This window comes from Gadus morhua, chromosome 7 (genome assembly GCF_902167405.1).
Source record: "Gadus morhua chromosome 7, gadMor3.0, whole genome shotgun sequence".
Lineage (NCBI taxonomy): Eukaryota > Metazoa > Chordata > Actinopteri > Gadiformes > Gadidae > Gadus > Gadus morhua.
Genome location: NC_044054.1, coordinates 12,048,424 through 12,253,423, shown reverse-complemented (window position 1 = coordinate 12,253,423; position 205,000 = coordinate 12,048,424). Strand labels below are relative to the sequence as shown.

The 205,000-nt window shown below is 45.3% G+C and overlaps 21 protein-coding genes and 1 non-coding gene across 46 annotated transcripts in view; 5 read left to right on the top strand and 17 right to left on the bottom strand.

Moving 5' to 3' along the window:
• The window catches only part of LOC115547880 (connector enhancer of kinase suppressor of ras 2), a 26,385-nt gene extending 14,436 nt beyond the window's left edge, over nt 1-11,949 (bottom strand). For 3 of the 6 annotated variants that reach the window (XM_030362382.1, XM_030362387.1, XM_030362383.1), the window contains exons 1-6: nt 11,271-11,949; nt 7,621-7,784; nt 5,223-5,425; nt 4,050-4,155; nt 2,355-2,396; nt 2,135-2,254 (exon numbers count right to left, since the gene is read on the bottom strand). In XM_030362382.1, coding sequence (XP_030218242.1) covers nt 2,135-2,254; nt 2,355-2,396; nt 4,050-4,155; nt 5,223-5,425; nt 7,621-7,784; nt 11,271-11,334 — 699 coding nt within the window. In that variant the 5' untranslated portion in view covers nt 11,335-11,949. The remainder of the gene's footprint in view (nt 1-2,134; nt 2,255-2,354; nt 2,397-4,049; nt 4,156-5,222; nt 5,426-7,620; nt 7,785-11,270) is intronic. The other 3 variants (XM_030362384.1, XM_030362388.1, XM_030362386.1) reach the window with 1 other exon arrangement.
• A 31,313-nt stretch (nt 11,950-43,262) lies between these two features.
• Nucleotides 43,263-48,711, top strand: nlrc3l1 (NLR family, CARD domain containing 3-like 1). Its single transcript, XM_030361868.1, has 6 exons — nt 43,263-43,693; nt 46,001-46,096; nt 46,254-46,328; nt 46,437-46,545; nt 46,638-46,878; nt 47,015-48,711. The coding sequence occupies exons 1-6, from the start codon at nt 43,515-43,517 to the stop codon at nt 48,580-48,582; spliced, it is 2,268 nt and encodes a 755-aa protein (XP_030217728.1). The 5' UTR covers nt 43,263-43,514; the 3' UTR covers nt 48,583-48,711.
• Nucleotides 48,712-49,287: 576 nt separating this feature from the next.
• LOC115547558 (uncharacterized) lies at nt 49,288-50,778 on the bottom strand. The gene is made up of 5 exons (XM_030361866.1): nt 50,641-50,778; nt 50,526-50,564; nt 50,401-50,454; nt 50,123-50,249; nt 49,288-49,769 (listed from the first exon to the last, which is right to left on the bottom strand). Exons 1-5 carry the CDS (start codon nt 50,660-50,662, stop codon nt 49,598-49,600), a joined length of 414 nt encoding a protein of 137 aa, XP_030217726.1. The 5' UTR covers nt 50,663-50,778; the 3' UTR covers nt 49,288-49,597.
• A 530-nt stretch (nt 50,779-51,308) lies between these two features.
• Nucleotides 51,309-60,371, bottom strand: rnf121 (ring finger protein 121). Of its 2 annotated transcripts, XM_030361865.1 has the most exons (10): nt 60,252-60,371; nt 59,650-59,768; nt 58,885-58,922; nt 57,183-57,324; nt 56,880-57,034; nt 56,629-56,736; nt 55,255-55,375; nt 54,537-54,670; nt 54,132-54,233; nt 51,309-52,577 (listed from the first exon to the last, which is right to left on the bottom strand). In XM_030361865.1, exons 2-10 carry the CDS (start codon nt 59,725-59,727, stop codon nt 52,457-52,459), a joined length of 999 nt encoding a protein of 332 aa, XP_030217725.1. In that variant the 5' UTR covers nt 59,728-59,768; nt 60,252-60,371; the 3' UTR covers nt 51,309-52,456. The 2 variants fall into 2 exon arrangements, with proteins under 2 accessions (XP_030217725.1, XP_030217724.1); XM_030361864.1 differs by lacking the exon at nt 60,252-60,371 and having other exon boundaries at nt 59,650-59,787.
• A 356-nt stretch (nt 60,372-60,727) lies between these two features.
• LOC115547553 (ribonucleoside-diphosphate reductase large subunit) lies at nt 60,728-68,149 on the top strand. Its single transcript, XM_030361861.1, has 19 exons — nt 60,728-60,898; nt 61,608-61,696; nt 61,799-61,976; nt 62,371-62,471; nt 62,562-62,621; nt 62,722-62,761; nt 62,865-63,027; nt 63,485-63,626; nt 63,726-63,809; nt 64,027-64,188; nt 64,330-64,409; nt 64,514-64,715; nt 65,157-65,306; nt 65,412-65,633; nt 66,070-66,146; nt 66,255-66,390; nt 67,017-67,112; nt 67,231-67,419; nt 67,512-68,149. The coding sequence occupies exons 1-19, from the start codon at nt 60,880-60,882 to the stop codon at nt 67,689-67,691; spliced, it is 2,370 nt and encodes a 789-aa protein (XP_030217721.1). The 5' UTR covers nt 60,728-60,879; the 3' UTR covers nt 67,692-68,149.
• Nucleotides 68,150-68,745: 596 nt separating this feature from the next.
• On the bottom strand, nt 68,746-77,739 carry LOC115547551 (short transient receptor potential channel 2). The gene is made up of 13 exons (XM_030361859.1): nt 77,332-77,739; nt 76,320-77,012; nt 75,745-75,945; nt 75,407-75,571; nt 74,715-74,889; nt 73,546-73,746; nt 72,712-72,874; nt 72,334-72,426; nt 71,830-72,022; nt 70,929-71,056; nt 70,750-70,822; nt 70,306-70,438; nt 68,746-69,817 (listed from the first exon to the last, which is right to left on the bottom strand). Exons 1-13 carry the CDS (start codon nt 77,344-77,346, stop codon nt 68,865-68,867), a joined length of 3,186 nt encoding a protein of 1,061 aa, XP_030217719.1. The 5' UTR covers nt 77,347-77,739; the 3' UTR covers nt 68,746-68,864.
• Nucleotides 77,740-78,609: 870 nt separating this feature from the next.
• Nucleotides 78,610-100,582, bottom strand: rb1 (retinoblastoma 1). The gene is made up of 27 exons (XM_030361860.1): nt 100,313-100,582; nt 100,012-100,132; nt 99,243-99,346; nt 98,846-98,980; nt 98,542-98,577; nt 98,277-98,326; nt 97,989-98,099; nt 97,290-97,435; nt 96,770-96,847; nt 95,500-95,609; nt 95,007-95,087; nt 92,650-92,737; nt 92,195-92,311; nt 92,004-92,060; nt 91,471-91,502; nt 91,241-91,317; nt 90,869-91,098; nt 84,541-84,656; nt 83,605-83,750; nt 82,748-82,893; nt 82,184-82,288; nt 81,801-81,932; nt 81,508-81,656; nt 81,220-81,250; nt 80,927-81,069; nt 80,772-80,818; nt 78,610-80,581 (listed from the first exon to the last, which is right to left on the bottom strand). The coding sequence occupies exons 1-27, from the start codon at nt 100,420-100,422 to the stop codon at nt 80,517-80,519; spliced, it is 2,763 nt and encodes a 920-aa protein (XP_030217720.1). The 5' UTR covers nt 100,423-100,582; the 3' UTR covers nt 78,610-80,516.
• On the top strand, nt 85,332-87,606 carry LOC115547554 (lysophosphatidic acid receptor 6). The gene has a single exon (XM_030361862.1). The coding sequence runs from the start codon at nt 85,916-85,918 to the stop codon at nt 86,945-86,947; it is 1,032 nt and encodes a 343-aa protein (XP_030217722.1). The 5' UTR covers nt 85,332-85,915; the 3' UTR covers nt 86,948-87,606.
• LOC115547555 (lysophosphatidic acid receptor 6) lies at nt 87,713-91,842 on the top strand. The gene is made up of 2 exons (XM_030361863.1): nt 87,713-88,807; nt 89,465-91,842. The coding sequence occupies exon 2, from the start codon at nt 89,527-89,529 to the stop codon at nt 90,502-90,504; it is 978 nt and encodes a 325-aa protein (XP_030217723.1). The 5' UTR covers nt 87,713-88,807; nt 89,465-89,526; the 3' UTR covers nt 90,505-91,842.
• A 596-nt stretch (nt 100,583-101,178) lies between the features above and the next one.
• Nucleotides 101,179-109,947, bottom strand: slc6a7 (solute carrier family 6 member 7). 2 transcript variants are annotated; one of them, XM_030360966.1, is made up of 16 exons: nt 109,747-109,947; nt 109,497-109,589; nt 108,834-109,191; nt 107,415-107,631; nt 106,666-106,797; nt 106,270-106,471; nt 105,662-105,800; nt 105,265-105,399; nt 104,858-104,961; nt 104,653-104,777; nt 104,270-104,382; nt 104,032-104,169; nt 103,837-103,936; nt 102,745-102,863; nt 102,249-102,422; nt 101,179-101,920 (listed from the first exon to the last, which is right to left on the bottom strand). In XM_030360966.1, the coding sequence occupies exons 3-16, from the start codon at nt 108,900-108,902 to the stop codon at nt 101,750-101,752; spliced, it is 1,938 nt and encodes a 645-aa protein (XP_030216826.1). In that variant the 5' UTR covers nt 108,903-109,191; nt 109,497-109,589; nt 109,747-109,947; the 3' UTR covers nt 101,179-101,749. The 2 variants fall into 2 exon arrangements, with proteins under 2 accessions (XP_030216826.1, XP_030216827.1); XM_030360967.1 differs by having other exon boundaries at nt 108,834-109,154.
• On the top strand, nt 108,359-131,021 carry birc2 (baculoviral IAP repeat containing 2). Of its 10 annotated transcripts, XM_030360962.1 has the most exons (15): nt 108,359-108,477; nt 109,161-109,220; nt 119,359-119,446; nt 119,779-120,613; nt 121,128-121,411; nt 121,689-122,009; nt 122,128-122,437; nt 122,608-122,707; nt 123,193-123,271; nt 123,342-123,411; nt 123,635-123,877; nt 124,081-124,179; nt 128,084-128,239; nt 128,730-128,771; nt 129,388-131,021. In XM_030360962.1, exons 4-15 carry the CDS (start codon nt 120,520-120,522, stop codon nt 129,579-129,581), a joined length of 1,992 nt encoding a protein of 663 aa, XP_030216822.1. In that variant the 5' UTR covers nt 108,359-108,477; nt 109,161-109,220; nt 119,359-119,446; nt 119,779-120,519; the 3' UTR covers nt 129,582-131,021. The 10 variants fall into 10 exon arrangements, with proteins under 10 accessions (XP_030216822.1, XP_030216823.1, XP_030216821.1 ...); XM_030360963.1 differs by lacking the exon at nt 119,359-119,446; XM_030360961.1 differs by lacking the exons at nt 108,359-108,477; nt 109,161-109,220 and having other exon boundaries at nt 119,381-119,522; nt 119,779-120,016; nt 120,477-120,613.
• A 450-nt stretch (nt 131,022-131,471) lies between these two features.
• On the bottom strand, nt 131,472-133,534 carry rpl23a (ribosomal protein L23a). The gene is made up of 5 exons (XM_030360969.1): nt 133,422-133,534; nt 132,504-132,684; nt 132,001-132,177; nt 131,683-131,752; nt 131,472-131,535 (listed from the first exon to the last, which is right to left on the bottom strand). The coding sequence occupies exons 1-5, from the start codon at nt 133,444-133,446 to the stop codon at nt 131,521-131,523; spliced, it is 468 nt and encodes a 155-aa protein (XP_030216829.1). The 5' UTR covers nt 133,447-133,534; the 3' UTR covers nt 131,472-131,520.
• On the bottom strand, nt 132,379-132,447 carry LOC115548042 (small nucleolar RNA Z17). Its single transcript, XR_003977480.1, has one exon. It is a non-coding gene; the product is annotated as a small nucleolar RNA Z17 (small nucleolar RNA).
• A 693-nt stretch (nt 133,535-134,227) lies between the features above and the next one.
• On the bottom strand, nt 134,228-139,213 carry ddx52 (DEAD (Asp-Glu-Ala-Asp) box polypeptide 52). Of its 2 annotated transcripts, none has more exons than XM_030360949.1 (15): nt 139,063-139,213; nt 138,630-138,846; nt 138,238-138,374; nt 137,866-138,051; nt 137,451-137,594; nt 137,190-137,301; nt 136,949-137,021; nt 136,452-136,655; nt 136,181-136,271; nt 135,675-135,797; nt 135,419-135,569; nt 135,245-135,320; nt 135,022-135,093; nt 134,583-134,843; nt 134,228-134,390 (listed from the first exon to the last, which is right to left on the bottom strand). In XM_030360949.1, exons 1-15 carry the CDS (start codon nt 139,147-139,149, stop codon nt 134,339-134,341), a joined length of 1,986 nt encoding a protein of 661 aa, XP_030216809.1. In that variant the 5' UTR covers nt 139,150-139,213; the 3' UTR covers nt 134,228-134,338. The 2 variants fall into 2 exon arrangements, with proteins under 2 accessions (XP_030216809.1, XP_030216810.1); XM_030360950.1 differs by having other exon boundaries at nt 138,238-138,371.
• A 127-nt stretch (nt 139,214-139,340) lies between these two features.
• heatr6 (HEAT repeat containing 6) lies at nt 139,341-149,468 on the bottom strand. Its single transcript, XM_030360948.1, has 20 exons — nt 149,181-149,468; nt 148,591-148,698; nt 148,343-148,483; nt 148,016-148,131; nt 147,180-147,294; nt 147,003-147,104; nt 146,608-146,754; nt 145,964-146,211; nt 145,433-145,607; nt 144,870-145,076; nt 144,326-144,425; nt 143,638-144,026; nt 142,991-143,113; nt 142,748-142,834; nt 142,487-142,621; nt 142,144-142,266; nt 141,392-141,516; nt 140,938-141,034; nt 140,394-140,598; nt 139,341-140,189 (listed from the first exon to the last, which is right to left on the bottom strand). The coding sequence occupies exons 1-20, from the start codon at nt 149,442-149,444 to the stop codon at nt 139,573-139,575; spliced, it is 3,624 nt and encodes a 1,207-aa protein (XP_030216808.1). The 5' UTR covers nt 149,445-149,468; the 3' UTR covers nt 139,341-139,572.
• A 519-nt stretch (nt 149,469-149,987) lies between these two features.
• On the bottom strand, nt 149,988-152,093 carry dynll2b (dynein, light chain, LC8-type 2b). The gene is made up of 3 exons (XM_030360954.1): nt 151,972-152,093; nt 150,710-150,848; nt 149,988-150,608 (listed from the first exon to the last, which is right to left on the bottom strand). The coding sequence occupies exons 2-3, from the start codon at nt 150,839-150,841 to the stop codon at nt 150,471-150,473; spliced, it is 270 nt and encodes an 89-aa protein (XP_030216814.1). The 5' UTR covers nt 150,842-150,848; nt 151,972-152,093; the 3' UTR covers nt 149,988-150,470.
• A 622-nt stretch (nt 152,094-152,715) lies between these two features.
• Nucleotides 152,716-155,900, bottom strand: LOC115547035 (serine/arginine-rich splicing factor 1). Of its 3 annotated transcripts, none has more exons than XR_003977328.1 (5): nt 155,480-155,892; nt 155,016-155,230; nt 154,760-154,932; nt 153,755-154,540; nt 152,721-153,255 (listed from the first exon to the last, which is right to left on the bottom strand). XR_003977328.1 is itself a non-coding variant. In XM_030360952.1 (5 exons), the coding sequence occupies exons 2-5, from the start codon at nt 155,665-155,667 to the stop codon at nt 154,364-154,366; spliced, it is 753 nt and encodes a 250-aa protein (XP_030216812.1). In that variant the 5' UTR covers nt 155,668-155,738; nt 155,818-155,900; the 3' UTR covers nt 152,721-154,363. The 3 variants fall into 3 exon arrangements, 2 of the variants coding, with proteins under 2 accessions (XP_030216813.1, XP_030216812.1); XM_030360952.1 differs by having other exon boundaries at nt 152,721-154,540; nt 155,480-155,738; nt 155,818-155,900; XM_030360953.1 differs by having other exon boundaries at nt 152,716-154,540; nt 155,480-155,690.
• A 267-nt stretch (nt 155,901-156,167) lies between these two features.
• Nucleotides 156,168-161,370, bottom strand: pigs (phosphatidylinositol glycan anchor biosynthesis, class S). Its single transcript, XM_030360951.1, has 12 exons — nt 161,095-161,370; nt 160,441-160,580; nt 160,222-160,333; nt 160,031-160,120; nt 159,733-159,824; nt 159,288-159,528; nt 158,399-158,541; nt 158,173-158,287; nt 157,927-158,072; nt 157,404-157,507; nt 157,005-157,215; nt 156,168-156,836 (listed from the first exon to the last, which is right to left on the bottom strand). Exons 1-12 carry the CDS (start codon nt 161,111-161,113, stop codon nt 156,558-156,560), a joined length of 1,692 nt encoding a protein of 563 aa, XP_030216811.1. The 5' UTR covers nt 161,114-161,370; the 3' UTR covers nt 156,168-156,557.
• A 229-nt stretch (nt 161,371-161,599) lies between these two features.
• aldocb (aldolase C, fructose-bisphosphate, b) lies at nt 161,600-169,514 on the bottom strand. Its single transcript, XM_030360947.1, has 9 exons — nt 169,373-169,514; nt 166,826-166,942; nt 165,888-166,099; nt 165,754-165,808; nt 165,513-165,673; nt 165,137-165,220; nt 163,788-163,962; nt 163,184-163,383; nt 161,600-162,784 (listed from the first exon to the last, which is right to left on the bottom strand). The coding sequence occupies exons 2-9, from the start codon at nt 166,935-166,937 to the stop codon at nt 162,692-162,694; spliced, it is 1,092 nt and encodes a 363-aa protein (XP_030216807.1). The 5' UTR covers nt 166,938-166,942; nt 169,373-169,514; the 3' UTR covers nt 161,600-162,691.
• Nucleotides 169,515-175,384: 5,870 nt separating this feature from the next.
• Nucleotides 175,385-182,366, bottom strand: LOC115547029 (heterogeneous nuclear ribonucleoprotein A/B). Of its 2 annotated transcripts, XM_030360943.1 has the most exons (9): nt 182,102-182,366; nt 180,926-181,274; nt 180,269-180,437; nt 179,901-180,059; nt 179,542-179,673; nt 179,293-179,431; nt 178,944-179,099; nt 178,468-178,555; nt 175,385-176,326 (listed from the first exon to the last, which is right to left on the bottom strand). In XM_030360943.1, the coding sequence occupies exons 2-8, from the start codon at nt 181,255-181,257 to the stop codon at nt 178,485-178,487; spliced, it is 1,158 nt and encodes a 385-aa protein (XP_030216803.1). In that variant the 5' UTR covers nt 181,258-181,274; nt 182,102-182,366; the 3' UTR covers nt 175,385-176,326; nt 178,468-178,484. The 2 variants fall into 2 exon arrangements, with proteins under 2 accessions (XP_030216803.1, XP_030216804.1); XM_030360944.1 differs by lacking the exon at nt 178,468-178,555.
• An 882-nt stretch (nt 182,367-183,248) lies between these two features.
• Nucleotides 183,249-186,334, bottom strand: btg4 (B-cell translocation gene 4). Its single transcript, XM_030360946.1, has 4 exons — nt 185,700-186,334; nt 185,135-185,272; nt 184,164-184,458; nt 183,249-183,827 (listed from the first exon to the last, which is right to left on the bottom strand). Exons 1-4 carry the CDS (start codon nt 185,870-185,872, stop codon nt 183,603-183,605), a joined length of 831 nt encoding a protein of 276 aa, XP_030216806.1. The 5' UTR covers nt 185,873-186,334; the 3' UTR covers nt 183,249-183,602.
• A 1,169-nt stretch (nt 186,335-187,503) lies between these two features.
• LOC115547459 (dual specificity protein kinase CLK4) lies at nt 187,504-203,510 on the bottom strand. 5 transcript variants are annotated; one of them, XM_030361683.1, is made up of 14 exons: nt 203,362-203,510; nt 201,695-201,875; nt 194,510-194,637; nt 193,906-194,126; nt 193,292-193,379; nt 192,384-192,450; nt 192,178-192,291; nt 191,806-191,972; nt 189,744-189,838; nt 189,508-189,637; nt 189,332-189,414; nt 189,161-189,240; nt 188,871-188,961; nt 187,504-188,773 (listed from the first exon to the last, which is right to left on the bottom strand). In XM_030361683.1, exons 2-14 carry the CDS (start codon nt 201,871-201,873, stop codon nt 188,624-188,626), a joined length of 1,593 nt encoding a protein of 530 aa, XP_030217543.1. In that variant the 5' UTR covers nt 201,874-201,875; nt 203,362-203,510; the 3' UTR covers nt 187,504-188,623. The 5 variants fall into 5 exon arrangements, with proteins under 5 accessions (XP_030217543.1, XP_030217545.1, XP_030217546.1 ...); XM_030361685.1 differs by having other exon boundaries at nt 194,002-194,126; XM_030361686.1 differs by lacking the exons at nt 201,695-201,875; nt 203,362-203,510 and adding an exon at nt 195,649-195,932.
• Nucleotides 203,511-205,000: the final 1,490 nt, after the last annotated feature.

Genomic DNA, 205,000 nt, shown 5'->3' with positions numbered 1-205,000 from the left:
GATATATATGATACATATATTCATAATTATAAGAATAAAATATACATGAGTGTTTATTATTATATATTATTTTATGCTTTTCTGGGAAATTATTACTATGACTAAATGCATAGTTAAAGTTCAATAGATGGTGAAACTAATTCCTCAGTGGAGCTTTAGCCAAATCCAATGCAGGCATGAGAAGCCATCCTCACAGTCCTGGTGCAGAGAAGACCAGGGCTATATTAAATCAGGAGCAACATAGTGGACTTTAACTACATCCCCCCAGTAACAAACGGGATGACATTTTCGGCAATTAGAGGGAAGCTATTAGGGCCATGTTCAGCGACCCATCGCTCCACCTAACAGAACGACACTAAGAAAACAACTCTTACCTGCAAATAATCTCTCACTCACACATACAGAAACACAGACAGACACACACAAATACAGACACACACACACACACACACACACACACACACACACACACACATACACACAGACACAGACACACACAAATACAGACACACACGCACACACACACACATACAGACACAGATACACGCACACACACACACATAGACACAGACACAAACACACACACATACAGACACACAGATACAGACCCACACACATACACACAAATAGACACACACACACAGACACACACACACACACACACACACACACACACACACACACACACCCACACACACCCAAACAACAGACACAGACACACACACCCAAATCAGCCACATGCCAAGGGCCCGAGAGGAGGGTGATAGCTTTGTTTTGAGGCACCGCCCCGACCCAGGACACCGTTGAGGTTCTACTGAACGGCTGAGAGAGTTTCCACCGCCCCTACCCACATTAATAAGGGGGAGGGGCTTACTGTAGCCCCCGGCAACCTAGTCATGTAGAAGTGTAGGTCAGCACTAAGATGGAGGAGACGGTGGCCGGCTCCAGGCGATGTGCCCGCTCAAAGGGGACGTTTCTGCTCTGCCGTCCACCTCAATGTGTCCTGCATCCGGCCTCATGCATAAATGAACACCTTTTATCACTATTAATAACATGGCACATGAATAACTCCCATGTATCCTATAGCTATATTAAATAGTTGGCTCTGGTTCTGTATCTCTTCGTGAATCCATGAGTTCATGTAAACCTTGTTATGGGACACATGAAGACAGCTCCGTCGTGGACGGACCACACCACTCAGTGTAGTCTCTGGATCGTCCCTCAAAATGACACTCAAGCTATTTATGCTGTTTTCTTTAGTTGGTTCTCAGATACAAACAGGTTGAAGTCAAAGGAGTGTTGCAGCAGCTGAAGCTTTCTGTGCAGGAGGGAGGGCGACACAGAGACTGTGTCCATCCTGCAGGTAAAAGTGTCCTCGATGGATATTTATATATTGGTACTTTGCCTGCATCCCAGTTGTCACATAGAAATAGTCTAGGGATTTCAAGGATTCAATATCTGACACGGCTGCGTATCCATAAAAATAATAATAATCATCATAATGATAATAAAAATGCTTGTATTCATGCATCTGCACTGCAAGCATAAGCCCTTCCTTTGTGCTGGGTTTAAACCTCTTCCCCCTTTCATCCATCGGAGTGTCAACCCAGCCAAGGAAAGCCTGGAGAAAATTCTGCAGCATTCGCGGTCTAAGCTGAAGTCTGTGTGTCGGACGCGGGGAGGAACTCGTTTGTCGTGTCTCTCTGACTCGTTTTAGTTCACCATGTTGTAATGTCTCCTGGTCAGGCTATGGATCGTCACTCACCAGTTGATCTCAGCAAGCAGCGCCAGGTACTGACTTCACAAAGTATAATTTTATACAGTTTATTACTGTATACTGTATATACATACACGTCATCGATCATGTCTTGTATTGTTTGTCGTTATTAGGTCTCTCATGCTTTAGGGAGTTGCTCAATCTAAATAAAGATGAAATAAAATCAACTTTGATGTTCTAGGAGTGTTGGCACATTAACAGAGTGTGAAGTACCCGGCACAAATGATCCAAGAATTCTACTGAAGGATAGGAACACATCCTGTCCCACATAGAGCTGTGAGAGAGGTGTCTCTTTACATAAGCCCAAGGCCGGCAGCCAACCGGCCCACAGAGGGCCTGATTGACAGCGGGACATACCAATCCCTCCGTGGACTTGATGTTGGCCAGCTTCACCACCTCCAGGTGGGCCGCCTGCGACACCATGGGGTCCGACGACAGGGAGATGATGTTGTCACACACTCCCGAAAGGGTCTTGCACTACGGGGTAGGGGCGGAGTTCAGACAGGAGGTAGGACAACGATGAAACAGTTGAGAAATGAAGAAGAACGTTATGGGGGCGGGAGAGGGGTTAACTCACCACATGGAGGATTTTGTTTTCTGTCTCGTACACGGAGCAGTCCTGTAGAGACATGTAGCACAGGGAGGGGGGGGGGGTCAATTGGTGGGAATGTGTCAAAATACAGTTATTATTACTGCTTGGTTCTCATCGGTGTAGGTGGACAGGATGTGTGCTGCTGAGACAAAAACAGTTTGGCACCTGCCCCCCCCCCCCCCCCCCCTATACGCCTACACGTACCCGGCAGAAAGACAAACACCAGTGAGTCACCACCAGCATAGAAAACACAGAATCCTTTCCCACTCTCTCTCGCTTGCTATATCTGTCCATCCCGGCCTCAAACTGGTTGTTTTTTTTCCTACCGCTCCCTCCTACATGCCCCCCTCCTCCCGCGCCGACAACGCTTCAAACCGACCGTGACTCCCAGGCGAAGACACAACACACGACTTCCCTTTGGAAACGACGGATCGTCTTAATACCCGATAAATAGGCGAAGAAATAAAATAAGTCAGGTGTACAAAACCCTATATCTGAATAGAACGAGCTGTCGAACGTCGACGTTTCTTCCTCTCCAGCGTGTGTTTCTATGTTGCCAGCTTGCCTGTATACTTCAGAACTCCCTTTAAAGAAACACCCACTGCGTGAGTCGGGATGTTCGCCATGAGTCTAATTTTAGCCCGTAAACACAAGCAGTGGACGCACAACACATGTAGCCAGCGCCGATAGAAGCCTCATCAGGGGAGCCCAGCATAGAGCTCTGCGTAGCTCCGCCAAGGATGACTGCGCTCAAACACTCGCAGCCCACCTGGCCTGCCTCTGAGGATTAAGCAAAGCAAATGTTTGCTGCACACTTCATAATGAGCAGAGTGGGGAGAAGGGACTTTGAAGCCTCACAATTTGATTGCATCCATGTATTATGGGGATGGAAACTCGACATAGTGTCCGTCGCCTGTGGGAAGGCAGGAAGGGAAACGGAGAATTGAGAAATTATCTTCCCAAGATATTTGAGGAGCTTTTTTGTTGCAGTGGTCTGAGAGGGGAGATGTGTGCACTCACTTTGAGCAGTTAAAGAGGCAGATGCTCACACTCACACAAACACACTGTCACGCACACAGACACACACACGCACACACACACACACACACACACACACACACACACACACTCACACACACACACGCAACCACACACACACTCAAACACACACACACACACACACACACACACACACACACACACACACACACACACAAACACGCAACCACACACACACTCAAACACACACACACACACACACACACACACACACACACAAACACGCAACAACACACACACTCAAACACACACACACACACACACACACACACACACACACACACACACACACACACACACACACACACACACACACACACACACACAGACAGGCATGTTTGGCAAAACGGAAAACTCTTGTCAGCAGGCAAAAGGTGTTGATGTTTGGTGTTGTTTAAGTTTGTCGTGCATCATGCTGTGTTATCAATCTGTAAATATAGAGGAAGAATCCAAGCACGATAAAAACAGTGCGTGTAAAACTAAGAAGAAACCATGGAGACAAGTCATGGACCTCAGTAAAAGACCAGATTATATAACGCTCATTTGCATAGATTTGTGTTTTAAAATGGGGACGCAGTTGACTGAGAGGACCTGTGGCTTAGCGTGTGTGTGTTTGTTTACCTGTTGCACAATCGTAGTGAGCTCCAGACACAGCTGGATGACATTATTCCTCGTCAAGGAGTAGTCGGCCACCGCCGCAAACGGTGACCTGAAAAAGAAGTAGCACCTGGAATGAACCGTTAGATCATCCTTAATGCATGCCTGGGTCATTAGTCAACCGTATGCCTCAGGCCTGGTTCATCAAATGGTGTCAGCTAAACATCATTCACAGTCAGAGTGAACCCAATTTCCCTGGGATCAATATTATATTATCTTAATGACTTAGTATGCCATCTTCATCTTCCTCACAAACATGATGCTGCCGTGCACGTTCTGATCGCTAAATATCCAAGATGAATAGTAACATCAATCTTCAATGCAATGTGCAACCTCAAACCGAGTTCCTTAGTACACACTAGTCAAAACACACAGACACGCACGCGCGCACACACACACACACACACACACACACACACACACACACACACACACACACACACACACACACACAATTATTAATGTCAAACATTAAAAATGACTAGTAAGATTAATATTTACAGCAGAGTTTTGCTGAATAACATATCCGAAGCATTACGGTATCAAATATTGATTTATTAAACATTTATTGAATATTCACCAAAACAAACTGCATGATCAGCCAATATTATTTTAGCATCTAAGTGTATAGAAACTAGTGCTCTGTCCCTGTGAGGCAATGGATCTTTGAAAACTGTCTTTGAAAACTGCTGTTGATTCCTCTCATCTGGTCCCCCATCGCAGGGTGTTCACAGGTGGGAACTTTAATGGGAATTAGGACTTGGCTCCATTTCAGACATCGCAGCAGTAGTTCATTTTTTTTTTGTCTCCCCCGCCTCTCGGTGCACCCCTGGCACCGCCAAATGGAACGCCGCCATATTTAATGTTACAATTATACTGTTCTCTTTCGCCAGACTTGGGTGGAAAAGGTCGCAAGTATTTATTTTGTCATTCAGCGGGCGGTGTCACCGGAGTAACAATCAGAGTGAATTGAGACACAGTGATGGGAGTGAGGGCGCCTCGCTCAAAGGAGGCCGTCAGGGTAATGATGCACGGGAGGCGGGACCACTGGGTTGGTCCCAGTGGTCCCGCCTCCCGCTGCGTCCCACCGTGGGGGACGCCCCCGCGTGGGGGGCGGGTTCTTCCCGTGAGTCTCACCTGTCGAGCCACGCCAGCAGGCTCTTGGCGGCGGCGATGAGGTCCACCACGGAGGTGAGGAAGTCGTTGGGCAGCTTGTGGGTGGCGTGGCCGTCGTAGTGGCCGCTGCGGCGCCGGCTGGTGATGAAGTTCTGCAGGTTCTTGGCCGAGGCGTGCAGCTTGTGGGACAGGGTCTTCAGGTTCTCCGTCTCCAGCCCGTAGTTCTGGCGGAGGGGTTTGGAACGTTTGGTATTGGACAGGAAATAAATGTGTTTTTTGTTTGTTGGGTTCCCATAGTGAATAGCAGGCGGTGGGTGGGGGGTGAGAGAGAGGGGGGGGGGGGGGGGGGGGGGGGGCTTTTTGGCTTGTGAGTTAGACAACGTTCGACAGGGGAGTGGGGTTCACTGGAAATCTGTGTGGGGTGTGCGCGCGCGAGTGTATGTTTGTGTGTGTGTGTGTGTGTGTGTGTGTGTGTGTGTGTGTGTGTGTGTGTGTGTGTGTGTGTGTGTGTGTGTGTGTGTGCGAGCGAGTGTATGTTTGTGTGTGTGTGTGTGAAGGTGTGTGTGTGTGTGTGTGTGTGTGTGTGTGTGTGTGTGTGTGTGTGTGTGTGGGGTGTGCGCGAGCGAGTGTATGTTTGTGTGCGTGTGTTTGTGTGTGAGGCACAAACCTAATGATACATCCATTGCGCACACATACACATCCAATCCCATTTCCCCCCCCCCCCCCCCCCCCTTCACACACACACCTCTATCCCTTCCAGCTGTCACTCTGCATGTCAGGGGAGAGAGAGCGGCAAACAAGCCTACCCACAATGCCTTGCTGCACATGGCAGCAGGCCTTTGGGCCGTCTGTCATGTCGGCGTTTCTTGGGAGGGAATGTGGGGACGGAGAGGGCGGTGGGCGTGCGGGTGGGGGAGGGTGGGGCGGCCAGAGACTTAGAGCCGAATCCCAGTTACATAAGGGGCTTTGGCCGCCGGGCTCAAGCCAGAGCACCACGCAGCATCGGGAGACTTTAGACTGTGATAACATCTGTGACCCCCCCCCCCCCCCCCCCCCCCCCCCCACCGCCGTTTCATTCCCATTTGGACCTCTTCTCTGCCGCTCTCTCCGCTGTCTGGAAGCATCTCATCCACGCCCCAGTCAGCAAGCCCCAACTTCCCTCCAACCAGAACTTTGCTGTGAATGATGACTTATTCTAGCGCCTCGCCCGCCCACTCTTCCCCTGCGTTTGCTCACTCTGCTTATTGACTGCATCGCCTGGAGTCAGATCCCTGAGCGAGGAGGAGGGGTTGTGTGCCAGCGGCCCAAAAATTAATCTTTTAGGTGACACTTTAACTCCTGCACACTCAACACCATCCTCCATCAAAGGATCAATACGAAATATTATCGAGGAGATAGTGTGGTTTACATGATGGGAAGATATCAACAGCAAGCAATATGTAATATTAGGTCAAAACAACAAGTATGTTGTTTTGACAACATACTTGTTGTCAAAACAACAAGTCCGAAAGTGATATAACGTTAATAAGGAATAAAGAATAACATATTATGTGAATATAAAAACAATGAAAATAAGTACAACTATATTACGGTGCTACGTCTGCATCAATTTTGAAACAATACTTGTATTATAAGTAAAAACAATTATGATAATTCAAATATTGATAAACTGAGAATAATGATACATAGATAAATAGGAAAGTTGCTGCCTCAAGTTTATTCCAATCATAGGATGGAAGAGTACAGCTGTCATTTTGTAATGCAGTCCAACAACCGATTATTTTTTATAGACATTTGATAAAAATTGATAATTCATTGCTGAGCTTACTACTCCGTTTTTCATTTTGGATTGTATCCATATCAGTATGCAGGCCAATACACTGCTGTATCTACAACTCTCAGTAGGGATTTGAAATGCTTTGTGACTGCTGCCTTATTAAAGTTCACTTTAGAAGAAGCATTTCTACAAACCTCAGAAAGACCCAATTAATTTTGCAATCATAAGTAAGCTTGCAGAAGCCCGGTCAGAATCGGGTATTAGCTGATTCTGATTAATCTAAGTTTTCAATTATTCTATGAATTTTATTATCATGATGGCCTTTGAGTACTAATTAAGTCAAACTGGTTGCTAATGATGTTAATTTTGCCCATCCTCAACCAGTTATCTTCCTTTTCCTCCACGGCAGGGGGAGGTTACCTGATTTCAATTTATAGATCATTATGAACGCCTGCTTAACCTCCTCATGGATAAATCATCGTCATGGTTCTCAACATTCCCAACAACATTCCCAAGCAAGGTTAGATTCCAGGGATGCCTGTGCTTTGGGCCGGATGCATGTGGGCAGGTTTGAACCAACCAATCACAGCGAAGCAATGGGGAGGAGCAAGAAGAAGGATGCGGAGGCTGTGGGAGACTCACCAGGGCACAGAGCAGGTCCACAGCCTCTAGTATGAGCTCCTGGTGGCCGATCCGGGACACACCCAGGTCCTCCAGCTCCTGGTGGGTGATGCGGAGGAGCTGGTCGCCCCCCACCTTCTCCCGCTCAAAGGTCTGGGTGTACTGCTGCAAGCAGTCGTCCAGGCCTGAGGGACAGCAACAGAATAAGAAACCGTTTGGATCAATGAGTCATGAGGGGGGCTCGTTCAGATTCCCTCAGTGCCAAACACTTCAAATAACGAGTATTGTGGCGTTCTTCATTCAAGGCTCTTCATTCAACTTGCCTCTCTCTAAAAGGCTGAAAGTTCTTGGTCATAATAACTCAAACATTTATATTTGTTTGTTCTAGATTTATGTTTTTTTTAATGGTGTCCCATTTTAGGCCTATGGTCACTTACTAGGTAGTCACAGCGCAAACTGTAATTCATCAACTAAAGGGTAAATACAGGGAAACCAAATCCAGTTGAAATAGCATAACTAAGTACACTCAATATAATGTATTTTGAATGTAGACTTTATCCCTGCTAAGGATTGAATATGATGACTTGTAATATTAATATAATATGAGGGGGGCCCACAGTTTAAATCTTCACCCTCAAAGTTGCCCTAAAAGGTAACCTATACATTTTAATTTGTACTAAATGTCTGTACCAAGTCAGCACTATGAGTACAAACTTACCCCACTAGAATCCACTTCAGAATGGATTCATGAAGGGAGAGAGTGGTGGAGAACCTTGGTCACTTGGACCTCGCTCTACCAGATGACCTATTTCAGTCATGACTAAGCTGCTGGGGACGTTTTTAGCTTTAATTAAAAAGGTTGCACTCAAATCTATGAACACGAGATGAACAAAAGACCCACAACACAAAGGCTCTGCAGTTATATGTTCATGGCTCCTCAGTGGTGTTCTTCCTTTTTAACGAAAACAAGATGGTACCCAGACTACTTATAGATAGAGGTTATTTACACAGGGTTAAGCATTGGGGTGGACCTTAAGCTCATCAAGCATGCTGTTTGAGTTCAGCTGTCCTCTAAATGTGGGTTGTTCATGGTTCTTATCAAATGTTAAGGCTTTACTAATCTGTCTTTTTACCAAGTTAATTGAGACTCCTTGTGTCAATGAAGAATTCCCGCCGTAACCATAGAAACCCCAGCACAGGGTTTTGGCAGGGATTCCCCTCGACAACGGGACAAAACCAGCAAATAAGAACCAGGACAAGGGGGCAGGGTGCTTTTCAGAGCATTCTTAAACTAAGCAAGGGAAAGAATATCTTACTGAAGCCAAACCTTATTTATTAATCATATCTTTTACCTATAGAAATAAAATAACTTGGCTCTCTCAGCTCAAAGAAAAAAATTAAAAGCAACAATATTATACCTCAGTATTTCATAGAGAGAGAGGAACAATCATGCTGAGGAGGCACACTGCATTTATCCAACTCAACTGATACTTTTCAATGCTTTATTAATAATAGCAATAAAAATGGTCCTTAAAAGGGTCACATCTCCATCAACATATGAACTGTGCAAAGTAATCTCTCCATCCCAAATGGGGTCGCAATGAGACCCACGCACTCTAAGGAACTATAAACCGCTACATCCTCAGATTAGATAACATGTTTTTTATTTGAAAGTGCACTGTAGCACTAGCACTGTAAACATGTATTTTCCAAAGTGGTAGTGCCCTGTTGACCGATCGAAAAACAGATTGAAGAATTCATCATAATATACTTATAATTGCAATCTTGTACGAACAGATGTCTAAACACTTCTCACAACATTATTCATACCATATTGACTTTCTGTTATTTTTACACCAAAAAAAATATCCAGGTGCCCAACAAATAAAAACACATATGCATGCATGTTAATTTATATTAGGAAATAGAAACCATGGACGTTTGGAATGGCTAGGGAATCGGAATCTTGGTGGAAATGGATTTTTGGAATAGGTTCGAGAATTTAATTCTGGGTTTAGGTCATTTAGGTTATGATGCCTGGTGACATATGCAAATAAAGCGGAAGCAAGCATCCTGTATGATCGAAGAATGATGCAAGGGGAGAGGAATGAACGTGAGACCAGATTCAAAACCCCTTCAGCACCTCTTTGTGTGTGTGCGTCTCAGTGCCTTTCTATCCATCACGTTAAATGACCGTCACTGAGCTGTGGGGACGGATTGTCTCTGCTCCACTTATCACACGAGGGCCACGAAGAAGCTCCTAGTGATGTCACAACATGGCCTCTCATCCAGCCACCAATCCTGTGCCTCCTGCGTCGGGGATGCATACAGTCAGCCCACATACATATTTGTAAAAACCCAGATGATGTTGAACACGATTTCTACAGTCAGTGCTTCCTGATGTGTGTGTGTATACATCCGACCGTACATCACACACTCCAGCTGCACTCACACATGGCCGGCAAATGAACTGTCAAGTGCAACGTGATCAAATATGTAAACCTGGTTGCAAACCAACTCCTACTTATTGGCCTCTGATCTTTGTGTATGTATGTAGACAACATGTTCGCTAATGGATTATTAATGGAAGGTTCTGAGGTAACATCAATACATATCAACACATATAGGCCTAATGCCTTATGACAGTCAGTGGTACCCTATTCTGTCAGTGGAGGATATTATTATGGATCACCAATGCAAAATACTAGGAATAAATACATAAGTTGAAAAACTGCAAGCACAAAACCCTGTGTTCCAAAAATGATTAATCAACGTCAAAGTTTGACGTTTTAGTGCGGCTATCATTTATCTTAGGTCATCTTCGAGCTCTGGTTGTTTGCTGGCCAGAACTTTAAAATAAACATGATATCCTGTATGTTTCATCCTATATATGGCCGGGCTTTAAACCTTTCCTTCAACAATATAGGCCTATCTGTATCAAGAGTCTGTAATTGGGATATCATACACAATCTAGCCAGATTGTGAACAGAAAAGTAGAGCTCAACAGAAATGTGTGTTGTGTTGTGTGTCAATTTAGGCTTAATATTAAGCCTAAATTAAGTTTAAGATAAGTATCATAACAGTTGTTTGACATATTTTGCTTCAGTGCATAAAATATTAAATGTTTGCAGCTGGTAGTTATAATTCTGATAAAGTTGTGTTCGTACACAAGTTGTTTAGATTATTGTATTATCATATAATTTTCATGTAAACTGCTTTCAAAGCCCTGTCGTTGCGTAAGTCAGATCACAAAACCCTGGAAGTTAATATATTTAAGAAAGCCAGTGTAGTGGCGATTTGTCCAGTATACTCGTTTTGAATGAAGAGCTTAATGGAGTGGCGTTATATGTTTATCTTAGATTTTATGAAAATGCGTATGATATGAAATCTGCAGCAACACAAGGGCAAGATAATAACTGGATGATGGAACGTAGTTTTTCTGGTTCACAAATGCCTACATCTTAAATGCAGGAGAACATGTCGATTGACTTAAAACTGAAAGGTTTACCAAAATTTTGAAAGGCGCAATTAACCAAAAACGTACATCCTTTCAGGGAACACAAAAGGGAGAATCAGCAGGTGCAAACGCGTTCGCCTCAAAAGTGTTGATTCTAATGATACACAAAACACTTCAAATTAAAGAACATTTAGTGATATTTGGTATATCCTACCTTTCATCCAGTCCACCACTTGACTCGAGCTCCACTTGCTTACAGGTTCCATGACCAGTGCCATTGCAGAAGTTTCCCCCCCCCCCCCCCCCCCCTCTCTGACAAAAGAAGACCCCCAAAAAACCCAACTCGCAGTAAATACTGGTGTGCAGTGTGTACTGTGTTTACAAGCAATCAGTTAGCACCATAGGATCCAAAAATGCCGTTTTGGGGGAGCTTGAAACGAGCCACACGGACCTCTGCACATTCCTCTGCTCTTGTGTGTCTTCTGAAAGGGCTCCTTTATTCTTTATTTGTCATTCCCGTCAGACTCGGAGATGTTGGAAGTGGTGTGCCACTACTGCTCCCCTATTCATCAACAGGACCGTGCGCGGCGGCGGAGGAGGACTCACAGTCTGCTGCCTCTCGCTGGCGTCTGGGAAGCTTTGATTCGCTGCTCCCCAAAAGACAGACACGAGCTCCAGCCTACGGATAACTGCGAAGCCAACCCGTGCTTAGCAGTTTTGCACGATTTGGTGTTTCTGAACGTTTTCCTCGCAGCAACCCCCTTGGTTCCTCTCTTTTGTTCCCCTCGCCTTGTTGCCCTTTGTATCTGCTCACGCTGCCATCACACAAAGCGCAGTGGAGTGGAAACGATGGTGGAGTAGTAGGGATGGAGCACACACGCACCACAACACCAACTCTGATCTGGAGCCATACACCCAAAACACTGTTTAATACACAGATGTGTTAAAGAAGCAGGTTTAGTTAGCCATAGTATAGATTATGTATTTTTTATTTGGATGAAAATTAACAACTGAAGTAGCCTACAATAGTTGCAATTATTGTTCAATATTTTTCACGGAGATCATGTTGTTAATTGTGTTAATTTTGTGTGAATTATGGTGGGACCTACGCAATCCACAATAGGCCTACTGTTTTATTAAATGTAATTATGTTTTTATACAGTGTAAAGAACACCTTCCTCCAGGACATGAACGAGGCCAATGAAATAAAATGAATCTAAAAGACAGCTTTAATATTCTGACCTCGTTTGTTAAATTGTACTTTATGTGTAAATAAATAATAATGGAAATAAATATGCTTTATAATATTAAGTAGCCTACCTTAATTGTATTGTAAAGCTTTAAAATTAAGTTGTTCTTTCTTAATTTCACCATATTCTTCAATATTAACAGATTTTATATATATATATATATATATATATATATATATATATATATATATATATATATATATATATATATATATATATATATATATATATATATATATATATATATATTATATATATGTAAGGGATAATGTATAGAACCCCTGTCATTATTGGTAAAATAAGCCCCGAAACGGGGCGGGGGGGGGGGGGATATTTCCGATAATTGTAAGGCTAATGACACTCCCCTTTAATTAGCAACCGAAGACGCTGGGGTTGACAAGTTACCGAACCACTTGCGGAGTGATACGAAAGACGGCAAAAAATCCACTTTCCTTGACAGCGATCATTATATGCTTAGCAACGGTGAAATATACATGGTCCTATTAGAGAAGGAAATATATAATCAAATATAATTTGTAGTTGAAGCTTTGAAATATTTTGGAAAATGTACCATGGTCTGCAAAACAATGTGCGTGTTTTCTCATATCAGTAGTCACGTTTCCATCTAAAAGGTGATGCGAATCTTTAGAAAGTTTGCAAAAAAGAAATTTGAATTAGGTGCGTTTCCATCAAGTGGTTGGAGCGAGAAACTACACACATTTCAGGGCTTGTCGTATCCTTTTGATAACAGCCTCTCTTAGGTCCTGATATATAGTGGAATTGCGTTGTTTTCCATCTAAAATAGCTGTAATGTTTTTTTCTTCTTCGATGAGAGCAAGGAAAAGTTGTACCTCTTCAGCGGTCCACACGTATTATTCACATTGCCATCTGTTCCATGGACGTATTTAAAGGATACATTTCACATATTTACAATTCGAAATTCGTCGCAGCCTTTATACCACAGATACTCCAGGGCAGGCACGTGCACAGATAGACCCCAAGTGGTGCTCAAGCACCAGCCCTTGTGCCCTGGTTGAGAAAAAGTGCCCTTTTTTTTCTTGAGCCCAATTTTTTTTTTTTTTTTTTTTTTTTCAGGAGCTGGAGAAAACTGTAGTCTCCCTTCTACAGAAGAATGGTCTGGAGGTGAAAAATATGTATGGCCAGGGCTATGATGGAGCAGCCAACATGAGTGGTATGTACAATGGCCTTCAAGCCAGAATACGCACACTGAATGAGAAGGCCCTCTATGTGCACTGCAAAGCACACTGCCTGAACTTGGTCCTGGTGGAAGCCTCAAAGTCAAACAAGCACTTTGTGACCTTCTTCAACCTGGTTGAGAAGCTGTATGCCTTTTGCAGTGGCTCCTCAAAGCGCCATGCTGCTTTAGTCAGATTGCAGCAGTCCCTGCATCCAAAGGGACGTATTGTGGAGCTCAAGAGGCTTTCAGATACCTGTTGGGCTTGCAGGGAACAAGCACTGAAGGCCCTTCAGAAAAATCTGGAGGCTATTATGATGCTCCTCAATGAGATCTGTGAAAGAATTCCACCTGACCTGGCCCTAGGGGATGCAAAAATGAACATTAATGCGATTAACTTCGCATTCATCCTCTGCATGGAAATCACCACCCCAGCATTTGAAGTCACTGCTCTTGCATCAAACGCTCTGCAAGAAGAAGGACTGGACCACTCCACAGCCTACAAGCTAATTGAGGGTGTTATTCACACAATACAAGCATTGAGGTCTGAGGAGAAGTTTGCCGAGATATTTCAAGGTGCGTCAGAGAAGGCAGAGGCTCTCAACATTCCTTTACCTACCGTTGTGCCTGGCCAGGAGAGGAAACGGAAAGTGCCAGTGCGTTTCAACCAAAGCACAACTGCATCACAAGTGAGTGATGAGATTGACTCTTTGGAGTCATACTACAGGAAGAATGTGTACTACACATTTATTGATACTTTGACTGCAGAGCTCAACAGGAGATTCCATAGGAGCATCACTGGAAGTCCAACTGGCTCAATCATACGGTCCTTCCACTCTCTAACAGTGTGTGCCAACTGGACAAGCACCCCAAACCCAGAGGCAGAGGAAGCTGTCCATGTTCTTTGTGACTTCTATGAGGAAAATGAGGACCAGCTGAAGACAGAGGTAAAGGTGTTCCACTCCAGCTTTCCCTCGAAGAACCTGCAAGAAATCCTTGCCATTGTGGAGGAGAACTCTGGCCAGCTCATCTTTCCAACATTTGTGAAGATGGTAGGGATCTATGCAACACTGCCAGTGACAACAGCTTCAGTGGAAAGATCCTTTTCAAAACTGAAGATTATAAAGAACAGGCTCAGGAGTCTCTGTGGGGAAGAAAGACTCTCTGACCTTCTCCTGCTTGCCATTGAGCAAGACATTGAAATAAATCACAGTGAAGTGATAAAATCTTCCAAGACATGGCACCAAGGAGGATGCTGCTGTGAAGATCCTTTTATTTATCCAGAGCAGAGTTTTGATAAGTTTTAAGTTAGAATATTGTTCGATTATTTAACATACTATTTGCTTATACAATATGGCCTTGTTTTGTCTGTTTATGCCTGTTATTCATTTATTTATTCAATTTGATCATTTGATCTAGTTTGTTAACACAAATAAATATATAAGTTGAAAACCTCCTTCTGTGTTTTTTTTATTTATTATTATTATTTTTAATTTCATAAATAATTTTGGCGATGGGTGCCCTTTTTTTTTTTTTGAGCACCTGCCCCCCAAAATGTCTATGCACGTGCCTGCTCCAGGGTCTATGGCATATAACCGCGTTTTCGGGTTTACAGTTTAATGCATTTTCCATACCAGCTCTCATTTTGAAGGCTGAATAGATAATTTGACTGGAATTAATGAGTAGGTGTCCATATATCAGGGATTAATGGACACGGTATAATTAAAGGATATGCAAACATAGACATCCTATATCATATATATATATGATATAGGATGTCTATGTATACAAACGCTTAACAATATATATATTGACGCTACAAGTTGATGTCGGCAGGGTTGCTATGGCCAGTCGTTATGTGGAAATCGGAAGGACGTTGTCAGTCCTGTGTGTTCAATGTTTGCTACGTCACAGCTGTTTCGAAAAGTGTGTTCCATCTCCCATTTTGCGCATTTACTCTCTTTCGCATTTCTCAAAAACCACCTCAAGCGAGCAGAAAAAGTTTTTCTGCTTTTTAGAGGATTATTATGCGAATTTTGGTGTTTCTATACTGATTCTATACTTCAAAATGTGCATAAAATTAGGGGGATGGTAACGCAGCTAGTGTGGTTATTTGATATTAAAGTGTCCGATAAAGCTACCGCCAGTGACCGCCCTTTTCAAAAAGTTCTGGTTCCGGAAGCAAATTTCCCTTTCATTTTCACTGTTGACTTTTCGTAAAATTGTTAAAAAAAGAGTTATAAGCCTTGAACCAAGGCAATTATTCTTCAAGGTGGTCGTATCCATAAAACGTTTGGTTCGAGGCAAATGGAATCAAATGGAATAAAAAAGCAAAGTTACAAGGCTGTGTACATTCTTTTTTTGAACGAGTCAAGAAACTACTCATCCCATAAACGATTGCTATAAAACCTACCCCCGGTTGCAAATCTTTTTTTCCTAGGATGGTAGGGGTAAGTACCGCCTTTTTCTCCACTGATTAGTTAGAAGGGCTCTCCTCCAATTGGTTATTTGATTTGGTGCTGAAACATCGTCTAACCCTAACCCTAACCCTAACCTAACCCCTAAATCTTAACCGTAGGCTATGAAAATGTGAAAATAAGGCCACGTTTATGCATAGCAGGGTATTTAGAGTAATGAATATTCCCCCCCCCCCCCCCCCTCCGTTTTAAAAAATAACACCGTGCACACAATATTGTTTTCAAAAAAGTTGTCATTTACGTCCACCCGCATAGGTACGCTGTTAACTGCGCCATAACTATGCCAAACTGGGCGGCAGTGTAGGGAGAAGGATAAAGCCATGCAAGCCAATCAGAATCCTCTGAATCGACAGCAACGAACACGAGCAACTTCCTGTTCCTTTCAAAACAACAGTTTAATTCATTTTTCACAATTTACCGGCTCTCGTTTTGAATCACCACATGTTTAAATGGGAATCGTGACGGTCTATACATTCAACATGAAGTGAAAGTGTACATATTTATAATTTGAAATTCGTCCTAGCCTTTATACCACAGATACTATAGGGTTTATACTGCATATAACCGCGTTTTCTGATTACAGTTTAATGTAACAGTAAGATGACACCATCGCTAATTAACACCGCAACTGCAAATTAACCACACGGAGATAACCATGGCAACCGGTCAAACAAATTTTATTTTTTTCTCACGGGGTTCGTTCGTGGCAACAGACAGCGGGCGCTCACATGACGTCAAGCATTTTCTGGCGCATAATGTGACGCTTGAGAAACTAAAACCCTGGCCGGCGTTATCAGAAATCTCCACTTTGGCCGGAGTTTTTCGAAATAATCGTTTTCTGTGATAAAAACAGGGTTTTCGTGTAAATGAGAGGCCAAACTGCGTGGAAATATCTGCGATTTCCCTTCGTGTAAACGGGGCCTAAATCTCACGGAACGCACTTCTCACTGTTGGATTGAGTTTGTTTACTTCTGTTGGCGTAGACTAACCCTAACCAATCGGGGGAGAGCCCTTCTAACTAATCAGAGGCGAAAAAGGCGGTACTTGGGCTGGAAGGCGCTCCTAAATCCTAACCCTAACCCTAACCCTTACCATAACCCTAACCTTAACCCTATCTGAGAAATTAGTTTGACTAACATTAGTCAATCAGTTAGTTATATTACAATTTAGGTTACCTTCCCTGCGGTCACGTGACGGATTTTTGCCTTTTTGGATTGGATCAGGAATTTAAACCAACGTGATTGGATAATCTCTGTCTATCCCCTTATTATTATTCATGATTTCCCGGATTCGGCCTACGAAAACACATTCGGGGGCATCTGGAACACACCCCTACCTTCCTACAAAAAAAAGATTCGCCCCCCCGGGCTATAATGTCTGGCTGCGGCTTGTAGGACATGGACATCCAACGTCCAAGTGCTGTCCCGTGATACCACTTGCCACCCCCACCGACGTCACTGGCTAATGACTGAAACCACCTAATTGTGATTGCAGAAACATGCGTTTGTGAAATTAGTTTTTGATGGGTCCACTCCGTAAGCCAGGGGTGTTTCTAGGTTTCATAAACATCCGGGGCTTAACCCAGACGGAAAATGAAAATGCCAAAATGATTTCTATGCTTTATTTTGCATGAATTTTTTTTCATAATGCTCCACCTCAATAAACAAAATGCGCAGTTTATTATAGCTTAAAATACCTACCTGACTGCTGTGCTGCTTATCCCCAAACGTCTAAAGTTCCATTCAAGTTATTTCAGAGTAAAATTAATAGGCCTACAAGTGAGACAGACTTTACACACCCACATCTGACTGGGGATAGGATATGTTAATTTACTTGAGGTGGTAAGAAGGTTATGTTTTTATACTGTTTATTCTCTTTCCAGAAGGACTATCTAGACTAGACTAGTACTTATAATTATACATATTTTTACTTTTATTTTTTTAACCCAAAAATTATATTCGGGGCTAATTAAACACAGGGTCTGTGATTAGGATGTCTGGGTTCAGGGTCAGCGTTCAGGGCCTAATCGACCAGGTAAACACGCGTCCTGCCGTCCTCCAGGCTCCAGGAAACCAAGTTCCAGGTGGTTAATATTTAGCTCAGACGTCGTTCACTCAATACATTCATGATCGAAAATCTGAAAGCAGCTGACCTCAGATCTGGTGAACTGGGCTTTTATTGCTTTCACTTCATATGTTTCGACCAATCCTGTTGCTGGAGGCAGAGTTATTTGCAGACAAACTAGACCAGCCCATGAACATTTTAAAATGTAATTACACAGACATTCCTGTATAATTAAGGTGTATAACAGCTCCCTCTGCTGGACAACATTCTCACACCAAACTACATTTTCCGTTTGAACCAACGTAGCTATAGCACATTGATGTGAGACGGGTTGGTGGATTGAACGTGTTGTATTAGCAGAGAATGGCCTGCGGGGCAGTATGCACATTGTTAAATACATGAATAGGCTTGAATTTAGTAGTAATATGGAGGTTTCATATTTTTACAAAATGGATTATGTGAACATTGCTGAATAACAATCATGTATAGGTATTAAATGTATTGCAGGAGTTTAGCTTGACATTAACCAAGTTAAAGGACAATTAATTGAACCGCACCAAACATGTAGAAGTCAATGTGGGATTTTAATATACTGTATAAACGAAAACACTTGACAGAAGTTTGAGGAAGGAAAGCAGAGGAAATTTTTTTCCCAAATGAATTTTTCAAAATGTCACCACCATTCTGAAAGCAACTGAAGAGGTTTGTGTAAAAGCAGTCCTCCCTGACCAGCTCTGTCCCTGACTCTAAAACCTGATTCTCAACCCTAACGCTAAACCCTCTGAGGGCAGGAAGACGCGCCTTCAGTGTAAAGGTTTGAACCACAGAGAAGGAAGAAAAAAGGAAGCAGTAGAGAGTAGTGAAGTAGTGAGGTTAGTGACAGACGTGAGGGAAAGGCGTGTGGAAGCACACGGTTACATGTAGGGTCAAGAAGATCACTCCCACTGGAGGTCATTGATCCATAAGCCTCAGACTGCTGAGCTCAGCAGGTCTTCTGGAGGACGAGGCTTAGATGAACTGAGGAGACGGGACCAGCAGGATGTCAGGATCAGAGCGGGTTTAGCTCAGGTGTGTCTACCCCCGACCAAACAGGATCAGGTGAGGTTCAGCTCAGGTGTGTCTGCCCAGACCAAACAAGGACATTGATTAGTCCTTGTTTGATCTACCTAGTCCACTATGTCCAGATAATGCAAACTTAAGAGGAATCCTTGATGGTAGAGTCCTGGTGGTCCTCAGGATTTGCATTCCAGATGTACGGCTTCTCCATCAGTCCTCAAGATTCCTGGTCTGGTTACAAACGTAATTTGTCTCTAATGTAAGGTAACAAACACAGTAGTAGTTTGTCTCTAATGAAAGGTAACAAACACAGTAGCATTTGGGCTCTAATATCAGGTAACAAACACAGTAGTAGTTTGTCTCTAATGTAAGGTAACAAACACAGGAGTAGTTGGGCTCTAATATCAGGTAACAAACACAGTTGTAGTTTGTCTCTAATGTAAGGTAACAAACACAGGAGTAGTTGGGCTCTAATGCAAGGTAACAAACACAGGAGTAGTTTGTCTCTAATATCAGGTAACAAACACAGTAGTAGTTTGTCTCTAATGTAAGTTCACAAACACAGGAGTAGTTGGGCTCTAATGGCGTGTAACAAAGTAGCAGCTGTAGTTTGTCTGGTAAACAACCACAATAGTAAGCCGTTAGTTGTACTGGACAAACTAATCCTGCGTTACAACAAGTCCACTCTGTTTATTTTAGGCAAACTTACGAGGATCCTGGTTGGTTGAGTGATGGCTCCTCCATCAGCTCTCCTCAGCCAGAGTCCTGGTCTGGAACAAACAGCGCGAGTCTGGCCCTAAAGTCTGGTAACAAACATGTAGTTTGTCTTATTTTTAAGCCCTTTATTTCCAGTTTGTTTGGTTAATACAAACTTACAATCCTTGTTGGTAGGGTGATGGTCATCCTCCAGATTCACGGCTCCCCTACCAACTCGCCTCCGCTCCAGAAACACATTCTAGTAAGAAAACACAGCGGTAGTTGGTTAACGCATGTCAAAGTAACAGCTGTATTTTGCCCTTTAAGTCAACCATGTAAGTAAACACAAACTTACGAGGAATCCTTGTTGGTCGATTCCTAGTCGTCCTCCAGCGTCTCACCTCCTCCAGCAGCTCTCCTAAGACAGAGTCCTGGTCTGGAACAAACAGCGGAAGTCTTGCTTCAACATGTGTTAAAACAGATGTAGTTGTCTGGTATATATGGTACAAACGCCGGTAGTTTGTGGTAGCAGTATTCTACAAGAAGTGGCAGTGAGTGTGTTGATCACTTCAGAGTCAAGCTCCATATACCCCACGATAGACGTCCTGCACAAGGCAGGGCCTTCACCAGCTCCTCCACAAGGCAGGGCCTTCAGCACGACTCCTCCATCAGCTCCTTCAGCACGGCTCCTCCATCAGCTCCTTCAGCACGGCTCCTCCATCTGCTCCTTCAGCACGGCTCCTCCATCAGCTCCTTCAGCACGGCTCCTCCATCAGCTCCTTCAGCACGGCTCCTCCATCTGCTCCTTCAGCACGGCTCCTCCATCTGCTCCTTCAGCACGGCTCCTCCATCAGCGCCTTCAGCCATGGATTCCTGGTCTGGTTACAAACACAGTTGGTCTCAGCAGTAAATCACCTGGGGACGCAACACACTCCACCTCCTGCATCTGAGGTTCACTTGTAAAATGGAAGACAAATTTAAACACTTAAATTAGACAACGTCTGCAGACGTTGTCTAATTTAAGTGTAATTCTGTGTTCTAATCACCTTAGTCGGCTGCCTCGTTACTTATAAAACTCTACATCTCCATCACTAGAGTGTTGCATCCTACTCATGGGGGTGTGGTCTGAGTGAGCAGAGATGCATGCTGGGATACAGTGCTGTCTGAAGTCTTCAGTTCCATAGACACGCCCCTAAGGAGAAATCAAGTGTTTGAGAATCTGTCGTGACATCAGTTACATGAGCTGGAATATCCTTCAAGATGGCGCCAGGATTCTCAGAGGAGAAAGGCCAAGAGGAAGATGTGTGGGTTTTTCCTCTCAGCCAGTGGAACACAACAACGGTCTTCATAAGAGTACCATGGAACACTTTGAAACAGTCTCCTTCTTACACCTTGGAGCCCCAATGAAGGTTTCCTTACCACCTCAGCTGAAGAGCACAACTTCAGCTCGAAGAGCGCACTAGCTGGTGTTCCCGGATTGGTTCTGATTTAATGGAACCAATTGTTTAGCTAGTCCTGTCTGAAACAAATACAGTTCAGCCTGAGAAGACGTGCAACTGAGAGCAAGACAAGATCCACAGGGCTCTCCATCAATCCAGCCAGGTAGGAAGAGCCGTCTCATTACAGGTCTGAAGGTCAACTTGAATATCCATTTAGGTCCCTTTCCAACGTCAGACTCTCCTTGTGGAATTCCTTTTGGTGTCCATCCTCCATTGATCCTGATTGGTGTAGTCCTAGTTTGAAGTCACTGATCTGAACACGCCGCTTGCATCCTTTTACACTTGAGTTGGATACTCTCAAATGTGTCCCAGGTTGATTCAACATCTCTGAAGTCATGTCTTTGTAGTCCAGTGGTTTCCTGAATGAGGGGCCTTAACAGATACAAACGGAGCAGCTTTAGTCAGCCTGAGGACAGGAAGGAGGTCATCTGTTCAGAAGACCACCCAATGTAGGGGGTGGCTCTTGAGGAGCAGGATCCATATGGGGATGGCCCCAAATAAGACCTTCTTGGAAATGAAACTGTTCCTGAGGAGTCACGATGCCTGGAGGGGGCTGTTGAATGTGTTCCATGGTTCTCTGTGTCAGACTGAAGTTGTGTTTTAGTCGTTGAGATGAGGAGCCCCCCCATCTCCCCCTGGTGTTTCGCCTTCTGAATCCCTGTCTCCATCTTTAAGAACATTCCAGTCCATGTAACTGACGTCACGACAGTTTCTCAAAGACTCGGTTTCCCCTGAGGGGGCGTGTCTACAGACCTGTAGACTTCAGACAGCTCTGTATCCCAGTATGCACCTCTGCTTACTCAGACCACACCCTCATCAGTAAAGCAACACTCATGTGATGAAGATGCAGACTCAGGGCCCCGTTTCCCGAAAGCGTCGTTAGCCTAAGTGGAAGTGAAGTGCGTCGAAAGGGCATCGTAGATTTTTCACCGCGTTTCCCGAAAGCATCGTTGGGAACGAACGTCTTGAAAACGCTCGTAGCTAACCAGTACTCCAGGGGTGCTCGTAGGTAGGCTACTCGTAGGACGCTAAGAGCATCGTCAGCTATAGCCTCAGTGGCGTCACCATCGGACATTCCGTCTATTGGATGCGTTTTATTAAAACGCATTGCGCCTTTATGTTCTTAGTTTGGTAATTAATAAAGATTAATTAATTAATTAATAAAGATGTTAAAATGGCCAAAATAAAACGGGACAGTCCAGAAAATGTTTGCGCAGGCAGGGCACTCAAAATGTGTGAGAGAAAGTGGGGGGATTTCTGCAGACTGAAATACTCATAAAACGTAGCATAAAATAAAAAATTAAATTAAAAAAAATTAAAAATAAAGAAAAATATTTTTTCTTTATTTTCTAAAACAAGCAAAGGAGCAGGCAAAAGGCTGGGATATGGTGGGGATTGGTCATGTTGACGGGAATGTTTAGTGACATGTGGGAGGGTGGAGGGGGTTAAAAAAAAGTCTCAATCACTCTTCGACGCGCATGAAAACCAGCCGCGTAGTTATGAGGGAGGCCGTCCTCACACCGGTCTTCCTCGTCGTCATCGTCCTCAACGTCCTCCGGTTCAAGCAAAGCCACCCCAGCCTTAGCTGCAATGTTGTGCAACATAGCCGTCACACATATCACGGCGCATGACTTGGCCGGCGAAAACTGGAGCCCTCCGCTGGACTTGGGAAGGCATCTAAAGCGCAACTTCCACCTCCCGATCGTGCGCTCAACGATGCACCGGGCCAGACGGTGGGCTTCGTTGTATTCCTCATCATGGACGTCTCCCGGGTTATTTCAGGGGGGAAAATGCCGTGAAACGCACAGTGCATTCAGGATTAGGACTGATATATGTCGGTTTAAGCCTAATCAATTGTGTTTTAATGTCTTTAGCATTCATATAATTGCAGTCTATTTTTTTCGTAGGCTTATTACGTATTTCTTCATGGAAGGAGGGGTCGAATCCAAAGGAATAGCTTTAAAGAGACTTTATTTGTATAAAGTATTTTCGGTATGGTAAACTGATGCTCTGAAGTAAAGAGAGATTGAAGATGTGTTCTAAGCACGTGCGAGAGTGTTCTCCTAGCTGATCCTAACCACAAACCCACGTATGGTAATCGCTGCCGAGAGAGCTCTAAAGTTTTTGTGGCCAGGTGGTCTTCTTTATGGACTCAGCGAGGACCGGAAGACTTGGAGAGGAACCGGTGTGACGTAATCCTCGGTTTTCCTCGCCTGGTCTGTGATGCTGCCCTCTGTGGCTAAAGTATCTATTGCAGCCTTCAGTAATGTCCTGCTTTCCCTTGTGGCTATGTGTAGTATTTACGGCTTATATATTTGGTCCTACCCCCTATTGGTTAAGTGAGGGAAATACAGCTTGTGTTCCTAAAATACGTAACAGTCCCTCCTTGGTCATCTTAGATGACCATACAATAATATTTTAGATCATAAACACCATTTACCACACCGAAAACATAGTCAAAGTAGAATCTATCATCAACACCATCAACCGTCGCGGAAAGACCTCTTGAAGAGAGGGGAAAAACCACTACGCGTCCCCATAATACTGAGACGGCATTCACGTTGTGGGTCTTTTTGAAAATACAGGTCATTATTTAACAATACAACAATGAACATGAATCTTGTTATCATACAATCACATGGCCAAACAGCACACAAACAAAACTATCCATAGAAATCCTGAGCTAATACTTTTTGGTTATGTGCAACAAGGTCATAAAATATTCAACAGGTGCAAAAGTAACGTAAAAATTGGTGGTCATAACACAATTTTAAAATTTCAAAATGATTGATAAACTAACATGGATTTGGGGGGTTCAGGTGATCTTCGTGTTTTGGTGCGCCGGTTCATGTGGGTGGTTTGGGCATGGATTTGGGGAGTTCAAGTGATCTTCGTGTATTGGTGTGCAGGTTCCTGTGGGTGGTTTTGGGCGATGTTATTATTGTAGTCATTGTTTTTACTGTCGCCGTCGGGTTTGTAATTCATGAACCCAAGACTCGTCCCTCCTTGTCAAGGGCTCATCTCAGAGAGGTTACTCCTACACCATGGGAGCCTCCTCACAGGTTCTCCGTCGTCGTGTCAGCAACAGGTGGCCTGTAAACAACCGTCTCAAAGATCAACAGTACCATTATCAATGCAGCGATTCAGAAATAACGGGTTGCATTTCCAACACTATACAATAACAAACTGTATGGTTGTTAGAAATGTGTTATTCAAGTAAATCCGGGATATTGATTATCTTATATACAGGCACTTCTACTAGAATAGTATAGGTGTTGACTATTCTACATATTACAGCTGGATATGGTCGGGCCTCTCAGGTGATGTATCATTCACTTTCATCGGATCATATCTGATCCCCATGTAAGCCTGAATGGCACTTGGCGCTTCTGTAGCGCCTACTGCTGTGGGGATCAGCAGATGCAGTAGCCCTCGTGCACAGGGAATACAACGGCAGCCGGTGACAATTAACACGGTCTCTGCATTTATTCCCGCAACGGGCACTTACTGGATCATGCTTTTCCACCTCCCAAACATATTCTCCATCCAACCTGTGAAATGGTCATTAATGCCGGAGTTCTCTGCCAATTCTAACCTGAGGGATTGTAATTATGCCAGCAACCCATCCAGAGCTGTGTTATTAGGGATAAAGTTGGCCTACAACACGTTGTGCCTATCGCATTTATCCCTCCTTGCTCTGTCAATAACATTTCCATATATATACATATTCCTTTTAACTTTATGTGTTAAACTGAACGAAGTGTTGCTGATTATGATACATGTAATTTATCTAAACAATATATATATACATAATTTTTATATGGTGGACAAGCAAAACAGAACCAATTCAACTCCTGCCGTTATTTGATCTCATGTGACTGCTCCTTGCTCGGCGGAGGCAGTTTATCGGCTCCGGGTGTGTCTGCATCTGGTTCTGGAACTTTTGTTTCTATTGTAGAAATACAAACTCAAGTACAGCAGTTAGTTGTTCAAAAACATTTACTATAATTCTATTTTTAATTGTTCTAATGGAAGTCCATTATGGGACCCTAGAAATGTAAGTGTAAGCATGAATCTAACCGTAAGCATTAGGTGCAAAGTTAGCTGTGTCAGAGTGATACACTGTACTCACCTTGCTTCTGGAAACATAGGACCTGAAAATTGTATGCGTTTCAAACATGTTTGTATTATAATTGATCTATTTAGTGCTTGTGCGGATTTTAAATTTTTGTTTTGAGTGTCCCATTCCTTATTCTGAGCTGATTTCAACCTTCAACCTTGATTTAATATTCACACTACATCCCTCCTTGCGCATTGCTTCAGCCATGCGCATTAGAATTAACCAATCCTAACAACGGTGTAGTGCAATAAAGTTGAAGTTCCTTTCCTTAATCATCTGTACCTAAACCAATCCATTATGAAGATATATGAAGACCAGTACATACAAAACCAAAGGTCGATAGTTGTGGGTCTATGCAGCCGTCTTGAGACCACGCTGTTGTTAAATGCAGTAAACCATAAATGTTTCATAAGTCAGATGCGCCGTAACTTATCAGAGTAAAAATAAATATCAGACTATGAGACTGACGTTGTATCAAAGCGTTACAGCAGTAGCAGTGGCATTTGAAAGGTTAACCCTCTACTGCTGAATCTAAATTGAGCCCTGGCGAGCAGATGTATTGCTAAACCCTTTCCTATCTTATACACCTAAAAAGATGAAAAAAGGGAAATTAGAAAGTTGAAATTTGTATGTTCAATATCACTTCTTTGTAACCGTATCTGGTTCCAACAGCTACCTTTATTATACTACCCGATTGTCCTACACTATATGCACATCATTAAATATAGGGTGATATTCTAAAACAAAACAAAACCTGAACCTAAAATAAAAATTCAGAAGTTATTGGATAAAGCAAAGTTATTGAAAGTTAATTATAATGAACCATTTTCTAATTATCTTAGTTTTATATGTGGTATGCTTTCAATATCCCCTCGTGTATGTAACAGTCGAGTAACCTCCATTATTTTGGTGGCTCTGGCACACACAAGAGGACATTTACACATGGTATATGAATCCACCATTTGTTTTCATTCTATATTTTACTTATTTTTATTTTCATTTTATCTCTATATACACATTCGTAAGAAAAGCACGAACGAAGATGCATCATAACATGCATCAACAGACCTAAAAATAAGCATATTATTCAACAATTTGAGACCTCAGATGGGATTTCTTCCTGCGGAGCCCCTTATTTTCTAAAGGGTCCGCAGAGAGGTCTGCTGAGTGGCCAGGAGTTCTTACACATTCAGAAGTGTTGCTGAGGACAGCTGCCTCACAACAAACCAAAAGCCTTTGTTAACCATATGGTCATCTAAGTCATCATTCCTTAAGATGTCATAAATATGGGGTTGGCCGTTCCTTATCACTTGCGTCTCTGCGCTTCTCTGGGGATCAAGGATAACGGGCCCAAACCAACACAGGACAACAAAGGAACAGAGTGAGAACTGATTTCCACTAACCTCAAAGGATTTTGAACGACCCTGCAGAATAACAGGGTGACAAGACCACATGGGAAAATACAAACATACAAAACTTAAATTTGAACATTATCAAAAATATCTTAATATTAAAAATCTGCATTTCAATATTAGGCATCATACTTCTGTTGTTACCGTAACGTTTTTTATAGTTTGTAATGAAATATATATTTTAATCGTTCTTATTTTGGTATTTTTGGACCTCGTCAGGTTTGTTGAACTATGCATTTCTACCGCTTGTCCTCAGGATCCTCTATTGGGGGGGACTCTTCTGCTCTCCTATGAGGCAGGTTATCCCAAAACTCTTCTAATAAGAATTCCCAGGCCTGGTTAATCCCCGGACTTCTGTGGACGAGCGGTATGCATGCTATGGACAACTTTAAAGGCTAACCGTTCATTATGCGGAGTTTAGATAATTATTCCTATCTTAAGATCACCGTGTAACTGTCGTATAGGGATCTGGTTTGATGCAAGACCCCTGGGTTGGCGTCCTTTTGTAGGACTTCTTTCGGTTCTGGAATCCGGCATTCCTAATTGTTGAATACAAGATATTGCATGCATATTGGTGGTATGATATTATATCTATTGCAATCGCTCCAATGGAAGCAATAGTTGACCCTTGAACACCTCACGCAGTGTTATTCAGTCTATTCGTCTGTAGTAGCTGATTATTGTAGAATTTAACCCATGTACCTTTAATATTCGCAAAAAACGTATTGTAATTGTGTCTACCGCAGTTGAGCTAACTCCCTCCTTGGGCGCCGTTTAAAACCATGTGTACCATTTATTAATTAGACATATTATTCTAGCAGTTGAACCCCGTGTCTATTTGAACCAGCCTGGTTCTCTACCTGTCTTGCTACACAAAACGCATGTTGAATAGACAGAAGCGCTCAGCAACCTGAAAAAAAATAATAATTACTGTCCGTGTTTGGCATTCGTTCTTATACTGCCATTTCCTGGAGAGAGAAAGAATTAAGATCAATGCAGAGAAGTAAAAAGATGAGTGTTTGGCAACTATAATGCTTGTGTTGCCACCTTGTGTTGCTTGTGTTGCCACCTCCTAAAGAGAAAAGAGAATTAATATTTTATGCACAGAAGTAAAATGATGATCGTGGGCAACTGATCGTTGTGTTGCCACTCCCTGATTAGAAAAGAGAATATTTGTAGTAATGTTAACGATTAAAAATGATGAATGTCCATCCATTACTGCTCGGGTTGCCACGGCCTGACGAGAAAAGAGAACAAATTTAGTACGAATGCAAGAGATCGGCTACTTGGAAAGCTGGGGGTCGTCTAGTTGGGACTCATAATAGTTATATATTTGTGGTACATTTGGAGATGTTGAGATGTAATTGGGAATAATCTCGTGTTAACGAGTAGGGGGCACTACCAAGAACTACAAATATGGCTGCGGTGCATACTACATACGTATCAGCCGACTACAGAAACTTCTTTGAGTTCTATCTGTCCGGCTGAAAATTGTGGTACCTTATAACATAAGGCTACCACTTAACCGCAATTTGTGTTCTCAATACACTATGGCTCTGCGCTGTGTGTACATTTATATGTACACAAGTTATTGTTGTTAAAAATAGCGACAGAGAGAGAGATGTGTCGTGGGAGAGGCTGGGGGGTGGTCTTTATGATGAGGGTTTAGAGGGAGGAAGATTGGTGGTGGGGGGTGGGGTTCATTAAGACAGTGGAGGAGGAGACGCGGAGAAAGACGGGGTTGGAGTGAGAGAGAGATGGAAGGCCAGTGAGGGGACAGGGTGTTAGACTGGGCCTGGAGGGGGGGTGGTGGGGACTTTTACGAGTGTAAAGGGTTAGGAGGGACTCGTAGATTAATAATTCATCGTTTTTAATAACAAAATATCAACAGACTTGAATGTAAAAGTAATCATGCAGTCTTGGATGTTATTAGCGGATCATCAGATAGGTGGTATTTACTCTGACCGTCCGCAATGGAGCTATTGCTTAGGAACACAGACCGTGCCGGCCTCAGGAAAGTTCAGAAGAATGGGAGAAGTTAAAGATAATAATGATTGGAACTCTCGTTAATGTTCTTTTGTGGCTCAATCTTCACAGAGACCGATAGTGGAGGACCTTACCTCGCACCCATAACCATGAACAATCGTTAACGACAAGTACTCAAAACGACGCCAGTGGGGCATTTAAGACAAAGCTATTCTGTGGGGAAGGGGGGGGGGGTCTTTATGAGGGGGGGTGGGAGACAGGGAAAAAAGGGTGGGGAGGGAATTTACGAGAGGGGGTTTAGGCGGGAGGAAGAGACGGGGAGATCTACGAAGGGGGATCGAAGGGAGGGTACAGGGGGGGGTTGATTCACTACCAAGAACTACAAATATGGCTGCTGGTGCAAACTACATGCGTATCAGCTGACTACAGAAACTTCTCAGAGTTCTATCTGTCCGGCTGAAAACTGTGGTACCTTATGGCATAAGGCTACCATTTAACCGCAATTTGTGTTCTTAATACACTGTTTCTGCGCTATGTGTACATTTATATGTACACAGATAGCCCTATGAGATCCTTGGATGATAAGGGGAACTACAAATAGAAGTCAATGTTGTTAAAAATAGCGACAGAGAGAGAGAGATAGAGAGAGGTGATGTGGGAAGGGTGGGGGTTCATTCTATTCTCTGGGGAAGGGGGGGGGGTCTTTATGAGGGGGGGTGGGAGACAGGGACTAAAGGATGGGGAAGTAATTTAAGGGGTGAGGGAGGGCCTACTTTTAGACAGGCAAGCAGACAGAGAGAAAGAGCGAAGAATTGGGAGTTACAAGATTGTACAACGTTAATTACTTTTCAATATTCCATATTGAAACTGTGGAACAACCTTCCTGGTTGCCCAAAAGCAATATGTTTGACAAACAAAGTGGATTTACGGATTTATCACATGTATACATAAATATTGTTCTCCCATAGATGTTGAATTCTATTAGCTACAAAATTATAGTCAAAATATTATGCGTCAGAAACTATTGCTTCACTGATGGATTTCAACTTATTGCTATTCATTTATTGATTCGTAGAGGATGAGGATGAGGGCACTTAATGAACGTGCGGAAACTCTAGTTATGAACTAGATATTGATATTTAAATCAAAATCAAACTAAATACCTCAAATATTGGAATGAAATATACAATCCAATACTTCCAGCTATTGACTAGTGAAATGTGACTATTATAATTGCACCATTGGCTGAATAAGTAGCTGCCGAAACACTGTTATCATTTGAAACAGATGGATCTTTAAGGGAATATATTTATGGAGAGAGAACATATTTCGACAGACAGACAGACAGACAGACAGACAGACAGACAGACAGACAGACAGACAGACAGACAGACAGACCACACCGGGGGTCCCTTTGTGCAGGCTACTATTGCCTTATCAAAACACCCAGGTCAAAAATGACACTTGTTGCCTTCAATAAGTGTGTGCTTGGAGAGAGAGAGAGAGAACATATCTCTAGAGAGAGAGAGAGAGATAGAGCGAGAGGGAGGGAGAGAGATCTGCTTTTGTCCCAGGTCAGAGATCATGCAGTCTTAACAAAAGACTTACCATTGCAGACCCTACCTATTTGCAGAAGAGAGAGAGAAAAAGTGATTGAGTATCAAAGTGAGTGAGTGAGTGAGTGAGAGAGAGAAAGAGGGAGCTAGGGTGAGGGGGAGAGAGAGCGAGAGAGATCTGCTATTGCCCAGGTCAGAGGTCATGCAGTTTTAACAAAAGACTGACCATTCAGACCCTACTGACTTGCAGGAGAGAGAGATGAGTGAGTGAGAGAGAGGGGGAGAGAGAGGGGGAGAGAGAGGGGGAGAGAGAGGGGGAGAGAGAGAGAGAGAGAGAGAGAGAGAGAGGGGGGGGGTGAGAGAGATCTGCTTTTGCTTACAACTATTCGAGTTGTTCCAGTCCTACCGGACTGTGCAACCAGGCCACAAGATGGCCCCGGCGCCGAGAGAGAGAGATCTGCTTTTGCTTAGGTCAGAGGTCACGAGTCTTAACAAAAGACTGACCATTTATCCCCTATCGACTTGCAGGAGAGAGAGATGAGTGAGTGAGTGAGTGAGTGAGTGAGTGAGTGAGTGAGTGAGTGAGTGAGTGAGTGAGTGAGATGGAGAGAGAGAGAGAGAGAGAGAGAGAGAGAGAGAGAGAGAGAGATCTGTTTTTGCTTAGGTCAGAGGTTATGCAATTTTAACAAAAGACTGACCATTCATCCCCTACTGACTTGCAGGAGAGAGAGTGAGTGAGTATCAAAGTGAGTGAGTGAGTGAGTGAGTGAGTGAGAGAGAGAAAGAGGGAGCTAGGGTGAGGGGGAGAGAGAGCGAGAGAGATCTGCTATTGCCCAGGTCAGAGGTCATGCAGTTTTAACAAAAGACTGACCATTCAGACCCTACTGACTTGCAGGAGAGAGAGATGAGTGAGTGAGTGAGTGAGTGACTGAGTGACTGAGTGAGTGAGAGGGGGAGAGAGAGAGAGAGAGGGGGGGGGGGGGGGGAGAGAGTGATCTGCTTTTGCTTACAACTATTCGAGTTGTTCCAGTCCTACCGGACTGTGCAACCAGGCCACAAGATGGCCCCGGCGCCGAGAGAGAGAGAGAGAGAGAGAGAGATCTGCTTTTGCCCAGGTCAGAGGTCATGCAGTCTTTACCAAAAGACTGACCATTCAGACCCTACTGACTTGCAGGAGAGAGAGAGAGATGAGAGAGTGAGTGAGTGAGTGAGTGTGAGAGAGAGAGAGGGGGAGAGAGAGAGAGGGTGAGAGAGAGAGAGAGAGGGTGAGAGAGAGAGAGAGGGGGAGAGAGAGAGAGGGGGAGAGAGAGGGGGGGGAGAGAGAGGGGGGGGAGAGAGAGGGGGGGGGGGAGAGAGAGAGAGAGAGGGAGAGAGAGAAAGAGAGAGAGGATGTAACACTTGAGTTGAGGCCCCCTGTTGCTCTTCAGCAATGGCGTTTGTTTCAAAAAAGGTCTCTGACTACAAAGACTGTGGAGGTACGAACAAAGGAAACGCACGTTTCCAAGACGCGTTGTCCCTCTAAATCGTACACCACGTGGTACATCCAAAATGCTGCAGAAACAAACTTTTGGATCTCTATAAGAAGTATGAGATTCCTGCAAGTTTGTCTCCACGGCGGGTTAGCGAGGGACTTGATAGCAGATGGGTTGTACTGCGTAAGTCTACCTCTACGGCTGCGTTATATACTATACGAACTTGCAGTTTCGATTTTCAATGGACCGGGCCTGGAGGAATCAAACCCATTCAAACTCCACAGCAAACAAAGCTACGCCACCGGTTTTATGCAAGTAAGCTAGATTAACGTTAATATGACCTTTCTCACCACACCGTAATGGCTCAAACGTTTTTACTGGTCGGTTCTTTTGTACTGGCTTAACATCCGTACAATCTTCACACAACACATAAACCACAGGTATTATTTCTCCCACGCGGTACAAACATTTAGATCTAATCAGGATTGGATACAGTCTATCGACAAACCCATGTAAAACACACTCCTTGCCCTTTACTTCGTGAGCTCGTTATTCAATTTCAATCTGTTAGCGTATCCTAGGCCGTTCGTCTAACCGGCTGTATGAATTTAAACCAGTCCGAGATTACACGTCCCCGCAACCAGTCGAAGGCAGTACAAGCTATTCACCTAAATGTGACTATGTCTAACTATACAGAGTTCAGTCATGGACAACAGGTTCTGTTTACCTTTCTTGTGGCGCCTGTAAGTAGCTTGTACTGCTCCCGACGGCCCCGCAGTCGCTAGTCTCGGTCCGGGACCTTCCAGGAACGTCCGGGTCACCAATTATTACGTATTTCTTCATGGAAGGAGGGGTCGAATCCAAAGGAATAGCTTTAAAGAGACTTTATTTGTATAAAGTATTTTCGGTATGGTAAACTGATGCTCTGAAGTAAAGAGAGATTGAAGATGTGTTCTAAGCACGTGCGAGAGTGTTCTCCTAGCTGATCCTAACCACAAACCCACGTATGGTAATCGCTGCCGAGAGAGCTCTAAAGTTTTTGTGGCCAGGTGGTCTTCTTTATGGACTCAGCGAGGACCGGAAGACTTGGAGAGGAACCGGTGTGACGTAATCCTCGGTTTTCCTCGCCTGGTCTGTGATGCTGCCCTCTGTGGCTAAAGTATCTATTGCAGCCTTCAGTAATGTCCTGCTTTCCCTTGTGGCTATGTGTAGTATTTACGGCTTATATATTTGGTCCTACCCCCTATTGGTTAAGTGAGGGAAATACAGCTTGTGTTCCTAAAATACGTAACAGGCTACTCTGCTGTTGTCCTTGATGGGGATATATTTTAACCCTTTTTAACACAATTTTCCTGCGACATTCCTGCGTCTCCCCCTCCTACGGAGCCCATTTCAGCACCGTGTCAGTAGACAGTTACAATCCTACGACGTCGTGAGTGCAGTGAGTGCAGCGAATGCGCGTTCACGTTAAGAGGAGTTTCGGGAAACGCGACAAAGAAATTATCGATGGATCGCAAGATCCATCGGGAGAATGATCTTACGAGCGAAGATTATGGCGTCACATTAGTGCCATAATTCACTAATGTGATAAAAGATGCATTCGGGCGTATTACATTATTCCACACGCGTAGATATTAACTGCGAGCGCGCAAATGATCTCTGCGCGCGCAAAACAGCCTCTCGCGCGCGCAAATTACCTCAGCGCGCGCAAAACCTCTCGCGAAAGATGTTTTTACGCTCTCGCTCGAATTTAATTTTGGCACTATGGGGGAGGGAACCAAGGCAGGGCGGGCTTTCCTATGATTGGCTGTTTCTGAAGCGCGATATTTGATTGACAGCCCTCCTCAGCTCTCCTCTCATTGAATTCTGAATTGTACAGTTAATGGCTGAAACGATACTTATTGTAACTCTAGATTCTATGAGTATAGGGGCAGCCTTTTAAGGCTATCGATATTGGGTTATCCCTAGGCGTGAGCCGTAGCACTGAAAATTTGTAATCCCCGACCACCAACAGCGTGGGCCTCAATAACGTCCGCGTGCGGCGTGCCTCAATGACGTCCGCATTTCGCAGATCTAGTCGGGCGCCGGCGGACGTTCTGCTCCCAATAAACAGCTTTTCTTCAGCTATTTAAAGGACAATGAGGCCGACACTTCAAAGGCTGCGCCTATACTCATAGAATCTGGAGTTACAATACGTTCAGCCATTTACTGTACAATTCAGAATTGAATGTGAGGAGGGCTGTCAATCAAATATCGCGCTTCAGAAACGGCCAATCACGTTTGGCCGTTTCACGTATCGCCCTGCCTTGGTTCCCTCCCCCATAGTGCCAAAATTAAATTCGAGCGAGAGCGTAAAAACATCTTTCGCGAGAGGTTTTGCGCGCGCTGAGGTAATTTGCGCGCGCGAGGCTTTGCGCGCGCTGAGGTAATTTGCGCGCGCGAGAGGCTGTTTTGCGCGCGCAGAGATCATTTGCGCGCTCGCAGTTAATATCTACGCGTGTGAAATAATGTAATACGCCCGAATGCATCTTTTATCACATTAGTGAATTATGGCACTAATGTGACGCCATAGAAGATCCATCGATATCGGGAAACGGGGCCCAGGAGAGTAGAATGAAATAAACTGAAGATATCAGAACCCAACCCATTACTCCAGCTTACAACAATAACTTGGAGCCTGTAACCCTTTTAACAAATCATTAAAACCAACATAAACCAAACACCCAAGTAACCCATGAACCAATAAAACATTCTTACTACTCAGATCAACCTTCAGGTAACAGGTTAACTCACCAGGAAGCCAAAATACATCAATGTGCCCAAGAGTAATGAGAAATTAATGACCTACAGTTTGCAGTTATGCTTCATGGTTAAGTTGGGATCACAGAACTGCAGTTGAATATCCATGATAGACCTTTGAAGGAAGGAACAGTTTACTCATGGTCCAAATTTCAAATGAGAGTTAAACCACCACAATCCCAGATTTCCTTCACACATTATCAGTGATTTATATTCAACATACAAGTCACGTCAGTTGTGCTTTGCCACACAATTCTACTCACATCAGGTTCAGATGAGATGCTCCTCTTTACTTCTAAGTTTTAACCTGTGCAACTGGAAGAGATGTTACATAAGTCACAACAGACCTCAACAAAACAGTACACAAACCAATGTACTGTCCGGTTCCCTTTTAAGTGAAACGCACCAGATGCAACCAATTAACTAATTAAGAAAACCACCTGGCAGGCGAGCTGCGTCAGGATAGCTTATTAGTAAAACTCAATGCAGGTTCGGCACCCTGTGGTCTTCTTGGTAACAGTGAGAGGCTAATTCAGCTCTGTGTTTGATCTTAAATGACCTCCCTCATTTTAATTTAAGGGATGAGACTGATTTGACTGATTTAGATTCAAACTTCAAAACGAAAAAAGTCTGAATTCAATTCACCTTACTGTGTGCGCGAGTGAGTGTGTCAGGATTCTCGCATGGACTGTTGTTTTTGTCTCCCCCTACCTGTTGGAGTGTGATAATTCTGGACTTTGTTTATGTTTGGAGCCATGTGTTGGTCATGTGTCCGGGGTGACACCCATGTCCTTATTTGGGCGACTTCCTGCCTTTTTGTTTGTGCCCTCCATTTTCTCTGTCCACCTGTCCCTCAATTTGCATTGATTGGTGGAGTATTTAAACGCTGCCCTTTCTGCTCACTTTGTCAGATCGTCACGTTAGGTACTGTTTGCTACCCGACTGCCACGTGAGTGCGACTAGCGTGAAGCTCTTTAAAGAGAGACTATAGTTTCTGTTCTTCCCGGTTTTGAACCCTGCCTGTTTGGATTAAGCCTTCTGCCTATCAGTTTTTGGATCTCTTGCCTGTAGCTGTCCGTCAGTATCTGTCTGCCTGCCTGCCCGTTTACGAACCCTGCCTGTACCTGGAATCTGATTTGCCCGCTGGACTGTATGGAAATAAACCCTTTTTGATCTGCTATTGATTCCCGTCCTGTGTCGTGACAGTACGATCTGACCAAGATGGAATCAGCAGATCTGGATCAGGTGAAGGCTGTGCTGGAGAGGCAAGGAGCGCTTCTCGGTCGACATCAAGCCCAGTTTCAGACAGTTGAAGATTCTCTGGGGGCCATCGCAACCAGCATCACAGACTTGGCGGCCCAGCTGCAGCAGGTCCAACTGGCCCTGGTGCGGCCACCCCAGCCTCAACTGCCGACACCGCCCGACCCACCCGGTCCATCTGGTAACCTGTTCCTAGAGCCCCGTCTGCCAGCTCCTGCATTTTATGCCGGGGAACCTGGAACCTGCAGATCGTTCCTTTCACAATGTTCGCTGGTGTTCCAGCTGCAGCCCGCCACCTTTCCGTCGGATCAGTCCCGGGTTGCTTATGTCATTACCCTCTTGGCGGGCCGTGCAAGAGAGTGGGGAACTGCGGTTTGGGACTCCAACTCCCCAGTCTGTCTCAGCTATCAGGAATTCATAGGTGAGATGAAGAAGGTCTTTGATCGCTCGGTGCACGGGAGAGAGGCCGCCCGAGTGATGTTGCAGATCCGTCAAGGCAAGAGGTCTGCTTCTGACTATGCAATAGACTTCCGCACCCTCGCCACCACCAGTGGATGGAATCCAGATGCCCAGTATGATGCCTTCCTCTATGGACTCTCTGAGGCCATCAAGGATGAGGTCGCCACCCGTGAGCTGCCTTCCACCTTTGATGAACTCGTTGAGCTTGCCATCCGAGTGGACAAACGCATGAAGCAGCGCGCCGGGGAGCGAGAGTTCCGCCCTCCTCCGCGGTCACCCGCCTCGGAGGCCCCTCTCCCGTTCCTGCCAGCGCCAGCTTACCCCAGCCTACCAGAGCCCATGCAAGTGGACCGTACCCATCTGTCCCCAGCCGAGAGACGAAGAAGAAGGGACACCAATTCTTGCATGTATTGTGGTAAACCGGGCCATTACTCCGCCCAATGCCCGGCAAAAGGCAATGCTCACCCGTAGAAGGGGGATTACTGGTGAGCGTCACTCCTCTTCATCCCTCTTCTACCATCCGTACCCTTGTCCCTGCCACGCTCATTACAGGAGCTCATTCCCACCTCGTGTCTGCACTTATTGACTCGGGAGCTGATGGCAATTTCATGGACACCTCCCTGGTCTCTGAGCTACACCTCGTCCCAGCCCAGCTGAAGACGCCTCTGGAGGCAAGAGCACTAACCGGAGCAAGGTTCTCCCAGATAACCCATGTCACGCCCCCGGTGAGTCTACTCATTTCTGGCAATCATCAAGAGAACCTAGTGTTCCATATGTTGGACTCACCAACGGCTCCCATCGTCATCGGCCGGCCCTGGCTGGTAAAGCACAATCCACACATTGATTGGGCTAATAACACCATCCTAGGCTGGAGCACATTCTGTCTGAATAACTGTCTTAAGAATGCCCTTATCCCCCCGCCTGCAGTCTCACCAGCCACAGATGATCCCATGGATCTGTCTGAAGTACACCTGAGTACCTGGATCTCAAGGCTGTGTTCAGTAAAGCCCGTGCAACCTCCCTGCCACCGCACCGGCCCTGCAGCGCCTTTTGGAGAACCAACTGTTCGCTAAAGCGGAGAAATGTGAATTTCACAAAGAGACTGTTTCCTTCCTGGGGTATGTCATCACAGCTGGAGGGGTCCAGATGGATGGTCCGAAGGTAAAAGCAGTCGCCGACTGGGAGCGTCCAACATCTAGGCGGGAACTACAAAGATTCCTGGGATTTGCTAACTTCTACCGGCGGTTCATCCGCAACTACGGTTCTGTGGCTGCTCCCCTAACCGCTCTATCCTCCTCCAGGGTGAAGTTCACTTGGTCACCAGCTGCCGAAGCAGCGTTCAACGATGACATTGGCGACAGAGAGCTATTGGCAGTAAAATTGGCCCTAGAGGAGTGGCGTCATTGGCTGGAGGGAGCTAAGGAGCCATTTTTAGTTTGGACGGATCATAAGAATCTGGAGTATCTACGTTCGGCTAAACGCTTAAATCCCAGGCAATCTCGTTGGTCTCTGTTTTTCACCCGTTTTGACTTTTGTCTGTCCTTCCGACCAGGATCCAAGAATGGTAAACCGGATGCCCTGTCTCGTCAGTTCCCAGATTCGGATCCTGCACCTAGCACCGTCCTGTCCCCACAGTGCCTCATAGGAGCTGCTAGATGGGATATTGAGACCATTGTACGCACAGCCCTGTCTGGTGAGTCCGGCCCCAGCGCTTGCCCTCCTAACTGTCTTTTTGTACCACAATCCGTCCGCTCCCAGGTCCTGCAATGGGGTCACTCATCCAAACTGGCCTGTCACCCGGGTGTCAGACGTACCACTGCGTTAATCAAGCAACGCTTCTGGTGGCCTGCTATGGAGCGGAGTGTGCGTGAGTTTGTGGAAGTCTGTTCTGTATGTGCCCAGAATAAGCCATCAAACCAACCACCTGCTGGCTTTCTGCAACCCCTACCAGTACCCAGGAGACCCTGGTCCCACATTGCCCTGGACTTTGTCACTGGTTTGCCACCTTCTCACGGTAACACTACAATCCTCACTACCGTTGATCGCTTTTCCAAATCTGTGCACTTGGTCCCCTTACCCAAGTTACCCTCTGCCAAGGGGACAGCGGACTTACTCGTGCAGCATGTCTTCAGGCTACACGGGCTCCCAGTGGATGTGGTCTCAGACAGAGGTCCCCAGTTCACCTCTAATTTTTGGCGTGCCTTTTGCAACCTTCTCGGTGCTAAGGTCAGTCTGTCCTCAGGCTTTCATCCCCAGTCAAATGGCCAGTCGGAGCGAGCCAACCAGCAGATGGAGACAGCGTTGCGGTGCCTGACGTCACAGGACCCTACAGCCTGGAGCCTTCAGCTGCCATGGGTGGAGTACTCCATGAACTCCTTGCCATCTGCGTCAACTGGTCTGTCACCGTTCCAGTGCTGCCTCGGCTACCAGCCTCCATTGTTCCCGACCCAGGAGGAGGAGGTTGGGGTTCCCTCAGCACAGACATTCATCCGACGCTGTCGCAGAACGTGGAGGCGGACCCGGGCCGCCATTCTTCGCTCACAGACCAGAATGAAGAGTCAGGCAGACCGTCGCCGCATCAAGGCTCCCCACTACACCCAGGGGCAGCGGGTGTGGCTGTCCACGCGTGACCTTCCTCTGAAGGTGACTTCCCCAAAATTGAATCCACGCTTCATCGGCCCCTACACCATCTCCCAGGTGGTCAATACCTCTGCGGTTCGCTTGAACCTCCCTCCTGCCCTCCGCCGCATCCACCCCACCTTCCGTGTGTGTGTGTGTGTGTGTGTGTGCGTGTCACACACCATACAGACACAATACACCATATAGATTCACACCATATGCACGCACACACATATAGATTCACACACAATATTGATACACACAACATATAGATACATACCATATGCACACAAACGACAGATACAAACCATATATATATATACACGCACACACCATAGGTATACACCATATATAGATACGCACACACCATAGTTACACACCATATAGATACACACCATAAAGATAAACACACCAAATAGACACACACCAAAGATTAACTTAATATAGATACAAACTAGATACACACACACACGCACAAATGTTTGTGTATGCTTTATTGTGCATGCAAACTTTTTCATAATCTCATCTCATTTTCGTCCGCTTATCCGGGGTCGGGTCGCGGGGGGAGCAGCTCAATAATGCTTTTTTTTTTTTTTTCATGCTTTATCTGAATAAACGAAATACGCGGTTTATTATAGCTTTAATTGCTACCTGACTGCTATGCTATCCCCAAATGTCTAAAGTTCCATTCAAGTTATTGCAAACGATACAAGTGAGGACGACCTTACACATATACACGACATGCGCACACACACACACACACACACACACACACACACACACACACACACACACACACACACACACACACACACACACACACACACACACACACACACACACACACACACAGTGGCGCAAAAGTGGGTATGCGGCGCATAGGGGCGCCGCACCAGAGGGGGCGCAAAAGCGATGGCAGTAAAATTATTTGAGTCGGCATTTTCTGTATTTAACAGCGTTTGTGTACATGATATGATGATCAATAACGGAGTAACGTCAATGATTAGGCGCCCCCCTGCTCCTTCGCCTCCCTCCCCCCCTCCTCTCCACACGGCGCTCCAGTGGCCGCCCCCTCGACTACGCCCTGGAGGCGAGCGCCAGAGTGTCTTCATTTGAACCGGATTGTCATCTGATGACACGTACCTCAATATGGAGAGGCAGAGAAAGCCCTCGGGGTCACAACATAGAAAAAGAAAGATTGGGAAGGTCGTTTTTTTGGCAGTGTATCAAGAGGAGGCATGTAAATATACAGGTTAGCTAAATCTACTACTAGTAAAACAACAGGTTACTGTTGTCTTGCAACTGTGTACTGATCAGAATGGAGCCTACAATATAACGGATCATAACAAGAAAAAGAAAGGAACTTCTTTGTGGCTATTTTGTTTTACTTCAATCTCTATGCAAGTCTTTGTTTTATGTAAATAGACCCAGTAAAAACGGAGTTATAAAGTTGATACTTTATAACTCCGTTAATAATCCAAAAGGGAATAAATTAATAATCCAAAAAATATAAATATTATCGTATCTGAATCGTTCTACACAGTATTACGATGCATCGAAGAATCGATTATTTTTCCCACCCCTATTGGTTACTGTACTCCAACAGCTCTAACAGAGTATTGTTTTGCATGTAAGCTTTTTGGTGAAACTAGAGTGGTGAGGTATAATAACTGGCAGTGTCTTTCAAAGATACTGAAGCACCATGAAACAAGTGGTTACCACATAAATGCTTATCTGAAGTGGAAAGAATTGGCACCCCGCTTATGCCTAGGTAAAACTATTGATAGCGAATTGCAGAGAGCCTGATGACTCGAGTGATCGACTACATACAGGTGCTGGTCAAATTATTAGAATATCATGAAAAAGTTGATTTATTTCAGTAATTATATTCAGAACGTGAAACTTACATATTATATCAATTCATTACACACAGAGTGATATATTTGAAATGTTTATTTCTTTTAATTTGGATGATTAGTACTGACAATTACTGAAAATCCCAAATTCAGTATCTCAGAAAATTAGAATATTAGTTACGACTAGTACAAAAAATGATTTTTTAGAAATGTGGGCCAACTGAAAAGTATGAACATGGAAAGTTTCAGAATGTATGGCAATCAATACTTAGTTGCAGCTCCTTTTGCCTGAATTGCTGCAGCAATACGGCGTGGCATGGAGTCGACCAGTCTGTTGCACTCCTCAGGTGTTATGAGAGCCCAGGTTGCTTTAATAGTGGCCTTCAGCTCTTCAGCATTGTTGGGTCTGGCATCTCGCATCTTCCGCTTCACAATACCCCATAGGTTTTCTATGGGGTTAAGGTCAGGTGAGTTTGCAGGCCAATCAAGAAGAGGGATACCATGGTCCTTAAACCAGGTACTGGTAGATTTGGCACTGTGTGCAGGTGCCAAGTCATGTTGGAAAATGAAATCGTCACCTCCATAAAGTTGGTCCGCGGCAGGCAGCATAAAGTGTTCTAAAACTTCCTGGTAGACTGCTGCATTGACCCTGGACCTCAGGAAACACAGTGGACCAACAGCAGCAGATGACATGGCACCCCAGACCATTACTGACTGTGGAAATTTTACACTGGACTTCAGGCAACGTGGATTCTGTGCCTCTCCTGTCTTCCTCCAGACTCTGGGACCTTGATTTCCAAAGGAGATACAAAATTTACTTTCATCTGAAAACATAACTTTGGACCACTCAGCAGCAGTCCAGTCCTTTTTGTCTTGAGCCCAGGCGAGACGCTTTTGACGTTGTCTCTTATTCAAGAGTGGCTTTACACGAGGAATGCGACAGCTGAAGCCCATATCTTGCATACGTCGGTGTGTGGTGCTTCTTGAAGCACTGACTCCAGCTACAGTCCACTCTTTGTGGATCTCCCCCACATTTTTGAATCGGTTTTGTTTGACAATCCTCTCCAGGGCGCGTTTATCCCTCTTGCTTGTAGACTCTTTTCTACCACATCTTTTTCTTCCCTTCGCCTCTCTATTAATGTGCTTGGACACAGAGCTCTGGGAACATCCAACCTCTTGGCAATGACCTTTTGTGTCTTGCCCTCCTTCTTTAAAGTATCAATGGTCATCTTTTGGACAGTTGTCAAGTCAGCAGTCTTCCCCATGATTGTGTGTCATACAGAATCAAAACGAGAGACCATCTAAAGGCTTTTCCAGGTGTTTTGAGTTAGTTAGCTAATTAGAGTGTGGCACCAGGTGTCTTCAATATCTGACCTTTTCACCATATTCTAATTTTCTGAGATGTTGAATTTAGGGTTTTCATTGGTTGTCAGCTATAATCATCTTCTTTTTGGCAAAAAACACTTATAATGTATCAGTCTGTTTGGAATGAATGTATACATTCTACAGGTTTGACTTTCTAAATGGAATTAATGAAATAAATCAACTTTTTCATGATATTCTAATAATATGACCAGCACCTGTACTCTTCCTTGCAGAAAGAAACCTGCCACTGAGGGGGACTGTGAAGAAGGGAATGGCATCTTCACTGTGTTAACATGTTTTAAAAGATTCACGTGTTCCTGTCTGGCTGTTAGCCCTGTAATAGTCTGCAGCTGTGGCTCATAGATTAATTGAGCCACACCCATTCTGGTGCTCCTTAAGAGGGCCAGAGTTCTAGACTGGAGGGCGGCTTGAGTTGTGCAAGTGACTCGACTGTTGTGGTATTGTTTTTAAGTAAAAATATGTTTTTACCAACAACATTGTGCGTCGAGGAAACTCTTTTTCACAGGGACAAAATGCACAGATAGGAAATCCTAGAAATGGACATTTTCTGGGTATCCTTGATCTCTTATAGCACGGTATGATGTTACACTGGCAGAGCATCTTAGAAAGGCTGCCTCTAAAAAAAAACCCCGGATATCTGTCCTGGTGCACTCAAAATGAATTTTTTGATTCAATATCAGAGTGTGTTTTAGGTCAAATTTGTGCCCAGATCAAAGAGGGGGGGGGGGGGGCGCCTGCCATGTGTCTGAATACCCCCAGAAAGTAGGCAGTTGCGCCCCTGCACACACACACACACACACACACACGCGCGCGCACAAATCTGACTGGGGATAGGATAGAATAATACACTTGAGGTGGTAAACAGGTTGTTGTTTATTCTCTTGCCAGATAGGCATCACAAACACACCAACCCTTGGCGCGCTTTCTATTTCACATCGATCTATTCCCACGGCCCAGAAATAACAAGATAGGCGTTGATCATGAACTGCAGCCTCCCTGCTCTGGGTGGCGGTGTGCAGTTAAGGCTGCTCTACTATCTGACCCAAGAAAGACAAGTGAACTAGGAAGTTAAGGGTGCAACTGATTACCCGAAACCGAGTTTCGATTTGTTTATGCGTCTAAAATATCACACATTTAGAGTACTTTTCATTGGTTACGCGTGCGTAATGGGTAAACATTGGATCATTGGCTTAAGATAATAACCAGGACTGTGTTTCTATTTCACTGCAGACAACCTTCCCATGTCATTCTGCCGTTGAACAGGAACATTACTGCGTGTCACTGAAAAATAAAATAATGGAACTGGGTGATACGGACTCGGACAGTCTTCCCTTTGGGGAAGGCGTGTCGGGGCGTGGAGGGGGTTCCAATGAGGGGGGAAATTATGATGATGATGACCTATACTACATCCCTGAGAGGAGAGCTTCTCTGGATCTGGGGCAGGAGTCTTCACCCGGAGATGGTGCCCAATGGTGGTGAGACGAGATGTTACTACTTTATTAGTCTGATTAGAAGTTTGGGTAGGATACCTTTTTTATTTAAAAATGGTTGGAACTCTTCTGACTTGTATTTTGTTTTGGGTCCTTCAAGGACCAGCTCACATGCTGATCATGGGACTCCCATGATCAGGATGTGTACTGGTCGTATGGTAGGCCTACTAGTAAGATTCTTATCTAAAATATTTTATGCTGCGTTTAATTATCCAACACAATTTGTTTATTTCTAATAAGAAATAGCATTTAGTGAATACTTAAAGATCCCATGCCATTCTATTTTATGATGCTTTAATATAGGTATTAGTGGGCCACAAACACAGTATTCAAAGACGTCCCCGAAATTCAGCCGTGGTGCAGAGTTACAGTCACTCCGAAACAGTCGCACATTGAGCTTCCCCCAAACGCGCTGTTTCGGTGGGCGTGTCAAGGCAGGTCAAGGAGGGGGGTGGGGGTGTGGCCCTGAGCAGCTTGTAGCCACTGACAGTAGGCCTACCATGAGCTCTGTTTACGGTGGATGTATCGCAATGGCTCGTAGAAACCCATATTATACATAGATATCTATATCATATAATATATAATATATATTATCACCTGGCCCTGAGCAGCTTGTAGCCACGGTACCATGCGCTCTGTTTACGGTGGATGTATCGCAATGGCTCTTAGAAACCCATATTATACATAGATATCTATATCATATAATATATAATATATATTATCACGGCCAAAAGCTGTGTGAGCCTCCAGACGATAGGTTATTATGAATCTCAAACGACCACGTCTACTTCAGATTGATGTGGAAGTGGTAGAACCAGAGACGTCGGAGAACCCGACAAAGTCCTTTGTGATTCATTATATCGTCTGGACGCGCACACAGCTTTTGGCCGTGATAATATGTATTATTTGATATAGATATCTATGTATTATATGATATTATTTAGATATAGAGCAGAGCTCCAGGACTGTAACGCAAGTGTTGTACACTTCCTTGTTATTTGGATAACCGTTCTGCTGCTGGTGTGATGGCGCATAACACGTCGGACTCTCGTCTCTGGTATTTCTACAACGAGACTCGTAGTGGGGGTTATCTCAGCCATGGTTGAGAATGAATTGGGGGAAAGGAACTTTGGCTTTGACTCCCTGAAGTAGGCTACATGAACCACGACATGGAGGAGAAAGGGATTGTTGGCCGCGAATGTATCCCGCTTGAGCCCTGCTTCCTGCCGCCTCGGCAGCGGTCAGCGCTAATCACCGCATCCTGATGCCGAGGCGGTGGTCCATCGGCAGCGAGGCTCCGGCGGGAGACGACCGCGGTCAACAATCCCTTTCTCCTCCATGTCGTGGTTCATGACTTCAGGGAGTCAAAGCCAAAGTTCCTTTCCCCCAATTCATTCTCAACCATGGCTGAGATAACCCCACTACGGGTCTAGTTGTAGAAATACCATAGACGAGAGTCCGACGTGTGATGCGCCATCACACCAACAGCAGGTTATCCAACGGTTATCCAAATAACAAGGAAGTGTACAACACTTGCGTTACAGTCCTGGAGCTCTATATCTAAATAATATCATATAATACAATATCATAATATCATATCTATATCAAATAATACATATTATCACGGCCCAAAGCTGTGTGCACGTCCAGACAATATAATGAATCACAAAGGACTTCGTCGGGTTCTCCGACGTCTCTGGTTCTTCCACTTCCACATCAATCTGTAGTAGACAGAACCGTGCGCTGCCTGCTGCCGGCGCGAGGCACCACCGCCCGGCTGCCCGCTGCTGGGCGGTGGTGCTTCGCGGCGGTGGTGCCTCGCGGCAACCGGCGGCAGGCAGCATGTCGCAGTTCATGTAGTTCGATGTCGTTCTGCCATTGCATTCAAAATTCTGTAACTAGCCTGTTACTACAAACTAAGCAACTACCGTATTAGCATTTAGCACTAGCTCAATCACGACTCCTTCAGAATTCTTGTGGGTGGTTACGAACCAACCAAGTGGGCAGGGCCATGAATAATAATTTGACAACGCTACGTCACAGTGTCACCTTATCCAGATCTGCTCATTTCTTCTGCCTTTTTCCTTTCATTGCCTATTGCATTCAGCAGACAAACTGCATAGATTTCAAACTTACCACAGCTCACAAACTTATTCAGACCTATGTTATTTAACAAACAATAGGAAAAATGTGATTTTAATGGCATGGGCTCTTTAAGCACAAAGATGTGGTTGCGCATCGAAGCTATTCCTTCAAATAATGAACACGCATATTTTTTAATGATTTCTAAAGGTGCCACTGCCAGCCGGCAGTTCTGAGCTATACTTCTATGGGGAGCGACGAGGAAATGAACCGAGAACAGTCAATGGAGGACCAAGATGAATCAAGGTGAAGCAAAAGAAAGACATTGAAGTGTTGTTATGGATGAAGCACAAATATATGAATTGCATAAACATACATCGAAACACAACTGGATGTGTTTTTAAGTTGAAGGGGTACTGTTCATTTACATGATAATGATTGCATTGAATGTGTGTGTCTTCAGAGTTCTCCTGGAGAGCAACGGTTCTTTCTCTAGCGACTACTCCTTCAACAGTGATTGTGAGAAGACCACACGCAAGTAAAGATAACCTTGGGACATACCTCAACATGTAATATGTTTTTGCTATGCGCCACCTTGAAATCATGCATTTAACCCTTTCTCCGCCGTTGTGTAATCGTGCACTAGGATCGGAAGCAAAGCACATCCCGTGTGTGGGCATCCTAAAAAACCTCCTCTTCTCAGCGACTTCACTGAACCGCCACACCCCTCGTTGACTTTGGCGTTTACCTTCCAGGTGACTCTTCATTCCAGCATCTGTCGAATAATCATTCATTTTTATTCTTTTTAAATAATAATTTTGTTTGTGTATGCTATTTTTGTCAACAGGCTATCCGTGAAACACTTGAGAAGATGCCAGAGGTGCATCTGAGGCACTTCAAAGAAACTCTGTGGAGGAGTTACCCACAATCCCTCATTGCTTCTCCCCAAAGCATGGACTTGCTGGACCTAGTGGACCGCATACTTGGGTCTTTCAACATCCAGGGCTCTCTGCAGATAGTCAAAAACCTTCTGGAGGAGATGGGGCAGGAGCAGCTTGTTCTTAACCTCCAGGAGTTATGCGTTCAAAGTATGTACATCCCATTTTATTCCTCTGATGTCTTCAAATCAAAATCATTCTTAAATCCCTTATTCATAATTCTAAATGTGTCATGCCTTCATATTGGACGTTCAAATTAAAATCTAATTTTCTGATTTCTTTGTAGATGAAGTACGTTTTGAGCTGAGACAGAATCTGAAGTGTAAATACAGGGACGTCCAGGAGGACTCGGCGATACAGGGAGAGAAGAAGCTCTTCCACGACATATTCACCGACCTCCACATGACCAAAGGGTTGGACAATGGACCCAATGTTCAGCACGAATACAGGAACATAGAAAAATTAAACTCTTATCACAAACCAGAACCCACCATCTCATCTGAAGATATCTTCGGCAGCAATTGGATCGAGAAGAAATGTTTGAAGGCTCTCCTGATGACCGGCATGGCGGGAACAGGAAAGTCCATGGCAGTGCAGAAGTTCATCCTGGACTGGGCTGAGGAGCGGTCCCACCAGCACATCTCGTTTCTCTTCCCGCTGCCCTTCAGGGAGCTCAACGCCTTCCAGGGATCGGAGATCAGCATGCTGCAGCTACTAAACCAGCTCTACCCAGAAACCAAAAAGTTGAAGGACATATGCGCCGTCGGTGGACACGTGCTGTTTGTCTTGGACGGTCTCGATGAGTACACCCAGGAGCTTGACTTCCAATACACGGAGATCTGGTGCGACTTCAAGGAAGCCACATCCTTCCATGTGTTGTTGGTCAACTTCCTCCGAGGGAACCTGTTCTTCAGCGGCCTGCTCTGGGTCACGTCCCGGCCTCTAAGATCAAAGTGGATGCCGTCGGAGGGCGTGCATCAAGTAGCGGAGGTATGGGGCTTTACTGATGACCAGAAGGTGGAATACTTCAAGAGGAGGTTTACGGACCCTGTACACGCAGGTCGGGTGATTGACTATGTCAACTCGTGCAAGACCCTCCACATCATGTGCCACCTGCCCCTGTTCTGCTCGGTGTTGAGCCAATTGTGGGAGCGTAGGTTTACCGGGCAGAGGGGGGATCTACCCCAAAGCATCACACCCATCTACACCCAGCTTCTTCTCGTGCTCCTGTCCAAGCGACGTTTCAGAGCGCCAGCTCGAAGCCCGAGCGAGGAGAGAAATTTCCTGGTGGGCCTGGGCAAGACGGCATGGCTCGCGCTGGAACAGGGACAGGTGAAGATCACCGAGGCCCACCAGAAAGCGGGCATTGGGGGGGCCATGGACGAGGCGGTGGTCAATAGCGGCTTGTGCACAGAGTTTACGGTCAAACAGTTTGTCATGTATAGTGAGACGGTCCACTGTTTTATTCACTCCACCGTTCAGGAGTACATGGCCGCCCTGTATGTTTTTCTAGAGTTCAGGAACCAGGGAATGAGTGTCTTCAAGGAATCATCAAAAAGAAAGCAAACCCAGGACTTAAAGAACAGTAAACAGGTTTACTCAAGTGCTTTAGAAAGGACCCTACTCTGTGAGGATGGGAGATTTTACCTTTTCCTACGTTTTCTCTTTAGCATGGCGTCAAAGAGCAATGTTGAGCTTCTCAAACATTTCATCGGTTCTACAGAGAATTGGCCATCTGTCGTTAAGGACACTGTTGCTCTTATTAAGAAGAAGATGAGTGAAAAGCTTCAGAATCATCCTGAAACTAGAGCCCTCTTGCAGTCCTGTCTGGATGAACTGACCGCGGAAAACTAAGGCTGAATCCGAATACTTAGTACATACTATTTCTGTTCAGTGTCTACTACTTGACCGTACCACACTTGATTGTGTAGTACGGTCTACAGCTATGAGTAGAACGCCTCCGAACGCTTCCGAACACCGCCGAAACTCCACCGGATGTTTGGAGATGACGTATCTCCCCTCAGACGCAGGCAAAATTACCTTGATAAGTTACCTGTTTTCCGTCTTGTCATCGTTGCCATTAAATCAAAAGTCTCTTTTTACTTAATTATTTACTTTACTTTTTTTAATGTCTCTTTTTTCGCCGCTTTCTACAACGTCTTTCTGGTGCTGTCGGGTCAGCCATCTCTTCTTCGTTCGTTACCAGACTCCGGTTTGCTGCATCTGCATTGTGGGATAGCGTAGTGAACTCTGTTGTTTACTGTGGCGGTAGTACGGATTCTGAAACGTTTTCCGTACTACACAATGCGTACTGAGCATTCGGACGCGCTATATTTGTGGCGTACTACAAAATCCATACTATATAGCAGTCAAGTATGAGTATTCGGATTCAGCCAAAAATTGAGAGCTACAGCATTGTTTTTATTTGGTTGATCATTTATAAGTCATAATACTCCCTAATTCCCCATGGAAATGCATAGGCCTACATAAAAACCCACCCAAATATAATATAACTATTGATTGCAGATGTTATATCACTATGCAATAAATCATTTTCACTACTGTTTTGATGAACTTTTTTATTATAATATGGCTATATGCACCACATGTCATATGTCACATTTTATACATATTTTGGTTTGATGAACAGAAAGAGCCCAACTTAATATTTCGTTTTGGGATACCCTTTGAGGAAAAGAAAACAGATCAAGTTGTTCAATCAAACGCATTCCTAAAGATATTATACGAAACAAGTCTAACCTGTTTTCAACTGAACCACTACAAATTAGCTTAACACAGTAACAAATAAACATAATGTTCACAAGGTTACATGTAAAGTTTTTATCCAGATTGCTTACTGAATGGTACATCACAAGTGGTTCTTAATCCTCATTTTTTTTCTGTGTGTTCGTAAAGTGACATGCTTTTTGGCGATCCCTTCAGGATTCATCACCACACAAACATAAGTAGAGCACAAGTCCTCAGTCGTCACATTTTTCAGCTTCAGATTCCGCTGGACTGTACCATTTGAAGAGGTGGGTCTGCAACAAGTCCATCTTCATTATTAGAGCTACTACCCATAATATGATGTATTGCTCTACAGTCAATAAACAATGACAAAGTATGTATTGCAGTGCAGTCAATAAAGCCAAAACCTACGTGTTCTTTGAAACGCTAACTGAAACACAATTTAACTGCACATATGACTAATATTTGAAGTGTTCAGAAAAGGTTTATTGCCAAATACATTTACACATATTAGGAATTTGTCTTGGTATTCGTTACGCACGATCTTAACAGTAAACAATATTGTATCTGTTTAAAGTCTCTCCTAAAAATAAATAAGTAGGCCTAGGCTATGCATAAAAGTTATAAAACCCTCCACCCCACTCACTCGTCCATCTCTGATATCCTGGAGGTGCTCAGAGCCTCGGGGAAGGAGCCGTTGACCAGCCAGTAGATCACGGTCAGGTCGCTATCACCATGGGGGTTCGCCATGCAGGTGAGAACCAACGTCCTCCCTGTCGAGTAAACGCAAAAAACAAACACAAAAAAATACATTAAACTTTCTTCAGAAACTATATTTAAAATGCTCGATGTCATCGAATATTATGACACATAAACGTAGCACTGTTTCATTGAAGGGAGCATTGCATAGCCTGTCTAGATTACCTAGACGAGCTCTTGTTCGGGTGCGGACTGGACCAATTATCTCAGGAGATTTTGCTGTGGAAATGTTATTAACGTTAATATGACATATTACATAGAATCTGAGATTAGTCATCTGTACAACTCACCAAGGGAGTCATCCGAAGACAGGAGGCAAAGCAGCAGAGCTGAGGATAAGAGACAAAATGTTAATTAAAGACTAATGGGCCACCAAAAACGAAAAGGTTAAAAACAAGAGATTACCTATAACATGTGGCTGCTTCATGTTGGCTTGGTGTTCCTCTTACAATTAGTTGTGCTTTATATACACAAGTCACTTCCCCTACTACACCCACGGATCTACACGTAGGGGAATTCTAACTGTGTTATGTTTGGGATGACCGTAATGGCATGGTTGTTAACGTTTTATGTTTATTTACTGGAAAACAAATTTTCCAATAAATAAAAAAAACAGTCAATAGCCAATGGCTATATTATATAGTATGTGTCAACTACTAAACCATTGGTGATTTTATGAAATATGTACAGGTTGCAAAATGTATGAAATAGTACCATACATACATGACAAAGGGGGTAGCCAACAAATTGTAATGCAAGAAAAATATTTAATGGATAGATCACATTTACTCAAAAAAAGTTTCAACATTAAATCTAACTGGATGAGATTCAATCCACACTGATTGAACCCTTCCAAATCCCAGTTGTGGCAAGTGTCGAGTTAATTTACATCCGTGCAAATGAACAGTGATCATTTAATAAACTAAGGTATTTTCATACAATTTAAATTTGTTTATGTTGGGGATCTAGTTTTTTCTTTGTTCAGGGACAGCTGTTAACAGGGCATAGCAAATCCCCCATAACCTGTCTCATATGCTTTGTAGCGTTGTCCTTACACAAAAGACTCGGTTCAATATATTTGTACACCGGGTGACATTTATTAACAAATATTCATGAAAACAAAGGGTGACGACTGAATAGATAAATAAATGTATATGCCAATCCACCATCCGTCCAGTTCTTCTTGAATACGGTATTCTGTGCTGCAGTTACAAAGGGAACCGTGTCCCCTTCAGAGGAATGACAGTGATCATCTCAGACCACAGGAAGAAGCTTTCGGACCACTTCAAGTCAACCCCTCAAATATTGGAAAAGTGTGCAGCACACAGTGCAAAATATTAAAACAAATAAGACTGGCACTCTGCATAATATCCAACAGCTATGTCAAAGTACAATTTTTAAAAAGGTCTTCCACAAATCCAATTATTAACCAGTAAGAAGTACATAGGGGATATGGCAATTGTGACACTAAAAGGACAAGATTAAAGGAGAGGAGAACCTCACCGTACCATTTTCATTAGTGTTATGTCTTCCTCATCCTTATAAATTCATATGGAAATTCTAATTTGATTGTGAAGAAAACAAGAAAAGTCAAAAAGGAGACCGCAGAGAGAACAAAGCCTAACTGCTACTACACAAATGATATTTGAGCACAAGGGGAGAGGATACAACCTCACTATAAATTAAATTAAATATTGTATCCAAGTACGAGATACACGATATTCACAATATCAGAAAATGTTTGGAAGTTGAATTTCACTTAGTGATTAATATAGTTAGGCATAGTTCAGAAAAAAAGTGTAAGGGAGCAGGGGGGGTTACCAGTAAGATCATTTAGTATTTATTGTTGAAACCCAATGCATTAACAGTACTTAAGACATACTTTCGGTGTGGGAAAAGCACCTCTCCATTTAAAACAAGCGATCCTGCATATCAACCAACCAATAACCATTCAAGTGTATTTGATGTGCAATGTGTTCAGAAAATATTTCTAATAATCTGAGACAGACATCCAAATTCATGTTACTAGTAAAATTCAAATAAACTGTAAATACGGATATGTTGTGCCTATAGATACATACAAAAAGGTACATATCTAGACACATTGAAAATCTTGTTTTTGAGTTCTAGTTCGGCTGCTAGGTCCAGCAAGCCAGCGCATTTTCCTCTTTTTCTTAACAGGTATGTCCATCTTGCCGCCCAAAAATCATAAAAATAAAAATCATTCAAGGCCAAGGATATAGTTGATTCCTTGGACAAGTCCTATAATAACCGGTTGCCAGGCGACAAGGTACCGAAGCCAGTCCAGAAGCTGTCCATACATTACGTGCGGTCTCTCCCAGCTTAGAAATGAGTTAAGGAATAAAAAAACATTCAGATACATACAGGTCACAAAAAAGCAGGTAGGGGTTAAAGGATTTTAATCGGTTTGTTAAGAACCCACGTCAATTCTTGACGTGTCTATGTTGAGACGTCTATGTTGTTTTCTCACCTGCTGCATCAGTGGAGGTGCGTTTAAGAATTGGGCAGTTGGCGAGGCTATCATCTACTGAAGGATGGTGCCCACAAACATTTACATTTTAGATTTTTTGATTGTGTTACTTGCCCCTATGCATGCTTACAGACATGAATTCTGAGCAGCGATGATGATTGCGTTTTAGGCAGTCTGATAATTCTCAATTCAAAAGGAAATAGAAACATTTCAATAAGTGGCGATACGTGTAAGAGGAGGTACTCTACTGATTGGAACGCAGCCTTAGCATTCACCTCTGAATATAAATTCAGAGCTCAGTTCCCAGTTTGATTAATCTGCATAGAACGAGATGAACAACTGAACACAAATATCACTCTTTCCCAAATGAGGCAGTCCATTGCAACCAGTGGTACGCAGCGATAAAAAGAAAAGACAAAAAAACGGCAATTTAACAACCAAGAATTCTAACTGCAGGCCTATTCGTCTTCGTGAGCAGCGGCAAGACAACACAAAAATGTGTGAATTTGATTGAGAGCACTATTGGAAAAGATTATGCAGCCAGGGCAGTTTGTATGCGCTTACGTGCGTTTGACAAAACGTAGATCCAGCTGTGGGGGCAGCTTACGCAAGGCTTACAGTGGACAATAAGGATTGAACCCTGTGCCTCTCAGGTTCACGGCCAAACAGCCTAGCCACTGCTCTGCCCTGCCATGCCCCCTGAACTATAATTAGAAACGGGAAACACGACGGACAATAGTCTTGTTTATTTGCGTACAACGTGCATTTGGACACGTTGGCTGCCATGGGAACCAGAGGCGTCAAAATTTGTTGGAGCCACAAAAAGGAAGAGGAACTCACCTCTGTCTGACCACGAGTTGCCTTGACATTTACAGACCAAAACCAGACCCACTAGTCACGTGCAGCCAACAGAGACACCAGAGACGAGCCGTATTTAGGCACGCCTCAGCAACACTTGGGAAAAAGGGGTGTCCAGTATGAACTGGCTTCAACTTACATTTTGCCTGACATCTATGCGGTTGGGGAAAAAAACTTGCAGGCTGATATATTGCTTTGAAAGAATATATATACATAAATATATATATACATTTAAAAAGGTATACCTTTTTTTTGTGGATCATTGCTTCCAAGTCTACATCTCGACCTGCAAATGACTCAAAAGCTGAGCACATTATACGGATCATTAATTTTTAAATTATTCAAGCACATTCACCACTTCAGTGATCATCAACAGACACACAAGGTGTTGAAACCAGCAGGTGTGTTAATAGCGCAGGTGAAGGACAGCCTCAAGTCACTCATTCGTCATGAGGCAGTATTGACAATATGCAACCATGATATCTGTAGATGGATGTTGTAGATGAAGGGCTGTGAGTGAAAATACGAGCAAACATTGAAAGGATACGGGTTGCTGAACATCCTCTTCAGGTCCACCTTCTCTTTACAGTACGGGCAAGTCTGCTTCTTTCCCACAATGCACCAGCCTCTTATGCAGAACTCATGGAATCTAAAGAGTGATTTAAGGTCGACTTCCAGCCAAATAAAGGTCAACTTCGGAAAACGGAACTGATGCATACGTAAACAAACAATGATAAGATAAAGAATGAATTATTTTGTTAAGTGTATCCATTACATAACTATTAATATGTTGGGATGTTCACATTTACAAATTAATCATACAAAAACACATTGATTAGTGTCTCCCGTATAACACAAGACCGATATTCGGAGGAATTAAATAATAATAATAATTTACAATGAAGCTTTACCTTTCCACAGAGCGCATTGGTCCGTTTAGATTGAAGGATACACATGGTTGCAGGACAATCTGTACGTGTTCTCGATGATGCCCTCCTCGCTGACGTCTACCAGGATCTGCTGACCACACACCGCGCAGATGTTGTCTGAGAGGTGCTTGGTTGGCATCCCCGATGCGCTGTAATACTAGAAGGTGGAAACAACATGGGGCCGGTTAACTGGTTAACTGTGGGTTATTATGAACCATTTCTTGACCATTACACCGAACTGGTGAGACAATTGAGGTACTGTGTAGATGCCGAAAAGCATTGCCAACTCAATTTGGTGATGGCGTAGCGGGACGGGAAGGATTATTCAATAATGACTACGATGGATTGGGTTCCTAATGACAGGCTCCAAGGTCGGTAACCTTAGTGTTTACGACGACTATAGAACACAACACGCGTTGTTAGGCAGTATGAAAATATCAAAGAAATCCAAATGTTACAATGTATGAAATTTAGGAAAAACTATCTGAAACTTGTTGATTAAGGATATGAAACAAAACATAGCAACAGTTTGATCAAGTATTCAATGGAAACTCCCTGATCCCTCTACTCATGCGTGTCTATTTATAAAAGGCACACCAGATTCTTCAGCGGAGCAGCCTCACTTCCTGTAATGTGTACATACGTCCACCGGGTGGCACAATCTAATTATCTACATCTAAAAAAAATAATGAAAATTGTCTCCAACAAGTAGTTGTAACACAAGTGTTATAGTCCTCTCACCCCAACTGTTGAAGCCATGAAGTCTGCACACATTTCAGCAAAGTCTCGCCCCAAAACTCCGTAGTACAGCCCGTAGAACAGCAGTGACACGCCAAAGTCCATTGCATCTTCTGGCTTTATTCTGAACAAAACACATGTTCAATAAGCGATAAATACAACCACTGCTTTGCTGTTGGAAGCAATCCCTCAGAGTAGACTACAGAAATGCTGGGTGTGTGAACACAATTATGGGAATGCAGTGACGTCGACTATATTCATAAACTTGGCAGAAATCCACCTTTGGAATTGCTCAATTGTTCTGTAAGTGATACTTTGGACATTGTGTAGTCAAGTTCTCCTCATGTTTTCAGTTCAATCGCCTGGATAAATAATGGTTTAATTATTGTGCCTTATCTGCATCCGATACGTTATGCCAATACTGTGTCACCGTCACACATCGTATACCTGCGGGGCAGAGTACACACCGGTAGAGATAATGGCTGACGAAGGGAATACCTGATCTTAATAGTAGGTTTGCTAAGGACAGGTCAAATGGCATCTTGTTTTAAGAGCTATGATTGGTCTTAAATGGGCATGAATTGCTGCATGTTTATTGTAATTGCCATGCTCCACTAGGGGGTGTCATAAGCACTATATACATCTACAGAAACATACCGATTGCTAAGCTTATCGTTCCATGGCCTTCAATGCGGGGGTTACACCACAGGCTTATAAATACAGAATGACTGTTACAGATCATTCCTGGGGTCACATAGAAGAAAATAAATCCCTGGGTAACTCGTCATGGATTCAACAGAAGGATTACCAAACCGTACAGATGGATTACTAACCGATACCGACCGATCTCTATACCCACGGATAGCCCTATACATTATTAAATCATACCTAGGGATTACCAAACCAAAGCCAGGGATTACCAAACCATACCTAAAGATTACCAAACTGCTGTATCGTGCACCCATGTTTTATCCAATGAAAACAGGTTGTTGTTTTTCGAGATTAACACACGATAAATGAAACATTGCATAATTGACAATTATCAATTGTGCACACAGCAATATGGATATCAATTTGGATTCAGAGCGAATTGGGTTTTCTACCTCTGATGGAATAATCATAATGGAAACCAGTGTGACCAGTAAGCTAATTTGAAATGTGATCAAGTTATCTGGGAACGATTTACTAATCTTGGAACGAGATCAATCTAGTAAACCGAGTACGGTTAGGTAATAATATGTGCACAGTTTAGTAATCCATGGGCATGGTTTTGTGATGCATGAGCATACTGTAGTTTATTAACAGTGGGTATGTTTGTCGTTATATTTAGTTAGCAATGCACCTTAAATCAAGCAGAGGTTGGGTGACGTTACATACCTGAAAATCAAGTTTATACCAAACAGGGTAAACATGACGACCGTGTAGCCGACTATTCCCGTACCATAGCTGATCTTATAGAGCAGGAGGAACCACTTATAGACCAACCTGGTGAACAGAGAAACAGCCAATAGTTAAACCATCATCACAATAGGACATCACTTGGGAAAGGGCATGGGTAGGGCTGAACCCATGTCTACATGCAACATGGGCGTTGCTGGAGTGTGAGTGGGGTGTCGGCGGGCATGTACCTGGGCGTGGTACAGTTGAGAGGCTTGCGAGTGGCGCGGAACGAGACGAACGCCGTGACCACTGAGAATATGAACCACGTGGTGAGAAATCTCCACCAGTGGAGCTTGGTGGTGAAGTAGAGCGGCACCACCCACATCTGGAACAGCGTCACCAGCTGTGATAGCGCAGAGACGGTCAGCGTTAGAAGAGACAGTGGGTATTCTCTTAATCAAATGGTAAACCTGAGTTTAGAGCAAAATAGTGTAGCTACCCTTTATACCTCAATCTAAGGAGTAAATGCACGCGTGTGTGTGTTTCCTTACGTTGTATGACTTTGAGTGCCTCTGTTTCCATTGGACAAGCACTAGCTGCGCGACGACGAGGGTGACGATCAGAATGAGCACCATCTCTGCATGCATGGCCTCGTGGCCCTTGTGTTTGGCATGCATTCTTGCATGCTCCACCCTGCAAAAAGACCCGCACACAGTGAGTTAACAGTCACCAGGAACACCAGCACCACAGCCATCTTGACCACCAAGCCAAGTAGAGTCGCCCTCACTATTAATCATCTGGAATGACTCAAAGTCAATACAGTCCTCTTGGACAGCAGCTTGTCTTCCCTCTTAAGCTACCGGCTGGCCTTTTTCTTTTTGTTTCTCTTTTAAAGGGCATTGTGAATGGTGAGACATGAACTGTAAAAAAGTAAGCAAACAACTTATTTTGTTCCATGCTGTGAACTAAACTAACCATCCAACTGATTTGCCTAGCCATTGAGCGACAGGAGACGGGCACAATTACTACCAATAAAACCATGGCCTATGCTCTCGAGACAATATAATAGTAGTTCTAGTTTATTTTGTTAAGCACCTTCCCCACATTGTCTTTCTGTGCAATGTTCCGGAACATTTCCTGCATGTGGTCATGAGTGAATGGCACCAGGGGCAGGTATTCTGGGAAATCTTCACTGGCATTTGCCTGCTGAAGCCCTAGTAATATTACCCTGTTGCTGTCAGCACGGCCGTGTTGTGAATGAAAGCAGTAACATTTCCGTAAGACGGAAAGCCATAGGGCGGGCGCGACCAATCAATCACAAGACTCCACGGGTGCTGATTTGATTCAGCGACTGTTTATCCTAACACCCCAATGCTATCAATACTGAAAACCGTGTTCACAATCAAGACCCTTCTTCTACAACATTGGAAAATCTTCCCAGTCCGCTAGTTTTATGGCGACTTGCATTCCTAAGTGCTTGCATTGTTGCATTACCGCCGTCTGCTAGACATTCCGCGGGCCCGTCTATGTCAGCATTTATGTGCCATGTGTGAAAGGGTGCAAGAGGCCAATGCTCGGGTATATAGCTGTGTGTATGAATGGTGAAATCTCTTGTGATGCCTGAAAGGTTATTCAGTAATTAACCGGGAACTATGTGTGAAAGAGGCTTTAGAAAGCAGATCTAGCTATAGTATATTTTATTAAGAGACATCTAGCTGAAATAACTTCTTTAATTTGATTATTTGAATATTAGCCACGGCACCACCTGTCCATAGGCTGGGCGGGTGGTGCCATGTTGGCTACACAGTCAGATGTTCCTCACACTGATCCAAATTATCCTCAGGGGGTTTGGGTAGGGTATGCTTCGCAATAAAAAAATTGTAAAAAGGGAACGTTGACAACGACATGAAAAAAAAACACACCCAAATATTCTCCTTCCAAAGAAAAAGCTCAATGGCTGCGTTTTCTGAGCCATTGCAGTTTACGCTTTCATTGCAGTGTAAGGACTTCAGAATAATGTGACCCATTGCCAAACTTGTACTATTCATTTGCCCTTTGTTGTCATTGGTTCTGTACTGCATTATTATGCCAAATCCCTTAATCCTGATTAAAACTGAAGATATTAAAATAATTTCTGCAACACTAGTCCTTCACAACAATTTTAAATAAAAGGCAAACATAAACAATTTTAAATAACTTTAATCAGGTATTTCCGATGGCATCACGAGAAACAACTTATTTTACTTGACTGACCTCCACTTCTCTTCTGGCGAAAGTTTGGAGAGGTCAACCTGATCAGCCGAAAACAAAAAGAGAAATTATTATAGGCAGGCAAACTCAGTGTCAGCAAAACTAGTTAAAATAGCATAGCCAACTAGATAGATTTTTACTTTGAAGAACGGCGGTGGAAATAACTACACACGATTTTATACAACATTGCTTTGAATATAAAGAATTGTTTCTAAGAGTGAAGACCCATGACCTTTGAACTGCCAATTGTCACGTCACTACAATAAATAAATACAAATGCATGTGCAATTTGTATATAGATTATTAATTTAAGTAGTATACATGCAACAAAACAGTTTTCATTAAATGATTTTAACGCTAAGGAGACCGAACTCGTTGATAAATGACAGCGAAGTAAAGCCCCTTATTTCCTGTGGTACTACTCGACTGAAGAGCTAAGTCGACTAGCTCTACTAGACCACTCACTGGCCAATCCACTTCTCATGAGTCGCCTCATTTTAGAAGTTGTCGGCATGTCTTGCACAGTTACAAAGTATACAATTCGATCAAAGAGGTTAAATGAATTGCCTTATGTACCACATGAAGACATTGTACGTCTGTCATTAGAAGACAGATGGTAAAACAGCCGCTAGCTGCTAATGATAGCTCAGGCTAACCAGGCTGTGCGGAGTGCCGGCAAGATGTACACAACTACTTTAGGAAGACGTTCCAATTACATCTATGGCGTTTAACTCGCCCTGGTAATAGGTGCACCTTGGGCCAACTCACCTGGTTCGGTTCATGGTGATGTCCCACTCCATGGTCGTGTTCTACACCATCAACCTCCACCTCAAACACTCCTGCCATTTTTGGGAGCGCAGCCTTTTGCGGTCCGTGTTTTGGCTTCTCTGTGGGTATCAGGTTCCGCCTTGAGAAAACAAGTCTCCTACGTGGAAGTGTTTTTCTTCTTATAGATGAAGCAACCACGTTTACAAAGTATATTTTACATGATCTATCATTTAACTTGTGTAAACGTTGCATAAATACAAAATATATATATATACATATATACATTTAAGTTATTTTTTATATATAAAGCCCCAATGTTTATTTTGTATAAATGAAATAAACATTGGGGCTTTATATCTAAAAATAAAAAGTTTATTATTCATATATGTAATAAACATTGGGGCTTTGTGTATAAAAAATAACTTAAATATATTTGCAATACAATTTATCAAAAATGTCATATATATAACCGAAAATTGAACTTCACTCAAATGTATGCAAATTAGCACGTAGCGCAGCGCGCTTTCAGCCATATGATTGGACAATCAACACTCGGTATGTATACTTACTTCCGGGTAATTTACCTCAGTAAGGAACCTTACCTCAGGAAAAAGAGCCTGCGCAACTGCACCTAGGACCTCGGCCCTGAAGCAGCCTCCGCACGCATGCACACACACACGCACACGAACAATCACAAACACACGCTCTCTCTCACACACACACACACACACACACACACACACACACACACACACACACACACACACACACACACACACAAAGTCATTTGTATGTTCTTATAAAATCATATTATATATGAAAAGAAGCCTCCTCAGGGACATACGGCAGCTTTGCAATGTGATGGGAAAAGAAGGACGTATCGTTTTAAGTCTGCGTCAGAGGTCTAAACCCATCAGCAAAGAGCCAGAACAGAGATCTAAACCAATCAGCAAAGGGCCGGAACAATGCCGGTCCCTATGCATCCTGAACCTTTCTTTAATAGGTCCATGCCTTGTTCCAGCTCTTTGCTGATTGGTTTTAACCTCTGACGCAAAACTTTTTGATTTTTTTCGCGCTAATCAAAAGACAATAAAGCCCAGGCAGTCGCGGGTTTACGTGCTGTCAGTTTACTGTTTTGGCGCTTGTTGTTTGTTAATAATAAGAGGTGATTCATTTAAAATAGCTGTAGGCTTGAATTAGTATTGCCAATTCCCCGAACCTCTTGCCAGCATGCATGTGCTCAAGCGAGGTGAGTAGGCCTACTCTTAATCAACATAATTATTTACAGCTATTTCTTTAGATTGTATTAATGTAAATATATCACACCAACTAAAGGCGAACTTTATTATAGGCAAGTTACATAAATGCCCCCCCCCCTCTAAATGATCAGAACGGTGCTTTGAGGTTTATAGTGGTGGTAGCCTACAATAACATTGGTCTTATCAGTTAAATGTCTCACAAGGCCACTTCGTTTTTTAATGGGCTGATGTTAGTTTGCTATAAATATGGGAAATTAAAAGAAAAATTCAATCGTTATAAGCCTAACTAAAACAGAACGCTGTAGGAATACCAAAGCCACTTGCCAAGTCATCATATTTGAGCTTCATTGTCAGCGGTGCCGCCAATGATTTTGCTTTTATAACGTTGTACATGACTGCTTTGAAATAAGACTTTTGCTACAATTTTGTTTAGTTAGCTCCAAAACCAAAACCTTAAGATTTTAAACCTGGAGCTTCACTTTATTTCCATGACGCAATTTGGACTATCATCATGCAATACATAGCATGTGTTACCGTAAATTCAATTATTTAAAAATGCCTACATGGAACTACAACTTGTTAACAGTTTTTACAGCTTGCAGCTCTTTTTTTATTTTTTTACATTTACCGTTAATCGTACAGATTTCATCATTACAAAAAATAAAGTTGTCGCTACAAACGTTGCATTTCTATTTTCAGATGGACGCCTGGAGCGTGTTATGTTTGACAAAATCACATCTCGCATTCAGAAGCTTTGTTATGGACTTAACTCCGACTTTGTGGATCCTGTAAGTCCGATCCCCCTCTCTCACTCTGAAGGCTTCGTACTCTGCACACTGGTCTGCTGTCATTGATCTATACCACGGTCCTAAAGATGCTGTGTTTAACAGACCCAGATTACGATGAAGGTCGTCGAGGGGCTGTACAACGGGGTGACTACGGTAGAGCTTGACACCTTTACGGCAGAGATGGCCGCCAGCCTCACCACCAAGTACCCAGACTACGCCATTCTGGCGGCAAGAATCGCTGTTTCCAACCTACACAAGGAGACCAGGAAGATGTTCAGCGGTGGGTACTCAGTGGGCCGAGCAAGGCTTATAAACCACATTTATAGGCTGTGATAGTCTGCAAACATGTCTATTATCATTGCTTTTAAAATGCAAAAACGTGCGCCAATTTATGCAAACTGTATTTTTGTACTACTTTTCTATTTCTATTTGTTATTATTTTATAGACCTGGAAAAGTCAATATAAAGATGAAAACAAACTCTGTAACTCAGTAACTTTCATCAAGATATAACAATAATGTTATTATGATTACAACCATTTTCCAACTCTAACTTACATTTGTCCTAGCCGTACCTTGGATGGAGACAAACGTTTAGAAACACCTTCTGTACATTTTTGGCAAGTCATCTACCTCAAAGCCAATGTCTCCCTTGTTCTTTGGTGGTGAATTCAGATGTGATGGAGGACCTGTACAACTACATCAACCCCCTGAACCAGCGCCACTCTCCCATGATCTCCAAGGACACGCTTGATATTGTGCTCGACAACAAAGATGCAAGTGTTGTTGTTGTTTTTACCTCACAATCTCTTTCCTTCATGCTTTATGATTCTAAACTGCTTCCTCCTTTCTCCCTCTTTCCACAGCGCCTCAACTCAGCCATCATATCTGACCGAGACTTCTCCTACAACTTCTTTGGCTTTAAGGTATGTTTTTATTATGATAGATGAAACCAGCCGGAAACCAACTAGCTTCTCTAGTCATTACGGTAACTAAAGTATGCTAACTTCACTTTCTTGCTTCTAGACACTTGAGCGATCTTATCTTCTGAAGATAAACGGCAAAGGTAAGCAGGGAATTGAACCGTTTTATGTGGCCCCCAGGGAAAACATCTGCTGCTGCGGTCTGTTATTCTTCTGTATATATCACCCCCCGCTGTGTTTATGTAGTGGCAGAGAGGCCACAGCACATGCTGATGAGAGTGGCAGTGGGTGTCCACAAGAGGGACATCGACTCTGCCATCGAGACATACAACCTGCTGTCAGAGAAGTGGTTCACCCACGCCTCCCCCACCCTGTTCAACGCTGGCACCAACAGGCCCCAGCTGTCAAGGTACAGGATCCCCTGGCATTTGTTGGGCTTTTGGTTTTGGGCTATTGGAGAAGCATATCAAATAGATAGATACACAGATAAAAACTTTAATAATCCCCCAAAGGGGAAATTCCTTTGTTACAACAGCCCAGCTGCAGTGGAAAACACAGGATAAGATACAATACAAAAAAAAAATAATGAATAATAATATAAAAATACAAAGTACTAATGTATCAAGGTATAGAGAAAAAGGATGTAAAAGTATACAAGATGATAAAGGTACCTTCTAGGTTAATGCTAGAAAGATGGAAAGTGGAAATTATAGTGTAGAAAGCAACAAAAAAGCTATGCACTGCAGGAGCTACTGTAACAGGCTGCCATCCTTGATGACGGCACCAACCAACTAAAGGTCAAACATCAATTCATCAATCTTAACCATACCTACTTCCCCACTACTTTCCCACTGATTTTCTTATAGCTGTTTCTTGCTCGCCATGAAAGATGACAGCATTGATGGAATCTACGACACGCTGAAGAGCTGCGCCCTGATCTCCAAGTCAGCAGGGGGCATTGGTGTGGCAGTCAGCTGTATCCGGGCCACAGGCAGTTACATCGCCGGGGTCGGTCCACGAAACCAGACCATATGCGGACTATAGTGTACAATGGTCTTCAATACAAATCATTATCTAACTCTTTGCACTGGTGTTTTTGCTCTTCAGACAAATGGCAATTCAAACGGCTTGGTCCCGATGCTTTGCGTGTACAACAACACGGCCCGCTACGTCGACCAGGGAGGCAACCGGGTACACACACACAGTCCGGCTATCGGACCCCCAGCCTTAATGTTATGAGGTCGATCCCCGATGTCCGCACGCTACCTGTGGGCATCTTTTGAGGAGCATGCCTAACCCCCCACCTTGCTAACTATTGACTTATTGATTTGAATAAAGTGTAAATCTCCTCTGTAAAGAGCACTCAAATGTTTCATTAACATCTTTGCTCTTTTTTTGTTTGCTCCAGAGGCCTGGAGCCTTTGCCATGTATCTAGAGCCCTGGCATGCAGATGTGTTTGAGTTCCTGGAGCTGAAGAAGAACACCGGTAAGGAGGAGCAGCGGGCCAGAGACCTGTTCTACGGCATGTGGATACCAGATCTCTTCATGGAGCGTGTGGAGAGCAACCAGGTTGGTTCCCCACGTTGTTAGCATTATGCTTGAAGGTTGATAGTCTGTCTTGTCTATCTTTTATTTATCCTTCTAGATGTTTATGGAACCTAGAGTCCAGTGATCTGGTCTAAACTCTATATTGTTCTCCCCATGTCTCAGGACTGGTCCCTGATGTGTCCCAGCGACTGTCCCGGGCTGGACGAGTGTTGGGGAGAGGAGTTTGAGAAGCTCTACACCGGGTAACCAAGCATGATTGGTCTCACCACCCAAGCATCCACAACGGACATACCAAAAGTCTAGAATGTCCCCCCCCTCTCTAACCAACGGTGCGTTCTCTCCCCAGCTACGAGAAGCAGGGCAAGGCCAAGCGCGTGGTGAAGGCCCAGCAAGTGTGGTACGCCATCATCGAGTCCCAGACGGAGACGGGCACGCCATACATCCTCTACAAGGACGCCTGCAACAGGAAGAGCAACCAGCAGAACCTGGGCACCATCAAGTGCAGCAACCTGTGCACGGAGATCGTGGAGTACACCAGCAAGGACGAGGTGGGTGGCGTAACCCCGGCACAGGCTCCATACTTTACACTTACCGTTTGCTACACCTCATCACTTATTACCATGGTTTCAGTTTCTCTCATTATTAGTTACTTTATTTTATTATTATTAGTGTGATCAATGCTGCTACTTATTATTACATCTTTTTATTTGTACTTGTGATTATTTATTTTAACTTGTATTGTTGATGCTATGTGGCGGTTGAGGAACCAAACCTAGGAATTTTACTCTTTTTGTACAATAAGGAGTAATAAAGTCCTTCTTATTCTGATGTTGCAGGCTATGCATCTGAAATGGTCTGTAATTGGTTCATTGGTTGATTTTGTAAGCTGGTCACTGATACTAGAATTGATCGAGGGCTGTCTAGCTGTACTTGACTGCATAACGTTCTGTATGGTTGGTTAAATGTTGGTATGTGTGTGTGTTCCTCAGATTGCCGTTTGCAACCTGGCCTCTATTGCTCTCAACATGTACGTCACCCCCGAGAGAATGTTTGACTTTAAACGCTTAGCGTACGTCACCAAAGTCATTGTGAAGAACCTCAACAAAATAATAGACATCAACTTCTATCCGGTGGTTGAGGTATGACTATCTTTCACCTTTTTATACAGAGTCTCGTTTTATGACCGGATGAATGGTGGTCGAGTCCCCGCTAAAATATTTTCCCCCCTTCCTGCCTTTTTGAAGGCACTGAACTCCAACAAGCGCCACAGGCCTATCGGCATCGGCGTCCAGGGCCTGGCCGACGCCTTCATCCTCATGCGGTTCCCCTTCGAAAGCCCCGAGGCCCAGCTGCTCAACATCCAGATCTTTGAGACCATCTACTATGCTGCCCTGGAGTCCAGCTGTGAGCTGGCTGCTGTGCACGGCAGCTACCAGACCTACCCTGGATCACCCGTCAGCAAGGGAGTGAGTACAGTTGGTTTGCTATTCCCCAAAGCCTTATTTAAAAACTCAAAACTCGCCTGTTCAAACTCGCACACAACGTCTAACGTGATTGTTTGTTTGTTTTGTTTTGTCTTGTTTTTGTTTTATTTATTTTTTATTATTATTATTATTTATATGTTTATTTATTTTTTCCACAATTTCTTGTTTATTTTTTTAAACGATTTATGATGACTATGCTCTGTAAGGTGACCTTGGGTGTCTTGAAAGGAGCCTCTAAATTAAATGTTTTTTTTTTATTATTATTATTTAGCACCTGATTAAAAGCCATTGTTTGTTTAAGTTTTTTTTTATGGGCAATAACAACTTTGGTTCCTGTTTCAGCCATCTTCATTGCAATCAGGTTTAGCAGGTATTTTTGAATGCACTCTAAGATGGCCATTTTGTCGTTACCTTACAGATCCTTCAGTATGACATGTGGGAGAAAACTCCAACAGACTTGTGGGACTGGAAAGCCCTCAAGGAGAAGATCGCACAGTGAGTTCCTGGAGTTGAAAGGCGCTCGCTGTGTGGCGGCTGTTGTTGCTCTGGCTGTGTGGTTTCTTGAAGCCGCCAACGGTTGACGTAGGACATTATTTTCTTCAGGCACGGGGTGAGAAACAGTCTGCTGCTGGCTCCCATGCCCACCGCCTCCACCGCCCAGATCCTGGGTAACAACGAGTCCATTGAGCCCTACACCAGCAACATCTACACACGCAGGGTTCTGTCTGGGGAGTTCCAGGTTGGTAGCCTTCTGGAGCGCCATCTACCACCGTTACGTCATTTTCGAGAAATTATAACTATCTCTTCAGAAAGAATTGCTAATCTGTATCGAATTGTAAGCTTTCAGAGAAATTGTATTTTATTTTCACTGAATCCTCCATCTTCGTTCCTACACCCGTCTATGGTCATGAACGATGGGTCCTGGGTCGTGACCAAAATAACGAGATCGCGGGGACAAGCGGCCGAGGTGGGTTTTCTCTGTAGGGTGGCCAGTGTCTGCCTCAGTGATCGGGTGAGAAGCTCAGCCCCCCCCCCCCGTGAGGAACGCCGAGTAGAGCCGCTGCTCCTCTGCTCAGAAAGGAGTCAGTTGAGGTGGTTCATCTGGTGAGGACACCCCCTGGGCGCCCCCTTAGGGAGGGGTTCCAGGCACGAGACCCCGGGGAAGACCGAGGACTGGGTGGAGAGATTATATCTCAACACTGGCCTGGGAACACATCGGGTCCCCAACGTCAGAGCTGATCCACATTGACCCGGGAAAGGGAAGTCTGGGGCGCCCTGATAGAGCTGCTTCCCCAGCAACCGGTCCCCGGATAAGCGGTTGAAGATGTGACGATGATGAATCCTCCATGTCGTTTTCTCCACCAGATGGTTAACCCCCACCTGCTGAAGGACCTGACGGAGAGGGCACTCTGGAACGACGACATGAAGAACCAGCTGATAGCTAACAACGGCTCGGTCCAGGTAATGACACAACCCACAACGCCCCACTTTAGGTTTAGGGTATTGTCTCAACAGTATAGGTTTAAATGGGGTTATGCATTGAGGAAAACCTTCCCTGTACCGGTAATCCCCTCCACAGGGCATTGCGGGGATCCCAGAGGACCTGAAGCAGCTGTACAAGACTGTGTGGGAGATCTCCCAGAAGACCGTGCTCAAGATGGCTGCCGACCGCGGAGCCTTCATCGACCAGAGCCAGTCCCTCAACATCCACATCGCACAGCCCAACTACGGCAAGCTGAGCAGCATGCACTTCTACGGCTGGAAGCTGGTAAGAAAGGGAAGGGAGAGTCTCTGCTACCTAGCCTTGACTATAGTGATGGAGATGATTAAGAGTGTAAAAATACTTGATTGCTTTCACAGGGTCTGAAGACGGGGATGTACTACCTGAGGACCAAGCCAGCAGCCAACCCAATCCAGTTCACCCTGGACATGGAGAAGCTAAATGAGGCACTGGCTGACACGAGCGTCTCAGAGGAGGGCCGAACCCCGGAGACGCCTGTCAAAGAGGGGTTGAATGTCAAAGAGGGGTTGAATGTCTAAGGGTTGGGTCCTGACCTCTGAACCCATTCCATCTTAAATCCATCATTCTCCATGAAATACTCTTATTATATACTTTTATTGCTTTTTTATTTCAATGTTTTATAAATGGTGAAGACTGAAATGTTTTTTATACTCAAAGCTAATGGATCACATTATTTATACATTTTCTGCTGCTCCAATATAATGTACATTCACAGCAGCTCTTTTTATGTCAATTGTGGTGGATCACAACTGGTTAATCAACTTCATGTCTGTATCTAAAAAAAAATAATTGTTTGAAAATTAAAATATTTTTTACTATAAACAAAATTACGATGAAAAACATGACTGCAGCTAAAGAGTTAATTTTTCTAATGTTCCCTTCATTTGAGGAGAGCTATCGTGTTTAATTAGCGAGGCGAGCATCCCAATAAACCAGTTAAGCTGCCAACTTAAATGTTTACAGTGACTGATACTTAGTTTGCTTCTGGGTCCAAATCATTCATTTGTAAATGCGGAAGCTTTAACAGACCATTATAAAGCTAAATTAAAATATCTATAGCTTTCAAGTCCTCAATCTCCCATGACCATATGGGCTTAATATCAAATAGCCCCAAAGTAGGAATTCACGGACCACAGAGAACTCTTTCATGGACTTTCACGTATTCCACTAGAACATGGAACGCTCCACAACAGCAGCATTCCACAGCTGGAACCTAGACAGTTTGTGGGCAGATTGGTGCCAACAATGATACAATATAAACCTGGCAGCATGTTGTTGTTTCCGACTGGAGTGAAGGGGGGGTGGGGCTGATGTTAAGAGCCCTGGGACGGGGGGGGGGGGGGGAGATGCGACACCGCAGGTGACAAACTAACGAGCTAATGTGCTGGCGCTGGGCCTCCTGGGATCGGCATGTGTGAAGCAAGCTGAGACATGCACCTACTGTAGCATAACACACACACGCTGGTAGAAACACATGCGCGCAGACTGAACATGGGGTTGAACAACCATCGAATCAAACTCTAGACAACGTTTATCTTCAATCGTTTTATTTTTGAAAAGTAGGTCATGCTGTTTGGAATGTTCTATCGTAGTTAAAAGCACTTATTGTTTCGTTATATCAGACACTAATGCCGTCGCCGCCCTCCACTAAGGCCATCATGGGACGTGTCACGCTCAAGAGGCGCATCACGCTAGCGTCGTCCTGCCACGCCGTCCATAGGCCTGTCTCCCTCCTGTGAACCGAAGCCAGTGTCCTGAGAGCTGCTGCTTCCTGTCGGAGAGGGGACCACCTTCACCTTCCCGGGTTTCCCAGAGTCCTCCCACACGACTGTCTTCTTGGCTCCGTCCGCCTTCTGTTTCGTCTCCTCCCCCCCCTTGGGCTGCGCCTGCTCCCCCTTCCCTTCCGCATCGGTCCTTGCGCCGGTCACCTTAGCCTCCGACGCGTCCACCTTCTCCTCGCTGGGCTTTTCTCCCACCGTACTGCCGTTCTGGTCCGTACCTCGTTCACTCTTTCTCTCCGTCTTCCCATCCTCCTTTTTCAAGACCTCGCTCCATCTTTCCTCCTGGGCCTCCCCCCCCCCCACTGCCACAGCCGCAGCCTCGCCTGCGGCCTTCTGACCCGCTGACGGTCCACTCGTGTCCTCCGGGGTCACCTCCCCGGTGGTTGTGCTGGCCGTGTTCTCGGCGTCGGCCGCCGGCTCCGTCCCGTCGGCCGTCTCCCCTCTCTCGTCCTCCGTCGGGCCCGGAGCGCGACCTTCCTCCATGTTAATGACGACACAGGCCGCCACCGCCGCCACCGCCCTCTCGAGCCCCCCCTCCAGTCCGCCCCCTGCCCCCCTCTCGGCGCTCTCCTCTGGCGCGGGGGTCCGCGGCGCCGCCTCCCCCCCCTGCCCCAGGTGCGCGGCCTCCTCCTCCAGCCCGTGGTGCACCGTCACAGGGAGGGCTCTCTCCGTCTGGTCCTTGTTGAAGCCTTTAAAGTTGTTCTTGGCCCCCAGGATGTATTTCCCCAGGATGGAGGAGCCCTCCTGGGGGGCGCCCTCCTTGCCGCTGAACCCCTCCTTCGCCAGCAGCTGCTGCACCACTTTCATCTCGCTGTGCAGCCGGCCCATCACTTTGCTCAGCGCCGAGATGCGGTTCCCGACGTCTGCGCAAAGAAAGACCAGGCAATCAGAATTTGATTTGACAGACGTTGTTGAAGGAGTGAGGTCTATGTCTTAATACAACCCGTCTGGATTCGAGGGCAACCACTAAAGGACATCACATCAAGTACTGCCACTTTATCATTTATAATTAATATTGTTTATACCGTCTGTTTTGGTTGCCCTGTTTTTTCTGTTTGTCTTTACTTAAGCATTTACTTATCTTATCCTGTGTTTTCCACTGCTGCTAGGTTGTTGTATCAAAGGAATTACCCCTACGGGGGATTAATAAAGTTGTTATCTATCTATCTATCTATCTATCTATCTATCTATCTATCTATCTATCTATCTATCTATCTCTCTCTCTCTCTCTCTCTCTATCAACAGAATCAAACTGATTTGTGACACAGATTATCCGTTTCATCCACTCTTTCTTCCAGAACATTGATCAAAGTGAGGCGGGGGAGTGTTGGACAGCAGCGGCCGCGTGTACCTTTCCTCTTGGTCTCCTCAAACTCCCTGCGGGCCGACTCGATGTAGCGCTGCACCAGAGCCCGGATCACCTGCTGTCGGTAGGAGATCTGACTGTCCTCAGAGCCCTTCTCGTTGGACTGCATAGGGGGATACTGCACACCGCACACATTGGATTATAAAAGACGCATCTTTACATATTTTTCTTTATAATTCATGTAAAAAAAAATCGAAAAATATTACGATTTATTTTTGCATTTTTATGCCTTATTCTAATGTGAGATAGACAGGAAGGAATGGGAGATAGAGGGCGGCAAAGGACTACGGGCAGGAATCGAAACCCGGGTCACTGGGGTAAGGACTTGGCCTTAATGGTACGCGACGCGCTCCACCCGGTGAGCCAGCGGGCGCCCCTATAAATATGACATTAAGATTTCTAGAGCCATGGTAATGCGATGGAACTCACCATCGGGTCTAAAGGGGGATATTCTTTCTCAGAGCTTAAGTTACAACAGCAGCAGATCCGCCTGAAGATGGCCCTGTCACAAATCGAATCGTAGCGATGTAATGAATTGTCAATGTCTGTTATTCGTCATATGATTGAATAAAAATGACATCAGTTGGTGTACACTGTAACGGATATACCTGATGAGGTAGAAGGTGGCCTTCGGGGAGGGGATGATGTTAAAGGGCACGGGCATGGTGAGCCCCTCCCTGAAGTAGCTGAGGTACAGCTTGGACCGGGCAAACTTCCACTCCACGTCTGCATCGTCCTGCGAAGTAGCGAATATCGAGTCGGCCGCATCCGTAAGGCTCGCAGGAAGGGGACGAAAAACTAATCTGCTCCTTTGTGGTATGGTCGTTTTCGGGGTAGGAATGACTCAGAGAGTGGTAAATGATTATCATGTGGTTTACTTTACTGTACTGATACTTGCTTATTTTGACGTATTGTACTGAACTGTATATGCTCCTTCTGTAATCCTTCTTTGAACATTCACTTCAATAGACATTCTGGTGAAGATCTGGACTTAAAGGGACAAGCTCGGATGGGTGGGTTGGGGTGGGTTGGGGGGGAAAGTATTTTTGCGCATTATTTGAACATTACCCATTTTTGGGTCAAAATATTGTGAAATATGAGTAGTGTTTTATATGCGATTGTCAAATGTTGAAAAAAATAAAATAAAAATTACATTTCTTCATGTCCATTTTGGCATATTGTTAATAAAATATATTAAACAAAAAAAATAATTCTGTTTATATTGGAAGTGGGCGGAATGGTTAATAAACCACACCTACAGGTTTTAATTTACCTAGGTAAACCTTTGGTCTGTCTTGATCTCAAATGGCAAAGAAGCCATGTTTATAGTGTTTAACTTATCTACAAACTCATTTAAAATTGTATATGGTGTGGTCCACTATGTGGAGAAGAAACCATTCATAATTAATGCTAGCTCGAAACATGTCATCAGAAGAAGCATCGAGTGAAATAATTGACATCAAAGGTGCGAAAGTTTTAGTTGTGAAGACATAACCCTAGTGGGCATACCTCTATCTTCTGGAAGGAGTTGGTGATCATAGCGATAAGCATGTTCAGGAGGACGATGACGATGACGAGGGTGAAGATGCCGTAGAGAACCCTGCCCACCAGCTCGGCCACCACATAGTCCGGCATGTCCACATAGTCCTGGTTGGCCACCCCGAACATGGTCCAGAACAGGAAGCGAAAGGTCTCGTTAAACCTGCCGGAAGCAAACCAAACTTAAATAGCAACCAAACGCCTGAGACTGAAATGCAGGGACCGCACAGCCTCTGGTGACTTTAGTTATCTGTTTCTGGGGAATGTGCACTTGATCATTTGTTGACATTGCAAAGTGAAATAAAATACATATATTCATCCTGAGGCTAATAGATAGATAATCGGACAAAAGAGAAAGCAAGATGCATTTACTGAATTGATTACAGTTAAGCAGACTCAGGCAATGAATCACTGGTTCGCCTGTATCATTGACCAGAATCTGGATGTGGTTTTCAAATGTGAAAATATTCTTACTTGCCGAGGCGCGGTGAGATGACGTAAGGAACGTAGATATTGTTCAGACCGCAGAGGAACGCTGTCCCGATGATCATCAGAATGAACATGAACCTAAAGACAAAAAAACAACAACATTCGATTCTGCTCTATAACCTCCTTCTGTACTAATGCATTGGATCAATTATTAAAGTGACAAATGGCTCTTTACAACTGGAACTCAGCACATCACGAGGAAGAACCCGGGATCGCCCTGGCAACCGTTCCAGTTGGTTTGCTACCTGCCGTCTACAATTAGCGAGGAGGAACCCGGGGTCGCCCTGGCCACCATCCTAGTAGGTGTGCGACCTGCTAACCGGCCCTATTGTCGTGTCTATTGTTTGGGTCCCCTGCTGGCACCTCATCATGTCGTCGATCATCTTGCCGATGGAGATCTGCAGCGTCCCCAGGGACTCCTGGGCCGGGAGGATGTAGGCCAGCCGCGTGAAGCTCAGCATGCTGGTCACCGCAAACAGGACCTCCGCGATTAGCTGGGGGTCCTCCTGGTGCCACTGGTCCCGCACTGTCGCTCGCATGCACGCGCACACACACACACACACACGCACACACACACACACACACACACACACACACACACACACACACACACACACTATTAGTATTACAAACACAAGCTAAAGAAACAGCATCACTATCGTCATCGTTTTTATATTTACAGCAACCAAAGTGGTCTGGGTAATGGTAACAGCTGCGGCGGGTTCAACCCCCCCAGAGAATATTTCTCCATTTCACTTCCAGCTGCCTTCCTGTTATTGTCTTTGAGCAAGACCCCTAACCCCTGACCTAAAGTTGGTTAGGGTTTTCTTAATGTGTTCGTTCTTTAGTTTTTCAGATACATGCCATCGATGATCATGTAGGGATTAGGCATCTCGTTCGGGAACCCAGAATCTTTCACCTGGGCTGCTAAATGACTAAATCGCGCGAAAAAGCAGTTCCTCCAAACCATTATTATTATCCTTTGGATTTTTGGTGTATTTTCTATGCTTTATTATAAAGTGGGATATACAGAAAGGTACGGGAGATTGAGGGGAGGACATGCAGCAAAGAGCCACGGTCAGGAGTCCAACCCGGATCGTTGTGATCAGGACTGGGCCTTAAAGGTGCGCGCTCTCCCCGGTGAACCACCAGGGCGGCCCCAACCCCTTTATTCTGAACGCGAGCGGTACCCCGTACCGGTCTGGGTGAAGTACACGCAGTCGGCGCTGCCGCTGAGGTCCATGCAGTGGAAGTGTCCCTTGAGCATGATGAGCACCCTGAGGGCGAAGGAGGCCAGGTACATGCTGAGCACCATCACGTCCAGAACGTTCCACCAGTCCAGGAAGTAGCTGCGCAGCCCCTCGATCCACACCTCTTTGCACTCGTACCAGAAGAACCCTGGAGAACCGACACAAGGACGAGACTTTGAGTACAATCTTTTGCACTGTCGTATGTAACGACACCGTTTTTTCCTGTGTTAGCAAAATAAAATGTTTTCTATGCAAATAAATTAATATATGAATAAATGGAGAAGGAGAAGAGAGCGAGAGCCAAACAGCGAAACAGAGAGGCTGCTAAGTGGGTTGAAGAGTGCAATAAGGCCTTTGAACAAGTCTAAGCAGCAGACATGAGCTGCGGGAGGAAGGTGAACAGAGAAGTGGGCCGAAAGTGAGCATAGCGTGAGGATTAGGTGGGATGAACCCCACTGTGCAATAGTGAAACTGAAAAGAGTCGTAAGAGGGACTTGTTCTTCATTGATACGTAAGGTTATATGTAAGGTGATGCAACATACAAATTGGTGTTCAAATCAAACATTGACAAAAAAATGTTTCTTCTGTATGTAAAAATAAATATTTTTATATTAAATATATGAACTGTATTTGTAAAATGTGTGTCGTATTCAATGTAAAGTATTTGTGTTAAAGTCAGTGTTGATTAGTTGCATAGTTTTCAGTTTTTTCCTAAATGTCCGGTTTGTTTGAAGGACGGGAAACCTCGTTATTTTAATTGAGTGAGAGTGAGTTAGAGTGAGAGTGAGAGTGGGAGTGAGAGAGCACGAGCTCGAGAAAGCCTGAGTGAGTGAGTGAGTGAGAGTGAGCGTGAGAGAGTGAGAGTGAGTTAGAGTGAGAGTGAGAGTGGGAGTGAGAGAGCACGAGCTAGAGAAAGCCTGAGTGAGTGAGTGAGTGAGAGTGAGCGTGAGAGAGTGAGAGTGAGCGAGAGAGAGAGAGAGCGCAGGTGAGAGAGTAACCAAGAGAAAGACAGCGAGTCAGAGAGAGGGAGCCGTAGAGATACCGAGACAGAGAGGATGGGGTGAGAGAGGGAGGTCGATCGACACAGAGTGAGGGAGATAGAGAGACAGGACCCACCTACGACCCACACCATGTGGAAGGAGCTGTGCAGGATGTTCTGCTGGCGGGAAGCGAACACGTCCCGGTACAGCTCCATGGTGATGGACTCCCCCAGCAGCGTGATCAGGAACCACAGGTAGGAGGCCGAGTGCAGCAGGAACTTGATGACCGGGATCTTCAGTGTCTTGCCCAACTGGAGAAACACAGAGACGTCGCGCTGTGTTATGGCTCCGTTCTTCAGTCGGACCGGACGCTCAAGGTCACCGTTCTGACCTTTAACCTTCTTCTTACACACTGACTGTTGTGTCATGTTTTACCTGTGTATAAGAGTACAGTATGCAAGTATGCACAGTATGTATGCATGTATGTATATCAATTATGGCCCCCATTGCACTCCTGAAGCAAGGAGGGATCCACCAAGCTGTTTCCTCCTCAAGATTTCCTCCTTGCTAATAAAAGGAGTTTTTTCTTGCCCTCTGGGGGGCCATGGTTGGGGGGGGGGGGGTCATAAACACACGACCTGTTAAGGCCTTTTTTAGACTGTACCGTTGATTAAAGGCTCCAAAAATACAAATGAATTGAATTGACTGATTCACCTCATTGCTGTAATTTAGCACATTGGGTTTTCCAAAGAGTCTCCTTCATACAAGTCATTAAGGACCATAAAAAAATGAATCCCTACTAGAGTAAGGACCACAGAGGAGCCGTACCTTTGACTTTGGAGCGATCCAGTAGATGAGGCAGAGTAAGGGCATGGTGACGAAGATGGTGATGGAGACCAGCAGCTTCCAGGCGGTGCGACTCCCCCGCCAGCCGGCCAGGTTACCACACCAGATGGAGGACAGCACCTGCTGGCAGATGGGGTGGGCCACAAACTACAACACAAAACACACACACCAAAAACACATGCAAACAACCATGAAGGGCAGCGAAATCAAGTGTTTGTCGACCACAAACAGTCTGTCAGAGGATGAAGAGAGGACAGCTGTTCAGAAGACAGTGGCGCGAAGATGGGACGGGAGGACAGCCCCTAAACAAACCCCTCCACCTGTTTCTGGTTGTAGTTGACGGCCAGCCGCAGGCGGGAGAGGTTGGGGATCCCCTCCTCGAAGGCCTGCTCGTCCTGGGGGTCCGAGCGGTCCTCCCCGGCGCTGTTGAGGATGGTGGTGACCTCGCTCTGGTTGCGACACATTCCCAGCAGCTCCACCGCAAACTCCTGACACAGCTCCTCCAGCGCCAGGTACTGCGGCTGAGCGGAGAGGCGGCGCACACACACACACACACACACACACACACACACACACACACACACACACACACACACACACACACACACACACACACACACACACACACACACACACACACACACACACACACACACACAAACTGCTAGTTCAATCCCAAGGCTCCTCCTAGCTGAGTGCCGGGTTGTCCCTGAGCAAGACCAACCCACGTTCACCCCGACTGCTCCCGACGAGCTGGCTGTCGCCTCGCACAGTCGACACCGCCGTCGGTGTGCGAATGCGGGTATGAACGGGTGAATGTTGGGTAATATTGTAAAGCGCTTTGAGCGGCGGCTGGTCGGGAGAGCGCTGTAAATGCAGTCCCTTTACCGTTTACCTTGAACTCGGGCTCCTTCTTGGACAGCTTGCGGAGCTCCTTGCTGAGGCCGAAGGCGGTGAGCATGGCGTCCTCCGAGGTGACGGACAGGTAGGCGCGGCTGGCGATGCCGCGGTACGTGTTGATGCGCGACAGGGAGAACTTGAGCAGGTCGTACTGCCGGCCGTTGCGGCACTCCAGACAGGCGCAGGAGATCTTGTGCGGCCAGGGGATCTCGTGGCCCTTCTGCGTCAGCATGCTGACGATCTCGTACAGGTCTTTCTGGCAGGCCAGGGTCAGCGGCGTCACGCCCGGGGCGAACTGCGAGTTGTCGATGGAGTGGTCGAAGATGGCCTGGGAGAAGGAGTGCACGTCCATCTTGTTGCCCTTCTCCTGGTCCAGGCGGTCCAGCAGCCGCTTGACCACGCGGGGCTGGTTGGTGTCCACGGCGACCAGCAGCGCCTCGTGGATCTGCCGGAAGTCGAACTTGACCCCGTGGATGAGGGCGTCCATCACGCCCTCGTTGCCCAGGCGGATGGACAGGTTGAGGGCCTCGCGCCACAGACGGTCCTCCGACTCGTCCAGCTGCCGGATGATGCCGTCGCCGGTGTTCAGCAGGCCGCTCACCGTCTCCACCTTCCCCTCCTGGATGGCCGTGATGAGCGCCGGCGGGAACTTCATCTTCTTGTTCACGATCTCCCGCCATTGCTCCGGCTGCAGGCGGAACCCACCGGTCACAGGTCCGGGGGGTCAGGGATGGAATATTTATTTTAGTTCCCAGAACAAAATGTACAATCATTCTGCCTAACCGTATTTATTTAAACGCGTAGCATTCAGGTTGGAAGAGTCTCTGTAATAAGAATGCTTTCGAGGATCAATTATAATATTCTAATCTTGAAAATAGTCTATGCAAATAACCAAAGAAATGTGCCAATTAAAACATGTTCTGTGTGTGTCCCCAGGTTTTGCTGGATAAGCAGACAACACCAAGAACTATTCAAGGCTTTATGTCAAAAATTAGTTTCTGTCTTACCGTGAGGTTTTCCATCACTGTTTCAACAAAATAACAATGGTAATCAAATAGCCGACTCTTAAGGAGAAAACAGCATCACAATCCCGGGAGGGAGCAGTCCGACCCGGTGGGTGTGAAGGTCGGCTCTGTCCGAAGGAGCGGAGGTACGACAGCTCACAGCTGAGGTTGGTCGGGTGAAGAGGACCTCAAGCAACGGCGGAGCCCAGGTTCAACTGGCAAACGGGGAGCAGAAGACGCCACCTGTTCCTAAAGAGCCAATAACACGGCTGCCGTCCCACGGGGCTCGTCCAATTAAACAGCAGCCGTTCCAGTGTGCTTCACGCCTGGTCGGTCATGCAACTAGGAAGTGTTGCCGCCTTTAAACAGGATTCATCTCTGCTCTCCCCCCCCAGGGAGATGGGGTCATGATACAATTAATGAAGGGAGGCCCCCCGAGAGAAGGGCAGCTGCCCCGTGGTGGATCCAAGGGCGGGGGGGGGGGGGGGGGACGACGACAAGGTGCTACAGCCGCTAACAGATTTCATTCCATTTCACCTTTATTTATACTCGAAAGATCAATGGAGGGATGAACCTCATTTGCAATGATGTAGAGTCAAACAAATGCAAAGCAAAAACAAATGTACGTACACAATACACAATGCAAAAACATCAAATATACAAGAGAAAAACAAAAAAACTATTTGAACATTTACAGAGATTTAGAATGGCTGGAATTAAAGTGAAGGTGATACAGCTTAATTAAAGCAGTTACAGGTAGAGTTTGGCAGATTTAAGATAATATGTCTAAATTGGTCAGGGGGTATGAAGGTATTAATTTTAATTTGTTGCTGTAAGTTGTTCCAGGAGTCAGGGGCACTGAAGCTAAAAGCTGTCTTTCCAAGCTCAGACCTGACTTGAGGAACATGAAGCATGAGCATGGCAGTGGAGCGGGTCTGAAAAAGCCCATCTGAAATTTGCAGCATTAGTCAAATAATGAGGAAGCTTCCCAGACAGGGCTGTGTGCCAATGTGCCAATTTGCGTCATGCCTTCCTTTAAGAGAGGACCACCCAGCCTTTCCATATAAGACACAATGTTGTGAGTCACAGGCATCTCCTGGGAACCTTGAACCTTACAGCAGAGTGAAAGACTGAGTCCAGGAGTTGAAGACATGAATGTGATGCATGCCGGTAAACCACAGCACCGTAATCAGGGACAGACGTGAAAACTGCCATGATAATTATTTTCCTTCTACATAAAAGGAAAGTGGTTTTGTTCCTATAAAAATAGCCATTTTTTTGTCGCAATCGACGTACATGATCTTTGAGATGAAAATTAAAAGTGAGTTTATCATCTATCCAGATGCCGAGATATTTATATTATTTTACTCTTTTGATCAAAAATCCATTCTTTGTAAAAAAATAGATACATGTATTGTTTTAACAGTCAAGTGTGACTTAATACGTGAATATGAACACCTGTAAAATGGTTCAATATAGCACTTGAGGTGTGAGGTGAATGAGGGGGAATTTGTGTTTGAATGGATTATAAATATGAATAGATTAAAGTGGGTTTTAAATAAAACTAGTTAATTCCATTTGCATGGCTTTCCTGAAAGATTAGTACATGAAATGAAAAACAAAGACGAGAGTCCAAACAGAACTATTTACTTTGTTTTGCAACTAGATCAATAAACACAACAAACTCAGACCCTTTTAAAATTGGACCTTTCACTCACACCTTTTCGACTTTGGTATATCGACCTATTATTCAGTCCCTCGAGAAATCCTTGATTATGCGGCACGTTTTCTTAAAAAATATAGAAATATATATCTTAAGAAATATGCAGCATATTTATGCAATTTTATGCAATGAAATTGCGGGATCTTGCAAAAAAAACTTGAACTTGCGAAAAATGCCGCTTTTCGATGACGTTCACGTGGCGTAATTACGTCACTTCAAAAATGCGGCCCCCGCATTAATATGCAGACTTTGGCTCATGATGCGTTGAATTATGCAATCGCATAATCGCGTTTTTCTGGAGGGACTGATTTTTCTAACAAATTTATTTTGCACATTTTACTAAACACCCTTATAAAAGCTGCAACTGCCCATTTGTCCTACTCAAACCTCAAAAGAGGCGATAACCCTACTTGGGTTGAACTACATAGTTGCCTGCAAACAACCCTTGTAGGCACCTGTAGATCCAGATATTCAATCACAAAATACATGTAAACCCAAGATAGGCCGTGTGTACCGGTACTTATAGTATATAGACACATAAGTCTTTGTCTCCTTTTGATCCATTGTGCGTGTCGATGTCTATCGATGGTAAACCAGCCCGTTATGCTGCATCTGAGCCCTGCAATCGCGGTCAGTAGTTAAGGAGAAACTTTTGACACATGCACCAATTGAAGTCCTATTTTAGTTGCTTTCAATTACAATTACAATTAGGGCATTTAGCAGACGCTGCACCAATAATGCAGAGGAAGCTTGTGAATTGAATTGACCATCATTGAAATTAGCGAAAGTTGAAGCTAAGTTACAATACCTTTTTTCTACAATGATCTTGCTGAAATGATGATGATGACTGGAACTCTTTTAGTCATAATTGTTTCGAAATAAGATCGTATCCACGCCATTACACCCGGTGACACGAAGGCTTCAACACACGTTCCATTGGAAGTGGAGTAGAAATCATTTATACCGAATATTTCTGAAAGACGTTTTCAATGATTTGACAGGTAAAATCCTCCAAATAATAAGAGATAAAGAGATAAAAAAAAAAGAATCAACAAATAAGAAAGAAATTCTCTATATGCACATCTTTTAAAAAAACACAAAAACAATCAGGAAGAAGAAACTCTTAAAAGCAACCAAAAAGGTCTAGCGAGCCAAGCAACGACTCTGTGTACAAAAACAAGAAGCAAACAGAAGTCCGAACAGCGTCCTTCAGGGCCGGAGGGGGAGGGCAGCAGCCAGGGGGGGACTAAGGGGCCACTCACACTAGGGCCGTGGCACCGTGCCCGAGCTCATTTGCATGATGACGCGCGGATATGCAACGTGAGCTGGACGTAGTCCTTGCGCGACCCTTCTTTCTTTATAGTGGGGAGGGGGGGAATCATGCTGGAAGCACGGAACAGGCAAACGGCCCTAGTGTGAGTGGCCCCTAACAGGGCAGGGGTCTTCAGCGGGCCCCCCGGCGGAGCTACTGTTTCCCTGACTCTGCGTCCTCCTTCATCTTCTGCTCCTGCATGCGGCACCTCGTGGAGCCTAGGAGACAAAACGACACACACACACACACACACACACACACACACACACACACACACACACACACACACACACACACACACACACACACACACACACACACACTTTGGTACCATAACTGCGATATGGGGAAGTGGTAAACCTAACGAAGAACAGGAACGTGTCTGGTATCAACAGAGTTTCCACCTACTCATCTCTGCCAGCCTCTGTATGAGAGTCGACTCCCCGGCCGCTTTGCTGAGAACGAAGGGGAAGAAGGTTTTCAATAGTGGGAACGCTATGCATGTGGAGGGAGTGCGTACATAAATATATATACATGTATATATATATATCCAGATGACCCACCTGCCGTCGGCCTCGTCCTGCCCGTCCATGTCGAAGCGCAGCCTCTTCAGGGGTTTGGGGGCGGAGCCCTGCTCCATGGACCTCTTCATAGAGCCGTCGCTGCTGTTCACCATCTGGTTGATCTTTTGGAAGCGGTTGGACGGCTGCGTCACACAACACACACCGCACACAACACACAAACACACGCCCAAGTGTCAACAAACAAGACCATACGGGCACGCTGAGAATAGGAGGATTCAAACAGCGTTCGCTTTACTGTACTCATCAATATTCAGGTCAAGAAAGTCACTGACCCCAAATGATTCACCGATGGAGACCAGCATCCTGCAAAGGTCACAGGAAAGACCGTTAAAGCAACTGCAGGCGTGTTGTTTGCCCGTGTGCCCGTGTGTGTGTGCCCCCGTGTGTGTGTGCCCCCGTGTGTGTGTGTGTGTGTGTGTGTGTGTGTGTGTGTGTGTGTGTGTGTGTGTGTGTGTGTGTGTGTGTGTGTGTGTGTGTGTGTGTGTGTGTGTGTGTGTGTGTGTGTGTGTGTGTGTGTGTGTGTGTGTGTCTGAGGTGAACAGGGCCAGGGCCCAGCGTACCTGGACCGGGGGGTCATGATGCTGGGAGACATGCGGGGGTTCTTCAGCGGCGAGATGTAGACGTTGTTGCTGCCGGGCACGCGCAGCGGGGAGCTGGGGTACTTGTAGGGGCTGCGGGGGATCTGCGGGATGGGCGACAGGGTGGGGGGCTGGAAGGGGGCACAGAGAGAGCCTGGGTGAGCTTGCATCAAAGGGACTGAGTCTACCTGATGGAGGGTTGTTTGATGAGGGGGTAGTGGTGGTGTGAGGCTGCTGCTGGTGGTGGTGGTGGTGTGAGAGGGGTGGGGACTCACCCTGGCCGAGGCGTACTGCATGATGTTGTTCTTGAGCTTCTGCATGAACACCTGGTTGTAGAAGATGATGATGGAGTCGTGGTGCGGGCCCCTGAGCTCCGTCCCCTCCGTGATCAGCACGTGCTTGAAGGTCTGCGTTCATATGATCACAAAGTCATGGCAGCCCCAAACCTCGCACGTTGTTGTGCGTCGGCCTGCCCCACACACCGTCTTAAAGGGATGATATCGTGCCGTTTCGACTTTTCCCTTTGCTTTGGACTGTTACATGACGTATGCATACAGGTTTTACGTCTGCTAAACTGGAAAAATCTAAAACTAAATCTAAATATGTGCCAGGGGGAGTATTTGCGCCCATCGAGAACAAACCCTCGTCCCCCACTCACCTCCTGGTTGGTGTTGGGCATCGTCTTGTAGGCCGTGACGATGGTCTTGAAGCGCAGGTCCACGTTCTTCACTTTGCAGATGGCGTACATCGCCGACATGATCAGCTGCAGGCGGGTCGATGAAGGACATAAGAGGGGGTTGGGGGGGGGGGGGGGGTCAACAACAAGAATCTTCATAAAGACAAGAGCAGTTAAAGGACGGGGAAGAGACCGTGGCGATCAAAACACGAGACGGAGGGAGAGGAATTGATACAAATGGAGACGACATTTGAAAACAGGGACAGAGAAAAAGAGAGAGAGCCTTAAAGACAAGAATGAGATTACAAACCTCCAAATGGGGGGTGTGTGTGTGTGTGTGTGTCTGTGTGTGTCTGTGTCTGTGTCTGTGTCTGTGTGTGTGTGTGTGTGCGACAAATAGAGACTCACAGCGAGACGGAGAAACATTGACAGAGGGAAACAAGACAGACAGGCTAGAGAGAGGGAGAGAGATGGACACACAGAGACGACACCGAGCCCGAGACAGAGAGCCAGTGGGCGAAGGGGGTCCGGGGGGGAGCTGGCTACCTGGTCCAGGTGGCGGTCTCTCATCAGCTCGTACTGGTGCTGCAGGGTGTACTGGAGCAGGGTCCACATGAAGGGCTCCAGGTCGGGGTTGGAGGACAGCAGGTAGGAGCACAGCATGTTCAGCCTGGTGTAGGCCAGTCGGTACACTACAGGGGGCGGGGGGGGGGGGGGGGGGGGGGGGGGGGGATATGGACATTCAGGGACCACAAAACACAATGAGGCGGGTTGTAGGCTGACCACTCCACACCTCAATGCCACGGGCGTGAGAGGTTAAAGCGAAAGTCTCGGCAGTGGCCGGTATGAGGGTTTATTGTAATCATAAAAAAGGGATTTGGTGATGTGTCCCTAGTTATAAAGGTTGATGGCGGTTACAACTTCCCTAATCTATGAATGGCTTTCTGTTCCGGGATATAGGAACAAAGTATATGGGCCACTGTCGTGAGAAACGTGCTCCGTTTTTGATTGCTGTGTATCGATTGCGGGCAAAGTAAGCAGTGGAAGTATTGGTGCGTGACTCTAAGCGCCAGTTCATTCATACTGAACACACTTCTCCACTTCATAAGGTGATTCGCCCTGTACCGAGTTCACCTTTAATCATAGCCTTGCTAAGATAATATCACACTATAATATATACTATATATAGGTGACCTTGGGTGTCTTGAAAGGCGCCTCTAAATTAAATGTATTATTATTATTATTATTATTATTATTATTATTATTATTATTATAACATTATGACAAACACGTTGCCACTGTTCAATACAGTCGATACATAAAATGATAAAAACGACGACGCTATTCAAATCACGTTTTGAATAAAGACGTCGCTCTTCATCACGCGTGAATTCGGGTCTCACGTTTTTTGTAGAAGAGGCTGAGGGAGTTGGAGCGTGGGTGCTGGGGGATCGGTGCCTGGGAGAGGGACCCCAGGCTGGTGGGGGGGGTCCCGGGGCACTGAGGGGGCGGCAGCACGCGGTAGCCCGGACGCACGGGGGACAGGTATCTGGAGGGACAAATACAAACAGCTACTCAGAACCACCCCTTCAAAACAAGGGGGAGGGGGAAGGGGTAAGGGGTAGAAATGGGATTGGGCCTTAGTCGTTTCGCTTTAACCCCGAGCGACATAGCCACTTCATGTCCCTGTGATGCCTGAGCAGGACGGTGTTTGGCCTCTTGCTAAGGATTCCTACGGGGTAGACTGCAGAGCTTGAGGATCCAACCCGGCACCTCTTAAACAGCCTGGTCGCTACACGATTCCGGGCCCCTGAACTTTTTTTTTAACAACTCCAATCACTCCCGTCTCCTCATATCAGAGATGGACGGGTTTTATGTCGGTAAAAAATAAATTCTCTAAATTCTAGTCTCTAAATTCTACTAAACCATTTTGCTTGAACATTACGACAGTCAACTATGCTATGTAACTATGCTATATCTCTCACTGACGAGACAGAAGGCAACAAACCCACAACATTGCACAGGCTGCTAGCGAGACATCTAGCCAAGCGGGTTCTTGTGTAATTCACACACTCCCCCTTTAAGTATATTATAAAGGACAGACAAACAGCAGACTATGTCTTATATTTTTATATATTTACCAATGCATTCATATTTGTATGTATTCATTAGAAGTGAATGACAAAAGCGACTTGAATAGTGAGCTTAAACCGCTTAAACAGGTTAGCCTTCTCCCTGTGCTACACAGAGTGGCCGGGACCTTTAGGCCTGGGGGTCAAGCAGCCCTGCTATGTAGCGCTGTGACCCGTTCAGAGTGCGGAGGACGGTTGTGTACTCACAGGTCTGCCGCGGTGTGGTTGTGCTGCAGGGGCTGGTTGAGGGTGGCGGGGGTCTCAGGCTGCTCGGCCGAGCCCTCCCCCTGGGCCTGCTTCAGCAGGTCGAACACCAGGGAGCCCTACGGAGACACCACCAGGACAGACACACCCAACATGAAAACATTAAGACGGGTTTTTAAATCAAAAATAAAAAAAAAAAATAAAAAAAACACGTCAGATCTGATCCATATTAACCGGGAAAAGGAAGTCTGGGGCGCCCTGATAGCCCCCGCGACCTGACGCTGGACAAATGATGGCTCTATTTGAGACATAAGATGTTCAACTTTGTTGAGATAAAGATTTGGAGGTTAAAATAAATAATACATTTATGAATTACATGTATGTTACATTCACGTATTGCCCGATATATATTGCATGAGATACATTTTGGTTGTTTTTTCTCAAGGAGAACTTTGTTCAATGGATTCCTACAAAAACCGCTCTGACTCACTAAGAGCAAGGAAGGAAGTCACGTGTTCCAAAGTAACACATTTGCAAGGTTGCAACTAAAGTCACTGACCCACTTTTCGTTTACACATAGCAACTATGATTTTCTTGGGGGGATTTTTGCATGATTGGCTGAAATAATAAAATACCAATATATTTTTAACCATAATACTTCTTAATTGGGCACAAACACGAAGCAGGCATATGCAGATAATCACATACTGCTTTACAATGCAAACAAGCAAAAGAGCCATGCAGTGGCACACCCATACTTAGACCAAGCCCAGAATGTGAGCCTGCGTGTGTGAGCGCGTGTGTGTATGTGAGTGTGTGTGAGCGTGATCTAGTTTAGTATCTGCTCCTCCTCCTACGGCAGTATGAGAACAGCGCAGATCGTGTGAAGACAGCGACCGCGACTAGAGAGTTCACTCTGCGTGAGGTTACGAGGACTGCTTCACAATGAGGAGGGGAAACAACCTGGCTGCAGCGTTGTGGAGAGGGACATGACGACATCTCACATGCAGACGTTGGACCTTTGAACTGACGATTTGGAGGCTAAAGTCAAGGAATCTCTCTCTGCGAATGAGGATCCTCAGAGCTGACCGACGGCACGTGAGCTTTTTACATTCAACCGCACCTGGACCTATTCTCCTGCTAATAAGGAGTATATCAGGAGGATTCAATAAATGGACTGTCCGTGGGCTTTGGACAACACCAAAAAAAAGAAAAAGGTACTTTGCAAGTTGATTTGTAATTAACACGGAAAGATACATGCCAAGCAAAGGAGTAACTTTGGTTTCAGCCTATATTTTATTGGAGGCTGATAGAACAGTACTATTCGGCATGCCTGATATTCACTACATTTAACCGCTACACTACGGCAAAAACAAACATGGCAAACCTCCCGTGTAACCAAAGCGATTCCTTCAAGCACACCCTGTACAGCACCTCGTTCAGCCTGGTGTTCTTCGTCGGACTGCTCTTCAATATAGTTGCTATATACATATTTGCCTGCACTTTGAAGTTGCGCAATGAGACAACCACGTACATGATGAACCTGGTCTGCTCAGACCTGCTCTTTGTTCTCACTCTGCCCTTTCGGATCTACTACTTCGTCAAAAGAGAGTGGCTGTTTGGCGACATTGCGTGCAAGCTCTCCGTCTCGCTGTTCTACACCAACATGTACGGCAGCATCTTCTTCCTCACCTGCATTAGTGTGGACCGCTTCCTGGCCATCGTTTACCCCTTCCGCTCGCAGATCATTCGCACCAAGAGGAACGCGAAGGTGGCCTGCTGCGCGGTCTGGGTGGTAGTCCTGTCTGGGACTCTGCCCACCGGGTTCCTGATGGAGACCTCCTCCGAATCCAACAAGAACTCCTCCAAGTACTGCTTTGAGCAGTACTCACGCGAGCAGTGGAAGGACGAACTGTCCAAGGTGGTGATCTTCATGGTGACCGTGGGATTCCTGCTCCCGTTCATGCTCAACGTGTACTGCGCCGTCAGGGTGCTATTGACCTTGAGGAAGCCGCAAACCCTCAGCCGCGGAGGTGCCCTCAACAAGACTAAGGTCTTAAGAATGATCCTGGTCCACCTCTTCATCTTCTGCTTCTGTTTCATCCCCTACAACGTCAACCTGGTGTTCTATTCGCTGATGAGGACCAAAGCTCTGAAAGGCTGCTATGCGGAAACTGTGGTGAGGGCTATCTATCCTGTGGCCTTTTGCATAGCCGTGACAAACTGTTGCTTTGACCCCGTCATATACTACTTCACCTCAGAAACAATCCAGAACTCCATCAAGCGCAAGTCTGTAGCAGTGCGCGATAAGGTCTCTCAAGCATTGGTAATGGACAACGATAGTGGGACTTTAACCAGAAACTTTGGGACACTGAGAAACAAACTGTTCAACAATGAGTCTTCTGTCTGAATTGCACAAAAACATGTTCCTTGCACTGAATTTGGTGAAGCTCTTTAAAGAGCACACCTAAATAGAGTGCAGTGATTGTACCGTACAGAGGTTTATCACCTTATGTCATCAGTATTACATTTCACTAGCAAATAAATTGGCCAGCAGAAAAGAAAAAACCCGAACAGGAACTGTAAAACTGAGTTTTTCCTCAAGTCATAGGAGATGGATACTGAAACGTGATGAATATTTTCACAAACAAATGTGAAGACATTGTAAACCCCAACACAGGGTGGCTCACCTTTCCTTATACCTCTTTAAGGGAATGGTTTGTTAAGTGAATAAGGGGAAGATAACTGCCGTTGAGATTGTTTTTCATTGTCAGCCATTTTAAGCATGCTCGAATGAGTTCTATTGGCTGGGGGGAGTCCTTTACTGCCCAGACGTGTCTGAGTGAGTCTGAGTTGGACTTTCATCGCCATCCCGCCAATGCGACATCATTAACCATATGTGCCAATCTTATATCCCTCTTCCAGCTTGCATCATGTAGATTGTTCTACCCAACTTGACAACTCAAATCAAAGCTGACATTTACATCAGCTTTTTCTGTGTTGTTCTCAAAGACCATCGTATTGTCCAAACAATGTCACCAATGTTTTCTTTTAAATTATTCCACCTGATTTATTCTATATTTGGTAATGCTGTATTGAGGTTATATATGTGGAGTTTGTAAGTGTATAGTGATGTGTATGTGTATATATATATATATATATATATATATTTGTACTAAAACCAACAAAGAGAGCCATGTATTTGACTGAAGATCTTTCCTAGACATATTTAGAGAAGTACCCCGTTATTCTGGTTGACGCAATGATGTTTACTGCTTCTTTATAATGAAGGTGCAGAAAGTGGTAGTACAGGCTGATACCATGACTCCACAGTGAGTCAATACTAATATACAGTTATTTCAGGTGTGGTCTGTGAAGTCTCCCCAGGTTTGCATGCTAGAATATCAGGTAGACCAGAGCTACAGGTTTTTCGAATGCCTCTGTGATGCAATCGATAAACTCCAGTAAAGGGTTGTCACACAACTTCCATCAAAGGCATAACGCCCTATTCCTTCACACATTTTGAAATGACTATCAACCAGGATTTGGTTGAGGATTATCAACAGAAAATGTCATGCTGGTGAATGATGTTTACACAAAGCTTAAATGGTTAACAGTATCCAGACACACAAAGGAAGCCTGAAACAGAAAGCATACGGCCTCGTAAAAACAATGTTTTGCAGGAGTTATGCATTCCTTCTGATGCACTTTCCTTCAAGTTAAGACAGTCCCTAGCCTGCTCTTCTGGTGAGATGGATATTCAAGCACAGGCAAGTAAGTGCGTGTCTTCCACCGTGAAAACATGCAGTTCATTCCTCAATGACAGCAGCGGTATGTTACCAAGTGCATCTCTGGCTCACCCGCATAAGACAGATGTAGTGATGTGGCGAAACAAACAAATAGCAATCCATGAAAACACAACAAGCTCGACCATCAACCATGATTTATCGAACTTTGTGGTATTAATGTACTAGTAAGTTGCTAATTTAGAACTTACGAGTACTAAATGAGCCCCTGACTAGATCTTCAGTCAACGGTACTTGGGAGAGACGTGCGCGCGCATGTTTTAATGAGCGAGTGAGTGAGTTAGAGAGTGAATGAATGAGTGAGTGAAAGACTGTGCATGTGGGCGTCAGCTGAAGAACGCTGCCATCACCACTAGTGTATGCACTCGTACAGCATCATATCAACAACAGCTCTACCTGCGCATCAGCTGACTGGAACGGTGCCTTCATCGAGAGCTCATCACGATGACTGAATTGTAAATCAGGTAAGATAAAGTTTATTTTATGTTCAATTCATTAAACAAAACCTATCAATCCATCTCTATGAATATAACTTAATTTGTAGATCCGATTTTTTTTATAATAAGAAATATTTTTTTCTAATTATTACCATTTCATTTTTCAATTATAGACCGAATTTGAGAAGTAATCAAAAAATATGAATTCATCAATTCGATTCATAATGTTGTTTTTTTTATGACATAAAAAGACATGGCTTGGATTCATCATCTTCTCTTGCTTTAGTTCTTCACTAAAGCGAGACCTATAACAATAGACTATGTAATTTGAAATATTTATATGATTGGATATTGGTTATATTCCAAATTAGGATTATATTAGGGGCAGTTTGTAGACCTCCATAAAATTCTGTTTGGACAGTGGAAAATTGTTATCAGGTGTGTTTGTCTTTGAATGTATTACCAGAACCAGAAGTGGCAGTTAAATTCAGTTCACAGAGTCCCACCGTCGTGCCCCCAATAAAACCGCCGCATACCACTTTCATACCGTACCTCTGCATATTGGCGCCTCATAAACAACGTACCCATTTTGCAATCATTTAAGTGCATGCTTGTCCCAAACGGCGCAGCCAAAGCATCCGCATCCATGTCATGTCTCGCTCACAACCGCTTCATATCCTCCAGCCATGAAGAGCACACATCAATAAAGCCTGCAGGCGACAGCACGGCGACGCGCGTCGTCCGCCATGGAGCCGTGGAACACAACCACGGGGCCCTCCCCCGCCCGGTCCAACTGCACCCTGGACACCGGCTACCGCTTCACCTTCTACCAGGTCTCCTACGGCGCCATCTTCCTCGTGGGCCTGGCCACCAACGGCCTGGCGCTCCACCGGCTCTGCCGCTCCCCGCGCGCCCTCAACAGCACCGCGGTCTACATGGCCAGCCTCGCCGTGGCCGACGCCTGCTTCGTGGCCTCCCTGCCGCTGAGGATCTACTTCTACCACCGGCGGGGACGGGCCTTCTCCGCCGCGCCGGCCGACCGCGCCGCGTGGCCCCCCGGCGGCGCCTTCTGCCAGCTCACCTTCGCCGTCAAGTACGTCAGCCTCTACGGCGGCGTGTTCTTCCTGGCGTGCATCGCCCTGGACCGCTACCTGGCCGTGGTGCACCCGGCGCGGTCGGCGCTCCGCCGGCTGCGCTTCGCCCGGCGGCTGAGCGCCGCCGTCTGGTGCGTGGTGCTGGGGCTCAGCGCGGGCCTGCCCCTGCTGCGCTACGCCGGCCTGGTGTCCCCCCGCCGCCACCACCCCTGCCTGCTGGACCCCACCTCCCGCCGGCAGCGGCCCCTGATCCTGATGGCGCTGGGCCTGGTGCTGGGGGCCTTCCTGCTGCCGGCCGCGCTGCTGCTCTTCAGCTACTGCCGCGTGCTGAGCGTGCTGGGACGACGGCGCCGCCGCCGGCGCCGCCGCCGCGCGCTCACCGTCATCTACTGGGTGCTGGCCGTGTTCCTGCTGTGCTTCGCGCCCTACCACGCCAACCTGCTGGTCTACACCTTGAGCCACGTGGGGCTGCTGCCCGCGTGCAGCCTGGCCCGGGCCAGCATGGCGCTGCACCCCGTGGTGCTGTCGCTGGCCAGCGCCAACTGCTGCCTCAACCCGCTCGTCTACTACTTCTCCAGCGGCCCGGTGCACCGGGAGCCGGCCGGCGGCGGCAGCGGGGTCAGCCACTGAGGCGCTGGAGCGGTGCCCAGAGGCCCCGCGGTAGAGCGGCACGCTCAGGGGGGGGGGGGACTGGGTATCATGATACGTGAGGGGGCCACGGCGGGCCCCTCATCACTGCAAGAGGTGTACACAATGTTGTCGAATGTGCTTAGCCTAGCGCGAGTCCAGTTTTGTCGATTAAACCGAAGGCCATTTTGTGAAACATATTAATCATTTAATGCCACATATTTTCTAAATGGTTTAAACCGGACTGTTGGATAACACGATTCAAATACCAGCCGCTTTGCAGGCTCGCAGGCCAACAGTGCGTGGAGGGCGCTTCCCGCGAGCGCTGCACATGTCAAAGCAGACGCCGTTGTGTCGACCCACTCACCTTCCTCCACGCCAGGGTCTCCATGATGAGGTGCTCGCAGATCTCCAGGTGCTTCACGATGTCTTTGCTCAGGCTGGGCTCCGCCTTGATGAAACTCTCGATCACCTTGTAGAAGTCGAAGGCGGCCAGCTCGAACACGTCCAGGATCCAGGGGAAGCTAAGGTCCGACTCCGCGGGCTCCCCGTTGCCGCAGGTTGCGTGGGTGTACCCTCCGGTCTTCACACCGGGACCTGTACCGCACCGGGACCCGTTTATTATTACAGGGACATCATGTTGCTCGACAGCGTTGTGCTGTGTTTGTTGAACAGCGGGCCTACGATGCGTTCTTATTCACGCACGTCAAACACGGCAGATGACCAGAGGAGGACTCACCTCCGTAAGTTGCCATGACTACTTGCAACGCACAGGCCAAGAGTGAGGTGTGGAAGGTGGAGTCATTGAGGAGTTTACTGGAACGGAAATGGACATGATTTATTATGACAGTGCCCTGTAAACACTGTTAACGCAGAGTAACAACACATGCATTAGCAGTAGAAAATGAAAGAATACGTTCACATTTGCACAAAATGTTGGTCATCCTCTTGACTGGAGCTCTGACGTACCTGAAGTTCTGCACAGAAAGCCTCTTTTCCTCCTGGAAAAATGGAACACGTGATTAGGAGGGAGAATCCGTAGGAGGGCATGGTTGATGATGATTGGATTAGACGGAAGCATCGTATGCATCATGTATAATCCTGTTAAACAGCAGTTGATTCTAGAAACGCAACACTAATAATGATTCTGACACTAGCTAATTGGCTAAAATGTTGCCATTTACAGACATACAATATGTGGCTATCCCTTAAGAGGCATCCTATAAACTAAAAAAGATGATCGATACCAGCTGAACTGTTTGTGTCCCCGGACCCTCAAATTTATATTGGGTTTTATATCCATTTTTCCTATTGAATAAAAGATTAATTATTAAATCATCATTCATGGTTGTGTTCTTTGTTTGACTAATTTGGATGGCACTGCATGTTATAAAAACAACAAATTATATTAATAGAAAAGGCTGAACGTATACAAGTAAACGAACGAGCAAAGGGCCGTGCGAGCCTCAACTAAAATCACCACAATAATAATAAATACTTGCCGATTTGAGCATGGACTCCATGACTTTGTAATACTGCCGGACCCCCAGTGTAAACCTCTGGGGAGTGAGCACAACCACAAACCAGTTAATTAAACACGACTTAAACCATGACTTAAGCCACGACCACGCCAGCCCCCAGAGCGCCCTGAATGCGCGTGTACTGCCCCCGCCCCGAGCGTAGTGAGGGCTACCTGTCTGCCGGTGTCGGCCATGCGGGGCCCGGCTGCCGAACAAAACCTCTGGCCGAACATCTGTCCCAGGGTCTCCACGCGCCGCAGCACCCCGTCGGTGGGGTCCACCGTGCAGTTCTACAGCGGGGTACAGAGGGCACAAGGTGAGCCACACACATCTACATTTAGGGGCTTTTGCTGACAAAAAAACGACAACCATTCACGCACACGTTCACACAACGCCCTGCGGAGTCCACCCCGCGGGGCGACAGCCAGTTCGTCGGGGGCCGTCGGGGTGAGGCGTCTCGCTCAGGGACACCTCGACACTCAGCCAGGAGGAGCCGGAGATCGAACTAGCAACCTTCCGGTTGCCAGCTAACCCCACACACCGCCTCGCCGTCCACGCCCCCACAGAGAGGATTCGGATGCGCGTCATGCGGTGGAGGGGTGGAGGACGTGTTCACGTGAATACCTACTTTGAAATAGATCACGAGGTTGGCGGAGGGCTGGTCCCCGGTGGAGGTGAGGTCCAGCCTTAGCTGCTGGATGGAGCTCATGGCGGCTCTGGGAGAGAGGGAAAACAGGGAGATTGAGTGTCACCAAACGGGCCACCCGTACAATGCTCGATAGTTAGGCCCGACATCCATCATATACCATGGTGATTAGTAGAAACAAATAAAAGGGTTTTACACATTTCTTAATATGATTATTAGAGTAGCTTCTTTGATGCTACTTGAGTTGAGCCTGCTGGATTCCAGTGTTTTAGCATTTTTGTCCCATATGTAGGCTTAATTACCCAGAAAGCCTCTGTGATGTTAATAAAAAATAGTTTTGTCTGAAAGGTTATCAAGTATCATTGTCGGGCAACTTCATCATTCATGTAGATTTTTAAATATATTGAATACATAAAAGTAAAAAAATATAGCTAATGGCAATATGTTTAACATATTTATCCTACTTCATTGAAGAATGCTTGATTCTGATTGGCTGGGAGGAGGGCATTAACCCAGCAGGCGGCCCGCTGACTTGTCGGTTCTACTTGCTGCTGACTGAGCACAGCGTCATCAAATAGAAGATCAATACGCTGCTTGTATTTCAGCCTGCCAAACGAGAGCTGGTAAATTGTGAAAAATGAATTAAACTTTAATCAGACAACGCGGTTATATGCTATAGACCCTAGAGTATCTGTGGTATAAAGGCTGGGACGAATTTCAAATTATAAATATGTACAATCCATAACGTTAGCTCTCTGGCTTATAGCTCAGCGGACTAGAATACCTCCCGTTGGCAAGTCGTAGCTAAGGTCCGCCCTATTTACTGGAGGAGTGAACAACATTTCCGTTGCATAAGAGGCTTACGGGAGGGTAATGATTGTTCCAGGTTTTAGTCGAACCCTCAGGCGTAACCAGGGAAACTAAAATATGGCATGTGAAAAATTTATATTTGGATTGTAAAACGCACAAAAATATAAATGAATGATCTTCATTTCTTTTCTTTGGCAAGTGACCATGGTATAAACGGGATATGCCCTTCGAGGTGTCCAAAACATGTTTGATCGATCGTAATTAAAGGGGACTACTTTTTGAGGGAGATGAACTCAAACAGCGTATACATTTAGTAAGCATGCAATACGAATAAGAAAAAGCATAATTATTAAAGTATTTGAATTGTTTTATTATGTTGGCAAGCAAGGATAAACGGGATAAACACCTCAAGGCAGGGCAATAAACAGTTTTATATGCCCGGCTCGTGGACGGCTTACCGCCCTCGACCTCTTCTCGAGCGTTAAGCCGCCCACGAGCTGCGCATTTCAAACTGTTTATTGCCCTGCCTCTCGTGATTATCCCTTACTTAATACATTTTAATATATTTTTTATTCCCATAATACCTAAGCGATAAGCTATATTGAATTCATTTATTAAGGGGAAAAGATATCTCCAACCCACAAAGTAATATTACATACTAGAATTTGTACTGTAAGTTTGATTTTCAGTTCAAGATGTACTTTAATTACTGGGACATTGGCTATTCAGTCATCAGGTTTCTAATAAAGTGAAATATTGTTAATTTCTGACAGTGTCAAATGTGATGGAGGGGTGGGGGTGTCAGCTGATTAATCGGCTCCCTGCTTTTTCCTTCTCCAAACAATCGTCATTATGTCGGCCTATAGCAATCCATTAATCGACACATCGAAGCTTGTAGTTTACGGATCCAAAATGGCATCAGACGCGTTACCGTTCGATGCAGCCTTAGATAGTGTTCCAAGTGGTTTAGAACGCACGTTTATTTTGAAAAAATAGCAACTTTCGGCGTTAAACTCCTTCATTACCAAGAAGGATGTCTTTGCTACCGACAGGTTTTGATTGGCTATGAGCTACGTATAGACTCATTTGATAGACATTCGTAGCGCCCAATAAACCGCTCTGGGCCATCGTAAACCACGCCTCAAATACGAGAAATTATTGGGTGGTTCCCAGACCGCATCTCAATGTAGATTGAGATGAGGTCTGGCGTTAGCCAGGCTAGTAGTTCATGGGAAACGGTTAGGGCTTGCTACGCTCGCCTGCCCCTGCTTCCAAGTCCCAATCCCATCAGAGCTGGGTCTAGCACCCAAAGCAGGACCCAGGGGGAAATGCAAGCATGTCTTGTGGTGGTTTTGGGTTCTACTTGTCATGTGACTGAGTGGAAATGTATAAATGAAAGCCTACACACACACACGCACACGCACACACACACACACACACACACACACACACACACACTGATGGTCAGAGTTCCTCACTCATCCACGTAATGTGTACCATGGGGCCAGAGAGGGGGAGGGGGCGGTTACCTGATGGGGGTCTGCGGTGGGATGAGCACGGCCTCTTCCTCGGGCTGGTTCTTCTTGGGGGTCCTCTCCGCCGCCTGCGATCTGAAAGCACGCGAGTCCCGTTGTTCAACATAGCACTTAGGGTTACCTCTGAAGTCCTTCATTAAAAGAAAACCCCAAACATTTACATTTGACATTTAAGGCGTCTAGCAGACGCATTTAAGTAAAGAAACTTACATTAAGTTAACATTAATTTGTCAGAAGACGGTGAAACAACAATATATAGCTGTCGGTACAGTTAGGATGGCATAGGTCACAGACGTGAGTGCCAGCACTAACAATCGCTAGGTTAACCCATTCCCCGCATACAACAAACCGCTAAGTACTATAGCTAAGTACGACATAAAATAAATGTGTACGTTAAGTGCCAGGACGCACAACATAGAATAAGTTGGAATTGTAGGAGGAGGTGGCAATGCAGAGTCCAGGTACATAAAGGGAAGGGGATCCTTACGGGTACGATGTGGGGCCGAGCAGGGTCTGGTCCCCGTCCAGAAAGAGGCGCCCGTCAAAGTCTCTGGCCCTCAGGTGCATCTCTTCATACTGCCTGCTCAGCTCGCTGGCCTGCGAGGAGGTGGCGGAAAAGGCACTAAATAGGACATCGCCATCCGGTAACATTCTCAACAAGGATACCTTATTCGCTGGAGGGAATGTCTTCTGTTAAAATAACATATACTCAAACATGACACAATCTGTCACTATGGTACAAACTTGACAAGCCAAAGTCAAGTTACTAGTAAAATGACAAATGTTCTAAATCAATGCATTATTGAAGATGTATATAATCAATTCCAAGTTAAAGGGGAGGCCTCCATATATTAAGGGCATTGTGGTAAGCCATGTCAGGACAGACAAACGAAGAAAATTTAATCTCACTATAAATAATCTCCAATGACATAAAGATTTCCTTTCCCCTTATCTAACCCACCCATTTGAACAAACAGCTACCTATTATCGACTACCCAATACAACGTCCACCATAACCCAGTTTCCTGGAAACCGCTGTAATTACACCCGTCTGTTATATCCTTACTCGAGAGGAGTGAGTGCAATTTCGAAAATAACAGCGGCGCCCCGTCTCAAGTCATAGTCACATAGTCAAACAAGACAAACACACAAGGGCAACATTTGCACTCAGTCCCTTAATGTGTCGTGGGTTGCGTATCGCTACCTTGACGGTAGCTATGCGCCCCGTCACAATTATTAATACAATTCATCAAACCTAAAAGAACATCCTGGGTAAGCAGCTTTTTTTTCGTATTTTGCCATCCTTAAACGTCTGCCTATCTATTGGGGAGGTGGGCCTGTGAAGCCATTTGAGAATGCAACTGCAAGAAGGAACTATATAGATACAATTAATTTGCCTTTCTGAGAAACACTAACCATGACTTTTGAGAAGTTCCAGAGGATGACGAAAGTGGCTTTAAATAATGGATTGCTTGTGTTAAATAGCTTTCTTAATTGTCCCATTGTATTTACATCTATTACTTGTATTTCTGTTTTTATTTGTATGTTGTAATCAGGGCATCATTGAAAAAGAGAGCCTGCTCTCAATGGCCTTCCCTGAATAAATAATTTCAAATAAATGACTAAATGTTCTAATCTATGATGGGTAATGATTATTTGAAGATAGGGCGTAAAGTTGGACTGGGTGCGACCTAATGGTCTCTTTATATCCAAACTGCAGCAATAACAGTCAGAGTCATCACCCCGGCCTAGCTTACCTGGGGAAGATCCTGGGATCTCGAGAGGTCCATCGACTCCAGGAAAGCACAGAAGCTGTTCTTGTACACATTCTTCACCTGCAAAGAGCCCGGCCAATGGGGAGGCAGAGGTTAAACAAACCCGCCCATGAGAATGGAAGGGTAAACAGACCATCCAATCAGTGGGCACAAAGGGACCAGACCAGCCAATCAGGAGGCAGACATTTACAGACTAGGCAATAAGGAGTCAGAAGGTAAAAAAAGAAAAAAGAAAAAGAGAAGGCAGAAGGTAAACAGACCAGCCATTAGGATACACAAGTTAAACAGACGGGCCAATAAGGAGGCAGAAGGTAAACAGACCAGCCAATAAGGATACACAAGTTAAACAGACGGGCCAATAAGGAGGCAGAATTTAGCAGAACAGCAAACGCAGAAGGAGAGGTCAAAAAGTCGAGCCAGTGAGGAGGGGAACAGAGAAGCAGAAGCAGAACCAGTGGAACACAGCGATGTTAAGGTGGTGTGCTTATCGTGGACTCAGTACCTCCTCTGGGTTACAGTCGTTCTCCTCGCACAGAGTTTCCAGCAGCTGTACGTCCAGCTCAGGCTCCGGGGGCCGGGGCTTGGCTTTGCTCTGGTTGCGTCGGGAGGTTCGCGTCGGCGGACTCTGGGCTTTGCTAATGGAGGATTCTGAAACAGCATTAAAAGGACATTAGTTAGCATACTGGGATGGGTAATTAGTTTTGGGTCTATTACAGTTAGCTTAGCAGAAGTGAGTTAAATCTATGTCATGTATTGGAGTAGCTTAAACTAGGTATTCTTCACACATTGGAAATAATTTCCTTACATTATATACTAATATAAATATTATATAAATACGAAATTTCCACCACTCTTGGAGCCAAAACCATTACACAACAAAGACAGTGACTATTTTAGAAGCTGTTTGAGGCCCCTGGAACAATGAAGAGAGCGTGGACATTTTGACGTCGGCACTCTATCAGAGATTTGAGAAGTGAGTGATGGGAAGATGATATAAACAGTGGGCCGGGGAGGGGGGGGTAGGTAGGTAGGTAGGGTGTGTGTGTGTGTGTGTGTGTGTGTGTGTGTGTGTGTGTGTGTGTGTGTGTGTGTGTGTGTGTGTGTGTGTGTGTGTGTGTGTGTGTGTGTGTGTGTGTGTGTGTGTGTGTGTGTGTGTGTGTGTGTGTGTGTGTGTGTGTGTGTGTGTGTCTCTCTCTCTCACGGTAGAGGGGCTGCAGAGCGCCCGCGGGGCAACGCTTGATGAAGAACTCGAGCACACACAGCAGCAGCTGGAAGGCGATGACCAGGTCGTCCTCCATCTGCAGAGCCCTTCCTGTAGGAGCATCAACACACTCTCACTGTTGGGTTGGGGCACGGTGCCCCACTGGAAACAATAGGCAACAGAGGGTCTCCTTGATGTGTACATCGTGAGATGACAGAGTAAGATGGAAACGATGTTATTATCTGGGTGGTTGGGGGAGCTTGGGTCTGAGAGGATGTACCCCTGTACCTTTGGCTAGCAAAAACATCGTCCAACAGGTGTGCTGCATCTCCTTCTCCCTAAGAAGAAAAAGACGTAACGATAGTTAGGTTATTATAACTCTAGTTCTATGATTGTAGGCTTGTCCTGTCTAGGCTTCGCCTTATGGGCTTGTCGCGACAAGTGTAGACGGTGTAGCCAACATGAAATAGAACATTGAATATCACATTGCACAGGGATGGGACGGTTAAGGGTTCAAGGGAATGAAATAGAAAGAATAATCATGACCACTTACTTGACAGAGTCAGCCGAAAAGATTTTCATGCATGTTCTGAAGCGGGAAAAAAGATGAAGGATGTTATTCGTAAAATGTTCGTAACAAATTCTACTGTGAATTCAATCTTGACCTCAACCACTCAGTAATCCATCCTAACATATTCTAGATCAGGGTAATATCCCATCCCTGAACTAGACACACTGAATGAATACAGTGTCTCTGATCAGCCTAACCCATGCACACACGCACACACACACACACACACACACACACACACATGCCCACACACACACTTTGTTTATATCATCTTCCCATCACTCACTTCTCAAATCTCTGGTACAGCGCCAGCGTCACGTCGTATCTCTTCTCCAGATGGGTCAGAACCGAGTGAACTCGGCTACTGATGGTGTCCATGTTCACGTCCAGCTTCCTCACCAAGGACAGAAACTGCTTCACACTGCAAACAGAGAAAACGGGTGTGATTGCAAATCGACTAAACATTTCGGATTATTTTAAGAAATAAATGTGTACGTCTCAACATCAAGAGACACACAAGAAGAAGTAAAAGAAGAATTTGGCAACTTGTGAAAATAAATGTTGTCTGTTTGTTGAAGTCATTGTCGATGATTAACTTAATCTGCTGAATGTGTTAACTGCATATAAAACGCTGATTATGTTCGATAATCAGCTTTTATATGCAGTTAACACATGTTACTTACTTCAGTTCCACAGCTTTCTGCATTTGAGTGAGGGTGAAGCTGGCCACATCCATGTCCGTCGAGGTGACGTAGAGACATACACCCCACATCCTCCGCTGGGTGTCCTACCGAAAACAAGGACAGGAATAACACCGTCACCAACAACATTACAATATACACTATTTAAATCTAGGCAAGGACGAGACACTTAACAGAGCTATTATTATTGATTATTTTATGCAAAGTGACTTATAGTGAGATCAGACACATGCCATTAACAAGTAGGCAGGTATCTTGCACAAAGATGCCTACAGCTACTCTCAGGCCATTGGGTATGGAACCAGACCTTTCAGCTGGAAGACCCGATTCTTTATATGCATGTATGTAGACACGGGTACTTCTGATGATTTATATAATCAATGTGATTATGACTGCTTACTACACAGGCTTATTATTTGCCTGCCCTTCCTCACTCGGTTTCATTCACACAATGCATTATTCAAAATGGTGAGATTGCCAATGTTGTAACCGGTTTGTAACGTATGGTGTTCTGAGCAGACGACCAAAATAGAAACCCCTCATCTTGTTTCGATATATCCACACTATGGGGAGGTCCGACCAGAGCTCCAGCGAGTTGTTGTTTACATGCAGGAGGGTACACGACTTAAGAGTATACTGGTTGGATCGATTGTCCCTAAACGGTGTCTGTGTACTAGATAACAACAAGGGTATAACATAAAATGTACTACATACTTACAGGGGAATAACATTAAAGGTACTGGATACTTACAGGGTTATCCTCTATGGATTTCTGAACAGACTTCCAAAATGTCCATGCTTGGTCGCACACTAAGTCAGTCACTTGGAGGGTCATGCAAAGGCCCACGAAGTCCTCGTCTTTCTCTTTGTGTCTGTCGTTTGAGGACACACATAATACAACATCAAATGTGAAGATAAGTAAACAAATGTTGTATAAAGGAAAGTGATGACAGTAATGCAATGTGTTAATAACCGCAATCAGTTAGCGTGCTAAAGTAATCTGAATTAACGGGGAATAACAGTTATCTGGGAGGTTGTATCGGTTTGCTTACTTTTTAATAGATAATTCTGCGTTGTCCTTTTTGTCTGGGGATGGACTTTTAACACTGGGCTTCACTTCCTTGTTCTGTGTAGTCCCGGAGCTGCGTTTTTTAGGTGGCATCTTTAGGGGAATCGCGTATTGTGAATGCTTTTTAAAGTATTTCTAATTCATTTATCAAAATAAAACAACTGTCAAGTACGTTTACTACGTTTAAATGGCACCACACGCGTCTCAAAACAAACGCCGAGGGACTTCCTGTCGAAAGACTTGTGGGTGTGCTCGTTTCGTGTGTTCGGATCGCGCGATGTTGTGCTGCGACCAACCGTCCCATATATCAACCTATTACCGGTTATTGTGTTTCAACTCGCCATGTATTGGCAACCAACAGGATCACGTTAAATTCAAGTTACATCGTCATAGTGTCAAATTACCGTTAATTATGATTTTGGATGGTGAAATAGGAGTTAGCTAACATTTGTTCACTATGTCAGGTGACATATCTCCAAATTGTATGTAAACGAGCGTATCGACGACTCAAAAACGCGGGAAAAGTTAACGCAACATCCGTCTGAAGTATATATCCCGCCAACTCGAGGTACAACAAATAAAGGAGGAAACTTCATAAGGTGTCTAGTTTGACATCTAAACCATAGACGTATACACGATTAAATATGGATCCGTTATTATATTTATTATTATATTTATTTGGATTCATCGTCAATAATAATCCTACCCGTTTTTTTCCGGTAGAGGGCAGCCTTTGTTAAACATCAGTTTTTTAACAGCGACTATTGGAGATTACAAATAATAAGAAAATACAAGCATTAGCAGCAAGCTCTGGGAGACTCGAGTGGGGCGTATGACAACAAACAATTGTTGTGAAAATTAAAATATCTGAAAACTCTTTATTTCGAAAAGCAAGTATATCATCCATTATTGAGGTAAAGCCCAAAGTAACCATGGTTGGCTTCAGTAATTTCATGTCACCAACATCAATATATCATTTTATGAATACCTGCAACCTCACGGAGTCTGTAGAAGATGCAAACTCAACTCAACAATCACTGCTTGGCCTCTTTGTATACACCATGAATGACGGTGGACTGCCCACTGTATGCCACTGTATGCCTCTGTCCTTGGAAAAAAATACTAATAAAATACTATCAACAATAAGTTAATCAATAGATGTATTGAATATCAACCAAACAGTAAATCTATCGACCAATAACATAGGGCCCAACCCTTTTTAGATATAAAAACATTTTAAAAAAAAACATACAGTACATTGAAATATCGTAGAAGTATAAATAAAACGACTAGTCCATTCTACACTTCCCTGCAGGACAAAACATTGGTTTGCATCACAATCTCCAGAACCGAGCGGGAACCATTAGGGTAGGAACCCCCCCACTTATTGTCATGGCAACATGGCTGTCCCTTAGATCCATCATGCGTTGCTGTCTGACTGCCAGGTCATGGCGTTGAAGTCCATGCTGGTGAGGTTGACGGTGTAGGGGCCATCGACCCGTTCTGGCTCCGCCTGCTCCTCCGTCTGACCCGAGCTGCTCAGGGTGTTGGCCCGCCAGGAGTTTAGAGGCCGAATGGCCTTCTGGAAGCGCTGAAACCACACCGACCACAAAGGAGGTCAGGAGACAAACCCCAGGGTCGTGTTCCAGGTGGTGACTTTTTCTTTTCACACTGGTGATTAAAAATGGCATGCTGAGATCGGGTTTCAGTGGTACTGTGGCTGAGGTCTGAGGCATGTAACACGGGCCTCCTACGCTTTATTAATCCCAGGGGAAAGGGTTTCTGTTATCCTTGCTCATCACAATATATAAAAAATGAAGTGGAAAAGATTGAAAAAAATTAAAATAAAATTGCATTAGCAATAGAAAGCCTCTTCATGGCCCTAATGTATGCCACAGTGGTGCAGGTTTAATACTGACGTCTTTGAGGGTTCCCGACTCCTTGAAGATGGCCACCCCGGCCCAGATAGGGATCTGCATGCAGCAGGCCATGCCGATGCACACGCCGAGCGCCTTGCCCCAGAAGGGATACACGTAGGAGCCGTATTGGAGCGACGTGTTGTACATCTCAAAGAAGATGTAGGTAAGGATGAACTGGAGCGAAAGATGGAATACAACACAGTCGGAACAAACCAGGTTTAGGATCCAAAGGGCTTACTGAGCTACAGTGAGGAGGGAAACCAACCAACAGTTGAGGCCCACTACAGGAGACACACAGAGTGGGTGGCCTCTCTTACTGAATAATTCACTATTGTCAGATTACAGCACAGTCAGTGGCTAGATTTAAAGTCCAGATCGGTGTGATTGGTTGGCGTAGTATCTAAGGAGCTACAGGGACATGTTTTTTAAATCTCGTAGGGTGTATATACATATTCAATCAATGAGATGTTTATGATTGGCGAGAGTGTTTGCTTACCAGGAGAAGGAAGGGAGTGATGAATACCCAACACGCTTTGAAGAAGAAAAGAAACTTGGTACACCATGGGGGACAGTGGCAGATCATATCGATGATGTCCTGGCAAAACTGGTTCACTCCTAGTCGCATGAGAACAAATAAAGGCTTAGACACCAGAGACCTGTATAGGGGTCCCAATGCAGGGTCCACACACTGAATATCTCCCTCCTCTTGTGGGAGTTTCATAAAATATCAAAAAACACAAAACAATGACAGTTGACTTGTATCCAGAGTGATGATCTTTCCTTAAACATGATGTCACAAGGCATGAAAAGAGTGTAAAAATGTATGGGTTTAACGTCCTTGGAGAGCAAACATATGTAATAAGAAAGGCTCGGCATTCAAGAGGACTTACTCTGAAGCAATCCTGGGAAGCAAAGCAGAGTATCAAACATAAACTATCAAAAGAGGAATGAATAAAATAACCTGTGAGACATGCTGCTGTGTTAGGACCTGGGTTTAACTCCTGTGAATGGAGGGTCGAGATTAATGCTTGTGAGTATTGGTGACGGTTAGGGGTATATACCTGGGAGGTGTAATGAAGGTTAGGGTTTGTTGCCTGTGAGGTGTGGTGACGGTTAGGGTTTGTTGCCTGTGAGGTGTGGTGACGGTTAGGGTTTGATGCCTGTGAGGTGTAATGAAGGTTAGGGTTTGATGCCTGTGAGGTGTAATGAAGGTTAGGGTTTGATGCCTGTGAGGTGTAATGAAGGTTAGGGTTTGATGCCTGGGAGGTGTAATGAAGGTTAGGGTTTGATGCCTGGGAGGTGTAATGAAGGTTAGGGTTTGATGCCTGTGAGGTGTAATGAAGGTTAGGGTTTGATGCCTGTGAGGTGTAATGAAGGTTAGGGTTTGATGGCTGTGAGGTGTAATGAAGGTTAGGGTTTGATGCCTGTGAGGTGTAATGAAGGTTAGGGTTTGATGCCTGTGAGGTGTAATGAAGGTTAGGGTTTGATGCCTGTGAGGTGTAATGAAGGTTAGGGTTTGATGCCTGTGAGGTGTAATGAAGGTTAGGGTTTGATGCCTGTGAGGTGTAATGAGGGTTAGGAAGTGTACCATAGAAGAAGGAGATGCCGATGCACATGAAGAGGGCGATGATTATCAGGCCGAAACTAGTGCTGAAGGAGTCAATGAGGGTGAACCAGTAAATGCCGCCCTATGAAGACACAGAGACACCAGACGCATGAGACGGAGCACGACAAATGACCCACACACAATCACATACCATACATATAGATCAGAGACACTCACATCGCTGATGAGCAGGAGACCCATCAGGTAGAAGGCAAAGCACAGAGCCGCCAAGAACAGGGTCTTGTGCATCATGTTTTGTCTCAGCTGAGGAAACTCGTCCAACACTGCGGTAGTAATGCCCTCCATGTTCCCAAACTGTGAGGAAGAAAACATAGGTGTCATTAAGAGTGACGCAAGCGGTTCCCTTTGTCACCGCCGTCATTTGGTTGGTTGCAAAGCCAATGCAGAGTCTCACTAATGTGTCGATGCCCAGCATGAAGAGCATGAGGAAGAAGAGGATTGACCAGAATACGGAACCAGGCAGGAGAGCAAGGGCCTCTGGGTAAGCAACAAATGCCAAACCAGGACCTAAATAAAGAGAAGTAAACAAATAATTAAATAAAAGAAAGGAAACATTCAAATAGGTAACATGTCTATCGGATAGTAGGTCCTTATATAATATATGATAATATAGAGATACTATAAGTCAACAGCAACCCCAAACACGTTTGTATAAATGTTTTGAACCCGCAACCTATTGGCTCATTTATTTCTGCAATCATTTCCAATCACTTGGATGACCAACATTTCAGAAGTGATTTTTTATAGAACTGGTCATGTGACCAGAGCAGTGCGTACCTGTGTCTGCCACTTCGCCCACGGGAACGCCCTTTCTCCAGGCCATGTGACCCAGGATGGAGAAGATTGCGAAGCCGGCGAAGAAACTGGTGCTACAGTTCCCGACGACTATTATCAACGTGTCCCTTAAAAAGAAGAAGTTCATTCAAACGTCGGCCGGGCCAACTGCGACTCAATCCAAAGTCCAAGAGAAAAACAAACAAACCTGATGACGTTGTTGTCAAATTTATTGTATGACGCCATTGACAGCAGGCCCCCCACCCCGATACCCAGAGAGTAGAAGACCTGGGAGGCTGCGTCGTTCCACACCTGGGAACAGATTATAAAGTATAAGGCTCTTACTGGGAACAGTTTTTACAACTTTACAACTAGCTGCGGTGCACTGCTATAGTCACGGTCAAGGTTCTAATAAAACAACAACTAGATATCACTTTTACTAGGACTCTGAAAGACGAGGTCAATCGATAAGTGATCAAAAAAGAGTATAATAGAATGTTACTTTCAAATTGTGTAACGCATGGAACATAAATAATTACATCAATCTCCATCAGGCAAGCCTCCAAAGGAGGCGTTACCTGGAGCAGGTTATACCTGCTGCTGTCCCGGCATTACCTGTGCACTGGCTAGACGGCTCCAGTCAGGGGTGAGGTAGAAGGCCACCCCTTGGAGCGATCCTTCCAGCGTGGCGCCCTTGATAATCAGCACGAGCAGCACGAAGTAGGGAAACGTAGCGGTGACATAAACCACCTGCAAACACAAGAAATCATAGGCGTAGTTTAACAAAGGGTAGAAATAAATGGCACCAAAAGGATGTTTGAATTGGTTGGAAACTGCTTGTGAAATGCGTGTTTACTGTTAACTTTTTTTAAACTGGTGTTTACATTGTTTTGTTGATACAGATTGTTTACTGTTAATTAATATTTATGTTGCATTGGCCTCCGTGGTAATATGTGCTGCCGTTCTGCCTCGGGGATGAATAAAGCACGTCATGTCATCCATGTTGGTTCACCTTCCCGGAGCTGCGGATGCCCTTCAGCATGCAGAGGAAGATGATGATCCACGCAGCCAGCAGGCAGAGGGCCAGGGGCCACCGCACCGGCCCCGGGTCGTGGAGGCCCTTGCTGTGCACTACACCAAGCACCTTCTCACTAAGGAGAAAACACACAGAGCAACGTCTGTAAAGACCATCATGGCTGGAGATCTATCCGTGGCTGGAGATCGGTCCATGGCCATGTCCACTACGTCAGATAAATGTGGCGTGTGTAAATTATACATTTTCCCCTTTCTTTCTGAACTTCTGTACAGACTGTGGAGAAGGAACGTTATGGCTACAAAAGCTGCATATGGCCAAACGATTTTCCAGGAAACGCGTGGCCTAGACATCTCCTTTTATTGACACTAGACAAACAAGTCAAACAGTCCTTTTCAGATACATTGTTTACTTCAGTTGGTCAGCTCAAGGAAGGGCCAACACTAGCTATGCTTTCCCAGTATCAAGACAATAGTAGACCATCAAAGGATTTGCCTTTTTACATTCATAAGAATGTCGTTTTAATATCGATAGCCTACTAAAATGTGTTGAGGGAGTGAGAGCGAGAGAATGAGAGAGGGCCTTACTTCCAGAAGACCTCTGAAGGGCTCTGAAAGGACCCGTTGCCCGAGCTGATGTTGGCACACAGGGCCGCATTGGCGGGGGCCTCGCAGGACCAGGGCAGGGGGCTCTGGAAGGAGCTGCCCAGGTAGTAGAAGGTCCAGGCAATGATCACGTTGTAGTAGAGGCACACCAGCGTGGACACGCACAGCATCCCGATGCCAATACCTGCAGGCCCGCAAGCAGGGTTAGTGGGTCTTCATGGAGATTTGGATTTGTGCAGCACGGTTTAGAAAAAGGTTTCTTGAAAAAAACAAACGTTAACCTGACTTCAAACGGCACTTGGAAACCCCGTATTTGTTCAGCTTTGTACCACTTTAGAGCGGTATTTGAACGCTCCAGCACGGACACACACAGGTTACCTTTAAGGAGAGGGCAACACTTCCATACAGTGATGGGGCCAGCGGCTCCATACTGGCCCAGACTCAGCTCCATGAGGAACAGGGGGACACCAGTGAAGAACAGCATTATGAAGTACGGTATGAGGAACACACCTGTGGACGGGGGAGACAAGTGTGCATGAGGAGGAGGGCATGGGCCAGCTCTGCTGAACCGCTGGGAGCCCAAGTCAGCAAGACCTGGCACGTCAGGGCAAGTCGTGATGGATCCCAACAGTTCAAAGACACATGACCGCATTGCATCTTCAACAGAAACTGCTTTTTCATCATTCTCAGAATCACTGCTCTAGCCTAAAATGCAGAATATCAGGTATAATGACAGCTACAGTCTCACAGGTCTTCACAGGCCCTGAACATTGATCCCAAGGTGATGAAGAATACCAACCCTCGAACCTCAGTAGGAGAATAAGCTAAGCGAGGCAGAGGAGGAATGTAATCTCTAGGAGGGCTAGCAAGAAACACAGCTTGGCTGACATTCGTTAGTAATGCTAACCGTAATGGAGTCGGATTCACCAACACATTCAAAAACCACAGTTAAATGGCTGTTATAAGAGTACGATTTCTACATTGTGTTTTCTAAACTCTGTAAACACTTTCAACCGCCGTCTTGGGTGTGTGTACCCGAGGATGGAACAGTGTAAGCCTATAGCAACGCACAGGCTGTTATGGTTACCAGTGGTTCTAAGCTCCACTTCTAGGAAAGCATGCCTCACCTCCTCCATTGCGGTAGCAGAGGTAGGGGAACCGCCACACGTTGCCAAGGCCGACGCAATATCCAATACAGGACAGCAGGAACTCATACTTGCCACCCCACTGCTCTCGTGGGATGTGTGGGTCCGATACGGGGGCAGGGGGCTGTGCTTCAGATTGGGACTGTGATGTTGGGCTGGCGACATTATTTTTAGTGGGTCCATTTACCTCCATGGCATTCTAGAAAGAAATGAATGCATTAGGGAATTCATTCATTGATTTATAATTCACACACACACACACACACACACACACACACACACACACACACACACACACACACACACACACACACACACACACACACACACACACACACACAGAGGTTAAACCAGATAAAAATTCAACTTTATCAACCAACAAAATCAAACACATTTCATCCAATGGGCTTCTAGTCCTAATAGACACTTAAAAGAACCAAGAGCGAAAGGTCGGAGTAAGGTGAAGTTCCTGTTCGTGTGCCACCCATTGCCCTAAGTATGAGTTCTTTGTTTCATACTGTAGCACGCGTAGCACACATTTTGTGGCAAGATTGCCATATAGGTTTACCTCATGAAGAGTGTTTATGAAACCGTCGGCCGGGCACCCTTCCTGTGTGAAATGTATCTCTATAGAAAGAAGTAGTCGACGGGCTATCATGTAGGCTTACCCCACTGAGGAAGTTGCTGCAAAATGCAGACAGTCTCCTGAATGATTCATGCATCAATTAAGTTAGGCGGGCTATGTTGAAAGTTAACCTCTCCAAACTATAACCAATTTACTTGCATTCTCCTACATCAATTATTCTAAAAGTTGTTTGAATCAATATGAAGTCATGCAAACTAGGACTGGTTGCACCAGTTTTAATGACCTACTAGGCCAAACTTCCGTTTTCATTTCAACTTTATCATTAGGGGAAAGGAGTAACCCATGCATTCAAGGCAATGGCCACAATGGTTGTGTACAATTAATACCTCCAAATTCATATCCAACCACTTATGTGTAATACGGACCTGAAAAATAATTGCTACAATTAACATTTTCAAGGTAAGAAAATCACCTTCAGTCCCATATAATTTATTTAGATGCGTGTTTGGATTTGTTGTTGCAACCAAATCCCCGTTACAAAAAGCAGAGCGAACACCCTTATAAGTTATTGTGGTATAAACCATCACTTGCGTACGCAGGGGGCAGAAATGTTGTTCGACCGGTTGCAGCTTCCCTACAGCTGAACTTTATCCTGTTTGACTTGGTAAACATAGCTTATTCGTTATATACCCCAGGCAAAAAAGCTCTTGGCGCTATAATTGAGTTACACATCGACCCATTTCAGGTGATTACACTACGATGCCGTTGATTACCGACCAGATTAAGGTTAAAAACGGTTTCACCTCCGTTCTCACCTGCTGTGTTGTGGTTGGTTTTGCCAAGATGGTGTTTCCAGGTGCCGCTTTTGGCTCTTCGCTCTTCATTTATTCTGGCAGTTAACGAACTGAGTTTCTCAGTTGTCTACATTTTAAAAGTTCACTTCTGGTGGGAGGTAGCCTACATCGAAGTCAATGCATGCATCCCGTAGGCTTCTTGTTCACTTTTAATTACGCGTAAAATAGACATCAAGTCCGAGCCGGCGTTTTCTAGCAGTGAATCCGCTGTGAGTGCGAGAGCGCAGGTGCGGCTGTAGCATCCAGGAGACCAGTGCGACCAGTGCCATGACGTTCTCTCGTCTGTAGGGCGTCGAGGACAACAGTATGTCGTGTTCAACTTCATCGACAAGAACAGAATGGAAAATGGTATGTATTTTGACAACTGAATGAATGGACAGCCACATTTCACGGACTAGGCCTACTTATAATAGGTTCATATTGCACTTTTTAATAGCCCTACAAGTATCCATATGTGATTTACATAAAACTGAAAAAGAGCGAGACCTAGGGACATTTTAATTGAATATTCATGACTCTGCTTCTGTTCTGATAGACTGGCCTTGAATAAAAGTTACTAAACATATTTTTAGCAATTACATACTTAGCGACAAGAAGCCAGCCAATGTATATGAGGACACCCACCTTTTATTTCTTTGCACAATACATTTGTAATTTGTTGCTGACGTCACAGTGACTATTGAATTTCTTTCAAACGCACTGGAGGGTACATTTGGCCTGGATAAAAAAACATAACAATAACACGGTTAATAACCAGTGGAGCGAGCTAAAGATGAATACAATGACTGTCCTCTGACAAGTTCAGAGGGCATGATAAACCGTACAAATCCAGTGGAATTAGGCAGAGATTCCCGACATTACTGTAATTCCTTACATGAGGGGGGGCGACCCAGAAGACCCAGAAGACCCCGCCGCTCTATCCAGGGTATTGTTGAACTGCCAGTCTACATTAAACATGGCTGCTCTCACTGCGACTTGGATTATACTCTTTCAGCCTCTTTACCAAATGATAACTCTCCTCCCTCCCTCCCTAACTGGGTATGGAGGGGGCACAAGCCTTATAATCTCAGAATCATTGAAATCCACCATTCAAAAGCCATCATTTGGATACCATGCCATTAAAAGTACACGCCTTTTTGAGGTGACAACATCCTGCTTGACAGACTGCAACTTCCTCCCATTGCTAACCCCGTTTGATTCGCATCGAACATTAGAAACGTCTCCCTAGTTGTTCCGTATAGTAATGGCACTGTTCTCAACTCAAAACCAACAAGATGGCATAACTTCATAAAAAACGGTTCGAGGAACAACCACAGTTCATAGCAATTGACCAACATAACAAGATGAACCACCAGGTTTTAAGATCTGGCTGACTAAAGAAAACAGGAGAAACTACTTGGCCAAGGTGCCATGGGCGTTGGCCTGACCTTCAGCCACTCCTCATCAACTAACCAAAACAAAGCAACCACTTGAAGTTACAAGTGGAAGCCATGCAAAGTGGATCGGTTCTCCCTGAAACTAAACTTTGGGTACAAGAATAAGAAGCTTTCAGGGCACAGGAGGAAGATTAATGCCAATAGAGCAGTCTGCCTCTAATCTAGAGTGGTCCACAACTGAGGCTGATCTTCATTGGCATGCTCCCCTGCCCCCCTCGCTCCACTGGTCCTGGGGAGAGGGGCCGAGGGTGTCGGAACCATGTGTAACCATGAGGGCATGTATCCCGGACATGCCCTACATGTAAATGTTTATTAACATATAAACAAATCGCAACCCATGGTGCCTGAGATTTAGGTACCGACTGGACTCGTCTCATTTGCCTTCATGACAAATGGGAACCACACATTCATTTTCTTGTACCAGGTAAACCAGTAATCAGAAATGCATTAACATACAAACAAATGAACCAGCACACAACTCAAACATAACCTAAGAAAAGGCAACAAAGTAACAGGGATGCAATGTACTAAAATTAAAGGTATCCTTGACCTTATCGAAACAATGAATTTTCAATGGATATTCTGTCCTGATGTTAGCCTGGCTAACGCCAGACCTCATCTCAATCTACAATTGAGATGAGGTCTGGGAACCACACATTCATTTTCTTGTATTTGAGGCGTGGTTTACGATTGCTCGGAGCCGTTTATTGGGCGCTACGAATGTCTATCATATGAGTCTGTACGTAGCTCATAGCCATCGTATCAATTATACCAGATGACGTATGTAGAGCGACAGAAATTCGATGAGGAAGAAGCCATGGAAAGAAGACGATGGGCGTGTCGAATAGACGTCGTCATCGTCTTGCCGTCCCTCCCCGTTCTGTGATTGGTCGGATCTATGGAATACAGGCTGCCTAGCACATATCAGGGTTCGGCAACTGGCAGCCCGCGGGCCATGACTGGCCCGCCAGAAATAATATCTGGCCCGCAAGATTTAGGGGCCGGGCATACACTTGTTTATATGTAGGCCTTGTATGTAGTAGGGCTACATATAGTCACGTTGTGTGTGGTAGGCATATGACTAAGCCAGCTGACGGGCCTGCGTCGCAAATTCCAGATGCATTTTAAAAAATCAATTCCTTGAACTAGCCTTTGATAATATTCTGGCCCACCACCTGCTGGCTGAATTTTTTTTGGCCCGAAGCCAAACATACTTGCCAACCCCTGTCCTATGACATAGACGGAGCATCGAACGCTACTGCCTACTGGCGTTGACGAGATGCGGGGCCGCCATCTTGGAATGGTGATCCGCTCCACTCAGTGCAATCCGTTTGGCAGGAGCAATGAACTGTCAGCGCATTTAATTAATCATACATACCTCACTGAATACAGCTGAATTTCACGCGTTTTTTTGTCATACGTGTAACTACGATTAAGGACACATGGTTTGCCGTGTTTTATTATTCATAGTTGACTTAACAGTAATAGAATATTCTGCTATAAGCGACCAGACGTCCGAGATCAAAACTGTGAACATAATCCCCGAGAAGGGGAATATAAACGGTCAGCTATTTTTAAATTGAAGAAACAATATGATTAGGCTATATAAACATATATATCCTACATAAACAATGTATGAATACATTAGATATCTATATATCTTACCTTATAGACTGTATCTGACTTGCTGCAGCAGCAGAGTTTATTCTTTCTTGACACTTTGTATTTACTCTTATTAACAACATTCTTCCCTTTACATTATTATAATGTTTACAGTGATTGTTTTATGTGAATTTTCGCTGCGCCGAGCGGCACATATCTCCCACGGACTACCTGCCCGCGGAGAGGGCGCTGGCGGGGCTCGAACTCCTCCGTCGGATCGGGGTTGCCACACAGCCCCACCCTCAGCTGCAAGTCGGGGACCCCCCGGGATAGGCCTAAGCAGGCGTCCCTCCGGGACAGTGCGTCTGCGTTGGCATGTGCGCGTCCGGGCCGGTGGACCACCTGGAAGTGATAATCCTGCAGGGCCAGGAACCAGGGCGTCACCCAGGCGTTGGTATCCTTGGCCGTGGCCATCCACTTCAGTGGGGCGTGGTCTGTGACCAGGGTGAAGGTGCGCCCGAGGAGGTAGTAGCGAAGCTTCTCCAGGGTCCACTTTATTGCCAGCACCTCCTTCTCCACGGTCGAGTAGGCTTTCTCGCTGGCCAGGAGTTTCCGGCTGATATAGGTCACCGGGTGCTCCTCGCCCGACCGGACCTGGGATAAGACCGCTCCCAGCCCCACCTCGGATGCGTCGGTGTGGACGACGAAGGGGAGGTTGAAGTCCGGGGTGATCAGGAGGGGCTCGGTGCAGAGGGCCCGTCGGAGGCACGAGAACGCCTCCTCGATCTCCTCCGTCCACTCGACCCGGTCAGGCGAAGCCCTCCGCGTCAACTCGTGGAGGGGGCTGGCCAGTGTCGCGAACGCCGGGATGAAGCGTTGGTAGTACCCCACGAGTCCCAGGAATGACTTCACCTGCTTCTTGGTCTGCACCTTCTCCTCTTGCGGCTTCACGTTGCCCCTCCCCACTCGGTAGCCCAGGTAGGACGGCTCTTTGAGGCCCACTTCTTAGGGTTGGCCGGGAGGCCGGTGGCTCGGAGCGCTCCCAGGACGGCACGGCGGTGATGTACTTGCAGGTCCCAGGTGCTGCTGTGGACGACGATGTCGTCTATGTAGGCGGCGGCGTATTCCCTGTGGGCCCGTAGGACCCGGTCCATCATCCGCTGGAAGGTCGCGGGCGCCCCATGCACCCCGAACGGGAGGACCGTGTACTGGTACAGCCCGTCGGGGGTGGCGAATGCTGTCTTCTCCCGGGCCCGCTGGGTGAGAGGGACCTGCCAGTATCCTTTTGTCAGGTCCAGGGTGGTAATGAACCGGGCCGGCCCCAGCTGCTCTATCAGTTCGTCTATGCGGGGCATGGGGTAGGCGTCGAAGGCCGACACTTCATTCAATTTCCGGAAGTCATTACAGAAGCGGTACGTTCCGTCCGGTTTGGGGACCAGGACCACCGGGCTGGACCATGCGCTGTGGGACTCCTCGATGACCCCCATCTGCAGCATGCTTATGGCTTCCGCTCGGATGGCGGCCCGCCGTGCCTCCGGAATGAGGTAGGGCCGGAGTCGGACTCGGACTCCCGGTTCCGTCCTGATGTCGTGTCTGACGGTCGCGGTCCTCCCGGGCCGCTCCGAGAAGACGTCGAGGTGCTGGAGGACCACTTCCTTCATGTGCTGGGTCTGGCTTGGGCTCAGCTGCTCCCCCACTGGTACCTCGGGCAGGGGTAGTCGTGCGGACAGGGACAGTGGGGCTGTCGGTGGTTGCCACTGCTTCAGCAGGTTGATGTGGTAGACCTGGATGGACCATGGGCCAGATCTGCGCCATCCGGCCCCGCATCTGCTCCACATGCTCGATGACGGTGCGGTGGGGGGATGGTTGGCTCTCCCAGGCGTCCCGGGCGATGTTGAGCAGCCCTCTTGGTCGCCGGCCGTAGAGGAGCTCGAAGGGCGAGAATCCCGTGGAGGCCTGGGGCACTTCTCGAATGGCGAAGAGGACATGCGGAAGCAGCTGGTCCCAGTTTTTCCCGTCTGCTTCCATGACCTTCTTAAGCATGGACTTCAGGGTTTTGTTGAATCTCTCCACCAACCCGTCGGTTTGGGGGTGGTAGACGGAGGTCCGGAGGTGGCGGATCTGTAACAGACTGGTGAGGTCTTTCAAAACCCGGGACATAAAACAGGACCCTTGATCCGTCAGGATCTCTCGGACTATCCCCACCCGGCTGAATAAAACCATTAGTTCCCTCGCCACCGCCTTGGCTGTGGCGGCACGGAGAGGAACTGCCTCTGGGTAGCGTGTGGCGTAATCCACCATAACTAAGACGTTGCGATGGCCTCGACTAGTCTTGGGGAGGGGACCTATGATGTCTAGACCCAGCCGTTCGAACGGGACTTCTATCAGCGGCATCGGTATGAGGGGGTTACGTACAGTGGGTCTCGGGGCGGTGCGTTGGCACTCGGGGCATGCCCGGCAGTAATCCTCTACATTCCGTTTTACCCCTGGCCAGTAAAACCGGTTCAGGATTCTGTCCCTCGTCTTGTCCATCCCCAGGTGAGCCCCCAATAGGTGGGTGTTGGCCATATAGAGGACTTTGCTCATGTACGGCCTTGGGACGACCAACTGTTCTACCTCCTTACCCCCTCTCTGTACCACCCGGTATAGTAACCCCCTCCTAGTGCTGAAGTGCGGGTACTGTCGGTCACTCACCGAGTCCCGCAAGAGGCCTTCATGGACCTGGACGTGTCCACAGGCGTGGCGGAGGGCGTCTTCCTCCAGCTGGGCGGTGGCGAACTGTCCTCCCTTGTTGGGGCCTCCCCCGTCGGCCAGGGGGTAGTCGGAGAAGTCTATGAGGGGTGGAGTCTCCTCCTCGTCTGGCGGAGGGGCCTGCTCGGAGGCAGTCATCGTGTCCGGGGTCCCCGGGGGAAGGGACACCGTGGACGAGGCGTGGGTGTGCCGTGCCGCCTCTCTCGGGGGCCTGTCGGGGGACTCGTCTGAGTCGGACCGGGAGGGCGCCGGGTGGGAGGCCATATAGGCGGGCCGGCTACGCAGCCGGCGGGGTCGGGTCCGAGGTGGTCGGCGCCAGGGTGCCTGAAGCTCGGCCCCTAGCAGTTGGGCGAAGATCGGGCAGTCCCGTCCGATTAAGAGGGGCATCGGGAGGTTCGGGACCAGCCCGGCCCGAACCGTGAAGGTGCCCTTCGGGGTCTGGACGGTGATCTGCCTCGTGCTGTCGGACTCGGTCTGCCCGTGGATGCAGCCTACGTCGATCCTCCGCCCGGAGGTCCCGTCCGCCAGACCGGGACGGACCAGCGTAACCACGTCCCTGGGTCGAGCAGGGCGTGGGTGTCGTGCCTCCCCACCCGTACTGGTAGGCTGGGGGTGTCGGTCCGCTCGTGGGACCAGCAGGTGGTGAGGAGACAGACCCCCCCCCCCCTCCGGTCGGACGGACTGGCCGTGGGCATGGATACGTCCCCTGCTCCGGGACAATGGCGGGCCAGGTGGCCCGTCTGGCCGCACGTGTAGCACCTCCACTCCTCTCTCTGGGTCGGAGGGGCGGGCCCTCGGCGGTCCGCGATGGTCCGGTTCGGGTAGGCGGGCGCGCGGGAGGGCGGTGCCTGGGTGCGCTGGCTCTCCGGCGTCCGTCCGCGCCGCTCGGTCCGCGTCTCACCCCCACCACCGGGGGCCGGGGTCGCCCCGCTGCACAGCCGCTGGGTGACCTGGTGGTTCTCCAACAGTTCCACGAGGTCGTTCACCGACCTGGGTTGGTTCCCGGAGGCCCAGCGTTTGGCCCCGGTGGGCAGGGCTCGGATGAAGCGGTCGATCACCAGCCGATCCAGCAGCGGGGGACCCTCCCCCTCAACGAGCCACCGCTCCGCCAGGCAGACGAGTTGCGAGATCTGGCTCCTCACCGAGCCCAGGGGGTCGTACACCCAGTCGTGGAACCGCTGCGCCTGGGCTGGGAGGCTGTGACCGTAATGGGCGAGGATGGCCCGCTTGAGTGTGGGGTAGTGCGCCGCCTGGGCCAGGCTGAGGTCCCGGTAGGCGCGTTGGGCGTCCCCGGACAGGAAGGGCGCTAGTATGTGGCCCCACTGGCCACCTCTCACGGGCCGCGGTCCGCTCAAAAATCTCAAGATATGCCTCGACGTCATCGTCCGGTCCCAGTTTAGTGAGCCGCTTCGTGGGGGCGGCGTGGGCCGGTTCCCGTCCGAGCTGCTCGGCCATCCGGACCAGGCATCGCCGCAACACCTCGATCTCCTCCTATCGCGTTGCGGAAACAGGGTGTGGGTCAACGTTTTTTTATTGCGTTTTACCACACGTGCAAAAAAGGGTGACGAAAAAGTTATCTGAGGTTCTTCCTGGTTTTGGGAAAAAAGGGGACCGCTCCGGGTCTGGTCCTGCTGCGGGGTTGGCGTCTCGATCCCTTGCGTCTCCGGCTGCTTAGTCCTAGGGAGAGGCGAAATGTCATTAGCGTGGGTCCGGGTGATCTCCCCCTACCGCGTCTCTCCAACTCGGTCGCATTCCCCTGACTGGTGCGCGCTCGGTCCTTAAGAACCCTCCGCCGTCTCCCTCCGCCGGGTGCTCCGCATCTCCGTGATTGCGTGGGTGCGCTCGATGCGCCGAGCGGCCCATATCTCCCACGGACTACCTGCCCGCAGAGAGGGCGCTGGCGGGGCTTGAACTCCTCCGTCGGATCGGGGTTGCCACACGCTGTATTCAGATAAAACCAAATTCTGTCTTACCCAACAATGTTACTATTTGAATATTGTTATGTAATGAGATTGTAATGAGAATGCGTCATCATGATACAAATCTGCTGATGGAATGTTTATTTGTGGATGAATGGATGGAATTGATTGGAGTTTGCAGGTGGGAATTGATACAGGCAAATGATCATACCAGAACGAGTGAAATTCAAAATACAATAAAAAGCAGCCAGGGTAAAGGCAGTCTGACCATTCACAGTGTTTCAAAAATAAGAGAATAAAATACCTAAGAATTATCATGGAAAATAAATCCATCGGATTAGGCCTGATTATCATGAATTAGGAGTGATATTCAAAATACAATAAAATGCTGTAAGGGTAAATGCAGACTCATTAGCGTCACGTGAATATTGGCAGTGTTCTGTCGCGCACTCGTTTTGAAACTCCTGACAGTCAAATCGGAAGAAAAAAAAATGTTCCTGGGGGCGGGACCATGTCAGGAGTTTCAAAACATATGCGCGACAGAACACTGCCAATATTCACGTGACTCAAAGCTTGCGTCTGTGTGGTCAAATCTCTGAAAAGACAATGCTGAAAAGTCAGTTCTGAAAAAATACGTTGCAATGGTGTAAACGTACACCTTTACAAGTTTTTAAAACTAAATATACAACCTTTCAAAACTTATTTCTCAATGTATGAACACCTGTTTGCAGAATCCTATTTACAAGGTTTCAAAACCGGGAAACAATGAAATACACTGTTAGAACAGTGCCAGATTTGAAACTCTGCAAATGCGCTGGTGAAATTGTTTGAACTTTGAAAATGTGTTGGTGAAAATGATGAAGAAGATAAAATAGAACACAATATCATGTTTACAGATGTTTGAATTTTCTTTAGGTTATAATCTCTTTTTTCAGTGTTGCAAAACCTTTTTTACAAGGTGTTGAGTTTTCAATCCCAGATTTACAAGCCTTTGAAACTTTTTTTTTCAGGTTTGAATTATGGCAGGAAACTGGCTCCATACAGGGCAACATCAAGGAGAGATATGCTTCCGTATCACGGGAGCCTAGCCACGCCCTAGTTCATGACGTACCGGATGCAGAAATATTTGTTTTTTTAGTATTGTTTGCATTGTAGCATCATAAGCGAGAGGTCTTCTGAGCGATTGAAGTCGCATTGTTTACCGACCATGGAAGTATAAGTAAACTTTAGATGTATGGAGGTAGATTTGTGTCTTTATTATGCAATCAAAAATAATAGGTTTGAGAGCAAAACTTTCCACACTGCAATCAAAAAATAGATTTGAGACCAAAACTATCGACACTGCAATCAAAAAATGTTTTATTGCAAGATAAATTAATGTGATAAAAAAAATATTAATGGGAATCCAAAAGTTTTGTTTGCAAACCCAAAAGTTTTGTTTGCAAATCCAAAAGTTTTGTTTGCGAATCCAAAAGTTTTGTTTGCGAATCAAAAAGCTTTGTTTGCGAATCCTAAAGTTTAGCTTGCGAATCCAAAAGCTTTGCTTGCTGTTGAGCTGAATCTCGTGGGCGGGACCTACACCGAAAGATGTAAGACACGTCTCTATTGGCCAGTCTCGATCGGAGTGACAGCTTGGCAACATCCGAAAAGCCGCTGCCCCCCGACCGCCTCCAGAAGCAGATTGTCGGCCTGACGGACAGGGTGTTCGTTTGTGCCTCTCAATCCGCGGCGGCGGTCAACAACATCGCCCTGCTCTCCTCTGTCATGGTCTCCTTGTCGGCTGACAGGGAGGCCTACGGGATATTCAGGGCGCGCAAGCGCGCGCACGGGACAAGCTCATAAGGCGAAGCCTAGACGGCGTAGCCTACATGAAATAGAACTCCCTCTCTCGTTACTAACTGTGGATGTTGCCAAGCTGTCACTCCGATCGAGACTGGCCAATAGAGACGTGTCTTACATCTTTCGGCGTAGGTCCCGCCCCCCCAGATTCAGCTCAACAGCAAGCAAAGCTTTTGGATTCGCAAGCAAAACTTTAGGATTCGCAAACAAAGCTTTTTGATTCGCAAACAAAACTTTTGGATTCGCAAACAAAACTTTTGGATTTGCAAACAAAACTTTTGGGTTTGCAAACAAAACTTTTGGATTCCCATTAATATTTTTTTTATCACATTAATTTATCTTGCAATAAAACATTTTTTTATTGCAGTGTCGATAGTTTTGCTCTCAAATCAATTTTTTGATTGCAGTGTGGAAAGTTTTGCTCTCAAACCTATTTTTTAATTGCAGTGTGGAAAGTTTTGCCCTCAAACCTATTATTTTTGATTGCATAATAAAGACACAAATCTACCTCCATACAGATGTCAGCACTAAATGAAATCGCGCGCAAGGCAGCATGGGTATACCCAGGCTATCCTTACGTAGGATGCCGGGGGAAATCCATTTTGCGCCACCTAGGGGATACCGATTAGCCATGTATGTTATGTTTAATTTTGGACAAGAAATTAAAACATACAATAATATACATGCTGCTTTCTTGTTACATGACGGAAATACGTTGGGGAACATGGATGGCCGAAGGAATGTTGGCATATTTTGGTTCATCGCTGATTATAATATAATATATGCAGCAACAATTCATGCTTATTTTGGAAATGCATTAAGAAGAAAGGGGGTTAAATCGAAGCGAAATATAGACGATACAAACACATATTGCATAATTACACATCAAATTATGTGTCGAAACGTCAACAAACACTTTTATAATACTTGTGTTAATAGGCCACCATTAATAAGTCGTATCTCGGAGTGGTCTTGAACGCGGCACATGAAGTGGGTGTGGTCAACAACTGAAGTGGGCGGAGTCAAGGTAACAACAACGATGTGACTGCGGCCATGGACTGTATATCTCTAGATTCATCATACTACAATTCGTTAAATTGCAGGTCATATATCTTCATTCTTTTCTTTTAGGTAAACATTTGTATTTATATTTATTTTAACATGTTTATAAATTATATTACAATTGCGTAACGACTGCGTGGGCGGTGTCGCTAATGCACATTTTATCTAGGATGTATCGTATCTTTAATATATAGCATGCGCATGATATAATATGCTTTAGATATTTATATAACGGTAGTCCAAACGGGTTGTTATAGTATTCATTGAACTAACGAAATTGTATGTCATATGGTCCAGTGTTTAGACGGAAGACAGCAGAATAAAGCAGCAGGGACTTTCCTGTTGGCCGGACGTGAGGCTGACGTAGTGGAGCTGGAAATTCCTGTTGTGTTCCTCATCGGGAAACTATCTTGTCATCTTCATCGTGGAACTATCTGTCATCCTCGGCTGTCACCGTCATGGGAGCCTAGACCCCGGACATAAGGAGTCCACATCAGGGGGGGATTGAGACGAGGGGATCTGATGCCATGCCATGGTGAAGGCACAGTGGATAGATACCATAATGGGGTCTAAAAGTATGATTTCACTATCAGCGCGGTTCGTTGATGGGGACACGTTTATTCACATGTGATGCATGATTAAATCGATTGACAGTGGAACTTTCGCGCTCATAAGTATCACGTCAATAAATTATTTTAATTGCTATATTGATTAAACATTTCTGAGGGGTAAATGTGCTTATTGCCCCTCTAAATGAAAGAAATGAAACATAGACTGCTCACATTTAAATATGTCCATATTCAAATGTAGCTTTCTTTATATCTTTCTTGTAACCTGTACGCTATTATAAATCCGATGAAGGACTGCTTTCTTAAGTTTCGTGTCGATATAGCAGCGAGGCTGTCTTAATAGTTTCGTTTTCATTTGGAGCAGAACCGTGAGTGTGTGACTGGGGGTTATACCCGTGGCGTTATTCTCCCACCTCTCCCACTCAGCCGCCCTCTGCAATACTACATGTAAAAACGAAGCTGAACAATCATGGAAACTCTTTTGGAACTGAAAAAGAACCAGTTTCTGATGGCCCTGTGTCGCAGCGGTCCTCCGCCTGATCTGCAGTATGACAACTCCTCAGGTACCAGGTCCTCTCCTCCTTCTCCCTTTCTCCTCGAACCGCTACATCCACTTAGCCATGCCATGACATCTTTGTTGGGTCTCTCTTCTAGTTTACCTCAATATGATATATTGGTTCATGGTTCCCCCATGTCAATTATTTTAAATGTTTGGCACTATATACACCCAATTTATTATGTTTACGCTGGAGTCTTTTTCAAATTATTTGTATATATATATATATTTTAAAACCACCCCAATTTTGTTTTAATTTAAATTGCTTGAGTGTCCTGTGGTGACTGGGAGTAATGTGAACATGTTTTGCCTGTATATACGTATGTTTTTATGTATGTCAATTATGGCACCCATTGCACTCCTGATTAGTGGGATCCCGACTCTGAAGGACGGATCCCCCACTCTGCGTTTCTCCTCAAGATTTCTTCCTTGCTAATTGAGGGCGTTTTATCTTGCCCTCTGGGGGGGCCTTTGAGACTACCTGTCATTAAGGGCTATACACATCCTCTCTATGTCCCCAGAGCTCTTCCGCATCTCCACGTTCGCCCGTTTCCCCGCCTCGGGCGTGACGGAGCGCAGCCTGGCGCGGGCGGGCTGGTACTACACGGGCGTGGGCGACAGGGTGCAGTGCTTCAGGTGCAACGTGACGGCGGAGGGCTGGCAAGCCGGGGACTGTCCTTCAGAGAAGCACCGGCAGCTCTCCCCCTCCTGCCCCTTCATCCAAAGCCTGCCCTCCACGGCCAACCTGCTGTCCTCCTCCCACTCCGCCTTCTCCCCCCTGCGCAGCGCCCCCGTCCTGCCCCCGGTAACTGATGCTGCCTCTGTTGTGCTGTAGAGAGGGGTTGGCCCTGAACCCAGGGCTCACACAGAGCCTACTGTGAGATGAGGTTGAGACTGACATGATGACTAGGTCTGTAGCATGGCAGGCCAGAGGCAGGTCTTATGAGCTGGAGAGCCATGTTGAAATGTACTTAAAGATGAGACCCCAGGTTTTTAGTTTTGTTTAAATGTGTACGGTGGTTGGGATTTCTTCCAAAGGCCTTTCATTCTAAACCGGTGTGCTTTTTTGCTATCTGCCCCAGCTGTCGGCCCCTGGCCCTGCGGTCGTCCCAGCACCGGCCCTCCCGGCTCCCAGCAGCCAGGCAGAGGAGCCCGCCACCTACATGAACATCGGCTTCTCCGCTCCGCCCCCGTCCAGTCCGCTGGCGTCCCGCGGCGTGGAGGACATGTCCCACCAGAGGCCGCCCGTGTGCCACAACCCCAGCATGCGGCGAGAGCAGGAGCGCCTGGACTCCTTCCAGGCCTGGACGCTGTCCATCATCACCCCCGGAGAGCTGGCCAAGGCCGGCTTCTACTTCCTGGGTCAGGGCGACCGGGTGGCCTGCTTCAGCTGCGGGGGACAGGTGTGTGTTTGGCCAATGTGACTTTGCAGCAGTAGCATCATATCCTATCGGGTCTAATTTATAAATAGTACTGAGTGCTGATGACCACATCAGGGGTAACATCACGTGTGTCTTGCAGCTGAGTAACTGGGTGCCTGGTGACCGCGCCGTGTCGGAGCACCAGAGACACTACCCCAACTGCCGCTTTGTCAGAGGGGACCGGGCCGACAACGTGTCCCTGGCTGCCACCGCGGCCCCTGGCCTCGGGGCTGCCACGGCGGGGCCCTGGCAGCTCTCTGGGGCCGCGGCGGTGGTGGCCCCGGGCCTCAGTAACGTGTCGAACCCTGGCATGCAACAGAACGAGGAGCGGCTGCTAACCTTCGTCAACTGGCCCTCGCGCATCCCGGTGCGGCCCGATCAGCTGGCCAAGGCCGGCTTCTACTATGTGGGTAAGAAGCCACGCCCACTCGCCTTAAACCGCGCACCTGATGGTGAACTGAGCATTCTGCCCAAAAATAAGGGCTTCCGTTGACAAAAATAAATAATAAATAAATACTGTATATAAAATACATATGCTCTTCCAAACTTTACATGGGAACACGGTGTGTTGGTTCCAAAGGTCGTAATGATGACGTGAAATGTTTCTGCTGTGATGGCGGGCTTCGCTGCTGGGAGTCTGGAGATGACCCCTGGGTAGAACACGCCAAGTGGTTTCCAAGGTAACTGGTAACCATGGCAATTCAGTGTATTAGCCTTTTGAATTTTTGTAATGCACCAGATTTGCGCTGTGAACTATCCTCTGATACAGGGGAGCTTAGCACCTGTCATCACTGCATCCAATGCTGATTGGTGTCTCTTCTGTATTTATTTTCAACTGTGAGCTTCATTTGCACTATGTACTTATCTGCTAATAATATTCAATATCGAATGTGTATATTCAAACTTCTATATTTCAAGGTCTTTCAGGGCCTTCTGCTGTATGCGAACATTGCACATGCTAAACAGCACCTTATATTTAACTTTTTTTGTTTCACAAAATTCTGGTCTTTGTTTTTAGTAGTTTAGTTATTTATCTACTTTATTTTAAATATATTTTGTGTGAAGGGAACTTGCAAATGAAGAATTTCATTGCTCAGTGCAAACTATGTTTCCATTGTGCATATGACGATAAACAATCTTGTATCTTGTATCTCCCTAAATGCAGGTGTGAGTATCTTCTGCAGGAGAAGGGCCAGGAGTTTGTGCATCAGATCCAGGCCCGGTTCCCACGGCTCTTTGAGCAGGTTGGTAAAACCAGCAGGTTACTATTCGGGGACTGTAGAGCAGGAGACATCTCAAGACTGATCCATTTAGTTTTTTCTTGTTCCTCCACAGCTTTTGACCAGCGGAGACAACACCTCCAGAGAGTTTGTGGACTCACCAGGTAAGGAACGGGTCAGGTTTAGGACATGACCTTGTTTATTTGTGTGCTATTCTTATAACATCGTTCAGCAGTTTGGTATACAGGCACTGTTTCAAAAGACAAACGTCTCAGTGTTATTGTAGAGGAGGCCGTCTCTGTGAGAAATGTCAACAGAGATCTTCATTCATAAATCCATCCCCTACCTTCAGTTTATCTTTTATAAATCCTGTAACTCTCTTCCTAGTGGTGCACGTGGGGCCGGGGGAGGAGCGCTCGGAGGACACGGTCATGATGAACACCCCGGTCATCAAGTCGGCCCTGGAGATGGGCTTTGAGCGTAGCCTGGTCAAACAGACGGTGCAGAGCAAGATCCTGACCAGCGGGGAGAACTACAAGACCGTCCAGGAGCTGGTCTCGGACCTGCTGAGCGCCGAGGACCAGAAGAGGGAGGAGGAGCGCGAGATGCTGGCTGAGGCCATGGCCTCAGGTACAGTCTGCTGTTCTCCCTTTCACTATGTACTGTCATATGTACTGTGCCAAATCCCCTGCAGCTGAATGCCCCTAAACCGCTCCTATGTTTTGCACTCGGCCCCTGGTTATGTTTTTTTTCACATTTGTGAGTGTTAATGCAAGTTGGTGCAGTTGGTGAATCACAGCCCTTCATGGGCTCTCTAACCGCGTCTGTTCCAGATGGGTTCACGTTCCTCAAGAGGCACCAGACAGCGCTGGTCCAGCGGCTGAAGAGCGTCGAGTCTGTGCTGGAGCACCTGAGGGAGCAGAACGTTATCAGTGAGTTTCCAGAACATAAAGAGTGTGTCAATACTGGGGTATTGACACACTGGTCAACTTTCGGCGAAATTTTAATTTTTTTAACCCAAATAGGGCAACCGCCTAATAGATAAGACTGAGTTGATCTTATTGTTAGCCCTGCTTCATATAAGAGATCATATAGTAGATCACTGACAGGCTTTTACTCACACTTAAACAGTTTGGTTAGAAAATGCTTATTTTTGTGACCAGTGGCCACCCAAAGCTCTTTACAAGATTGCCTAACATTCACCCATTCATTCACACCACGTCAGCGGCGGGGTTCAGCTATGCAAGCGACAGCCAGCTCGTCGGGAGCAGTTAGGGTTAGGTGCCTTGCTCAGCTTGAGACTCTAGGAGCTAGGAGGAGACGGGGATCGAACCAGCAAACTTGCGGTTACCAGCGTCCGTTCTACCTCCTGAGCTACTGCCGACCTTACAGAGAAGGGGGCCTGGGTGCCGTACATTGCTCATTTTCTTTATTTTCTGACAAAAAACCTTTACCGTTGTGGGCAATCACCAGTTTGCACCTCTGCACTTATATACTTGAGAATGATCCTCAAGTAGTGGGAACCTTGATCTAGGATAAGTACGTGCATTATGTGAGAATTGTTGGTTTTGGCGAACACAGCAGCCATCTCTACCTCCTTTGGGCTACTGAATATGACAGCCTCAGTACTGACTCTTCACGTATCTATTAAAGGTAGGATATAAGACAAATGTACTATACTATACAAAAAAAAAAGACCATGATGTGTCAATAGAGATTAACATGCCGAGTGGAGGTACTGTCGTCTCCGACAATGCTACGGCCAACTTGTTCTTTGAATTTTCTTTTCTGGTTTGCAACGCTTTTATGTTGCTGTGTGGTATGTGTGTTCTGATCACTATTCTCAGAGTACACTTGGTGGCTAGAAAGGACATATATTGGCACACAAACACTGCGTTCTGCAGCCATGGAAGCAAGTTAACAAACTGGATCCCCTGAGATGTATTAGATCATACAATTCTACCCCACCTCAAAAGCCCCAGCCACCTTTGAATAAGTATCATGACCAGAGCTGTGAGAACGGTTAAATCTGGAGTTTCATTTGACAGATGGAGACAGCTTAAAGCCCAGAAGGATTTCCAGACAGATGCTAAATAAGCTGGCTAATATTTTGCAAACAAATACAATGGCTTATCAACTTACAGTGCAGAGCCCTGTTTCAGGTAGCTGGTTTTGCGGCAACCCCGAGTTTGTTCGCTCTGAGTTAGTGGAAACTCTGGGTTTTCCGTTTCAGGTAGCAGGTTCAGCGCAACCGAGAGTTAGTTGCTGCGGCAACATACGTCGTGGACCTAACCTGCTCGGGAGGTGGTTAGACCTACTCTGAGTTTGTTGTCTATAAGGCTGAAGGCAGCTCTCCGACAGAAGGAAGTGTTAGAAATGGCATGTCCTTTTCTACGAGAGCCTGTGGACGTAGAGGCTGCGATCCTCAGAAGGAATCTCCGTGAGGAACGATTATTAAGACCCCGGTTGGATATACTTTATTTTCCTGATAATTTTCTTCACGAGCGCTATAGTTTTTCAGCGCAATCTATCATTTATTTAGACCACCTTCTCAGCCCCCATGTTAACTGTCAAACGCACCGGGGGCATGCTTTAAGTTTTTTTTTAGTTTTTTTATCGCAATTAACGTATGTGCAGAATGATCCGCCCCGTGCATCCCACCTGCTCTGTACTACAGTCACTTCAACGTTGTGGTTTTCCCATGATCAGAGTAGCTGACTAACCACGGACCTATAACTGCTGCAAGTCAAGAAACTCATTTTAAGAATGCAAGGCAGAAAAGACCCTGGTACTGCTTTTAACCAGATGCTGTTCTTCTCTACATGCACATGCTCAGCATAATCGTCTGCATTGTTCACTGAAGTAAAACCCTTTGAGTAAACTGTTCAACAAAATAACTTGTCTCACCACAGCCCATGTTCTAATAAAGACAATCTACTTATTATGAGGATTTTTATATTTCCTGAAAGCACAAAAAAAGAAAAAGTCATTTATATTGGGTATGTTTTTAGAGCAGGGAACAGTAGCCTATCCCAGTTTGCACCTCACCCACCTATAACTTATGTTCCAAAATTTGGATCTCCAAAGCATCCTTTTGCATCTTTTGAATTGTTACAATTGCATGGAGGTTGGTGAGGGCATCTGGTTCAAGTAGGGCGATGACGCCATCAGTAACTGGAAGAAGATGATTAGACAGTGCAATTATTACTTGAGCCAGAATATTGCCCCATCTAATTTGCAACGCGCTGGGTTGCGTGTACATATTTAATTATTTTGAATAACCAACCTCTTATACTGTAAAGGCACTTCTATCCTGGGGGGTGGGGGGATCAGAGGAGCTCCCCCCAGGGATGCCCTCAGCCACAGGACGCATACTCTGTTGGCTGAGGGCCATCTCCTCAGCCTCTGTGAGGGCTGCAGGTGGTGGACCCCCTCCAGTCTGCCGGGCCTCTGCATTTTTTCGATTTGCTAACATGGAGGAAAATGTTACCCTAATATTCAGTAAGCGCTATTTTGAAGAAACATATATATTTATAATGCATTTTGCCTAGGTGTAGCCTTCTAATATATCTAAATCCTATTAAATATTGGCAGTGTTGGGGTGGCTGGGAAATGTAGGCCTACTACTTACATTTACTGCTTAAATATAGTATACAAATATATAGCCTAATACATGTTGAACATAGCTGTTAAATTAGGTAGAGCAGGCAAAACAGCACAATTGATTTGATTTCAATTAAACATTAGTTTACCTGTTTAAACTATATTTTTGTACTTCATTTGCTGCCAAGTCCTCGTGGGGCAACTCGGGGTTGCGTAAATTGACACACACACACACACACACACACACACACACACACACACACACACACACACACACACACACACACACACACACACACACACACAATTTACATATTGAATAAGTGGAAGATATTAAACTTTCCTCTTATTTTATTTTACTAATGACTCACGCATTGACTTGTTCAGCTATTTCCTGCCAAGCTCTCTCTCGCGCTCTCGCTGCCGCGGCGGTATTGCTTTTTTTTGTTAAAATCGGTAACTGCTCGGCATACACGTTCATTAGAATTTCCAATTCCGTGGGGGAAAAGTAAGTGGATCTACGCTTTTGGTCCATGTTTGATCATGTTATCAGAGATCCATTGATGATGGCTCTTCATAGTCAACAGGCACGCCCTCAACCCAGAATGAACATACTCAGAGTTGATTAACCCAACGCTGATCACCTGTTCTGAAACCGAAAACCCAGAGTTGCTTTTCAACCCTGAACTCTGAGTCAACCAACTCAGAGCGCAGGATTAAACTCAGAGTATGTTAAACCAGCTACCTGAAACAGGCCTCAGGACTCGTTGCCACATTGTCAAAATGGAAAATGTGCGTGTTTCAAAATATTATGCCACCCTTGTGAGTTTGATGAGGAATAAGGGGCGGGTAGAGACAACTCGACATTGTTGTGAATTTGGGCCGCAATTGACAAGGGGATACCTGATATTTAGAAGCACATTTGCTGATGGCTCTTGTTGCAGACCTTGTTGATCAAACCTTGAACCTTTGGCCTGTGCTGGGAATCGAAGTCCCTACAGTGTGTTCAGACCACCGTACCGTGGTCCCCATCTGATGCGGCTATGTTCCAAGTCGGTATGCATGGGCGTTCAACTAGCAGAAGACTGCACTAAGTTCCCTCTTGCCCTCAGTTCCCTCTTGGCTAGCATTAAGAACCAACAGGGCTCAGAGAGGAAGGCCCACGAGGAGGTAAGGTAGCCCTCCACGACGGTCTTTGCTTACGCCGTCCCCTTGCTCCTTCCCACCCCACAGCGGCGGAGGAATATGGGGGCGTCCAGGCCCTGCCTAGCGGCCCGCAGCAGACGGCCCGGCTCCTGGAGCTGGTCCTCAGTAAGGGGAACGCCGCCTCGGAGCTCTTCCGCAACTGGATCCAGAAGAACGACGTGCTGCTGCTCAGAGACCTCATGGGTACAGCCACCGACACGCTCAGTCATCCCATCGTGTTTGTGCAGGCCACCGCAGAACGTCGGGACATTACAACCAGTACACGAGTTGGCCCTGCTAGCGGGTTGGGGGTGGGTGAGGGGGGACACTGCAGTCTACATCACATGACTGACATCCCCAGTCGACATTTAGCCAGAGTCCACATTTGCATAAGATTCATCCATTCCTGCTTTACATACCGTGGACATTTAAATTCTGTTAACACAGTCGGCACATTCAGTCCGATCACAGCATTGTCACATTTTTTTCATTATATGCTTTGACAAAAGTCATGCAAGTGATTCGGTTCACGTTTCTTTCACATGATTATTTGAAAACTTGTGTTTTTCCCCCCCATGTAAAATCCTGGCTCTGCTAAGGCAAAAAGTACACCTGCTCAACTATTGTCCGTCGCCTTTCAATACGGTCTCTTAGCATCCTCAGGCTTAATGTGTTCTCTCCACTGCACTTTCAGCCCAGGCAAATGAAGCTGTGTCACCAAGTCAGGATCTCTCAGGTACATACACACACATAACCTGCTGCACTGCACTGCAGCCAGGCAGTGGCGACGCTTGACTTCGCTTATATATATTATACTAACGCATTACATTCATGTTCTCACGTTATTGGCAATGAATAACTGCCCTTGTACCCGACGTTCATCATGACCTGATTTTTGTTGTAAGCAATGATTGTTTTAATTGTCCATGCTATGCTTGGTCCTGTATTATCTGCTCCTTCTGGCTTGCTATCAAGCAATATACTTTATCCCAAATTCATAGGGAAAACAATGTAGATAGTAACTGGTGTTGCAGAAGATGAAACCTTGCAGTAGATAATGCTGTCTAGTCCTAAGAGTCAGCTTGCAAATGCGATTGAGCCACCACTAAATTTAAACAGTGTGTTGTCCGATGCTGAAGAGTCTTCAGCGGTTCATTGTATTGGTCTTAAAAGGTGGTGGGATTCAACGTATTTCAGCTGTATACGTGGGTGATGTATTGTACGACGTGGTGGCGGTGGTGGGATTCAACGATTTGCGGACGTGTATGTGGGCTATGTACTGTAGGTGTTTGTGACTGTGTTCTCCATGGCTGAGTGTTTGGGTCCTCGACTAACGACCCTCCTCTCTGCAGAGCTACCCATGGAGGAGCAGCTGCGGAGGCTTCAGGAGGAGCGAACGTGCAAAGTGTGCATGGATAAAGAGGTGAACATCGTGTTCATCCCCTGCGGACACCTGGTGGTGTGCAAGGAGTGCGCTCCCTCGTTGAGGAAGTGTCCCATCTGCAGAGGCCTGGTGAAGGGGACTGTCAGAACGTTCCTCTCTTGAAGGGGCGGCAGTGGGAACCAGGGCAGAGACTGAGGCTCCTGGGATCCATTGGTTTAGTCTTGCTGATTTTTATGATTAGCATGCGGTGCATCTTGTAAAGCTACGAGTCAGTGTATTATGGGAGGGGGTTTCAAAATATTGCATATGCTGGGGACACGCTAACCAGGCTATTACTATTAGAGTAGCCTGGTGATGAGTAGATCTAGTTACACTGAGTTACACACCGACGATGCTGAGGGTTCAATACTAAAGTGTGATGTTGTGCCTAATAAAAACCTATAGATTTCAACCTTTTTAATCCAGTGCATTGTACAGCATAATTTAGATAAAATAATACCTTGCTTCACGTACATAAAAAGCGTGAAGAAATCTTAACACGTACAATTACTCAATTATATTTACTAAATGGTAATTGCAGTGTATGCGTAAGCTAACTTTCCCTTACAGCCCATGATTTAGAAAGTCCCTTATGTAAAACCAATGTTGTCAAATACCTATTTTAAATTTAAAAACCAACTGAAGAAAATTCATTAATCTAGCAACCTTTTCACTTTACACATGGCTACTTGAGATCGTGGAAGATATCATTTTGGGGGGCACTACTGGCACATTAGAGGGAGGGTTCATTCATTAATTTGGCTGCAACATGCAACCTCATCTCTAGATGCTAAATACTGGACCTTGGATGTCACTATTGATGCAAGTACACCTACCTATAAATAGTGGTTCAAGTACGCGTATTTTTAACAAGATGTGAAGGCCAAACCAAGGACCTTATTTGTAGGAACTGCTATCCTTCAAAGAGAGACCTGGTTTTCTGAAGTGAGGTGTATGCCTTAGCTCCGTACATTTTGTCAAATTAAACATGTTTGGTGTAGAAAACTTTTGAATAACTTATCTAAGAGGTCCCTGTGCTCAAATTAGGTCAGGAATTCTCCCTTGAATCAGGACGGTGGGTGGGCACCAGTGAGAATAGGCTATAATTTTTTTGAGCTCGATGAAATTGAAAATGAAATTCATTTTACTTTGTCTGTTTTATCATGATTTGCGATTAAGTTTATTCAAGAAGGTCGCTGTAAAAGTTCATCATGTGTGATGCTGATGTTAGCTTGGCCGTTTCAATGTAGAACTTTTGATTGCTGACTTTGCCGTGTTTATTTGGTGTTGAATGAAATGTATTGTTTTTGATTGTGTCTGTACTACACGCTTTGTGTAGTTATAGCGGTGTCCTATAATCCTATGTGGGACATGACAGAACTATAAATCATTCATTTATGTAGGAGAGTTTAAAATGTACCAATATTAAAAGCACACCAAAACTTAGATTTGTAGTATAACTAGACTGATGCTTGAACGTAATGCAAGAGTGATATTATTGAACTAAAGTGTATACTTCAGACCATATCGATTTGAGAGCAATAAAGCTGAAGTGATTCTCAATTTCAGGAACCATTTCTTCACTTTTTCTAATACTACCAGACTTGGGAATCACCAAAATCTTATTGTGTACTTTCCAGACCAGCAGTAACCCAGATAGACACAGTAAATGAGGATTGTAGAGCTGCGGTCTGAAAACCACCGTTGGTGTTTTGAACTGAAAGGTTCTGAAAGGCCCTAGTTCAAATCAGTTACACCAACACCTTTATGCGAGTGCAACACTGGTCCCTGTCGGGCCACATGAAATTAGCATGTAGCCAGGAGGGAAAACCCTTAACCAACAACATATTGCACCCTTTAAGCACCCTTGTAAATAGACAAATGCAGATTTGTTGTCCCTTACATTGTAATCCATTGACGTGCAAGTTACTTCACGTTCTGTACAAATTTTCCAAATACAATCCACTCAATGGACCCCATTATGAGTGGCAATTTAAACACGGACAATACAAGTAATATTTTTACAAATATTTATTTTTATCCACATATCTCCATTCCCAGTTTAGATGATGCCGATCTGAAAAAAAAGAAAAAGGATTAGATCAAGCAATATATAGCAGGCCGTTTCTTGCATCAGTGGCACTGGTCACATCACAGAGAGTAAGTGAATTGAACGCAACAGCACTTGTAAATCATCCGATTACACAAACACCAGTCCACTTACTTTGTTTGCAACGTCCAACGCATCATAATCTGGTGCAAGTCTGACGTATGCCTTCTTCTCACCATCGGGCCTGTAATGTGAAAACAGTGATGTTAAATGAGAATGCCTCGGCTACGGTCATTTTGAAGCACCGAGTTGCCACAGCAACTTTATATAGTTGGATTCTTCTTCTCCGATCAAATCTAATGACAACTCTTATAATCTGCCAACCCCCCCCCCCCCCCCCCCCCCTTCCATTTGACAGACACCATGTCACCAGGCAGGTAGGAAAGTTCTAGAGAATACTGAAGATCAACTGAAAGCAGCTTTAGGACCTACCTGATGAGCGTGTTGACCTTGGCCACATCGATATCATACAGCTTCTTGACAGCGTGTTTGATCTGGTGCTTGTTGGCCTTAACGTCCACGATGAACACCAGTGTGTTGTTGTCCTCAATCTTCTTCATGGCCGACTCGGTGGTCAGCGGGAACTTGATAATGGCATAGTGGTCCAACCTAGAGACAGGGCAGCAGGCCTCAGTTTAACATGCAATCACTACTTCAGCCAGCCCAGAAGGAAAGCTTTAAACCTCATCCATCCCAGAATTAAGGTGTTGGACCCACATGAGCCAAATAGAAAAGGGATTGTTGTACTTTTCATTATACACCACACCAACAAAACCAAAGTTCAAGGCTTTGCTTATTGGCACGGTACTAGGTGCATCAGACGTGAAATTTTGGAATCATATTTTTCATACTTTGATCGCTGTAATCATCATTTGCACCAGATAAATGACTGAGAATACCATCATGATTAATCAACAAACACTATATACACTCACTTGTTCCTACGAGGAGCACTCTTGCGAGGATACTTGGGCGATCTGCGGAGACGCAGGGTCTTGGGGCGACGGAAGGTGGGAGAAGTCCTGATCTTCTTTTTCTTCTGACTGTGGACTCCTTTAAGCACGGCCTTCTTGGCCTTGAGTGCCTTCGACTTGGCCTCAGTCTTGGCAGGGACAGCTAGATGAAAGTACATTTTGTATTTAGTTTGCTAGAGATGCATGATATTTGAAAGTACGAAGTTCAAACATCCCTGCTAGTCACTGAAAAATTGTTAAAATACCCTATATCAAGTCCATCGTTATTTAATTAAAACCGGTTTCTGTAGCTTGAAAATGTTTTACGTAGGCATTGGTTTCTAGAAATAGGTTCTTGCATCAGTGGTTCCTTTGAGTTCGTCATAGCGAATCAGAATTTACAAATACACATCATTTGCACAGAATATCCCATTTGTAAAGAAATATTTAAACGAAAGTAAGTTAATTGATAACAATCCACTTTCACGTGTAGTGATGCATTGCATGACAGTAGATTGCTACAAGACGTGGTATATACACATTCGAACACGAATGCCGTACATAAATTCCTAATGTAGGAGAATGTATCAAATAAGGGTTGGCCTATAGAAATTCTATATTAGAAGGGCCACGGCTGGTGGATCGTTGTAATTATTTCAGAAACACCCGGTTAGCCCACATTAGCGTTAGCAGAACGCTAGCACATTACTGCTAGGCAAGAGGCTAGGAAACTTGCGTGGTGATTTCTGCAATCTTTATACTTGAAAACCAACGTGTTTTAAACATGTGGTCGGGTAAGAAGTGAAGTACGACTTGTTCTCGTAATATTGATGAACGTATCATGAATTATGTTTACGCTATTTTGCCTATTTAGAACATTATTATCAAAGATGTACGCACCTTCCTTCTTCACCTTCGGTGCCATGTTGAGAAAGGAAGACACGAGGGGGTTTCCGGCCCTATAACGCAAGGGCGAGATTTTAGTGTCAGTATCGCGATCTTTGGGTAACGAGGTCCATAAAAAAAAAAAGGGACGGAACCATGGAATGGCCGAAATACCTTCCTTTATTGATTAATTTACGTAGCCTGAATCGAAATTAGCTTCAAACGTTAATACAATATTCAAATTTATACTTTCAGTGGTCTCTAATCAACGAACTTCACAGTTGCGTTGTCAACCCTCATTCTATTCATCTTCACAAATATTACATTTTGATAGGGAAACATGCGTATGTAAGAAATATGCACTATTCAATAGTCATTTACTCTGACCCTTGACTCGGTGCTTGTTGTAGTTTGTAAACCCTGACCAAGTCAATACCCTTTTTCAAATAGTTCATTGCATCAACCACGTTGAAGGACATATATCTATATTATTTATATTACTTAATTATAAATACCCTGGTGTTATTGCAGATGAAAGCTAACATCAGCAAATTGACTTTTGTATTATTTAAAGAAAAAGGTTAAAACCCTTTTATTTCAATATATGAAACATGTTATAATATTAATTGCATCGAAAACTGACATCCAAACAATCATAAGCATGAATAAGTAATTTACCTATATAAATGTTTTTTTCTCCATTTAAAAAAAAAAGGTAAATTTGTCACTGTCCTGCTCAAGTGACAGCACAGTGCTCAACTAAGTACTATTCAGTTAGTTTACACCATATGCCTAACCAGTAAGCATGAAGAAACCAGACATAATGACATAAGAATTATTTATTAGAAATCAAAATCCAAAAGGGTCCATAGAGTACAACAGTAGCATGACTGCAAAATAAAAAGTCCATCGTTCTGTCATCAGATCAGATATCAAGCCGTCCCTCCGTCTCCTTTAGTTTTCTTGCCTCTCTTCTTAGGGGAGCTGAAACAACGATAACATAACTATCAATATACTGCTCCGAATTTTCCTGTACCACAATCATGTATGACATTTCAACACTTTCTGTCCTTCAACCATAACATAGTGATTGAATCCATTGTAGGACTTAATGCCGATAGCTGTATACAGCACAAATAATGCAAATTGGACCACAACCCACACAGATTAACTTACATCTTCGGCTTTGACCCCTTCTTCTGAGATATCTGCTGGTTTGTTTTCTGCATTTTCTTCTTTCCCTGTTTCTCTCCACCTTTGCCCCCCATCGTGTTAGAGACGCTCTGAGGCCCAGACTCTGGCTTCCCAGCTGCCTGCTGGGATTTCTTCTTCTGCAGCTTTTTTGGTCCTTTGTCGTTTCTGTGCATCATTGAGCGTGGCGTGGTGGAGATCGTGGCTCTGTGGGGGGGTTTCTGTTTGAGCCACCTCTTCAGTTTACTGGATGGAAAGAAGAAAAAAGGCTCACCATGAGAATCATCATTATAAACAAATGAATTATCAGAACATGTGGTGAATCGACAACGACACCGACTCAAGCAACTGCGTACACAGCAGTACTTAAACACGGTGTCGTTTCACCACGGCGTGTTGGAAGTTCAAGGAGGAGGACGTGTACCCTTTGATCTTTTTCAGGCCCATCATATAGTCGGGTACGGGACAGCCTGCCTGCTTGATCACGTTGGCAATGCTGAAGAAGATGGGACAGACGTGTTGTTGTTAGAAATCAAACTCCTTCAATAAAAGTACTGTTTCGAAGACACCGATCAGTGGAAAAACCCTGAACCGGTTTCTACACAGTTTAAAATGTTTGTAGTGTTGTGCGACGTGTACATGCATACCTGCGCAGCAGTGGCTTGTCATTCTCTGTGAAAAAGGTGACCGCTTTCCCTGTGTGCCCGGCTCTACCCGTGCGTCCTGACAACGGATGTCAAATAAAATGCACACATTTTAAAACACACATCCTCTCAGTCCCAGAAACAGTTGATAAGAGACAGATTGCAGAGAGAACTGACCGATGCGGTGGATGTACTCCACGGCGCTGGTTGGGAAGTCGTAGTTCAGAACCAGATTGACTCCTTTGAAGTCGATTCCTCTAGCCAGGATAGCAGTGCAGATCAGCACCCATATATCGCCTGAGCGGAAACTCTTCATCACATTGTCCCTCTGGCAGAGAAACCAAAACATCGCACCCAAGTTAGGTTCTGACGTCCCACTCTTGTAACAGTGTTGGGCCCCGGTCAAAAATGTGGTGTGGGTGTGTCTCTCTACCTGTTGCTGTGTGCGATCAGCATGGATGACATCCACATTGATGCCCTCGTAGACCAACTCGTGGAAGAGTTCTCGCGCTCGATCGATTGACTGTACAAACACTAGCATGGGGGGCATGAAACCCTGAGGAAGTACAAAGAGACCAACATGACTCCCACGTTCAGACCGTCAGTTCTAAAGAAGAGTTGTGATATTCAACCAGTGTTTCCCCCAGCACTGTATGGTTAAGGCAGCCGCCTTAACAACAATAGGGCCCCGCCTTGACTACCAATGGATAATAAAAAATAAATATATAGGTATATATTTTTTATTTTTTTATCGATACTTTTTAATTATTATGCATAAACCAAGTACAAAACTCTTATAGGGAAAGAAAAAATAAAGATAAATAATGTATTGTTGATACTGTTCAAAACAATAGTCGTACGAACTGAAACCCTCACCGAAGACCCCCCCCCGCCCCCCCCCCATGGTTGAAACACCGTCTTCAACCATGGGGACGCTACCTTTTTGATGAGGTCCCTCACTGCCAGCAGCTTCCCGTTCTCAGTTCCCACAAACAGCAGCTCCTGCTCCACCGACTCCACCGCCGTGTTCCTGGGGACGCACGGACCGGACGGCACAGTCACCATGGGAAAACGCAACGGCACACACGTGAAGTACGCCTGGACCGCCACATGATGCCCAGACCCCCACATTACTCCTCCTGGACCACCACAGGACGCCTGGACCACCAGAGTACAGGACGTTACCCAGCGAGCAACAGGGGAGCTTTACCTTTGGCCCACGTTGACAGAGACGAGGTTGTCGAGGTTCAGTCGGCACCACTGCTCCACCTCCGACGTGCACGTGGCGCTGAAGAAGGCCCTGCGCACGCGAGGACAGGAGCAGGCGAGGAACAGGGTGGCCAGCTGATCCCGGAAGCCCCTCTTGCCGCCCTCAAACAGCTTGTCCGACTCATCCACCACCAGCCACTCCACCCTGTAACACGCAGTCGGATCAACATGTCTGGGGTTATTGATGCTCCAAAATCCCCTCCCCTAGGTTCTTAGCCTGACCAGAACGCCAACAAACCCGGACCAACCGTATAGCTAACCATTAATGTTACACCCAACACCTAAACTTTACCATCTACCTAAAACCACTTTAATGTGTAAGTCATCGTAGGCCGAACCACTGGAATAGTCAGTTGCTCCCAGTTGGCAAACTATCGCTAAGCAATGAGCTAGGTAGCCTAGCTTTATTATGAAACCAGATTGAATCCAAGGTTGTACCTGGTCAGGTCGAGCCCCGGAGGATCCTCTTTGAGAAGGTAGATCAGTCGATTCGGAGTGCTCACCAGGATATCTGGAAACACAAAAGGAGCACAGGCAATAAGCTGAAAAGATCTCTTTTCTCTTAAACTTGTGTTTCAGAGCAATGTCCAAGTAGGCCTCACATTCCAACTACAAGAAACTATTACATGTTTCACTAGGCTCCGTTTGGTCAGTTCAGAATGCATTTCACTGATCTTACCGTATTTTTTACTCGACTGAGGTCCGTATTTCTTGGCTGCTAGGGAGGCCTTGTCGATGATGTGAACTCTGAACCCAAGACCGTCTGACAGGCGAACCAGCTCTCTGTGGGTCTAATGATAGCAGAAAAAGAGGTTGGTTAAAAATATGTCAAAATACAAACAGATACCAAGAACTACAATATCCCTTTCTCACAGCACTGGGGCGTTATAGGATCCAGGTACTTTGTGAAAGTGACGGTGTGGGTGGTTGATGTGAGCACCTGGCTAGCCAGCTCCCGGGTGGGAGAGATGATGATGGCCCTGAAGCCCTGATTGGCAGGCTGCTTCAGGTGAGCCAGCAGAGGTAAACAGAAGGCGAGCGTCTTCCCTGATCCCGTTGGAGCGCAAGCCAGGATCTCCCGGTTCTAGAAACAATAGGAAACAGATTCAGTCCCCACACATCAGACTATCTGACCCTTCTAGATGTTGGCTCCACTCAACCTAAATAATGTGCCGTTTACACACCCGACCATGTCGTCAGTCGTACAAGGCAATTAGCAGTTTGTCTAGCTCGAGGACACAATGGAGCAGAGGTGGGGCCAGGTGTATAGGACCAAACCCATCCCAGTGTTCTCTAAAGTGTCCAGTAGCATTCTGTAGTCGGCTGTGTTGAATAGTCCCTGGAGCGCTGCTTACATGCATCATCAGGGGAACCGCCTGCATCTGGATGGGCGTCGGAGAGCTCAGGCCGGCTTCTTGGAGATTCTGAAGAATTCGTGGGTTCAGGCGGTACTCGGTCTGCAGTTCCTCAAACGTGCACACCGGTTCAGGGACATCCGTGCCATGGACGTATATGCGGTTCTGATTACGAATACGGTTGACCTGAAATAAATTATTCGAGAAGAACCAAATGTTTTAGTGGAGTATGGTTTCTCTTTGGATACAAATTGACCACCTTATATATATATATATATATATATATATATATATATATATATATATATATATATATATATATATATACACATACATATACATACATACATACACACACACACACACACACACCTTTTCATTATGGAGGTCTTTAAGTCTCTTCAAGGAGGCCCTCTTCGTTCCATCCTCCTGCTGTTGGGGTTTTCCTTCAGAAGACGTTGTCCAGCTGATCCCATTAGAGCCACTACTTTCTTGTGGTCCACCAACTACTTCACGAAAGACATGATTATTTCAGAAGGAAAAACAAGGTGGTCAGCCAGCTCTAAAGCTTTTCAAGCCAAAAGTATACAGTCCCCAATAACGCTTTCATAATAGATTATGAAATGGTTGATTGAAACAAGATTCTTCCTGCTTCAAGATTAAACGTGTTATTCTAGGCCAATATTATTTTTCATGTCTAGACTATTGCAATTGCAAAAAAAGACAGACTGCTTAGCCATCCGCCAAAAAGTGTTCATGTTTACCCTGTGTGTCAACCTTGATATCCCTCTTCTTTTTCTTCGACTTAACAGTCAGGTTTTCTGGCTTTCTTTTCCTTTTATCTCCAACTTCACTCTCCCCCTCAACCTCATCACAAGGAGCAGCATCCTGGGGTTCAGTCTTGCTGCTTGAGCCTTTCCCAAAAAAGTCGATAGCCGAGATCTGATCAGCAGCCGAGTCTTCTCCCTGGGAGCGCACAACCTGTAGGGGACATGTTTCTTTAGATTTGTGAGTTTCATTTTAATTTAGATACCATCACACATTAATATTTGAGAACTGTTCCACCTAAAAGGTTGTGATACGAAAATGTATGAGAGCAGGCTCTCGTAATGTCTCACATATAAACCAACCACACAACTAACTTATTGTCATGGAATATTTGGCATTCACTGAATTCACTGAACAACCGGCACATACCATAAAACGTTGGGCATCTTTTCCAAATCTCTTTAAATCAAATTTTGCTCCAGCGCCAAGCTTCCTGAAGAAGTCCACGGCGTCCATTCCGACAGCGTGGTATATTCTTCAGGCATTACTAGTCAACATCCGGATCATGCATCAACTCTTGATGTAAACGTTGCCCTCTTGCGGACACTTTATGTACAATCCAATCATCTACAGCAATTTGCATTTTTATTTTTTGGTCATTGATTGCATTAAACTGTTTGACAGAGAGCTGGAAATAAATCAGAAAATTTTAATTGCGGAAATGATTTAATGATTGAAATAATAAAAATATCAAATAAATACATAAGACGTCTTCAGAAGACAAGAACATACCGTCTTCAGTTTAAAGACTGAAGATACATTATGAGTCTGTGGCTATATATTGGTTTAATTCTCGGCTTGTTGCCCTAGTGTTCACTCTCTGGTAAATTGTGACTTGACTCTCGAGGTCCGTCACGCCTTAACAAGACTGAGGGGGAGTCATAAGCTTGGCCCGGCTGAAGCTGACAACGCAAGCTCCAATTCAGCACTGCTCTTAAGCAGATCCTCCAGGTAGTCCACAACCCTCTCCCTCCCGCTTTCCCTCTCCCTCCTGACCCCTTCAGCCTCCCCCTCCACCTGTAGCTCTCTCAGCCCAGCCAGCGTTTGTTGGAGGGCTTCGGTTCTCTGCAAGACGCTGAGGCTCTCCGTCCCGCTCTCCCCCTCCCCCGCTGTCCCTCTGTCCCCCCCCTCCCCGCGCAGGTAGCGGAGGAGGTGCCCTCGGATGGCCACACCCTCATCTCCCGCTAGCGCCGCCCCCAGAGCGGGCATGTCCTCCCATTGGCTGAGGCTGAGCAGGTGCATCAGCGCCTGCAGGAGCGTCTCGCGCAGGCTGGCACAGTAGCGGTACTCGAGGAAGTCGTGGGTCTCCTCGCTGTTCTCCAGCGCCGTGGCCAGGGAGTGCCACACGCGGATGAACCTCTCCACGTCGCCGTAGCAACCGCGGCGGGCCGGCACCGAGAGCGCGGCGGCTGACTTGATGCGCACCTTGAAGTTCTTACAGGACGTGACCACGGAGCAGAGTGAGGAGAAGGCATCGCTGGACCAGGGGGCGGAGTCTAGGCCGGGACAAAATACAAGAGTTTGGATATCAGTGTTGAGGTCATCCTTATAACGGGTAAGTGAAGCTGATTCTTGTCAAAAATGGAAATCAATAAAGGCACTTTATTGGAGCATTGCCATGGAAACTACTTTTTATGCAATCCTTCTAATTGACAGCTTCATGTTTGGGAATTTAGCGGTTTGCATTGAAGAGGACTTACCAAGTGGCAAGGCGGGGTTTCTGAAGGCGTTTCCCAAGGCATAACAGGCGTTCCATCTGACCTTCATGGTTGCCTCTGATTGGACGGTCTGTACCAGAACCCTCACAGCCTCCTCTAGAGGGCGCTGGAACACTGAGCGAGTGAGCTGGCCATACCGCAGGAAGTGGAGTAGGTTCCCCAGGGCACGCACAGAGTTACACTTTACCTGAAAACAGTCAAATAAGGATAGGGCATTTTATATGACGGATAGGTTTCAGGTATTCTACTGATGGGCCTAGTCTGTGGAAGGAGTTTTTCCTAAATGTTGTTGGTTCCGACCCCAATGCCCGCAGTCGTTATCCTTGAAGATCTCCTACTTACTGCAAAGCACTTTAAAGTTGCTTTGGATAAAAGTGTCTGCTAAATTACAAGATTAGTTACAGTAGTAATACATATGCATCACTGATCCGCCTTGGACCCCCATGTTATCATGAAATGTAGTCTGAATTAACGGAGTAAAGCATCAACCAGATTATTAGTGGATGTTAATCCGGCCTCCTCTCACCCGGTCCTTGTCAGCAGAAGCCCGGGTGGCGGACTGCAACATTTTCAGGAGCAGCATGTCGGACAGTTCCTCCTGGAAGTCGGTGCCAACACTCTCCCTGAACCGGGGGACCATTCTGAGTCAGCCATTTTATTCAGGACATATACGCTGCACATCAGGTTTGGTTAAAAATAACAACCCCATATAATGAAGCAGAAATTTCCCATTAAAGACAGATTAGAATATGCCTCTTCTCCTGAAGATCCTGAATATTTGCCTACAGATTGGCAATATGCCAATAGTGCAAATCAAACTTGTTTCCCTGGCTTTGTTTACACCAGTTCAGATAGATAGCACCAATGTGCAGAAACTGTTCTCACGTTTGCAATAAACTCAGAAGGTGATCTTTTACATCCAAACAAAGAGGGTGCCGTTTGACAGAGGGACCCTCGGCATGTAGAAACTTAATGCTTACATGTTGACAATAAGCGTGTCTGTGAGGTTGCCCAGCGACCAGGCAGCTTTGGCTCGGACATTTGGTGATTTATCCTCCAGCGCCATTAGAATGGTGTTTGCTGTGTCGGCCACGAACATCACATCCTGCATACAGAGAGAGGATTTAAATCATGCTCAACACGTTTGTTGAATGGCCGATCCAAACCTGATTTCATCATGCAGGACATGGTCAGGATGGAAATCTGAGATTGCTGGGCAGTGAAACAGTGTAGTGAGTGATATTATCACATCATTAGATATTCAGATACCACTTGGCCTCTTCAAGGAGCTTCATGCAGTCCGACCCAGGCTTAATGGTGTTGGAGAACAATGGCAGCTTGGTAGCACAATCCAGCATCTCTAACCATTTCAGGATTTAACATTACGCCACAGCCTAATATTGACTTGATAAACAGATAAAAATCGTATTGGTCTTCAGAGGCCAGGACTGAGATGTATACAAGCTAAACCTGTGTGAGTGCACACAATGGATTAAAAGGTTTCCATCCAACATTTAAGGAGGTTACAGCATATTGATTTTTAGGAGCTTTACTTAGAAAAGTCCTTTGGTTTTAACATAAACTCAAAACTCAAAAACATGATCTTGGACAAAACCAATATCTAGACGGCCTTTTAGGTGAGAAAAGATCACGTATCCAAACAGAACTTTTCTATCTGACTGAAAAAAGAGCAGAGCCAGGGCCGGACCCCCGCCTGGTGCTGGGAGGGTACCTCTCGGAGGCTGGGGAACAGGATGTAGACCCCCAGGGCCCGCACTGCCGCCGCCTTCACCAGGGAGTTCTCACTGTAGGTCAGGCCCAGCAGCACCGTGATGCACATCATCTGGATCTTATCCTGCACACACCGAACACACAGTCGGTCCTCTCACCCCAAAACACACACAATCTTATCCTGCATGCGATACAATCACATAATGAAACCAAAGGCCACTTATAATACAGCCTCGGACTGACGTCGTCGATGTAATACACAACAGTACCAATACAAACGTGCACTCCTACGACAACACAACGCTCATGGTATGCGACGCACGGGCGAACCACGGGGCTCTTACCTCCAGCTGTGTGAAGGCCAGAGGGAGGATGGAGGAGAGAGCGTCACACGCGCTGGTCTGCAGGGTGGGGTGATGCTCACTCTGAAGGGCCCCGTTCAGGGGCCCCCGGAGGACCTCGGTCCAAAACTCCACCACCTACGCACACATTTTTAGCAGTGTATTTTAAATCAGTAGTGCCAGCAGCAGCCTTGAGTACTGTAATGACCTTTTGCTCGTACAGCGTGTCGAGTATACTAAAGAACAGAGTGCTGTAGTAGTGACCTGGCTCATGGGCAACCGGGCAGGCAGAGGGACGGTGCTCTCCGGTCGGTTCTGCTGGATGATCCCCGTGCCCAGCTCGTCCAGCAGCTGCGCACACATGACCAGAGCAGCAAACATCACACACGTGTACATCCACAGGTAACACGGGTCATTTGGTAAAAGACGACTTTCCAAAGGAGAAACAATGCGATGAGCTAGGCAAGGGCTATCCTGGGTAATAAGCTACCGTGGTAGCGGTCATACCTTGGTGCCGTGCAGCTGGACGGAGGGGTCTGACTCCTGGAGACATCGGGCGCTCACCTGGCCCAGCTCACTCATACACACCTGGGCCAGACAGAAGTAGCCCCGCACCAAATGGGCAAGAACCTGTAGCGCACACACACACACACACACACACACACACACACACACACACACACACACACACACACACACACACACACACACACACACACACACACACACACACACACACACACACACACACACACACACACACACAGAGAAGAACCTGTTAAACACACATACGCTAGGGCTGCTCGATTATGGGAAAAATCATAATCAAGATTATTTTGGTCAATATCGAAATCACGATTATTCAAACGATTATTTTTGTATTTATTCAGAATGTCTCTCCCAGAAAAGCCCTTGTAACTGAGAACTTTGAAATTTCGCGTCAAAAAGAAAAAGTTTGGATCTAAAATGATACACATATATGTATCCAGCTGATCTGCCCTTTCAATAAAACATTCAAAAAATAAAAAATAATAATAATCAACGCTAGTTTGACGCTAAAATCTAAATCGCGATCAAAATTCGATTAATCGCCGAGCCCTAAAATACGCACAAGTATATTTCACACACAAAACACAAACCCAAGCAGGCCTCACCTGCAGCGCCTCCAGGCGGACAGGGGAGGGCTCGGAGGCCACGGCGGCCCCTGTCCCGCCTGCCTCGCTGTCCGACTGCTCGTCCCGGGTCTCCGTCACCAGCTGGATGCACAGCTCCAGCAGCCAGGGGGAGCCCGGCTCCGCCCCTTCCTGCTCCGCCGGGGTCCGGAGGCGGGGGGAGCGTCCGTGGGAGCCAGGCGTCTTCGACGGCGAGGAGAGGCCGTCCCTGTGTCTCCAGCTGAGGGCCGCGTCCTGTGGCGTGCCCGCGCCGCTGCCGCCGCCGCCGCTGCCCTCGGGCTGCCGCAGGAGGAGCTGCACCTCAGGCAGGGGGGCCTGGGCCGTTACCATGGCGCCGTAGAGCGTCAGCGCAGAGACGCGGACGTTCACGTCTGTCCAACGCGAGAGAGTAAGAGACGAGAGACAGAGAGACAGAGAGAGAGAGAGAGAGAGAGAGAGAGAGAGAGAGAGAGAGAGAGAGAGAGAGAGAGAGAGAGACAAAGAGAGAGAGAGAGAGAGACAGAGACAGAGACAGAGAGAGAGAGAGAGAGAGAGAGAGAGACAGAGAGAGAGAGAGGGAGAGAGAGACAGAGAGAGAGACAGAGAACAACCCCCAGGAGGTTAAAGGTGCAGACTGGCTCCGAGGCAGCGGTCGTGACGGCATCATGGTGGTATGGACAGGAGGGCGTACCTCTGTGGCGGACGTAGGGCCGCAGGTGTCTCCAGAGAGGACTGAGCAGGCCGGGGCGGAGGCGCTGGTAGGGCGCGTTGGACACCAGGTAGGCCAGACACTAGCGCAGAGAGACAGGCGTGCACACGCACAAAACAGATGCAGTTAGCAGGAATAGAAGTAGCTTCATAGTCAACCTTCACAGGGAGCCTTACTCGATTTTTTGAACGTCAAAAGCCCGCTAAATTCCAGCTCTAATGTAAATGGTAAACAGACTGCATTGATACAGCACTTTTCTAACTAGTGGCCACTCAAAACGCTTTACAATATTGCCTAACATTCACCCATTCATTCACACACCTACGGCGGTCTACGACTGCTCCTGACAGCCAGCTCGTCAGGAGCAGTCGGGGTGACACGTCTCGCTCAGGGACACGTCGACGCTTGGGAACGAACTCGCAGCCCTCCGGTAAACCAGCCCCCACACACCGCTCCACCCCCTGAGCCACACGCCGCCCCCGCGGCCCTGCGGCCCAGTCAGGTGGTGTGCTGGTGTCCCCCTCACCTTGATGACCTGCGTGAGTGTCTGCGCCGAGGTCTCGGCCAGCAGGGCCAGGGTGAGGCAGCGGTGCAGCTCTCGGACGGTGGCGGCCAGCGACAGGGAGAAGGGCGTGAACGAGGGCCGGGGCGTGGCCGTGTCCTCGGCCACGCCCAGGAACTGCCGCGACCCGTCTAACATGGCCGACAGCACCTGGAGCGCACAGGCGCGCACCTGAAGGCGGAGAAAAACCCAAAAACCATATTACGCATGGCGCATCACTTCTACAACCGAAACCAACACTAGCTCTGTAAAGGGGGCCGTGTTGCTGGTTTGATGCCACCTGAGGCAAGATCACCTCTCTGGAATCTGTTTGGTAAGTGGGAGTGTACATCGATTTCGTTATAATTATGCGCAAATGAGGGGTAACTAATGTCCTGTCCTTTCTCATAGGAAAACAAAGGGATTCTATTTTTACATTGCGTCCCGTTGAAAGTGAGACAGGGACCGTGGGTGTGAATGAGTGAGTGAGAGCTGAAGTGAGTGAGTGAGAGAGTGAGTGAAAGAGAGGGAGAGAGAGAGCAACCGACCTTGGGTGAGGGGTCCTTCAGTACGATGCTCAGCAGGGTGAGCGGAGGCGGTCCTGCCATTGGAGCATCGGGGATGAAGGAGGACCAATAGCCATACAGCATCCTCTTGTCCACGCCCCTCACCACCGCTAATAGACAGTGGAGGGCGCTCTGTCGCACACGCCCGTGGTACAGCCTGCGGGCGAAACGGGGCAAAACACCCAGCACATGTAAACAAATAGAGTACGATGAAACAGTACATTGAATTTTTTCTCCAAGATTATTGTTTCAGATAATGATCTTATGACTTGATAAAGGATAACTCCTAAAACATCAACGTCACACACAAGGTTCCCCCCCCCTCACACACACACACACACACACACACACACACACACACACACACACACACACACACACACACACACACACACACACACACACACACACACACACACACACACACACACACACACACACCACCACCCCCCCCCCCCCACACACACACACTTACACACACATCATGTAATGACACGGTATGAACGTGAGCACCTGAGTTTGCACTGTGCACTGCCTTCTAGATCGGAAAACTCGGAGTCAGAGCTGGTTCTCTTCCAGGCGGGATAGAGGGACGCAGTGGGGGGTTTGGTGGAGGACTCTCCCCCTCCTGCCGCTCCTCCTCCCCCACCCCCTCCTTTGGGAAGGAGGGGGACCATTGTCTCTCGCTCCTCTTCGGCCCCCTCGTCTCCTCGGTTCACCTCTGCCTTCTTGCCCTTCCCCCTGGTCTTCTTCTTTTTGTTCTGGTAGGATGGATAAGACACATCCAGTCCTTTACCACAGGGATCCAGGCTAATACTGCGCCTCACCACAAAGTAGATCCAGGGATAACAACTCCACGGTTCACACTGGCCAGGAGTGAAGCATTGCGGGATTATCCAACTCGGCCAGGGAGTCCCATTCTAGAGTGAGGGAAGTCTCTCATGTGGGATTTCACATGACAGGGTGGAAGACGCTCTTGGATACGAGACATTTTGGAAAGCCCAGAATTGGTAAGCAAGCATTAGACGACAATATAAATAACTAGTAGTCGTCTTGCAAGACACTGGTAGTCCACTACTCAGGGGCTAGTAGGCATCTGGAGAGCAACTAGAAGATCTCTCGTCATTACTAGCAGGCGGGTCTAGAGAGGGTCTTACGGTTGAGGCTTTGCCCGGCGTGGCTGCCTCCTTCGGTGGTTCGGGGGGCTTGGGTGTGGACGGGCCTTCGTACTGAGGAAGAGGAGCAGCGTACAGCACAGACGGCCACTCAACGCTCAGCCCCGGAGTCCCCTGGAACATCAGCCTCTGGAGACACACAGCGCCACCGATCATAGGACACACGGCACAGCCAATCAGAAAACACACCCGTCTACAGCGGTCTACATATCCGGTATACACTTTTCCCTTGTAATTCATTATTCTGTCCGTTCTAGCGTGTTGCGGTGATTGCAACACGAACACGAATTGAATAACAAATTAGAAAGCACACACCACGACTAACCACAAAACACACATTAGCGCCAGTAACAGGCACAATGCATTGGAAAGCCTACCTTTAACGTGGCTAGCAGAGCGCCAACCTCTTCCCCACCTCCGAACCTCCACTTTACCCCGGAGAGACAGCAGTGCAGCCCCTTCAGCGCCCCCTGGATCACCTGGACAGGACACAAACATCACCATCACATCTGGTCCACTCTTTTGAAGACCTGACCATTGGGGACAGTCCCTACCGCGCTGTACAGGAGCTCATCACAGCTGTGGGGTTTGGGCGCCTGCAGGGCTTTGAGGAAGATGCCGTAACATTGGTTCCTGTATTTGTCCTCCACAGACAGCTGACCAGGGATCCTACAAATACACACACACACACACACACGTATAAATGGCTTTGTAAATAACAACTTGGGAGACAAACTATTGGTCTGCCACACACACACACACACACACACACACACACACACACACACACACACACACACACACACACACACACACACACACACACACACACACACACACACTTAATGATGTACTGTGTTAGTAGTAGTTTGTGAGGCCAGTTTACTCATCACAGGGCGCTGCCAATGGGCGTCAGGGCGGTCGTTGTATTAATCAAGAGAGGGAGGATTGCTAAGCCCTAAGGCTTAAGAGCAGCATGATCAACACTGTTTAATAATGAGTGCTTGACTTGAGACACTAGGGACAGATCTAGCACTTCTTGGCCATTGCCAGGATAGCGTCTAGTATCAGGACATGGACGAGACCAGGGTCGAGGGAACTGTACCCTGGATGATGTCATAGCAATTGTACCAGTGCATGTGCGTCTGTGGGGGGCTGAATGCTGAATACAAGAGTATCAAGGCGTCCCTGACTAAGACGTCCCACCCTAACGGCTCTCGATGAGCTGGTTCACTCCGCCCTAGCTGTGTGGATGTGTGAATTTTTGTAAAGGCAGTATCGTAAAGCACTTTGAGTCGCCAGTGGTTTGAAAAGCACTGTAGAAACGCAGTCCATTTATGGAGAGCCACGCTCGCACCAAAAAAAGTCTATGCAAGATGTGCGAACCCACCCGAGGCAGATGTTGGTCATGCAGGAGAGAGCCACACGCCGTAGCTCCAGATCAGGCTGAGAGGGGGCGCTGTAGAGCAGCAGGAGGCCCTGCTCGCCCAAGAGCCCATGGAGGTGCTGTGGAGGAGAGACTCATCTGCGTGAGCCCCAAGCCATGTATAGACCCACAGAACCTCGACATCTTTGTCTGGATCTGACACCGATCCGTTTCTATTCTTAGCAGTCTAAACATCGCTCTAGCATGTTTTAACATATATCCTGTGTCATATGCAGTTTCCGCCTGTCCAAATTGTACTTAAAAAATAAGGTGTTGTTTTGGACCGCCTACCTTTTGGCATTGAGGTCCATTCCCATACAGAACAGTGGAGAGAGCCAGCAGCACCTCCGCGTGCGTCCACTTGCTGCAAACGCTCAACGCACGGACAATGTAACTCACTAGTGCATGTAAGGTGGGCTCATCCACGATTACCTGTATACAGTTAAACAGGCACATGGAAGAAATCAATTATTATCCCCTCCTCCACATTGTATGACAGACTATGTGATCGTATGGGTCTTTACAAGTACAATAATTACCTTAAGCTGATTAAGTAGATGGTGTACGAGCTGGCAGAATTTGATGACGAGATGCTCGTTACTCTGTGGTACGAGAGCGCATGCGTGTCGAAGCAGGATACACACATCCTATGGGATGATCAAAGGTATAAAAAGGTATTTCATGAAAACAACAGCTCTGCTTGAAGGATTAAACCCTGGGTTACGATGTTGTACAGCATGTGCCTGTTCAATAAACAGGGCATGACATTGCCATGATAATACAATATATGTATTTTATATTTTAATGGTGGCTCGTAGGGGTATAGGTTAAATCAATACGTCTGAGAACCACACAGTGAATCAGAGAAGTTGGAGATTGATGGGTAAAGGCTTGAAAAGTAACTGTTTTGTAAACATAACTTGTCTGGCACTGGTTCGCGACCATGCACCAAGAAATACACACACACACACACACACACACACACACACACACACACACACACACACCACAATAAACACAAGAGTATAAACGCCCTATTTTAATAGATCACCGGCTTGTCACTCCAAAATTAGTTTGGAGCACATCCCATTATACATTGATGTCATGCATGCCTGGGGTGATTTGTTACCTCTGGGCGAAAATTGATGCTTGGGCTGATAGTCTGGTAGTAGTTTTCTGAGATAAATTGGTCAAATAGCAAGTTCAGCTCTTCTTTTAGGTTAACAGAGTCCCCTCGCAGAGATCGGAGTTTGGAAGAACAACGGGCAAAGTGTACGCCGGGGTCCATCGAGTCACTGGCATGGGGGGTAAATGGTACAGCGTTAGGGGACAGAGTTGTGTGAAGAAATTCAGCAGCATCTCCTCCTACCGGCACAACAAACCGCGCTGCCATTTTGTCAGGAAGCAAACATGCGGAGAGATGTTCCTCTTCCGGGAGCATTTCATACTAGCCCAGTGCTGCCCTCCACCGGTAGCTGATTATCTCTATTTTTGAAGGTTTGATCCTTTTGTTGAGCACGACAGGAAGAAATTCGAGATGGAGGGGATGACATGCAAAGGACCACGGGCAGGAATCGAACCCTGGTCACTGCGGTATGGACTGGGCCTTAATGGTATGCGCTCTACCCGGTGAACCACCAGCTGAGTGCTAATGGTCGACAGGACAGAAATCTTTTGATTTGTGTAATATTTTACATCCATTGAGAAAAGAAAAAGTAAATACCATTCAAGATCAAGCTTAGAGCTTTAAATATACGGAAAGAAACATGAAGCCGTCTTGGCATTGGTGTTGGATTCAGGGTCCAGAATACACGACATCCATCAGGGATTTTAAGTTATTTTTCTTTTAAAATAACGCAGCATTAGTTAAACATTACAATTGCTTGGGAGGTAGACCTTTAGGACCCGGTTTGGAGGATAAACAAGATGACTTTCATTGCTTGGCATAAATTATTATTCTTTATTAAGTATCAGCAACAGTCAAAGCATTTTTTTTTACACCAACTTTGTAAACAGAAAACAAAAAGGGAATCATGTTGCTAGATATCTTTTAGGCAATAAAATGAAAAAACAAGTTATCATACAACATATCTATATGAAATCATGTACAAGGCCCATGCATCGCACAGCCAAATAATTGTGTTTAGAAAGTATGAGTCAATCCTCAAGAACATGTTGGGATACTGACTGTAATATTAGGGTGTAATGTTGAGGGCGCATCCCTACAGGGGCAAGAGCCATCTCGGTCCATCCAAAACAGCACACAACTCCTTCCTCCAGGTGGATAATGGGTAACAATTTACATATTGAATAATTTGGAAAGCAGGAGTGGAGGTAGGTAGAAACATGGCCAATCAAATGGCAGCAGGCAGAGTTATTAAGGACTTAAAAGTAACGTGTAGAAGGCAGGTCTGCGTTTTCAGCCGGACTTGAAGAGAAGAATGGCAACCTGGCCCAGGTAGAAGTAGATGAAATGCTTGGTTTCATGCGTCACGTAGCTCCCAAAGTTTCTCCCAACGATACAATGCCACGTGGGGTTGTACTTTTTGTCAAACTCCTGAAGAGGAAACAACACCATTGATGGAGGCACGGAGAGCCTTTCATAGGAACATTACGAAATAGGAAAAGTGTGGTGATTGATAGTGGCAGTCAACCCACCTTTTTAATATAGGCAGCAATGTCCTTCTCAATGTTGTACTTCTCCATGGCCTGCGTGGCACAGTCCACTGCGTCCTGCTGCATGTCTTCTGACATGTCGGCATTCTTTATCACTGCTTTCCGGTCAGTCATGGTGGCTCTACATAGACAGAGAAAGAACAGTTCAAACTGGTCAAAAGGATTTGAGCCGATGACCCCATCTTTAGAAGAGATACCACTCAACCTTAGATGTGTCACTGAATGTAGATGACCTGTGGGTTGTAAAACACAAGCCATTGGAAGAATCCCTTTTAACCTACTTGTCTAGAGCCCTTGGATACCCACACCCTTCCAAATGTCCCCAATTGTGTTATAAGAAAACACCCAAACGTGTGGTGCAATGGTGTACTTGGGTTACCGTGAACGTTGCTTAGAATGAGACTATTGATTAGGGTTGTTGTGATTGAATGCTGACTTTGATATTAGTATTGGGTTGGACAGAGACTGCGCATCGTCTAGTTTTTGGTCTACCAGACTGCACATGTAATGACAAGAACGTCTTCAAAAAGACAGTGGAGGTATAATGGTTACCATACCGGTCTGTTCGACTCATTTACAAAAGGTTTTAAATAAACTGCCCAATAATAAAGCATTGGCCTTCATAGAGCCCAACGATGCATATGATGAATGGATAAGGTCAACATAGACCAAACATGGGTCAGCTTTGGAGTATTGAACTTGCGAAAGTGTGTAGGTTGCATGGTTTCTGCAATCCATGGGAACATGTCGGATCAACTCCGGGATCCAAAAAGTGTCGTTGTGGGGGATTTCCAACTATAATAACAAATTTGGCAAATAATGCAAATAATCTATATTGGCAAAGACTGACCAGTGGTTTAAAGCAGACAATACGGGAAAGGGTACACATGAGGCCATGTTCCTGCTATCCGTGTGGACCACCTGCCCACGCACAATACCACTTTGACGGGCTATAGATATCTCACTACACACAATTAAATGCTATTCAATAGTATACATGCGGATTTAATTAGGGCAAGAAAACGCTCGTCGTTCCAAGTACTTCTACGCTCCTGGGCATGTATAACTTTAATCATGACCACGCAATACGATGATACCGCCTTGTGTTTTTGATAAAGTCTACGCAATGCAACGACTCAATTCAATGAACCACTCTTTTCCACTAAACACGAGGATACCTTCATATGGTCGCATCTCTAGTCAGGTACACAATTGCCCCTAATGACACAGAAAATAAAGCTTACCTTTTTTTATTTTTACTGAAGTTCGGTGTATAACGTCTTGTCTAGAAATGCACAGCCCGTTTGTCGCTCATTTATGCTGTGACATGCTACGTTTGTATCTGCCCCGCCCCCCGCGTTACATCAACCTTCTGATTGGAGGAAATTAATACTCGACCAGATCTTTCGCGATTTTCACTAGCGGGCTACTGCCCGCATCTTATTTCCACCCAGAATGCACCATTCCTTCCTCCTTATCGTGAGATTGGATCCAGTTGACAATCAATAACATCGATTAAGTCTCTTGAGACACTATACTTAACATCGGTATGAGCTGAAATGATTATAGGTTAACATCATTTTACACCATATAGTGTATTCCTGAATAAATACAGGATAGGTATGCTTTGTTAATTACAGCTATTTTTTGATCCATTACATGCAATATTGCACACTAACTCTACAGTAGTATTTTTGTACATTACTTTTACCCGGCTATGTGTGAATACAGTCAAATCAAGCACTGATGTTTTGTCTTTAAAGTACCAATTTAAACAGGCCTGTTATTCCTTTAATGCATATTTAGTTATTAGGATGCGAATGTCGCAAGGGCAGTAGTTTTGACACACTTAAATCCTTAGAAATGTATTTCAAGGGTTAGGGTTAGGTTAGGGTTCAGGGTTAGAGTTTTTTCCTAGAATTGAAAGTGGAGCTAGCGTTTTGTCCACTTTATCATACATGGATAACAAATTACCAAGAATGCAAACATGTTATACAATAAATGTAACTTTTATTTTTGAGATTAAGATTTCAACTTTGAATGATCATCAGAACATAACTTCTCCACAGCACAAACCTGCTTGGGAAAGAATAAAAAAAAAGATGGCAAACCACATCAATGACACCCCCCCTCCCTCTGATAACCCACTCTATTTACCGCTCTCCTTATGTGCGTGGGTCCAGCCTGCTTCCTGGTTATGATCCCAGCCATGCTCCACATTCTCTCCCTCTTTCATTTTAAAAAACGGATCAGGAAAAAAAAAATTGCCTCATCTGGAAGACTTCTGTGATTGGGTCGCTGATGTCCCAGACACACGCAAAAACAAGATTTTTGTGGGGGTTATTTTTAAAAGGCCAATTAGAGAAAAGATCCTTTGCTATAATAACTCCGGTTGGCTCGGGCCATGGGTCGGGATCTTCTCCCAGTAAAATGCTCCATGTATCCATCCTGAAGCCTAATCCTAATCCTGATCTGATCCTGAATCCTGATCCAGCTCCAGAGTGGGAAGCACTGAGCCCCGTCCGAACCTTAATACCAGCAGAACCAAAGAGAAGGAGGCCAGTTAGAGTCACACCACACTAAAGACATTCAAAAATAAATTCGATCATTTTCCTACATTAGGGGGGGGGGGGGGACAAACTTAGAATGATATATTAAAATATATCTACTAATGATGCCACATGGACAGTTGCTACTTAACCATTAGCAAAACAAGCAAGAAAACCACAGACCAAATGGTCTTCGAACAACACTAGTATTTAGAACTGAGTTTGATTACACCACCCTGGCAAAACAGAGCAATGCATTCTAGGTGTTTGGATGCAGGACTGGTGTGCAGAAGCATTGTCTTGTATCCTGGTGGGCACAGTTCATATATTCAACAATTAAACAAGCATGCAGAAGTAACTCTAGCCACCACAACACAACGCTTTTGTAGACTTTGTGGGTCAAAAATAAAAAAGGAAATAAAAAGGAAAGCTGTAGAAAATATCTTCGGCTAGCCTTCGGAGGCCACAGGTGTCATACCATTGGTTCGTTTTTTGATTCCTCCTCCTCCTGTTAATCCTAATTCCTGTTCCCCATGCTATCCTGCTCCTCTGAACTCTACAGAGAGATACACATGACAGGGTCAAAGTACAGCAGTTCATAAACACTAAAATGCATGGCCAAGATAAAAAAAAGTAACGGTATAAACAAAGCGTTAACAAAGCGGAGCAACCTCTTCAAAATTGAAATTTGAAAACATCTGGGGAAGTCCAAAAGACCAGCAGGGTAACATTACAATCAGCTGGTGGATTTGGTACTGAAAAGGTCAGTATGAAAGGGGAGAGACAAGTTAGACTACTAGGGCTATGCACACTGGTGAGATATTAGTCAGGAGAGGGAAGGCAAGAGAGATGATGGGAGACACACACACACACACACACACACACACACACACACACACACACACACACACACACACACACACACACACACACACACACACACACACACACACACACACACACACACACACACACACACACACACACACGGGAAACAAAAGAAACAACCAGAGAAGAAGGTTCAACAGCAGATGGTCAATGAGGGGGGGGGGGGGGCATTGTCGTGATTTCCCCATGTCTCGCCGGTCTAGGAGCGAGAGCGAGAGCGGCGAGGGGAGTAACGTGGAGACTCCCGTCCGCGGCGTGGAGAGTAGCGGCGTGATCCGCTGTTGCTCCGGCTGCGGCTGTTGCTGCGAGAGCGCGAGCCTCCATAGCTGGGGCTCCGGGGACCATCCACCTTCACACGGATGTATGCCGTCTCTCCCTACACAGTCCCAACCGAACAGACGCATTACAATAGATAATACACATACGGAACATAAGGGCTGAGGTTCATCACAATTAACAATAAGCATTAGCACCCTCCTTCCTCAAAAGGGCCACCTTCCAATCTCTTAAGGACTTTCCGTTTCATCTCCAAAACACTGCCTAGTTCCAGATCTATTGCTTGTTGAGATAAAGTTAAGCCAGAGCCCCAACCTACCTCGTGTGAACGAAACTTTGTGTTATCAAGCTTGCGGACGGCATAGCTCATGTCTTCTTTCCGTACAAACTCCACCACGCCGGTACCATCGCGTAACACATCGGCATAACATACATCACCTGCCTCCCTCATGTGATCTTTCAGATCTTGCCAGCTTCCACTGGGTGGTAGACCTGTAAAGATAGCAAGCTGGCTTTAAAAAACATTATTCTGATTGAGAAATCCTACGGAGGAATACTGGTTCAGAGACACTCACCTGACACAATTACTCTGTACTCTGAACGTCGTGAGGGGGGACCATATCTCCCCCTTGCTGTTCCCAGTGATCCCCCGCCACCACCACCACCACCACCACCTCCTCCTCCTCCTCCTCCTCTGTTGCCCCCCCGGCTGCTTCTTGGAAACTCGACACGGAGACGATAGCCATCGTAGTCGTAACCATCACGTCCATGGACCGCATCCTCTGCATCCCTGGTAAAGGAAACGGATGAATCTTTGTTGCTCAGTCATTCAGCAATTGGTCTGCCCAGTTGGTATTTTAACCCTTAGTGGGAGCATTGATCACCATAAAAACGTTAGCCACCCAATTTTAAACCAAATCTATAGAAAATGTTGCCACAGACCGTTCATAATGAGCACCCATTATTATAGGCCCACTTAGTGAGTCCAGAGTTGTTATACACAGAGATATCGTTTGGTAGCACGTTAGTTTCTGTTCACCTGGAGTCCTCGAATTCCACAAAGGCAAACGGGGGTCCGCCTCTTCTGTTCTTCAGATCGATATCTCGGATACTTCCATATTTGTAAAATACATCTTCAACGTCTTTAGTACGGATATCGGGAGGGAGATTCCCGACATAAATCCGACAATCGTTGTTTCCTGCTGGTCCCCGTACTACTTCAGCCATGCCGTTGATCCGGACTGCGCTAAGTTAGCTAAAGCGTAAAAGGTGATATTACGGTTGATCTGAGAGAAATCCTAAATAAAAAAACGTTTGATTATCTGTCGTGAAATTGTATCCACATTTAAAGACGGGTGTTCGTTGCAAATTGCTTACTTCGTGGTAGGTCGAGACCGCTTTAAAATAGCTACCTTCAGGTTAGCTTAGCAATTTCCTTAGCTTTAAGCCGCAACCAATCAGATTAATGCTTGAGCGTTTACGTCACCAACCCTATAGCAGTCTTCCCGCCTGCCGAATCAGAATTCCGAATTTAAATCTCCCATTGTTTGATAGAGTAGAGGTGGTTCACAATGGATTTTGTTTTGTTGCTTAAAAATGCCTGAAGCAAACTTCCGTTTTATGAGATGAATTTCAGGGAAAGATGGTGTATGTTTACTCAATTTAGAAAGATGCATGTTGGTAATGCAGGGCCAGCATTCAGATTACAAAGCAGTGCTTCACAAACATTTAACTCTGTATGTATGCAAGTTTAATATTAACACAAAGACAGCAGCTTGAGATACATGCCTAAATTAAAAGTTGATTATTTGTTTTACTTTGAATCATTTGAAATTTCAAATACATAAAACCATTGCATATAGAAAAAAATAATTCTGGCCTAGGTCAGTGTCAGACATAGGCTATGTGCGCTCAATCTTGCAAATAATATAATAAATAAAAATAACCCCTCCCTTATAAACAGAAACATAATACAATCCATGCTGAAAGTGGCTTAACAGTTTAGTTATCTTTCCTTCCCAGGATTCATCCCATTAAGAAAGTTTTAAATATGAAGACCAGTCAGAAAACTCTGGTCTTCAGACTGTCATAAGTCCTTCACACTGCTCGAGTCCTTCTTAGTCCTTCTTGCTCTGCTTCAACTTGCGTCTCTGCCTGGCCTCAGACGCAATCTTGATCAGTGACAATAATATAGGAACACACATGGGCAGGAAGAGTGGGATGTATATGGCAAACTTCTGGTCGTCTGGAAAGTAGAGGAGGTGAAGGAGGGAGGGGTCGAAGAAGGCCCTCTCTGAGGCTAAGATGGCCTCTTTACTGTACTGCAGAGCGAAGCCCAGGTTCCCAGCCTCCAGCTCTGCCACAGCCAGCTGTAGAGAGGTGACGGTGCTGGACACCTGTCACAACAAAATATTAGATAACAGATACAGAATATAATGACAAACACAGTACCAAATGATAATATACAAGCATATGTGCAAGAGTAACCCAAGTTTGTTATTTATATAATGAAATAAATTGACGGATCCAGCAAATGATAAAGAACAAAGCTTTTCTTTCATCACCTGCGAGGCGATGTTGTCGTTAATAACAATGTTGCCTATCTGGTCGAGGAGCTGGGCCAGTGAGGTGATGGTTGTGGTTGCTGTGGCAACGTTCTCCACCGTCCTGCTCCACATGAGCCGATCCAGCTCCCAGTCAGCCAGTCCCGCACCGCCGCACGGCTCCACCAGGAAGCCAGGGGGCGCCGGGGAAGACTGCACACCCAGCATCAGTCTGATACAAGTGCAGGTGCACACATGGGTTAGAATGCACATGTGTGGGGATGTGTGCACAAGGGTTAGAATACACATGTGGGGGGGGGATGTGCGCATATGGGTAAGAATACACGTGTGGGGGGATGTGGATGGGTTATAATGGAGGGCTACAAGAGTTCTACACATCCATCGTATGAATAGCCCTACCGAAGTTGTGCGAGGAACACCCCCATGACTTTCTCCATGTTAATGTTGATGTTCACCGGGAGTGGGGTCTCCCCTCTTCCGTACAAGTCGTTTACATTGTACACCTGTAAGACAAAGTGGAAGCCTGCGGTCAGCCGGTGTTTCCTCTATGTGCACCATCGCATGATCTGGTCTCAGCAGATACCTTGACTCTGTTGGTTGTTATGTCATATTTGGAAGCTCAATCTGTACATTTTTTCAAAACAATCACCAGAAGTAACCATTTGAAGGGTTCTTTTAAAAAAAAAAAATCTTCCTAGCGTTGCTAGGTTAACAACTCACAGAACCACTGCTACAAAAAAAAAATCTAGGGGAAACACTGGTTCAGCATATACAACACAGAGTTAACACCGGGGGGGGGGGGGGGGGGTATTTTCGATCAATCCAAAAATTCAACAACCAATCTTAACACTAACAGAAATATTGTCTCATAGGTTTGGAGAGGATGGGTACGATGTCTATAGTGCATTTGAAAAGTCCTGACCATAATCCCTCCCCAGCGAGGTGAGTGGAAAGCGTTGGAGGCCACCGGCTGCTTCTGGTGGTCGTGGATGTAGAGTGGGGAGTGGTGGGCATCAGGGACATAGAGCAGGAAGTTCAGCACTGGGTTGGACGACGCAGCATTGGAGCCTGGAGGAAAAACACAGAAATATTGAAGTAGAATTGGAGTCCCCTCAAAGCCCTTCGGAGATTATTTGTTCTTGTGTCCTTGAGAGAGAATGAGTCTTACCAAGCCTAGCCTCCACAGGGTTTATGACGTGCGCGAGGCTGTCTGCATTCAGCGTATAGGCCTCCAGGCTGCTGTCAAACCGAGGGTTGACCCCCAGCATGGCGTAGTACAAAATCTAGAAGTACAGAGGGTGGGGTACACGTCAAACCTGAGTGATTTACCTACGCACTTGTTTGGAAAACGGACACATACACACACACGCATGCAGGAAGGCATGGCCACACACCTGTGAGTCGATGCTGAAGTTAGCCAGAGGGGCCAGTTTAGTGAGCAGAGGCTGGATATAGCTGTGTACAGCACCCTCAATATCCCAGTCTAGGCGATGGGACTTTGGGTCAGGATTCAGCAGGCTGAACGTTATCTCATAACCTATAGCGTTTCATGAACAAAAATGAAGAATAGATTTAGCTGCGACTCCACCAATACTCAGTGTGGACAATAATCACAGTCATCTACTTTGGTCATAACAAACACTTTGATCTAATATATCTTGATACAAAGCATCTCAGTAATGCCTACAAAAAGAAAAGGAGTGGAGGGAACTACTGAGCCACCAGTAAATCTACCTGGCCTCCCCATACAACACCTTAGGTATCATAGGTACGTATAATCAGGGGTGCACATAACTGGTATGCATGCGCGCCCATAATCAGGGATGCGTACCGTCACTTGTGTTATTACCATACTTTTGCGTACCTAACCTTCAGGTCATCAATACAAAACCACACGTGTAGATTGTCGACTTTGGTGTTTCGGCAAAGTAGACGACAAAGCAGAAGATATATTTTTTTGTCTCCAAGAAGTGCCGTGGCTCAACAAGAATGATGAGTGCACTGACACGTGCGCACTGGAGAACTGCGCAAAATCAGCCGATCGCAACGTCCGTTACTGTGAGGCATCCATTCGCTGCGTGGTCAAGCTGCTGCAGTTTTATTAAACATTCAGCTGGAGCCAAAAACACAGAAGTTGTGCATTGAAAATGGGATCTCCTTTGTGAAACAGAGGAAGTTTCATAACGTCAGGTCTAATTAAATCAACGCTACGCGTGGAGTGAGTACCAAACACCATCTCCTGGTAAAAAAAAGTTATGTGCACCCCTCCGTATAATATCTTACCAGGGCTGGACTTGAAGGACCTCATGCTGTCAGCCAAGCTCTCCTTGCTCCCAGGGCTGAGGCGGACTCTGTCACTGAGGGCGGCCGTGATGTCAGTGTGACTGAACGACATCACCTGCACCACCTGTGTGATGCGCGGCTCCAGGTGGGCCAGCAGCTGCTTGTGGTTCTTGCCCACGCTCATCGGAGCGCCCATGCGCAGAACGGCAGTCCGGCGATGGCCGATGTACACGTCCACGCCCTGTCGGTGTGTGATTCTGTTAATGAATGGTTGTGAGTCGCTTTGGATAAAAGCATCAACAAAATCACCTAAATGTATTATGTAAATGTATTATAGATTGTTAATGTCATGATAATAACTGTATTTTCTCACATGCATCTTCAATACCTGAGAACTCAGGTATTGAAGATGCATGTGAAAAGAAAGAGCAGAGGTTATTTGTACCTGAGGCAGAAGAACAGATGTTTCTGGAATCACGTAAACCACAACCGATCCGCAAGGACTGGCACTGAGGGTATGCAGAGAGAGATCGGCCTCTACGTGGAGAACAGAGAGGGTATCATCACCAGAGTGGTCTCTCGCAAGGATCTCATTCAGAATTCTTAAGTGGCATCCTGCTTGGTACCCTAACACACTTGGTAAGCATATATTGTCATCCATTACATGGATGATTTGCGTGTGAGCACACAAATGTCACACAGCTAGTGTGAAATTGTGCTAAAGGCAGAAGAGTAAATCGTACCTGCTGCAGTGGGTTGCTTCAGGGCATCTTCCTCCATGATGTTAGCCGTACGATACTTTGACTCATAACGGTACCGCAAGGTTGTGTCATCTGTCAAATGACACGAGGCAGAATATAAGTACACTGAGAGAGAGGAGCATGCTACCTAATTGATCCGACAGTAATTGCAAACCGATGAACGCCGTCATCACCGTCCACTTTTTGGGCCTCCTCCTGTGTCCGTGTAAATGGAACCTTCTTCTGCTGCTCCGGCATCAGCGTCCCACGAGAGAACACCACCTCCACGTCAACACTGAGCTGCAGCTGTGGAACCATTTCCAACCAGATGAGAAGAGCCAATGCATGCAGACGTTGGACGACGGATGAACATAACGTGTCCAGTGAGCCATTGATCGGTAACACAAACAAACCTGGAGCTCAGCCAACTCATTGATCTGGTTGACAGGAAGCCAGGCTCTGTATGTTTCTGTGGTGCGCCACCATAATGGGACCCCTACCAAGACCACCACCACCGCTATAGACAGGGCAGCAAGCTGGCCTCGTTTGCGTTCTGTTTAGATAGATAGATAGATAGATAGATAAATAGATAGATAGATAGATAGATAGATAGATAGATAGATAGATAGATAGATAGATAGATAGATAGATTCATAGATTGATAGATTGATAGATAGAGATTCAAAGCAACCAGATTTACCATTACAACCAGTACCATGTTTTTTTTAACCTAAAATATGTAATTATATGTGGTTTTATGAATTGAATGAAAAGAAAGAGTAATAGAAAATACAACAGATGATGATCGATAGAATATACGCAAATGCGTTTATTTTATACTTAATGTACGGGTCCGAAAATGCCATGTATAAATCTGCAGCTAAGGGAATAGCAGGTGTTAATATGGTTTACTAAGAAAAAACAATTGACTAACCATTCCCCCGCAAAACTTTTTCAGTGCAAGTCCTAGAACTGCTAATGTACTACAATATCCTTGTAGATATATATCACATAAGTATGCAGAACATAAATAAAAGCAAAATATAAGCAATTGTGGTATCACTCACCCACTTCCGCGGTAGCCATTCTGTCTGTGCGGTGAAGAGGGGCGTTGGTTTAACTTCAAGACGGGAAAAAAACATCACGTGATCTATAAAGAGTTGTTAAAACGGATGTTGAATGTTGTTAAAAAGCTCTAATTCAAAATAGAGTATATAAATGTAAAATATAAAATCAGGATGTATATTTTCTTCGGAGGAGTATGCTGAATTAGCTTTATCTAGAACAAAATGGGATGTTCGGGTTTCACGCAGACTATGGCGTAGTGAAAATCGAACTCACCCATTGTCCCGGATACACGTCATATTGTTCAGCAAATATCGCCCTCCAGCGGATGAGCTGTCGTATTCCTGGCTCAATCAAAATAACTACAAATTAAATCTACAATTTATGGTTTGAGTCGTTGGATAAATAATGTTAAAATAATCTATATTGTAGATATTGATACAAGCGATGAAATACTTAAACTAAAATGCCCATTCAGAAAGACAGAACGATTGCATATCAAACATGTGTAGTTATTTGTATTTTTTATTTTTTTCTCCACTACTTTACACACCAAGTGCTCAAAGAACAATATCAACACAAACAATAGAACATTCCAACAGGCAGTGACTGTTTCCCCCCCGAACCCCACGTGACAGGTGACAGGTGACAGGTGACAGGTGACAGGTGACAGGTGACAGCAGAAGCCATCGTCTCAGTGAAGGGTCAATAGTGGACTAAAACACCAGCACCACAAAATATTGATAGCTTCACAACCGAATACATGGATTAATAGATAATGTATATCTCTTGTTACATTTAGAACAGACACACAATACAGTTCCTTAATAAGCATTTTAAGGATTAGACAAACAGAAACGTTAAGATGAATGATTGAGCATTTTGACGTAAAGTTGTTGCTGCTGGAGCTACAGCTGTCTCTAGTTAAACCTACACTGTGTGTCTGTGTCACTCAAGCAATCTTACTCAGACATTCTCTGATAAATTAGGTAAATCAGCAAATTCAACTATTTGCAGTTAATCTCATTGGCTGTTCTTAAAATCTGGTCCGCTCTAACTTGACTTTCGTAACCAATCCACTGGCTCCACTGCAGGACAGATGTGTAGTGTCACGTGTCAACAAACCACAACTGCATTCTCATTCTCAAAACACCAAGATGAAATACCACCTGCATCGACGCAATCGTCATCTATCTCGAGAAAGGTAAACATACCTACAGTATGTGCTCGGTTTCACTTTCTTCAACAAAGCAAAAATCAACCATTCCCAACATGCTCAATCCCCTTTGACTTTTAAAAACCCAATCACTGCTCACACACATTAAATAACATCACTTTTACAGTTGCCACCAGGATCTCTTGTGTCATCAGAGTAACAGAAAACACAGCCTCTTCCCCTTGCTGTTTGGTATGTATCACCATTGTTGTTTCACATTATGTGTTAAGCTCACACGTTTAACAATGGTATTTTTAAACTCTAAAGTACGGTAGACCGAGCAGGCTGGTTATAGAGAGGGGAGTCGGGGTTGTGGTGGAGGAGCGGAGCAGGTAGGACGATAGGTGTGGTCACAGCAGCATGTAGCAGTCCTTTGGGCTGGCTTAGTAGGCGTGGTTGGCTACGTAGAGGGACTGCCCAGCCGCGTTGCCGCTGCCAGAGGACTCGTACTTGCCCTGTGCAGCCAGGCTGTTGGCCTGGAGGAGGCACGGAGAGAAACATGGTAAACAACAGTAAAAAAACAGATATTTTTAAAGACGAGCTGAAGTCCAAAGTTCGATAGGATGTTATTATTATGGGATATTAGAAAATGTAGAAAATAAGTTTAGTATATACTTATTTGGAAAAATAAGTATAGTATACACTTATTTTTTTTTTTACACATTGCTTTGTTAACCTTCAAAGTAGGTCCGACGCCAACGGTGCTGTTATTTATATATTTACAGACTTGGCGATGAAATCCCATCTAAAGAGGACATTAAGGCCCAATCCCATTCCTACCCCTTTCCCTTACCCCTTCCCCTTACCCCAAGAAATGGGATTGGGCCTTTGGTGACAGTCGTCTTTCTAATCCTATCGCACTCCCACAAACGCACCTCGGCCCGTTTTATGAACTCCTCGGTGGCGGCCTTCTCGTTGTCCAGCTCTCCCTTCCAGGCGTTGAGGGCGGAGGCCTGCAGTGCGCGGCCGTAGGAGAAGGTCAGAGCCCAGGGCTTGGCCAGGGGGCAGGTATTGATGGCATTGAGGTTAATGCTGGCTTCCTCCTCTGACTGGCCGCCAGATAAGAAGGTCACGCCTGGGGATAGAGACATCATCCACAATATAATGTACACACACACACACACACACACACACACACACACACACACACACACACACACACACACACACACACACACACACACACACACACACACACACACACACACACACACACCAGGTTTTTATTAAAGATTTATTTTTAATAAAAACACGAAAATATGGGAAAGAGAGAGGAAGACATGCAGCAAAGGACTACGGGCCGGAATCAAACCCTGGTCCCTGCAGTAAGGACAGAGCCTTAATGGTACCTGCTCTACCCGCTGAGCCACCGGGGCGACCCACACACACACACACAGTTAGTACGGCGGAGTAAGCCCACCCTTGCCTCATCATTAACTTTAGGAATTGACTTCCTGTCGGACGAAGCACATGACTCACCGGTGACGGCGGGGGGCACCGTGCGTCTCAGGGCTGTGACGGTTGCCATGGCGATCTCCTCGTTGCTGTACTTGTGGGGGCAGGAGTGTCCAGCTGTGACCATGTTGGGCTTCAGCAGCGTACCCTCCAGGTACACATGGTGGTCCGACAGCGCTTTGTAGACGGCCGCAAGCACCTACCGGAACAGAGGGGGGAGGAGGAGGCGGACATTTGGAAACAAAGACATGTGGAGATGATTCTCAATTTACTATTTTTTTGCACACCCATATCACATGAACAAAAATAAACACAAGATCATCACAATGGACCAGCGTGTGACCTCATTAAATCATCCCGCCAATTCCTTTAAAAATCTTGACGTAGTATATTGTGGTATCAATTTAAATATAAAAATCAAATATGCCTTAAATGGCCTAAATGATCACGGAAATTATAACTATTATACAAACTAGAGTTTCTGCGCTCGCATTGCGAGCGCTCAACCTTTTTAAGCAATTAACCTTTTTAACTATTCAGCGCTAATTATCATTTAGGAGGCCACTCAATGACATGCAGAAGCGTCATCAAGACTTTCTACTCCTCATTCAAATATACGGTAATTTACATTTCCTACGGAGAAAATACTACTACAAATTTCAGGATATATTGTTCATACATACAGCCCATCAGGAGAATCGCAGGAGAATATCAGGACTTACACATGTGTCTTTAAGCATCTAGTGTGTGAGCATTTGATTGCATTACAAAATGAGTCCATTTATGGGTTACAGGGGTAATTGTTCAATGGAAAATGTAGTATATTATGCATGCAAAATCAATTATTCAAAAGCTTTTACTGTTATTCAGGGCTCAAAGTACATTGACATTTAAAAAATGCATTTCAACTACTATTGGTTCGTTGAAAATAATAATAACAAACAGCTGAAAATTGTGTTAATTTACAGAAGCACCTTAGTGAAATAAACTAAGTGTAACAACAGCTAAGGCAGCAACCTACCTACCTAGTGAAATAAAGCACAGCCTTGTGTGGGAGAGGGGGAGAGGGAGAAGGGGGGGTTTGAGGGCAAGATTGTGGATTGTACATGACGTGAGAGTTTGAAATGTTTATTTTATTTTATTTTTTTACCAGGAGAATACATCATTGAGATTAAGAAAATGGGGGGATATCAGTATCACGACACTGCGGGATGCGAGATTGATCTTGCTGTTTTCTTTGTACGCACGTGTGTGAGTGTCTGTGTGTGCATGAGTGTGTGGTGTGTGTGTGTATACGGTGTCCTGCGCTGCCCTTTCCTTGAAACGTCTGTCCAGATAAATCCATATGACAAACGATTTGTGAAGAAGCTCACCTTCTCACTGATGTACTGGCAGCGTTTGAGGTCATGGTCTCCGTCGGGAAGGATCTCAGGCTCCACAATGGGGACAATCCCGTTCTAGAAGGCAGGAGCCAGTTCACAACCCATGAAATTAGACAACAGCATACAATATACCAATATAGAATGATATGAAGCCCAGTGAAAAGAATACTTAGATTTGAGGATAAAATAGCAAGAGTTTAATCCACTAAATCAGCAAGATACCAAGCTGAAAAATCCCAAAATAGCAAGGCCGCAAGATACCATTGTAGGCTGATTCTACGCCACAAAGAGCTCACTAGCAAACTAGCAACATATCAAGCTAGCAGGATATTTTCTATGAAAAAGATACAAAGCCACCAAAACGAACCTGTTGGCAGATACTAGCATATCGTGCTAGGACGTTGGCGTTCTCCATGATGGCGAGCTCAGAGGGTGTGTTCTCGGAGATCTTCAGCACACACCGCCACTTGGCGAAGTCAGCGCCATCTTTCTTGTACTGGGCGCAGCGCTCAGACAGCCCATCCAGACCTGGAGGGAAGCAAACACGTTAGACATCATGTCCTGGATGTGTGTGTGACTTGGAGTGTGTTTGGTGGTCCCGGGGTTACCTTGTGTGGTGGTCTCCCCGTCAGTCCCCGCAAGGGGCACAACACCTTTGTCCACCTGCAGAAAGATAAACAAAGGTTAGGGGGGGGGGGAGAGATAGAGAGTGAGCCCCAGGCTTTGAGAGAGCGGGGTGTACCTTAATGCCCACGACCAGGCCTCGGTCCTGGATCAGCTTGGAGAAGACGGTCCCGTCGTCGCTGCTCTGGTACAGGGTCTCGTGGAAGAAGATCACGCCGCCGATGCAGCTGTCGATGCGCTCGTCCGCGGTGAAGAGGAGCTGGCGGTAGCGCCGGCGGTTTTCCTCAGTGTTTTCCACACCGATGGGGTTGAAGCGCTTTGCCATGCTCCCTGTGGACGTACACACGGCACTGCTTTATGCTATGCAGGCATGGTGCTGCTAGGACGCACTCACACCGGGGTTACAGACCACATGTGGATATCAAACACTGGTGAGCAGCTCTGTCCCTGAAGATTTATTACTCCGAGTTGCCAGTCTTACTTCCTTAAACACACTTTATATTAAATATAATATAGAACAGAAGTTATATACTCTGGCAAAATTATATATTATTAAATATATATTATCAATTATAAATGCAAATAAACGCAAAGCAAGATGCATATCCTTTCTAGGCAATTGAAATTAACAGAATTGTCGCATGTTTTGTACAGACATAATAATTAATTTCACATTACCATGTTAACCAATAGTGACAAAGGGAAGTATCCTCATTTATTGTGTAGCATTCAACAATAATACGAAAATAACTACAGTTATAATATGTAATATGACAATTCTGCATTATTAATAAGAACACACAGCGCTGCCCAACGCATCTTGTTCGTAGGGGAGGCTTTACGAGAGCGAGAGAGAGAGAGAGGGAGAGGGAGAGGGAGACAGATAGATAGAGAGCGAGAGAGACTGCTAGAGAGAGAGAGAGAGAGAGAGAGAGAGAGAGAGAGAGAGAGAGAGAGAGAGAGAGAGAGAGAGAGAGAGAGAGAGAGAGAGAGAGAGAGAGAGAGAGAGAGAGAGAGAGAAAAGAGAGAGAGAGAGATAGAGAGAGGTGAAGGTACCGGTGGATTCATCGGCTGCCAGGATGCCTTTGCCCGGGGCGACGATCCTCTCGGCGATCTCCTGGAGCTCCTTCTTCTGCTCCGGGGTGAGGGCGGGGAACTGGTGAGTCATCTTGGCTGAGGACATAACCACAGGAGATGGAGAGCTTACACTGGGTACTAGGTCACCTCTAGTTACCGGTTAACCTCTCCTGGGTAACCTCTGTTATCCGATAGTTCATGGTTAACCTCTAGCCATAAACCGTCTGGTTTAAGGTCTCTACTGGTCAATTACCGTTTAACCACTATACTGATTAACCCCTTATACTGCTTAACATCTACTAGTTTACCTCTATTCTGGTTTAGCTCTAGTTACTAGATTACCTTTAGTGGTTTGATTACCTTTACTGGTTAACCTATATACATGATGAATTGATAAATTGAACAATTCTAGTCACTGGTTAATCTCCTGTTGCTGGCTGATATTTTTCTGTGACTTGCGATGACTTGAAATCAAACCGCCACAAAATGGAGGACTTGTTAATTCCCAAGCACTGCTGATTCATTATTATGTTGAAATACAACCCCCTCTCCAGACCTTGTCCGATTCAATTACTTCATGTAATTCAAGACACCGGATCTACATTCATCATCATAATTTTGTGTGTCTATTATTCTCGACTGGGATTGGTTCCCTCATATTGATTTATATTTACCATTTTTTTTGTACACATTTTGTTCTTTACAACTTTTTTATATTTTGTATTTATGTATGAGGCAAAGATATATGAATGTAAATACGTCTGAATATTAACATATATTTCTATGTTTCTCTGCACATCTCAAGAGTCTAAGGCTGTAGAACACATCCCAGTAGCCTAGGTCATAACACACGGCCAATGGCAATGGGCTTCCTCTCCCTCGCTGAACCGTTAATAATCAGTTGCGTAATTCCATACACACTGACTGTGTAGCTACAGCGATTAGAGACACACAGAGAGACAGATAAAGAACGAGTCAGAGGGACCACATGAAAGGCGGAGAGAAACAGAGCGAGAGAAAAACACAGAGTGTGAGAGAGACCGACAGACTTACTGAAAGATACAGAGAGAAAAAGATTGAGCATTTGTGTAATCATTTATCGGTGAAATTAAAACGATTTATAATAGAATCAAGATGGCAAAGAGACCAGAGGGAGAGTGTGAGAGAAAGAGAGAGGGAAACAGAGAGATTATGCAATCGCCTTCAGATGAACCGGCCTGCCAGTCTTCATTACATCAAACAATGAGACATGGCCCCTAGCCAGCCTGTTCATTTACATTCAGTTCACAAGCTGCTCCCCCTGGCACTGTGGTTTGTGGGTCAGTTTAACATTGTTTTGTACCATATTCCCAATGTTGCCGTATCCCTTGGCCCTTCGAACCCTGATTCATACTTTCTCATTTATTGTTAGCACTCTGGGGTTTTATTTATGGAAGTCCAGATATACACTTCAGACTCCAAGCATCAGCACCATTATTGGACCTGCTATGCTGCTCTTGTTAATGTTGTCTGCATTGTGGTGGTGGGCCCAACTTCGGCGTAATGTGTGGAATGCGGAATATATCTGTTGTGAATTGTTGCTATAATCCTTTAGTTTGAAGAGCTTTTATCCTCCGGAAGCTGACGTGTGCGTGTGCGTGTGCGTGTGTGTGTGTGTGTGTGTGTGTGTGTGTGTGTGTGTGTGTGTGTGTGTGTGTGTGTGTGTGTGTGTGTGTGTGTGTGTGTGTGTGTGTGTGTGTGTGTGTGTGTGTTAGTGTGTGTAATGGCATTGTCACGATATTGAGTGACCCATCACGGTACGCATGGACGTGCGATGCTGCAGTTTATATATGGAACACTGAGATCCAGCAGGACTAAGAGGATCACCTGCCTCTTCGTAATCTACAATCCTGGATGTAGAGGTTACCCTTGTTTACTTCACCAAACGTTTTTCAACGTGTGCATACTTGCCAACATATCGAGCAGACATCCTTTGCATTGGACTATGCCAAGCAAAGCAACCCCTTTTGATGATTATGTAATGGAATTTGAAGTCAAGACCAGTCGTGCCACCAGAAATGGTCTACGTGCCTTTGCGCAGCCAGAGACCCCACCCACCTCCCAGTGACACCGGCCTCCCAGCGCAGATTTAGGAAAATGATCATGTTTACGAATATATAAGTAAGTATGTAAAGTAAGCTAATACAAATGGTTAATGAAGCAGCCAACTAATATAACTAACACGACTGACCCTTGTCGTTTCGCCCATCGTGTCTCTGTTGTATGAAGCAAAATGACATGCGTCGCAGAGCAGATGATACCCTTTATTTAAATAAATAAACGATTAGTTTAAAATAGTTTAAAACGAAGGAAAAAATTGCCACAGAGATGTATTGCTGCATCACCAAGCTACCTTATTAAGATGAAATATGTCTCTGTTTATCCTTTAGTTTAGTTTATACGTTTATTTAACAGGGGGCATGCACAACATTGGGTGGCCAGAGTTATCTTATAGCTAATTTACAACTAGGCTGTAGTCCTTCTTACCTGATGATGGATACGAGAGGAACGACTCAGGTGTGCTGGCGATGCAGGGATGGAGTGCGTCTGGCTGTCTGCTGTTTCATGCCCGCAACGCAACGTGACTCTTTACGAAACCCTAGCGATGGGCGGAGCCTGCTTCATATGACGAGGTATTCATCGTCAGTCCTTTATTTAAAGTGCCACATTGAGCCTGCGCATAAGCCACAACCATGACTCAAACAACAATGCAGTATGAAACTGCAATGTTCGATACTATTAGGTAGTGTTGGTGGAAAAAGCAAAGTTAATAAAAATGGTCGATAGAATTGATGGATGCTTGTTGTATGTTACAAAATTGTTTGATACATTAACATCATATAATTATGATGTATTCAATGATTAGTAGGGCTACTGAAATTTCATATCACACAGGGATCATAATCATTGAGATTTTATTAGAGGCTATTTACGTTGAGTAATATGTTTTTATCATCGTATGCCCATTTCGTTATAGAATAACACTCTGTCTCTCACAGAGAGAGAGAGAGAGAGAGAGTGTGTGTGTGTGTGTGTGTGTGTGTCACAAACACACACACACACACACACACACACACACACACACACACACACACACACACACACACACACACACACACACACACACACACACACACACACACACACACACACAAACACAAACACAAACATACCCACATCTGAGCTACATGAAAAGTACAAAAAAAATCTAGAAATCGTACTTTCATTATACAATAACAGCAACGATTTCTGCATGCACAAGTGAGGCATTCCGGGTCATTTCTTCAATAAGAAGATATTTGATTCTGATGTTCAGAAAATGCATTACGGAACCGAAACCTTTGACCTCATGAAACAACCCTATAACTAGTAACATTGGAAGTAAACAATAAATGAACAACAAATAAACACTGAGTTGTTTAATAAACAGTTTTCTTTTCAATAAAATAACAATTATACAGTCCCAGTGCCATTTAGGAACAAAAAAAATATTGTACATTTCAGAAACAATACGGGGAACCCACAATGGGCTCTTCAGGCTCAATGTCTTCAATGTCGAGGGGAATCAGTCGAAAACACATGAAAAATATATCCACATCTGAATATACAATATGTCATGCATAATATAAATATAATTTAGCGTATTAAGCGTAATTAAGCGTCTTAGAGTACCATATTAAGCGCTATATAAATTTCATTTATTGTTATTATTATTATTATTATTATTTATAGGGGCAGTTGTGTGGGACGGTGCTAGACTTCAGGCAGTTGGCGGTCTGCAGAGTACAGAGTCTGGTGGAGGGACTACAGGTAATGGCATGCCTATTATATGTTTTAAGTTTTTTGGTTAATTATTTTCTTTTTGAAAAAAAGAAATAATTATTTATTTTGCCAACAGTGTTGTATCCGGGACCCTGCATGCGGTAAACGATTCTGATGTTTCAATACTTGTCATAGTCATTGCTAGTCTTAAATCACAATTAACTCAAAGTTAAGTCGGAATACACTGGTAGTTTGAAGTGGACAATCACCTTAAAAATATTGCTTTTATGTTTAGTTCTAGGGTTGTTGTGCACCCCTATAATATGTAAACGATCCCACTGTGCTGCTCATATTCTTTGAGACTGGCCTCCATAATAAACAGACAGAGAACTCAAGGTCTAGGGAAACGTAATGCCTGATCAACCCTAGGAAGGAGTTTGTTTTCCTGTGATTTTCTGTCGAAAATAAATAGAAGAAAATATAGGCCTGTTGTAGCAAATATATTCTTCTAGGCAAATATCAGACACTTTAAGTAAACCAATGTGATCAAGTGTTGCGTATTCATCACAGGAAGGCTCAATATTTTGTAACACATGCATTTACCCCACAGTTGCAACAAAGTTATGAAAGTCAAGGTAATTTAACCTGACCGTTTGGTTGCGGGAAGATCCTCCATCACGCTATGCAGTTTAACTCAGTGTGTATGCAAATATAAGTAGCCTGGTCATAGCAGTACTACTACCAATCCACAAGCCTCTTCACACAAACACCTCACAACGAGAGACAGTTTCCACTGGCGCAGGAGCAGGCTCCCTGGGCCAGCTAGGACGGAATTGGGGTCACTCTGTGTGATGTCATCGAGGGGCTACCCTGGGACAGGTAGGACGGAGGTGGGGTGGAGGACCCTGAACAGCTGCAGGGACAAGGTGAGTCCTCGCCGAGCTTTGGCAGAGCAATCCGGTCTCTCTCTCAGCTCTACGATCACCTGGAGAGCAGAGAATTAACACTGATTAACCCTGAATCCGCTGGCCCAGACGGCATTCCTGGGCGGTTGTTAAAATCATGTGCTGACCAGGTTGCACCAGTGTTAACTACAATCTTCAATCTGTCTCTAGCCCACTCTTTAGTTCCTAGGTGCCTAAAAATATCCACCATTATTCCTGGGCCCAAGAAGACCAACCCAGCCAGCTTAAATGATTACCGCCATATAGCCTTGACGTCAGTGGTGAAGAAATGTTTTGCGAGATTGGTAAAAAAATGTATATGTTCATCAACACCTGGCTCATTAGACCCCCTTCAGTTTGCCTATCGACCCAATAGATGTACTGATGATGCCATAGCCCGTGTCCTCCACACCACTCTCTCCCACCTGGATGAAGGGAAGGGGAATTACGCACGCCTGCTGTTCATTGACTATAGCTCGGCCTTTAACACCATTGTGCCAAATATTTTAGTCACCAAACTCAAACATCTAGGTCTTAATACATCTCTCTGCTCCTGGGTTCTCAGCTTTTTGACGGACAGGCCAAAGGCGGTGAAGATTGGGAGCTGCATGTCAAATACTGTCACTCTCAACATCGGTGCCCCCCAAGGATGTGTTCTAAGCCCCCTGCTTTATTCCCTATACACCCATGATTGTACAGCCAATTACAAATCAAACTCTATTGTCAAATTTGCGGATGATACAGTAGTGATTGGACTCATCTCCAACAACGATGTTGCAGCCTACCTAAATGAAATTAAGATGCTGACATCATGGTGCAATGACAACTGCCTTGAACTAAACATTGCCAAAACAAAGGAATTGGTGGTTGACTTCAGAAGGGACAAGCAGAGGCTACATCACACACCACTGAACATCCATGGTGCCCTGGTGGAGACAGTAAGTCACTTTAAATATCTGGGAGTAGTCATCTCTAAGGACCTTCCATGGACATCACACATCTCCAACCTGGTGAAAAAAGCAAGACGGCGTCTGTACCATCTTAGAAAGTTGAACAAATTCAGAATATCCAGAGAGCTGCAGAAAACATTCTACTCAGCAACAACAGAGTCTGTTATTTCTGGAAATATCACAACCTGGTACGGAAATAGCAACTCTCATGACAGAAGGCCTTGCATAGTCATCAGGTGTGCAGAGAAAATCACCAGCACTGCACTCCCTGGACTTCAGGACATCTACACTAGGCGTTGCCTGTCAAGGGCAAATACAATTTTAAAGGACTGTCATCACCCAGGCCATATAATGTTTCAATGGTTGCCCTCTGGAAAGCAGCTTCGTTCTCAAAAGGCCAGAACAGAAAGACTGAGAAGAAGTTTTTTCCCCCAAGCCATACAAATGAATGAATGCTTAATTCCCCCCTCTTCATAAACTTTTTATTTTATTTTATTTATTTAATCCAATCTTCTTACTTTTCAATTATTATTAAACTTTGCACAGCTGGGAGTTGCAGTTGCAATCCCTATTTCAATGCTTTTTCTTTCTCAAATTAAGCATGTGACAAATAAGTTAACCCCCAACTAACTAATCAGTAGTTGGGGGTTAACTACTGATTAACCCCCAAAAACATCCCTTAATAACTCCTGAAATCCCTGAATAACCTCTTAATAAAATCGGAATAATCCCTGAAAAACCCTGAATAATTCCTTAATAACATCTGAATAAGACCTAAATAACTTTTGAATAACCCCTGAAAAAGCCATGAATAGCAAATGAATAACTTCTGAAAAATCCCTGAATAACCCCTGAACAACTCTTTAATAAACCCTGAATCCCCCGAAAAAACCCTGAATAACTCCTGAATAAACCATTAGTAATCCCTAGATAATTCCTGAATACCCTCTGAATAATTCCTGAAAAGCCCCTGAACATGCTTGGCAAAAAAACTTGAATAACCCTTTGAATGTTCTGTTTGTCCCCAAATTACTAGCGTTTACATTTTGGTGGTTGCAGTAATAGCGCGCTCACATTTCCCCCCACCGGTGGGTCTTTCTTTTCTTCATACAAACATTAATTCTAAACAGCGTTTTACACAGTAGGCCTAGCCTATAATAGGAAATGCTCAAAGGTAAATCAGCGTAATTTAACACTGACTGTAGCTTTTTATGGGTAAAGAAGCAACGGTATCATTGTATGGGTCTGTAAAATGCTAATAAAATCAAGACATGTATTTATTAAGCACCTTTAATGAAAAGGTAATTGGTTGGGGGAGATCTTATGTTTTATTTATGTTTTTGTCATGCCTTTATACGCTTCAAACTCGTGCATATTGCAAGAAATATGCAACACTGCCCCCTGGGGTCACACTTTTCGGTTGGTCGCAGAATTCGGTGTAACAACGGCACTACTATAGGCACTACTATTACTACTACACTGTACTAGTATTACTATACGTACTAGTAGTACCTAATACTACTACACTGTATTAAATAATAGTACTGCTACTACAATGTGGTTGTTATTCTAATACACTTCCCTAGTACTGTACTAGTACTACTCTGTATTAAGCACAGATAACCTGGAGGCCAGTTCTAGACTTTTTTTGTGAGGCTGAAAGGCTCACAAAATATGTAGGCCTGACATTGGCCTGAAATATGTAGGAATTATACGTCCAACATTTGTATACTGTAAGCCAAGTTGTTGGCTAATAGTAGAAATCCACCAAGACCAAGTTTCTATGCTAAATGCATTCAGCACATGAACGCGTACAGGCCTGCTCCACTGAATGAAAGAGCACATCATTATTGGTGGTTCGAATCATCACGATTGTTGCTGAATCTAATCGTTCTGTGGGAATACTGATCGAAACTTATGCAACCTGGTTTTGATACGATAGCGTTCAGGGAAAACCAAATGAATGGTGAGGGGGGAAGGCCTAGGATCTGAGGTTGCTTGGAAAGATAACTGTTACCTGATAGACAACTGTATTGACTCGTTTTTATACATCCAGGACCAGGTTAGCTTGATTGCTAGCCTGTACCGTCAAACACATTTCCCCAGATATTTCCAATGAGGAAACGTCCTGTTATATTACGTCCTCCGATAAGGGAGCAAACATTGAAGGGCGTTAGGGTGCCCGCCCCCATTTTTTAAAAAGCAGCTCTGGTTCCGGATCCATTTCCCATTCATTTTCCTTAAAATAGTTAGTTTAAAGCCTGGACCAAAACAATCGGTCCAAGCAATGTCGGCTGTGGTTTGTATGCAAGGGAAACCAGGGTTCTTCTTGGCCTCTTCGTTGTACCCCCCGCTGCAGTGCAACGTTGAGACACAACGACCAGGATATTCACTGCCCATTGTTCTCCCAGTCCATGACCATATCCTTAAGAACCCCATTTTGATTAGAGCCACTCCCGGCCCTTGGTAGCCGTTTTCTCAAGCCTGACATATTACGTAATTATTTTACCTTGTTAATTAAAACCCGTAGGCGTGGTTTATTTACCACTACTTCCACTTCCATAACAATTCTTACCTGTGTTCCGAGATGCTTTTTGAACCACTTGCCAAACGCAAGCACGTTTACTTTGCGTCTGCATAAACCACATTGAACAATTACCACTTGAGTCATAACTTTCCCCAAACGATGAGACTAGTTTTTCAACCCAAGCTTGGATTCTCAGTCATCTTTGAGACTTGAATAAATGGCAACCAAAGTTGACAGTGAAATAAGTCGGGAACAAAGTGGTTTCCGGTTACAATGTGCATTATCATTAACAGTAACTTTAAGCATTAGAAGACACTTAAACCAAAGGTTTTTTTTATTACTAACAAACTGCCAAATACACTAGTTTGTGTAGACCCCAGAGGGCCTGGTCCTATAAACAAACTTTGAAGACATCTAATTCCAGAGCTATCACTTAAAACAAAGGCATACCACACAAATTAAGTCAACACAGAAGCGAAAAGAACCCCCTCCCCCTTCCAGACAGCAGTCCATATCAGCAAGCCCTTCTCCGCATTAGTCATATCTGAAGACACTGCCCTTTAAAACATCCAGAAAGGTGCGCACCGGTTGACGAGGACACAAAAGAGGCAAGCATTCCCTTTCGCAGATACAAGTCTATTTACATTGAATTATCATATTCCAACATCGGCCATGTGGTAAAGGGGGAGAAAGATCGTTAACATTTTGAATTTAAAAAGAAATGTTTTGTTCATTGGAATTTAGTTATATCATAATTGTTTTGTTGATTTGGTAACCATGGCCACTTTAAACCTCAGTAACTAGACCCTACTGCAGAGGACACCCACTTGACCTTGTGCCCTTCCAGGTGAACTTAAGACTTGGCTCAAGAGTCTGGAAGCACCAGAACAGGGGGGGAAAAAAATTACTGAAAAATGTTTATTTTTTCTTCAAAAACAAAACAAAAGCTCCTTTACAGCATCAATGTTTTGTTCTGTAAAGTCAGCAGACATGTAAAATACAACCCTTACAATACATTAGAATCAAAAGGTACCAAAAAGTACGGTAAAAATAACACTTCCAGTTGTGGAAATGTGGGAAAAAAAAAAAGAAAACTACGGGAAAAACAAAACATGACCGGGTAAAAAAAAATTGGAAAAAGTTACATTTTATTCTGATGGTTTCTGTACAAAATGGTCGTCTGCCATAAAAGTTGAGTGGAGTCTTGTGTCCCCGCCAGGCTACCATAAGTCCAATCTTACACTGGATCACTTGAGCACTGAGGAAGAGAGGAGAAATATTTAAACAAAATCAAATCAGCTATTTAATTAATTGCACAACCAATTTAAGCCAACAGTAATGCGTGTTCAAATACATCTATGCTATTGTTGAAAGCAGACATGCATCCTTACGCCCTCAGAAGGACTGATCACTTACATTTATTTTTGCGTTGCAAGCATGTACCGTTGGCCAATAGCAATGCTGCATTTGTTTAATACTAAGTATTAAACTGGTCAAGCAACATTTCCAAAAATTTTATGACGATGGCAGACCTGATTGTGAGATATGCGACTGGACTTCCTTGTCAAACTTTGTAATGGCATTACCAAACATTTGTTTTGAGTATCATGGTAGCCTATGGTGAAACAGTTTCTACACCTTGTCAAACCCTGGGGTATTGAAGCGCGTTTCCTCTGAACTACCTTTTGTGGATACATTTTAAAAGATTACTTCCATGCAGCAAAATATCCTAAAAGCTTAAATTTGAGCAAAATTTAATTTTTAACATTGAATTATTAGAAGGAAGTAACGAATTATATGGGGCACAAAATACCCCAAGAGAAAAAGGATTATATATGCCAAAAACTACTAATGTTTTAGGTTAAACAGGCCAACATAGACTCTGCAGTCAAATATTGTTACAATGTACTGCTTAGTAGTTGGGTCCAATTACTTGGGCGCACGTCAGAACATGCTAGTTGAATGGATGAGGATCCCTTCTTGGGGGGGAAAACCATTTTGCAAGTGCATTCCTATATGGTTGTGGGCCGAGTCATTGCCGTTGGGCTTCCCCATCAAGAATGAGCACTTGCTGGGGAGCCAAACTGAAGTCGAGTCAACGTATGAGAACTATGCAAACAGAAAATTACATAAATCACAGACTGCGCACAGTTCCTGTGTTCCCTGCTCCCGTGGATTGGGGAATATGCGAGTGACGAGGTAACAAAAGCTCCCCAGTGCAAAAGTTGGTAGGTCACAGAAATGATGACTAATTCTGCATGACCTACTAGGGTATTCAACGCTTAACTCTTGCCACAAGAATTTAAAGTAGTTTGTATTGAAATATGGAAATTTAGTGGATTTTCTCAGCATTTCTTTCCACTAGATTATCTTTAATCTGAACCATCATGTGAATAATCAAATGCTCTTTTTAATATATATATATATATAGCCATTTATCTCAGACAACACAACAAGTGTAAGAACAGACTACGGCCAACTAGACTGGAGATCGGTGATGTGCTGAGTGGGCATAAGATCATGTTAGTTGAGGGCACAGCGTGGAAGCGTTGGGCGCCCTTGGCAGCATGTTGTTAGGGAGGCAGAAGCAGAGGAAGAGACCCCAGGATGAAGGGATGATTCAGGTTTTGAAACTAGCCTGTGCTGCTAACTAGTAGGTATGTGTAACATTAGGACACTTTTATGCACCGTTTGGTAACTGAAGCCTAAGGGCTGGCAAGAAAGGATGGTCATTGACTTATGCATGCCTTCAGTGAACCATTGAGCCCAAATATTTTTTAAAGGCTTTGGAAATAGCCAAAATATTATCTAAGATGCTTCACAATGCAAGAGATAATTACATTTATAATGAGCAGACAAGCTTTTTAAGATCCTGAACCATCCCGCAAGTGTGAAGATGCTTAGCAGCTGAAAAGCAGATAGCCCCCCCATCTCCCAGATAAGCAAAACCCATGGGCTTGTGGTCCACCTCAACCCATTTCTGAAGTCTTTGTCTTTTACTAGTGTATTTTAGTAGAAGGCAGGTTCTCTCCTGCAACATCTCATAAATCTAGAGCCAAAGAGGGTGCTTGAATAAGGGAATATAAAAAAAAGGGGGTGTAACGGGCCAATTTCTCACTATACTAATACAAGTAATCCCAGGCACTTTGAACATTACATTATGAACTAACAAGGGTCACATAGTGAAGAGGTTGTTGGGATCAATTCAGACATTTAATTTAAAAATAACGCAGTTCACTGCCAGCTTTGCCACATTGGCCAGATAAAAATGAGATTCAGTCATGGTTACATAATAAATATTCTACAGCCTGTCCACTATGATGTCCCCCAATGTCCCCTCCCATGTGTGCCATGACAGCTGTGGTAGTCACAAGTGTTGACTATGAAGACATAGCATACCTTGCACTACAATGTGATCAGTATGGCTTGTAGCTAGTCTGGTGGCCTCCCCGTCTTGGAGTTTTCCCAAAGCTGGCACTGCCCTGGTCTGCGGGGGACAGAGAGAGAGGCCACTGAGTACCTTAGAGCACAGACAAGTCAAACAGTCAGGCAGCTCCACCCGTCAGTCCAGCCACATGCCACAGCGCCGCCAGCCAGCCAGCGCGCCGTTGCTCAGTGTTGCTGTGTGCGTGTACCAGGGATGCAGCACTAGAGCGTGTTAGACAATAAGCTAGCCATTTCATGAGACATGGCCCATTTTAGTTTGACAAATTTGGAATTTTTTTGTATCTTCCAATTTGGCAATAGTGTGGTAGATCTGAAAGGGTAGATCTACCGACTATGCCTTGGGTACAACTATGGGAGATTGGAGTTTTTGGGTAATCCAGATCTTTCGAATTACACTACTGGTGCATCCCTAGTATTTGAGTACTTACTGTAATCATAAGCGCCGCCGCCGCCTCCATATCCACCATAGTAGCCTGAGCCATAGTCGTAGCCTCCGTATCCACCATAGCCTCCGTAACCGCCCTGGGAACCGTAGCCCTGGTTCCAATAGTTACCATAGCCTTGGTTCCAGCCTTGGCTCTGGGCTGAGTAAAAAAAAAATCAATACAAATTGGGACAATTATCCATACCTGTATCAACTCATCTGCCTTATAAATAAGAAAGGATTTAAAAACACATTGGCTACCTAAAATCGTACAACCATGGAATCCCTTCCTTGAACGCATCCATTATAAGCTGTGGGTGAGGAGCACAATAAAGAACCATCAGCGCCCTTACCTCCACCGCCACCACCTCCTCCTCCACCGCCGCGCCACCTGCCACCACGACCACCACCTCCGCTGTAGCCGCCCCCTCGGCCACCCCCGTACTGCTGCTGCTGGTACACGTCTTTGGGCTGGGCGATCTTCAACTCACACTGGGGACATGAGATACAACATAAACCCCTGTCCAACATGGACCTTAAGCTTTCCTAAATTTGGGTCACTAAGTACTCCTGAAGTCTTTTGCGCTTCCTTGAAGTGGTACCTTGCTGCCTTCGACCGTGTGGAATTTATTCTCAAGACACTTCTTGACGCTGGCCTCGTCTTTGTATGTGATGAAGATGAACCCCCGCCTCTTCTTCATCTTGGGCTCAACTGGCAGCTCAATGGTCTCAATCTTAAAGAAAATACGTAATATTAGCAAATAAGTAAGAACCAAATGGAACAATATAGGTAAAAGAAAACCAATGTGACATTTATTTCTCCAGCCATACAAATAGTATGAATGTTATTATTCCAACACAAAATAGGCTTTTTTCCGTATAATTTAGGAAAGGTCTCCCATACATTCGATATAGTAAAAAAGGGTCAGGAATTCCCCACAACATGACAGCATAGACTAACCTCTCCAAAAGTTCCAAAGTATTCCCTGATGGTTTCTTCAGTGGCCTCAGGATTCAGCCCTCCAACAAAGATCTTCTTTGCAGGCTCCTTCTTCATCGCCATGGCCCTCTTGGGGTCGATTTGACGTCCGTCCAGTCTGTGTTCGCTCTGCTCTAGGACCTATACCGAAGGAAAAAACGTCATGCACACGCACTGAACGGATACAATAGGGCTCCATGAATTCAAATAGTACGGGCAGCAATTTAAAATGGCTATTTTAGTTACTGCATGTGCATTAGTTTCCCAGAATGTTAAAACCAATCAATGCTATAGACTAGAAATTGTACGAGCGCAACCAAGCCAGCGTAGCACGTCTGGAAACCACCCACCTTGTCCACGCTGGAGGAGTCTTTAAAAAGGACGAATCCGAAGCCGCGGGATCGGCCCGTGCTGGCGTCCATCTTAATGGTGCAGTCCGAGACCTCGCCGAACTTCGAGAAGTAGTCCTTCAGGTCCTTTTTACTGGTGTCCCAGCTCAGGCCGCCCACGAACATTTTACTGCAGACAGTGTGGAAAGTTACTTCGACATCCTTCTCCTATAGCCATTAGTTTCAGTTTACTTAACATTGTGACCCTTCCAATAGCGTGCAAAATTAAAGTTAATATTGCCATTGAAGCTAAACATTTAACTACAGTGGACGAATAATACTTTCTAGACACAGAATCTTTGGTACTACATAAAAGAAAGTCATCTACCACTCAGTCAAGAAAATTCACGAGTTAGCACTACAAACTAACAGAAGGGAAAGCCAACATTCTACCTATTCTCCCAAGACCTTGAATTTGAACCATTCAATTTTCTATGCCTAGCCAAAAAAGTAGAATGCAACAGGGTCCTCCTGCATCCCGATGGTCACGTTGAGCCCGAATGGTAAATTAAGAGACCCCAGTGCATTGTTCCTTCAAGTAGTGTCAAAACAGGGCATCAAAACCCCAGGCATGTGTTAACCTAAATGTTAACCATCTTCCAGGTAACATCCTCTTACCCTGCATCATCTTCTCCTTTGCTAGCGTTGATTTTTCCACCGTCTCCGGCTTCCTCCTGCGTTACTTCGGCCTCAGCATCTCCCTCGCCTTCTCCTTCTGCCTCTACGTCGCCTTCGCCTCCTTCTGCTGCTGCTGCTTCTGCTGCTGCTTCTGGTTCTGCTTCTACGTCTCCTTCTACCTCTGCTTCTACGTCTCCTTCTACTTCGCCTTCTGCTTCTTCTTCTTCTTCTTTGACAGCAAACTCCTCTTGGTCGGCTCCGTTCTGCTCCTCCTCTCCCTCGTTGCCATTCTGCTCGGAAGTCTCCATAAACTGATTTTCGGTGTCGCTCATTGTGATGGATGGGGGGGCTAATGGAGAAAACAATTACAATCGGACCATCTTGGAATACATGTTGCAGTCTGTAACAAGTAAGCAATAATTAAGGACAAAGGGTTATCGATGGAACTACTACAACAATGGATACACCAATGTATCAAAAACAAACCCAACAATCGACGGTATTAGATGCATCCATTTGGACACAAATGGATGGATACACCGTAAAATAACATCAGATGGGTTCCTTGGACTTTGGATCGATATAGAAACTAATAGCTAAAGTCGAATACGGAAGAAAATGTCGCAGTTCGTGTGAAACTAAAATATCGTGCCGAGATTATGCAAGTGTTTGCAGAGCAAAATAAAACCTATCGAAAAATAGCCATAATGTAACAATCATAGCGATGCGAAGACTTTAAACACACTGCTCTCCATTTTGAGGATTCAAGCCGGGCGCGCTTTACGAGCTCCCTTACCGCCCGATGCACGGTGCAGGCCCGGCACAAACCTCTACACAGCACCCTGCACCGGTACACTGAACACCTGGTGGGTAATACCGATGTGAAACAGCCTAATATGCAAACTTTTGCACACTAAATTGGCATAAATGTGTATTTTTGTAATGGTACATACAAACAGCGGGGTTCTAGGCAAAGCCTTGTGCGGCCCTCCCCCCATAAAGCGCGTTAGCTTAGCACTTAGCACTTTCTTCCCGATCAAAACAGACCACAGATCGCCTAGCTGCTAAAATACGGATAAATGCAACCTAAGAGTGAACATTGGACGCAAGAACCATTATAACACAATCGATTTACCGAACAGCTTTTGTGGCGAATGAAGCAAAACATGCGCTTACTTCAGAGACGAGGAGACGGTGACTTGCTTCTCAAGATGGACACTCCGAATTCGCCGCTAACTCGTGGCGAAATATATATCACCGGATGTGAGCGCGAACGACAAGACGTTACAACAACAACGGCTGTGATAGGCCACAGGGGGCGGGCCTTGTAATGAAGGAGGCTTTTTATTGGTCACTTTTATGAGCTGACAAAAACAAACTGGCTTATGCTGTATTGTGAGGAGAGAATGTCCTTACAACGGGTATGGCTGGCTGAGTGTTGTTCATATTTTGTTCCTACTTCTTAAATACACCCCGACACGGACGGTTCTCCGTGTTTTGATTGAGCAATGTTTAGTCGTTTCCGAGATTTCTGTAGACGTACCCGACGATCCTCTTCTGGTTTGTTGTGCTGCGAGTTGAGACGTAATTAAATAAATAAACCCACCACGAGGAAACCTTGGGCTAATAGGAGTCTTCTATAGTCTAAGATTTGTCATAATCTAAAACATAACTATTCTATGCGTTTCGTGACGGGAAATACAGCGAAATTAAGCTTTAATGGTCGGTTTACCACACGTTACAAGTCTCAAACTATATTCTCTATTGCGTTGCATAACATGATCCATATACACACGTGTACAGGGTTGCACGTGTTAGAGTCGTGAAAAAAACCTGTAGGCCTACATCTGTTGCATCACAAATGCTTATAGCCCCATCCAGGTTGCATTATAAAACATGACAACCGGTTCTTAATCCATTACAGGGGATCCCTTTTCATAGTTAGGAGTCAGGGTCCGAACACTCCTCCAAACCTACCAGCACATTAGATATAGCTCATCGCTCAAATGAACTTTCCCCCTGGAATATCCATGTCCCTCGATTGTCCTTTTCACAACTTTCTTTCCAGTTATAACCTGCTTCAAATGAATCATGTTTAGACGCGTTGGATTTCGAGACCTGTCCCCATAGTTATTTAACCACTTATATCAATACACTTTGGGTTAAAATCCTGATATTTGATAGATACTACTTTTGAGTCTGGCATGCAAGTTCATATATTCATGCCTCAGTACAATCTTGACCTAGTGCAACCTAGCACTCCATTTACAGTTCAATTTGTATCCATACTATAAGATGAAAGACACAGGCCGGACATTTCTTGTCAACCGTTTATTTACATCTGATACAAATTTAGATTACTTGAAAATACATTTAGAAGTTATGTTTTATTTAAAATAGTTGAAACTTTTAAAACATGCTTAAGCAGCATCACTTTAAACCATAATCTTCACAATTTAAATCATTCAACAGTTATCCTTTAAAAATACAACCGTCAAGACACAATCATTTTGTGTCAGATCGTAACGTTTTTTTATCCTGTAAAAAAGTTCCATAATTCTTAATTCATATAATAATAATTAATAATTCTTCTTTCAAGGTCACGAGCAGCTGACTACAGTGATTTTCGGCACCTTTGAACAAATTAAGCTCTCCAGGTTCTGGATGTGGTCCAAGCCTATGAGCGGGACTTGCTCACCCAATGGTACTTGTCAACACGAGGGCCAGAAAAGGACAAACTTGGTCGATGGGACCTAAACGCCTTCTGCCCATGGAACTGGGGGCCCGGAGGAGGAAGGGCAGCAGCAGTAGGGAAGTGAGGCGGAAATCCGTCCCCGGTAAAAGCCTTCCTCTTGGGGTAGTTGACCCAGGGCTGGGGCACGCTAGTGGCAAACTCGTTGAACTGAGGAGAAGGGATAGGATTAGGTCTTGGGTGGAGAGAAACTGAATAACACGTTTGTGGCATCCACATTAACTTGCATGCGTTTGTGCGAGGCGTCATTAAGGAGATATTCAAGGTAAAAAGTTATGCATTTTGTAAACACAACAAAAACTGGAAATTAACTTTGTACTTTCAAAAGGTTAAAGATCTGGATTCCTGTGGGGTTGGAGCACAGAGAATACAGGTTTCCAAACTAACTAGCATACAACCTCAAGCGCAAATATATACATTTTTACAATAAAACACTCCCGTCCATTCAAATACAGATTGATGGTGCAGCTTAGCCGCACAGCCCACCTGGTAGATGCTGTTGGGGTTGCTGACAGTCGGGATCGTCTTCTGCTCTGGTCGGGAGAGAGGGGCGGACGCGGGGAGATGGAGGGACACCGATGGGTTGCCGCTACTGCAGCTGCTGCTGCTCCGGCTGGTGTCTCCGCACGAGACGTCTTCCTCGTCGTCCGAGGAGGCCCCCGAGGGGACGTCCAGGCTGGCCCGCTCCACCGCACGCTGGATGCGGTGAGAGAACTCCCGGTCACTGCGGTTGTCGCCACTCAGCAGCGATACGCAGAACGGAGCCGTGTTCTCGCCATATCTCGAGAGACAGAGCACATCGTTACTTTCCATCAGACCGGGGCCAAATTAGCCAGACAACTAGTAAGACATCGCATCACATTATTTTCCTGCAAAGAGATTTCAGAGGCACATCCATAATGAGAAGGTAAGGGGTAAGCAACTTCGACACCTATATGTAGTCTGATGACATTTCTAGGTTTCGAATGAGGAACCGTTTGGCTGAGAGTGGCAATATGGATACCGCAAGGACTCCAGTGCCCCTGATAGAGATAACGCAACAGGGCTTGGCAATTGTGAGGTCACATCTGAATGGGCACCGCAATGTGGGAAGCATAGGAATGTAATTTAGGTAGTAATGGGGTTTTGGTCATTGTCTAGTGATAATTGGGGCATTGTAGGTTAAAGTGTTCAATCCGCCACTGCGTTTCTCGTATAAAAAAAAGAGGTTAAAACAATGCTTTGATTGGCCAAGGTTAAATTATGTTTACTTAAGATCTTATGTGACTACAACTCGAGCAATCTCAAAATGGTGAGCATTTGCCTCATAAAATCCCATGATACATTCTGATGAACAACCCCTACTAAAGGTGAATCAGCAGTATTTTATAGTTTGCAGCCTCAATTGCACCCTTGGCTGAGACCATAGAATGAGACAATGGTTGGTGATGATAGGGTTGCGCGGTTTGGCTGCCTACCTGCAGGACACTTCCCCTGGGTCCACCCACAGGGTGAGCTCCCTTGGCAGGCCCAGACCCTCGTATCGCACGCCGCTCCGGACACAGGCCTGCTCCAACACCGGGTCCCTCAGCATGACTCGGTTCATTCGCAGACACCTTCCAAGACAAGGTGCAAAATTGATGGCAGCTTTGGACGGTTCCATGAAGGAAGTTGAATAATGAATTAGGCCTAGTCAGGTGGGATGTCACGAGGGCTGAATTAGCGTCATTTGGTCATAGTTTAGTTACTTATTTTGACAGATTTAACTTAAGGAATCACTTTACTTCATGGTTACTGGCCTACTGCATGTTCAGAGAACAATTAAACAATGATAAATTCAAAAAGAGGAAAGGAATAAGCATCCATAACAAAAGCAATTCATTGCGTTTGTATTTTAAGCAGTGATCGTTCTCAATATATCCAAGCATATGTTGTGGTCTACAAAAATTAAACCAATGCATTGCCTGTGAATCGATTTTTTTTGCAGTTTTACTACAATGTCATTCCTTAAGGAGTGCATACTCAGCAGGTAGGACTACACACCTGTACGCCTGTCCTTTGCATGGTGTGCTGGGCTCCCAGTGGTTTTTATAAGTCTCAAACAGTAATGACGTCAGAGCGGCTGCGAAGCGCATCCTACCGTCCCCATCTAGACCGCTGTATCTCTTTACCAGCCGGGCAATGAAAAACACAGCGGCGGCTATCTCTTCTTTCATGGCCTCAACAATTGCAGAGAAGATACTCAACAGAAAAAAAAAAAATAGGCACACACTTTCCTAACAAACACTTGTTCCAGCAAATGCACGATCACAACACTAGACACATCCAAGCTATCTTAGTTAAGGTTAAAACACTGTTGCAGCTTAAAATCCTACAAGGGTTGCACTTCACATAATCCAAAAAACTATTTTGCTTAATAAGAAAAACCTAAACACATGGTAAGCGGGACCACTCAAGCAAACAAATTTGCTCCTGGAACCTTAAAAAACACACAGGCCTGTTGTATGGTTTCAACACATTCAGCCCCTTATCTACTCAATATTGCAAGAATATTAACTCTAAAATATCGACAACTTTCTTTTTTTCCTTCGTGTACCAGATATTGGAAAAATAAAACAGGTCTAAGAACCTCTAGATGGTAAACTTGGCGTCTGTGGTGAAGACACACACCTGCACAAGGTTAATTTAATGTGTGGGAGGGGAGGGGGCGGGGACTGAAACAGGTGAAAGGGAGGGGGGGGGGGGGGTGCGGGAACTTTAATTGGTGAGAGGGAGGGGGCGGTGATTTAAACAGGTGAGGGGGGGGGGACTTAAACATGTGAGATCTCATTTTCATTATCTCAATTTATAAACGTTGAATTTGCAAACGGTTTGTACTAGGCCTAACTTTGTGTATGAATTTTTGTATTATTAAGTAAAATGTTTTGACAGATACTTGGCTTGTATTTTTGGGATTGTTTCTAATCAATGATTAGAAACGATCATCCTATAAGCAACTTGACAACCCCTAGGTTTATTAATCTTATACCCTCAAACATTACAAACAAAAAGTCAGCCCAAAGTGTGAGTCCAAATGTCGCTAATTCATTAATTCTGTTGGGAGATTTAACGATTCATGGGTAATGGGCTTGAGTATACACTTATCTATGGGGCCAGGAAAGATGCATCATCATTGATTTAGATCGAATAGACAGTTATCTTGAATTATACAGCTAAAAACATGAGCTCTCTTTCACTAGCTTGGTAACACTTTACAATAAGGCATTAATGAACATTTGACTAATGCAGTATTGAGCATTAATGGTATTGTAATTATTTACTAATGTAGTTCATGCTAACTAAGGTATTCATTCACAGGCCGACATTATTCAATAGCTTTAGGGTAAATCCACAAACCCTGACCCCTATGCTTATTAATTCATTTACTTATTTTAATGAATGTCCCATAATAAACCCTTATTGTAAAGTGTTACCAATAGCGGTATCTAAAATCTGTCCTTGGCATGGTGTGCTGGGCTCCCAGAGGTTTTTAGAAGTCTGAAACAGCAATGACGTCAGATCGGCTGCGAAGCGCTGCATAGTGCCTACCGTCCCCATCTAGACTGGCGTATCTCTTTACCAGGTAAGGGACCAGGTAACATCTAAAATCTTGAAATGGACATGGGCTACTATACTCTGCTTCTAAAATGTGGCGCCCTATAATCATCACTATCGAGCTGATAATTGAGTTCAACCATAGGTTTCCAACCCCAACGTTCACCTTGTGTCCAGTGCTTAAAATCTCCCCTGTATCAGAAGCCAATGAAGAAAAACCGAGTTTACCTGTAAAAATAATACAAAACAAACATTTCAACATAATAAATATTTTTATTTTCAAACTCAAACTTCAGAACTCAGCCCCAAAGATCCATCTTTTTTAATAAGGTATATAAATAAGTTGCCTTAATAGGCAGACCTGAGTTATACACAAACAGAGTTTCCTTTAAAGGACTGCAGCAATTCTCCCAACCATGTTAGGAGAGGAAGACCAAAGAAACAATCAATATAAATTAACAGACCTCAAACCCTGACATCTTAAAATTCACCCTGAACACTGATGTTGGCTAACCCTGCCCTCGTCAGTAGTAACTCATAATAGTTAATAAAAACATAACGCTAGAAAATATTGCTGTGTAGAAATGCACAGAAACACGTAAAAAAATGGATTGTCTACCAATATTGAAGAAAAAAGGACCATACTTCGGTTTGACCCTGCAAACTCAAGGATTAGCATTTTGAGCAAAATCCCCTGTGCTTTTTGCTGGTGAGCATACTGGTTTAGGAGCTGTTGTCTACTGAGGAAAGTCGGTCATGTAAACAGTACAGCATTCAACTGGTCTATTGACGACGCCGGTTGAGCCCGTGGCCAGACGAGGTGTATTTAAGGCCCAATCCCATTTCTACCCCTTACTCTTTCCCCTTACCCCTCCCCCTTGTTCTGAAGGGGTAAGGGGAAGGGGTAAGTGGTAGAAATGGGATTGGGCCTAAACCTCAGCCACTCAGTGTCGCTGTACACCCTGAGATAAGTCTCATAAAGACTCTGGTATGACACTGAGGGCTGATACAGTCAAAACATCAGCACTCCTGGAGCACACACACTGAAACGCTGTTTAGCTTTGCCATGTTATTATAGCTTTGTGTAGCTGTGTGCATATGTCAGGTATGTGTGACCCACTCACAATAAAAATACTCGCTTTGAAAATCACTGCTTTCTCCAATAAAGAGAATAGGTCATCTTAAAAACTCTAGAAGGAGTGCACACTCAACGAACTCTAGAAGGAGTGTATACTCAAACAAAAACCAAAAATATAAAAAAATTAAGCCAAACTGAAAACAAAAGTATATTGGTTCACCATGTGGGTGGGTATTTACCTGTACATGTTTGTGTGCATGTGAGTGTATGTATGTAATATATGCAGGTGTTTGCATCATGGGCAGCGCACCATCCTGAGGGGGGTGAAGAAGGGGTGCCAGAGGGCCTCCTCCATGGTGATGCGTCTGGAGACGTCGTACTCGAGCATGCTGCCGATCAACTCAAACAGCTGCTGGTGCTCGGCACTCCTACTCTGCATGTACTGCTGTAAGACGCCACACACACACACACACACACAGAGGGTTAGAGCGGGGGACAGCCGGGCCTCGTCCGAAGCATGGTGCAGGGTGCTGTGGCAGTACCTTCAGTGGTTTACAGTGCTTCCTGACGTAGCGGCCCGAGCTACTGTGTTCATCCCAGTCCAGACGCTCTCGCTCCACAAAGTGCCGCTTCCTGCATGCACACACACATTTAAATATATACGGGTGCGTTGCTTCAATACCATACTCTCTCTCTCTGTGTGTCTGTCTGTGTGTGTGTGTGTGTGTGTGTGTGTGTGTGTGTGTGTGTGTGTGTGTGTGTGTGTGTGTGTGTGTGTGTGTGTGTGTGTGTGTGTGTGTGTGTGTGTGTGTGTGTGTGTGTGTGTGTGTACCTGGTCTTGCTGAGGAGACTGGGAGGGATGGGGCCCAGGACTCTCTCCATCATGGCCAGGTGCTCTTTGCTGTCGTGGGTCTGCGAGACGAGGGATGTGAGCGTGAGGTGTGTGGTTGGAACATAACGCGGGCGGGGGAGTACGACGTGGGAGGGCGTGTTGTGTGTGTACCTGAAACACTGTCAGCCCCAGGTAGTACTCCATGAGGATACAGCCCAGGCTCCAGACGTCACAAGCCTGGTTCCAGCCAAGGTCTGAGAAACACCCACACACATGTGAGTGAGTGAGTGAGTGGGTGACTGAGTGACTGACTGAGTGAGTGAGTGACTGAGTGACTGAGTGAGTACCTAGGATGACTTCAGGGGCCCGGTAGTGGCGCGTTGACACCAGGGAAGGGTGGTGGTCGCGGTCGAAGGTTGCGTTGCCAAAGTCGACCACCTTCACGTCCAGGCTCTTCAGGGTCCTCTGGTCCCGCTTCTGTCCCCCCACAGAGTCACACAGGACCCACCGTGAGACACCACGGCCTCCCCCCCCACACCGCCTCCCCCCAGGTTATATTTGCACTGCAATGCGGGGGTCTTACCAGCCGGTCGTTGTACTCCATGTCGTAGTCGGAGCGCACAAAGAGAATGTTCTCCGGCTTCAGGTCTGTGTGTGTCACCTTGTTCCGATGAAGGACTACACACACACACACACACACACACACACACACACACACACACACACACACTAGGTTAGAGACTTTTCAATCAATTTGTTTTGTGCCTGTGATGTACTTTAAATGTAGCAGTTTTATGCCAGAGTAAACGGTCTGTCCCTTTCTCTCTCAGGAGTGGGTACAACCTAGCATCATTCTCCCTGGATGAAAACCCTTACATCAGACACTCAATGTAATGGAGCGTGATCACGGGAAGACAGTCAGGCAGGCAAGTACCATGGAAGAGACGATGGGTATACATTATTCTTATTGGGAAACATTCCCAAGGAAGGCCAAAACAAAGGATTTTAGGTCTGATATTAACAAAACAAAAGGCTGTCGTGGAGACCGTTAAGGTGGAAGAATCCATGTTAATTTGAAAAACTCTATGGGGGGAAGTGGACATGGCTGGAAGAATGCAAGGCCACTAAAGGAATTTACACAATAATGAAGTCAGAATGGACGTGGCCACAGTATCAGACTTTGTGTTCACATAACAATAAAACAAAAAAGTGGGCCAGCGAGACACCTATAGCTGCAAGGCCTTAAGAATTAACTAGTGTATATACGAAGATACTAGAAACGCTAACTTTAGGGTGAAAACACTCCTACCAGAGTTGCACATCACATAATCCAACAAAACGACTAAAAATAAACAAAACCTCAAAAAATTACAAGCGAGACCACTCAACTTTACTTTACAGTGGGGAGGGGGGGGGGGGGGAGAGAGTCTTCAGTGAGGGTTTCAGTTCGCACGACTATTGCTTTGAACAGTATCACCAATGAATTATTTATATTTATTTTTTGTACCTGATGGAAGTATGTTTTCCTTCCCTACAACAGTTCTGTACTTTGTTAATGCATAATAATTAAAAAATATTGATAAAAAAATAAAATATATATACCTATATATTTATTTTTTATTGCACATTGGTAGTCAAGGCGGGGCCCTATTGTTGTTAAGGCGGCTGCCTTAACCATGCAGTGCTGGGGGAAACACTGCTTTACTCTCTTTAAAGAAGCATTTCCCTGGTGGAGGCATGAACATGTATTGAAATTGGGGCTATATGTAGTCGAATAATAAAATAAAAATCTAATGTGGTGCCGCCTTGACTAAGAAAAGGCAGAAAGTGACTTTTTGGCGCTTGTGGATTGAAGACAACAACTCCCACCATGCACCACGATGCACAGCTTCGCTGGCCATTCCCGCTGATCTAGATCTCCGCCTATCGGCCGTAGCAGCCGCAGCCGCCTCCTGTTCCTCTATCAGCTTCAGCTGCTCGTCGCTATATTGCGGCTCGTAGAGGTAGCCATGAACATCTGATTCGAGCATCAGATCTTCAAAATCCCCATCATCTATGTCAGATTCAATACCTTCCGACATTGTACTTCAGTTTTATCAACAGCCTCTGTTAGCTTAGCTTCAGACGCTGTGGATGTTAGTTTCTGGTGGTGAAGTCCCACCCACTGGCACTGCTCTAATAGGTCTGTAGCGTCAGTGGGTCCCACCCCCTAGGGGGGGGGTGGGAGTAGTGCTTGTAGTCTTACGAGAATCCTCCCCTCTTACCCTTCCTATTTACTTCTACGCAAAAATCGTCATATTGCGTCATCTTAAACAGGAAGTGTTGGAGATCGATACGGATCTCTCCAGTCTCTCCAGAAAATAAAAGAATGATGCACGACCATTCAAAAATACGAGTGGGTTTCTAACGATACAGAGCTTAATGGAAATGGGTGAAGTTTCCCTTTAATAAACCTGATTCCTCGTGCTGTGCTGGAGCAGCAGCACATTTCTGGGAACGACAATGCTGACCGCCAATGATAATCGTGTAAGAGGTTTCTCATTTGCTCGACTTGCAGGACATCCAGCCACACGTCCCATGGTCGTAGAGAGCGGAAGAGGGTACGACGAGGGGGACGTTATTGGGGTGAAGGTGGCCGGACTCACAGCAGACTGCTCTGAAGATCTGGAAGGCCATGTGTCTGATGTGCTCCACTGTAAAGGGCAGGAAGTCGTTCTCCCTCAGGTAGTCGAAGGTGCTGAGGCCCAGCAACTCAAACACAATGCAGATGTGCCCGTGATGGTCGAACCAGTCCAGCATTCTCACACACGCACTGAGAGAGAGAGAGAGAGAGAGAGAGAGAGAGAAAGAGAGCTCAGTCAGGATGTATTCAGCGACCTGGAATTACATAAGTGTTCACATAGGCTTGCTTCCCTTGAAATATTATAAGATATTATATAAATGTATTTGCATATTTTGATCCATGGAGTAGAGTCCCACTACATTAATTACTGTGTCCTGAATCGTGGGAAACTCACAATGTGTGGTCGTCATCCAGGCTGTTGATCTCCCCCAGAACTGCGATCTCAGACTGGGCCGCTTCTCGGTAACGCTCAATGTTCTTCACGATCTTCAGAGCCACTCGTTCACTCCTGTTGCTCACACACGGACACACACGTCAGTACAAACGCACAGTGAGTGATTGACAGAGGGTGGGTTTTAGGTGGCAGTCCTTTAGACTTACTTGTTCCTGTCCAAGCACTCCACCACCTTTCCAAAGGCTCCCTCTCCCAGAGTAGAGACCACTTCATCTGGGTTGTGAGAGAGAGATAGAGAGAGAGAGAGAGAGAGAGAGAGAGAGAGAGAGAGAGAGAGAGAGAGAGAGAGAGAGAGAGAGAGAGAGAGAGAGAGAGAGAGAGAGAGAGAGAGAGAGAGAGAGAGAGAGAGAGAGAGAGAGAGAGATAGAGATAGAGATAGAGATAGAGAGGGAGAGGGAGAGGGAGAGAGAGAGAGAGAGAGAGAGAGAGAGAGAGAGAGAGAGAGAGAGAGAGGTTCAGATAATTGGACAGCTAGATACCAACAGACTTAAGCTCTGGTCAGCTAAAACAGGCCTAAACTAACATTTTAGCTTATGGTCGGCAGGATCCAAGGTGGAACTCCTCATGACATTGACTCTTGTAAGGGCAGACAGAATCAGCCCTAACTGGAGGTGTTGATAGCAGAAGGGCAATCTTTGAGCTGCCTTAGCATCATTCAAAAACACGGTTTAAGAGAAATACATAATGAATCATGTCGTTTTAACCAGCTCCATACAAATTAAGTATTGTATTCTGTTACAAATTCATAATAAAAAAGAGCCATGTGTGAAGAATTTTTTTTCCCCACAAATAACTATGCTTCCACTCGGGTAGCGAGTACCATGATCGATATGTAAAGCCAATGACTACTCTGCAACACACAGCGTATTTGAGCCATTCTAACAATTTGATTGAATGCCCACCCATAATCAGTATGAAACTACACGTGTAGTTGCTGCTCTGTGTACACATTTAGCATTTTTCTATTAAAACCTCAAAGCCCAAAGGGATGACTGTAAGACAGGGCCAAAGTGAGCAGGAAAAGACACAACAGATTGAGGTGGGGTTTGTGTACATCGTTCATTGAGGAGGAGGCCGGCATCATAGACCAGGTGGCCCTCTCCGTCACCGCCACAACTCTTCCTCTTCGTCCCGCCACTCCGCTGTACGCCGTCACCATCGTGGTCGTCGTCAACATCAGCAAACAGTACAACAACCGGCCAGGCAGAATACAGCCAGAAGAACGCCGCCATCGGTTGGGGGGGGTTGGGGGGGGGTGTGGGGGGGGGTGTCGTCACCCAAAGACGGAGAGACAGAAACAGAGTCGGTGGGGCTGACAGAGGACATTATGGCGGCAGAGCGTTGGCGTTGGGATTGGCACGAAGGGCGCGGTGGGAGTCATATTCAAACCCCTGACGAAGCCAAGCCGGGGGCGTACGGACGGCACAATGGGAAACACATCGGCAACGTTTTCAAAGACAACCTCAATGCAAGAAGCCACACTAAGCTAGCGGCTTGGTCAAAGGTTTCCCCAGCTAGAGACAGAATGGATGGGATAATGTAGGATCAAACCCGCTGGTTAAAATGATACCTAACGAGGTGTTTAGCGATTTAGAAAACCAACAAAAACCAGTCATTTAGGGAAGAAAGCGATTAGGTAGCACGATGAAAAGCCAGAGCCCATCTTACCGAGTTGCTGTTTTGACTGCCGCTCCGACTGTTTACTCTGGAGCGCGTGTGCGAGTGTGTGCGTTGTGTATGTGCGTGCGCAGAGGAGTGAGGAACCTTCTGCTGCGTGTGCACGGAGTGGAGGTGTGCGTCACTGTGGGCCAGTGTCTGGGGTCTGGTGGGCCCCCCTGTGTTTATGTTTGTCTCGGTCCGCGCGCTGTGGCAGACGGGGACCTCCATATCTAGCAGCAGGGAGACAGACACAGAGCAGAAAGCAGGACAGCCAGGTTCAATGTGTTCAATTGAATCGTCATGCAAGACATTAGCACGCATGGCTCTCATGCAGGTCATGACCTAACAGTCCTTTGACATAGAGGAGTAAAAAAACCACATTGTGTCATTTCGGGAACTCCAAAAAAACTGAACAAAAATAGGTCTAGACATTAACTAGACTATCAAGTTTGAAAGCGTGTTGTACAACAAATCCTTCCCACATTGAAGAGTGCACTACGGTTGAAACGGCAGTATGTAACCTTGTGACCCTTTTACCACTAGCTTGAAAACCACCATATTCCTACCCGCTCCATATGCCCTGAATGCTGCATAGACATCCATTGAGGACTACCTTTCCCATTGCTGGTTCTTATCAGGGTCCCCATGGCTCTTGTCCGGTCCGAAGCGCCGACTCCTCTGCGGGGTTCTCTGGCCTTGCTTTGCAGCGCCTGATGTGGCCTATTGGTATTCTGCCGGCAACTGCCCATAGAAACGAAGGATCGGAAAGCACAGGTTGATGAATGAAGATGGTTATTTAAACATTTTCATTAAACAGAACCAGGTCCAAACATTGGAGGTGAGGACCAATCATTTTAATTAATTGATGAATATTTCCTCGTGTGTATGGACTAGATATTGTCACTTTGAAAATAGTTGTTTAGATGTAAAAAAACGACAACATGCAATTATTCTCAAGTCTAGCCAAAATATTTCAGCAACCAATAATCAAGTACAGATACATTTTACATTTACATTAGGGGCATTTAGCACACGCTTTTCTCTAAAACGACTTACAATAAGTACATTTGTCAGAAGACGGAGAAACAATATATGGCTGTCGGTGCATTAAGGATGTTGGTAGAACCAAGTGCAAAGCACTTCAAATCGCTAGGTTAACCCATTCCCCGAATACACCAAAGATATAGCTAGGATAAGATGCTACACAATGCTAAGTACTATAACTAACTACAACGGACAATAAGTGTGTGCATTACGTGCCAGGACATACAACATACAATACGTGCGTGGGAGGGGTGGGGGAGGGAGGCTACGCAGAGTCCAGGTGAACTCTGAACAGGTGAGTCTTGAGTCTTTTGCAGAGGCAAAACACAATTTCATACTATTGATTAGCTAATCAAGACATGCCAGACAAAAATGTATTTTTATTAGAAGATGAAAATCCTGGCAATTGACCCTATTCCACATACAATTTAGTACATGCCAAATCAATATCTACAATAACTAAATGTTATTGGAATAACTGAATTAGTCAGCACTAATTAAACTGAGAATTAGACCCTAAGAATTAGCTTGTCCAATGATTACCAGTGTCCAATGATTATCGATTTGTTAATCAGTCAAACTATGGTAATGTTAATCAATTCTTATTGCGTCAATAAATATAAAAAAATTAGAATAATGACAAAATGCATACAGTGCAATCCCACTACAATGAGGTACTACCAGCGCTGAAGAAGCTCTTCTTCTCACCACTTATGAGTGTGCTCCCCAGACGCCTACGACACGACGCTTTCGGTGGGCAATAACAAATCCAGCCTGGTAGGTCTGCTCTTGATGTGAAAGAAAACGTTTGTCCTCTTGCTCTACTGCCGTCACACACGCATCCTCTATGTACTTTACCTCTGCATAAAAAATGTATGCAGAGGTTAAATCTTATTTTTTTTTTGGACGACTGTTTGATTTAAGCGTGACGACCTCTCTGCTGACACTGCTATACATAGAGTGAACCCCGGGCACACTAGAGCTCTCCCATGTCCAGCTCTGCCCTGCCTTTAGAGAGGGGTGGGTCACATATCAGCCAGGACCCCCAATCTGTCCTGGATCATTCCACACTTACTCCAGTGAGGTAGGCTGTTGCTATGCAGGATGTGGAGGACAACAACGTGACTGTGAGATGACACAGAGTTGCCCATAGAAAATATTTACATGCATTTTTGGCATTTTTGTTAAACAATTTGAAACGTTCATATGGAAACGGCCTCTCCATGGAGATGTTCCACGGCCAGACGGATTTAGAGAAGAGGCCAGGGTGGAAAGGTTGCCCGTGACGCCTGCAGTGAAACGGTGGGGGCGTTTTTTGTTCCATTTAGGTATAGTGAAGACAAGGTGCCTCAGCGGGGACCACGTCTGCCGTGTCAACAGCCAGGGGCCTTCCGCTGCACCTGTCTCCGTCACTCCCTGCCGCGCCTCGACACGTCCCGGGGACGAGCGGCGTGCAGAACGTGCTGATAGGACCCTTATCCCACCCTTCTTCCTGTTATCATCGCCGCCTCGACGCCAGCTCTCGTTCCACCCTTGACCTTCTCTGCCCCCCCCCCCCCCCCCCCCCCCCCCCCTTTCCCTTCCCCCATCCCTACCTTAAAAAGAAGCCCCAAAATAATGGTACATGTTTGTAGCCTTGTTGGGTGACTGCCGACAACTTGACTAGACGATGTCGCCATCCGTTATTAATCTAATCCAATCCTCAACAGTAAGAGGGCCATATCATGTTGACTTCAAGAGAGGGGGAGTCGCCCATACTCCCGCCTCCTCTAATCAAATGCTAGACATCAGAGTTAACATGAGCATCCCCCCTCATCACAGGAATGCTTGCAACGGAAACCCCATCCCGCACACACCCCTTAACCACGCCCACTGGAACCCCATGTTCTCTGAGCACACACACACACACACACACACACACACACACACACACACACACACACACACACACACACACACACACACACACACACACACACACACACACACACACACACACACACACAGCGGTAAATCTGTGCTGAGAATGTCTCACTCCTAGCTGCCAACATGCAGGCCCGTTGTCACTCTGTTACCCGAGTTCTCTCACTCAGTACGCGCTGGGACCGGGGGGAAACACCACTGTTCCACAGCTCAATGACACCAACTAATACCCCCCCTGCCACAGTTCAACACCACAGCCTCACTATGTATCACTATTTTCATTAGATGATTTTTTATAAAAATAGACCTGAAGTCTTTGTAAGCTCTTTTACAGATTTGCGGCTACAGCAAATGTACGAACAAACAGAACAGGCACAATATGAAACATTATCAGCGTTTAGAATTGGCACTGCAGTCAAAATGACGGCCATACAATACAGCCATCACCTCCCCTGACTGGAGACTCAAGCAGGATGCCAGTTGGAGGTCTATCGACAACTGGTCTGTTTTGAAGATGACGTGCAACCACGAGTCCTACACAGTCAGTTGATCAGCTAATCTACACGTTTGCCATTTATTGAACATTAGTTTGTGTGGCATCTGTCTTCAAATCCTTCCGGGGTCTTAGCCGTCTCCATCTTTCAAATGCATCTCCAAGGTGTACCCTCTTTATAGCACGGCTCGGATCATAGAGCTTTTTCGAAGAAAGGACGAGGGTTTTTAGTTTGGTCCATTTGCTTCTATAGCTGCAGGACGCTGTGTTTGTGTGCCGATTTGTTTCATATCTGGTATCCTGGGCTGCTCAATAATAATGAATCATAACACACAGGCCAAAACAAAACAGTACAGAAGTTTAAAAAGAGAACATAGCGTCTCTGACGTTGTTGTCGGTGAAGCAAGTATTTCAATTTAGCATTGTTCCTTAATCTCTCATGTCATATCTTTGTCATGTTTTGGTACATTCAATGGGTTGCCTGTTGAACATGCAAGTCCACCTAATGCTTTGTGATGTAATAGTCAGTGTTACTGATGTGTGGGAGTGCTTTGTGCTGCATAGAGTTTACACAATTCACTCTATTATGTTACTCTTATAGAGGTGCTATCACTTGTGTAATGGTATGACTGACCAGGTGCCAGTTAGGTCAGGGCCTAAAATTTTTTTTTCCTAACATTAGCCTAGATTGTCTATTCAGACATAGACTGTGCGTGTACAAATCTGGTTCCCTTTATAGTACACTACTTAATAACCACTATGCATGTGCATAGTGTGCATTTAAGTGGTTTGTTTAGTGTGGGTGAATTGTGCGTGTGTATGTCAAGGGGCGTCTTCGGGGTGTGACAACACATAACTGCAATAGTGGATAACTAGTCCTGCACCATATGTTCCAGAATGTACACTGTTACAAGTCCTGCTATTCCTGTACCAAGCATGTAAAACAGTGTTCTGTCCAAGAGAGGCCCTGTTCCATATGGGCTGGTAGCAGTAGCGAAACGCATGCCAGCAGACAAATCAAAACACCCACAGTAAAGCTTTAGCTATTTGTTTTTTTATCGCGATAGTTGGTGGAGTTGAAATGCCTTTCAAAAGCTTTGGTTTTCTGAACAAATTTAAGCTCTGGTGTGGGTCTTCCTGTTATTTACTCCAACGTTTTTATCAAGAGTTAACCTAGAAAACGGTGTAGATAACAATTAGAACAAAAATTCCTCACTTTACCCATAACGTTCCAAGACGAATTGAATAGGCCGTTTTGAAGGGTTTATCTACTCAGAAACATATTTGTCAAGATAAATGAATGAATGAATAAAATACAATTAGAATATCTAGAATCTCAGTCTGTGATAGCCAGCATACTGTTCTTTGCTGGCTAAGTACAAAATACATATGCGTGTACGTGTACGTGTGTTTATGTATGTGTACACACACACACACACACACACACACACACACACACACACACACACACACACACACACACACACACACACACACACACACACACACACACACACACACACACACACACGTATATTACAGTTGATCACTTCTCTTTGTTTTTCTTACATTTACACACTTTAATATACTGTCACTGAGCCACTTTATAATGTATACTATACGGTTTGCTCTGTCTGTTCTGTTTGCCCTGTTTGTTCTGTTTGTATCTATTTCGTCTTGAGGTCTTCCAATGCTACTGTGCTGTAACAAAGGAATTTCCTCTTATCTTAGGTCGGTTCCCCTCTGGTCGGTAGTATGTTGCTGGTACTTTATAGAACAGTATCTGGCCCATTGGCTAGCCTTAATTTCATCCCTTAATTCTTGAACAGCTTTTCATTATATTGTAAATCTTGCTTTAGCAAGTTTGTGTTTGTTTCCTGTGAACCAATCAATTGAGTCATCTCGAGACAGCTCCTTTCATCTGAGGCACAGGAAGAAAGCTGTACTCCTAATTCCAATTATTTGAATAGTTGGATCTTTGGAGGGGGGGGGGGGGGGGTAATAATGAAAGTAATTATTAGCTGCTTCTATTTTGAAAAAAAAGATTCCAAAAACCTGTACCTACTAATAATAACTGGGTTGGTCATTTACTAAACAAGAAATGAGCAGGTAGCAATGTTATTTCAGTTGATGACAATCCGTCACACACAAAAGCACCAGTGTGATTTCTGTGCGGGTGACTAGCAGTGCATTGCCCAATCTTCAAACCACTTGTTTGCTTTGTGTGCATCATTGGAAGTAGGCATACTCTCAAACTATGAAAGCTGCGTGTCTTCGGTAACCTTAAATGGGTGATATCATGCTTTTTCGACAATTCCCTTTACTTTAGACTGTTATATGACATATGTATACATTTTTTGCGTCTGCTAAACTAGATAAATCTAAGTCCGAGCCAGGAGTAGTCTTCGCCTCCACCGAGAACACCCCTCAATAAGTGTGTGAAACAGCTTTTTTGAGCTCAAACTTTACTTCCGTAAATTTGTGTGACCTCAGACTATGGGCAGGGCTGAAGTGCAGAAGTTCTGGCGACCCACAATGTCTACAACTTCTTGGGGTTGTGAATTTGCAGACACACGCGCAAAGCGTTCGACCAACCTAACCCTATTCTAGTAGCTGACCAATCACAGCAGACTGGGCTACTTGGGAGGGGGGCCTTAAAGCGACATGATACTTAACACAAAGTTTTTGAAAGACGCTGAAATGGATTTTGCAGAGATTAACAGTGTGAGAATAATAAGGGGTATTTTTTAAATAAAGGCATGTAACCCTATTCTAGTTGTACCCCCAAATGCAATTACTAACGCTAAACAAGCATGATATGGGATCTTTAAAAGGAGAAATTATAAGCTGAAAAACATGCAATTCTGCAGCAGTTGACTTTGCTGGCTGTAAATCAGACAGGAAATGATACTCACTATGAATTTACATGGGTTGTCAGTCCGCGCCTCAGTATGAAAAGTATATGATGAGAAGTACAAAGTGTGTACTATGAGAAGTCACGGTACCGTGTGTCAGGCACAAAAAGGTTCCTGTTGTCCAGGTACTAAGTATGCTAGTACTCATTAAATAATATGGCAAGGGCTCCTTCGTGCCATGTACTAAGTGTATTACCAACTACTATGTGTATTACACCAAAGTTCCTATCACCCGAAACATTTCGATTTAGCAAGAAGAATGAATTATGGATGTAATGCATCACATGAATTCTTTCATTCAAAAGGTTAAATGCCTAAATCTTATCACTATTTTGGGTATTGTTTGTTATCGTTAAGTGAAGCCGAAATGCCCGCTGAAAAGAGGCGGATTCAGGAGAGAGAGAGACAACTCTAGGAGGCAGCAAAGAGGAGCACATCACTGCAGGGTTGGCTAAGAAAAGGAAAACCAGCAGGTGAGACAGAGACTTGGCATTTTGATAAAGCCGACACTGTGTAGGCTAATTGATTAATTAATCAGACTCATATTTTAGCCTACTAATGGCAATTCTTCATAATTCCATTACATTTAAGATGAGGAGCAGCCACAAGCCTCCAGACACGAGGACAATGTGGACCAGGAGGCACATAGGGCAGGTAGGCCTAAGTGCTGATCACCCAATATGAGATGAGAGGACCATGCTAGAAAGTACAGGGTTAAAGAGCCTTCTCAGTCTTCAAATAGACTGTGAGTTTTTTTTTTTTTTTTTGCCCTTTTTTCAGGTCAGAGCAACTGCCCCTCAAGATTCCTGTGCACGTCCCTGGCCCCTGTACTCTTTTTGTCAGGATGTAGACCATCGACATTCCTGGTGTCTCAGTGCTCAGTGTGTACAACGGGGTCCTGGTGTCTCAGTTATAAGTGTGTACAACGGGGTCCTGGTGCCTCAGTGATAAGTGTGTACAACGGGGTCCTGGTGTCTCAGTGATAAGTGTGTACAACGGGGTCCTGGTGTCTCAGTGATAAGTGTGTACAACGGGGTCCTGGTGTCTCAGTGATAAGTGTGTACAACAGGCAGGCCTGCATTAACCTGCCATTGTGCCCTGGGGCTGAGAGGTTTCGTAGGCCCCCTGAGACTGGATCTTACAATGAAGATGTGTAAATTATTTTCCACCCCGCCCACGTCCAGGAGGTACTATTTGTGGTGGAAAACGACCCGTGCTGCTACCGTGTCGAGTCGTGTCGAGTCGTGTCGAGTCGTGTCGAGTCGAGCTACATGTGCGGTGGAAAAGCGGCATAAGTGTGTACAACCTGGTGTCTCAGTGCTCACTAAGTGTGTACAACCTGGTGTCTCAGTGCTCACTAAGTGGGTTCAACCTGGTGTCTCAGTGCTCACTAAGTGTATACAGCTGGGTCCGGGTGTCTCACCGTTCGTAGGTCTTGCCGTGATGGTTCTTCCTGGGGCACGTATCCTTGAGCTCTGCTTCCTCCACTGGACTGCTTCGGCGGGGCCGTTTGGTGGTCTGGGCCTCCTCTTTCCTCTGCGAGCCGTATCCGTCCTCCACCCATTCCTCTGCAGGGGAATGCTGGCGCTTTGAGCGCCGCATATCTGCCAAACAAGGAGTGAGACAAATTGTTCCCACGGTGCACCATAAAACACTATCCCCAGTTAAAAAACTCAAGTAGGCAGTCAAGTACAGACCGAGGACTCCTGGTCAGGCAACCTTCCCCCATCTGTGTTTTTGCAGAGGGGTGGTTGTGTGGGAATGAGATATATACTTGGGCTTCTTATAGGAAGATTATATCAGTATAAGATACTATTAAGAAACCATTTCAATATAAGTACATTGAATACAATAATCATATGTGTATTGATATATGTCTGTACTAGTGAGTCTGGACACATTAGTGTGATTCTTGTTTGTGTCCACAAAAAAAAAGGGTTTAAAAAGCAAGGATTTGTGATGAAGAGGAAGGAATCTGCAAATTAATCTACACTAAAGAACAAATGGTTGGTTTACATGTTAACCCCCTGAAGGGTTTGGTGTCTGTCTCCACAGGCCTGGATGGGTTTGTCAACAGTACCAAAAATCAAGGTCATGGGTGGCGTGGCTGGAGGGCGAGGTGCCGAGTGGTGGACTTCAGCACTCTCATGCAGTCGACATGCAATGGAGATGGTGTACTCTCAAGATCACAACGCTTTCAAGATTTGCTGCGAACAACCGTAAACCTTCCAATGTAGTATCCTACGCCTTATCCTAAGTATTCAGTTGACTTGTCCTCTTGGAAAACCAAAATGATAACTTGTGGCTACGCATCGAAACAAGCTTCAAAAGGAACTTTCTGTGTAGCTTCGTCGGTTTTAAAAATGGAAAAACCACCATGGATAAAAGTATCGACACAATAAATGCAATAAAATATAAATTCTCTGCACGAATCTGCAGACGTAAAATAATGTTATAGTGTATTACTAATGTTATTAACGTTAATTAACGTAAATGATATAATGTATTATTGACGTTAATATTAATAATACACTATAGTATTACCGTTACTAACGTTAATACCATAGTGTATTATTAACGATACGAACATTACTTCTAGCCAGGGGAAAGGTTGGAGACGTCAATGATCAGAAAAGCCACTGCATTGTAAACAATTTGTTGCGGATAAAGTAGAGACTTATACACATTAGCCTAAATTATATTTAATTATGAGTGTATTGAGGTAAATAAACACATAAACCATGATTCAAACCCTCCACACGAACACACACACACACACACACACGCACACGCACACCTGGCAGAGAACACCAGCCGGGTGGAGTCGCTCGACGCGCGAAGAGCACATGTTTCAGTGTGGTAAAACGCCCCGTTAAACAAAAAACACTTCTTATGATCTTATCAAATAAAATATATTTGTTTATTCAAACCATGTTATTTTCAAACTATTTCATAAAAAACATGGACAACTATACCGGGGCCACAGGGAAAATGTCAAAACATTTGGTGTGGTATCGGTTTACTGCGGCTGTGACCGAATGAAACGCAACGTGGGCCAGCATTCCCTCGTAAACATAAAAATATATTCACCTTTGGCCGTGGGCTATTTCGGCTTCTGAAATCAGATATTGTCCTTTTCCATAAACACGGACCCGTCTTTGGAGACCCCCGGCTGTCTGTTTACAATCCGCTCCACGACCGAAGGAAAGCCAACTGTTGTTGGTTCACGGCAGAACGACTTGCTTTACGGCTGCTTGTGTGGGTTTCTGGGATATGTGGTCCATTCTTACCAGATGGCCAAATATATACACTGCTGTCGTTCTATGATGCACATAGGTTCCAGTAAGGTTGTAGTTCATGTCCCTTGCCTTCCATACCACAAATCGGTGTCACTAAAAATGTTATCGTTGCATGCGTTTTTCTCTATATGCATTTTGTGGTGAGCTGGAGATTGACTTTTTACCTTAATATAATCTATATTCTTAGTTTAATCTTTATTGGAATACCTAGCCACTATTCAGAAAGATATATAACGTTTTATCATTGAAACAATTGAACTATATATTTCAATACTACAATAAGGCTATTAGAGAAATATAATGTGACGTTACACTAACCATTTTAAATGAGAACAATTGAACACATTTAAAATAATTATACACATGGAAAATTACATACAATTGGATACAAACTTGTTGAAAATAAATTCAAAAAGTTTAACACATTTCACTTGTTTTCAAGCTATCCTGCGAAGGGGTATTTGTAACTGCAATACAATTAATTTTTGTTATTATTTGCCAGGACATTATGATTGTTGAATGAAAATGTGTATTTTAAAAATCCTCAACAATATTAGGGTTAAGTTGAGCGTATTTGTGTGTGGTTTATTTCGGTAGCGGACCAGGATTTTGTAAATCATGTTTAATGGGTTCATAAATATCGAAATGTTATTTTTTTTACTTTACTAATGCAAATCTATTGCTTTTGCAAAGCGCTTTTAGCCTGAAAATTGTAATAAACTGAATTAAATAGACATAATGACTTAACTTTCTCTGGTTAGTGGGGTCCATTTAGTCTCATTTTGATTAAACAAAGAAAGTAACGGATGCAATTGAAGAGAGAAGAGAGAGAGGGTCAGAGGGACAGAGAGACAAAGAGAGAGAGCGAGCCAGATAGAGAGCCAAAGATGGAGAGCGAGCAAGCGATGGGCCAATGAGTTTAACACACTTTCATACATGAGACAAGCAGCCGTGATGAATTACAGCGAGACAGCATGTGGACACAATAAAGATATAGGGTGGGCAAATTTAATTTGTATGAGAGCACACAAACAAACACACACACACTCAGGCACACACACACACACACACACACACACACACACACACACACACACACACACACACACACACACACACACACACACACACACACACACACACACACACACACACACACACGCAGACACACAGACGGGAACAGACAGATTGATTTATAGACATGCAGCCACAGTCTTTATTTAGGCTTTATATCCATATGAAAACACATTTGATGCAGAATAAGTAATATTTATAACATGTTCTCTTATCTTAATAAATGCAATTGGATTCTATGTGTCTCAAAGCAATTGCATCTGTAAGCTTTTGTCTAACTTCAGTACAAAAAGGATTACCACGTATCACCATAACATATTACAATTATGATACTACGAACTCCTGGGTCGTTCCCT

Coding starts and splice junctions, on each gene's coding strand:
- btg4 (XM_030360946.1), bottom strand. CDS start 185,872: ATGAAAGAAGAGATAGCCGCCGCTGTGTTTTTCATTGCCCGGCTGGTA. Junction 185,273..185,699: donor TGCAAAGGACAGGCGTACAG/GTGTGTAGTCCT, acceptor TTGTCTTGGAAG/GTGTCTGCGAATGAACCGAG. Junction 183,828..184,163: donor ACCCCAACAGCATCTACCAG/GTGGGCTGTGCG, acceptor CCTTCTCCTCAG/TTCAACGAGTTTGCCACTAG.
- LOC115547029 (XM_030360943.1), bottom strand. CDS start 181,257: ATGAGCGACACCGAAAATCAGTTTATGGAGACTTCCGAGCAGAATGGC. Junction 180,438..180,925: donor AAAGGAGAAGATGATGCAGG/GTAAGAGGATGT, acceptor CACTGTCTGCAG/TAAAATGTTCGTGGGCGGCC. Junction 179,100..179,292: donor AGGAGGTGGTGGCGGTGGAG/GTAAGGGCGCTG, acceptor TTTTTTACTCAG/CCCAGAGCCAAGGCTGGAAC.
- aldocb (XM_030360947.1), bottom strand. CDS start 166,937: ATGACTCACCAGTTCCCCGCCCTCACCCCGGAGCAGAAGAAGGAGCTC. Junction 165,221..165,512: donor ATGCTAGTATCTGCCAACAG/GTTCGTTTTGGT, acceptor CCTGCCTTCTAG/AACGGGATTGTCCCCATTGT. Junction 163,384..163,787: donor GGTGCCCCCCGCCGTCACCG/GTGAGTCATGTG, acceptor CTCTATCCCCAG/GCGTGACCTTCTTATCTGGC.
- rb1 (XM_030361860.1), bottom strand. CDS start 100,422: ATGCCACCTAAAAAACGCAGCTCCGGGACTACACAGAACAAGGAAGTG. Junction 96,848..97,289: donor ACGACTGTAACCCAGAGGAG/GTACTGAGTCCA, acceptor GGCTCTTTGCAG/GTGAAGAATGTGTACAAGAA. Junction 92,061..92,194: donor TGGCCGACACCGGCAGACAG/GTAGCCCTCACT, acceptor CTCACTCCCCAG/AGGTTTACACTGGGGGTCCG.
- LOC115547551 (XM_030361859.1), bottom strand. Junction 75,946..76,319: donor AGAAGGAGCCCGAGTTCAAG/GTAAACGGTAAA, acceptor CTCTCCGCTCAG/CCGCAGTACCTGGCGCTGGA. Junction 72,427..72,711: donor ATGATCGACGACATGATGAG/GTGCCAGCAGGG, acceptor TTTTGTCTTTAG/GTTCATGTTCATTCTGATGA.
- heatr6 (XM_030360948.1), bottom strand. CDS start 149,444: ATGGCAGCGCGGTTTGTTGTGCCGGTAGGAGGAGATGCTGCTGAATTT. Junction 146,755..147,002: donor CTCTGCTAGCCACGTTAAAG/GTAGGCTTTCCA, acceptor GTGTGTCTCCAG/AGGCTGATGTTCCAGGGGAC. Junction 144,426..144,869: donor CACTCACGCAGGTCATCAAG/GTGAGGGGGACA, acceptor TCTCTGCGCTAG/TGTCTGGCCTACCTGGTGTC.
- LOC115547035 (XM_030360952.1), bottom strand. CDS start 155,667: ATGGCTGAAGTAGTACGGGGACCAGCAGGAAACAACGATTGTCGGATT. Junction 155,231..155,479: donor GTGGAATTCGAGGACTCCAG/GTGAACAGAAAC, acceptor TTCCTTTACCAG/GGATGCAGAGGATGCGGTCC. Junction 154,541..154,759: donor CAAAGTTTCGTTCACACGAG/GTAGGTTGGGGC, acceptor GGGACTGTGTAG/GGAGAGACGGCATACATCCG.
- rpl23a (XM_030360969.1), bottom strand. CDS start 133,446: ATGGCACCGAAGGTGAAGAAGGAAG. Junction 132,178..132,503: donor AGTGCTCCTCGTAGGAACAA/GTGAGTGTATAT, acceptor CCCTGTCTCTAG/GTTGGACCACTATGCCATTA. Junction 131,753..132,000: donor AAGGTCAACACGCTCATCAG/GTAGGTCCTAAA, acceptor TTCACATTACAG/GCCCGATGGTGAGAAGAAGG.
- LOC115547553 (XM_030361861.1), top strand. Junction 62,622..62,721: donor ACAACTTCTTTGGCTTTAAG/GTATGTTTTTAT, acceptor TCTTGCTTCTAG/ACACTTGAGCGATCTTATCT. Junction 64,410..64,513: donor TTTGAGAAGCTCTACACCGG/GTAACCAAGCAT, acceptor TTCTCTCCCCAG/CTACGAGAAGCAGGGCAAGG.
- LOC115547459 (XM_030361683.1), bottom strand. CDS start 201,873: ATGCGGCGCTCAAAGCGCCAGCATTCCCCTGCAGAGGAATGGGTGGAG. Junction 193,380..193,905: donor GCAGTCAAAACAGCAACTCG/GTAAGATGGGCT, acceptor GACGGCGTACAG/CGGAGTGGCGGGACGAAGAG. Junction 189,638..189,743: donor TGGAGTACAACGACCGGCTG/GTAAGACCCCCG, acceptor GTGGGGGGACAG/AAGCGGGACCAGAGGACCCT.
- nlrc3l1 (XM_030361868.1), top strand. CDS start 43,515: ATGGAACTGGGTGATACGGACTCGGACAGTCTTCCCTTTGGGGAAGGC. Junction 46,546..46,637: donor CTTTGGCGTTTACCTTCCAG/GTGACTCTTCAT, acceptor TTTTGTCAACAG/GCTATCCGTGAAACACTTGA. Junction 46,879..47,014: donor CCAGGAGTTATGCGTTCAAA/GTATGTACATCC, acceptor ATTTCTTTGTAG/ATGAAGTACGTTTTGAGCTG.
- LOC115547554 (XM_030361862.1), top strand. CDS start 85,916: ATGGCAAACCTCCCGTGTAACCAAAGCGATTCCTTCAAGCACACCCTG.
- rnf121 (XM_030361865.1), bottom strand. CDS start 59,727: ATGGCAGGAGTGTTTGAGGTGGAGGTTGATGGTGTAGAACACGACCAT. Junction 56,737..56,879: donor CTCAACTGTACCACGCCCAG/GTACATGCCCGC, acceptor TCTGTTCACCAG/GTTGGTCTATAAGTGGTTCC. Junction 52,578..54,131: donor AAGAGGATGTTCAGCAACCC/GTATCCTTTCAA, acceptor CTCATTTCTAAG/CTGGGAGAGACCGCACGTAA.
- pigs (XM_030360951.1), bottom strand. Junction 160,121..160,221: donor GGAGGCCCAAAAAGTGGACG/GTGATGACGGCG, acceptor GTCATTTGACAG/ATGACACAACCTTGCGGTAC. Junction 159,825..160,030: donor GAAGCAACCCACTGCAGCAG/GTACGATTTACT, acceptor TTCTCCACGTAG/AGGCCGATCTCTCTCTGCAT.
- birc2 (XM_030360963.1), top strand. CDS start 120,520: ATGGAAACTCTTTTGGAACTGAAAAAGAACCAGTTTCTGATGGCCCTG. Junction 123,412..123,634: donor AGAGTTTGTGGACTCACCAG/GTAAGGAACGGG, acceptor CTCTCTTCCTAG/TGGTGCACGTGGGGCCGGGG. Junction 124,180..128,083: donor GAGGGAGCAGAACGTTATCA/GTGAGTTTCCAG, acceptor CCCACCCCACAG/CGGCGGAGGAATATGGGGGC.
- ddx52 (XM_030360949.1), bottom strand. CDS start 139,149: ATGGACGCCGTGGACTTCTTCAGGAAGCTTGGCGCTGGAGCAAAATTT. Junction 138,375..138,629: donor TATCAAGGTTGACACACAGG/GTAAACATGAAC, acceptor TCTTTCGTGAAG/TAGTTGGTGGACCACAAGAA. Junction 136,272..136,451: donor TCTGTCAACGTGGGCCAAAG/GTAAAGCTCCCC, acceptor GTGCGTCCCCAG/GAACACGGCGGTGGAGTCGG.
- LOC115547555 (XM_030361863.1), top strand. CDS start 89,527: ATGGAGCCGTGGAACACAACCACGGGGCCCTCCCCCGCCCGGTCCAAC.
- dynll2b (XM_030360954.1), bottom strand. CDS start 150,841: ATGACTGACCGGAAAGCAGTGATAAAGAATGCCGACATGTCAGAAGAC. Junction 150,609..150,709: donor TTGCTGCCTATATTAAAAAG/GTGGGTTGACTG, acceptor TTTCCTCTTCAG/GAGTTTGACAAAAAGTACAA.
- slc6a7 (XM_030360966.1), bottom strand. CDS start 108,902: ATGAAGAGCGAAGAGCCAAAAGCGGCACCTGGAAACACCATCTTGGCA. Junction 105,801..106,269: donor CCTTCAGAGGTCTTCTGGAA/GTAAGGCCCTCT, acceptor TTTTCTCCTTAG/TGAGAAGGTGCTTGGTGTAG. Junction 104,170..104,269: donor TGCTGGGCATCGACACATTA/GTGAGACTCTGC, acceptor TCTTCCTCACAG/TTTGGGAACATGGAGGGCAT.
- LOC115547558 (XM_030361866.1), bottom strand. CDS start 50,662: ATGAAGCAGCCACATGTTATAG. Junction 50,565..50,640: donor GAAGCAGCCACATGTTATAG/GTAATCTCTTGT, acceptor TCTTATCCTCAG/CTCTGCTGCTTTGCCTCCTG. Junction 50,250..50,400: donor CCGAACAAGAGCTCGTCTAG/GTAATCTAGACA, acceptor TTTACTCGACAG/GGAGGACGTTGGTTCTCACC.